The following is a 274,883-nucleotide window of genomic DNA, read 5'->3' as shown; positions in this document are numbered from 1 at the left end:
ATCACCCCCAGGAGATCCAGTCCCTTCTTTTCATCTCTGAGGACACACATGCACACACACACACACACACATAAACACACACACACACACTGAGAGAGACAGAGAGAGAGAGACAGAGAGAGAGAGAGAGAGAGAGAGAGAGAGAGAGAGAGAATGTGTGTGTTTTGAAATGCTGAATTAAAAAACCCTTAATAACTTATAATTGCCACACACATACAACCCAGTGGTCTATAAGACATTCACCTTTTCTTCTTAAGGTTTTGGGATGTGTGATTACCATTAACAGGTTCTTTACTTAGATGGCAAGTTGAGATGATCAGTTCTGAGATGGTTCCACCATTGATTGACACTGTGGTGGCAGGTGTTAGGGAGAGTAGTAGCATAGCTTCCTGAGCGCTCTGGGAAGTACAGATGACTTCATTGGCTTGCCTGTTCATGCTCTGATGCCATGCACAACAGCTGTCTTATAGCATAAACTACAAAATGCGTCAGAGGAGGACAGTTGTTCTCAAAACACATGGGCTCACCTGGGATGATGGCAGAAGCACCACATTTCAAAACCACAGAGCTATCTTCCAGCATCTCACCGGAATGGCTGCTGTTTTTCTTCAGCTCAGCAGACTTGCAAGCAGTGTGACTGTAAATGCACCGAGTGTGTGGGCATTGGTGGCATTGAAATGGCCTGGATGAATCAAGATAATCAGGCAGTGAACGTAGCTGCCTCCATTGATGGGTCACGTTTACTGATAATGAGACAGGAGAGAAGCTGTGGAAAATTGTGGAGATGTGGAAAGGAGCCCTTCATCTCAGAGTCTGGTTGAAGCTTCTCACTAGCTGAGAATCAAGAATTCCAACAAAATTAACAACATTTGCTCAAGGCCTTTCCCCCTTTCCCAACTATAAGCATACAATTTTCAGATCAGTTACATTAAAAGATGTCATAAACTTTGTATGAAACCCCAGTGACTCCTGATACTTCCTTATCAAATAATAATCCTATTTAAGTCACTACTGGAATCACCTTATAATATCACTTATCAAAAAAAAATGGAAAATGAAGTTTCTTAGAAGCCCTTTGAAAGTTATCAAAACGGTAGTAAGACTAATACCAAGAGACTTAGCTATGACTGCCCTTGACACACCTACCCACTTTAGAATAAATATCTTACTCTTTTCCTGAGCTTTTCTTTTTCTAACACCTGGGAAGCAGAGGCAGGTAGATCTATATGAACTGAGGCCAAGCTTGTGTCCATATTGAGTTTCGGGCCAGCCAGGGCTGCCTACTAAAAACCTGTTTCCAAAAAAAAAAAAAAAAAAAAAAAAGATTCCTCAATGGAGAAGTCACCTACTGTGAAATCTGATGGCCTGATTTGATACCCGGAGCCCACATGTTAGGAGAGACCTTCACACGCATGCCATGGTTGGTATGTGCTCACTCATATGAGCAAAGGAAATAAATAAAAATGTTGTAATTTTTAAATTTTTTTTTTTCTAGGCAGAGTTTCTCTGTGTAGCCCTGGCTATTCTGGAACTAGCCATGTTGACTAGGTTGGTCTCGAAGTCCCAGAGATTTGCCTCCTTCTGCCTTGAGAGTGCTGGGATTAAAGGCGTGACCACCATCACCCAGCTATTTTTTTTTTTTAAAGTCTTTTGATAAGCTACAACCGATAACATTGACATGATCGATGTTTTGGTAGACATGTTCTTGCCATCGCAGCATATCTGTTCTCAAGAAGACTTTATCCAAAACTTGGTTGTGCTCTTCCACAGACTTGTGGCATTACCTGGAGCAAAGTAGCAAACACATGCTGGATTTGAGAGTGCTGGTCTCCATGTGGTCTAGAGGGACTGTATGGATACCATCAATTTGTAAACAGTGTGGAGAGCCAGATTCAAGGGCTTAACCGTTGGGTGAGTTGACAGTAGAATGTAATCCAGAGCTTTGTGCAATGGGAGTCCACTGGCATTGCCATCATTATGGGTGACTTTCAGCCCTTGAGACAAGGCATATTGGCACTTGGCTTCAGCATGTTGACTCTGTTCCAAGCAGAAATGGACACAAAAGCTATTGGGTCAAGGTTGTAGTGAGCTTCTTTGCGTAGTCCCCGGCTTCCCGAATGATGTCGTCATCTTGCTTCAGGATGAAAGGTGACTCTATTGAATTCATTTTGTTTACATTGGTACTTAATTGTTTCCCACCCAGTGCATAAGCCAGAAGGGTGTTGACACAAGTGTACTCATTCTTAGACATTCCAGTTTCGAGTTCACCTAGACCAGAGCAGAAGTAACACCCAGGAAAACATAGTCCAAGATTGCCTGTTGGGTGAAGTCTCTTCATGCTGGGCATCGATACTACTCACACATTCACTGTGTGGCTTCCACAGAGTCCTACAGTCGTCCATCAGATGTCCAGCAGTAATGGACTTCTTCACACCAGCATTAGTGTTCAGGCATCTGTACTGGCCTGTCCTTAGGGTCCTGACAGGATCCGTCCTCAGCTGCAGACACTAAAAGCACCTCTTGTGCACGTTCACTATGTTCGCTTATAAAAGGTGGGCCTGCCCACCTTCCATCTCTCTCTTCCTTCCCCTCCCCTTCCTCTCTGTCTCTTTCTCATCTGTTACTCTCGTCCCCAGGGACTGGTCTCTGTCCCCACCCCCCCGTCTGCCCCTTTCTCTGCCCCTTCTCTCTCCTCTTCTAATAAACCTCCATGTGATCCCTGTTGCATGGCGTGACTTCTCTTTGCAGAGTTTTTAAATAAATTACAACACCCGGTGATGATGCTATTGGTAAGAGTTCGTTCTGTTTCCAGCTTTGACTTAGTGGGAGTTTTCATAAAACTTACACGCCATCAGTAAAGTCATAATTAGGGGTAGGGACCTAAGGGTGAGCTGGCTGTAACGTCTAATCATCCCATTGGTCACCAGGGTTTACTCGGCTAAACTGGCTGACTAGGCTGGTGTCCCCTTCCTCCCTCATCACTGCCCCATGTGTGTCCCTGCCAAAGATGCACGCTTGGTTGAAGAGGACACCTTTCCCCGAATTGAGAAGGACCATTTTCGGTCAAGGGCATATGAGTAGCTGCACTCCCCTGCCAGACCCTCCAAACACACTCTCATTATTGGCCTAGAAAGTGGCTGGCAATTTTAAATATATTAACTACAATATTTTTATCATTTCTAAGAACTTGAATATTGCGACAATATTTTAAAATATTTATTCCCCATTTAATTTTCTCCAACTGTTTCCATAAGATATAGTGTTAAAAGTTTACATCCAAGATTCTGGCAAGGATCACATGGGTCTTGCTTTTAAAAAGCGCAAGTTTGGCTGGGTATGGTAATGTACACATTTAATCCCAACACTCAAGAGGTGGAGGCAGGCAGATCTCTGTGAGTTCAGGGTCAACTTGATCTACACAGTGAGTTCCAGGACAACCAGGGCTATGTAGAGAGACCATATATCAAAAGAAAAACAAAACAAATTACACAGGTTTTTTTTTTTTTTTTTTTCCCGAGACAGGGTTTCTCTGTGTAACAGCACTGGCTGTCCTGGAACTAGCTCTGTAGAACAGGCTGGCCTCGAACTCACAAAGATCTGCCTGCCTCTGCCTCCTGAGTGCTGGGATTAAAGGCAAGTGTCACCTGGCCAAAAATTTCATAGTTTTGAAATATATGTATCTATCACTAATTTGTGCCTAAAATCTCCAAGAGAATAATAAAACCCAGTGAGTGAGGCTGTCAAAACCAGAAGAATACGCAGGTCTGCTTTTCTGTTTTTCCGTTGCTCTTGGCACTGTCTCTGTTAGCAGTGCCCATTCACACCCAGTGTGCGTCCTGTGACTCACCGATAGCTTCCCCACTCACGTCCACCCTCTCCTCCCCTCCTACAGTAGCGACCTCTGCCCTGGAACTCGGACTTCCATCTTGACTTACTTCCTAATTTGGATATAAAACGTCTTCCCATTGCTTCTTGCAGAAACCCCCCTTTTATGTGCGTCTGTCTGCATGCAGGATGACTTTATCACTTGTCCTTGCTTTCTGGGTTGGGGTAGAGTGAAAATTAAAGTTTGTGTTCAAGACTCTATCTTGTTAGGTAATTAATGATTTTTATTAACATTTTTTACTGATTAATCAGATTTTTTTTAGAAGGAGCTTTACTTCAACCATATAGTCTTAAATATGTCTTATTTTATTTTATTGTGGTCCTTTTGTTAAGGGTATTAGTATGTAACATGCTAGCGCCATCTAGTGGAATATCTGATTTTAGCCTCACTAGCTTTGACTCTGACAGGAAGTCTTTGGAAACGTGCTAGAATTAGAAAGCGAAAGCATAGTTAGTTATCTCCTTGGAGTCTCTGTGAGAAATCTTCCCAAGTAGAAGAATGTCTTAAGACCTAAGTGTGGTGACACACAGCTGTTATACCAGCACCGAGAGGAGGAGACAGAAGGATCCCCAAGTTCCAGGTCAAAGTGGACTATACGGTGAGACCCTGTCTCTAATCCTCAAATCCCCAAGCAAACAAGCAAGCAAGCAAGCAAACAAACAAACAAGCAAAACCACTATCATCTCTAGTCTATGACACCTACACTCACCTTTATTTTAGCATCTATTTAATTCTATCTTTTGCTTTGAGGCTAAGTCTGTATGTGTAGCTCAGGTTAGTCTGGAACTTGCAACCCATATGCTTCTGCCTTTTGAGTGTCAGTGTGACAGGCACGTGCCACTGTGTCTAGCTTCTTTTAGCTTAATGGCTATCTGAAAAATATTACTGTCGAGGCAGAGCAAGACTATTTTAATATTCTTCTGCGTGCGGAAGAATGGGCCTCTTCTTTCTTCACGGCTGCCTTGTTATTCAAGGACGATTGTGTCATGTGCTTGCTTCCTTTGGGATGCTCCATTGGCCTGCCATAGGGATAAACTGAAGGGACGATGGAAGATGTGGTTAGCTTGCTGGACCTGGTGAAATGTTAGAGGCTCAAGAGTAGCCACAGCTGAGGCAGGTTGCAAATGAATACTGTGGCTTTGTGGTTATTAACTGCATGTTATATAAGTTACCCAACCTCTCAATCTTAGTCTCAGTCATTTAGTTTAATTATTTTTATTTTATTTTATGTGTATAAGTGCTTCGTCTACAGGTATGTCTGTGGATTCTGTGTGTTCCTGGTACCTGAACAGCCAGAAGAGGGCGCTGGAAGCCCTTGGACAAAGAGTTAGGAATGGCAGTGAGCCACCATGTGGATACTGGAAATCAGACCTTGGTTCTCTGGAAGAGCAATAAGCACTCTTAACCACTGAGCCATCTCTTCACCCCCAGCCATTAATTTTTTTTTTTTTTGAGGCAGGTTTTCACTCTGTATCCCTGGCTGTTCTGCAACTTGCTCTGTAGATCAGGCTGGCCTCAAACTCACAGAGTTAAATTGCTTGACTGTGTACTGATATCAGGCTGTGACTGCTCTAGTTACTCCATAGTCTATAAAGCAGCATTGGTTTTTGTTTTTGTTTTTTGGCCTATGCCTACCTTGGAGAGACTCCAAGCAGGTGTGGAGTCCATCTTGAGGTAGAAGGATGAACGGAACCCAAGGAACCCTTGTAAACCACTGGGTGGCCTCACCCAGGCCACAGTGTGATGAGTGACTTGTTTCTGGGAGTAGATTGTTACACCGTGGGGCTGGGGAGATGGCTCGGTGGTTAAGAACACTCATTGTTCTTGTAAAAGACACTGGTTCAGTTTCCAGTGTCCACATTAGGTGGATCACAACCACCTGTAACTGTAGTTCTAGGGTACCTTATGCCTTCTTCTGACCTCCTGGGGTACCTGCCTGTCCATGGTGCACATACATACACTCAGGCCAATAAACATCATGAAATAAGATAACAAAATAAAACATAAAGTAAATCTTAAATGAAAAGAATGCCACACTGTAAATTTATCACGGTGAGTTAAGACTGTAAGGACACATGGGAGTATTAAAATTAGATCAGGAAAAGCAGGCCCAAGAAGCTGTGAGGCTCAATGCACGAAGCAAGAAAGAATAATTTCCTCATCTGAATCCCATAAAGAGGTGAAGACTTCACACTGTGATGTCAACAGCCTCCTGCCATCTGTTTGCTGTCATAAGAAGGATGGCCAGGCAAAGGACACAGAGGACTCCTGACTGCCCCAGGGGTTTTACTGTCTCTCAGTCATCCAGGGTTTCTGTGTAGTCATGGGTGAGCTCACTGTCCTCCATCTCACAGATCACTCACCTCTGCTTCCAAATGCTAGGATTAAAGGTGTGTGCCTCCATGCCTGGCCTTCAGTCTCTACTCTTGGCACAGTGTACTCAGTTGTCATCTACCTGTCCCCATGTTTGCCTGGCCATCTCTCTACCCATTCCTTACTCTGGATCCAGCCCCATTCCTTTGCCCTGACAGCCTGCAGTTTTGACTCCCAAACCCGTGACCGTGGCAGCTGACTCACGACAGTGGTCTCTCCAGTCTGGCTTGTTGTCTTATCAATAAAGAGATTTTTAAAACTCAGTTTTTTAGATGTTTTCTTAGACAAGACTCCTGGAAACTCTTATAGCCCCTTATAGCCATTCTGTAAGGCCCCTGGCCCCAGATTATCTCCCGTGCGGTGTTTAGGATATGACCTGAGAGTTAATATTAGTAATTAAGATGGAGTAAAAGAGCAAGTGCCTGCCTTGCCAGGATTATCACAGGACGTGTGAGTATCTGGTTAAACTGCTGTGAATGCGGACACCACAGCTTGTGCATTTACGGTTAAAGATTCTGACACAGTAGTGGAGCCAGGAAACCGATTCAGTGTTGAAGGCTCTTGTCACCAAGCCTAAAAACTTGCGCCTGATCCCGGAAAGAAAGGAGTCCCCAGAGCTGTCCTCCACCCTCCACCTGCATGCTGTGCCATGTACCCCTTCTACCTCCGACTCAGTAACCAGGGACAGGCCATTATGTAAAGCCCCATTCTAGTTGAATGTGGAGAATTTCCTGAAACAGTGATTAGCATCCCCAGAACTAAAGCAACTTGTTCTCCTAGATTCCTGCTACCCTCATCCTACTGACCCCAAGTTACTGCTGGCCACAAGGGTTGTGTATTGCCTGCCATCTCTTACTTGATGCTTCCCACTCTCTTTCTAGACAGAAGGGAGCTTTTCAGTGTCTCTCCATCCTTCTACTTCCTCCATAGCTATCCCTAGTCTGTCGATGGATAGCGATTTCCTGGTTTCAAGGTCTAGAGATCCCCCCCCACTGCAGTTTTATCTTCCTTGGATTAAAGATGTCTGTTGTTGAGAATACTCGTTTTCTTCTCTGTCTTTCTTTCTGTTGACCTTTTGTTTGGTGGTCTTTTCAGGGAGTCAGGGTTCAGGCTCTCCAGTGTGGCTTCTCTTCTGTTTATTTTTCCTTCGCCCATTCCCCCCAACTCCTCAAGCCCCTCTTTTTTCTTCAGTGACCCACTCCAACAGGGACCGTCTCCCCCTTTGCTTCTTGCTTCTACCCCTGGCTGATTCAAACATGGGTGAGTTTTGAGAATTTTTCCTCTTCCAGAAGCCCTTCCTTCTTGACCATCTGAGGGCAGAGCCCCCAGAAACCCCAGCACCATATGGAGAGCTTCCTCTCAGATAGGGTCACATTCAGTCTCTCCCCACGTCGGAGGTTTCGCTGGTATGGTCATCTTTCTACTCTTAAGGATGCGCTATTAGCAAGCAGGGTTCCTCAAGGAGAGGACCGCTTTTCTTTCTGGTCGGCCTGCTTGCTTTCTTTACTAAAGAGTTTATTTCTTGGAATATGAGGTTCTGTTGTTTTTTCCTCTTGTGTGTGTATACACACCATGGGCATTCCCAGTGTGGCGTTCAGAAGAGGGCATTAGATCTCCTGGATCTAGAGTTACGAGTGGCTGTGAGCCACCACATGGGTGTCGGGAATCAAACCCGAGTCTTCTGCAAAAGCAGCAAGTGCTCTTAACTTCTGAGCCATCTCTCTAGTCCCTGGCTTGCTTTCTTTTGGGGGAAAATCTCCTTTCTTATCTCTTCTTATGGCCATGGACCAAGAATCATCTAATCCAGCTAGAGACTTTCTCTGTCATGTCTCTTCAAAAATTTATCAGCTCCGTATTAAAAGGGTATCCCATGTTTTACTGAAACATGACCTGGCCACTATGACCCTTGAAATTCAAAGGGACCTTTTCTTCCAGTGTAATGGAAAGTGGGTAACAGTCGCCTGTATCCAGGCTTCTATCTGTCTTCACCTCCAACCTCCCCTTTGATTCTCTGATCTTCCCATGAGGCTCCTCCCCACCAGCCTCCTCTCAGAGCGGAGCCTCCACCTGATCTTTTTCTTCCTGGGATATCCATCCAACAGACAAGTCCCCTCTTCCCTCCTCCCTGTCCCTCCCACTATCCTCTTCCTTATCCAGCTAGACCTCCGTCCTCCCCAGACCTAGCCCCAACTTTTGAATCACCTCTTGCTCCTCCACCAAGCCTCTACCAACCCCTTCTCTTTGCTACCTAGCTTCTTCCCATTTCCCCCTCTTTTGCCACTAAACCTCCTCCCACCCCAAGCCTCTTCCCACCTCAAGCTTCTTCTCACCCCTTCTCCTTTTGCCACCAAGCCTCTGCCTGTCTTAGCCTTCCCCACTACGTACTCGTACTTGGTCTGCTATTTCTCCCACCCAATCCTACTCCATTCTTCCACTTCTCAAGTGTCATAGGTCCCCTGAGAGCCCCATGTATATCTGTGTCTTCCTTCCTTTGCCAATCTAGCCAAAAAAAAAAAAAAAAAAAAAAAAAAAAAAAAAAAAGCCTTGGGGCTCCTTTGTCTCTGACCCCAGTGCCCATCACAGGGAATTTCAATATTTTCCTCAGACCTTTGACCTTACCTGACATTGCATCTACATCACTTTGACCTCTAACCTCACTCCTGCAAACAGGGAGTACGTCTGAGTCTTCATGCCCAGGATAGGCTTGTGACCTAACTGGCGATACGGCAGCTTCACACACTAAACCTCACTGGTGTTAACAGTCCAATCCTGATGTTTCTCCAAAATGGGAAATTATGATTCCTTGCCTCCTGGCAGACTAGAACAGGAATAAAAGAATTTTTAGCTGGAAACTGTGATAAGATGTTTGGCCAGAAACTGCAAGCTATCCTCAATATAAACCCCAGGAGGAGGGCTAGATCTGTGGGCCCTACACTCGGAAAGGTAGAATTTTTCCTTCTCTTCTTTCTTTCCCTTTTCTAAGCATCATTTCCCTATGCTCTGGAATTCATTTGAAAAATAAAATTTATCTTATGCATATATGGGTGTTTTGCCGGCATGGATGTCTGTGCACCACCTTCCCTAGTGACCAGGGAGGCTTGAGGAAGGCATTGGATCCTCCAGAACTGGAGTTACAGGCTGAGAACTGCCACGTGGTTGCCGGGAATTGAACCTGAGCTTTCTGGAAGAGCAAGCAGTGCTCTTAACCACTGAGCCATCCCTCCAGTCCCTGGGACTTACTCTTTTTCTAATGCTCCCCTCCCTACTGTGTGGCTACTTACCTACCAGCCATACGGCAGACCACACATCAGCTTAACTCAAACAGCATGTGTGTCTCTTTCTCTGCTCCATCTTCCTCCACCAGGCAGCTGCCAAGATTTACGGCTTGTCTGCCCTGGTTTTTCTTTTTTTAAACTAATAAAGTTGTCTTCAAGCTTCCTTTGGTCTGCTCTGAAATTCTTTTATCAGAGAGATCAGCAGCCCCTGTTTCTTTGATTACCAGACCTCATGCATGGGATACATGGTGTAGATGCTTCATTACTAAGACCGACTTAGGTAATTTTTCAAGTCAACTCTTCTTCCTCTATTTTCTTTACATTAAAAATTCTTTAAAAAAATGTCTCCTCTCCCCCCATTCATCTAAGACAATATATCTCGGTGGCAGTTTTACAGGTTTCTCATGTATAATTCAATTTATCCAGAAGGAGGCAGCATTTTACTATTAAATTGATGTTTCTGCAGCACTCCATACAAGTTTTCTCTCTTAAAAACTTTTTTTTAAAAAAATAAAGACAAAGTCTACTAAATACACATTACCAAAAACCTTCCAGGGCAAAGATTTAGGATACCATTAGAGCTTTGCATATTGAGGAAGTAATAAAACCCAAATCTTGCTCGGATTAAATGCAGCTAATATTACAAATCACATGCGTGGTAGCTGCATTCATTGCCCGAGACTGTCTGTGAGGCAGAAATACTGATCAGAATGATAAAGAAAGGAACAGAAGATGAAGCCAAAGGAAGGGCGGGGCTTGGATGTTTCTAACGTGTAGAAAAGCACTCAACTCATTTGCTCAGCAAGAGAGCAACATTCAGGATAAATACATTTGATTTGCTAAAATATAAGAATATTAATTTGTAGATAAGCAAATATAACTTCCTGTTTCTCGTTCTTACAGAGTCACAGGCTCTTTTGAATTAACCTAGAAGGTCACATGGTGCTGCCCGTCAGTGGCCTCTCATCAGCTCTTTTCATCCATATAGGGAAATGCCAATCCATTTGAGGCAGGATCCCAATATGCAGCCCTGGCTGCCCTGACGCTCACTATGTAGACCAAGCTGTCTTCAAGTCTGCGTGAGTCCTTCTGCCTTGACCTTCCAAGGCCTGAGATTTTAGATGGGTGACACCACACCTGGCTCTATCTGCTTCCAAACACTTAGAAGGAGAAGATAAACACATAACTGTATGAAGGATCTGGGGAAAGGGCTCAGTGGATAAGGCTCTTGCTGCACAGACGTGAGGTCTGGAGTTGAGATCCCCAGAAGCCCTGTGAACCAGTTAGGTGGATGTGGCCCACCTGTAATCCCAGCACACAGGAGCCCGAGACAAGCTGGCTAGGCAGATGAGCCGAAATGGTGAGCTCTGATTCAGTGAGGGACCTGAGGATGTCAACCTGGAGCAGCTTGCGTGCTTGCACACACACATCCCCACACAGAGGATCACACACACACACACACACACATTTCAAGATGGCATCAGAGAAATTTTCTGTCACCTCGCATTTGACACAAGGCTAGTACAAAAAACTGTAATTGACAGTTGACACGTGCTACACAGAAGGATTCTGGAGGAAGCGGTGTGGAGGTTTCTTCCCTCCTGGAGCAGGGCTGCTTGTGATTCCGTGGGTCCCACCGTGACAGTTCCTGGGGACTGGCCCTGCTTGTCTCCTGCTCAGCAGTAGACTGAACCGTTTTTTCTTCTTCGTCACAGATTTTCTGTTCTTTCATCTTAGGCATGTGATTATTTAAGGCCTACAAATCAGTAAGAGCAAAATCATTTCCCCTTCACTTTCCACTGTACTCCGTCTTTCCAGAGAACAGAAGATGAGCTGAGGAAGGCTGGGCCAGAGAAAAAGGCTGTGGTGGGACACTTGGATGTCTGTTTCTAGTGAGCCATGATACAGGTTAGGGAAAGTTAAAGCCTTTCAAAGTGTCGACATTACCCAAAATGCAGCACTCCGGGGGTGAGCTGGATCTGGTTGAAGGAAGCACAGAAGCAGAGAGAGGGTCCAAACAGAGCCTTGAGAATCCTTTGGTTTGCAATGGCTTTTAAAAGATTATTTATACATCCTAAAATTATTTATGTGCATAGCTCTCTTTGCCTGTATGTGTGTAAGTGCATCGTGTGCACTCTTGGTGCCCCCAGAGGCCTAGAGCTGGCATAAGATATGGCTGTACACTCCTGTGTAGGTTCTTTTTTTTGTTTTGTTTTGTTTTGTTTTTTTCGAGACAGGGTTTCTCTGTGGTTTTGGAGCCTGTCCTGGAACTAGCTCTTGTAGACCAGGCTGGTCTCGAACTCACAGAGATCCGCCTGCCTCTGCCTCCCGAGTGCTGGGATTAAAGGCGTGCGCCACCACCGCCCGGCCCTGTGTAGGTTCTGGGAGCAGAACCTGGACCGTGATGGAGCAGCAATACCCTCAACCACCGTGACACTTCTCCAGCAGCATCCTGGAACTTCTTCCATGTATAAAGGCAAGGATTCCCGTGTATCAAGGGAGGCGCAGGGGGGACAAACCCCCTCCCCATTTGCAACCTGCCAGGTACTTTTGGAAGGTAAGAGGAGACAGATGCCAGGGACTATCAGGGTCAGCCTGGGCTAAGGGAAAGCAAAGACCCCTCAAAGTACCCGGTTTTTCAAAAAGGAACTTACCACAATGATACCAGCAGGGTGCCATCAAGTACATAGGGGACATCTCTAATAACACTAGAATCAATTGCTCCTCTTAGTCACTTCGTCTGAGGTATGTAACCCCTTCCACAGCCCTTATGTTTGAAGAGAAAGAGAAGGGCCTTAGAGGGAGTTTAAACTGTGATCTGACTGTCTGGAAGAGGATGTTTACATAAGAGAAATTAACTTTTTTTTTTTTTTTTTAAGACAGGGCCTTGTTATACAGTCTAGACTGGCCTAGAATTTAAGATCTTCTTGCTCCAGTCTCCTGAGTGCTGGGTTTACGTGTGTGTGCCACCGTGCCTAGCACTGATTGATTCCTTCCCGGGGAGTTTATTCTTCTCTTAGCCCACTGGGTTCCATTGTCTCTAAAGGTGGGAACGGGAGGTTGCGTGGGAGTTTGTATCATTTATAGGAATACCTGTTGTTACTGTTATAGTTGGGTGATCTGTAACACAAATTCTAATTGGTCTTACTAATAAAAACCTGGAGTCAACTGAAAGCTGAAGGATCAGAGAAGCAGAGCAGCCAGACACTAGACCTCTACCAATGCTCTACCAATGCTCAGACCAAAGGGGAGATCCTATCTCTCCAAATCCTCTATGAAACCTCAGGTTGCATCTGTCTGGATGAAACCTCAGCCTGCCTGCTCAAACTGAATCCTCAGACTGCATCTCAGCTCCTGTCTCGTTCCACCTCATATTCCTCTCTCTGCCCAGCCATATCACTTCTGTCTCCACCTCCTTTGTGCTGGGATTAAAAGTATGTGATCCCAATTGCCGGAATCACCTTTGTGGGAGCTCTGTTTCTCTTTTAGACAAATTTAATCTCATATATCCCAGGGTGACTTGAAACTCACAGAGATCTATCTGCTTCTGTTTCCTGAGTACTGAGATTTAAAGGTGTGTGCCACCACTGCCGGGCCTCTATGGTTAACTGGTGGCTTAGCTCTGCACTCTGATCTTTAGGCAAGCTTTCCTTATTAGATTATAAACAAAATATCTCTACAGTTATCATTGCTGTGATAAAACACCATGATCAAAGCAACTTGGGAAGGAAAGGGTTTATTTGGGTTAGACTTCCACATCACCGTTGATCACTGAAGGAAGGACAGGGATTTCAACAGGGCAGGAAGCTGGAGGCAGGAACTGATGCAGAGGTCATGGAGGAATACTGCTTACTGACTTGCTGCTCATGGCTTGCCTCGCCTGCTTTCTTATAGATCACTAGCCCAGGGGTGGTACTACTCACAATAGGCTGGGCCGTCCCTCAACCACTAATCAAGAAAATGGCCTACAGGCCTGCCTACAGCCAGATCTTACAGAGACATTTTCTCAACTGAAGTTTTCCTTTCACAGATGACTCTAGCTTCTGCCAAGTTAACATCAAACTAGCCAGCACATTTACCATCCTTTGAGTGTGCCCAAGTTACAACGTGTCATAAAATCTTATCATAAGTGTTTTTGTGTCTGCATCTCAAAATAGTGCCCGTATGGGATGCTGAAAGTGTGTGTTTGGATGGGCAGAAGGAAGAGGAGAGGAGAGAACTCTACCCACTGGGGCAGAGCAGCTCGCTTGGAGCCTTGTCTTTGGAAGGACCCATGGAGTCAGGAGGCATCTCAGAAAGTTTCTCGCTCTGTGTTGTGCCAGGAGACACCCTCCTGATCTCCTCATGAGACCCTTCTGCCAGGGAATACATCCCTCTTCTACCCCTTTGGACTCGCTTTCCAGATTTCTTTCTGTGCTTCAGCGTCATGGAGCTGGCTTCAAGTGGTCACACTCCAGTCATCCAGGGGCTAAAGCTTCACAGATTCTCGTTATTATGAAGTCTGTTTTGAGTCTAGTTTCTTGTGTTAAAGCTTATGACACCCCTTCCTGTTGGTCCCACTGGAGAACAGTTTGTCCCTGACCGCTCAACAGCTATTGGAAATTGAAATTCACTATGAATCATCCTCTAGTTTTTTTTCCTTGATGGGAGAACACCCATTTCTTTTGTGTTTTGTCATAAGTAGGCAGTTATCCTGAATGATTTAATCATCTTCAGCTTCCCAGGGATTTGCTACCTAAGTCTTCAGTGCACCGCAAGCACTGGCTGGTGTGAGCATTCATGAGTCATGCTCTCTCTTACCGTGTTCCATTTATTTCTTCAGACAATTTACTTTGTTAAACAGAAAGCCAACCTTAATTGCCTCCTAGTTATTTGTCTTCAGATTTAGGTCTCACTGCCTTTTTGCAGTGCATTGACATCGGTGTTCCGCGGTTGTTTAAATGGGTTTCCATATCTGCAGATTCCATCAGCTCTGGCTTGGGTACTGTGTAGTTACGGCCTGCTATGGTTGCGCTTGCACTAAACATGTATAGACATTTCTTCTTCATAACTCCCTAAAGAATACAGTATAACAGATGGCTTACATTGCATTAGGTATCAGAAGGAACCTGGGGATGATTTAAAGTAGGCAGGAAGAGGTACGTTGACTCTGTTCAAACTCTACAGCATTTTATGTCCAGAGCTTGAGAATCTGTGGCCTCTGGACTCCACAGGGATCCTGGAACCAATCCCTCATGGTTATGCTGGAATGGCTGTGCTTAGAAGTTTGGTTTATTAAAATGGTTAGTGTGTGTATTTACTTAAAACGAGAGAACTTTGAGTCTACCATAAATGTCTATTTTGGTTGATTTCTTGCCTAATGAGGCATAATATAAAAAAATGCTGAACATTCCTTTCCACCATGTGGGACAGACTAGGAATTCTGGAGGATTGAATTTCAGAACCAGGCAATGAGAAAATGCCACGTAATTATGAAAAGTAGGAAATGGTAAGTTTATAATTCTCTGGGAACTTTTTCTTTCCTGTGTAGAAGAGATGGGGAGACCGGTCCAGAATTTCTAACATATATGGCCTCTTGCCTCAAGTTCTGTAGTCACTCACAGATTTGAAAATAATAGTGCGTTTTGTAATCTACTTGAGTCTATCCTTTTGAGACAATGTGTCACATTGTACTTAAGCAGATCTGGAACTCACCATGTAGCCAGGCTGGCCTCAACTTGACAAAATTCCTCCTGACTGATGGATGATGCGTGGTAAGCCTGGCTTGGAAGTGGTGTCTCTTTCTCTTATTCTCTTTCCTCTTTCTTTCAAAAATAGTTTTTTTTTTTTTTGTGTGTGTGTGTGTGTGTACATGCACATGAGTGCATGCATGTCACAACACATGTGTGGAAGTCAAAGAACAACTTTTGGAAGTTGGTTCTCTTCCACCATGTAGATTCCAGGGATTGAATTCAGGTCATCAAGCTTGATTGCAAGTGCCTTTACACACTGATAGCTCTTACCAGCTCCCAGTCTCATTCCAAAGTGCCCTTTAAGGGTTTATTTATTTTCATTTTATGTGTATGAGTGTTTGGCTTGCATGCATGTATATTCACCATGTGCGTGTCTGTTGCCTAAAGATGGCAGAAGAGGGGTCAGATCCCCTGGAAATAGAGTTACAGGTAGTTAAAATGTCATCATGTGGGGGCTGGGAATTGGACCCAGGCCCTCTGGAAGAGCAGCCAGCTGTTAACTGCAGAGCCGTCTTTCTGACCCCTGAGTGAATTATTTTGAGGGCATCTCCCACCCCCTATCAACTTAATGTTTATTTATATTTATGTGTACATCACTGTGTGTATCTGCACATGCAAGTGCCTGAATTGGCCAGAAGAGGACACTGGGTCCCCTGGAGCTGGAGTTACAAGTAGCTGTGACCACCGGGTGTGGGTGCTAGGAACCAAATTCTGGTCGTTTGCAAGAGTAGCAAGTGATCTGAACGACTGCACCAGCTCTCTAGCCCTGTTTATTTCAAAGGACATCTTTCATCGTCCATGTTCCTGGAGATAGGCCCTATGGGATTCAGAAATGTTATTAAATACTTTCTAGGCCCTATGGGATTCAGAAATATTATTAAAGACTTCAGTATTCATGATCTTAGGTACACATTACTTGAATATAGTTTTAAAGGCCGTGTTTACATTTTTTTGAACAAGGCCAAGGGTATTTTGAAATATCAAAGTCCATTGCTATTATTGACGCTGTATTAGTAGTACTGGGAATCTCCCACAATCTGTTGGTTTGTCCTCTATTCCCGGGCCTGCTTTTCTTTTGTTTTCTTCTTAAGTTGATTAGGCTGGCCTTGAGTTTGCTCACTAGCCAAAGCAGCCTTTGTGCTTAAAATCCTCCTGCCCTCTCTCCCAACTACCTTTGATTACAAGCTCTCATTACCACATCTGGCTCTTCAATCACGTTAGTTTGATTTTGACTCGATGAACAGCAAAGCAAACCTATGCTTAAGAATACATTTTATGATCAAAGAAATGGAAATTTGAAGCAATTACTTAGACATTTTAAAAAGAATATATGAAAAATTTATTTAGAGTCAAAAGAGATTTTGTGTTAAATCTTTAGCAAGTTGACTTCGTTCTCTTTATGAAGAACTAGTCTCAAAATTGGAAAGTGATGAGACTAGAGAGGATTTTTTTTCCCTTGTTCTGAGACAGTCTTTCTATGTAACCTAGGCTGGCTTCAAACTGTCAATCCTACCTCAGCTTCCCCAGCACTGGCGTGACAGAGGGGCACCACCTAGTCTGACAAGAACGTGTTTGCTTTATGATTGATTTTCTTGTGCGTATTGTTTTGGTGGCTCATTATTTCGCACTCCCTTTCCGGTACCTATCCAGTAGAAAACGTCTGCTCTAAACATCCGCATTGGGGCCTGGAGAGATAGCTCAGACGTTCTGAGCACTCCATGCTCTGCCAGAGGACCTAGGTTTGGTTCCCACCACCAGCAAGGTGGCTCACAACTTCTGTAACCAGTTCGAGGGATTCAGTGCCCTCTTTGAGCCTCTGTGGGCACTGGACACATGTGTTGCATGTAGACACATGAAGGGGACACACATACATAAAAATAATAAATCCTTAAAAATGTTATTGTATTGTTTTAAAAATTAAAAAGACCTATTAATTCTGTTGTGTCCATTAATTCTCTTGCTCAAAATGGAAAGAGAGTACTGCGAGATGGCCCCAGTTCTCAAGTTAGCGCATTGATTTTCAGTTAGTGAACTCATTGACCATAATGGAACTCTTGGTGCGAAGACTTGAATGAAACCAAAGGGCACAAAGGGAGCATGGGACAGACGTAGTTTTTTAGCGACCCTGGAGTTACTGTAGATTGAACCAGCAAGGTTAGCATGCTGCTCAGACCACACACAGCAAGCACATTTGCCCATACCCAGCCCCTAAAGCACGATGTCACCCAAGGATTGTGATGGTTTGGGTGAGAAAGGCCCCCAGAGGCTCAGGTATAAGTGTGGCCTTATCAGAGAAAGTGTGTCAATGTGGGTAGGCTTTGGGGTTTCAAAAACCCTCCAGGTCTAGTCTAGCTACTTCTCTCTGTTTGCAATTTGCAGGTCAGATCTGAGCTCTCCAGCACTATGTTCCCAGCCATTATGATAATGGATTAATGTTCTGAAACTGTAAGCAAGCCCCCAATGTTGAAGGGAGCTGCAGGCTGTGTTCCTGCCGCCCCAGCTCCGGGTCGCCTGGCTAGCTTATGCCCTGAAATAACAACACACAAACTGTATTCTTTTAAACACTGCTTGGCCCATTAGCTCTAGCCCTTACTGGCTAATTCTCACATCCCGATCAACCCATCTCTAATAATCTGTGTAGCACCCGTCTTATTGGGAAAGATTCAGCATGTCTGACCTGGCGGCTTGCTTCATCGCGTCTGCCCTGGAGAGCAGAAGCATGGCGTCTTAGCTCACTTCCCCTTCCTCCCAGCATTCTGTTCTGTTTACTCCACCCACTTATGTTCTAACCTATGAGGGCCAAGCAGTTTCTTTATTTTTTAACCAATGACCTTCCTCCATCACCCCAATTAAATGTTTCCTTTTATAAGTTGCCTTGGTCATAGTGTTTGATGACAGTAATGTAAGAGTGACTAAGACAAGGATACATTATGAAAAATAGAAAATAGATACAGCTCACCTACCCTGAGTCATCCTGCCACTTATAACATGTAGTGCATCTTTTCTGTCCCTGAAGACAAAGCAGAAGTGGCAGCACATTTGAGACAGCAATTGGTGTGATTAATCAGCACTGATGTGGACCATACCACATGGGTCTGGGAAACTGAGCTGGAGGTCAGGGGAAAGCAAATTCAAGGGGAGTTTGACCTCTGTCCAGAATTCACATCAACAGAACAGGTCACGTCACAGTATGTACATCACTATCCAATTGGACGTTTTCAAAAACTCTCTCCATTCCAGCATCTTTACATTTAAAAATAGTATTGCTAGGGGTTTGATGAGATGGCTCAGTGGTTAAGAGCATTTGTTGCTCTCACAGAGGTCTTGGGTTCGATTCTAAGTACCTCATGGTGACCCACAACCATTTGAAACTCCAGCACTTGTTCCTTACTTCCATGGGCACCAGAGACACATGAGGTATACAAATGTGCATACTACAAAACACTCAGTCACATTACATAAATCAATCTAGAAAGTAGTATTTCTATTATAGTCCTGCTTCTGTGCAAGCAGAAATGATGGATTTCACAGTATTAGAGGGCACCACAGGGTGTCTTACATTTCTTGTGCTAGATGAAGCTGGTAGTTGCTAGGAGGCATAAAACTCAAGGAGACACACACAACCGTGAAAACATTGGCTCCTCTGCAACAGAGGTAGTCTTCTCCACAGGGTGGTAGGGAGGTTAAGATTGCGTGCTTGCATTATGTAGCTCTATCCTTTCCTCTCGTTTCCTCTCTTCCTCTTCCCCCTTTACAGGGCCTTGCTGTGTAGCCCAGACTAGCTTTGAGCTCTTGATCCTTTTGCTTCAGCTCTTGGGAGGCTTGAGGATGCTTCCGAGTCTGGCATTGCCGCATTCCTTATGGACAGAGTTAGCAGAAACATTTGAAGCTCACTTCATTATGTGCTCTGTGTAACCAGTTGTGAAATTCTCTTTGAGAAGAAAAACAACTTTATACAGTTTCTTAGTGAAAGATTTTTGAGTTTGGGGCTCAGAAGGCACTGAGATGGTGTGCCCTTTTGGGTAAGAGACTTAGAGAGTTAATTAATTATAGAAAGAAGGATGATAGCATGGTGGGGGTTCTGAGGAGAGATCAGCCTGCATGGGAGAGTGGAGGACCCTTCTTACAAGGCTCGGAGGAAAGGGGAGGGTCTTTGCCTCATGTTTGAGGACAGGTCAAATGTATAGGTGGTTTCTGATCCCTGGGTGGCAGGGGAAAGGAGGAGGGTCTTGTAGTCCAAGGAAGGGATGCATAACTTTGAAGATGTGGGGGGTCATTTAGCCAGTGCGTATCTATCATCACTGGTAGCCTTGGATAGCTCGGAGTCTGTTAGCTGGGTCACTGGTAGCTTTGGATAGCTTAGAGTCTGTTAGCTGGGTCACTGGTAGCCTTGGATAGCTTAGAGTCTGTTAGCTGGGTCACTGGTAGCCTTGGATAGCTTGGAGTCTGTTAGCTGGGCCTGTGCACAAACTAGTTGAAAGGAGGGAGGGAGACATAACTGCATGTTGGCCCCACCTGAGCAGTGTATGGTCTGTGCTCTTAACATCTAGACCATTTTCACAATTTCTTTGAATGTTTCAATGGGAATTCTGGGATTTCAGTTCTCCACTGTGCTGTGTTGTTTGTGATTCCAGGAAGAACAATTTAGTTGTGCTGAGTCAAGGTCTGCAAAGAATGTGTAAATTTTCGTGCCAAGCTGAGCTTTCGCTTTAGGTTGCCTGCTCCGGAGCTCCCTCTTCACCAAAAGGCTCCCCCAAGAGCAGCCTCTGAAGCTCTGAGGTGTAAGCAGAAGCCTCTGCCAGCGGCACCAGCGGCTTTCCTCAGAGTCCTTCCTACGTCGAATCTCTAAGAGAGGTTCTGGATCAAAAAATTTATATGCCCTTTGAACAGAATCATTTCAAAAATATGCTGTCACTGCAGCGGCTGGTTAGAAATGCATATGTCCAGTGTCAGCTTCACGCAGACATAGTCATCAAAGCTCCGAAATCAAAAGCATGTTTTTCTTAGAAAGCATCTGTGTGTGTGTGTGTGTGTGTGTGTGTGACTATCAAGCTGACGTGATCGCATTCAAAGCAAGACTGTTTTGATGCTGTTTGTAATCAAAAGGAAGAGTGCATTACAATGCATTTTGACACTGTCTTGTGGTCCTTATTTCTTCTGTCTTTACTTCATTTCACACACCCATTTTGTTTGTTTTCCGTTGGAATCAACAAATTCGGCCTCCCTGTGGTCAGAGTCCATGCCAGCATTTAGTGATGCTCCAATGCAGCCAATAATGCTGCATAGCTTTACCATCAACTTAACCTGCATCTGATATTATGTTTAAAAACGGGAGGCAGTTACAACTCTTTGTACGTCCAGGTAGAATTGGGTTACAATTATTCTCTCTTTGCTTTCCTCTGTCTGACTCCTGTCTTCTCCTGCCTCTAACTCTGGAATCAAACTATCGGGAGTTTTACCGTTGGAAGCAGAGAACCTTGCGGGAGGAAATATTTCTGCTTCCTCCTGAGAGTAGTGGCAAATTCTGCCAACATGCTAAGGTGTAGAGCATCATAGTGAGGCCAAAATGATCACAGGGTTGAACTCAGATCCTAAAATAGATGATTTGGATAAAACCTTTTTCACTAATTGTTTAAGCACATTAAGGTCATAGTAACTAATATGCCCAAAGAATATTACTTTAGGCTTTCGTACTTACAACATATTTTATATGTGGATGGAAAACATGTATTTATGTAAAGATGTAGATATGCATGTACTTGTTAATGGTATTTTTTGCCCCAGGAAAGGATTTAATATTTACTAGAATTCACATGATATGAAAAGATAAATACAGCTGAAAAAAAGCTAAGCATATGAGTGGTGTGGGAGGTCCTTCTGTCTATGTGTTTATTTTATTGGTTGATTGCTCTTTCTCCATAAGTTTTATGATACTCCCTGGGGGGTCTGTAATTTAACATCTTTGCTAAGGTGAGGGTACTTGTTTTGTAAGTACAAGTTCCCAAAACCCCTCCTATCTCTGGCCATGGCTGCTGGAAATGATCACCCTGGAACTTTAAGCAAAGAGTGCATTGTTTCTCTCAGGAAGCTTGTGGGCAATTTGCACTTCATAGATCATGGTGTTCCTGTGTGTGCGCCTCTGCTGGTGTGTGCCCAGCCTGGGCTCTGGGCTTGCAACGGGGTCTTGCCCTGTGCCGGCACCTGGGTCTGGCCCTGTTCCCACCCCTGTGCCTGAGCGAATGTGGTGTGAGAGCCACTGCTGGTGGCTGTCCATGTCTGCATGTGTGCTCAGGGCTGTGCATTTGCAAACACCCCTGTCTTGCCTTCCTCAAAACATGTGGAACTTGAATATAGAGTCTATTTATAAGGAAGATCTTTTTGCTTTTATTTAAAAAACACTTTTCTTTCATTTACTCTACATACCAGCCAGTTTCCCTTCCCTGGTAAGGGAGAACTTAATCACACGAACAAGCAAAGGTTTGGAGCATACTTCACACATGTCATGTATGTTCTTTAGTTCTGAGACTCTTCCTCCATCAGAACAGGCTTTGCCTAGGTGAAGCCCAAAGAACAGCCAAAAAAGAAAAAAAAAAAAAGAACAAACAACTATAGCTTTTGGCATGTCTGATGATTTCCATCTTTCTCTCAATATTGTTATTTTTGTGGAACCTATATTTCTCATAGTACCAGCCACTCCATCTTTTTATTTTCCACTACTTAAAAATATAAAACATTGAGGGGGAATACAGTGAAGCTCTCTAGCTAGTTCTTTCCCTGGAACTGCCCGCATACAGATGGCTGTGTTGGCGAAGCAAGAGGCTGCCTTACCTCAGGCAACTCCCCATATCATGGCTCAAGATGTTTGTCTGGATGCCAAGGGGAAAAAAATTCAAAATGTAGCCTGATGTATAATGTGCATATAAAACAGTTATATGGAACCTGAATTCAGGTATACAGAGGTCTATGTTTATAAGATGATGGACAGGGAAGAAAAAAAAAACAGGTAAAACCTAAACGAGGAATGGTTGACAACATGTAATTGCTATTATTTCATCTAACTTGGGGAGTGGGTGTAGGTCAGATTTGAGTTGAGGTATAAGAACGAGAAAAATTACTGGGGCATTACCATTTTGATAGATGTCTTTGCGGTGGCTTGAGTAAGAAATGTCTTCCATAGTCTTGGGTATTTGAGAGCTTGGCCCCCAGTTGGAGGTGCTGTTTTGGGGGAGGCTCAGGAGGCAGACCTCACTGGAGGTGGTCTCTGAGAGTTTAAAGACTCCTGCCATTTCTTGTGCACTCTTTGCTTCATCTTTGCAGTTCAAGATGTGAACTCACAGCTTCCTGTTCCTGCTATAATGCCTTCACTCTGCCCTCGCGGACCACAGTCCCCTGGAACTGTAAGCCCAAATAACTCTGTCTTATAAAAGTCGTCTTGGTCATGGTGTCATGGTATCACATGGTATCACAGTCTTAGAAACCAAACTAATCCAGTATCCTTAACATTGATTGGAAGAAGCAACAATTGAGAATACGAGTAAGGAGGCCAACACGTTTGTGTTAACTCAGGCAAGCAGCACCATTGAGTGCCCATTTGTTCTGGCTGTCTGAACATACCCAGATGATTGACAGTGCTGTACTTGAGGACTTCCAGATGCATGCTTCATGATACTGGAATTATCAGAACCCAAACCTGGGAACACTCCAAACCGAATATTGTTTATTAATCATCACCATTGTTACTGTTTTTTTGAGTCAGGGTTTCTCTGTGTAGCCCTGGCTGTCTTGGAACTAGCTCTGTAAGACCAGTCTGGCCTTGACCTCAGAGATCTTTCTGCCTCTCGATATTTATTCTAAAAATATGTTTAAAAAATATCAAAACAAAGCAAAATGAAACAAAAAGTTCACAACAGCAGTAGCAACAAAACTATGGAGGTTTTTTTTTTTGTTTTGTTTTGTTTTTTTGTCTTGGCCAATTTCACCTGGGTATGGGGCCTGCCTTGGGTGTGGTTGGTACACCCAGTGACTCTGCTGCAGTGGAGAAATCTGGTTCCCTTTTCTCAGCTGCTTTCTATTGCAAATGGCTTCTTGGTTAGGGGCGGTGCTTTGTGTCTGTTCCCTTCTCCATGCTGGGATTTTTTTTTGTCTGATTTGAACCTTCATGGGTCTTATGCATGGTACAGGCTTTGTGAGTGCATATGTACTTTTTGTCTTAATGGCTTTTGTTTTGATTTTCTTTGCTTTTGAGAGAGGGAGAGACATAAAATTGGGTGGGTAAGGGAGGTGGGGAAGATCTGGGAGGAGTTGGGGCGGGAAAATATGATCGAAATAGATGGTACGTAGAAATTTTGAAGAGAATGCAAGGAAAAAAGGAGGAGGAAGATCAAGTTTACATTCTGGAAATTAAAAGAAATAACAATGTATGTTGTATGTTTATTTCCTGTGTTAATGAGAAATAAGGCTTTCTATTAATATTAAACAGACTAAAATATTGAACATGTTTTTTTATACATTATATTTATTTATTTTTCTTAGGAGACTAATGTGATGCTGGATAATTAGATTCAGATTTGGTATTTATTCCTAGCTGGGGCCAGAAAAAAAGTCTCTTTTAATATGCAATCTTTCTCTTTTTACCATGCCCAGAAGGATTGGAAAATATTGGGAATTAATAATTACCGGTGAGGAGACGAGGCCGTAAAATGATTATAGTTTAAAGTAAAGGTCAACATTGCTCTCTCTTTAATCACTTCATGCAGTTCCCACCCCAGGCATTTATCTCTGTCATTACCCATTGAATTTCATTGTAAAGTCTACCCTAGTAATTTAATGCAGATGAAGTCGAACCGTGATTTCAGACTCCATTCTGTGGTTCCATTGAGGTAATTACAATGAATCGATCAGTGATTGAGTCTGAAAAACGCATTTAATTATTATTAATTGAATAACCATGGAGTTAATAAAACTGTCCTAGGATATTATACCAGAAATCAATTGAATACATCTACCTTCAAGAAGTTATACCCTGAGGGATACATGAGAACAGGGACAAGCTTTCCCATTTAGGTAAAAAAGCACTTAATAATCACTCATTAAATTATATTTTCCCCTAATATTTAAGAACTGGCATGGCCCAGGGAAGAAAAATAGCAATTTTGTCTATGCAAATTCTTCATATAGCAATCATATCAAATGAATCTACAAATTTATAAAATCTAGTGCTTCTCTGAGGATTTTTACATCTAATTAATAAACTATATTAAAAAAGCACTCTATATGGTCAATTATTTCCTTCTTCTATATAATTTAATAACAAGGGTCCAGTTAAATCAAAATAAATATCTTATGTCTTAAAACTGTCCCCAGACCCATGCCTTTCCTGGTCTTTTAAAACCCAAGAGGTCTGGTAGTCATCACCACAGAGCGGAGCATGCCAGCTTCCTGTGTCTGACCTTTGTATTGGTCCATCATTCCAGCTCGGGAGTCTCCCCAACCACCATGTGACGAGTTGTAGGCCCTCAGTGCAAGTGCCAGCTTTGGAACAGCTTCCTGCAACCACAGACAAAGAAATGGGTGGAGCTTAGTGATGGAGACTGCCAGAGCGCCAGTGAGACACGGAAGATGTTTTCCGCTTGGCAGCACAGTAAGGGCATTTTGAAGCATTTACTAGAAGTAGGTTCAACAGGTCTTCAGAATATTCAGGATCTGGGCGCTAAGGGTTCTCACTGGAAAGGAACGATAAGCGAAATATCCAGCAAGATGCTTCATGGTTCATCGTGACCTTCAAGATACATTTTATCTTTCTGCTAACATAACAATGTGTATGTGTATTCTAAAGCATGAAGCAGACTCAGAATATAGCTGCAAGGATTCAACGATCGCAAAGATCGTCAAATAACAGAGTCAGAGGAAAGGAAATGAAGGAAACCATGAACAAGGATGAAAAGAGCAAGGCCCCGGAAATAGCCAATAAAAGGACCACTGACCACGGACTGAGACCCTCACACATTCCTGAGAAGATAAATCTGCAGGAAGGAGACCAACCAACCGCAAAAGCGCTTTGCTGAGGGGCAAGCACAGCACCTGTGTTCCCAGATGCAAATGTTTACTCTTCAGAGAAAACCTCAAAAAAATGAAACAAAACTTCTGTTTTTCTTTTCATTTACATCTTTAAGATATGTGTCAGAATCATTTTTGGTATTGGGTTAATTTGTTGCATTGCCTCGTGCCTGGTGTCTTAAGCTGGCCAGTTGCAGCACACCAGGTAGTTTCTTACCTTCTTCCATCCCCCTACCCCAGAGACCCTCTCTCCTGTCCCAGAAGACCCTATTCTGAAACCATATTTGAAAGAAGTGTGCCTGAGGAAATAGGGTCTTTTGGGATTGTGTAGAGTTAGTGGTCTCAAACAGGGCACTTTCCCTAACACTAAATTCTGTAGCAAAGGAGGAAAGGAGGGGCTGCCTTTCCAAGGGGCTAGCCTCTGTTCACTTGCTATATCTGCAGAGCATCGAACACATGCAACACCATCTAAGAGGTTAGGTGAGGCATGGGTGGAGAGCTCACACCACTGACTAATCTTTTTGAAAAGTTTTATTTATTTTTATTTTACATGTGTGTTTTGTCTTTGCCTATGTCTGTGCAGCAGTGCGTGTGTGGTGCTTGTGGAGGTCAGGGAAGGATGTCAGATCCGCTGGGACTGGAATTAAGGATGCTTGTAAACCATCATGTGGGTGCTGGGAATCAAATTGCAAGAGGAGCAAGAACTCTTAACTGATGAACCATCTCTCCAGACCCACTAAAAACTCATTTTATGTTTTTCTTCTTTTAGTTGGGGTCTTACTAATGTAGTGCTACCAGTTCTGAAGCTTGCTATATAAACCAGGCTTGCCTTGAACACACAGAAATCCACATACTTCCACCTTCCAAGTGCTGGGATTTAAGACTGTGCAAATAATCTTGAACACAGAAGTCCAGAGAGCATCTGAGGCTACAAACAATGCATTGCACTAGATATAAAATTCTCAAGCACACAAAACCCAATCACTTATTGTCTTAGTTACTTTTCTTTTGCTGTGGTAAGACACCACCGCCAAGGGCAAGTTAAAGGAGAACATTTGGTTATTTGACTTATGGTTTTAGATGACTGAAGTCCATGAAGGAATGGCTGAGAGTTCACATGCTGATCCACAGCAACAAGACAGAGAAAGGGAGAGGGGGAGGGGGAGGGAGAGGGAGAAGGAGGGAGGAAGAGAGAGAGAGAGAGCACACCTCCTCCAAAAAGGCCAACACTTCCTAATCCTTCCTAAATAGTTCCATCAACTGTATTCAAATATATGAACCTATGGAGATTATTCTCATTTAAACTACCACACATGCCTATAACTTCTAACGACATTAAGAAGGCGTGCGTGTGTATTAGAAACCAAAGCTATGGCCTTATTGTATATGTTAAGTAACGAGTCTACCACTGAGTGACATTTCCATCCAGAACTCATGTAGGGAGCCATGGAGTGGTCCTGTCCTAGCTGCCTTGAGATCATGTGTCATAGGTTAGAGCCCATGACTCCTGGGACACTGTGTGCCTTCCTTTTCCTGAGAGACTGGCACACTCCCTCAGGCAGTAATGTGTCCAGGTCTCTTTGTGTTTCTCTGTATGTTCCCTTGGAGTCAATTGACAGAACACTTGCTTTTGGTCATTAATCTCGTGTGCCCTGTATAGCTTGCAAATGTCACTGTGCCCTGGCAACTGCAACTGCATTGATCCTGGCAATCGCCATTATATTCTGTTTCTGATAAAGGTATAAAAAGTCTGATTGCTCTCAATAAAACTGTCACAGCCTCAGTTGTCTGGGGCCCCTCCAACAGGCCTGATTTTATTCCTCGGCCATATCAGGTGACCTTGACCAGGTAAGTAAGCGCACAGGTTTGTACTCCCAGTCTTTTCTCTTCTGAGATAAGGTCTCACTATGTAGCCCAGGTTAGCTTCAAACTTGTGTACTTCAGCTTGAAGTACAGGCACCGGCATCAGTCTGACTAGAGCTCCATCTGTGGTGATCAGTATTGCTGTTTCCAGGTCTTCATTCAGCCCAATAATAAAACGACACAGCCTCATCTCTGGAAATTTGAAATGTTTCCCAACTGTGCAAAGAGGCTATGCTTGCCTTATTTATGTTAAAACTAACCACATGAGCTCCTTTGGCTAGGGGAAGGTGGGTAGAAGTGATTAAAAACTCTAGAATTATGAGAAAAAATCCAACATTTTCTAAGTTAATTGCTTTACTGATTTTGTTACAATAGTGTGAAGCTGCCTAAGACATTTTTGCTTTTATTGTACCGTCAACTTCCATATTCTTATGAGGCTATTCGCATCTCTCTCTCTCTCTCTCTCTCTCTCTCTCTCTCTCTCTCTCACACACACACACACACACACACACACACACACACACAAACATCAAACTATTACACTGGATAACATAAAATGTACACTAAAACATTTTTTGTACCAAATAGCCCTAAAGCATTTGTTTATATTTTTTACCTCCATTTCTTCACCTCTCATTCTTTTTCTGTAACTCACTTTGAAACCAGGTTTTCAATCCTGCTGCTTCAATCAAACAGTTCTCATCAGGGTATCTCAGGACTTCTGTGCTGTCAAATGCCATTGCCAACAGTATTGAACCTTGCTGATTGCTCACCCTTCTGTAAAATTCTCTCTGACTTGGAAGGTTTCTCTGTCCCCTGCATCTGGTCTCATAAACCTCTAAATGTTGGACTGCTTCAGACGCAGCATCTTTGACCCTCTTTGAGCATCTTTAATACATTTGAAAATACTCTAACCAGCTCCACGCTCATCAGTTTACAAATGACCCCCCAATTTCTATCTCTTATGCTCTAAACTCATACCCACATTTACCCATTTAGTAAGCATCTTAAACATTCAAAGCCAAACTCTCAATTTCCATACTTGTTCCGCTAGCTTTCTGTTGGCTAATATGGCAATTCTCTTTAACCAGGTGCCTCAGATGAAAACCTCTGTGTCCCCCAGGTGCTCTTGTTCCCTTCATTTTCCATCAAACAAGCAAAACCCATTGCTTCTGTCACCTAATGATCTGAAATGCCACTGCGTCCCTGCTTCCATCCGGCCACGTCTTGTGTCTTCTGTCCTCTTTTGGACTCTGTGGTTGTTAGGAAGAATGGCCTTTTCCTTCCCCACCCGTCTTTGACTCAGGCTTGTAGCAGCCGCATCCCCATAACTTCTGAGGCCCCACCCAGCACCAGGCTGTCCTGTGGCATTGTTCTTTTCTCATGGTGCTCTGTCAGAAAGTGGGAAATATCACAGAAATGGTTTGGGGCTGGAATGTCCCCTCACAGCGCATGTGAAGCCTTTGGAGAGGAAGGGGATCTCGAGGTCTCTGCTCTCATCAGTAGATTAATCCATTTACAGATTCGTAGCTAATTGTGCTATTGCCAGGGGGTGAAAACATATTAATAATCTATCATTAGTATTTCATGACAAAGCAGAAAAAGCATTCCTATGGGCAAGAAAAACAAAACAAAAGAAAAAAGTCTACAAAATAAGTAGCGGACTAAGTATTGGCAAATAAATATAGAAAACAATTACAATAATGAAAAAACTCACATTTATGATGAACTAATGTAGAAACTGATTAATTTACTACTAAAAACCCAGACTTACTCACCACAGATGGCTTATGAGTGCAGAGCTACAAAGGAGTTCTGGATAATCCTTGTGTGAAGTTAAGGTTGGCAGATACAATTTTAAGTTGTGTCTCATACATTTGGCAGACCTCATATAACGATTTGATGCATGGTTATGCACCCAACCAAAGGTTTTGGGATATGTAAGGTCACAGATGTTTGAATGTACAGGCACCCAGTTGAGCTCAACAACTTTCTACCTCTAGAGAGCTGAACTCGGCACTCTGGAGTCTGGTGGTGGCCCCATAGGGAAGCAAGGTTTTGGTCCTTCCATTCAGCCTACCCTGAAGTTGGCTTCTCCACATTCTGAGTGTTTGAAAATTCCAAGATAGTTTAATGCCTGAATTACAAGATTGGATCTATAAGAAAAGTATTATAATTCTTTCATGTTACATTCCTGAGTCCACAGTACTTTATTTTAGGGGGCATCTACCACCCATCTGCTGAGCTCAATTCCAGTGCCTGGTTTGAATTTTGACTCTAAAAAGTGCTATTTAACAAAATAGCCATATTTGGGAGAACAGCTTCTACAGCTTGTTTAAATTTTTTTTATTATTAAAACCACTTTTTGCGTCTTTGACTTATTTGTTTTGGCAGCCTTGAAGCCCCAGTACACGCTGGGATCATTTCTGTGATAATTCACTGGTTTTGGTGTTAGTTCCAAACTGTGTCCAATAGCCTGTCTTTGCGATCAGAATCAGTTTTCTTCCCTGAGCAAACAAAATCAGAAGTGCTTTCTGATTAATTACACGTGTAAATATTTAGGAGCGCCCCTAAAAGTTACTGTAGTAAAATGAGCAGAAATTGTTACACGAGTATCCTAAATGAATCCAGTCTTTGGGAATGTCCTCGGCTTTGCTAGGTTTTGAGGAACAGGAAGATTGTTGGGAAATTCTTTGGAGATTGATGCGGAATCAAGAACACCATGTTGCTCAGCAGAAATGAACTCAATATTCTTGTCAAGAGCAAGTTTCCTCATGAAACTGGAAAAAAAAGTCCATGTAATTAAATTTATGTGACTTTTTGTCAACTCTGGTTCATTTTGCTGCTTTTACTTGTTTATTTTCTTGGAGGGTTTTGGCTGTTGAGCTTCTGGACTGAGGCCAGAAACCTCCGAGCTTCATTGACCTTGATTTGCGAAGCGGCGTGGAGGAAACGGGCTTGATCTTTTTATATTTCCGAGAGCCTAGGATGAAGAAGATTATACCCCTCGCTTGTTAGAAAGTATAGAGCGCCGCTCCAAGGCTCTGCTCATAGCTCCCTCGCCTCTTCTCCACTTGCCATACGCTGGAGTTGCCTCTTTTCCTCCCGCGCTTCTGTTTTCCCAGATTTGAGTGCTGGAACATTCCTGCTACCTTAAACCTAAGTTCTCCAGCAGGAAGTGAAATCCTCCAGCCTACTCCCCTTTCTGTTAGTTGTGAAAACTTTGCAGAACCAGGAGCGACTTGAGACAACTTTAACAAAAAGATAAAGCCAGAAGATCCTAAAGGATGCGTTCTCATACACAGTTCTCTGATAACCACCGCAGACCTTGCGACTTTTCACAAAGGCCACCACAATATCACCCCCAAACCACTTCTGCGAGGATGTATGCTTGCCAACTGCCTGTTCAACCCCAGATGGGCACCACCCTTTTTTACTGATCTTGAAGCCAAGGACTATTGTTTCAAAATATCTTACGTAATCCTCTCCTTGCATTTGAAAATTTCACCCTTGTGATACCTTGATTTATGCACAAACACTCCCCTTTTTCTTTAATTCCCTGCTCCCTCAAGTGAGAATTTTCTCTGGTCTTGGGCAGGTGGCAGTGTTTGGGCTGGGAGGAAGAAAGTGATCCCCCCATAACCTTGAGTACCTCAGCCCACTGTTACAGTACCAACTGTGACTGGGATCATGGCATTCACAGCCGAACTTCTGGAGCCCAAACTCCCATTTGTCTCTCAAAACCCTTATCTACAAATAATTCAGTATTTAACAGGTGATGATGGTTAGGAGTCTAGCTTGGAACTCGTGGCTCGGAGTGTAATTCTTTGTCCTTGCTGCCTCAGAAACATACTGGGCACTGAGAAGCCTTGGGTCAAGGACGTATGAGAGGAGGCGTTTTCAATATCTCAAAACTTATCTGCAACGGATTCCTGGCTTTATCTCATGCTCAGTTCCTTGGTCTTAGCATCCTGGCTGCCTAGCAGCTCTCGAATGCTCTTAGTCTTTTTCTTTTGCTTTGTCCCTGCTGTCTAAAACATTTATAATAGTAAACCGGCAAATTACAGTTTTATATAGTTATTGGGAAGAAAATGATGGTGATTTATGGGTACAATATAGAATAATTCAATCAAACTGATTAACATATCCATTATTCAAATACCTACCATTTTTGTGGGGAGGGCGCCGATTTTGAACTGTTAACTGCATCTACCGTGCTAGGCAGTAGACCTGGAGAAAGGAAGCCCCATCTAACTCATTTCCCCTGTCTAAATTGGGTTTTGTAGACTTTGAATATCTACTCCCTATTCCTGCATTCCTTAACCTCTGGTTACCAGTGCTGTTCTGTCTCAGCTGAGCTCAGTGGATTTAAATTCCATAAGTAAGTGAGAACACCCGGGGCTCATCCTTCTGTGCCTGGCATATTTCAGTGACTCTAATGCATTCCTCTTCTGCACATATTGCTTCAATGACAGAATTTCCTTATGTTACAAAGCGGAATGGTATGTTGTGCATGGACTCACCACATTTTCTTTCCTCTTCCTCTACGGACATTTAGGTGGATTCCATAGCTTCACTATTAGGAACACTGCTTCAATAAACACGGGAATGCAGACAGCTCTTCAGCACGCCAACTACAGATCTTTCGGATAAATACCTGGAAAGTGGAATGCTGGCTTGTAAGACAATTCTACTTTTTCCCGTTTTGAGGAATTTCTATACATTTCTCTGTAATGACTATGCTGATTTATGTTCCCACCGAGAGTATGTAAGAAGTCCCTTTTCTCCATACCCATCATTTTCTGAGCAAAGGTTTGCTTGGCTTCTCTCACTTCTAAACCTTCTGGGGAGCAACATCTTAGAACTTACCTCTGCTAGCTGGGCCGCCGCTTTGAGTGTTGAGCTGTCTGCATTTCAAGCCTTTGCCTCCTGTCTCCTCCGGAAATCTCTTGATGCAGTTTTCTGCTTGTCTCTGTTATAGCTGCTGACTCTCCCCACAGTGTTACCTGCATCACCCAGCCTTTCTGTCTGTGTGGGAGGCAGGGTGCATGGTGGGTGGAGAGGTGGGCACAAAACAGTTACTTCAAAGAAGGCAGCGTGTTCAGAAGGTAGACTGCCACAAAAAAAGTATTATGAAGTTTCTCAGTGGAGGCCAGACTTGCTGAAAGGTCTAGCCTGGGCTTCTTTTAGGATAATCATGTCAGTATATTTCTAGAGTTAATGACTTTTGTTCAGATTGACACCTTCCTGCTACAAGTCCTTATATCTCACTCGTCACCCACAGATCCTAGTGGGCATCAGGAAGTCAGTTGTTTCTTTTTGGGGACAGAATCTCACTATGTATCTCTGGCTGATCTGGAACTCATTATGTAGATCAGGCTGGCCTCAGACTCACAGAGATCAGCCTGCAATCCCCCTGCTCACTAGTGCTAGGATTAAAGGCATGCAACACCATATCTGGTTAGGAAGTTAATTAAAAAAAAATTGCTGGGAGATGGTGGCACACACCTTTAATCCCAGCCCTCGGGAGGCAGAGACAGGGGGATCTCTATGAGTTTGAGGCCAGCCTGGTGTACAGAGTGAGTTCTAGTACAGCCAGGGCTGTTACACAGAGAAACCCTGACTTGAAAAAAATTTATAATATATTATATTATGATCCAGCCTAAATAACCTTCACAGCATAAAACTTCACCAACATGAATTTGTAAATGAGCTAAAAAACACCCAAGGAAATGAATTACTACAAACAAGCAAGAATCAATGTGACTGGAGTTTCTCAGGCGGCAGACAATGAAGACGCTGATATTAAATCGTTTATTTCAAGCACTTAAAGAAATAAAACATACACTAAACAGAGACAGAGGGATAGAATACTCTTAAAGCACTTAGAAGAGGAAAAGAGTAGGAATCCCAGGAAGGGACATCTAACCGCTACAATGAAAACTTGGTGTGTGGAGGTCAGGATACAACTGGAGAAAAGAGGCGGAGCTAAGACAGTTATATACAACGTGGCGCCAAGAGATAGAAAGATACAATAGAGGCCAAAACTCTGGAGAGAAGACATGTAGACCAAACATTCATTCAGAAGGTATTTCATTCCATCCCTAGGCATTTCACCCAACAGGAACAAGAACATATTACAAAGCATTTAAGAATTCTTATGGCAGGTCTTATTCACAATAGCCCAAACTAGAAACATCACAAATGACTACCTGCTGGCGAGTAGGTGTTTCTTTTGCTCCAGTCATATAAGAAGTGTTAATTACCCTTAGTCACAAAGGCGGAGCTGTGACATAGAGTGAAAGAAGTAATACCTAAAGGAACATATACACAATAATCCTATTTATTGGATCCAATTTAATCTGGGGCCTCTGGGAAAAGGCTTGAGGAACTTTCTGGAATGATAGTCTATGTTTTGCTTTGTTTGCTAATAATATGGGTTTATGAAACTGTCAAAGTTCATAGCTGAGCCTGTGCGCTGTATCTATTTTATTGCTGGTAAATTATACTTCCCCAATAGGTAAAAATTAAAATATTAGAGAGAAGCAAAAGGTACATACACGAAACATATATTCCCTAACTGCTGAGCCATCTCTCTTGCTCCTCGCAACATATTCCTTTATTGAAGTAAAAATTGAAAGTAAAAATTAAAATTGAAGTAAAAAGACAAAATAATTCCTTAGAGAAACAAAATATAAATAGGAATTCAAGGAAAGGAAAATTAGTAAGTCAGTAAACACATAGAAAGAAGCATAATTCCACTAGTAAGTAGAGACATGCAAATTCAAATACTGCAATATTGGCACCTAGTACTCGTAAACAGAGTTGAAGTCTAAACCAGTTCTAAAAAACTGACAGGATTGGAGAACGACAGACATTGCCACACACTGCAGGTGAGGGTTGAAATTAGAACACCCATTTTGGAGAAGAACAATTTGGAAATAGAAGGTGAAGGAAGCCTGTCAACTCCATTCCTGGATATACCTTAGGTCTCACGTTCTTATGCTTTTGTATCCTAAGTGATTTCTCCTGTTGCTACCTCCTGAGCGCTGAGATTATAAGCGTGAGCCACCACAGTGGGATCAATGAGTGCTGGCCTTGGAACTCGGGGCAAGTGCTCTACCAGCTGAACTACGTCCTCCGCCCTCAAGATACTTTTAAATTAGAAACACCTTTATTACATTTTATTTCGGTATGGGCACCACGGCACACGGGTGGAGGTCAGAGGACAACTCATTTGTGGGAGTTCATTCTCTCCTATCACGTGGGGCCCAGGGATCAACTCAGGTTGTTAGACTTGGCAGCAGGAACCTTGTGAGAGAGAGCTTGGAAAGTGATTATAGACACAAAAGAGCAGAATCAAGCATGGATTCTTGGTAGCAGCATTTTCTTGGGTGGGCTCTGTTTGCTAAAGGCAAGCAGAGGCGTGGCTCCTTTAAGAGAGGCTTCCTAGCTGTGCAGTGGTGGCACATACCTTTAATCCCAGCACTAGGCAGAGGCAGGCAGATCCCTGTGAGTTTGAGGCCAGCCTTGTCTATAAGAGCTAGTTCTAGGATAGACTCCAAAGCTATAGAGAAACTCTGATTCAAAAAACCAAACAACCAAAACCAAATTTAGTGGCAAAAACCTCATAACTCTTTTAAGAGACCTTGCCACCAAACACTTAAATGGTGTTTATGAGCAGCCAACAGCATGCTTCTTGGTGGTGGCAGGGACCTTGAAACTCCACAGAGGAAGCTAAGGAGTCAGCAAGCTCCAATCTCTCAATTTCAATAGCCCGAGACACTGATTACCCAATAGTAAACACAGAGTCCCTTCCTTGGAAGAAGGTGGCTTGGCTTACTTGACTGTTCATGTTCTGCTAGTGGCTTTATTACATTGGCATAGCAACTGCAATAGAATTTAATAGGGTTTGAGAGATGGTGATATTACAGTGATGCTTAAATCACATGTAAACATAGGAGAGGTGCTCTGAAAAGCATGCGATGTGCCCAGCGTTACAAGTGGCTAAACTGTCCTTAATTTAGCATCTCATGCGTATATATCCCCAGTATTACAGTTAATTTTCCAAGATAGACATATCCAAGCAGTGGTTTTGGCTAGTAAAAAGATGTGCTTCATCTTGATTTTGGAGTATGTGAGTCAGTCTAGAAAACCAAGTTATTGTTTTTGTTCTGTAAGAAAAAAGACACTTCTATTATTTCTTCCACATTACAGCTGATCTGAATTAAGAGGGAACAGAACACTGCCCAAGGACATTTGTGTGTGGAGGTGCCTGGTGAGCACAGGGGGGGCATGTGTGAGCTCCCTTCTGACCACATGCAATCCCAGTCTGGTGGTAATCATGGCGATGGTGGAGAGGTCAAAGATATAAATTTAATAAGACAATATAAAACAAGGCTAATTTCTCCAAAGCAAAAAGCAGTGATTGTGTCCTTCCTTAAACATGTGAAAGAACTTGTGTGCAGATTTACACCGTGGATAGTCTACTGATAACTGAAAATAAAACAAGGCATGAAAGAATTCTAAATTAATTCGAAATAAGAAAAGTTCAGACTTCTGATGGTCAGGAGCTGTCACTTCGGCAGGGTACTGTCATTGCTGAGTCAGCGAGTCTGCCACCTTAAGTGCTTTGTATTTTGACATTAATTGACTACTCGTGGCTTTTCCAGATTCTCGGTACCAAAGTGAAATTTAGTCATTTATTAATTGAAAAACAACGGAATTCATTTTCTTTCTGCTTGATGGAAGCGTGAAGGTTAATATAAAGAGGCATAAAGGAACTATGCAAGCACAGATCAGTTTACAGACAAACACACAAGCCAGCCAGGGTTTCTCACCCACTTAGGCCCCCCAGAGAAATTTTCTCTAAAGTAAACAAATTCAGTATGTGCTGTGGATGGGGTTGGGGAAGGAAAGAAAGATTTTTGATTGGAATGTGCTTTGCCAAGGATGGGGTTCTCATGTTAGGACCGGGGAGCTAAGTTTCTTGCCAGGTTTATGCGATGCTGTACAAATACATGGCTGTAGGGCCTTGCAAAACCTGGCAATAGAAGGCTGCGCACATGTCATCACAGCTCATTCGGTGAGAGGTCACAGCTCAGCAAGTGCGTAGAGAAACTGGTCCCCGGACCCGTGTAGCATCCTTGAAGGTCATACAGTCAACCACCCAGCTATCCCTGCTAGTCTATGCTTCTGGTGCTTGGTTGCCAACTTTGCCTCTCTGTTTTGTTTCTAGTAGGTTTATTTTGAAGCTATCTTCTCGAAATGTCTTTCCTGCATCATGGCAGACCAGGAATCAGAGAAGGAAAGCTGAATCAGTGGTAATAAAACCTTCAAAGGCTTACCTTCCCAGCACCTGAGACATACTTCCACCACCTATACTCCTCCTGATAATGGCTACACAGTCTCCCAAGGTTATACCACAAGTTGATGGCCAAGGTTGTGAGCTTGTCAGATTTTAATCATAATGGGAACCCTAGTAGCCTCTCACTTGTGTTTTAATAAATAAAACTTGCCCGCGGATCAGAAAAGTAGAACAGCCATGCTGACCAGCCTTACCGACCAGGCAGCAATAACGCACACCCTTAATCTCAGTAGCCACATTAGTTTGCCATAGAAACTAAGCAGTAGTGGTGCACGCCTTTAATACTAGAACTAGAGAGGATTATAAAATGGGAGAAAACAGCTCTCAGATACAGTCTCATTCTGAGATTCCTGGAGGCAGGATTGCATTTTGGACTGAGGTCGAGGTAAGAGCCAGTGGCTGGCTGCTTTGCTTTTCTGACCTTCAGGTTGAACTTCAATTTCGGTCTCTGAGTTTTTATTAATCGCGCATCAGGGAACCAACAAGCCGTCACAGGAGGAGTGACCACAGTTCCACGCGGTCTTGCAAAGCAATCAGCAAATGTTTGCTAAGAAAGGGAAACATCAACCCACAAGTATAGTTTTTTTTTTTTTTTTTTTTTTTTTTTTTTTTTTTATTGAAATAGACAGGAAAGAATTACATACCAAGCCACGCACCCAGAGTAAGCTAATGGCTAAATCTCTCAGAACAAGTTTAAATTGTTTTGCAGTAAGACCATCGCTCAGAATGATCATCAATACAATGTAATGCAGTTTCATTGGTAAGATTTTTATCTCTTATTGGTAAATTAAATGGAGTGACATTCTTAAGTTTCTATTGAGGAAGAGATCCTGCAGAATATTTCCACGTGAAACATGGCTTGCATCACACCTGATCTTACGCTGGTCTGCCCAAGCTAGAGACGGAAGAGGAGTAAGTTGCTTTAGTTAATAATCTCCTTTCATAGGCTAATAATTTAAATTCTCATGATTCCATTATCATAGGATTATGGCATTTTCCTAGACTCTATGCCACAGAAGACATTTTCCAGCTCCTTTGTCTTTCAGCATCTCTGGAGATTAATGGAACAATACATCTAAAGTTATTTTCGTGTCTTTTCTTTATGTAAAAACTCAAAAAAGTGGACGTCCTTCTTAGGGTTCTTAGGTCACGGTACTTATTTCTCTGCCATGCCCCTTAGATTTTGCCCAAATCTCTCCCCCTATCTCCTTTCATTTCTCCTTTATTCATGTCAGCGTCACAGATATGCCCTTGGCTCCAATGGGAAGTAGGGAGATAGAAGGTGAATCAGTTATCAGTGTATTTTGACATGACCAACCAGGGTTAGTATTAGAAAATTATTGCGCATTTATTTTTTTGCTAAATTAAAAGTTCTCAAGAATAACCACACGAAGCTTTCACATACAAATATTTATGTTTTAAGGCTTTCTGCAAAAAAAAAAGAATCAGTGAAGTAAAAATGAAAACAAATTGAATTTCTTCTCACGATTACCAATTTAATAAGATCTTTTTAAAGGTTTCAGCATTTTTGGCGAAGTGGTTTCTTTCTCAGTCTGGGAAGGCCTGTCTGTGGTGTGCCTGAGGCGGCAACTGTGGACGTGACAGAAATTTCCTTTTGGGGGGGATTATTCTGATGCAGACTGGTTCAGAAACCAGGGAGTTTACTGGCCTTTCACACTACACCATGGAATAAAACCAGAGGGGTCTGGTTTACAGGCCCCGAGAGCCATCTGGTCAACCCAATCACAAAGACTCTGTGATATATAGGAAAAGTAACTGCCCACCCCTCATAGAGTTGGTAGGAACATGCTCTTTTTAGGCTAAGTATTCAGTGAATAAAAGAAACTTCACTTGACCATTTTAAAGAACAATTTTTTTAAATTATGTATTTGTGTGTGTATGTTATTTTATATGTGTGTATGTGCACATTTGTGTGGTGCCCACGGAGGCCCACAGAGGGTGTTAGATCCCCATTAGGTGGAGTTACAGGGGCCATCTATCTGGGTAAAAGGAACCAAACATCAGTCCTTTGAGAGACCAGGAAGTCTCTTGACCCCCAATGTATGTCTCCAGGTACCAACCATTGTTTTATTAGGCTCTTTCACTCTGAAGGGTGTGAGTGCATTGATGGCATTCACCTTAATAACTGTCACCACGCCACCTAGCACTTTGTGACTATTTGATTAAAGCAGCTCGAGTTGGATCTTAAGAAGGGACTGGAAGGGGATGGGGGACAGCTCAGAGGTTTAAAACACTTGATGCTCTTCCAGAGGACCTGGCCTTGATTCTCAACACCTACATTGTGGCTCATCTATAATTCCAGTTCCAGGAGATCTGACACCCTCTCTGACCTCTGTAGACACCAGAGTGTGACATGTGCCAAGGCATCATATTGCATTCTGTTAATATTCATGATTAATATGCATTACTTTTTACATCTATGTATTAGTTAAAATAAACTTAAATTTTATAATCTCTTGTAGATGGCAAAAAACATCAAATTTAGCATTTGCCTTACTTCTCAAATAGTTGTTCCTATGTTTTTATTTATCTCAGGGAATGCCATTCCCACCCACACAGTTTCCCAGGCAAGTGCCTAGGCACAGGCATATCCTTTTCCATCCCTGTCCTCCAGTTCCAGCTGGACACCAGTCCTCGTTCATTTGAGTAATTTCTCATTTTACTAATTCTCCTATCTGACTATTTGTTTCAGTCTGTTTCCTATTAGTGCAACAAAATATCTGAGTCTTGATAACTTTGTAAAGAAGAGATATCTTTAAATTGTAGTTCTTCAGGTTCAAAGACACGAGCTGTCCTGGCCTGGCCTCCAACGAGACATTTGCAGCAGCTGAAATCAGAATGATGGCAGCATGTGTAAGGAGGAGATCATCTGGCAAAACAGGAAGCCAGTGTGGTGGGGTCAGGTGTGCTTTTTTTTTTCTTTTTATAAACAGTCATCTCTTAAGAACATGATCTGATTTCTCCTTATTAGGCCTCACCAACTCTCAGTGTCTCCATCCGAGAACAACATTCCTTGGGGGAAACACAGAAATCATACCCAAACGATTGCATCATTTTTCTCTGTTGTGTTGGCTACTTCATCAGTCCAGGCTGCTGTCATCTCCTTAGAAGTGCCTTCCAACTGTTTTCGTAGGTTTTCTATCTATCTATCTATCTATCTATCTATCTATCTATCTATCTATCATCTATCTATCTATCTATCTATCTATCTATCTATCTATCTATCTATCATCTATCTATCTATCTATCTATCTATCATCTATCTATCTATCTATCTATCTATCTATCTATCTATCTATTATCTATCTATCTATCTATCTATCATCTATCTATCTATCATCTATCTATCTATCTATCTATCTATCTATCTATCTATCTATCTATCTATCTATCTATCATCTATCTATCTATACGCAGTTTGGGGGATTGAACCTAGCTCTCCATGCATACTAGGAATGCACTCTGCCCCTAGGCTAGCATATCCTACAGACTTCCCTCCAATTTCTGATCTGTATTCCATGAACTGCACTACTATAAAGACTATCTTTCTAAATGTGGATCTGCTTAACATCTTGTAATGGTGCTACACCATCTTAAGAAGCTCCATCTCTAGAAGGGACTGTGAGCCCCTTTACATTTGCAGGGCTGTTCCCTCTCCTGTTATTTTGCTCTCAGGGAAACATGAGGGAGTGCATTAATATGGCGTCATCTCTTCTGTTGTTGTAAGATTGTGTGCACAGCTTCATCAAGGTACTAGACATAAAACATGTGAACTCTTGTTGTATGTGTCTGTCTCCTTCACTATACATTAAACTTCTTGGAGAAAGAAATAGCCCCCACCCCACTTTAATTGATTTTTAACACACCAGAAAACACAACCATGAATTCCTCCAATGGGGGAGTCAGTCTCTTCATGTGCTTTACTCTGGTGTATGTTTCTGTTGTCAATAGAATTCTAGCTAATGGTTGTGAGGGGACAAGAGGGTTGTCTTGTTATCTTGGAATCTGGAGGGGACAAGAGTGGTTGTCTTGTTATCTTGGAATCTGGAGGGGACAAGAGTGGTTGTCTTGTTATCTTGGAATCTGGAGGGGACAAGAGTGGTTGTCTTGTTATCTTGGAATCTGGAGGGGACAAGAGTGGTTGTCTTGTTATCTTGGAATCTTCAGGCAAGGTATGATCCCTGTTGATTAGCAGGTACTTGTAAAATTGCTGCTTAATACAGATTGTGCATGTGTGCTTGTGTCTGTGTGTTTCATGTGTACGGCACATGCATGTGAGTATCTGAGGGCTCATGAGTGTAGGGTTAGAGCAGGATGTCAGCTATCTTCTTCCACAGCTCTCTGTTGTTTTGCCTTGAGACAGGGTCTTAGTCACTTCTCTATTGCTGTGACCGAACACCCAAGACCAAGGCAGCTATAGACGAGTTTATCAGGGACTTTCAGTTTCAGAGGGTGAATATGCTTCCATCATGGCAGGGAGCATGGCAGCAGTCAGGCATGGTGCTGGAGCAGTAGTTGAGAGCTCATGTCTTGTGACAACAACCATGTGGCAGAGTATGAGGGGGTCAACTTGGAATGGCATGGGCTTTTGAAACCTCAAAGCCCACTTCTAGTGACATACCTCCTCCAACAAGGCTACAACTCCCAATCCTTCCAAAGTAGTTCCACCAACTGGAACCATGTAGTCAAATATATACACCTATATGGGCTAGTTTCATTCAAACCACCATACAAGGTTGGTCACTGAGCCAGAAACTCACATTTCAGCTGGACTGGCAGGCCAAGGAGCCCTTAGAACTCTCTTGTCTCCAACTCCCAGAACAGGGTTACAGGCCCGCAAAGCCATGCTGGGCTTTTTATTTATGTGTTGGGGATTGGGGATTTGACTTCAGCAACTTACGATTGTAGGCAAGCTCGCTTATGGCTAAGACATTTCACTGGCTCCTTGATGTAGAACTTGAAAAATTGTTCTCTATTACATCTAGTAACTTTACTCTTGTCTATATTTATTAAACTGTTTTCCCTCTTAAGATGACTTCACCTACAAACAAAATAAGAAATCATTTATCAATCTGTGCTCTTTCACCTTAACTTCACCCTTTAAAAAATTGAAATATGACAGTCAATTTCTATGACACATTGAAAGTTAACTTTTACTCCATCATTCAAATGAAATTGTTCTTCCCAGTGACATCAATTCCTTCCTGATTACAAAAGTCAAGCTTTATCTTCAGGTCTTCAAAGTGTTGACATCCTGAAAATCCTTAATTTAGCTTTTGTAATAGCATGTCTCCTGGGCAACATCATCTTTGAATACTGATCAGCTACAACCTTTTTTTTTGCCTAGATATTGGTACCTCAAGAGGTCCTCATCAGTCTAGATATTGGTATCCCAAGAGGTCCTCATCAATCTACATATTGGTACCCCAAGAGGCTCTCACCAATTCTAGATATTGGTACCCCAAGAGGTCCTCATCAATTCTAGATATTGGTACCCCAAGAGGTCTTCATCAATTCTTCCATTTCTTATTCTCCTTCAGTAATTTCAGCCAATTCCACATCTTTCACAATTATCTACATATACAGTGGACCCAAATTTTGACCTCTTGAACTCTATTTCCAATGTGTAATACTTCTGTGGCCCATAATCTCCTCAAACTTTACATGGTAAAATTGAATTGAGTTTCTTTGCTCAAGTATGACCCCTTTAATATTTCTTATGCCCGTGAGTTAACAGTAGTGTCAGTGTGGTGACAACTTAAGGATTTTTCCAGGCTTCTATACTAAAATACATAATAAAATCATCTTTACAGAAAAAAGTTATCTTTGCTATATTACCAGGAGGGTTTTATATGAATTAATCAGTACCTAACAGATTACCACATGGTTTGCATTTAAAACAGAATAGAGTTATTATGGCGCAGTCTCTGTGGGACACGTGTCCATCTTGATACCTCTGATCAGAGTATGTCACGACTGCCATCAGGTGTTGGTTGGGCTAGAGAGTACATATGTCATAGTTGCTGCTACAGTGGTGGTGGGCTACATCCTGAGAGGCTCTGTATTATCTCAGGGTCAGTGGTCTGTTGTAAGGTAACACAATTGTAGGAAAGACTATACTACTACATTTGTCTAAGCAAGCTTCAGATCCCACACTCTGCCACTCAAGAGGTAGAACAAATTTCCAGGGCCTGGATCACTGGAAGTCATCTAAGCTGCCTATGACGGCTTAATTTAAATTTATATCTGGATAATGGCAAAAAACAATACATGCTTATAGTTCGGACAATACAGGGCTTATTACAGAGAAGAAAACTTAGAATTAAAAACCTTCAAGTTTAAGGGAAGTGATGCACATTAGAAAGGTATTTTTCCACACCTATTCTGTCTATTCTTACTGCCTGGACAGTAAGTATAACTGTGTGTTTAAACATGAAAATTCAATTATGCTCTAATTAGAGCCTAAATTTAATTACACAATCAGATTAACAATCATCATATTATGTGATGTGGGATTCTCCTCTGTATGCTGTGAACATCATTGGCTAATAAAGAAACTGGTTAGGGCCTATAGCAGAGCTATAGGGGAAGAGAACTAGGTGGGGAAGACGAAACTGAATGCTGGGAGGAAAAAAGGGTGGAGTCAGGGAGAAGCCATGTAGCCCTGCCAGAGACAGACGTGCTGAAACTTTAGCCGGTAAGCCACAGCCACATGGTGATGCACAGACTAATGGAGATGGGTTAAATTAGTATGTAAGAGTTAGTCAATAAAAAGCTAGAGCTAATGGACTAAGCAGTGTTTTAAATAATATAGTTTCTGCGTGATTATTTCAGGGCTGAGAAGCCAGGAACCAACAAGCTGTGTCATACAACAATTATGTGTTAGAATTTTTTGTATTGAGAAGAGAAATAAAATGTGGCAATTTAAATAGTAAATAACCCTCATAGGCTCACATATTTGAATGCTTGGTCCCTAGTTGGTCAGCTAGCTTCTTGTTCCTGCTGCCATGCACTCCCTGCTACAATAGACTCTGTGCCTCTGGAACCTCAAACCAAAACAAATCCTTTTTCCCCTAAGTGGCTCTTCTCAGAGCATTTTATCACAGCACCGGAAAGGTAACCAATGCATTAAAGTTAATGCTTTTTGTTTTTCAAGGCAGGGTTTCTCTGTGTAGTCCTCCCTGGCTGTCCTGGGAGTCACTTTGTAGATCATGCTGGCCTTAAACTCAGAGAACCTCCTGCCTCTGCCTCCTGAGTGCTGGGATTAAAGGCATGTGCTCCTACTGCCCAGCTTAAATTACTTCAGTGTACAACGGTTCAACTTTTCCTAATAGTTGTTTAAAGAATATGTTTTTAATGTAATAGTTTTCCTTCAAGGTAGATCTTTCAGGCATCTGTTTCTAAAATTCCACTTATCTATCTATCTATCTATCTATCTATCTATCTATCTATCTATCTATCTATCTATTGGGGGTACATATGTGCCATGCTATGTGGAGAACAGAGGATAATTCCCAGGAGTTCTTTCCTTCTACTAGGTCAGTTATGGAGCTAGAACTCAGGCCATGAGGCTTGGCAGCAAATGCCTTCCACCTGCTGAGCTTTCTCACTCACTGGTCCCATTTAATGTTTTGACAGTCTTAAATAACATAGTCACAGACGTTCCTTCATTCATAATTTTCCCTTCCTAGCCCTCAACATGTTCAAGTATGAACTCTATGGCTTATTTTTCTCATGTATTTTAGGAAGATATCTTGTAGTTAATACAAGAGCTGTGAGGGCTAGGGGTTTACTGAGAACCCTGTCATTTTAGGCCCTCCTTAAAAAAAATAACTCAAACTTTATTTTGTATGCATTGGTGTGAAGATGTCAGATGCCCTGGAACTGGAGTTTCATACAGCTTTGGGGGAACATTTGGTGCTGGGAATTGAACCTGGGTCCTCTGGAAAGAACAGCCAATGCTCCCAACCACTGAGCCATCACTTCAGCTACTAGGCCCTCCTTCTTTCAGATAATGGTTTCATTGGTTTTTCAGTGAAACTCAGTATGCCACGGTGGATTTATCTTTTCATTGGCATTGCCAATGCCTATCATGCATGGTTATAGGAGGTGGTGTCCGTGTCTCTACAGATACGTGGTCACTTCTCTACTTTCCCTCTCTTTTGCCTGGGCAAGCGCCACGTTGATGCACTGCAGCCACTTTTCCGCATTCTTCTCGTCCTTGGCTTTGAAAACATAGGTCTTATTGTCTGTGAAGATTTCAAAAGCCCGGGGGAGAGAGCGGTCCCGGCGTTTCTTAGCTACAGCCTTCACACTCTGTACTTTGCTGAGTTCTATTGGGGAGTCATCAGGATCATCTTTCTGAAATGAGGGGAAAGGAAAAATTGTGAGATGGTTCCTGGTGCCGCCTTGGCCCCTGGCGCTTGGAATCTTCCAAGAGGGCTGGGTCCTTTCACATCGTATGACTCAAGACCTTTCTGTTTTGGATGTTAAGGCATCAAAGAGTCATTAGGACAACCGAAGACAAACATTTGACTTCTAGTATAGTACCATAAGCCAGCACAAGATAACCAATTTATTGAAAGTTATTATAAATGAAAGTTGGAAAATGTTTAACTCATGGTTCTTTGATTTTTCTGTCACTTTCTAGTTATATTAACACTATTAATAAAGCAAAAGACAGCAGTGAAATCTGGAATACTTTTACTCAAGTTTTCTGCTAGGGGAGGAGGCATAGTGTTGAGTTTTCCTTTGTGATACTTCTGGGAATAGGTATGCTCATCCTGAATTGAAAAACAGGATTCTGGTGCCTGCGTAGCTTTTGGAATCTCTGCACTAGAAGCAAACTGTCTATAAACTTTATTAGATGTGTGTTTTAGGAAGGCAGGGGATTTAGGAAGGTTTAAGGATCTCTTGTGATACCAGAGCCATCATGTTGGGCTAGTATGAATAGCTTTAGGACAATTAAAGATGTCTAAAAGCAATGAACAAATTTTTGCCCACTGGAAAATGGACTTGTGGTTGGGCATCTTGCCAGTCGCTCTTTCCCTCTCCATGATGTCACCTCTCCCTGCTTTGCAATGAAAAACCATTCTTCCTCCTTGCCACAAACTTTCTATTGTATATATGCAGCTTGGAAAAGACTCAGGAACACTGGACAAAAGAGCCCACAATTCAACATATTGAAGTTAGGGAAGTCTTGACCAATCAAGACCACATAACTTTCATACATCGATTTCATTAATAGATAGCCCCCCTTTTATTCTGTGTATCTGTGTGTGTGTGTGTGTGTGTGTGTGTGTGTGTGTGTGAAGTCAGAGACCAGCATTGGATGTCCTCTGCTGTCACTCTCCATTCTTTTGAGACAGGGTCTCTTACTGAACCTAAACCTCTCGTTTTGGTTAGAATGACTGACAAGAAGTGCCCGGCATCTACCTTTCCAGTGTCTGGGGTTAGAGACAAGAGTCCAAGAGTCACTGTGTCTACTTTTACAGGGGTGCTGGGATTCAAACTCAAGTTTATGCTCATACAGCAAGCATTTTGCCTATTAAGCCATCTTCCTGATCTAGCATTTCCTTCTTAATACTTATTAAATGTGGAATCATACTTAAATGCAGTCATAAATGATAAAACTTAAAAAATGAATACACCGAAGTTGATCACAGAAGTAAGAACAATTAAGTTTCAGTTTATGCACATGATTTCCTTTATATTGAAAGTGACAGGGGAGGACTAGAGAGACAGCCCAGTGGTTAAGAGCATGTCCTGCTCTTGCTGAAGATCTGAGTTCGGTTCCCACCATCCACATTAAGATGCTTACAACTGCCTGTAAGTACAGTTCCAAGTGATCTGCTACCATTTTCTGGCCTCCTTGGGGACCTATATTTATGTATATGTGTACATATCCATACACAGACACAAAGAATTAGTAAAAGAATTCTTAAAAATGGTAGGGCAATTGAGATAAATAAGTAGGAAGAGGTAGAATAGAAATATGAGTGCAAGGGAAACAGAAGCAATGAAAATATCCCCACTAAAGATTTTAACTGTGCATTTTTAAAAAAAGATGGATGATATTGAATTAAAGCATTATTGTATTTTACTTTATTCTAGAATTACATTTAAAGGGAAAATATGTTCTTTTCATTTTAAAAGGTCAATTTTTATAGCTCAACAAAAATTATAACTATTTAAACTTAGGATAAATGTGTTGATTACATTTAAATTTTTCAAGTTATTACATGGATTTTTTTTTCTGAAAAATATCCTTTAAGGGACTACACAGGACAAAACTTTAAAATATTTGCACTATACACTTTCTTAGGCTAAATTGGTTTATGGTAAGTATCTGATGATAATAAATTGTGTTGAGGCCAGTCTATAGCATGGAAACTGATACACCATAACCAATGGAGAAGAGAGAGTTCCTGGAGTAATGTAAGGGGAACAGCTGGTCCACTTAGACAGGAACGAAGAGAGAACACTGCTGCCTAGCCGACTTGTGGAAATCAAGACCATAACAACATTAAAAATGGCCTATAGCCTATTTAGCCTCTGTTCTCAAACATCTCTATAAAAGCCAGCCAGGAAGGCTGTGGTTGAATTTCAGCAGGGTTGCCAGTCCTGGCGGGTCCCTGGAGCCTGTGACCAGAGGTATTTTGTTGTGTATTGTTTCCCACTATTTGGAACACATGTTCTTCCAGATTTCCACAATGCTAACCTGTTAATCCCTGATAAAGATGTCAAACAAGTTAGCTAATCATCAAATAGCTTATTTTTTAGAATTTAGGGAAAAGTTCAAAACTGAGTTAAGAAGTATTTTAGATCATCATTTGAGTAGTTGGGAATAGTCTCCTAGACTAACTCTGTTTTTGTCTTCTGGGGTCTGAGAAACATTGTATCTTCATGTCTATTCCTGAGTTCTTGAGTAAATGTAGGAAATTCAGATGGCCATTTTAAACACCTAAAAATGCTTCAATGTGATGCCAAAAAATCCCTTCTTCCTCTTTAAAGTCCAAAATTGTTTAATATAATTTAATTATATTCCTGTTTAAATTGAATATACTGTCATACTTACATCCTGAAAAGCTTTTTAGCCAGAGAAAAGCCGCCTATGCATGACACAGACTGAGAAACTTATATAACTTCAAAGTCTCACAAAAATACTTTTCTTAAATTAAGTAAAAAATTTGAGGGAGGTCTTGTTAAAGCAATACTTGCTCAGAATGCATCATAATTCAGATGTGCTATTCTTGACTCTTACCAAGTAAAATATTCCAGTAATGTCTGTCGTGAGAATTCTAAAGATATAGTCATTTATCCACAGAGAATCATTAATTTCTAAGTACTTTAACCCCTTTAATTTATTAATAAGTCAATAGTTTAGTTTATGTGATGGTTAGAGATATAGGGCAAACTGACTGAGCTAATGGGTTTCCAAAGAACTGTGAAAACCTGCTTCTGAGTGCTCCTGTGTTTCCAGAACAGACCAACACTTGAGTCAGCAGTAAAAATGATCTGCCTCCACCACTGTGGGTGGGTCAGTGGTAAAATCGATCTGCCCCCTCCACTGTGAGAGAGTCAGTGGTAAAAACGATATGCCCCCACCACTATGGGTGGGTCAGTGGTAAAAACGATCTGCCTCCACCACTGTGGGTGGCATTGCTTCATCCACACACAGTAGAACAAAAGACAGAGGAGGGTCAATCTGTGTTACCCTAATGATCTTTTCAGTATGTAAGTATAATGGCATGCTCCGTCTAAACAGGCAGAACTCTTGAGTTTGAGGCCAGTCAGGGCTACATAGTGAGACCGTCCCTCAAGAATATCACTACCATTATCACTACTACCACCACCACCACTGCCATCACCAGCACCATCACCACCACTGCCATCACCAGCACCATCACCACCACCGCCATTACTGTGTGTGGTAGCACATCCTAGCACTCTGGAGGCAGACGCAAGATGATCACCCTAAGTTCAAGGCCAGTCAACGCTGTATAATAAGAGCCTGTCTCAACACCTTCCCGGAGAGTGTCAGTGTCTGGGGGAACAGAGGCAGGAGCACAGTTTTACTGTCACCCTCAGCAGCCTGGACGATTTTTCTAATCTCTTAGAGACCTGAGTCAGGCCAAATTGGGACTCATGGCTTCCACAGAGCAAAGACTTGCAGGTCTAGCCACTCTGAGGTAGAGTTGTGTTGAGTAAAGATTTTAAGATAGGCTTCAGCAGGAGGCACCCAGCAGGTAAGCTGCCTGAGAGAGTGAGTATGGACTTCTGAGACTCCACTGTGATTTACAATAGTCATCTGTGGTGGTTTGAATGACAATGGCCCTCATAGTCTCCTAGGGAGTGGCAGGATAAGGAGGCGTGGCCTCGCTGGAGTAGGTGTGGCCTTGTTGGAGGGGGTATGCTCTTTCTGCTGTCTGCTGATTCTGAGGTAGAACTCTAAGCACCATGTCTGCCTGCATGCCGCCATGCTCCCTGCCATGATGACAGTGGACTAACCTCTTAACTGTAAGACACCCTAATTCCATGTTTCCTTATAAGAGTTGGTGTGGTCAGGCTGGAGAGATAGCTCAGTGGTAAAGAGAACTGGTTGTTCTCCTTAGGGGAGCCAAGTTCAATTCCCAGCACCCACATGGCAGCTCACAACTGTCTGTAGCTCTGAGATCTGACACCTTCACAAGACATACATGCACACCAATGCACATAAAAGTAAAAATAAATTATTAAAAAAAGAACTGGCGTGGTCATGGTGTCTCTTCACAGCAACAGGAAACCCTAATTAGCACATAATAGGATTTTGGTGGGTTTTGAAGGAAAGGAAAACAGTTCAAGTTAAAAATGTGTTAAAAACTCACAGATTTCCCTTTCTGAAACAGAAGTTGGTTTCCGGCCAGTGTGAAATAGCGAGTTTTCCACCTCTTGATGAGCTTCCATTTCACTTGTTTCTCTTTGAGTTTTCCTTCAATGAGGGGTTGGCCATCCTGATTTACAACTGTGGAGGGAAACAGACTGATCAAGCGTTTATTTTCCTTTATCGATTTGGCAATTGGTCCAAAGTCAGAGATGCCAAATGAACCAGATCCTGGTGAGCATATCTGAAAAGCAGCCAGTGTGGCCGGAGAGATCACTCTGTGCCTAAGAGTGCTTGCTGCTCTTGCAGAGGATCTGGGTTTGGCTCCTAGCATCCACATTGTGCCTCACGACCCCCTGTAACTCCAGTTCTAGGGGAACCCATGCTTTCTTCTGGCATCTGACAGCACCTATAAGCACACAGTACACATAAACTCACCCAGGCACATCCAAATACATATACAGAAATAATAAATGAATAAATAATAAAAAAATTTTGAAAAAGAAGAGTGCCAATCACTTGTCAATTTAATTACACTTTTCTGCTTTGAGCCAGAAAGATCATTTTGGACACAATAACGAGAAAGTGTTGAAAGCCCTCAATGAGTTTTTTTTAATATAAGATTTTATTTTCATTTTTAATTATATATGTGTATGTTTGTGCAGATGAGTACAATGCCCATGGAGGTCAGAGGAGGGCACCAAAACTGCCTGATATAGGTGCTATGTCCTTCAGCAGATCAATGAGTAGTGCTCTTAACTACTGAGCTGTTTCTTCAGCTCCCTCTAGTGAGACGTTTTTAAAGGATTTAGGTCATGATAAGAGAGTCTAGTTAGTGGTATTTAAGTCCTGACACCCAGTTCCCGTGCTGCTGGACCACTTTGTTTATAAACTTCCATCCTGTAGATTAGACCAGAATGACCAAATCTGAAATTTTAGCCTACAATATTTAATATGCCATAAGTTTGTTTTCTATTGTTCATTTTGGCCACTCATATCTAGGAAATAAAACAATATTCAGGCTTCATGTCACATAAACTACTTACAACTATCTGCAAGCCAAGTATGCTTAAATTTCAGCCGGAAATCAACTCTGTGATCTGGAGGACGTTTCCCTGGGGCTGCTCTACGAAGCTGATCCGTTTTCTGGCACACATCCTTGCTTTCTCCTCTCTGCCACCCTCCAGTGTTTTAGGTGGTTTTCCTGTTGTGATGAACTCTCTGACAGAAAGCAGTTTGGGGAGGGAAGGGCTTATTTTATGTCATGGGTGACAGTCCATCATCAAAAGATGTCAGGGCAAGCACTCAACCCAGTGCTTGATTACTGGCTTGCTCAGCGATCTGTCTTCCAGAGCCCAGGTCCATCCGCCTAGGGATTACACCGTCCATGGTGGGCGGCCCTCCCAAGTCAATTATCAAGCAAGAAAACATTCCACAGCTGTGCCTATGGGCCAATCGAATGGAAGCAGTTTCTCAGCAGAGTTCCCTCTTCTCTGTGTGTCAAGCTGACAACAGAGATAGCCATTACCCCTAGCTAGCATGTGGTCATTTTTTATTCCAACTCAAAATGCTTCTTTTGAGACTTTCCCCTAGCCCAAGACAGAGTGGCCTCCATGCATCTGTCCTCAGAGCCCCCAGGGTTTCCTTTATGCCTGGCACCACCATTCCTGCATGGCTATTGGTGCTTACCTATTTAATACCTCCATTCCTCATTTATCTGAAAGCTTTATGAGGAAGGTGTGGGAGAATTCCCACTGGGGTACACCTGGTCTGGCCCCAGAGAGTGCTAGCACCTAGCCCCAATCCATCTTTTGCTTCCCAGAGGCATCTCTGAATTATATACCATTCTGATAGTTTTATTAGACTTTAATGAATCTCTAAATATAATTACTGATTCTCAGTATGCAGGAAGGGTTGTGTTGCATATAGAAACCACTGAACTTATTCCCGATAAATCAGAATTGACTTTGCCGTTCATTATAACAGGCAATTCAAGAAAGGAATTGCTCACTTTCTATTACCCATATTCAATCCCATACTGTGTTGCATTGCCTGGACTTTTAGCAAAAGGAAATGAGGAGATTGATCAGTTATTATGGGAATCACTGGAAGTCTCGGAATTTCATAAGAAACACCATGTTAATAGTAGGGGCTTAAAGAAAAAATTTCCCATTACTTGGCAACAAGCTAAGGAAATAATAAAAAACTGGTCCTGCTTGTTCTTTGTATAATCAAGTTCCTTTACCTGCAGGAACTAATCCTAAAGGTACACAAAGGAATGAAATTTGGCAAATGGATGAATTTCATTTAGCAGAATTTGGAAAATTAAAATATATTCATCATACCATTGATATATGTTCTGGGTTTCACTGGGCATCTGCCTTAAGTACTAAAAGGGCAGATTCTATAATAACACATTTATTAGAAACAATGGCAGAAATGAGCATACCGATACAAATTAAAACTGATAATGCCCCAGCTTATGTTTCCAATAAAAGGAAACCATTTTTTTTTCATGTTACAACATTGAACATGTTACAGGAATACTGTGTATAAATCCTACAGAACAAGCAATTGTTAAAGGATCTAATCACACTTCAAAGGAGATGCTTGTTAAACAGAAGGGGGATAGCAGGACCTCCTAGAGATAGATTGCATAATGCTTTACTAATTTTTGTTGTTGTTTGTTTGTCTTTTGAGACAGGGTTTTCTTATAGCTTTAAAGCCTGTCTTGGAACTCTCTCTTGTAGACCAGGTTGACCTCGAACTCAGCCTCCTGAGTCCTGGGATTAAAGGTATGTGCCACCACTGCCCGGCTACTAACTTTAACTCTAAAAACGTTTAAATGCTAATGAAATAGGATAACAACTGCTGAAAGCCATTAGATTGTGGGGGAGGGGAGAGGCAGGGAGGGGAGCAGAGAAAAATGTAGAGCTCAATAAAAATCAATAAAGTAAAAAGGGGTGTTTGAGTTCAGGCTTCATCCCAGCCCCTGGCATCCATATACCCAAAGTCTGAAATGTTTAGATGGAAGCCTCACCCCAGCTTCTGGCATCTATATACCCAAAGAGTCTGAAATGCTTGAGTTTCAAGCCCCCTCCCCTAGGAGTTGCCTCAGTCCAGACTCTACCTCTGTCCCCCAGAAAACAAACATGTGCTTCTCCAGTCCCCCCACCTCATCCCTGTCTCCTCTCTGTGGTGTTGGAAGGCCACCCCCGGGGGAGTGTTGGTATCCATTAAACCTGGGCTTTATCTAATTGGATTTGATTTGGTCTGATTTGAGCTATTGTGTTGGCGGATAACTTTTCAGTAAAAATAGTGATGAATGTAGAATAAGGAGTGATTTGGTGTGCATACACTAAGCAGTCAGGAAAAGGCTTAGCTATCTGAGGGATTTTCGTCTGAGACCTCAGTGCTGAGAGGCTGTCCTGTCTCCTCAGAGGCTCTATGCTGCCTAGCACCAATGACAGAAGACAGGAGAAGCAGGAAAGTTCAAGTCACATTAATTGACCATCGATATTAAGGAAGGTATTTGAGTATTCTGCTGTCTTTTTTACTAGAAGCCATCTGGATTGGAGGATTACTGTCATAATGCTCTTCATAAACTTGAATCCTCTAAACACAGTGGTTGCTTCTTTTATGCCACTCCACAACCAGCAGCAAAACCACCTATACAGTGGCCTACGTAGTCCCAGTTTAGGAACGGTAGATCCAGGAAGAGAAAATGGCAATGAATCAAATCCAACAACTCCCCTCCCAAATGAAAATGATTTAATGTAAAGCCTTTAATAAATGTACTTTTCTTCTCTGTGTCTTTCAAGTAATATTTAAGCACATGGATTGTGGCCAGAGAATTCAAGTCTATTCCTGCTCCTTAATTTTTAAGACAGGAGGTTTGACCCAGGGAGTGACTGCCTACAGGATACTTGGTCTAAGGTGTAGCCACTGCATCTCCTGCCTAAAACATCAGAATGCTTAACTCAGGAAACAGTGGCTTGATGTCTCTAGTATTGAAGCAAGTAATTGTTCTGTTTGTCCTTAGTGTCATGTCCTTAGGAGCACTCTTTTGTCTCCCCCCACCCACCCTTTTTGGATTGGGGTATATAAGCATATGGAGAAGAAATGTAGGCATATTGAGCATTCAGTGTTCACTGGATAGCCCTCCTGGTTCTATCCTATGTCTCTGTTTTTCTTTCAAATCTCTGTTTCTCCTACCTATTTTTTTTTCTGATCCACATGCCCCTACCCTGGAGTGTGCAAACCCCATTGAGGCTGGACCACAACAAATGTCATCTCAATGTGTGGCTATGACAATGGACTGACAGGATGTGTCACTGTATTTCTCCTCAAGGTAGAACCAATGGTTTACTTGAAGGTCCTATTTGACAGAAGCTTACTATATTGTTTACACTGCTGAAAGAGAGGAGCCATTAGAGATCAGCCAACAAGATAAGATACCCACAAAACCCGAGAGAGGGGCAACATAAATCCATGGCTCTATCAGGAACCAAGAGTGAAGGGTTTCGGAAATCTGCTGCTATCCCAAGGTCTCACTGGAACCTAGTGAAAATTATCCCAGAGAGGAAGTCCATGGGAAGAATTTTAGGAAGAAAATGTTAGGAGTACATTAAAATAGTTCAATGTTAGAAACCAAATTTAGGCATCAAAACCAGTGTCAGATAATTTAGTAAGAGCCTAGTAATCAAGAGAAAGAAGTAGGGAGAGAAAGTGAGGGAGCAGAGGAGGGAGGAAATGAGAGAAGAGACTCAATTCTTTTCCAGTTGCTAACTCTTATCTTGGAGACATTTTTGTTTCCAATATGTATAGCCTATATATTATGGGACAAGTATATTTTAATTAGTTTTTTTCACCTTGTAAACAAGTAAAATGTGATAATACTGTGTCTTTATAACCAAAATGTTGAACTAATTTTTCCTAAAGATTATCATATTTTATTAAAAACTATGACATAGAATAATAGGATGGACAACTAGTGTCTGCAATACGCAGAGGATATTCAAAGAATTTCTTCCTTCTAATTAACACATTACTTTACCCAAAGCAGCACTATTTATCTAGGGCATTCTCTAACAACCTAGATCTGTTCTTCTCCTTTAAATATCAAAAGGCTGAAAAGACAGAGTAATAAATTAAAATTTTTCATGTACTTATAATCCTATGTATTACCATGTTTATCAATTAATACATTTTTTTGGAATGTTAATTCAAATATTTATATGCTATCATTAACTGTTATCATTAGCTCCTTTTGTGCTCCAAGAGTTGAAAGTACTTGATAAGATACTGATGGTGCTACTTTATTCTAATGAGGTTGGTGAACAAGAATGAAAGAAATAATTGTAGATCTCAGGCCGAGAAGCTCTCCAGTCAGAGGAGAGAATGAAGCAAGAAAGAATATTCATCCATCCACCATCTATTCATGCTACACGTGCTTCTCAGCGCAGACAGTATGAGGTACCATGTTTGGTTTGAGGGGCTGTAGACTCTATCTTCCAGGGAGCTGAAGCTATGGTATAGGATAGGTGAATACTAAAAACCCACACTGCTCAATACAGGGGTTAGTGAGTGACATCAGAGAAGGTAGCCAAGTGTTCCAGCACCCAAGAGGAAATCCTGCTTTAGCTGAGTAGAGATGACAGAGGAGTTGGGCCTTGATAAGGAAGGGGGAAAGAACTCTCCAGAAAGTGTAGAAAGGTGTGTGTGGTGGAAGGGTAGAGGGGAGGAAGGGAGAAGAGAAAAGAAAAATGTATAACTCAATAAAAACAATAAAAAATAAAAAGGAGAATAAAAAGAACACTTGGTCAAGGTGGGAGTTGGGGCTGAAATCCAGCCCGAATTTTACTCCTTGGGCCAAACATCCTGAGTACATTAATTACATCCACTATAAATATAAATGTGCCATGAGGGCCTTGCTAACCATGACCTGACCCTCAGAAATCATCATCAGGATCATCATAATCCTGAACATGATGCAACCCCCTCCATCATTTAATCCTGATGAAGAGATGCGTTTTAGAAGTGTCATATCTCAATGGCGTCAGGAGAAGAGTGTCTCCCTCCATTTATTAACAAAGTAATGAAACATGAATGGCTTTAGAGACATTTATTCCCTCTCTATGTGTGTTAGGGGAGTGGATCACATGTACACATAACAAACACAGCACATGAGTGGAAATCAGAGGACAACTTGTGGTCAGTTCTCTCCTTCCACCATGTAGGATTCAGGGATGGAACTCAGATACTCAGGCTTGGTGCCATTACCTGTTGAGATATTTCTATGGCCTTTAAGTTTTTCCAATAACTTATGTATAATTGTTAAAAATAGTGACAAATCAAAGCGAGACAGGAAATCCTTTCAAGGTTGCTATGATAGGTGCAAGAAGTCATCCAGTCTGAAAAGGAAGGAGTGTACATTTCTTCTTCTTCTTCTTCTTCTTCTTCTTCTTCTTCTTCTTCTTCTTCTTCTTCTTCTTCTTCTTCTTCTTCTTCTTCTTCTTCTTCTTCCTCCTCCTCCTCCTCCTCCTCCTCCTCCTCCTCCTCCTCCTTCTTCTTCTTCTTTTCTGACACAGGGGGACAGTGGTTCTCTGCACTTTTTGAATAACTGATTGACTTATTCACAAAGACTGTTACCTGTAGTAGGAGGTCTGCTTGTTTGCTCCGGTCTCTCAGACCCGAAATAACCACACAGAAAGCTGTATTAATTAAATCGCTGTTTGGCCTATTAGCTCTAGCTTCTTATTGGCTCTCTCTTACATATTAATTTAATCCATTTCTATTAATCTGTGTATTGTCACGTGGTTATTGTTTACTGGATAAAGTTCTGGTGTCTGTCTCCAGCAGGGCTACATGGCTTCTCACTGACTCAGCCCTTCTTTCTCCTAGCATTCAGTTTAGCTTTCCCCGCCTACCTCTGTTCTGCCCTGCTAGAGGTCCAAAACAGTTTCTTTATTAATCACATCAGTCACAGAGGTTCATTGGGAACATCTTTAATGACATCTGTGGATATTCTATTTTCTTCTAGACTGCACCCATGTCTTTGCAATATACTGGAAAGAATGAGTAGACAGTAATGTCTGTATAGCTGCTAATCCCCGGACACTGACTTACATTTAGACTTAGAAGCTCCTTGTTTTGCAGGCTTTTCTCATCTTGAAACACCTCACCGCATGTGGACAATCGTACCTTACTGCATATGGACAACCATACCTCATTACTGCATGTGGACAATCTTACCTCACTGCATATGGACAACCATACCTCACTGCATGTGGACAACCATACCTCACTGCATGTGGAAAACCATACCTCACTGCATGTGGACAAGCATACCTCACTGCATGTGGACAACCATACCTCACTGCATATGGACAACCACACATCACTGCACGTGGACAACCATACCTCACTGCATATAAACAACCCATATTTGAGGCCATCATTTATTTTGTTTGTGATATCTGAATTATCACACATTCTTCTCTTATTTCTTATAGGTAAATGACTTTAAAAGAAGGCATATTCTGGGAGAAAATCTGTATTCCCAAATGCTGAGTTTCAAAATAAAAGTTTTAAAGTAAGAGTCGAGAGAAAGTATACAGTTGCCCTTGAGAGACTACTGATGGGAACTGTGGCTTCTCTGCTGTCTTTAGGGAATGTCTTTGTATGGATTGAGAGTCTCAAATTTGCTTTTTTTGGGAGTGTGCGTGCCAGTTCTAATAAAGCCAAAGTAATCACAGAGGAATGGAAGCATTAACTGTGGGGTCTTAGGAGCCACGTAGACTGAATGCGGTTTTTGAAATCACTAAGTATCCATAAACAAATGCCATGTTCCTTTTGTGCTTCAGAGTCTACATCTCCTTATTTGGGTGAATAATTAAATAAATACAAACACAAAATAATCAGCTGTCCTCCAAGATGCTGTGGGAACCAAAACAGGAAAGTGGGGTAGTAGCCTTTCGAGGGCACTGCCACATTACCGGATGGCCTCATTGCTCCATAGTTTTATAATCACCAAGACATAGCTCATTTTTTTAGATAATTTAGATAGATAAATATCTGACAGCCACTGAGAATCAACCTGCCAAGTTGTCAGAGTTACACTTTCCAAAGCCTTTAGATGATATTTCCTAGATTGTTCTGGGACCGCCGACTTCAGAATCATCTACTTCTAGTGCTTTCCAAAGCACTGTTCCAAATCCATGGAATTTTGGGGTGAAGGGGGGACTCAGGCATTTGAACGAGGTCTCCAGACTATGGAGAGTAAAAGTTTATGTGTTCTGTGTTGCTCAAGAACTCTGGGGCAGTTTTCAGTTTTGTCATGGTGGATGAGAACAATTGTCAAATGACTTGCAAAAAAAAAAGTCAAGCAAAAGACAGCTGGAGGAAGATGGTTATGATTTTCCTACAGAATAAAAGAAGAGAATGACAGTATGATCACAGACACATTGGAGGCTCTGTTCATTAAAGTTACAGAGAAAGTGCTTAAAATTAATGTTTGTGGAATTTGAATTATTACGTTATTAATGAAACAGATTGCTGCGCACCACGCCCCTAACTGTGACTGCACTCGGTGCGCTATTACCCAGTTTGCGAGCTTCGGGCAAGGGGGCCGGAGGTTAAAATACAGAAACACAACAGACAGACAGCGACACGGGTCATCCTTGAATTCCCCAAGAATGCCCCCTTTATTGTGTTCAGGGGCAGATTATATAGAGATAGCCACGTCTCAGCCAAACCCACCAGAAACCACTCTCCTGCCATCAGGAACTCCTGAAGGTCTCGTGCTCAGAGCAGCTGTAGGCACTCAGATCAGGGGATTACAAGAAATTCAGGATCTGGGGTCTCACTGCTCCCAACAACAGATTGTGTGTGTGTGTGTGTGTGTGTGTGTATAACATGTATGTGTGTGAGTACACATGCGTGCATGTGTGTATGTATGTCAGAGGATAACCTTGGGTTTCATGTCACAGGGTCTCTTTGTCTTTTTGACCTAGAACCTTTTGTAGCAAGGAGACCAGCTGGTCAGTGAGCCTCCTGTCTGTCTGTTTCTACCTCCACTTCTCATCTTGCATTGTTGGGGTAATAAATGCATGTCATTGATTGGTCTAGCTTTTCATGTGCATTTTAGGGATCTGAACTCTCATTCACACACTAATAAAGCAAGTGCTTTATTTACTGAACCACCATCCCCATCTGGTGAAACAAACAGCATCTAAGGGCACTTTCCGAGAAGGCATCCTTTTTAGCCATTCTGAGGGGCATGCGTGGCTGGCTGTGTACTCTGCTGAGAGCCCCATAATAGAGATTGGCTTGGACTTGATGAATCATGATTGAGAGGGACCAATGGGAAAAGATCAGGAGGTAGAAAGAAATGGAGGTAATTGTTCAATCTTAGGATTAAACTTTTAACAAGAAAGAGTTTCATACAATATCCCATGTAGGTCCCACGTGGTCTCATTAATGAGATCTTATGATAAGATATCATTGGCAACATCTTGTAACTATAATTTGTGAACTATAGCAGCCTCTTCCCGCTGAGAACTGAGCATGGAGATAACCTGCAGGGAGGGAAGCTGACTTGGGGCTGATTTACAACCTCCCAGGAAAGAACTGATCAAACCGTACGACAGCAAAATCTACATATTTTTTTGGCTTTTATCTTTATTTATTTATTTTACAAAATGTAAGGCTGTCACAGGCCTGGTGGAAAGAAATTTGATTTTTTCCCCCTCTCCTTGGGTTGGCTAAACTATAAATAAATCCATTTTCCTTTACTGATTTCTGTTTCCTAATTTGTTTGGGAATACAGAAACAAAGATGGCACGTCATGAACTTGTATATCTGTTCATCATTTTGACTCAGCTATCTAGGAAGAAACTTGTGGCCATCCAATCCTTAAATTTAAACCACAGGGGAGAGAAAGCTCAATTGCCCAGAACTTTCTGCCAACCCCCCTTCACCCACAGTAGGTGCTGGCCACCTGTGAACACTTATTGGTGAATTGGTAACAGAAAAGGCTTTTGTTTTTGGCCTGGTCTTACTTTTGAAGATCTTGCTGGGGTCGTTTGGTATTATGACTTGGAAAGTTTTGGATAAACTCCTGTGGTCGAGACTTTGTTTTGTGCTCTTAGACAACTTGTAAGGAGAATCTAGAGTGACACCGGGCACATTTAATATGCTCACCAAGCTGAAGGCTCATCTGAGCTGTTTGCTGATGAGTCGCCCATTTGTTTGACAGGAAATTTCTGATTTTTGCTTGCATTTCTGTTGCCCTTTTGGCATGAGTGAACCACAAGGCCCGGCATAGGCATGTCTTTATTTGGCAAGGCATTCGTTTTGTCTAGGTGCCCCCCATCTATACAGTTGGCTTTGTCACTTGTGGGCTTTGATTTTGGTTTACTCTTTGTCTCTACGTATGAGGTGTGACTGCCATTTGGACTCCCCTTTGTCACTTTGCAATGCCACTTGATGTGAAGGAAGCTCAAGTGTCTGAAGCTGGAATAACTGTGTTGTGGGTTTGTTTGTTTGTTGAGTTCTGCTCTTACGAGATGAAGATCAGAAGACTAAGATTCCCAGGAAAGTTGTCTGCATTTGAGGTTTAAAAAAAAAATCTCTGTTGCAATTGGTGTAAACAAGGGAAATGCTAAGTCTATGCTATCTTGGTGACTTCGGGAAGAATTCTGGCTGACTAGTCCTTTCATGGTAATTGTCTCATATACAAATGAGATTACAGAAAAATAAATAACAAATATTTAGAAAGCTACCATTGATGCTCTGGGATAAGTCTGGATAAGAACTAAAATTCTAAGGACTTTTTATAATTAATTGTTATTTAGGACATAATATCAGAATTCTTAGATTCATCAGGTCTATTTTTTATTTGACTTTTTTTAATCTCAAGTCAAAGTTTTAAAAAAGAAAACAGGTAACTTAAGCACATATATGGTTTCTTATTTCTGAGATAATATCATCTCAGCTATCTAAAGACGATGCTAAACACGTCTTTAGCATGTCACGATCCATGTGAATTAAAGCATTTCCTGTAGTTGCATAAGGTTTGAAAAGATCTCCTAGGCAAAATTTATGTGCAGTTAAGTTGGATGTAACCAACGAGTTCTTTAGACAGTTTTCTAGTTTTTGTATTCAAAGCAACCCCACTTTATTAGACTATGGATCCAATTTTAGTACAGTTTATAAAGGGCCTAACTTAAAGACAAAAGTAAAATATTTAATATTTAATTTTACTAGGTGTTTAGCAGAGTTGGGTTCATTTAAATTTCTCTTTGAGCTGAAACCATATCAGCAGCCACGTTGTCGTTCTAGCTAAATAGGCATGGAGTTGTGTTTGTGTACCAGGCAGGCCACTCTGATCTTGGTACTGTTTTCAAATATGTGTGAAAAATCTTAAAATAAAAGCATCTGTATAACTATGATGCTCTTTTTTTTTTAATCTGTGTCTATGGTCCCCTGGGATGTAACTCTTTTAGAACGTAAAGCCTATAAATGTTTACCAAGCTGGTATCATCAAAGATAAAATTATTGCCAGTCAGTGGTGGTCTACACCTTTAATCCCAGCATGCAGGTCGATCTCTGGGTTTGAGGTCAGTCTGGTCTACAGAGAGAGTTCCAGAACAGAGATAGTTCCAGGACTGTGACACAGAGAAACCCTGTTTTAAAAAACCAATAAAGACAAACAACAAACAACCCCCTCCAAAATTACCAATAATGATAATTTTTAATATGTATGTTCCTAATTCTACTCTGACCATCATTTGAGGCACAAACAATGAAATACACTCAAGCACTTCCCATTCTAAGCAGATCCAGTTTTAGAGCTGACGGGCTTAGACATTGGTCCTGCGGAGTCCCCTGTGCTATGCTGTACCCAGTGGGACAATGAGATGGTTTATACATCCCTAGGCCCTTTGGGGTTTTGTTTTTATAGCTTGCTTTTCATGTTTTGTAGCTCATATTTTCTGTTACAAAAGAAAGAACAAAACACTCGCGGATTTCAATTACAAAGCTAGCATTTTACATAGGAATTATCAGGAGACTGAGGTTAAAGCTGACCTCAGACAGAAGGGCAAGGGGAACCCAACAGCCATGGAAGAGAGAGGCAGAACACAAATGGATATGGGGACAAAGAGCTCCAAAAGGGGGTGATAGCGGGACATTTTTCCCACCCAAGATGCAAAATATTTAAGGGTCTAAGAATAGATGTGAGGTGAACCCTTTCTAAGAGCCCTTATTTCTACAAATTTGACCTTTGACTGCTCCTGCCTCCTCCTTCCTAGTGTGGGACCAGATCAGATACCAAGGGAAAGAATTCTATCCTGGCAATGACAGACAGAGAAGCAGCAATGTCTTAAAAATACACAGAGCAAAGGAAAGAAGTAGAATTGAAAGGATGTATGATCCGAGGCTAAGTCTGAATTCTAGAGAGATCAACAAAGACAAATCGCTGTGCCAGTATTTAAAGCCAAGAGTTTGAGGCAGCGCTTCTCGGTTCTAGCCTGACTCCTACATATATGGCTTCTGATATTTCTTTCAATGGACATATTTCAGAATTACTCCCTTCCTCCCTCCCTGCCTCCCCCCCCCCCCGTGTGTGTGTGTGTGTGCTGTCTTTCTCTCCTGCCCCCTTCTCCCCTTAGAATAGAGGTGTATGTGTGTGTGTGTGTGCACGTGTGTGGGGGATGCTATTACAGTATGCATAGAGCTAGATAGAACTCAGCAGATGAGGAGGACAAAAGGAAAAGGATTTCAAGATGATAAATCATCTGGGTTGATGGGTACATGTTTATATAATTACTGATAATTCGGAGTATCTGAACAACAAGCTGGGCTCAATTTTATGTAATTAGTACACAGTGTGTAAATATGAGCTGTGAAGTTGTGAACAGCCATCTTGTGCTGTTTGGGGGACGCTAGCAATATTTATCAGATAAGCCTGTGTTTATGTATGGTATATAAGACAACCTAGCCGTTGCGTAAGTCCAAAGTGAATTTTTTCCTTTATGTTAGGAGTTCTATGAAAGTGACATTGACATTAAATGGAAAAGTTTCCTGCCAGTGGACTCACAAGCTATTATAATAATGTTGGGTTCTCTAGGGTCATTTAGCTCAATTTGGGTTGGCATTTGGCGCAGAAAGGCATCTAGCCCACAGGAATGGTATGAACTGAAGGAGAGCTGTACCACAGCCACCATTGTCTTTAGGGTCTGGAGATAATCTTGTCATCGAGGAGGCCATTCCACACTGATTTTATTTAGAACCCACCTCCCTTTGTTTGTGTGAGAGAAAGGGCAGCACACTCTCATCCAACAAATATTTAAAATCAGTTCTACAGAGGACTCATAATGATAGAACATTATTCAAAGAGAATTCTTGCACTTTCTTTTAGAGTCCGTGGAGACCTCCTACTGACAACCACATTCAGACTCTAAATATCAAATAACTCAGCCAGTGACTGTGTTGGGGATTACTCAACAGAGGGCACGCGAGCCGATGCGAGCCAAAATTCTGAGCTGTCCTGCCTTCCTTGTCTCGCTGTTTTTAGGTTAAGAGAACCAAGTCACGCCCTGTGCTTCAGGCAGCAAAAGTGAAAGTCGTGACCTACTTCTCCTCCTTAAGAACAATGGGGCCGACTCGAAGCCCCAGGGCAGCCCTCTGACTTCCTTACTGTCACAGGCCTGGCGGTTCCAAGACTCCCAGCAGCTGATAAGAAAGCTGGGCGTGGTTTTCCAGAAGTCAGCTACGTCTGGCTGGAAGTCTTGCTCACCCTCTATTGTCTCATTCACGTGGACTCTCACCAGACAGCTCTCAGAGGGTTTCTAGTTATTTCTAGGATTTTGAAATCATCTGTCTCGTACCTTTGTAAAGTAACTATTGGAACTGAATCAGCAATTGGCCTGGAAATAGTTTCCGTTATAATCACTGGCTACACTTAACGATCACCCGCTTATTACCATATCAAAGTTCCCTTTTTTTTTTGGAAATAAATCAAAGAGGCAGATTACATCGGAACAATTAAACTTCCCTTTGGTCTTTACAACACACTTTAACATTGTGGAATAATTTTTATTGAAGTTTCTAAAATTCCATGTTTTTAATTTGGATTGGCCCTAAGAAGTTGAAATTTCAGTCCTAAAATTAGCATGTCTTGAAGAAAATGCTAGTACCATAATTGGATAACTGTGTAACCTTGGAAGAAATGGATAAATCTGTGCTTTCTTCTTTTTTTGGAACATGGAATCAACAGTGACAATAAAGGAAGAAAAACACATGCACAACATACAACAACACATTAGTTAGAAGGATAAATTATCACGATCTCAGGGCCTCTTTACTGCTCTAGCATTTAGGATTTTTCTAATTGATTTCAATGCCGTGGTATTGAGGACTAGATACCAAATGACAGTGAGCCTCTGTGTGAAGGTGAAAAAAGCCAGTGGTGAGATTTTTCCCTGGGTTGGGATGTTTGTGAGGTGGTGATACAAGCCGGTCGATGATTGTTGACTTCTGAAGGGGCTCCTAGAGCCGTAGTCTGAACAGTCTTAGAAACAATCTATATTTCTGTATTTATTTCCTGATGTGTAATGCCTTATGGTTTGTTACCCTCTTATACAGACTGGATAGTTGTAAAAAAACAAACAAACAAACAAACAAACAAACAAAAAAAACACCCAAACACAGACTATATGAGAACAATTGGTCGTCCCTGGGGCTGGGGGCAGTCAGTCTATCCAGTCTTTCCTGTGAGAGACAGATGTCGTCCTGTCACAGCTGGCGGCCATCTGACCCAGTGCAGGCACAAGTGGAGTCAAGGCTGTGTACATGACACAGCTGGGCAGAATACAGCCAGGTGTGAGGGTGTCCATTTGGTTTCTATGTGATGAGTTCTCTTAGGGAGGGAGTTCTCTTAGCAGGTTCACAATGCCCTAAGCATGGTATGGTGATACGTATTTGAGATGGCTAACACATCATCATGGGCTTGAAGCATCACATTTTTATGTTTTTTAAAAGATTTATTTATTTATTATGCATACAGTGTTCTGCCTACATGTCTGCCTGCACACCGGAAGAGGGCACCAGATTTCATTATAGATGGTTGTGAGCCACTATGTGGTTGCAGGGAATCGAACTCAAGACCTCTGAAAGAGCGCTCAGTGTTCTTAACCTCTGAGCCATCTCTCCAGCTTGGCCATTTTTTTTTGTTTTGTTTTGTTTTGTTTTGTTTTGTGTTTTAAGTTAGAGTTTCTCTGTGTAGCCATGGCTGTCCTGGAACTCCCCTTGTAGGTCATGCTGGCCTTGAACTCACAGAGATCTGCCTGCCTCTGCCTCTTGAGTGCTGGGATTAAAGGCATGTGCTACCGTGCCTGGCGACTTGGTCATTTTTAAATATCATAGACACAGTTGTTCATTCAATAAGTATTTATTGTATGCTAAAGAATGTATGAAGAAGAGTGTAAGATTTTCTCATAGAAGTCTTCTGGCCCTAACTGGACTGGGAATCCCTTCTAAAGCAGAGAGACTGTAGCTTCTTTATCTTTCTGCCTCCAGGTATCCTGTAGAAGACACCCAGCCCATGCAAAGACACACACTGCATACGTGAGAACACGCTGCAACCAGGCCAACTCTTCATGCCCATAACTCAGATATTCATTTGTATGTCTTAGTCATCTTTCAAGTTGGAATTTCAGCACAACGAGAATGCAAATGCCTTCTCCCAAAGAAGACGTTTGGCTGCAGGATGATGTTAGACCTTTCACTTAGATTAAATATATAATTCATGTGCCTATATAAAAAGCAGATGAAATCAACAACAAATAGAAACTCTCCAGGGATTCGTGTTTCTGAGGGTGAAAATAACAGCTTCAAAGAAGACTCCTCTTTGGCTCAGATCCTCTTTCATGCAGCCCAAGGAAATGAGGAAAAAAATTCCAAACCCACAGAAGGTTCTAGGGCTGAACATTTTGAGTCAATATGTTCTGCTCTCAAACTGAGTGTTTCTCGCTCAGTGCTTCCAGTCTGTGCTTCACGGTGAGAAAAATAAGTCCGATGGTGATGTGCAAAACGTTCATTTCAAGCATGTGGCGGTGAACTTGAGAAAACACATATTAAAGGAACGTCTTGTAATGTTTAGCCCCTTTCCTGAGGCCGCCCTCAGTCAGCTTGATTCAATATTTATTGTATTAAGGACTTAGCTCACTGGGTGTGAACACTCTGAGGTCACTCTCAGAGTCACCTAAGATAATCACCTTATTTCACCACGCTCTCAAATGAAGTTCCTCTTATGCCCTGTCTTTTTGCATACGTGTGGTAAAGCTCTAATTAGAAAGTTTTATAATGGAGGCAGGCAATTCCCCAATTTCTTATTTGCTTAAATTAACTTTTTACAAGCTGAGGTGTTCACTCTGGCATGGGCTTAATCCAGACTCTGTAATCAGCCCACAATCTGTGCCTCACAAAGGCTGGCCTCCCCTACAGCCAGCTTCTTCCTTCCATACTTTTTCTGTGGGGTAATCCATTTTAATTGGTACCTCTCTGTGAGCCCCTTACATCTCTGTCTGGTCAAATAAACACTTCCTTTTTAAAAGATTCTGTCCTAACATCTTGGCAGTTAACATGAAGATAAACGTGCCATGATCGGTTATCTTTAAGATGATGTTAAAAATCCCCAAAGTGAGGAAGAGAAGATGCAGGAGACAAAGTGCTTACCTCAGTATTGTATTGACTAAATGAAAGCAAGCATCTGGCATGCTTAGCACAGTGCTTTGCTCGGATCCGCTAGCAATTACTTTTAGTAAGGTTGGTGGACCAAATTCCTTGGGCAGCAGAAAGGGTGAGGAGTGGTGAACGCTGAATGGTTTGTCAATGGCTGCTGCCAATTAGCAGGGGGCATGGTTCATTCGGCCAGCAGCACCATAAGGAATAACTGCAAGACAATGTGGACTGGGTGCTCATTTCCTCATTCAATGTGGCCTCAGCTCTGAGGGGCTCTGGAGCACAGCTGGGCAGATGTTTTTCCCAAGCTTCAGGGTCATTTGTGTGAAATAAAGATACTTTCAGAGTGAAACGTCTCTTCCTTCCTTCCTTCCTTCCTTCCTTCCTTCCTTCCTTCCTTCCTTCCTTCCTTCCTCCCTCCCTCCCTCCCTCCCTCCCTCCCTCCCTCCCTTCCTCCCTTTCTTCCTCCCTTCCTCCCTCTCCCTTCTCCCCCCTCCCTCTGTCCCGCCTTAAAATAATTAAACTGGAGATTGGGCTTTGCCCTTGCCTTGTGAGTGCTCTACCACAAATCCATCCAACCTCGCTCTCTTGATTCTTGATAACCACAAACTGACCAAAGACTCTTCTCTCTCCTTTCTGTTTCTGTATCTCTCCCTTTTTGCACAACCACTCTAGTACGAAACCTTTCTTAGAACGAGGCGGAGATCAACCACTAACCACTCTGTAAATGAGTACAACATGGGGCCTTTACCACACAGAAGGACAACTGCAGCCACTGGGCTCATCGATCCCTGTACATCTGAGGGTGCACAGCTGGTTCTCTGTAACAAGGAGGGGGCACTCACCGGTTGCCTTTTCGGGGTTGTTGCACATGAAGCATTGCCACGCCCCTGCTGTCTCACTGAAGCCAAACACATCAAAGAACCTCACTTCTTCCAGATGGAGCTGAACCTGGTCCAGATCCTGTTTCAGGGACACAGAGCACAAAAAATAAGCACACCTGCCCGCTACAGAGCGCCTGACACCAGAAGAAGGGGATGTGGAGGTGGAACGGCCAACGCGCAACTGCAGTGCTGGGACCAAGAGAGCATTGAAAGGGGCTTCTCTTGGCCAGTCTTGGAACATAGCACTTAGCTCAGACTCTTTCATGGGATGGCTCTTCACTGTAGAGTGAGAGAACACAACCTCAGGCCCAAGGCTTCGGGTGCAAGAAGAGATACCAGGACCTGAAATGGCTCAGAATTTTCCTGCATTCAAGCATCTCCAAAATTTCCATAAAGAAAGAAAGGACATCAGAGTGGTACTGTGGTTGAAGGAAATGCTGCTGGAGGATCGATCTATCTATCTATCTATCTATCTATCTATCTATCTATCTATCTATCTATCTATGTCTTGTTTGTTTGTTTTGTTTTGTTTTTTGAGGCAGTATTTCTCTGTGTAACAGACCTGGCTGTCCTGGAACTTACTTTGTAGACCAGGCTGGCCTCAAACTCACAGAGATCCACTTGCCTCTGCCTCTGAAATGCTGGCTGAATGGCTTTACATTTAAGTTACATATAAAATCAAGAACTCATTATTCATACCCCAAATATCATTTTCATAAGGTTGGCTTTTTAGAGAGTGGTGGAAAATATAGGCATGGACTCATTTGCCCTCATCTCCAGTACGGTTTAGCCTTATGGGTTATCTTAGATCTATATGTAGATATTGTCTTCTATTCCACAACATAATGCTATTGGTTTTAGTGGGAATTCATCTCTGACATTGTTCATCGGTAAATTAAGCACTTTTTGAATAGATGAGTAGAATTTGACAGAGTAAGATGGCATCCTGCCTGTGTGTTCTTTAGGAGGCAGAGCAGAAAGATGGTCCATTAGACTGTAAGCAGATGGGAAGCCATTAGCCTAACCAAATGAAATTTCTGTACGACCTCCATGGCCTTTCCAGTTATGTAAATAACCTGTTACCCGAGTTACCAGGCAGCAGGACTGCACTCTTGGGAGTCTGATCCTCCTAAGAAGGACTCGCATTCTTGCTAGCTTTGCTTGCATGCACTCCTTCAACGTACTCTGCGCGCGAGCACTGGTATACTGTGACTTCACTCTCTTGCCTTTGGTCCTGTACTTTCCCTACTTACAGTAACAACTGTAATAATTCGGAAAGGCCAAGTGATGCTTGCCGTGTTTGCATGGCTTCAGATGGACCCGGGTAGAGAACAGGCAATGGGTTCGGTAAATCCCATCCCAAAGCAATGGCTCCTCCATTTGTAGACACAGATGAGAAGCTCACTAGACTCTGAGACATTTGAGAGTGGAATCCAATCTGCTTTGCTAACAACTGCATCCCGAGTATCTATTATAGCCCTGTAACAGCATCATTGGTTTGTACGTCAGTACAAATTCCATTTGCCAAAGTAATATATAAAAAGGCATAATGGCAATTTAAGAATTCTTTTTAGAGAACATCCATGCTCATCAGAAGATAAACCCAATGAGGACAGGGACTTTGTTGAACGGGATGTTTGAAACTTCAACCCTTGAAAGTGCACATCACACAAATAAATGTTAAACTAACCCTTCTAACGAAAACTACAGATCAGGCCTTTCTTTATTGAGAACTGTGCTTTACAATCTGGGATTAGACATTTTGGAGGTTTAATATGCTGAACATAGTATTTTGGATTCTTAACATTAGAGGCACTTCAATAGGCCCTATGTGTGTGTGCGCACACGTGCGTGAACATACGTGTGTGCTCACTCACATTCACGAATGAATGCTGTTTTAACAAAATGATTTAGAATGTGTTTACTGCAAAAAGAGATTTTTTTAAAAAAGAATGTTCCCCAAGATAAAGACCAAAGAAGCACCTGGGAACTTTGTAGGTTTCAAGGGATAAAATCCATATTAAAATTTATGGTTAGAAAGCAGATGTTCATAAATATCTGTTTCAAAACTGCAAGGTCTCTGAAGTCTGTCCTTGGCCATCGGCATGCAGATGAGTCTCTGTTTCTCACACAATTAGAGATCAAGTCTTCATTCCCCTGCAAACAATACTAGCAAACAAAGGACTAAATAATACCTAGAGCTTCCTTTATTTTCTCCTGTCCTGAGACCAGGAATGTCCCAGGTTGTTGCCTGTGATCCACACTTGCTTTGGCAAAAAGTTCCTTGAGAGGTTTAAGACAGATGGTGGGCTGCCTCCCAGTGCTCAGGTACTGAAGCCAAAAGCAGGTTTAGCCCTCAGGAGGATTGAGGTGCTGTGCGGAGGGATGGGAGTGAGGAGGACAGACCATAGTTAGAGGAACTCTTGCAGTTGGCAGCGATAACCAGCTTTCAACAGACGAATGAAACACATGTAATTTCAACTATCGGTGGGAAATCAAAGCAAGTCACAGAACACACGAGTGCAGACGACCACTGATAAGTTTGGGGATTTGTACTTCTTAACTGTGCCTGGGCTCATTTTTTAAACTTATCTTTACCTTCTGAATCTGCAGTTTTGCCCCAGAAATGATATATGACCACATCTCTTCCTCCACCCCTCCTTTCATCTCCCAAACAAGAGACCCTGATTTGAAAGCTAGTTTAGAAGATTACACACTTCCTTTTAGATATCTAGACTACGGAAGACGGTTAATATAGTTCACATCCAGTTCTCCTTTCCTCTCAGGGTTTTTCAGTTCTGATGGGATCGTTGCAGATCGGTGGGCCTTCAGATGGCCTGCCAGCAATTTTCACCTCTCTGCTTGTATACTCCTTTACCGTGGGCATCAGAGGCTCCTGTGTCTTTTTAGATGATGGCAAAGATGATAGAATATCAATTTCATAACACACACAGCCTTACATACATAAGATCCATCATTAGCACACACCTACAAAGGAAGGCTTTCCTATTGGCCTAGAAGAAACAAACACGAGGGAACTATGAGCAACTTCCGGTAGCTAGCAAGAGATAAAGAACTGTGCTTGTCCAACAACAAATAAATGGTTTCTGCCAACATCCTGGTCTTTTGGCTATTCTCAAGAAGAAGGATGGTCCTCTTTGGAAGAGTCTGACTCTCAGGTGTCTTTCAAATCAGGTCTCAGTGAAACCTGAGTGACAATGAACTCACATTGTTCATGTGGGCAAGAGTTACGTAATAATGCCAGTAAACATGTTCTGAGAAGGATTTCTCTAGCCAGTTTCACTTAATTAAAAGGTTAAGAAATCACTCAAGGGAAAATGGTCTTGTAAAACAGTTGCTTAGGTAAGTTTCTCTCCAACTTTAGGAAGAAGCAATTAACGAAGCTAAGAACCTGGAAAACCATAAAGAAAGCTCTTGTAAATCCACTTCAGGGAAAATAAACAAGGCAGTGGAGAAAGCCGGTGGACATTTACAATATTATTTCATTATGTTGTATAAAACTCTATGTGTGTGTGTGTGTGTGTGTGTGTGTGTGTGAATAACAAGGGAAACAGGTAGTTCAGCACGCAAAGACACTTGGGTAAGGGGCTTTCGACCAAGCTTGATGAACTGAGTTCCATTTCTGGATTCCATGGGGGAAAGAGAGAAGCAGCCCCTCAAGCTGTCCCCTGACTTCCACATGTGCACTGATGTCAATACCATGCCCTCCTCTAAGTAATACAAACATGTAATAGTTGTTTTAAAGCATGCAGTGGGTTCTAGAGCTCATACCATGGCCCATGTACTGAGAGGAAATCGTGAAGAGTTTTCTAGAAATCCGCCAGAGCACACATCTGGAAGAGCTTTGGCTTTTGGCACATCTAAATTCTGTTCTAAAGCTCTCCGTGCACAGAAAGAAAACGCGGGCTTGCCTTGTGTGCTGTGTGAGCTTCTGGTTAACAGAACTGGCCCAAGACTCAAGTATTGTATAAGAAAGAGAAATGAAAAATTTCAAGAAGTCTCAAATGTTCTTGCACATTAAAAAGAACTCCATGCCTTAATAGTTATTTCTAGAGTACACACCTTAATTATATGAGGTCCTAGGCATGAAATGAATTTACTGAGGGAATATAATCAATAATTCATCTGTCATTGGAGAGGCACAATGTAAGAAACACTATGTTGAACGCATGGATTAGCAAGGGACTTTAAAGATTGTCCACCCTCTAACTTAACCTTTTTATTCTTCCAGCTACTGAAAAATACTGCTGTTGAATTCAGTTAAAAAACAACAACAACAACAACAACAACAACACAGTGTTAGAACAGCTGGTGTGTCTGGGAACTGTGGATAAAGGGACGGAGGTGCGATGGGAAGGACTTTCTGGCCATGCAGCTGACTTGTGGTCACACATACTCCTGTAAGTAAGCTCAGACCCACGTTCTTATATATAAACCCAACACACTCACAGGTTCCTCTTGCCTCACTTGGGTAAAGCTTTTCTTTAGTCTGTTGGATCCTACCTGGGATGTGTAGATGTTTGTTCTCCTAGTTCCAGGCAAGTCATGTGACACCACAGTGCACAGCTGGCTGTTGTTTACCCTGATGGTCTCCTGGCTGACTATCAGCTGCTGAGCAGCAACAGAGGGTGTCTTGCTATAGATCACCCAAAACCCAAAATTTGAGTTACAATCTCTCTTCAAGGCATATAACTTCAATGATACTAGGCAAGGCAGGCTTGAACTCTTAATGAACAGACCTTTAAAATATCCCTACTCAGCCTGCTCAGAGGCATTCCTGGACTCCATCTTTCTGAAGCAGCTGAGCATGCTCAAAGTGTTCCTGACCAGCTTCTTAACCATGAACACGTATACATGACCTTGACCTACGCATGCACAAAAATGTGTTTGCCACCTATCCTTTAATCCCAGCACTTGGGAGGCAGAGGCAGGCGGATCTCTGTGAGTTCGAGACCAGCCTGGTCTACAAGAGCTAGTTCCAGGATAGGCTCCAAAACCACAGAGGAACCCTGTCTTGAAAAAACCAAAAAAAAAAAAAAAAAAAAAAAAAAAAGAGCCAGCAAAATGCTGAATGTCTGTTAGAGTTGGAACAGAGACAAGTGATCTAGGGTGTTCTCTGTTAAACCTTTCTAGCTGAATCAGTGTATGTTTCGGCAGCATTAGGTCTCACTGAGAAATTTTTAGTGAATGGTGGAAACTCATTTTATGGCTGACTAGAAAGTGAGATAACCACCCAAAGAGATTTATTTTCTTTGAAGTGATTATGATTCAGTGCGGGGTTGAGACCAAATATCCTGGGGAAATCCAAGTCTGTTGGGTGTCCATTGGAGACTTTGGTCTCATCTTTCCCCCAAAGAGAGTTATGTATTCCAAAGGGCAAAAGCAGAAATCCAGGCCTCTTCCCACGGAGCATAGATTCTTTCTTCCCTTCTATCAGGAGGCGAGGAGGAGGTTGCTGTCCCTCCCCTACATAAATGACCACATTCATCTTTCCAGGGTTCTTTGCCTGTAGCACAGCCCCAATAATGTGTTAGATGACATCTGGTTCTCATTGTGTTGCCTCAGAGCTAAACAACAGAAGCCAAAGGGAACTGGCAAGGTTATTTGCTCTCAGAAAACAATCATCTTCTCAATGCCAGAAACTTGGTTTCATGAGATATTAAACATTTTGTGTCATGCATGTCCTTGGGTTCTGCCAAAGTGCTTTCCAGAATGATCTTTGAGTTTACATTTCCACCAGCTGAACACCAAGGTTTCTTCTTCCACCTCCTATTGAAAAACCTTTCTAGGCTCAAAGTTCTCTGGGAAATTTAGAATGGAAGTTTTCTCTTGTGTCTGAATAGGTGTTTGCAAGAATCTTCAGGGGCGTCTTGAGTGGTTGCTTCTTAAAAACCAGTCACACTTCTAGAGAGAACATTTTGTTCTTCCTCGTGATTGCCTCTTGATGGTGAGAAGTGGTCCAGCTTCTGGGAATCAGAGCAACCATTTTTAGGTGCCAATTATGTCAATATGCCAATGATAGCTTTATTTTGTTGCTGGGCAGTGATGGGGCACGCCTTTAATACCGGCAGTTGTGAGGTAGAGGCAGGTGGATCTCTGAGGTCAGTCTTATGTACAGAGCAAGTTCCAGGATAGGCAGGGCTACAGAGAGAAAACTTGTCTCAAAAAACCAAACCAAAACAAAAAAGAATATTTTATTGCTGTGTTAACTACTTGAAGTGGTAGGAAAGGAGATAAAACTGATTCTAGTGGGTGTGAGAGATGGGAAAGAGCACTTGCTGCTCTCTCACTGCAGAGTCTGGTTCCCAGTACTCACACTGGTCATGGTCTTGTGGCCTCCACTGGAACCTGCACACATGTGGCATGCTTTCATAAACAAAGAGAGAGAGAGAGAGAGAGAGAGAGAGAGAGAGAGAGAGAGAGCTTAAAAACAAAACAAAGTCCCACTCGATTTCAGTACTGATAGCACTTACGCAAACACGTAGAACACTTCTAGACATGTGACAAACACAACCCCACAAGCGGCACAGTACACGAAGGGAAAGGATTCTCTGCATGTCCAAGGAGAGCCACATGATGACAGAAGCAGAGTGGCCACGGTGGGCAGCCTTGGTCTATTTCCATGGAAAGTGGAAGACCCCAGAGAGGTACGTGCAGAGGCTTGCATGTGTTGAACCCAAGTGCAGAACGAAGGGGACCCTGGCTATCAGGAACATTCTGATCTGCACGAGAAAGGGCCTTGTGTTCCTTGGTCAGAAGGTACTGCATCCATGCTGCTGGAGTTTTAAAGTCTTTATTTAGTCATTCCACAGACGAAGCTCAGAGTTAAGCATCAGCGAAGTCACAGTGATTGAGGTAGATGCCATCGGCAGGATAGCTACTCTGTGTGGGAGAAACGGATACAGCGTACTGTGGTCAATTCACACAATGGGAGCTTATATGGATGGTAAATGAGGTGAGGTACATTCATAGACTTGAAATCATCATCATCATCATTATTGTTAGCGTATGTGTGCATTATGTATGTGCATATCTATTGAATGACACAGGGGTTACTTCACATAGGACTTTTGGGGGGATGCCCACCATGTGGTACAGCATAAAGGACAGACTTGAAGCGCATGGATCAGAGGTCATGCTCCTGCCATTCACTAGCAGACTGGCAAAGACACCCTCACCTCCTCTAGACTTCCAATGAGCTGCTCCAATTGCCAAACACCGTGACCCCTGAACTTACAGGGAGGAGCTGCCACAGCCTTCATGGGTAATTGCACCATTTTGAAAACTGTACAGAAACAATAAAAGTGGTAACCATGACATCTAAAAATGAACCCAAGCCTCTTTTCAAAATATAGTGCTTTGGATTTTTTGAGCTAAATAAGGATGCAATTTTTTTTTCCTGAAATGAATGACTTGTATCAGAAACACTGATGTTAGGTGCCTGAGAACCATATTTAAATTTTCTAAAGGCAAGACATACTTATCTGCCTGTTTTTGTTAGTGGGATGTCAAATCTGGGAGCCGTGGATGTAACGGGATGCCAACATAGAAGGAACATGAATGTTTCAAGGGGCAGTAATGACATGCACCTGCTTGATGGGGCCATAATGAGGCAGACAAATAGGAACGCACCCAGAGACACACATCGGCAATGATGTAACGAGATGCATAAATGGATGAGCATAATGATGAAGGCACGGGGGGACATGATGCGATTTGTAAGTGGGAGCTTTAAATGGGGAGGGTGGGAATGGCGGCCCACGGCGAGCAGCAGAGGGAAAGAATACGGTGCCGCGCATGAATGGAGGAGCTAATCACATGTGCATGATGAGGAGGTAATGAGATAAAAAATGGGATGGGATAATGAAGTTCCCAGATGGAGGGGTGTAATGAGCTGCATGGAAAGGGAGGAATGAAAGGAAGGGTTTAATACCAAGAAGAAAGAAGGGGACAGAGAGAGACGCAGGGACCGAAAGGAGGTGCAGAGAAAAGCGATGCCGGCTAAAGGGATGGAAATGGCGAGATGAGCCAATTAGCGCTCTAATGAGATGCTGACATGAAAGGGTGCAATGAGGTGTGTCCATTTAGGGAATAATTAGACACCCATATAGGATGGCAGGGAAGGACTCAGGTTCTGATGGGACACAGATCAGAGAATTCAGCTCTTACTAAGGCAGCGAAAAACTGAAAAAAAAAAAAAATCTAGAACTGGCCACAAAAGTATTTAAATCAGAAAAGAGATAACAAAGCAGGTGATTTTTAAAGACAGCCTCAAGGTCTGTGATGAGGCCGGGTTACCCCTGCTGTGTACAGGGACTTGCTCCACACCAGGCACTCTGCTCAGTTTTTAAGAGGCTCCATGGGCTCATCGCCCCGTCCTAAGAAGCCTGTAAGGGAAGGGCTCATTTCTAGACTGAAAACAAAAAAAGAGCTGCGGTTTGGGGAATAACACCTGGGTGGTTGATATGGGAGTCCCGTCAGCTGCGTTACTATAGCCTTTGCCTCCATGTCGGTGCTTTGGGAGATCTCATAGCCTAAATTATCTTGGTTGCTTTTCTTTTGCTGTGATAAGATATCACGACCTAGGCAACTTATAAACGAAAACATTGAGTTTGAGGCTCATGGTTGCAGAGGGTTAGAGTCCATGACCATTGTGGGAGGGAACGTGGCAGCAGGCAGAGCCCTGGCGTGGTAGCTGAGAACTTTATCCTTACCTGAAAGGAGGAGGCAGAGAGCTAACCGGAAACAGCCCACCCCCAGGGACGACTCCTTCCACAAGGCCACACCCTTTATTTAATTTTTTAAGCAAAGTTTTAAAATTGTTTTTATTGAGCTATATATTTTTCTCCACTTGCCTCCCTTCCTCTTCCCTGGTCCCCATGCTCCTAATTTACTCAGGAGATCTTGTCTTTTTCTACTTCCCATGTAGATTAGATTCATGTATGTCTCTCTCTTAGGGTCCTCATTGTTGTCTAGGTTCTCTGGGACTGTGAATTGTAGGCTGGTTTTTCTTTGCTTTATCTCTAAAAGCAACTTATGAGTGAATACATGTGATAATTGTCTTTCTGGTTTTGGGTTACCTCACTCAATATGATGTTTGCCTGCAAATTTCAAGATGTCTTTATTTTTTACTGCTGTGTAGTTCTTCATTGTATAAATGTACCACATTTTCCTTATCCATTCTTCGGTCGAGGAGCATTTAGGTTGTTTCCAGGTTCTGGCTATGACAAACAATGCTGCTATGAACATAGTTAAGCACATGTCCTTGTGGTACGATTGAGCATCCTTTAGGTATATACCCCAAAGTGGTATTGCTGGGTCTTGAGGTAGGTTGTTTCCTAATTTTCTGAGAAATCACCAAACTGATATCCAAAGGGGCTGTACCAGTTTGCATTCCCACCACCAATGCAGGAGTGTTCCCTTTACCCCACAATCTCTCCAGCATAAGCTGTCATCAGTGTTTTTGATCTTGGCCATTCTTACAGGAATGGAATCTCAGAGTTGTTTTGATTTTCATTTCTCTGATGGCTAAGGATATTGAGCATTTCCTTAAGTGTCTTTCAGTCATTTTAGATTTCTCTGTTGAGAGTTCTCTGTTTAGGTCTGTACCCCATTTGTTATTGGGTTATTTTTTTGATGATCAATTTTTGAGTTCTTTGTATATTTTGGAGATCAGCCCTCTGTACAATGTGAGGTTGGTGACGATCTTTTCCCATTTTGTAGGCTGCCGTTTTGTCTTATTGAATGTGTCCTTTGCTTTATAGAAGCTTCTTAGTTTCAGGAGGTCCCATTTATTAATTGTTTCTCTCAAAGTCTGTGCTACTGGGGTTATATTTAGGAAGGGGTCTCCTGTGCCAATGTGTTCAAGTGTACTTTCCACTTTCTCTTCTATGAGGTTTAGTGTGGTTGGTTTTATGTTGAGGTCTTTGATCCATTCGGACCTGAGTTTTGTGCATGGCAATAGATATGAATATATTTTCTTTCTTCTACATGTTGATGTCCATTTATGCCAGCACCATTTGTTGAATATGCTTTCTTTATCCATTTTATATTTTTGCTTCTTTGTCAAAAATCAGGTGTTCATAGGTGTGTGGATTGATATCTGGGTCTTCGATTAGTTTCCATTGGTCCTCCTGTCTGTTTTTTATGCCAATACCAGGCTGTTTTCAGTACTGTAGCTCCATAAGCAGAGTTTGAAGTCAGGGATTGTGATGCCTCCAGAAGTTCTTTTATTGTACAGGATTGTTTTGGCTATCCTGGGGTTTTGCTTTTCCATATGAAGTTGATTATTGTTCTTTCAAGGTCTGTGAAGAATTTTGCTGGGATTTTGATGGGCATTGCTTTGAATCTGTAGATTGCTTTTGGTAAGATTGCCATTTTTACTATGTTAATTCTACCAACCCAAGAGCATGAGAAATATTTCCATTTTCGGGTGTCTTCTTCAATTACTTTCTTCAAAGATTTAAAGTTCTTGTCATACAAGTCTTCCACTGTTTGGTTAGAGTCACTCTGAGATATTTTAGGCTATTTGTGGCTATTGTGAAGGGTGATGTTTCTCTGATTTCTTTCTCAGCCCATTTATCATCTGTGTACAGGAGGGCTACTGATTTTTTTTTGAGTTAATCTTGTATCCTGCTACATTGCTGAAGGTATTTATGACTTATAGAAGTACCTTGGTAGAATTTTTGGGATCACTTATGTAAACTATCATATCATCAGCAAACAGCAAGAGTTTGACTTCTTATTTTCTGATTTGTATCCCCTTGATCTCCTTTTGTTGCCCACCAACTGGGGACATGGGAGCTGATGGGACCATCTCATTCATCCTGCCACACCTGGAAGGACTGCAGTGACACAGGCCACCCCAGCAAGAGTACCTTGTGCCAAACATGCAGAATATCCAGGAACTGGTAAATCTGGATTTTGTTTGTTTGTTTTGGAGACAGAGTCTATGGTGTCTCAGGCTGGTCTTGAACTTCTTACGTAGCCAAGGATGGATGATCTTGGACTTCTGATTCTCCGCTTGCCATCTTCAGAGTGCTGGGTCCAGGCAAACATTGCCATGCCTGCTGCTGTATGTGGTACTGAGAACTGAAGCAGAGTCTCTTGCACGCTAGTCAGGCACTCCACCAACTGAGCTCCAGCTCTAGCCTGGGTCTGGCATAGAAGTCGCTCTCCAAGCATGGGAAGTACTCAGGAAAACCAATGCTGTTTTGTGTGCTGACATGGTGCTCTCCTTGGTTCCAGACAGGAGGCAGCTATGTGAACATGTGACATTTGGGTCCACTCCAACAAGCACTGTTTTGACAGGAGTCACCAGTTTCTATCTAGATGAGGCATCGGGTGATTCCAGGGACTGTCATTCATCATGCAAGTTTTTTTTTTCCCTTTAAAAACAGGTGTCCTTTTAGATATATAATTTGAATATAAAAATAAAAATGTACCTAAAAATCGTTAGATTCTGAAAACCATTGATTTTCTGAATTTAAATAAAACAGAGATCACTCCGCATTCACATAATTGCAGTGGGAAAGGAATGATATATTCTTACATCCACGGTTACCAAGTCACAGACAACTCAGAATTCTAACCGTGAAAACAAACGCCACCGACCGTTCTCCTTCCTCACGCGTCTGTCATCAAAAGACATAGACTGGTCTGATCTTGCAGGGACAAAGCAGAATTTGTATTTTGAAATGAGTGTTAAACCTGAATGACTATTCCTAATTAGGGGCACAGGGTCTAAAAAAAAAAATCAAATCTTTGGAGTCTTTTTTCAAAACCTTTTCAGGAGTGTCCTAGAATAGCTCTCAGAGGATTTTTCATCATAGAAGAAGAGAATATAAGAGGTAAGTTCCACTGCTTCTATGAAGCCTTGATTTGTTTTGTGTGTGTGTGTATGTATGCATGCATGTGCATAACTGTGCTTGTGTATGCTTTTGTGTGTGGATGCACACGTGCCTGTGGGAGCGGGTAGAGTTCAGAGGATAATCTGGGATGTTGTTTCTCTGGTGCTGTCTACCTTTACTTGGAGACAAGATCTCTCACTGGCCCAGAATTTGCCAAGTAGGTGAGGCTGGCCGGCCAGGGAACTTTGAGGTTCCATCTATTTTTGCCTTCCCAACGCTGGGATCATGAGTCTATGCTTCCACGTCTACTTCTTAAAAATGTGGGCTCTGAGAATTGAACTCAAGCTCAAGTACTTTTCTAAGACAGCACTTTAGTTTTTAAGGCTGCAGTTTAGTTTTACTGAGACATATTCAAATTGAGCAGTTTCCTTCTATAGTGTATCTGGTCACAGATAAATCTTGGGTTCTTTGTGAAAATCAAACTCATTTCCATGTGGTGAAACTTTTGCTATGACTAAGAGTATACAGTCATAGCGGGTGTTGGGGAATGCAGATTGCATAGGAGGACCTCCATCCCACAGGTTAGGAGAGACACAGAGACGAAAATGAAATGATCCTGGAGAATGTTGATTGCTTTGCTGACAGGTGTAAGGTGATGGGGACACGGCTGGGGGGATCAGTTTGCTCGGAGGGGATTTACAGAGGAGTTGTGATAACAGCACCCCCTGCCATTTATTGAGCTCGGACTATCTGTCACTCACTTTGCATTTTGTACACATTGTCTCTTCAATCTGTAATGTCCCTATGGTTTTCTGCACTTGGCATGTGAAGAAGCCAAGGCACAGGGCAATAAAAGAGCAGGTCAGTAAATGGGAGGGATGGGAGTCAAGCCCTGGTGCTATATTTTTAGCCACTACACTAGGATGTTGCCTAAAAACAAGTTAGTGCTAGTGTCTGCAGGAACTAATGCTACCCATGAGGGCAGTGGGGAGATTCTCCTCTGCTCTCAGAAAGCCGAGAAACTTTATGCTTGCTCTGATCACTTAGAAAACAGTGCAACACTCCTTTGGATTAAAACAGACATTTCAGAGGGACTGCATACCTTAGATGCTCTCGACAGCAGTAAAATCGGCATGCTTCATGATCAGTCTGACTTGAGAAACATGGAGGAAATATGATACGACGATAGACTTGAATAGCAGCTAACAGAGGAAACACTTCTATGCTAACTTAAATATAATTTAAAGCCAATTCGCAGGATAAGTAAAGTGTGTGTGGACAGTGGGTAGAGGGAAATGATAATCCATTTTATTAGACTCGTGTAAGGATAAAGACTTTCCTAGGGAATTGGATATTCAGATACGAGGATAGTAAAACAGCAGATCAGTGTTTAACAATTAGAGAAATTTGCTTTTGGATGGTGAATAAATTGCCATTAAGTTAGTTTTTTTGTGGCTACAAAATCATATGTAATCACTTAGCATAATGGGTTTTGGGGACAGAATTGTTTAAGTAGGGGCCCTGAAGGATAGCTGCAAAGGGAAAAGAATGATTCCAGCTGAAGGTTGGGATGGTGTTTAGGGAGGCAAGATTCAGAATCTGGCTGGGCTTCCAAACTCAGTGGTCCCAAGGCATCCAGAACAGGCATGTGTGTGGAAATGTCTAAGGGCTGCATTATTCCTTGCAAGGGCTCCTCACCTTCAAACCTCTCTTCCTATGTCACTCACGTTAATTGGAGATGAAGGAGCATTTGACTGTGGTTGTGGAGAGTTATAGATGTTGTACACACCATGGTAAGACCTAGCTTGTATCAAACTATAGCTCTTTCACTATGACTTCGCAAAGGGAGCCCTATTCATAGAGTGTGGTGAGTACACATTGTGGTAAGGTAGCTTCATCTACCCTGCCTTCCCAAGGCCTATCTTTGTAAATCTTGACCAACCTGCTTGTGTGGTTGCTTCCAAAGTCAACTGCAGAGTCTTTGCTGAGCCTGAGAGGAGGAACGAAGAATTTTTGTGAAGAGAAACATAGCACAGATTCACTATCTTCTCCCTCAGAAAATAATGGATCCCCACCCTGGACCTAAAGACCATATATGCATTTCCCAAACTTGCTTGCAGATAAGAAAATCCTTCCTTTTTGGTAGTTTGAACTTTCAGTTTTGGGCTGTGTCTTTACCCTTGATCACCTCAAAAAGAAATCTCTCATCAGGTGGTGGTGGCACACAACTTTAATCCTAGCACTTGGGAGGCAGAAGCAGGTGGATCTCTGTGAGTTTGAGGCCAGCCTGGTCTGCAAAGTGGGTTCTAGGACAGTCAGGGTTATTACACTGAAAAATCCTATCTTGAAAAAAAAAATCAAAACCAAACCAACCAAACAAAGAAACTCATCTCTCTTAGCTTGAGATGAAGTGCACCTCAGCACCCAACTATGTCATCATAGCTGGACAAACTGTTACCTCAGACCCACATAGTTGCTCTTCAGTACCTAGCAGCTCCACTGCATTCTTCCATGGCCGAGAGATAGTTTATCATGCACATATGCCAACATACACACACATTTTCTTCATTCCCTCTTCTAGTTCTGATGAACCAGCCTGCCACCATGGCTGAAAAGCCATCTTAGAGTAAAGATAAACCAGGCTCATTTCTGTTTACGGTTGAATCTGTTTCTTAAGGATTGGGTTATACTCTACCTGTAACCTTAACTACAAATGATTCTCTACTGCCTCTGATTATGCCTTTGTGTCAAATATCCATCTTGTAACCCTACCGTTTTTGTCAAAGGGGTTTTATGACTACCCGTCATTATGACTACCTTGTTATGACCACTTTGTAATCATGTTTCAGGAGGTCATTATGAGTGACTAACTTGTTATGCTTATGTTCTGCTCCAGTAACCCAGATTTGTCTGTCAAATTCTCTATTTGAAAATCCATTACCCCTGAACTATAAAAATCTTGTCTTCCTCACATCCAATGCTAACCTCTTGAACTCCAACTTAGGGCCAGAAAACCCATATACATGAATAAAGAAGCTTGCTTTAATTAATTGTTCCTCAGGCATGGTACTGGTTAGATTTTATCAACTTGACACACACTATTGTCATTTGGAAGAGGAAATCTCAACCAGGAAAAAGCCTCCATCAAATTGGTCTGTATGCAAGTCTGTGAAGCATCTTCTTGGTGGCATTTAATGTGGGAGGGCTGAGCCTGCTGAGAGTGATGTCTTCCCCCAAGAAGATAGTCCTGGGTTGTTTTTGTTTTTATTTATTTTTTTTAAAGAGAAAGACTTGACATTTGGTGTGTGGGTGGGGGATCTGAGATGAATTGGTAGAGGGGAGAGAATATGATCACAATATAGTGTAGGAAGTTTTCAAGAAATAAAAATATGTTTAAAAGAAAAATAAATAAGTGAAGAAAGGAAGAAGAAAGGAAGGAAGGAAGGAAGGAAGGAAGGAAGGAAGGAAGGAAGGAAGATTAGAAGCAAGCAAGTAAGCTAGGAAAACCACAGGGAGCAAGCCAGTAACAACAGAGGCAGCAGCCTTCTTCTTATGGCCTCTGCTTTGGTTCCTGCTTTCAGGTTTCTGCCTTGAGTTCCTGCCCTGGCTTCCCTCACTGTAAGCCCAACAAGCCCTTTCCTACCCAGGGTGCTTTTGGCTTTGTTTTTTTTATTGCAGAAAGAAAAAGCAAATGAAGACAGAGATCTCCCACTTTTTCTTTGAGACAGGGACTCTCACTGGCTTGGAACATCAAGGAGGCTAGGCTAGCTGGCCAGCAAGCTCTAGGGACCCAGCAGTCTTGCCTCCCAGTTCTCCATCCCTGGGACTACAAGCATGTGCTACTTTATCCAACTTTTTATGTAGATTCTTGGAATCCAAACTTGGGTCCTCGCTTGTGAGGTCGGTGCCTTAAGGCAGGCACTTGCCCAGGTCTCCCTGGTTCCCCTAACAGGCGATCCTCTATTAGTGCCTTTCCCATAAGTGATCTTGTGACCTGAACTATGGCACTTACCGATATTGCTTCAAACCATTAAAAGTTTTATATAATCGTGCTTTCTTAACTTCCCTTTATAGGGATAATAATTTTAGAATCTTGTCTTCAACCATTAAAACAAGTTACAAATTATTCCACATTTTTTGTGTGTATAGCTTTTGTTCTGTGTGCATTTATATTATTTCTTTGAAACAGAGTTTTATCTTAAGAATATTAAACCTGCTCCTTCATGTTTGGTACAAATATTATATTTTACATTATTATGTATGATAGATTTTTCTTTTTTTAAACCTTCAAATTTTGTGTAATTCTCTAGTCCTCGACAGATTAAATTTATAAGTTTAATTAAATTAAAAGGAGACAGAAAAACATGTACAAAGAATAATCCAATGAGTGGCCATGAGTTTGTCAGCTAAATGGGAAGAATGGTATTTTTCCTGATTATTTAAATAAAAAATCAGAGCTGTGTGTTGTGGCTCATGCCTGTGATCTTTGCAGAGGCAAAGAGATAAGGAGTCTGGGGCCAGGGTAGACTATATAGTGACATTAGAAACCCCACTTCAAAAATCACAATATATAAGTAAAATAAATTTAATCACAGGTTAAATTGAGATTTCCTTAATTCCTCCCACCAGCAATACTCTCCCTGCTTTTCTCAGTCTTGTTTACTCAAAAGCAACCTCATCAAAACTGTAGCCCAATTCTGAATGAAGTACATTTTTATAGCAAGCTAAGGCTGCTTGGTGTATTTTAAAAATTTATGCAAGCTATCGTAGTGCTTACCTAAGTTTTGCAGTTGGCGTATTGAAATCTTACATTTCAAAACTTGGCCCCATTGTTTCCTGTGTATCTAGTTATCCCAGCATTGCAACCGCACTTTTCTTCCGTCTTTCGCTGGAGGTTGGTGCTGCTCCCGGAGGTGCTGGTGCAGACAACTCTGGAGTTCACATCTCTGTCTGTGTTTCCTGTTGCAGGTGTGTGAAAGCTTTGCCTAGAGGTGGAATCACATGGTACTACCACACATGAATAATCTATAACCAGCTATTGGGGAGACACAAGAGCTGTTCTGGGCTGGATTGAGAGCTGCATGTGTGCTAGGCAGGTGTTTTACCACAAAGGTGTGGTTCCTTGGTTTGCTTTCTAATTTTGAGTCAAGATATTGCTCATTTGACAAGGTGGGCCTAGAACTCACTCTGTGGTCCATGCTGGCCTTGAACTGGTGATCTTCCTGTGTTGGTCTCCCAAGAAGCTGTGACAGGCCTGGGCCACCAGATCTGGTTCACCTTGCCTTTTAATGAAGGCCGTAACTGAGAAAATGGCCTTAGGCCTTGTTAAAGACAGAATATTTTCATATTATAATGAAAAATCTTCTTATGCTTAAGAATTATTTTTCTGATAAGCTTAACTATAATTAAGACTTTGGGAAAGACAGTTCCTCATTCACTCTGACTGTACAACTTATGATTATGCATACTTTTCTTAAGTATTTTTAATTGGGTCTACCTGCTTTGATATTAATAGTGTATGAAATCTTCATTTTTTCATATTATTGTTAGCTTGGACATCTTAGTATTATCACAAGATTTTATTTTTGTCAACCTGGCCATTATAAAATTGCATACATTAAAACCACTTAAATCAGTCATCTCAGTGACATTGTGTCTGAATATCTTGTCCTTCCTAATTTGGTAATTTGAAATTCATTGTATTTCAAATATTTTCTCCCAGCTTGTTTGTATCTTAACTTTGTTACAGTGTATTTAGCCAGACAGAAGTTAAACTTTTTAGGTGGTTAAAATCATTCATATTTTCTTTACGATTTTTGCTCATTTGTACCCTAATTTTTTTCTTGACCTTACATTGTCAGATGACTTTTGATATTTTCTTTTAATTAGTGTAAACGTTTACTAGTTATATTTAGGTCTTTAATTTTTTTCCACAGTGTTTGAGGACCTAATTCTACCTTCTAAGTCTGTAAAGTCACAGGTCCTCACACTGTTTTACAAATGCTTAACTTTGTCATAGATGACCTGAAATCTTCCTTCCATTACCTATAAAATTCCATATGAACTCAAGACTTGCTGTGGGACAATAGTCTTTTATCCTGTCACTTGTATTATTTTTAATAAAATGCTGACTGACCAGTAGCCAGGCAGGAAGTATAGGCAGGATGACAGTGACCAGGCAGGAAGTAGAGGCATGGCAATGAGAATTATGGGAAGAGGAAAGTTTCCGCTGTCAGTTGTCACCCAGACATAGAGGAAGCCAGATACAGAGCAAGCAAGATGTGAAGGCCTTACTGAAAAAGGTACCAAGCCACGTGGCTAACACAGACAAGAATTATGGGCTAATATAAGTTACAAGAGTTAATAAGAAGCCTGAGCTAATAGGCCAATCAGTTTATAATTAATGTAGACCTCTGTCTGTTTATTTTTGACTTAATGGCTGAGGGACTGGGTGGGACAGAAACCTCAGACAACAATGTGGGACCTGGTGGGACAGAAATCTCTCTTAACCAAGACTGGCTATGAACTCTGCTCTTTTATTTCTTTTTGCTTTGAGATATAGTAGTCCTGTGTGATTTCAAACACTTCGAATATTCTCCTGCCTCAGTCTCTCAAGTGTTGTGATTATAGTGGTGTCACCATGTCTGGTTCAGACTCTATTCTTGTTTTCAGTGGTGGTAGGGGGTTGAGACAGGCTTTCTTTGTGTAGCCCTGGCTGTCCTCGAACTCACTCTGTATAGAACAGGTTGGACTTGAAATCAGAGATCCACCTGCCTTGCTTCCTGAGTGCTGGGATTAAAGGTGTGTGCCACTGTGCCAGGCTTCAGACTTGACCCTTTATCGCTGACTTATTTCTGAAGCAATAAGAACAATCATGGGTTAGAATAAGCTTTCTTTTCATAACAAAAAATTTCCTTCTTGCTTTCCTTTCTTATAATTCTTCTGTCATTTACAATCTAGGAACAGTTTGGTAAACATCACGAAGAGGCTGGGCCTGGAGGCATAGGCCTGCCATTCTAGATACTCAGGATTCCCAAGTAGGGAGTTTAAGGTCATTCTGGGCCAATTTGGTGAGATCCTATCTCAAAATAAGAAGTAGGAAGAAGGCTGAGGATACGTGTAGTTTAGTTTTAGAGGACTTACCAAGCACAAACCAGGTTTTTGCTCTGGTTCCAGATGAACCCGAACGAAAACAAACCAGCAGCAATAACAAGATCAGAGTGAAGAAATTCTCCTACTGATATGTTCAGGAATAGCATTGTATTCATATCTTCATCTTAGGAAATGCTTGCTGTGACTGGCAAGTCTTTTTAGTGCTGTGGAATATTAGTTGAGGGTGTGTTAAATTCATTTATGCTGTGAAACATTTGTTTAATGATGCAAAGATGTGTTGTGTTCTTTTATGTTGCATTTGTTTAACTCTGTGAAGTTGTGTGACTTTGCCTGTCTAAAACACCTGATTGATCTAATAAAAAGCTGAATGGTCAATAGTGAGGCAGGAGAACAGATAGGCATGGTGGGCAGGAACAGAAAATAAATAGGAGGAGAAATCGGGAAGAGAGTGTTGTCAAACATTTAGGAGGGGGAACCTTGGTAGAAGTGGGTCAGGGCATGCGGGCCTTGAGGTTTGACATCCCAGCCCCACTTTCTTTCTGCTCTCTGCATCCTGATTTAATCTGCAGTGAATGAAGGAAGCTGTGTGAGGAGATGCTGAGACCTTAGGAGAAGACTTCAAGTAAACACAGGAGCCTTGTGATCCCTGTTGGCCTGTAACAGGGTCGTTCTTGGAATATGTTGTGAGCCCCTCCCAGGTGCAGCAGATAGGAGTGAGCTTACTTCAGATTACTTAGTACAGCTGCCTATTGTTATTTACACGCGTCTGTGGAAAAAGATGTTTTGGCTACATGCGGCCTGGCTTGTCCTTGTGATCATACACTTTACTTTTAACAATCAGAGTATAAATTGTCTGATGCTCTGAGGAAAGCTGGCTATTGCATGAGACTTTAGTCCGCCTCATTTTTAAGCTCTGCTCTCCCAGGTTCACACCACCAGCTGCAGCAGTAAATAATAGACCATTAATTTTTAATTGCACCAAATGCCCTTACCTTTTTCTGTATGTTTAAAGTTAGTTCTAGGGCTTTGATATTTATTCTCTTTCTTGTAAGTTTTAAAGAAAATATTTAACTTCCTTTACATGTGATTATATCTTTTCCCCTTAGCTGTGTATACATATTCTTGGTGGTTCCTAGACTAAACACTTTGCTCTATTTGTTTGTATGTTATTTCTTTTTTTTTTTGTAGAAATGGAATGATTTAATAATTACATTTTAAAATTATATTTTAATATTTAGGGTAATCCTCTTTCACTTTTTTTAATCTTAAAATCTTAAGGGGGCGGGAGAGACAGCTCTGAGGTTAAGAGCACTGACTTCTTTTTTCCTACATAATTATTACTTCCCTGTAAAACAAGAAAGACAATGCATTCATGTCATAGTGCTAGAACTGAGGATTGAGACTTCAACTCAGTGCTACTGTGTTTACCTAAATGCTGACTTTCTCAGGTCCAACACTTAGTTACAAAGAATACGCAGTGATTGGCACATCCTAAATGCTCGGTAAGAGGTCACTCTTTTTGTCATTAGTATTATTTATTTCAATAGCGTTCCTTTTGTTCCTCCTTTCCTTTTTATCTTTTCACCTTTTTTGCCTTTTGTTTTCCTAAGACAGAACAAAGCAGCACAGACTGGTTTTGAACTTGCAGTGGGGTTTCTCAGACTCCCGAGTGCTGGGATCAAGAACATCTGCCCACTGGCTCTGAAAAGATTCTTTACCTCTACACTGTATCAGGATAATGTTGGTTTTAACTCCTTATTTGCAAGAGTCTATTTGTTATTTCTATTCTGTGTTATACTCACTCAGTAACCATTGTTCCTTTCATGGCCTCTGTCAGCCAGGCATGCTCTTTAGATACTCAGATCCCATGAACTGCCAGACAAAATCCCTGCTTCTATATTGTCCCATGCTTTCAAACAACACTAAATAATAAATGACAGTGTATATTCTGGTTTTATTTGAAAATTAAATAAGAATATCTTTAATATTTCATCACTAAGCATAATTTCCTTTTACTAGGCAAATATGCATAGTTCTAAAACTATTTCTATTTAGTGACATTGCTCATTTATTTTATTCGATCAGCACATATCTTTGAATGACTTTATGTGTTTGTGATTCTTTGGGTACAAAGCATACTTCTTGGGTAAGGCAAATGTCATTAGGAAGACAGATTGTGGTGGTTTGAATGAGAATGGCCCCAAGGGCACATATGTTTAAATTCTTGGACTCCAGTTGGTGGAACTGTTTGGGATGGATTAGATGTGACTTTATTGGAGGAGGTGGGTCACTAGGGTGTGGGCTTTGAGGTTTCAAAAGCCCTCGCCATTCCCAGTGCCTCTGTCTGTTACCTACTTGTGGGTAAGAATGGAAGCTGTCCAGTACTGCTCTAGTACCACGCCTGCCTGTCTGCCCAGTGCAGGCTCTCTGCCATGATGGCCAGGGACACTAACCTCTGGAACTTCAAGCTCTCATAAGCTCTCTCTTCAGTAAGTTGCCTTGGTCATGGTCTAGAAGAACTAAGACACATACAATAACATTTGATACAAAATGTGAGGTTAATCAAAGTTTGGATCTTATCCATTTTTTTATGCTATGAGTATCTAGAGATGATATTTTTCACTTGAACCAGTGAACAGATGCATTATACCAATAAAACTAACTTTCTCTCGTAGTTCTGTAACCTTGAAGTATAACATTAAATAAGGATATCACACTTCAATTCTTCTGTGAGATTGGTAAGAATTTGCAAGTGATAAATGCATTGAATTTTACGTTGAAAATTCATGGAAATATGGGGAATGCTCTCTGATAATGCTGGTCTGATCAAATTCTAAAACTGTAAGAGATTATCCTTGAAATTCATCTTTATTTCTCCACTCTGAATTATTCTCAGGGCATCGAAGGCAGATTTGAATTGTGTCGTATAGGGAGAGAGTGAGAGGGAAAGGGATAGGGATAGAATAAGAGGGAGGGGGTACAGAAGGAGAGAGGAGGGAGAAGGGAGGAAGGGGGAGAGAGGCAGCAGTGGTGCGTTTGGGGGGAGCAATACAAGGAAACTGGGGTACAGAGACAAAGGCCTCAGTGACATGCTACCCAGGTATGTGTGTAGAGAAAGAAAGATAAAGAATGTGGCTCTAACCAATATGAAATTTCGGCTTTTGACAGAAGAAAATGTTAGTCCTTTCTCCTGCAACACAAGTGTTGGGATCAGCTAGCTTTTCAGAGCTGCAGTCCCCCATGTGGGAGCTCAGAATTCCAGGCTGTTTCCACTCTGTCAACCCAGTATCAGCAATTGTTTCTAGTTACCATGGTCAGAGAAGAGAGAAAACACAGACACACGCGGTCTAAGTCTGGGGCAACACAGAATGCTTCTTGTGTATCATGGGCTGAGGCAAGTCTCAAGGCCAAGCCGTGCTTCAAGAACGTGATGCTTGCCTGTGTCCGGAAGAGAGAAGAATCAGATGCACTGGTGACGGCCCTGATGTCACCAGAGTGTGCAGTCTAGCTCTTGTTCTGCCACTGACTTCCAACAGGTCCCCTGGCTTCCGATTTTAACATTTGAACATGACAGTATTTCTTTACTCAATGGACACTTACTGTTTGGGCCAAATGCTGCATGGCCATGGAAATAAAATGGTAGATTTGAGAAAATCTCTGTTCTCAGATACTTGCTATTTATCAGGCTCTGGGTAAGTGGCAGGATAACATGTATACACCTTCATCAATGGTCTTAATTAAATGAGTCTTAGTGAGAATCTTTGGTCCTAAAATCCCAAGTTTCTATTTAAACACACTACAAAGTCATATTCTGGATCCTCAAGCATTCTCTCAGATGTGTCTCCTGAGCTCCTGCTTCTCTTGAGAGTCTGAATTTTCTTGACTGAAGTGAAAGGTCAGACACAGAGAGACAAATGCCATCAATTTCATACCACTGTGCGTATGTGTATGAGTGTATATACAACATGTGTGTATGTGTGTGCATGCATGTGGTAGGTGTATGTGTACACATATGTGCGTTTGTATGTGCATTTGGGTGTGTGTATGCGTGTGCATGTGGGGTGTGTGTGTATTCTGGGATATACTGTGGAAATAAAGAAGTCCCCAGACAAGTCTCAGCTATTTTGAACTTAATGTGGAGAACTCTTCATAAAAGACGGTAGGAATGAAGTATGATTGAGAAATTTTGGGACAGAAATTTTGCCACACGACGCACATCCCAGACACCAACATTTTTCTATTCTCATGAATAAACCAAATTATGAAACTTAGGAAATTTCCGAAAATTGGCTTTACAGTTACCTTTTCCCTGAAGGGATATTTATTGGCATGAAGCAAGAATATGAATAACAGTAATAGCAAGTACGAAACTGATTGCCAAGCTATTTTTTTAATCTCTTAGAACTTGAAGTAGGTACCAAGTTTTAATTTTCTTGTTGTCTCCAGTTAAAGTAGCTAATGCTTAAAATTTTTATAAGAATTTGATGCAATTTTTTAAACATAATGTAACAATTGAAAACTTGGGAGAAATACGCAAAGAATTCCATTAACTTTCTGCTGACGTGATTGTGGGATTTCCTTTTTCTTTTAATACCAAGCATCATGTTCTTAAAACAAGGCCAAAGGACGGGGAAACATAAGTTGAATATTCCTCTGCTTTCTACAAACTCTTATAAATAACAATTCTGATTAGTTACAGTTCTCATTACATTGCTGTTCTTCCTAGAAGAGACATTTTCACAATGTGCAGGTTTGAGTTAATTTGCCACTTGTTTGCACTTCCTTATTGTGTACATGCATTGTGTGTGTGCACACACACACACAGGAGACAGAGGAGAACATCATTGTCTTCCTCTCTTGCTTTCTATTTCATTCCAGAGACAGGATCCCTCACTGACCCCCTTACTGTTTCTGCTAGGCTGGCTGCCAGCAAGCTCTGAGGATCTGCTTCCTGTACCTGCACCCCGGGGTCCCAGTGCTGGGATTACAAGCTCATGAAGCCCTGCCTTTAGAAAAACGTAGGTGCTGGGGATTTGAACTTAGGCCTTCTTGTTCGCAGAGCAAGGGCCCTTATCCAATGAGACACTTCTTAAGCTCTTGTTTGACTTTATTTAATACTGACATGCTTATTTCTTTTCTCATAAACAAAATGAGTAAAGGGAGAGAGGGGGAAAGGTTGGTCACATGGTACCAAGACAAAAGAGACAAGAGACAGACATGGTATTCTATTGTTCAATAAAGTGACTATAGATAGTAACAATTAATATACATATTTCAAAGAGCTGTAATAACAGAGTTTTGTTTTTTTTCACCAAACTACTAAATGCTTGAAATTGAGATATTTATCCTGATTTGAATCTATATAAGAGATACATTTATTTAAATATCCCATAATACCCCATGAAAATGTACAATTTTTAAAAGAAAAATCAGTAAAATGAGGTCAGAGACAATATAAAATGAGGTCTGATCAAATATGTCAGAAACTCTGAATTTCCCACTTCATCCAATACTTATCACTGGGAATTTTTAAAAAAACAATAATCAGAGTCCTTGGATCTAGACGGGGTTTATGGTGCAACGCTGGTCATGGCCAGAGCAGCTCCCAGCAGCCATCTCTGTTTGCATGTACAATAGACTTGAGTGACCCAATCTACTGTAAGGATAACAAGTGCTGCCTTGTGACTCCACAACCCATACCAAAGTCATCTCTTTCTTCATACTAGCATTTTAACCACCAAAATTTACAAACATGGCCGCCCTTCCTGTCTTAATCTGCTGGTGTTAACAAAATACCCAAGGCCGAGACACTTGCAGAATTTCTTTCTTACAGTCCCGAAGACAGGCCACCTAAGCCCAAGGTCCTGGAAGCTGTGATGTATGGTAAGAGCTTGGCCACTGCTCCTCATTCACACTGAACTCTGTTTCCTCCGTGGACGGCCGAAGGAGAGATGGGCTCAGCTGGTTCTTCTTCTCCCTCCTTCTAAAAAGCCATTGACGGCATTTACAAAGGTTTTACTCCATGACTTCATCAATTCCTCAATGCCTCACCTTGTCATCACATTAAATAGGGTTAATGACATTTGGAGATTTGAATGTGTCCAGACTACCTCAAACCATGGTGGTGTGGGACCATGGCACCTTCATCAACCCCAAATCAACCCAGCCTTCCAAGTATGGTTCCTGTCTTTGGTCAGGCTGTCAGTAATCATTCCTTGCTCCATACAGCTCCATGGCTTTTCTCACAGGAAACTGAGCTTACCGGAGTCCTTGTACCATACTTTCCCTCTAGCTAAAAGCCAGTTCTGTTCTGCCCCATGTTCATTTTCTGGTACAGCTGCCTGCTCACCATGAGGGTGATTGCTATTATTGACACAAGGCCGCACTATATACCCCAGCTTGGCCTTGAACTTGTAATTCTGCTTCAGCTTCCTGAGTGCTAGGATTACAAGTATGCACACAAGGCTAAATTCCAAAAGTCACTCTTTAATAAGAGAAAGGAAACAAAGAAGGGAAAATTGAACTGTTAAGAAAAAATGCAAACCATTTAAACACAATGTTGAATCTTGGTTTAAAATAACATGTGTGAGGAGAAAAAGCACTGACCTTCTGCTGTGGAAATGTGGACTCTGTCATGGCGTCTTCAAAGCTGTGGGTTCCCCTGGCCTGTGTCTTCTCCCATAGGGCTTTGAGGAACTGCACAGACCCACTCTGAATGGACAGGGGCTCAGGAAGCAGGCTCTGTATGGGCATAAGGATGGAGACATCACATCACGTCTTGAGCCAATGGTACAATCTGACAAGATAGTTCTATGTAGGCTGCCTTGAATGTGAACGTGACACAATTAAGTAGTACACCCGAAATCTATACTGAAGAACACTTCTATGATGTAGGCCACACTTCTGAGTTTCTAAAAGAAAATTTTAATTAATAAAGTTTTATATTCTTGACTGTATATGTGCCTAAATCTTGTAATATAATGCTATCTTAATGATTTCCCAAAAGCATTCCTTAATTGGAACGTGGTAAATATAAATATTCATATTGAATTTACCAAAGATCTGAGAATGAAGGCATAACATTAAAACCAGAGTTCACAAGAGTCTATATATAGAGTGGGACTAGGAAGAATACAGATCAAACAGTTATTAAAGAGTTCATTATTTAATTATGCAATATGAACATTCTGAATGAGTATGAGACAAATAAAACATTCTTCATTCGAATGTGTGAAATGGGTGAATATTCTTAAGCTTTAACTTCTTTGTGTTGTCAATGAGACACTACATTAAAAAAAGACATTTAAATAGAATTCAGTACAGTCAGTAAGAATCAGCTTTTCAATGAGCATGTTAAATGTATGCTCACACGTTTGTTACTCTATGATGTAACCTGTAACCTTTGATATATTGAGATGTTCCTTTATGGATATGAGAAGCCAAATCAGTTTAAGAGAGGAATTTTGTAAAAAACACATAGAACCCTAATAAGTGACATAAATATAATTTATTCACATACAATACCGTAATGTTACTTGGTATTATGAGGTAGGGTACAGTAATGAGATTGGCTTATAAATCCTATTTCATGACAATGACTGAGACTTTTAAGACTGTCTGTGCACACAACGTGCTATTCAATGAGAAATCCTAAATATTTTTTTCAGGAAAATCTCATGAATGTCATCAAAATGCATGAACGAGTGATCTCTTGTGCTGACTGGGGAAAGAAGAGAATCATGGATGCCAAGTTAGTGACTGGCAGATTTTTTAAAAATCTTTTAAAAAATGTATTAACTTTTTAAATAATTTATTTATTTTTTATTTTATGTACATTGGTGTTTTGCCTGCATGCATGTCTCTGTGACGGTGCTGGATTCTCTGGGACTGGAGTTACAGATAGTTGTGAACTGCCATGTGGGTGCTGGGAATTGAATCTGGATCCTCTGGAGGAATGGTTAGTGCTTTTAACCACTGAGCCATCTTTCTAGCCCAACCAAGAGATATTCAAAGTTTACAAGCCAGCAACTTACTGAAATTTACTTTGTGCACACACCCTGGAATTTTTTGATTATTGTCATAATCATACAGTACATGGCTTTTTGTTTCCAGAAGAGGGGGCTTGATTTAATGGGTCATTATTCCAAAGAGGACTGGGTCTGAGTCTAAGAACCTCACGAATGTGGGAAGTTGACCCGACAGCGAGAGCTGGCCAAGTGTACAAGACCAGTGAAGGGTTTGTAATTATTAAATAAATGGAAGTGATGTTGTGGCTTTGCCCCAAGCCAGGATTTACCCATATTGCATAAATAATAGGTATGAGCAAAGAGAAAGCATGGCAGTAGAATAAGCTCAAAGAAAACATTACAAAGAGATACTTTCTGGTCAATATCCTTAAAGAGGAGAAAGAATCAGACAGTCAATAAAACAAGATTGAAAGAGTGAAAAAAATTTTCTTCAGAAAGTTAAGAACAAAGCCAAACATGGAGCCAAACACAAAATCACTGATGAAAACTATTTGAAAAAAATGAGTGTAGGAAAATGAATATTATTATTTCAAAAAATTAATATTATTATGTTTATATGCAATTTGGTCACCACAAAGTATGAGCTGTTCTTTGTAGGATATTATTAAGTATTCTTTTTCTTTTTTTGTAAATAAAGTTTTATTGGAACACAGCCTCTCAGGGGCTGCATCCAAGGAAAGCTAACTAATCCTCTTGAAGCATCCATCAATTGCCAATAGCTTCCCAACTGGGAGTGGGGCTTTGTGACATCTCCATCCTCTGTGCTGTGATTTTGTCTTGCCTAATCTTGTACAAGCTGTTGAAACCACCATGAACTGATGTCTAGCTGCTAGGCTGTGTCTGGAGAACACTGTTTTGCTGTGGTCATTCATGACATCTGGCTTTTAAAATCATTCCACCCTCTCTTCCATCATGATACTGGCCTTGGGAGGAAGTGTAATATTGTCTTAGTTAGGGTTTCTATTGTTGGACAAAACACCATGACGAAAATGCAAAAGTTGGGGAGGAAAGGGTTTATTTGGCTTACACTTTATCACTGAAGGAAGTCAGGATTGGAACTGAAACAGGGAAGGATCCTGGAGGCAGGAGCTGATGCCGAAGTCATGGAGGGGAACTGCTTACTGGCCTGCTTCCATGGCTTGCTCAGCCTTCTTCTTAGAGAACCCAGGACCAGCAGCCCAGGGATGGCACCACCCACCATGGGCTGGCCCCTTCCCCATTGATCACTAAATGACAAAGCGTCTTACAGCTGGATCTCATGGAGGCATTTGCTCAACCGAGGCTCCTTCCTCTTTGATGATGCTATAGCTTGTGTCAAGTTGACACACAAATCTACCAAGTACAGATATAAATATCCCATTTAGGGCTGACCATTCCAGGCTTTTATGTTTTACATGTTGGTCAATTGTGAGTCTCTGTGTTAGCTGTTTGTTGCCATCTACTGTAAAAAGAAGCTTCTTTGATAAGGGTTGGGTGATACACTATTCTATTGGTAGCACAATAAGTCATTAAAAGACAGTTTAATGCTATGCCACTTTAGCAGAAGAATCATAGAATTTTTCTCCCCGAGAGCTTGTTCTTTACCTAACCGTGGGTTTTTGACCTTGTTAATGATGCCAGGCATGAGTTCCATCTTGTGGAGTGGGCCCTAAATCCAATCAGAAGACATTTGTGCCACTACTGCATCAGTGTGTAATCTTTGCAGGCCTGCTGCTGAAGCTTGCAGAACTTAGTTGGGTAAGCTGATGATTTTCCCCCAGGTGACACGTAGACTGTCTTTCAGCACTGTGAAGCTAACCAGTAGGGACAAAGTCTCCGAGTTGGTACCAGCCTGATTTCTCCATAATCTTGAAGTTGATTGTATGATGTCTTCAGCAGTGCAGTCTTACGATGTGCTAGAGCATGCCGTTCTCAACATGTGGGTTGCAGCCCCTTTGACAAACCTCTTTCACTCAAAATATCCACATTATAATTCATAACTGTAGAAAAGCTGCGGTTATGAAGTAGCAACAAAAATAATTTTATGGTTGGAGGTCACTCCAACATGAGGAACTGTATTAAAGGGTCGCAGCATGAGAAAGACTGAAAACAATTGTTTTAGAGGGAAACACAAGTAATAGCAATAGCTTGTAATGTTTAGGAGTGTTGAGACCTTACTGGCCAATAATTTAAAAAGAGGTAACCTATATTGGGCTGTGGACTTTATATCTGATAACCTATGATGTCTACAAAATACATTGTCCATATGTAATTTTCAAATATTTTATTAAATTAAAAAAGATTATTTATTTATTATTTATGTGTGTGCATGTGTGTTTATGGGCATGCACATATTATGTTATACAGATGTGCACGTCAAAAGAAAACTTGCAGAAGTTGGTCTTCTTCCACATGGATCCAATGAATTAAACTCGGGTCACCAGTGCCACCTCACCACCCCAGGTGACTTTTGTAGGTACTATTATAGACGTATTTTATTAACTGAAGTAATTATATAGTCAATCACTTGGCTTAATTTTCAATTATATTATAAGACTCAGATCCTGCATTTTCAACTTCTTCCCACCCTGCAAAGATTTCCCATTTTGTTTTCAAAACACAGGAGTTTGTTGTGCTTTACTCTTTGACTCTTTGGGGCCCTGCCACCCAGCTCTCAAATAAATACATGGAGGTCTATTCTTACTTAGAAATGCCTGGTCTTAGCTTGGTTTATTTCTAGCCAGCTTTTCTAGCTTAATTTATCCTGTCAACCTTTTGCCTCTGGGCTTTTATCTCTAGTTTGCATACCTTTCTTTAATTCTTACTCTGTGGCTTGCTGTGGAGCTGGGTGACTGCCCCTGGAGTCTTCCTCCTTCTCTTGCTCCTAGATCTTCTCCTCCCAGATTTCTCTTCCTGTTTTTTTTTTCCTGCCTGCCAGCCCCACCTATCCTTTCTCCTGCTTAGCTCTTCTTAGCTGTTCAGCTCTTTATTAGACCAATCAGGTGTTTTAGGCAAACACAGCTTCACGGAGTTAAACAAATGCAACATAAAAGAATGCAACACATCTTTGCATCATTAAACAAATGTTCCACAGCATAAACAAATTTAATATGTCTTTAAATAATCTTTTACAACACACAGGCAACAATGAAAAGATCACTGTATTAGAGATCCAATGATCTGAGTTCTGCCCTTCAGTTTCCTTAATCAATAAAAATGATCTTAAGATCTTGCCTGGTACTGACATCTCACAATCTACATTTACGTTTTAAGTGTAAATTTAATGTTACTAGGGAGCATTTCTAAATAAGAGCCTCTTTTCATGTTGCCATTTTGTCATAAAATTCTTTATTGTTAAGTTGAAAATATTTCTTTGTGTAATTTCTTCTGTGTACAGATATTCAGCAGGAGAAAGAGGATTTCAGAATCTTAACAACGTCAAAAACGATATGCTTACACTAAAATTAACTGGATTTTAGAAGAAGGTAAAGAGTTACTCTATAGATGGTAGGCGTCCTCCCAAATAAGCTACTTTTACGGCCCCTCAACATGAAGTAGTTTTCTTAAAATTTCAGTTTGGAGGGTTGAGAGCCTAAGGCTTGCATGATGCAGGCAAATGCTGTACTGTGGTGCACACCCCTTCTTCCCTTCCCTTTACCTTCCACTTCTCTATTAATGCTAAGGTATGTAAAATGAGAATAGGTTTGACTTGCTGATTAATGATCCAGTATCTTTTTTAAGTAATGGTATTAAAATATATATATAATGTATCTGAAGAATGAATGTAAATGTGCTATTATCTACACACCATTTTTGGCCAAATTATTAATAATGCAATAAATACTATTGTAACCACACATCCTAGCAGCTCATTCAGGAGCCCGGTGAGCATGAATTATACACACCTGTTGGAAGAGAAACATGATCTGGATCCATGGCTGGGGCGCTTGGCTGATGAGGGTGAAGCTGGACTTGCTGTACAGGCAGTACTGACCCTTTAAGGAACAGGTAAAGAACAGCTTTGCCACACAACTTTTCATGGTATCTAGAAATAATATAGCATTAAACTTTAGTTATGCTTTATGACCCAACACACAAGCATCTTTAGGAACAGTTCTTGAACTCTAAACAACTCTATATTTTGGAGTGGATCCATTTCATGGAGGGTACATATTTTAAGTGTATGTAAGTGGAATGTAATGTAAATGAATTTGGTTTAAACTGGTTGTATTCTGTCAACTTTTATCTTCTTTTAAATACCATGCTATGATAAAAAGATCAAGCAACTTCCAGAGACATGGAAGCCATGAAGTTAATACAAAGGTCTGCATGTCACCATGCCATAGTCATCTTACTGAAAACATTGAAGCGGCGATTTCAGAGGATAAGCTAATGAGTCAATAGAGGAAATGCAGAATCTGCCGGCAGTGGGTAGTGAGCCGCCAGCTGTTGGTGCTGTCCTTTTGGCTGTGTGTGAATCATAAAGATAGCTTCCAATAAACTCCTGTCAGAAATGTAGGCTCCTGTGCTCTGACCTGGTCTGGTTTGAGAGGCAATCTCAATGTGAAAATCAATTACCTGTAGATTCAATGAGATTGTTTCTTAAGGACAAAAGTGGTGGGAGGGTGTTATTGGGGTGAAACCATGGAGAATCATACATTTATGCAGTTAAGAATAAATGGAGGAACGGATGTTGTAAGTGTAGGTTGAGACTGTATCTGCTAGCACGGTATGAAGTTCTAGACAGTAGCAGCTATTATGGATTGACTTCTACGTTTTTACATGCTGGATTCTATTTAACTTTTCCAACCCTATCACATAAAAGGTATTATTTCTGGAATCTTAAATGTTACCCAACGTCTCTCATGTTAGAAGCTTGGTTGCCAACTAGTGGACTTTGAGGATGAGGGTGACTCGTCATGAGAATGCTCGCTCCATCAGTGGATTAATCTATTAATAGGCTCATAATATGATGGCGTTATTGGGAGGTTGTGGGATCTAGGAGGTGAGATGTATTTGGTAGTAGTAGGTATGCCCTGGAACTGTATATGTATATCATGACCCAGCCTCTGTCCACTCCCTCACCTTTAGTGGCCTGAAAGCCCAGTTCCCAAGCCACTACGCAGGATACATCAGAGAAGACTTCTCAGGAGTGAGGATTAAACATTTCAATAATAACCTCACACAAGATCAGAGGGTCATTTTATTTATTGTTCTGCATCTCTAATTTCCCTTACTCTTATTATCTCGAATTTTCTTTAGTTCCAATTCTGTTTCAATTTTTCCTTGCTTCTTTGTTCACCTAGTTTAAATACACATTTTACAGGAGGCTTGAGGCAGTAAGAAAAAAAGGCTACAAGAGTTACATCTCATTGGTCACAGCACATTCCTTGGGTAAACAATAATGGCAGAGCCGTTTACCATGGCAACACAAGGTTTCAAGATTTCTGGTGTAAGACTGTGACCAGAGGCTGGGGGCACAGTGCCCAGTGAGACAAGCTATGAGACATAGGTCTTTACCGGATAGACTTGGCAAGTGAAGAATTGGCATGATTCTTAGGGTTGCTTTGTGTTAATAACCTTGGTTAGACGTCTGTAACTCTGACTTGCAAATATCTGTAAAGTTTTTAACTCATGATTCATTTACAGGAACATTCAGCCTAGTTTGAACTTGCTCTGAGATAAAAATGAGCTAATTGTCGATAATTTGAGTAAAAGGAACAAAGCATGCTTGTAAGTGTCTTATAGTTCTCATGGAATAATAGATCTTGTTATGAAGCCTATCCTAGTATATTTTCTATATGTCAGAATTATACATATTAATGAAAAGTCATCTTCCTGACCATCCACGGATATATGTGCCCATAAGAGTGAGATGCAATCATGAGATTACATATCACGTGAGATTATGCACTACAGTGCAGGTATCACGGAGACACCATAACTATTTTTGCACATGTGAAATTACAAACAGGAGCAACAGTTTCCAGAGTCAGTGGTCCCACAGGCCTTGCCTGGATGGAATTCTCCTCCATCAGAGAATCATTCCCCTCGTGGGTTGACATCTGGACACTAGTTGTCACCTGCTGTAACCCCTGCTGCTTCCTCTGCTCACCCAGTTGCCATGAGGAGAGCATTTTCTTTTTCACACATTCAGCTACCAGGATATTCTGTATTACCTCAGGTAGAAGCCACAGAGCCAGGTTATCATGGACTGAACCTTGGAAACCATGAGCCAGAAAACTTTTCCTTCTTTTGTTAGTTCCTACTGGCATTTATCATAGCAATTAAAAGCTAACTGGTGTAAATGTTACTATTTCTCCTTTAAAACTGAGGACTCAGTTCATTAGAAAGTTCAGAGAGCTGCTGAGATCACCTTGTTCACCTCATGACCTTGTACACTATGGACTGATAGATAAATAGATTGATTGTGTTTAGAAAGATGAATAATGTTCAGGGAACCAGAAAAAAAAGTTCATTTTTTTTAACCCTATATCACTCTGAGTCAGGATTTGAACCAATAAGGTCTCACACCATGATGAGATATATTAAGCTCTATATACTACAGGGACATGTAAATCTGTGGAGTCATATTGATAACTCACCAACAATTTATTATCTCAGATTTAATCTGATTTTTAAAGAGAAACATTTTGAAAATTATCAGATTCATTATGTCCTACTTGTAAAAGTAGAAATGGATTGGAATATTTTTTTATACTCATTAGATAATTATTACTCATTCTCAAACCTCCCCCTAGCTCTTGGAAACCACAAATCTGAATTTTTTCTCTGTAGATTTGCCTATTCTGGCTATTTTATGTAAAGGGAATCTATACTAACTGGCGTTTTGAGGATTGCTTCTTCATTTAGCATATGTCTTCAAAGTCATCCATATGGAAGGACCCATCAACCTTTTCTGATGTGGGATTCCCCTCTATATGTTATGAATATGCTTTATTACCATTGGTTAATAAAGAAGCAATTTTGACCTATGGCAGAGCAGAATAGAACTAGACAGGAAAAACGAAACTGAATGCAGGAAGAAAGAAGGCAGAGTTAGACAGATGCCGTGTAGCTGTTGAAGGAGAAAGACGCCAGAACCTTACCAGTAGGTCACTGCCTTGTGGTGTTCATAGATTAATAGAAATGGGTTAATTTAAGATGTAAGAGCTAGCTAGGAATAGGCCTGAGCCATCAGCCAAACAGTGTTGTAATTAATATAGTTTCTGTGTGATTATTTGGGTCTGGGTGGCCAGGAACCAGCACACAGTATCCATTTAAAATTTTTCTTTTTAAAGGGCAAATAATATCCCATTGTGCGGATGGACTACATTGTGTAGATACATACATTTTGATACCCATTTATCTACTGATGGGAATTGGCTATTTCTACTTGTTGGTTGTGATGAAGAGTAGTGCTTCTATGAACATGTATAAGCACTTTTTGTTTGAATGTTTGTTTTCAGTTCTTTGGACATACATATATTCATATATACATATATATGCCAACAATAAGATATTTATCTTATTTTGGATAACATCTTCAAAAAAGGCCACTCTATAAGTTATTCTAGAGTGTATATATGTATATGTATATATATATACATTTATATGTACATACACATAGGCAGTTATGGAATTTCTGGACCATATGGTAATTTAGTGCTGAAAAGTACACATATATTTTCAAATAGTGATTTCCTCATTCTTACAATGTCCACATTTGAAAATGCAGCTGTCCTAGTGTGAGGGAGACGTGTTTGAACATTATTGCACCTTTCCTGGATTCCAGATTATACCAGGGGAGAACAGTTTTAAGCAAATGGCTCTTGAACTATGACCTCTCTGATGAGATGACTTAACCACTGATCCTCTCAGAAACATTTTGAGGCTAACTTCAGGAACATGGCTAATAATCTCCCAAGTATGATTAATCCAACTGTAAGCTATAAAGATTATTTCCAATTGAACTTGTTACGGAATGACTGCATTACATTTGCTTTTCATATCTACTAGAGTAAAGCACACATGCATCTTCTAACTCCAGTCCCATTGACCGCTGTGGGGAACCTAGGTTGTCCTTGCCCATCCCTAAAACCCCTCAGGACGGAGCATTTGAAAGAATGCAATATTGTCCTGTCATACCCTCCCGATGTTTGCCAAATACGAGCTAAGTCTCCAAACATGAAGATGCAAGAGAAAAGTCCACATCAAAGAAAGTCAGAGATAGATTTAGGATATTTTCATAGGAGCTCTCAGAGTTTGCAGACACGAAAGCACTTCTGGAATTTATATGAACTTTAAATCAAATACATGCCTTTTTCCCCCCACATGATACTAATACAGTTGATTTCTGGCAACGATACAGAGTCTCTCTGTGGCTACAGTGCATCAGTGGGAGGCCATATGTCATAAATAAATATTTGGCTCTATCAAGCAGAGGCTTATCAAAAGTCGTGCAGAGGCAAACGAGGCTGGCAAGTGGGGATCCCCTGCAGGCAACGGCCCACGTTGTGACTCCTGCAGGCACCGTCCACGTGCTACCAATTACTTTGCAATTCTGCATAATACGTAACAGCAAGCAGATTTGAGGAAGAGAACATTTTAGAAAATTTTATGATTAGCCTCCACTAAAAGGAGCCTCTTGACGTTTTTCTCTCTGAAGAGGACGGGACAAGCGTAAGGAAGGCTGTGTGTGATTCGTCTGCCTCCTCTGTCTCCAGCTGGACGCTCTGAATTAAGACCTCGTGTCCCAGCGGCTGCATGGCGGTGTCTTGGCCAAGGGACTGACAGAGTTGGGAAGTCTGTTGCACCTCCATAGAGCGCATGTCAAGCTCTGACGCTCTCGTTAGCACTTACCCTTTGAGTCCTAAGGAGCCCGGCTTTCCCACGACAGTTACTACTTCTGTGTTGACTTAATAATGATGTGGCCGTCAGGAGAAAGTTAGGCGGCCTCTTGTTCAAGTAAATGCTGCTAACTAAGGTTCACTGGACAGAAAGGAACTAACCCTGTGCAGCCAATTCTGGAGACATACTGTGAATTTGGGTACCAAATTTAGAACCCCTGTCTCAAAACAAAAGGCTATACTATAAAAATGTGTATATTTGAAGTGTATGGATATAAAAAAAGTGAACAATATGAGGGTTAGCATGAAATAAAGAGTCCTAGCAATCACTGACAGCAGAGGAGCTAGCCTTGGTGATTGAAGCTGAGGATCCTAAAGGAATCACACCCTGGGACCAGCATTGGTGCAGGGAAGAGGATACACACGTGGGTATCACTGCAGGCAGAGGGGTTAGAACTAAGGGCTCTCAAGGATCAACAGCCTAGTCATAGGCATCAGGAAGGGATGAGAACACATGTGTGGGAACCAGAGGCAGGGGCATAGCTATGAGTCAGGAGCAAGTCCTAAGTGTGCTGTTTTATTTGTCCACGTGAACCGGGGGCCCTTATTCTGAGCGAGGCTCTCAGAGCTCTTCCTGCAGGTCTCACATGGCAAATGCCCACTATATCATCCCCTTCTGACTTGCTGAGCTGATGTTTCTCCCAATTTGAGTATCACGCAGTGTAAATCCAAAGATTAACAGCTGAGGCTGGCTGTGGATGTCCTGTAAGAGGGTTCAGAGTGCGCTGGGACCTTCATGATCTGTACTAATATGAAATCCCATTGCTTGGTGCTGGAGGTGCCGTGACGAACAGGAACCTCTGTGGATGAGTGATGACACCTGCTTTCCATTCAGGAAGGGCACAGTTTATTTCTTGCCATCTCCTAATCCATTTGGGGAGCAAGGGCCGCTGAGTTTGATTTGATTTGCTGTTCTGACAAAACTGAAATCAGAGTGCTGGAGAGATGGCCCGATAGTTATGGGGACACGTGCCGCTCTCCTAGCGGACCCACGCTTGGTTCCCGGCACCAACTGTCTGTAACTCCAGCTCTACGGGGATCTGATGGCTCTGGCTTCCATGGACACCTGCACTTATGAACACACACACACACACACACACACACACACACACACACACACACACACCTTCACCCAATCACCTTCATTCATGTTATTATGATAGGCAGTGAACAACTAAACGCAGCATGAAAGTCAGACCTCTCCACCTTCATTTATACCTATTACTTTCAGTTTCCCAAATGCACCACTTACAGTGTCTGTTTTTTGTTTTTGTTTTTTGTTTTTTTTTGGATCCCCAATGGCATCCAAACCTGCAGCTTCCTTGGATGCCATTGGCACCACGTCAGATTAATAGAAATCTTTACTGCAAGAGACTGAAATTGCCCCCACACACCCCAAGCACTGGGTAGGGTACCCCAAACAATGGTGAGCAATTGTCTGTGATATCATTGCGGCCTGGGCATCCTGGAGAGGCAGTGTCACTTGTGGGCACCACACTGCCCTCTTCAGGCAACAAGGGCCATCTCCAACCACCTTGGGAATCAGAAGCTCCATGAAACAATGCCAAAGGCTGCTCATTTATACATAGTCCTTGTCCTCTGCCTCTCTGTTTAAAGCTATGGCAGTGCCCCAGCTGTGGACTTGGAACCACTGAGCCCTTTAATCTGTATTTGCCAACAGGGCCACACTGCTCCAATCTCCTTTCTTCCCTTTTCACCTTTACCCATCTCTTCAGTTGGAATATTGGAGCAGTGGCTGGAGCCTGGGCATTTGTTCTAAACTTCCCCTCAGAGTCAGTGAGCTGATCTCCGAAAGCACGCTGTGGAAAAGTCAGTGTCTGTGGTGGTGAAGTACTGGGATGTGTTTTCTCCCTGACCTTCCCAAAGAAGTAGAGCACCACGTGAAGAAGGACAGGAATTGTGGTTGTGACAAAGAAGCCCAAAGAATCATGAAATGCAGAGATCGTCAAAGAAAGGCAGAATACTGAAGATTCACCGTGAGGAAGGAAGTCAAACCAAAGAGAGGATGGGCATGTCCTGGTGGTCGTAATAACCTGGAAGCTAAGATGCTTTGCTTCTGAATAGTGAGTGCTGGGTTGGAAAATAATCAGTGTCTGCTTAGAGATAAAAGAGGGAAACAGGACAAAAGGTAGAGGCTCTCTATAAAACCATCTGTCAACTCTGTTTCCTTCCCTTTTCTCTCATCAGGTCTGTAAATCTGATACTGGGAAAAGGGGACGTGAGTTCCAGGATTGGTTAGTGAAGCCTGTTAGTGAAGCCAGTTGGTGAAGACCACAGTACCCTCCAAGTTCGCATCTCTCGCTACCAAACACACCAGTCCCTAACAAAGCGCGTTGTCTGTGCTTTGTGTAGTCCACCGGGCACCATAGCCACCAGTCTCCCTCCATCTGGTCACTCCCTGGGTGGACTGAGAGCTAGCCGCACAAGTCAGCCCCCTAGAAATACCCTTCCTGTCACTCCTGGTCTTCTAGCTTTCTGTGTCTTCCTCACTTAAAAGCCTCTTATCAGTGATACTGAGTCTGTGCAAATATTAACAAATATTTCTGTGAGTCATTAAGGGAAAGAAAGAGATGTGCTTTGAGACAGCCTAAGGGCAGTATGAATATTGTAAACTAAGCTGCTGGTTATTGTTGGCATTATTCTCTTCTTTCCACATATGTTATGAATACCAAAGTATTTAGTTAGCGTCAGGACACACCCCCACCCCATTATTTACATACCTAGAGCTTTGTGGCAGCCCAGACTGATTACATGCGGACATGTGGAGCAGGCTGCCCCTCTGCTCCTCCAGTGATCGCCAGGACTCTTTGAAACCCTCCTCATGAATCATAGGTGGAGTCACCTGGAAGCATGTACTAACTCCGCAAATACTGTTTCTCTCTAGCAGATGCTTTGGTGCTATCCCTTGTTTGAATGAATGGGAGGAGTGAGGAAAGGGGTGCGGGAGTCTGGGAGAAGTTGGAGAGGGGAGTAGGGATGTGTATGATCTAAAATACATCATATTTGTGTATGAAATTATCAAAGAGTAACTAAAACTTAAATGAAAAACATTAGAAATACGTAAAATTTCTAACATGGGTTAACTGTTAAGATTAAAGTGATTTCTAAGCCTTCTCTATGATTTTTCAAATTTTTACAGTGAACATTATGTTTTCATAATAATAAAAATATCTTCAGTAGGATTTTTTTTTTCCTACCAGAAAATGGATGAGAATGGGCTAACATACTATGGACTTGATGTCTTAAGGATTTAGTCATCAGTTAAATTTATTTCATGCATAAAATGATTTCAAGTAATACCAGCATCAGAAATGCCAAATACTTAGATACTGATTGTGTATGGAGGCTGGAGAGGTATCTTAGCAGTTAAGATTACTGGCTGCTCTTCCAAAGGACTCAGGTTTGGTTCCCAGCAGCCACATGGTAGCTCACAACTCTTTTTAATACCTTCTCCTAGCCTCTGAGAGAACCCTGCTCACATGTGGTACACAGATATACATGCAGGAAAACACCCCCTCCACACATAAAAAAATAAGTAATGATAAAATTATATATAAAAATTGTGTATGAAAGGTATCAAGTGCTTGTAAACTAGCAGCTCTCATTTTGAAGAATTCGTTGATAATGTGTTAGTGTCCTGGGGAGATGACCTTCTGAGTTTGTGCCTCAATCTCTGTCTTTCTTACTGTAGAAGAGGGCCCTGGGGTGCAGGGGTGAAGCAGGAGCAGAGACCACTGGATCGCACATGGTTATGGAGCCTGCATTCCCACCCACCCAGCTGCCTCACCCCGTGTTTCTGCTCCACTTTCACGAATTACTAATAGAGTTCAGTTACTCAACAAGAGCCAAGAATCACCATCACCTGCCTGGAAAACCTCAGCCTCTGGGTCTGGAGGAGACAAAGGTTGCATTGTGAATAGAAGCGGCTTAGGCTTCTGCAGAAGTGCAAATGGCAGGGAGGATCAGAAATGGCTATTGGAGTTTTCTACAACATTGAGACTTGTTTATTGCATGTAACACTCTTCATATGCTATTGCGGGTATTCCGAGGCAATCCCACCTATGACGAATGAGCCTTTCCATCTCCCCACACAAACCTTGCTCATGACCAGCTGACTCCATGTCAAGTTCTTACTATTTGACTGGGCAGGAAGTGGAAGGAGAGGCCTGGGATCAAAAGTAAAAAGAATTCCTTTTGCTTCAGGATGGTTACATTCTGATGCTGTGAGTCTGGGCACTTCTGAATCCCAGGAAAACTCAGTTCTTGGTAAGATTTCTGCTCTGGGGAAACAGCCCATGGAGATTAGAGGAGAGTCCCAAGTCTTAATGGATAAAGTAAAAATGAATTTGAAACATATGGATTACATGCTTTAAAAATGAGCTTGAGTTCAAAAGTTGACAAAAATAATAGTTGGTAAAAAACGTTTGGGGATTTCTTAAGCCTCAAATGTTTGAAAACTCACTTTCTGGTTTGGAACTAGATGGTTCCTTAACCATTAGGGCATCATCAATTACATTAAATGTATTTACAGATAATAATTTAACCAACCATGGGTGAAAATACGCTATTTTATTTCTTTTTTCTTTTGGGATTTTCCTCATATTTTAGTATTTAAATTCTCAAACAGTTCTTATTCATATAATTGCTGAATTATTTCAAGGAAATAGAAGAATTATTCCTGCTGTAGATAAGTTCAAAAGTCAACCAGGGAACTCAAAGTCAAACATGACACAATAAAAAAAAAAACACATATCTTAAATAGTTAATACATATTTGATATTTGATCTATTGAGGCTTGAACTATAAGGAGAATAGCAATTCTGAATGAATGTGAAGAATGTTGGTCTTGAGTCTTTTACAGTAGACTCAATTATTTATACAAGTTTGAAGACTTTGCTAAATAAAAGAACAAATCTAAATTCCCAAAGTGGCATAATTGTAAAATAAAATTTCATCAGGAAGATTTGACAAAGACTGTCCTGGTTAGGCCTAATTGTCAACTTGACATGGCCTAGAGCCATCCAGAGTGCTCAGTTCCCTGAGGATGGTACCATTCTTCAGGTAGGTGGGTCAAGGCTAATGCAGCTAGTTAAACACAGGGTAATTTGCAAGCCAGAGAGGCAGTTAGCAAGCATCATCCTCCAGGGTTTCAGCTGTTACTCTTTTGGTTATTTGGTCAAGGTAGCAAGCAGACCTGCCTTCAGGCTCCTTCTTTGAGTTTCTGTCCTGACATCCCTCAGTGATGGACTGTGACTTGGAAGTACAAGATGAAATAAACCTTTTTTTTTGCCAAGATGTCTTTGGTTAGAGTGTTGCATTATGGCGATGGAATGAAGCTAGAACAAGGATGTAGGCATGGGATTAATGGTCAACACTAACTGTAAAGATGGCATCTATTTACGTGTGTCCAAGGCTCTTTGTGTAGGAACTTAGAAAAGAGCATATCATGTGTTCAGTGAGAAAATGGTGACTTACTGTACAATGACAGTTCCTATCAAGAGGAGTGAGAGCCAACTGGATCAGTCACTAAAGATAAGTGAAGATGAAACTGTATTTGTCTCACTCACTGTTCAATGTTCGAGGTTAGGAGAACATATTGTGTCCAACGTATTTTTGCTTAATTTTAATTCTCTGCATTCTTTAAATGAAATGTAATCCACATCTTTTACCTTATATACAACTAGCGGGATATCATTAAGACACATTTGATGCAAGGGTATTTTGAGACTTACAAAATTATCATCCATAAAGAAATAAATACCATGTTTATAGAGGATCAGGACACAACACCCAAATTTAAACATATCCCCAGATGTGAGTTTCCTGCCTTCTAAGCCCAATCATCTTTCTTAAAATGCATATTCGAGGATACCTAGGGACACAAAGCCAGTGCTGTGAAGAGTCTAAACAACTAACTTTGGCACCATAGCGAATAGAATGGACTCAGCCAAACCACACGTTTCTTTTTTTTTTTTTTTTTTTTTTTTTTTTTTTTTTTGGTTACTTTCTGTACTACTAGGATCTGATAGACCCTTTCACTCCTGGCTTTAGGGCAGAGCAAGGTCACTTTCTTATCACCCTTCCCCAGGCTATTAGAGTCCTTTAATTTACAGATGCTCTAGACTTTCTGACCGGTACTGCTTCCCTCCTTTTCATCACTATTTGGCTACTCAGAGGTCAATTTGTAATTATAATTATAAATGTGAAGGTCACATTCAGCATTGGAAAACTCTTCACATATAAATGTCTGAAAAGAACTCAACTAATGGACTAGTTTAATTTTCTGTATTTATTTACTTTAATTTTCACATTGAATGAATCAGCTCTCTCTTTTTAAAAAAATGCAGTTTTTGTTTGTAGATTTGGTGCAACTTAGGAAGGTAAACAAATGTATTGGAAAAGGAACAGTAAATAAAGACACAATGCGCCAAAATGCTAATTACGATTGGTTATCTGTCATTTAATGTATATTAATTAATGAATTTAAGCAGATAGTGAGAAAAACCTCAAAAAATATTGAATAATGCAATCTGTTTTCTCCTAACAGAAGCAAAACCACTGAAGGAAAAGACAGGGAACTAATATGAAAAAGGTTACTTTCAGCGTGTGCTTATTAGATATATAAAATTAGTTATAAAGTTGAAGCTGATTTTGAAAAGTTTCATACTTTTGCTGTCTCCAGAACGAGGCACTTAAACTTAATTGCAGGCAGAACATAAAAGGCATTGGAAGTAATCCAGTCCAGCCTGTGCCACATGACCTTAAGCCATAGGACTCCTGGTTTAAGCATCTATGAGAACGGCCAGTGTGCAAAACCACCTATACATCAGAGCTTCCCTGCTTGAGGGCAAGAGGGTGGATGAAGAAAGACAGAAATTATGCGTTAGATGCTTACCAGCACCCACAGGCAAAGGTCAATAGATAACCACAGCAACCAGTCCCAAACTGCGCCAAACAAAAATGTCTTCAAACATGACTAAATTATGTCTTAAACTTGTCTCTGACTTAAATCACTGCTTTATTGCTGTGAAATACTGTGAAGGGCCCAAGACTTTTCAGGCAACACAGTTTGAAAACTTACAAACTTGGGAGAAGCATGTTACGACCACAACAGAAATGAGGCCACCTATTCAAGGCATGGGGCTGACTTGCAGCAGAGCTGTGTCTAGTGTGCTGTGAAAACAGGAGGCTTCAGAGTCTGGAGTCACTCTCCGGGCTCAAGTTGCCAGCACCATTAGTACTGAAGCAAAGTCTTCTCATTAAAAATTCCAAACTGAACATCCTAAGAAGACATGGGCTTTATTAGAGGCCAGGCCAGATATAGGGACCTCAGATAAGACTCTGTCCACCACCTGCTAATACTCTTTAAAGTCTACCCAACAACCCCAGGCTGCACACCCTCCCTTGGGCTCCATTCTCCAGCCCATAGACCTGACAGTTTTACCAGAGACCAAGTTGGTTCTAGGGACCCCAAGTAGTAAGGTACTGCCCACTGCCTGCTAGCACTCCTTAAAATCTGTTCCCAAATCCCCGACTGCACCCCTTTCCCTCCCTGACTCCATATTTCAGCCTACAATTTAGGAAGGAGACCTCTGTTTTACCAGAGGCCAGGCTGGATCTAGGGACACAAGGCCCCCAAATCACAGCAGGAGACACCCTACTAAACCTGAAGACTTGCTAGTCACCAGAATCCTTGGTCATTTAGGCCAGAAGACCAGAGAGGAAATAGAAACCAAGGAACAAAATACCAACCCCAAAAGGATGAACACAGGAATCAATACCTAGACCTATAATCATCCTCAGATCAGATGCTTGTTTACACACCAGTGTAAGAAGACAATCAATAACCAAAAGGGCAATATGGCATCACCAGAACCCAGCTATCATATGACACCAAGACCTGAACATTTCAACACAGCTGAAGCACAAGAAAATGACTTTAACTATAACTTTATGAAGATGATAGAGGTCCTTAAAGAGGAAGAAAAAAAAAACTCTAAACAAAATTGAGAAAATACAAACAAAAAATAGGAGGAAATCAATAAATCCCTTAAAGAATGCCAAGAAAGTCAAGAAAGAACAAAAATACAAGTGAATGAAATGGTTCAAGATCTGAAAATGAAAATAGAAGAAATATAGAAAATACAAACAGGAAATTCTGGAAATGAAAAATCTGGGTAAGCAAACAGAAACTACAGATACAAGCATCATCAATTGACTACAAGAGATGAAAGAGTGAATCTCAGGAGTTGAAAATACAATAGAAGAAATAGATTCATTGGTCAATGAAAATGTTAAATCTAAGAAATTCCTGAAACACTATGAAAAGACCAAATACAAGAACAGTGGGAATAAAAGAAGGAGAAGAATCTCAGCTCAAAGGCCCAGAAATATATTCAACAAAATCAAATAAGAAAATTTTCCTAACTTGAAGAAGGACATACTTATAAAGGTACAAGAAGCTTACAGAACATCAAATAGATTGGATAAAAAAGAAAGTCCTTCTGCCACATGATAACCAAAACATTAAACATGCAGAACAACAACAGCGCCAAAAAGAATATTAAAAGCTGCAAGGGAAAAAGGTCAAGTAACATATAAAAGCAGACCTGGTAGAGTAAGACCTGAATTCTAAAAGCCAGAAGGGCTGTACACTCTAAGAGACCATGGATACCAGCCCAGACTACTATACCCAACTAAACTGTCAACCACCATAGATGGAGAAAACAAGTATTACTGCTTTAAGGGGAGGTGCTTAGTCTTACTGCAACTTGATATGCCATGGTTTGTTGACAACCATGGAAAGCCTGCCTTTTTCTGAACAGAGGCAGATAAGGACTGGATTGGGGGCAAGCAGAGGAAATGTGGGGGAGGGAATGGGAGTAAGGGAGGGAGGGATAACTGCTTTGAGGATTAAAACAAACAAACAGACTGACAAATAAATAAATAAATATTCCGTACCTTGGGCGAGGCATGGTGTCACACACCATTAACCCCAGAACTCAGGAGGCAGAGTGTATCACTGTGAGTTGGAGATCTGCCTGGTCTACATAACAAGTTCCCAAAGAATCCAAACCTTGAAGAAAGGTATAGTGTTCAAGTTTCTGTCCCTCTCCTTTGCTCTTCAACTGGCACTGAAACCTGATTCTTCACAGAAAAAAAATGATGGCCGCATTTTGATGTGTCCTTTTTAGAGCTGCATGCAGCTCTCCCATCTCTCCCTGCAACCTTGCCATTTCTTCGTGCAACTCTAGACATACAAGGACCCCCTTCCGTTCCTTTGCTTTGGTTCTTCTTCTCTTCTTTCATCAGAGCACTTGCTACGTCCTAACATCTTCCCTACTGCGCTTATGTCATAGCCAAGGTTTCTATTGCTGTGCCGAAACACCATGACCCAAAGCAACTTGGGGAAGAAAGAGTTTATTTGGCTTACATTTCTGTATTGCTGTTCCTCACTGAAGTAAGTCAGTGTAAGAGCTCAAACTGGGCCAGGAATCTGGAGACAGGAGCTGACGCAAACACCACGGAGAAGAGTTGCTTACTGGTTTGCTCCCTCTGGCTTGCTCAGCTTGCTTCCTTATAGAACCCAGAACCAGCCCAGGGGCACCAATCACAATGGGCTGTATCCCCATCAATCACTAATTAAGAAAATGCTTTACAGCTGGATCTCATGGAGGCATTTTCTCCACTGAGGTTCCCTTCTTTCAGTAACTCTAGTTCCTGACAAGTTGACACAAACCAGCCAGGACAACTTATTTCTCATTTTTATTGTTTATTTCATGTCTTTTCCAAGTCTTAATGAAGTCAAGATTATTGCGCTGAAGCTTTTCAGGTCCTTAGAATGGTGCTGTCATGTAGTAGGCACTCAGAATATTGATGAATGAATACATAACCGAGGAACAAGTGGGAGAAAGAAGTAGATCATGGAACTTTCAGCACATTAAGATTAATTCTGTAGAAAGGGGAAGACTGGGGAAGAAACTAAGGCAGCAGTGGAGTCACAGGGATACGGGCAAAGGGGTCAGGGGAACAGTTAACCAAACGAAGCGTGCATGAAGAAGCCACATAGAAACTACCACTCTGTAACCCAAGTATAAAATATAATTTTAAAAGGATTAGTAGATTACATGCAATATGACTGAAACCTGAAGGTTAAGTGGGGATGGCGAATAAGGGATTAGAGGGGCTGCTTAATCCTAACTAGAAATGAAGAAGCCTTATGGAATTCCATTAGCTTGTAAACTAACCAAAGCATATTTAAAAATAAAAAGGCGTTTGAACAGAGGCATCTATCATTGGTAAACAACGCTGCTCTTAGGAGACATTGATTATTAAATGAAAATCTCAGGGCAAGGAACAGGCTGCTTTCCTATGAATTACTACTGGTCAAACAGCCCCAGAGGCACTGAAACAATGCCCACTATTGCTATTGTTCGTGGCGGTTCGCCATAAGTAGATTGTTAGACACTGTTACAGAAGATAGCACATACTTCAGTCGCAGGACTGAACTGACCAGGAAACTCTCTCTGATGGCTAGCTGTCATAGCTCCAGAAGGTTCTATGTAAGATGCTTGGGGAGAGAAGACACCCATGGTCTTACCTAGCACTGAATCACGCATGCTACAATAGTGATCTGCCATACAAGATGTGCCCATTGGTGTATTAGTGTCAAGACTGTTACGAGGGTAACCAATGACTCTCTTTGAGGCCTGCTCCACCGGAAGGAATTAATACCTGGCGCAAAACTTTTGGCTAGGGAAGTCATAGGCTCTAGAAGAAAACCCTCTGATGCCGCTTTGCTAATTGGTCATGATGCCAAACTACCTTTTAAATATTTATTTTTTGTAGCAATAGATTTGTGCTGCTCCCAACCTTGGTTGGAGAAGATTCTTATTGCAGAGGTAGTGGTTAATACAAGGATTCATAACTTTGCAAAGTTCTGAAAAGAAGCGACTGTGAGTGAGTGTTCAGTGAGTTTCCAGCTATGGATGGGACCTCCATGTTAACCCCATCTCTCCCCAGTCCCGGGCTCAGGGGACATTGTGGAAGAGGGAGTAGAAAAACATGTAAGAGCTGGCTGGCTCATCTCTTTAGACCACAGCACTGCAGGTCACACGGGTGGAGAGACTTCCTCAACCACTGGGTCTAGCCATGGTCCCATACCATCTCTATTCCCTCCGTGTTCTGATTTATAGCACCCACCATACTAAAGAGATAGATGCCAAAGTTTTTTGGCCTTGGGGCCTTGAACTTTGTGTTGTGGGACATAGTCACCTGCTTTCGTTTTTAGTCATGCGGGTAAGATGTTGTTCCCAGGTGAATATTTCTTTAAGTATCTAAATTATGTGATCATATGTGAAACATAGTTTCAACTTAAATTTTGCAGATGAGAAACCCATGACATCCGTGCTGGTTGATTTTTATTTACCTGACACAAAAATATGTCTCAATTAAGACATATCTTAATTGAGAAAATGCCTCTGTAAGATTAACCGGTAGGCACGTCTGTGTGGGTATTGTCTTGATTGATGATTAATGTGGGAGGGCCCAGCTCGCTGTGGAAAGTGCCACCCCTGGGCTGTTGGTCCTGGGTGTATACGAAAGCAGGCTGAGCAAGCCGCAGGGAGGACACCAGCAAGCAGCACCCCTCCGCAGTTTGCAGTTTATGCTTCAGCTCCTGCCTCCAGTTTCCTGCCGTGAGCTCCTGTCCTGGAGTCCCTCAGTAATAAAACATGACCCAAGAGTGAAAGCTGAAACAAACTCTTCCTTCCCCAAATGGCGCTTGGTCGTGGTGTTTATCACACTGATAGAAACCCTAATTAAGACAATGTCTAAAACGGAATTCCTCCTGTTATAAAGTCAGATGAGAAAACACCCCAGGCTTGCCATGTGGAGAGACATCCTTAGAGGGTTTGTCTAAGAGGAACATCTATTCTCCCTGAGTTCCTGAGAACTCATGTTTTTAATTTTAATGTTGACATGAAATGCTAGTGCCTGTAAAAAGCTTTGTGTAAAATATTCATCCGAAAAATATGATTATTTCCACAAAATAGTTTTTAAAAGTTTGTTGAATCCTTGTATAAGCAAAGAAAAAAAAGTTGGATATTTTTTCTTCTTCCCCATTCCTAAAGTACAAAAGAGTAACCCAGGAATTTGTTAAGTGTCTGCATGCTAATTTCATGTAGGTCTGCCCACAGGTGCTCAGGCCCACTCACTTACTTCTGGGAACACGCAACTTTCCAAAAGTGAACCAGAACACACGTTATCAAAAACCTGGACTCCTGGCTGCCTACATTTTGGGGAAACACTTAAAGAATTTCCATCCTCTGAAATTTGATACCGATGGAAGTAAATTACCCATGTTCCTCTGCCCTTTTCCTCCGTCCCATCACCTCACCCAGCCTTATCATCTTCTTGAGTTTCCTGGGTACCAGTGCTTTAACTGCAACCGAGATCAAGATACAGTTCTCTTTTGAAATAAAATTTGATGGCAACCAGAAGTCATCTGTTTCCCCATGGAAGTTAGTGGAAAGCAAAATACACTCTACTGGGATTTAACCTGTGGCATAGGACTGGCCTGCCCCTCTGCAGGGGACTCTCAGGATCTCAGCATCACTTTTTAATCTTTTAGAGCAAGCAGTCCCAAAATAATGACAGTGGATGACCAATAAAAATCTGTGTGTAAGCTCCTCTGCACAAAGGATACAAAGACTGACAGCCAATGAGTAAGGACACTACCACGTAACCACTTAGCTTAAAGATGCTGCCTCTAGAAGACTATAGCTAAGACACAGAGACACACTGTAGCGAACCATTCCTGCTCACCTTCCCTTTTAATATGGGTGATCTCCAGGGTAAGTTGTGGGAAGTACATTTCTGTACATTTTTGTCTCCTTTAAAAGCATCCTTGTGCCTCTAATTATTCCTTAGCAAGGTCCCTCCAAACCTATCAGAGGCATGCCCAAGGTGAATGCTACCAAAAGGACTGCTTGTTTCCAGGTTCTGGGTGTCTGGTGTCATCAACAGGCAGATAAACCTTTCTGGATCTCCACACAAGTGGCCTATTGGGTACTACTGCTCCCAGGTTGATATCATGTTATCTCCTAGCTGAGCAAATGCTCATCCCACTGTAGATTAACTTCATGTCCCAGTGTGAGACATGCTTTGCTAGGAAGAGTATAAAATGGCTTACTACCAATTACTTAAAACCCAGTTTTCTTTTCAGGTGGAAGCTTTTGAAAACATAGCTAATAGGCAACGGGGGTACTTAATCTCCTCTCCTGGATTTAGGGTCATGATAAGTGTAGATACGATCAAAGGCCAGCACACCTAGAAGTATTCGCTGTCCACCATCTTTATGGTGTAAGCTGAGCATGCCCAAAGTGCTCTTGACCAGAATATGAACCCCTTAAACTAAATGACCTTGAGCTTAGTATGTTCAAAAAATGTGCCTGTCATCTGTCCTTTAACAATGACCTGAAATGGAGTGTGTCAGGAATGTGCCCAAACCTAAACAATAGAGACAGCAAGCACCCAGTCCCTAATAAAAACTTTCTCCCATGATCCCCTTTTCTGCTTTAGTTAATACATCTTTCTCTGCTCTTTTCTGTCTCAGGGATTCTAGCTTTGGCTTTGCATTCACCGAGATGTAAACCATTGAACAATTGCACTAGAAGGGTGTAGGGACCAGTGTTGACAGATCCCTCTCTGTGACCATCATACTGAGTGTGAACTGAGCTACCTGCCAGTGTTAAGTTAGGAGGCTTTATTTGTGATCAAGCACACAAATGTTTCTCGATTTTTTTTTTTTTAATTTTTCAAGACAGGGTTTCTCTGTGTAATGGTCCTGGCTGTCCTGGAACTCATTCTGTACACCAGGCTAACCTTGAACTCACATAGATCCACCTGCCTCTACCTCCTGAGTGCTGGGATTAAAGGCATGCACCACCAACGCCCAGCTATTTCTTGATTTTTTTCTTTTTTTTTTTTTAACTGCGAAGGAAAAATCTGCTAATGTGGATGGATTGGAGGAAGGACCGTCTCAAAGATTAAAAACAAGCTTTCTGCAAGTCAGGCTTATTTTTAATCCCATTAAGAAACACTTCAAAGTAAGCCAAAGTAACACTGATGGGTTCTTACAAGCTCACACATTCTTTGCAGAGATGGACCAGATTTTCAAAGATTTATTAAGTATTATTTGTGTATATGCTTTTGGTCTCTGACTATTTTTCCCACATTAATGAGTACGAATGATTTAAACTTTTAAAACATCCTTTGCCAGATGAACCCTGTTTTTCTGGTCTTGTACGCAAATATAATCCAGGACTGACATTAGGCCACATTTGTTTACACATCCACAACTTTCAGTGGCTGGTAAGCAGAAACAAGGCCATCCAGGCTCATCAGAGAACTGGCTCACCCAATATCAAGAATGATCCAACCTCAGTAGGACCTGGGGTTTGACACATATCTTTTTTCTCTTGGAGATGATGATAGATTTATACAGAGCCACTTTCCCATTACTGTTGGTTCTCAGTGTGACCAAGGTCAGGGTTGAAAACACTATTTGTGTTCCTGAGTCAACTCATACTGACATCAGCAGTTTCGTGATGCTTTTACCACTATTATTGAAGTATCAGGTTAAAACTCCCGAAACTGATGTTTTTGTAGATCAAAACCGCCGAACTTACCCCCCCCCCCCCCATGAACCAACCTAATGTCCAGAATTTCCCGAAGGAGCTGTTTCGCCTCATTTGAACGTGGGCTTTGTGTAGCATACCAGAATGTTAACTGTTCTTGTTACCCACTGTTTGTCTCTTCAGTTAAGCGCTGCAGAAAGTTCTTGCTTGTTTTGGCTTCTTTTATTCTTTGTCTCTTGATTATTTTGTATAATTTATTCAGGAATGCCAAATGTTTCTTTTAGGCCAACTACACACTTGACAATAACGTGATTTCTCAGCCTGAATCGTCGCTAAGTTCTTAAGGAAAGAAATGGGATACTGCCTTGCTGGGCGGGTTTATGAAGCAAGGGAAATCGAGTCAGCCAGAGGGCGGCTGCTGTCTACTGACTGGCTAGCTAGCTCACGGTCTTTGGGATACAAACTGTGTCTCCTGCAATCAGGCCAAGTACTTCATCAAGCACTTCATTTGTGGATGTATTACCAGGGAGTCATATAAATATTCTATCCCTTACACATGTCCCTGTACAGGAATTCCCCAGGATATTGCTAAAATGTGAATGCATTCCAAAATGTCAACTTAAAAAAATATGCACTCAGTTCTAGGTTATCCCTGGTTGGAAATTTTACCATCAAAAATTACTATGTTTTTTTTCTTTCCTTCCTTCCTTCCTTTCTTCCTTCCTTCCTTCCTTCCTTCCTTCCTTCCTTCCTTCCTTCCTTCCTTCCTTCCTCCCTCCCTCCCTCCCTCCCTCCCTCCCTCCCTCCCTCCCTCCTTTCTTTCTTTCTTTCTTTCTTTCTTTCTTTCTTTCTTTCTTTCCTTCTTTTTTTTTTTTTTGATAATGGATTCATTCAACATTTGGAAAACAAGTAAGGCCAGATCACTTAGTTGAGTCTAAAGCTAATTTTAACTCCCGCGATAATTCTTTGTAACTGGATGTTTGAAGTAGTTCTGTAGGTTTTCTTCCACATTGCAACACCATTGGAGCTCATTACATAGTAAACTCTTCATATTATGCCGAGTTTGAAATACATGCACACGTACTGATTATTCTATAAAGTGAAATGTGTTTAAACTCTCTCTTTGACACGGATGCCCTTTGTGGTACCTTGAACTTCACGCTTCCTCCCTTTGTTGACCTTGGTCACCTGTGTTCACAGATTCTCAGCAAAACAGCAATGATGAAGAGGTCACTCAGATTGCTCGTCACCAATCTTAGGCATCCCCACACCCTGCTGTATGTCACCATATAGACTATATTTTAATGTAAGCAACACCATTTTTATTTTTGCCCCTAGAGAATTAATTTAGGAAGGCTGCTCAGATCCCTACAGACATTGGAAAGTGTCAGCCTCTGTATAGACAGAGCAACTAGTTCTCCTTGTTACATTTGAACAGCAATTCAATTCACTTAGCAGAACACAATCTTTCCTCTGATTGGAGATGGGAAACAGCGAAGAAAGTAGAGTATGGGGAAGTGGACCCTTGAAGGATCCCCACCTTTCTGCTGTATGGTTAGGGGGCTGGACTGTCTGGCTTGTTTCCTGTGGAAAGATGACATGTTGACACCTCACTTTAGCTCCCAGGAGAAGGTGTCTGCCGTCTGAGGACTGCTGGAGAAAAACAAAAGCTCTAGTCCCACAGTGGCATCCAGGCCAGCTCAGTCTGTGATCCGCCCCGGAGCTCTGATACTGCTATACTCATGTCTCAAACGTTGGGTCTTTTCTCAGAGACAGAGTAAAGACGTAAAATGTAAAGAGTGTCAGGAGATTTGTTGACTGGTGTAAGTTACATTTAAGAGATTAAAATAATGCAAAAATCTGTGATGACCCAATGTCTAAATTATAATTAGAAAAAGCTTCACTATGCGGTGATTATTTCTTTGGACCAAGGATCCTACACAGTGTGATCCTACACATTGTGACTGGTTCCGCCATGACTTTGACTGTGTCTGGTGACTCTGGTCGTAGGAACCGTGTTCCTGTGGTAGACCTAGCCAGCCTCTGATAATCTGTCTTTACTTTGTCCTTTGCTGTCCCAGTGTCCCCCACTGTCGCTGGCTTGTCATCTGTACCGCCTCCTGGCATGGCTTCGCTGTGTTCCTCCCATACTCTGCTCTCTAGGAAATCAGGGACTGTGTTTGTTCCTCAGATCTTGTGCCAGAGCAGGACACAGAGCAGTGGAATAAGAAAGAGGACAATCTCCTACGGTCAGTGAGATGCATGGCTTCACTGCTTGATTAAATTGTTGGAAGCATTCTCTGGATGCCCTGACCCTGGAGCCTGCTTCAGGGTCACTGCATTTATCTTTTTATAAATTGGGAATGAGAAATCAAGCAACACAATAGTTTGCAAAACTCAGGAGACATAGAAGCATCTAAGTACGATCAAGACGATGAAAGTCAACAGATGGGTCAACTTTCCTCAAAGGGAAGTAAAAAGAAGACACTAGAAGATATTTTCAAATGATCTATTTTGAAAAAGTCCATAAAAGAGTGTGAATATTTAGGTGCCTTGAGAATTTTGTCTCTGACATCTGAAATTTCAGGAGTGTGGGAACTTCGAAGCACTTACCTTCAATGTCGCACTGGTCTGGGACTGGGACCTTCCTTGCAATTTCCACGGCGTAAGCCTTCACTTTACCGAGGTTTTCCTTTAAATGCAAGTAGAGCTTATCTTGGTATTCCACAGGACTTGAGGTGGTCTCTGGAATGTCTTTCTGGATGTTTCTTCTAACAGTTTCAGACATATTCTCTGGTTCTATATACACAATACTTGGGCGTGAAGCAGAGGAATTTTTCAGCTGTGATCCGTGGGTGTCTATCTTAAGGGGCAACTTGATCGTTCCGAGGCTAAGTGGGTCTATCTCTGAAAGAGAGATGCTGGCTTGTATTCCTGCCCTTTCTCCGGCTTCCCCATCTTCAGCTCTCACGCTGTTTGTGAGCATGGTATTCAAAGCCAAACTCCTGGACCTATAATGAAAGGGAAGAAGAGTTAAGGGAGCTCTCATTCCCTGGCGAGGAGAAACAGACATGCTAGAACAAAACTTTACCTCCTCCAGAGTGAGCCCTCTTAATAGACCAGATAACTCAAGGGCCACCAAACCGTGTGACAAATAACGTTCTGAAAACACAGGGCCAGGGCTGTAGCTCAGTTCATAGCACATGCGTGCTGTGAATAAGACCCTGGGTTTTATCATCAACCCCACAGTGAAGAAAGAAGCGAATGTCTAGATTCCTCCAAAAGAAGATATAAATCAATTTCATAGCAAAGTTGGCTGCAAAATGGTAGACTAGAAGTTTTTAATCTTTCTTGCTTTTGCCTCTGGTTAATCACTAGGGTAAGAGGTGCATCTGGCAGTCAGTCTCAAGATTAACATGCTTAATTTCAAAAAGTGTTGACAAAGAAGATCATATTTACCTTCTTCTATTTATAGTTTCTAAGTCAGTGGTTCTCAGCCTGTGGGTCCTGGCCCCTTTGGGGTCACACAGCAGATATTTACATTATGACTCATAATAGCAGCAAAATTACAGTTATGAAGTAGCAATGAAAATAATTTATGGTGGTGGGGTCACCACAACATGAGGAACTGTATTTAAGGGTCATAGCATTAAGAAGGTTGAGAAACACTGCGCTAAGTAAGTAGTAAGGTTACTTGAATAATGAGAGCACTATGGGTAATATTTAATTCATTAAAGGATAACTTTGGGAATATAGGTTAAACAACAAAGCCAAACAAAACATAAAATACCCCCAAACACCACAAGCAAAGAAGCAATATCTAATGTGAGTTCATACTTCAAAATGATGACTGAACAAAAGTTATACCTGCCAAATCTAATGTGTCTTTGTTCTTCCTTAGAGACGTGGCCTAAACTGTATCTCCGGACTGAACCAGGAGTATTGCTCTCCACATTTATTTTGTCTTCAAAAGCTTGGATTTTAACTTGGAGTCTTTCATGGTTTCCCACTGCAGGCTCCGTGGTCTTGGCTTCTCCCACTTTCTCAGGAAAGCCAACTTCAGCATCGGTTTTTCTGCTGAAAGAACAGAGACCATGAGCTGCTCGTCATCCATACCCTTGGAAACAGAAAGACTTTATTCCACCACCTTTATCTGGAAATGAAAACTCTGCAGGATAATTTTCTGGCTAGCTGTGTAGCAAACCTTTATTGACTGTTTAGACACAGGCTTTTGATGTTCCTTCTAGACAGCCCATTTTGCTAGAAGGTTAGAAATGTTGGTGGTCATGCCAACTCCGTATTAGAAATGCTTTCTGGGGGCTTGGAGAATAAAAGCAGTTTGTGCTCATGTTTATCACATTGTTTTTTCCGAAACTCTAGAAGTATGGTAAAAAAAAAAAATCACGCCATACATTTGGTAGAACATTACGTGTGCTGATTAGGCGCTGATAGAAGCTGTTGACGGTTTCTGAAAACTCATGGCTTTGTCAGTTTTAGGGCAATCACTCCCAAGTCTTTCCCTTTCAGAGCAAAGTATGTCCTCTCAATTTTATTTATTTCTGTATTTGAGTGCTCTGTGTTCATGTACATCTGCACACCCAAAAAAGGCATCGGATCCCATCATAGATGGTTGTGAGCCACCATGGGGATGCTGTGAATTGAACTCAGGACCTCTGGAAGAGCAAACAGCGCTCTTAACCATTGAGTCATCTCTCCAACCCTGTCATCTCAATTTTAAGATATAGGAAAAATGAGATGGCTTTTTTCTTTTTTTTCTTTTTTTTCTTTTTTTTAAAATAAATAATATAAGATATATATACACATATATACTTATATGTATAAAGATTCATTTGTATTTTGATTTATGTGGATATGTGCATGTATATGTGTGTATCCCATGTGTATGGGTGCCTGTAGAGGCCAGAAGAGGGAATAAGACCCCTTTAGAATTGGAAGTACAGGTGGTTGTGGCAAGCACTGTTAATTGCTGAGTCATTTCTCTAAACATATTTTATAAGAGTTTATGAAACACTTTGTGGGTATTAAAGTTTATCTTTTAAGGCAGAAGTCAAATGTGGTATTATTTGAGGCCACCTGAGAACCAAGAGTTCCTTAGACAGAATTAAGTACTGCAGAAAAGCCGTAGAAAGAAATTGCTCTGTGATACTAACTGAGCTGGACAATGATGACGGTCGCAGGCAGAATGTATTTCCATCTCTCATCTGCATTCTAATATTTAGATGACCTAGGGTTACTTCAATCTTTCAAAAACACTTACTTATTTTATGTGCATGTGTTTGTGCCCAAGTGTATTGCACCCAGTATGTGCAGAAGCCCCAAGCAGCCAAAAGAGGGCACTGGATCTCTAGGAACTGGAGTTACAAACAGCTGTGAGCCGTTAGGTGCTGGGGTCTGAATCTCAGTCCTCTGCAAGAATGGTAAGTTCTCTTAACCACTGAACCATCTATCTAGCTTTAATTTGAGTTAGTTAATAATGGTTATTGATTAAAACCCATTTCTGTTCGTATATTAATCATGGTCAAACAAGTTGTTTTTAGTTTCCATACTTCTGACATAAAATATGTATTTTTTCCCCCATACAAACTGATAACCCATCACCAACTGGGTGTCCTACAGGTCTATACACTTCCAATACTAACTGCCTTGAGTCAGCATCAGTCTGCACAGATCTCCACACCTCCTTATCAGTTTCAAGCATGTGGTCCCAGGTCAACAACACGGAATAACTTGAGAACAAAGTCAGAGGGTTTACACACACACACACACACACACACACACACACACACACACATACACCTCTTCCCCAAGGTTCAGTAATTCACCAAAGGAGACTTTAGGCTCAAGAGAGCCTTAAAGGCTAAAACTTTTGGCTACAGTTGTCCTTAGATGCCCCCTAACTCCAAGAGGCATGTATCATACCAATGAGATAGCGTTGCCAGTAAAAAATGAAACATGAAGTCAAATAAGAATTTCAGAGAAACACCAAATATTTGAAAGGAGTATTTATTATTAAACTGTTGATTACATTGAATATTCATATACATTATAAAATGAAAGTATTATGTATTTTTAACATTTTATGTTATATTTATATATATGTGCATTTCATTATTAGTAGGTCTCATCTATATTTTTGTACATTATCACTAAAATGTATTTCATTATATTAAAGCTATTATACTAAAAGCCTAAAGTTTTTATCTGAAATGCAACTAGATATCATGTACATTTAAAAACTTACACCTGGCTACTTTGCGCCCTCATGTAGTCACACGCAGGGCACAGACAACAATCAAGAGAACAAGGAATGCCTGGGATCTGAAGTCAGGCTGCCCTCGGGTCTACCAGATACGCAGGACAGCTTCAACCGACTCATCCCCACGGAAGGAGGCATAGCGTTATCTGTTAAATGTGACCTAGAGAATGGCAGAACCGAAGAGTGGGAGCAAAAGCCCCCCACTTCTGACATTTTATATCTTGTCTCCCAGCTCAGAGGGAACAGAGCAAGGATTTTGGAAAAGACCAATGGAGAGTCAGCAATCAGTGATAAACTCTCTGACTGAAGAAACAGTCTCCGGATATGAGGCTGATGAATATTTGCTCATGGGCTGGGCTGTGGCCACACAGGCTCTTCACTGTGCACAACCTACCTTGTTTTGGGCTTTTCAGACTCGGAGTGCACAGGAGTTAAGGAACCGGGGTGGGGTGCGGGTCGGTGATAATGAATGGCCATGATTCTATCAAAGTCTTAAGATGGGTTTAAGAGAACTTTTGGTCACTGGCTACCACTCTACCTGGACATGCCCAGTTTCACCAGGGAGCTAAGCAGGTTTGGATTCTAGTAGAAGACCAAAAAAGAATAGCTACAAGGATCAAACTTAAAATATCATTCCTTGCTCCTTAACTTCCTCTTCTTTTAAGATATAATATAAAAAGAGGGAGAGAAAAATGTCCTTTAAAAAAACAAAACAAAACACCTTTTCAGATAAGCAGCCCCCACCCACCCCCCACCAGCCCCAGCGTCCTTCAAAAGCAGGAAACACACTCTTAAGGACGGGAGTAGGCTTACAGGCCGCTCATCTTGTGGGTGTTTCTCTGGTATGGGAGCAAACGGGCTGGTCTCTTGCAGGGGGGATGTCACTATTTCTTTTCCACGCGTCACTTTTAACTCCAGAGGTAATTTACAGAATGCTCTGCCAGCGTTCTGTAGTCCATTAAATATTAACTTGGCCTTAACTCAACAAACCACATTACAAGAGGCTCGGATGATTCCGTCTGAACGGTTTCTGGTCTCCGCTGCCAAAGTAAAGTCTTTAGAAGTCCATCTTGGGATGCCCGGGGGAGGCCTAATTGCCTCTCTCTTGTGTGTGCGGTGACTCTGCTAAGAAACAAATTGGCCCTTGGGCAGCTGGTTGTGCTCCCTCTGTGCTGGGTGATGAGACTATACGCTGGCAGGGGTGGAGAGATTGGCGAGCTCTGTTTCTGGCCCCTTAAATCAAAGAAGAATAATATTAGCTCACGGTTGATGATCTTGGCTTTTGATTCCGTGGCCAGGACACATTCTCTGGCGTAGTGAAGAAGGAGAACCCAGTGGGCTTGATCCACACCGGAGTCCTAAGAAGGAGAACTCAGCAGGCTAGATCCACACCAGAATCCTAAATTTTGGGGGATTTATTTATTTATTTTACCCTTTAGCAATTTCTTGGGTCATCATCAGTCAACAAAAGGATGACAGAGATGATCCCCATTGCCTGTTTAGGGACTTCAGTGCCTAATGTCGTTAGAGTATGAAAGTTCAGAGGTACAGCTGGGTCCTGGGAAAGTCTGCTTTCGAGCTATTTTGTGGGCAAAAGTGGAGCCATGTAAAAGCCCAGTTATCTGGGGATTAATATGTTGTCAAGTCTACAGGACAGTTCCACTGAGAAGAGATGCTGCCACAATTGAGTTTTTTCACATTAGATCTTTAAGAGGGATTTCAGAAAGGACGCTATAGAAATATGGGACAATCATGACCTTCTGAGGGAAAGGCCTAGGGGGCACGGCTAATCACGTGTGATGTCTGATTCAAAGGCACATTTTTATTAAACAAAAATGGGGCTAATGGCTCTGTGTCATTAGGTAGCAAAAAGTGTTATAGAAAATGATGGGTTGGACAGTGTAACCCTTACTGTACTGGCTTGAAAAATAATTGTGGTTCAAACCCTAGGTGCTGCTGTCCATTGTGAACTTTGACACTGGAAGTTGACTTGAGCCAGTGGTGCTAAACTCTGAAGGCAAATACCTGTTCAAAGCCAGGGAAGACTGTGAAAGCCCTGTTTCTTAGCAGTATCCTAAAGCATGTACCCCAATGGACAGTAAGGCTTGTGGAGTGTGTGCATGCTAGAGCTGGCATAAGAAAATTTTCGATTTGTAAAAGAGCAAGTTCTGAAGTTCTGTCTGGTAGCACACACTTAGAATCCCAACACTATGGAGGCTGAGGCAGGAGTTAGAAGTCTCTCTCGGTGACCAGCAAGTTCCAGGCCAACCTGGGAGACGGAGGTTAGGGGAAGAGCATTGATTCTGAACAATTGTAGACACAGAGAATTCCCTGCAATCAGAAGAAAAATATTAAACTTCAGTATAAAGAAACGTTCTCCTTAATATAGACGCTCAGTCTTTTACACATTCTCAGCCCTTTGGTGATCAGGGAGAAGTAGGAAAATAAGGGCTGGAAAAAGTGCAAGACCCTCGTATATGCTCTTCAAGTGGGAACCGCAGACCAGCTACGCCAAGTCTTGGAGCTCATGGGAATCACAGTGTCCTTCCCACACCAACAACGTCAGAATGATCATCGACCAATCCAAGCTCACGGTTCCACTAACCATGTTATCTGCCAAGCGTTCAGATCCATCCCAGAAAGAAGAGAATTGAAAGCGGTCCAGGGCAGAAGCAGTGAGTTCTCATTAAGGCCTGATGTAAGACAGTCTGTGCATCATTTGGAGTTGATAGGCTTTTCTGTCCAATCCTTTGGGGGTCTCCGTAAATTCCAGGGTGCAGGTTATCTATCTATCTATCTATCTATCTATCTATCTATCTATCTATCATCTATCTATCTATCTATCTATCTATCTATTTATTTATTTATTTATTTATTATGTATTTATTTTTGCCATCACTATCAACAGACGCTGTTACAGACACACTCTAAATCTGCAGTCAAGATTCCAGGGTTGAGAGTGAACCTACGAGGAGCTTTGGCCCCGCCCCCAGAACCGAAGGTCACGTGACTGTCTGGCCGTGGCCCAAGTTGTGGAATTTCTTTTCTTTTTTCTTTGTTTTTTTGTTTTGTTTTTTCGAGACAGGGTTTCTCTGTGGTCTTGGAGCCTGTCCTGGCACTAGCTCTTGTAGACCAGGCTGGTCTCGAACTCACAGATATCCGCCTGCCTCTGCCTCCCGAGTGCTGGGATTAAAGGCGTGGGAATGCAGAGCAGCTGCGGCAACTTCAGGGCAGTGCTCTGAGTCTGGACAGAACTGTGGAGGAAGGGTACCCATCTTCTAGACTGTTAGGCCCGGGAACCGGAGCAGGCAATGGCTGGCAGTGAGCCGCAAATGCTCCATGCTCTGCTTTCAGTTTCTGTAGTAACGTTGCCATGGCCTGATGAGAAAATGCGCAAGTGAGCACTTATCTGCGGGCCATGTTCCCAGCAGCTCAGAGTCACTTATGCTGACGCTCACCCTGCACAGAACGTGAGCACTACTCGTTAACGTTTACTGTGGGCTTTTTACCCACAGGCAACTGATGCTCTAAATCTGGTATGTCTATGCCCTTTCACCTTCAGCTTTGCTTTACGAGGGTTGTTATCTTGTTACATCAAATGGAAAATCCCAGAAACAAACAAGTTGTTGAATGGTAATTGGGACATCATTCGGAGTAGCATGATGAATTTTTTTTTGTTTTTTTTTTATTGTTTATTTATTTATTAAAGATTTCTGCCTTCTCCCCACCACCACCTCCCGTTTCCCTCCCCCTCCCCCGTCAAGTCCCCCTCCCTCATCATCCCTAAGAGTAATCCAGGTTCCCTGCCCTGTGGGAAGTCCAAGGACCACCCACCTCCAAGCATGATGAATTTTTATATCATCTCATTCTGTTTCACCCAGGACAAATTATCCTTCTGCCCAGAGTATCCATGACTATGTCGTGTATGCTATCCTACCCCATTAGTTATCATATCAATTCCTGTACTATTAAAATGCTTCTATTTAAGTAACTCTCTTTTTACTTCATACGGGCCCTAAAACACAAGAATAGTTCTTTCAACAGTTTGAATAAGCCAGAGATGGGTTGGTGATTCGTGCTCACCTTACGGTGAAAAGGCAGGGTGAGAGAAAACCTATAATACTATATCGTCATAATTTTTCTATTTTATTAACAGTCATTTACCGTTAGTAATCACTTACTGTGGCTAATTACTGTACACATGCATATAGACACCTTCACACGGACTGGGAAGATAAGTGTTAACCTTCTTTCAGCCCAACTGAAAAGATGTTCAAGACTCAGAAAACACACCAATGATAACGTTAAAATTCAAATCTGATGAATGGAGCAGAGGAACAAGGACCATTTCCTGATGCAATATATCAAGCAGCTAGGTATGAGGTATGTTGAGACCCTGCAGAGCTGCCAGCACCTCAGATGGGTAGTAGGAGAAGGTCAAGTCTCCATTACATCTCCCTCTTTCAGGCTAGAACCTTGGTGTTCTCTGTCTTCTTTGAGATGGAACACCAGGGCATAGGCACACACAAAAGCCTAGGTGGTGTGTCCTGTGATTTGAATACTGCAGCCCCAGGTCTCCTGGCAAACTTGCAGCTGTGTTACTCACAGTTCAGGTGGGGTCACCATCATTCCCACCCCCCCTTTGTCCACACCCTGCAGAGCCAACTCTGCGGGAGTCTCACGCTCACTGGCCTTGTGCCATCGTTCCAAGCTGATAATGGTGTCTCTCACCTATGTCTCTTGCTAATAAATGAATTCCTGAAATACCTTTACAGACCTTCTCTTGGCCCCAAGTACTGGCTAAGGAAGGACGACCAATGAAGTAAATTAGCAACAGATGGGACATAAACAGTACCACATGTTGGCTTCAACCTCTTTGGGAAGAAGCAAGGCAAAACCTGAAGCAATTACTTCATACCTATGGAGGGGTCACAGCGACCACACAGCTACCACAAAAGGCCATTAGTACTTTCTTTTGATACAGGACATCTCTAGATGGAAAAGATGAACCTTTTGCTGATTGAGACTTCAGTTTCATCTTTCGATGTTACCTTAGTGGGGTGGAAGGACCTTCAACTTTTCCTAAGCAGGGACAATGCTACCCAGAATGTCACATGGGTTTAATTATGTCCTGAAACGACTTGTGGTCATTCCTTGAGCCAACAGTTGGTCTCCAAAAGTCAGGTTTTCCTGTTGTATAAACATGTCTTGGCTTTTTTTTTTTCTTAAATGGGAGCTGTTTTTGTTTATTTTTATAAGCACTTTAGAGAACATATTTTTTTCTGAATACTAGCGCTCTAGTTTGGATGCTAGTAGGGCACATAGATGCCTAGTGATTCAGGGGCTGGAGAACTGGAGAGGAATGAGCACTAAAGAAGTTCAGAGAAAGTGGGATCAAGGGAAAGCATAAGTAGAAGAGCTCACCGAGGAACGGTACCAAACTGCACTTGTGGGGAAGGGCAGTCTCTCATGGGAAGAGAGGCGTGAAGAGGGTATTCTAGAATGTGATAGAAAAAGTAAGCACAATCTGTCTGACTATGCAGAAATGACATGGAGCAATTCCTTAAAACTGTATAAGTGCTGTGTCTATTGGAACTCTCATCCACACTAAAATCTGAGGTGAGACCCAGAAAGAGGAAGAAAAAAAAGCAAGTTTCACGAATTACTGCCTGGTATTTATGCAGAAATTACTGCAGGTCCCTAAGGGGAGTGGAGGCTGAGGAGAGGCTTGAACTTCATCCTAGGTTATTAATTTATTTCTACCCTTTGTTTCTGTGTATGTGTGTGAGTCCGTGTGAGTTTATGTGTACCATGTGTACCAAGGAGCCCATGGAGACCAGAAGAAGGCATGGAATCCCCTGGTGCTGGAAATACAGAAGGTTGTGAGCTGACTTCTTAAGCTGAATGTGAGGGTTGGGAGAAAAAAATTGGTGAAGGTGCAATGGCGAAATATTAAAAAATATTCAAAATTCAGCATGCAACACTTGGAGGTGCCTCCGGCAATGCTTACCAAGGTCTCATGCACAGCTTCTCAGCAGCCTTGTATGTTTTGGACATACAATATGTGCATTTTCTCTGTGCGTTCATCACACCACATGCCACCAGCAAATGCTGCTCAAAACACATCAACTCAGGTTCAAGACTCTGGCATGTTTCCATTCTATGTGCAAAAGTTTTCCTTTCTTATATAAACATAATGGCTTAATTATGGAAACAGAGACGTTCAGGGTCTTCCTGTCATCATCTCTCTGCACACAACTACCAAATTGCTGTCTTTGGATTGCAGCGTGTTGGGATGTTTAGTTTTAGAAATTGCTATTTGAAAGTCCAATGAGTTTCATAAAAAAACAATACATTCTGGCTTGATATCCAGACAGAATTTCCAACAGTACATGGGAAGGCTGCTGTTATCTACTGTAGCAGACACTGTGATCTACTGTAGCGGACGCCGTGATCTACTGTAGGGGTCACTGTGATCTACTGTAGTGGATGCTGTGATCTACGGTGTGGATGCTGTGATCTACTGTAGGGGCCACTGTGATCTACTGTAGTGGATGCTGTGATCTACTGTGTGGATGCTGTGATCTACTGTAGGGGCCACTATAATCTACTGTAGTGGATGCTGTGATCTACTGTGTGGATGCTGTGATCTACTGTAGGGGCCACTGTGATCTACTGTGTGGATGCTGTGATCTACTGTAGTGGACACTGTGATCTTCTGTAGCAGACGCTGTGATCTACTGTAGGGGCCACTGTGATCTATTGTAGTGGACACTGAGCTCAATGATTGCTAGGGAACTGCTCAGTCACCTTGAACACATCCTCCCCTTCCCCAGTTTTCGCTGGGTCTGACAGGCAAGCAGCACAGTGGTTAAGGGCTGCCCAGAAGGCCACAAAGGACATGCCATTTGCAGAAGTATAGGTCTCTTTTCCTAACTCCTTAGTCGCTTTGCATCACCTTGTCAATCAAGAGTTGCCATTATACCTCCTTTTTTTGTTTCTCCCGAATTGATTTCAAAACTTAAATGCTCTGCTTGGTTCTGTCATTTAGGCTTTGTTGGCTTTTATTTAAATACAAATACATTTTAGAGACAGAGGAATAGGGGAAATGCAAATAGGCTCACCTGGTGCCCTTTACAAAACTCACCCAATTTATTCAGAATCTTTTTTGGCAAGAGGAAGGCTCATCTGCTTTGGTTTTTCATTCTCTCTGGGATGCTAATTGTTTTCCTTTTGATAGTCTTGTTGTTTTGGCCTGAAGTCTACAATCTGGCCTGCTGAGCTGTGTGTCACGTTTGTAAATTAGCTGACATCTGCTTTGAGTTTCATCATCTTTAATTTTCTTTCAGGATCGCTTCACTTGTTCATTTTCTCTTTAATTGCAAGAATCGGGTTTTTGTCTTTGCTTTACACAAAAGTACAGACCTTTCTGCTTTGGGGGCATGGACGCCAATGAGTGGATTCACGGGGTCCCAAGGAAGACTATTCAGGGAAAAGATGCTGGGAGAGAAGCCTTAGCAACCGTCCCAGAGAGGATGCGCCCCGGACACAAAGAGCTAGCTGTCCACACCACACTTCTGAGGTTCCCACTGAATAATTACAATCTGTTAGAAGGAGATTGACACTGAGGGCTGAACCGGGGGAAATATTTTGAATTGAGAGAGACTGAGGTGGTGGACATATGTGGGATGAACGCTGACTTTTTATTTCTTTGTGTGTGTGTTTTTTTTTCCCGTACTGGAGAGTGAAGCCTGGGCCCCACATGTAAGGCAAACTGCTCTACTACTTAGCTACTGCCCCCATGCCTCTCTCCCTCCCTACTGTCCCTTCTTCACTTCTTCCTCTCAATCACTTCTTTCTCCTTTTCCTTTTCACCTCAGAAAAACAGTAAAGGGAGTATTATTGCAAATAGGACTGGGATTATTTATCAAAGATTCATTTCACTGTTAAATTACTGAATGCTGCAGCCTTGTGACTTTCTCCCACTTTGAAGACAGCTTTCACACACACAAGCTCAGAGATGTTTGTTGGGGACATGTCCCCTGGCCAGGTCTTGTGCATGAACTTTTCTTCTGGCAAGCGTGTCTATCCTGGCTAGAAGAGGTTTACAAGCAGGTTGGCTATGCGCATGGTATAAAAACTTTCCTTGATACCAGCTGCAGAGATTCTAAACCACGTTTCTGAAACTATATTATGAAACTTACCTGACAGTGGCTTTGAGGTTTCATCTATGTTATCGGATGCTACTGTGATAAAGACATCGCTACGTAAGTCAGGGGCATGCTTTTTGGATGGCATATGTACAAGACAGTGGTTCTAAACTGGGGCACTTTTTTGCCTCCTAGAGGACATTTAGAAATGCCAAGATCATTGTCACAACCGCGAGAGGAGACTGGTGCTGGCATCTAGTAAGTGGAGACTTGAGTTTCTGATAAATAGTTTCTAATGCACAGGATAGCTCCCCAAGAGTAGAAAGGGCTATCTGTGTGCACTGAACTCTCTCTCACTCCAGTTAGAATTGCTCTCTTTCCAACTCAGCCAGATTTTGGCAGCTCATTCGCCACCATCACCCATAATTTCCTGGTGACAGTGTATTGACGTGTACTGCCTTTTCCTTCCTTGATCTGACCCTTGTCATTTTCTCCTCGGGACAGGCCCTGTATTGAGACTAGAGTGACCTTGAAATGACTTTACCCCACCATGTACTGAATCCCACAGTGAGTCCTACAGGACGAATTGATAACGTCTTAGAAAGGTATGCCACGCTCACTGTGTCTCATCCCTGCCTGTGCTTCATCATCATCCCCAATGTTGCTCTTCTTGTAGCATATACTTCACTTATGCAAAATGACGCCCATTTCAGGAAAGACATACATGCCACCAAAAGGAGAGCCTGGTGTGATCTGGTCATCTCCCAAGACTTGGTACACAGTGTCTCTTACTCAAGGAGCTGTTTCTTGATCTCAGGTTTACCCCTCCTTCTTCCACATACAGGTAGACCCCATCATTTCACTGCTCTCCAAATTCTTTGAACCCATCTTTAATAGTGTACGCCCCCTCTAGCATCTAATTTTATTCTCTAGTTATTTAAATATTTAATCTACCAGACAGTGACCTCTATCCCTCTGCCTAAATTTCCGGCTCAGAATAAGCAAGCATCAAATGCTTCTTGAGTAAATAAATGAGCGCCACTTGGCATTGTCCTTCATCCTCTTTCTTTCTCATAACTTTTGCTCTGTTTGGGTGCTGTAGATACCTGCCATTCCCAGCCTTGCTGTTTTCCAGTTGTCGGGAGAGCAGCTTGGCGATGTTGGTGAAGCTGTTGCTCATCCGGAAGATGTCCCTGCTGTGAGGGCCCAGGATGGAGGAGAAGGCATCGGTGATGCTCTTAATTTCCAGCAGGAGAATATGGTGAAAGGAGTGCTCCATGTTAGCCAGCTGGCTCACCAGGTAGCTGAGGCAGCTCCTGGCTCTTTCCTGCCAACGACAACGAGAACAACAAAAGTCTGTAGGACTATAGCCTCAAAGTTCTGTGAGCTAGATCCCTTCCAATAAATATGGGCGAGGTTAATAACGCGGGCGCCTTTGAAGATGTCACGTCTGTGTGAATTCATGAGACACAGTGCATTACAGGGACATTGTCTACTCCCGAATGGAGAAGATAGAAGTGGAGGATCTTCGTCACATGCTAGGCTTCTCTTAGAAGTTAGGAACACAACACAAAAGGAAACGGGTGGAAACCTACTGAAATGATGAAGCAGACAGAGTGAACAAAATACCCATGCAAAATACATAGTACGTTGGACGGAGACACATACCACAAAAGAGAAACAAAGCAGAAAGAGGAGAGCCTGGGAAATTAATATTAAAAAGTACACACAGGGCACATCCCAGAGAGAAAGTAACATTCAAATTCAATAAAGTTTTTATCATCAAAATCCAGCATGTTCAAAAACCTTAGTAACAATTAGAGTGAAATTCATCCTGCTTGATACAGGGTTGCAGGGAGCTCTAGGAGCCGGGCCATATGGGAGGTGACATTTTATTTGCTGTTTGTATCACTGACAGTGTGACTTCAACCTTCATGTACGCTCCTCGGCTTCAGAATCAGAGTTTGCCTTAGCATCCTAAAAAGTCATTCCACAAATACCTAAATGTCCCTGTGGTTCTGTGGAGAGGATTTCCCGGGCTGCAGATGTAGATCAGCTGCTCAAACAGTTTTGTAGCCTGCGTGAGGCCCTAGATTGACCCAGGGATTCTCTCTCCACCCCTCCCCACTCCGAAACCTTTCTCAGTATACAAAACCAGAACATTCTTTTCTCAGAAGCATTTATCTTGCTGATGGGGAAGGTGACAGTGTAGATGTTTGCTGAAACCAGCCTCATTCTGAATGATCCTCTGGCAGCCAAACCGAGCTGAAGGGGAAATTAATCACATTTCGGGAACAAGAAAAATCCTAACTGCTTGAGACCCTGCGTATGAGTCCGCACCAAGCTCACATCATTTGTTCTGAAACCTTGGAGCACATCCAGGTTCCTCACAGGGGTAACAGATGTGATTCTGGACAAAAAGTGCAATGTCAGGGCAAGAATGGGGTTATGGAATTCGGATTTCTTTCTCGGCTCCAAAGTATTTTGTCTCTGAGGCTTAGTGACTGCAGCCTGCGTGCTGTCTTCCCGCAGCAGGGCAGGGTCAGCGTCACCTGTGTGTCATCATGTGGGCTGGTTGCTGTCCACTCAGACACAAGTCCGCGAGGACAGTTAGGTCAAGTGCCAAGGCTACCCCACATGCTCTTCAGTCCCCACGGGACTCCCTGAATGACACTGTGAGGTAAGTAACGTGCCAGCCATCACTCTACGGGGAAGAAACTGAGGGCCGACTGCCGTGCTCTGAGCCCCATATCCTCAGCGTCTCTCATTATTGTGATCTCACTGGCCATGGCACCAGCCCTTCCTACCAAGAAACAAGACCACAAATTAGTCTAATCCCTTCTTGGTCTCTCATTCCCCAGCACAGATATGCAGTTCTTTTTGTTTAATTACATTTGATTTACTTAACAAGCATCATAAATACTCTGTAAATACAAAATAGACTGGCGATTCCCAAGCCTTTCTGTTTGTAGGGCCCCTGACCTCTTTTAAAATGTTTACAGGCCCCAAAGAGTTTTTGTTTGCCTGGGCTGTAGGTATCACTATTTGCCATTTTGAAACTAAACTGACAAATTAGAACCATCAATTTATTTAAAAATAAACCATATGCATGTTAGACACATTTTTTATGAAAAAATTCATCTTCGAAACAGAATTTTTGCAAATCTCTATGGTGTAGTGATTGTTCACATGGACAAAAACTGTATTCTCATATCTGTTTTTTACTTGCTGCATCATATCTGGCCTCATACAGCTTATATAGTTGGAAAAAATAGAATTATTTTCAAAGTAACATTGATAGTTATGTACATCCTTTATGAATAGTACATGAAAACTCAATAAGTGGTAGTATCTATTTGCAATACTAATATTTTTGTACTCTATTACATTAAAATTCATCTTTTTTTTTCCTCAAGTAAAGATAAAGCATTGTCTTTTCCATAGAGAAAGTGGTCCAGAGTAGTCAACCTGCCACCAGGTTGCTGGTTAGTTACCCTGGGGAACGGTGTCAGATCTGGGGCTCAGTGTTAGTTTCTGCTGTTGGCAGATCTGGCACTCAGCAGCAGTTATAGCCAGATCAGCCTTGATGAGTGGAAGTCCACATAGTTGAGACCATATATAACTCCCATCTCTGCCATCATGACCACTTTGTTCATGGGCCCATTGGGCAATGACAGGAATGGCCGGGGAAAGGGGTTGACTGTTGTCTTAGGGTTTCTATTGCTGTGCATAGAACCATGACCGCAGCAGTTTCTATAAAGGAAAACATGCAATTGTGTAGCTTGCAGTTCAGAGGTGTAGTTCGTTATTATTACGGCGGGAGGCGTGGCCCAGCGCGCAGGCAGACATGGCGTGCGAGAGGGAGCTGAGGGTTCTTACATCTTGACTCACAGGCAACATGCAGTGATCTGAGACACTGGGTAGAATATGAGACCTCAAAGCCCAACTCCACAGTGATGTATTTCCTCTAAAGAGACCACATCTGCTCCACAAGGTCACATCTCCCAGCAGTGCCACTTCCTTGGGGGCCTATTTTCTTTCAAACCACCTCAACTGTCCATAGAAGAGGCCATCCTATCTACTTGTCTGTGGGACTCTTCCTTAACTGCAGTCACCTTTGCATGAGCATCTATGTGGGGGACACAAGTAACTTGACTCCCTTTGCCCAGCGATCTTTTCAAATACTTCTTCCCCAAATGTCTTTCTCACCAGTTTTCCAGTCATGCTCTTCCAACAGCTCCCCGACTATCCATCAAATCCATTGACTACAGCCCATGGAGCAGGGATCAATCACACATCTGGCCATTTCTCCTTTGAAGCTGTGGTATAGCTAATCTAACAATGGCTGCCTATTAACAGAATTTTCAAGAATCCAGTAGTTGTTAAGACATCTAGGCTTGATGACTGAACTCTATCATAACAGGTCCCTTCAGTATATGCTAGAATTCTGAAGAAGTATAGGCTAATGTCAGTGAAGGAATAGATTTGCTAGAGAGAGTGAGAGCAAGCAAACAAAGAGAATGAACCTGTCTTTCAGGTCCTTTACATAGGCTGCCAGCAGAAGGTGTGGTCCAGATTTAAACGTTTGTCTTCCCACTCCAAAGATCTGGATTAGAAGAGGGTCTATCCACTTCAAATGATTTAATTAAGAAAAACAAATCCCTCACAGGTGTACCCAGTCATTTGAGCTTTAGTTAATTCCAGATGTGGTCAAGTTTACAAGCAAGAACAGCCATTACGAGGACCAAGCATTCAAACACAAGAGGCAATGGGGAACATTTTGTGTCCCAGACACAACGCGTGGGGACATAAGAGCCAGTCTCTCATAGGCGTCCAGGGGAACTATGGTAATATCTGTAGCTTTGCTGAAAGCAGAAAGCTCACTTCATTCCTCCACTCTCCATATAATGTTTACCAACTCATTCAAATGCAATAACCACGGACTATTTAGAAGCCATTATCTTAAGTAAAAAACATTCCTTGATAGAGTTATTCAGATAATCTGGAAAGACAAAGGCTCAGTTGCTTTCCTAAGTTAGCCTCTATATTCCTGTATTTAAATGTGCATCAGAAATTCTGAGCCAATTCCCATTTCCAATTAACACTTAGCATGAAAAATCTTCGGGGCGGAGGTAATAATAAAACCAGTTATTTCTACTGTTTCATCAAGCTAAGTCCTTGTGCGGATGGGGAGGTGGGGTCTCGAAAGTCAGCAGAGGAATGTTTTCTACTGGGGAACCTTTGGAGAATGTCTGGAGACATTTTGGGTTGTCATAATTGAGGGGACGGAAGGGTGGAACGGCAGAATCCAGTGGGAAAAGGCCAGAGATGCTGTCAAACATCACGTAACACACACGATAGCCCCCAGCTAAGGGTCATCTAGCCCAAAGCGTCGATGGTGTCAGACTGAGAAATTCCTAGTTAAGTGAAAACTGGCTCTTCCCCCGGTCCCCTAACTGTCAATACAATCTGGTGCCACTGTCCTGATTTGTGGTAATCACTAGAGGTTTTACAAACTATTGCTTTGTGCTATGAGTGCAGATGTCAACCCAGTAGACACAATAGACAATGTCTTAGGAACGCTGTATTAGTCTGAAAATACCTCTGCCATCACAGGTCCCTTGAAAGGACCTAAGAAGCCATGGGTCACACTGAGAACTGATGAATTAGAGTCATCATTGGCAACACTTTCTGTAAGGAGCGGATAGAACATATTTTTAACCCAGTGAGCCATTGGATTCTGTTTTTGAGAAACAGTCATCGACAGGACTACTGGATTGAATGTGACTGGATTTGGCCACAGGCAGCAATTTGCTGATCTATGAACTAGATTATGTGGCAAAATTGCACTGGCCATATTGTTTATTTGTAATCAGTGTTACCATTTTAAATGTGTGTGTGTGTAACTCTTATCTCATAATTCTTTTCTATTATCTCTTATCAAGATAATAGAATTTAAATATGAAAATGACAGAAAAAGTGGAGACTTAGTTCTGAGGATGGTTTCCTCGACTAACCATGTAGTTAGTCAGTATGTGCCAGACGATGGGCACGGTTACCCGCAGTTCACATACGTTTATCAAATGGGCTATCAGAATGAGGACATTAGTACCTAAAGGACAATGAAGACTGAGGTCACACTGGTCAGAGTCACAGGTGAGGCAAAACTGCTACTGAACCAAAAGCTGACTGATTCCAGAGTTCGGATGTTTCCAGTTTCCAGAGCCGAGGAAGGCCAAGTCAGAGCAGTCTTCCTCACTGCTATCTTTCTCTCCTGTGTCCACAGCAGGAATTCCCAGAGGATTACAGGGTCCTTCCTCATGGGACCTACAGCCCTCCAGACACCCATTCTCCACCCTGCCCTCTTGTATGATGGAATTGTCTGAGATATCCTTAGGACAAACCCAATCTCCAGAAGGCTCCTGTTTCCCAGTTCCCAGTCCATTTCATCGGAATTGGTGGGGTTCTTTTTAAAACATTCCAGATGATTCTACTAGGAGGCCAGGGTTGAAAGCTACTAGTCTATGTAGGGCTCTGCAGCCCTGAAATTTGGGCATTTGAAATTTAGAAATTTGTGGATTTGACTTTTTCCCTCTTTTATAACTTTCAGCATTTTCTAAAGGAATAATAAAAATAATCAACTCGGTTCTTTGATAATCGTTTTATCCACTGCGTATCTGCAGTCTGTCATTATTTATTTAAACACAGATAATTCTTTGAGGCTTCCTGTAGACTAAGGGGACCCCAGCAAGGACCATTATACTGTAGTGTAAAGGAGAATGTAGCCAATGCCTTCTCAATGGAACTTCACCAGGTGAGAATGTTGCCTAGGAATTCTTAGAGGCCCAGGGGTGACCCTGTGCTTAGCTTCTTAGGGATGCCATTACATGACAGTGTCCTTAACGATGCCATTTAATGGCATCCCTAAGAAGCTAAGACATTTAACTCCAGATGTAGAGCTGGAAGAATTTGTATTGGCCCCTCTTCCCATCCCAATTCTTTGGCTCTGAGAACCCAACGTTTTCTGTTTGTCCCCAAATCTTTTCAGGTTTTTAACACTAAAATGTCCTTGCTGTAGAAGATTTATTTTCTCAGTTCAGATGCTGACCATTACCCCAAGACCCAGTCCTAAAGACTTGGTCCCCAAGAGCGGCACCAGTGGAAGCGTGGAATCCTTAGGAAGTGGGACTTCCTAGACACTGTGATTGACCTGCTAAGGGAAAAGGCGTCTCTGGTCCATTTATCTTTCTCTGTTCTCCTTGGCTCATGACACACAAGCAGCTTTGCTTTTCTAACATCTACCAGCCTGATGTTCTGCCTTAACACAGGCCCAAAGCAGTAGACACAACTATTGATGGACAGAACCTCCCAACTAGAAGCAAAATTAATTTTTTTTCTCCTTGTAAACTGACTGCTTTAAGTCCTTTGTTTTAGCGACGGAAAGCTAGCTCTGGTCATGAGCAAATAAGGACACTTGATAATTTTGTTACTTTATGACTATCTAAATAGAAACAATGTAATGGAGGGAAGGTTTGTTATTTATTTAATTACTTTTTTTTTTTTTTTTTTTTTTTTTTTTGGCAGGGTCTAACTTTGTATCCCTGGCTGGCCTGGAACTCACTATGTAGACCAGGCTGGCATTAAACTCACAGAGATTTGTGTACCTCTCCTGCCAAGTGTTGGGATTGAAGGTATGGGCCAAGGAAAGGTTTATTTTGACTTGGATTCTGAAGTTTTAGTTCAGAAGGAAAAGCGTAATGGAGTTCGTTAGAGAGACAGGCAGCTAGGATTGCCCCAATCACAGCTGCAGACAGGAAACAATGAGCACAGGCTGGACCCAGGATCAGGCACAACTATCCAAGGTCTACCCTGCTGTCCTTCTCCAGCCTGCCTAGCTCCTACTCCTAAAGGCTCCACCGGTTTCAAAATAGTGCTGTCTGCCAGATCAATCATTGAAAATGAGCCCCTGGAAGATATTTCAAGTGCACAAACCATACTTATCATCTAAGTCTGCAGTCTGTGGGGAAATAGCAAAGTACTTCAGCTCAGTAAATTTTTTTTTTAAAAAGGCATGTATTTTATTGATTTGTTAAGAATTTCATACATTCATATGATATATTTTGACCATATCCATGTTCCATTTCTACTTTTAACTTGCCCCAGATCTACTTCCTACTCCTGATTTCTTCCAGCATTATGCTTTCTTTTCAAAAATAACCTAGAGAGAATAATTTGTGCTCTGCAAATACTCCTTGGGGAGTGGCTGGCACTCACTGGAGCAGGATCAACCCTCATCCTTAAAGAAAACTGGTCCTCTTGTTCCCCCAAAGCCATCAGTTGTTAAAAGCACCTCAACTTGGTACTACTCAGTGGTAAAAAAGAATGACATCTTGAAATTTTCATTCAAATGAATGGAACTAAAAAAATTAAATTAAATTAAAAAAAAATCAAACACCATCTCAAGTGAGGCAACCCAGACCCAGACATGGTATGTACTCACTCATAAGTGGCTACCAGACATAAAACAAAGGCTAATGAGTCTATAGTCCATGATCCCATAGAATCTAGGTAACAAGGAGCACCCTAAGAGAGACAGACATACATGGATCCCCTGGGAAGGGGAACTAGACAAGATCTCCTGAGAAAATTGGGAGTGTGGGGGAAGGAAGGGGGAGAAGGGAAGGAGGAAGGGGAAGGGGAGGAGAAGAAGAGGGAAGAGGAGAACATGAAGCAATGGGATGGTCGAAATGGGGAAGGACAGAGAGGGAGAACAAGGAAAAAGCTATCTTGATTGAGGGAGTCATTATGGGGCTATCAAGAAATATGGCACTAGGAAAATTCCCAGGAACCCACAAGGATGACTTCAGCTAAGACCATAAGCAATAGTGGAGAAGTTGCCTGAATTGGCCTTCCTTTGTAATCAAATTGATAACTGACTACCTTAATTGTCATCATAGAACCTTCATCCAGCAACTGATGGAAAGAAAGGCAGAGATCCACAGCTATGCAATGGGTCGAGCTTTTGAAGACCAGTCCAAGGGAGGGAGGAGCGATAATACGAGCAAAGGGGTCATGACCATATTGGGGATCCCCACAGAGACAACTGACCTGAGCTAGTGGGAGCTCACTGACTCTGAACTAATAGTGGGGGAACCTGCATAGGACTGAACTGGGCCCACTGAATGCGGGTGACAGTTGTGTGGCTTGGGCAGTCCGTGGGGCCACTGGCAGTGGGACCAGGACTTATACCTAGTGTTTGAACCGGCATTTTGGAGCCCATTCTTTTTGGAAGGATATCTTGCTCAGCCTAGATATAGAGGGAAGGGCCTTGGTCCTGCCTCAAAATAATGTGTCAGACTTTGTTGACTCCCCTTGGGAAGACTTACCCTCTATGAGGAGTGGATGGGGGGCTTTGTGTGGGGGCACAGAAGGAGGGGGAGAGAGTGAGAACTGGGATAAGTATAGAAAATGAGAAAAGATTGTTTCAAAAAGATAATAATAATAATAATAGCACCTCAACTTGGGATGGGGGTTTGTGAGCTCAGTGGGTTCTTAACAGAAGTCATTGTAGGTACAATATGATGTGTCATGTTATAGATCTCTTTCTCTCCAGATATATGTGCCTATATCGAACATATTTATGTATATATTATATGTATCACAGATGTTTATGTATATATCATACAGAATTCTTTCTCACTCATGGGAGCTCTGTTCTATGAATTCACCATAAGTGATAAATTGGAGAGCAGTAATGTGTTTCTTTTAGGAAAACAAAGGGCTAGGTACCTACAAGCTTCTGATTAACGGAATTTCTATCAACTGAATACTACAAAAGCTTATGTTATTGTATCGTGGTATTTCGTCTAAAGACAAGACATGTTACTGTTATGTGTTTGTTGTAAAAACATCTTATTTAACACAGTGGTAACTGATTTCTAAAATCGAACTCATTGTCAACAGCTGTGTAACCTATGTCAGAATGATTTTTATCTAACATTTGGGTTTCCTCTCTAAGGTCTATCACAGCCCTTTTGCACTTTGGGACACTAGAGAGCAGTTAGCAATGTACTTCAGTGATACAGTAAACAGGAAGCCAAACACACACACACGCACACACACACACACACACACAGATGAGGGAAATGTGGCACTAGGCCATGAAAAGAAAATGACTTTGAGGACTGGATTCCCTTATATATTCCCTTGGGGATCAAAGATTGTTTTCTACTCACTGATAAATAAAATTGCATTAGGAATTATAAACATTTTAATGGTTTCAAAAATCACACAGTCATTGTAAAAGAAAGACATTTCTATGTTTACTACTTGTGAGTCAGGTTTTGCATGACTGTAGGAACATGATTTCTGGAGCACATAAAGGGTAATAAATCATGCCTAGCATAAAATGCTGTCTGGGCAAAGCAATTTTGAACATAAATTTCAGGAACAAAAGTTAAAAAATAGCTGATGAGAACAGATGCATCCTTTGTTTTGTATGAACCTCAAATTTTGTCACAAGGCAAAAATGAAGGCTAATTGGACCATGTTCAACTCTGTGCACTTGGCATAGAATACTAAGCTGAATTCACCCTCATAGGAAAAAAAAATCAACCAAGTCATTTTTGAAGCAATTATGGCTAGACATATCTAAGCCTGGGACTTATGAAGTCTTTCTCAAGAAGTTGTTTGAACAAAAATGATTTGGGGTTTAAACTGAAAGGTAGCTTGACTACATGCCTATGGGATTTCAAAGAATAATGTAATTGTGAAAATTAAGTCTTTGTTTTGATTGAGTTTTAAAGGGAAACAAGGATATAGTCTGTCACCAAGTAACTCTTTCCAATTTATTGTTATTTTTTCTCAACTAGAATTCAATATGGCCATGTTTCTGTTTAAAGAAAAAAAACTCTCCTCCTACTTGTTGGGTGGGAGTCTACTCACAAATATCTTTTCATTCCTTTGACTCCTCTAAATGATTACAGATCTTAAACCTTAGAGAAGGTCATCTAATTTGAGCTTCAAACATAATGTTTTGTTTGATAAAAGATTTAAGCGTTCTATAGTTGAGATTTGCGCTCTAAAAACTGGGGGCTTGGGAATGTAGCTTCTGAAAGGTAGACCTTTTGTGCAGACCCAGAATGGGTTCAACCAGGCCAGTGTTTCTTCTCACACAGCACAGGGTCCCCTCATGTAAATGACCTCTCATTGATTATCCTGAACAATGGGTCCACTATTGCTTTTGCTTTAATGAAACACTGTCTGAAAGACCATTGGGGACACAGCATCGAAACCCTTCTGGTGGACTCAAAGATGCAGGCCAATTTTAATCCCTCAAGGATCTGCTGGGCAAATGAGGGTGCAAAACAAGAGTGAGAGAAACTAAGTAATCATGGGAACCATGTGGGGGCAGATGCTGTTATAGATCCAAAAGAAAAAAAAGAAGGGAAGAAAGGATGGAGAGGAGGAGGAGGAGGAGAGAGAGAGAGAGAGAGAGAGAGAGAGAGAGAGAGAGAGAGAGAGAGAGAGAGAGAGAGAGAGAGAGGAGGGAGAGAGAAGAGAAGGAAAAAGAAGGAAAAAACGTGCTCATACTTTAAAGTTTTCTTAAGTCAAAGAAATACTGGGTTTTGTTCATCAAGGAAAGCAAGAAACTGTGTGGTAAAAATGTAACTCAGTTAAACTGTGTCAGTTACAACAAAACCTTCCACAATTAGCTCATCACAGGATGCACTGTTCCCATTAAATAATGAGACACGAGGGACCTATTTTTCTTTGTACTTATTTCAAAACAAATAGCCAGGCTATCCTACCAGTAATAGTTGGGTTGTAACTTTCCAGGTATAAGCTAGAAGATTTGGTGGAGTACTCTTTTATTGCTTACAGAGAAGAATGAGACGGAAAAGCTAAGCCCCCCCCCCCCCCCCGCCGTGTCCCCGCCATTCCGCCACCAGTTTTAACCCTGGCATCTTGCCCATCATCCATGTAAGTATGTCTGCTTTAGTTTAAGAATTTCGTTTTGTTTCCCCTTTCGTATGAACTGTGTTTTCACGGTGAGATGCCCTAACTGAATTAAGCAGGGTATGAATGGATGGATGGAGAGATGAGAGCAAACTGCAGCTAATAGGATGGAGCCGTGAAGGTAGCTTCGATACCCCATGAGGAAAAGGCTTAAAGAGCTCTCTTCCAAAGCAAACAACTGTTTTCCCAACCACTTTCTATGTATCACCTTTATGTTAAACTTTTGGCAGGGGGGTAAAGCTATGTTCCATTGCATCGAGATCTTGAATGGATGCAGTGTTTAATCTCATCACTTCTCCAAGGATGAGCAGAGTCACCCCTGCCCCCGCGGTCCCCAATGTGTTTACTGTGTGGGACACTAAAGACCGTGCACCTCCTCTCTGTGCTCCTTATCACTTCCTAAGATGGAGGAGGCAAACTATCGCCTGCAGGAGACATCTGTACTGTTGCTGCTTCCCACGTCATCCCTTTGCCCCTGCTGTATAAGCTGTGTTTCCCAGTCATGAAGGAGGGGAGTTGGTGGCTCCGATGTTTTGAATGTTTATCTCCTAAAAGCGAGTTGAAATGCAATTGCCATTTTAATAGCTTCTAAAGTTTGAAGGCATGAGATCTGTCGGAGGGGATGAGGCTGTGCGGTTAGGTTCTGCCCCCATCCATGGAACGATGATGCCATTATCTGGAAAAGGAATCGTTTGACATCCATTTGTCTCTTTCACCCTCTGTTTGCCATTCTTCTTTAGACTGTTGTGCTAAGGAATCACTTGTTATATGCAGCGCCCTTGCCTCTTGGGCTTCCCAGCTTCTAGACCCATGAGTCAACAGTTTCTGTTAGTTGTAAATTAACCAGCCTGTGATAGTCTATTACAATGCTAAGGCAACTGGCCGGGAAAAGGAGTCGGCATAGGAAAAAAAGGGCTGGGAGGTGTTTTGGATGAGAAAAGGGAGACTGAATGGGATAGCAACACAGAGTCCTGCTTTCCAGTGAAGGAAGCTTGCTCTCGGACACAGAAGTAGTGGAATAGAGAGATGCAGGAGTATAGCCTGCTCCGGAGATTTACCAAGTCAGTTTTATGGGGTGTCTTCGTAACCTGCCTTTCTGTTGTTAAAAGGTGCCCGGCAAAGATAACTAAAGAGCTTATTTGGGCTTGCAGTTCCGGGGAATACATCCCCAAAGCGCAGGAAAGTTGTGGAGGCAAGAACAGGAGGCAGCTGCTCAATTTGTGTCCACAGTCAGGAAGCAGAGAGTGACTAACATTTGCACTCAATCTGCTTTCTCTCTTTATTCATCCTGAGGACCCAGTCTCTGGAAATAGACCCATCACCTTTAGGGTGGGTCTTCCCTCCCTACACTCATCTAGACAATACCGCTCAGACACATCCAGGGTTTGTCTCCAGGATGATTCAAAACCCTTCAAGTTGATCATAGTGAACAGACCTTGCAGAGATGGGACACAGAGAATTACTCCCTTCCTTCGTGTGAATGAACTGTTAACAGTTTAACCTGTGGGATCCACACAGCTCTAAACCTGGGGAACTTGCCCCATTCCACTTCCAATTACTGGGAAATACTGACTTCCATTTATCAATTCTTCCATTATTTATCTATTTCTTTTTTTAAAAAAAAGATTTATTTATTTATTACACAGACAGTGTTCTGCCTGCATGTATGCTTGCAGGCTGGAAGAGGGCATCAGATCTCATTATTGATGGTCGTGAGTCACTTACTGAGAGCTGGGAATTGAACTCAGGACCTCTGGAGGAGCAGTCAGTGCTCTTAACCTCTGAGCCATCTCTCCAGCTCCCATTTGTCTGTTCCTTAACAAGAAATAAACTAATGTGAAGAAATGAGACTTTCTGCCTGATTTCTTATATCTTCCCTGCGACTTCTTGTATCTTATCTATGTATGCTCAATCATCCTGGACCATATCATGATTTAGATAGCATGCGAACATTTCATGTGGCAGCCAACTGCCAGGTATGTCTTTCCTTACGGGGCTTTCGTTGGAACCTGGTGAACCAGTACCAATTTCTCAACACACAATGGAATAAATTCAGGCTCAGATTTTTTGAGAAATAAGGAAGGATGAAATGTAAACGCCAGTTCAGAACAGCATCGCCGCAGATTTTCAGCAGACTCTTTCTACTTTCGAGTGCCCTCATATATTTTGAGAGTACAAATCTAATAACACTTTTTACCACACAGCACATTCTGCATGTAAAAAAAAAAGCTGCTTGGAGGTTTATGAATGCTTCCAGATCTTGCTTGAAATATGATTTACCAAATGCTATTTTAAAAATCAAAATGAAAACTCCAGCACTGGGGAAATTTCATTTATGTTCCCTGAGGTGGTTAATTAAGAACACCGTCTTCCATTATACAGGCAGGAAGGCAGACTAAGGAATTGTAAAAACATTATCCGGGAAGGGCCAACTCATCACTATTTTCGCCCCCTGAGAGATACTTCCTAAGAGAATCGAGAAAGCCACACCCTCTCAAAGCACTGGGCAGAATCTTCTTTAACTTCGTACTTCTCAGTGCTTTCTTTAGAGCAGGAGTGTGATAGTGTTCATAAAGTCCTTTGTAAGCAACACTCGGTCTCCCCACCCTGGGTTCCCATGCATTTTAATGCTGTCCAAGAGGATAAAAAGGCATTGATTAGTTACACTGAAACAGACCCTGCGAGTGTGGCAGCTGTCACTTCAGAAATCATTTCTTTCTAGACACATTTGTAACTGTTTGTGGGGGATGGTTTGCCCTTTCCCTGACTCTCCAGTTCCTTGGGAGCTGGGAGGAATGTAGGCTTACTTGTTAATACTCTGGGCAGAGGTAATATATTATTCCAAACCACCTGGGCAGAGTGGAGAGAGGACACAGGACGGGTCTGCTGATTAATGGGGGGCTGTCACAAGCTGGCTTCCATCCACTGCCCCGGCCCAACTGCCTCCCTCCTGACCATTATTTATCCCATCCCCCAGGCCAGGGAAACTCTTCAGGGTTCCAGAACATTCAGGGTCTTTCAGCAGCCAGTGCTTTTGTACATACTATGCTTCCCAGTGCACGTTTTCTTCCCCTTCCTCCAAAACCTTGTCTTCTTACAAACTCCCAAGCCCCCATGTGGGGTTACTCTGTCTTTCCTTGTCCAGTTCAAACTTCAAAACAGAAAGTACCAAATTAAATTCCAGATTTCTGTCTATGCCTCTCTTATCCTATTCCCTATGAACTGGCCTAGGGCAGAGACTTTGTGTCTCTTCTTTCTGGGTTTCCATCACCTGCACAGTCAGCAGCTCTGTCTTCACCCCTCGGAATGGGGAGTAAGAAATATCATCACTTTTATTTTTAAAGTCTAATATATAATACACATATATATGTACAAATATTTTTACACACTGCTACAAGTTTACTTAGTATTATCAATACCTTGAGTTCTTTTCATAATATAGATATAATAGTCGTGTTCAGAGACTAGGGCTATGAATGTTTACCTAGGGTGGTGGTTATTCTTGGTTGTCAACTTGGCTATATCAGGAATTAACTAAACCCAAGTGGCTAGACACACCTAAGAGGGAGTTTTCTTGACTGACTTGTTCGAAGTGGGAAGACCCACCCTGAATCCAAATCTTCTGTGGTAGAAAAATGCACCTTAAATGTGAGCCACCTCTTCTGGTGGCAGCCTGTTTGAAGGCCACAGTAGGTGGGAGCGCTGGCTCTCTGCCTGCTTGTCCTAACTCTCACAGGCTAAGTCCGTGCCTTCACTAACATTACAGCCTACTTCTCTGGAATCCCAGCATACACTGAAGACCCACTGAGATGTCTAGACTTGTGGATTGAACTACTAGATTCTTGGACTATCTATTAGGAGACAGCCATTGTGGGAATAGGTGGACCATTATATATACGTGTGTGTGTGTACACATGTGTATATGTATATATAATATATGTATAGTGTATATAATATACGCACATATTTATAGAACATATATATAACACGTATGATGTGTATGTATATAATATATGTGCATATATATATTTGTAGAACACATATAATTTTTTCTATCACTCCTGTTTCTCTACAGCACCCTGACTTAACACCTAATAAGCATGGAGTTAGGTTAAATCTCCAGGAAAAATGAAAAGGAAGGAAGGAAGAAAGAGAAGTTATTTTCATTTTAGAATAACAAATATCTCTTTCAACTGATGATAGTTTTGTAAAATTGGATAGCACGCAGCTGGCACCAACCAACAATTAAATTCTAAATTTAAACAGCCTACTTCTTTTAATTAAATTCATGATCCCTGGGAAAGCTGAGGTTCCTGGCTGCAGCTCCTTCCCCTAGTTGAAAACCCCACCCCTCAGATTCTTCGGTCTTGATTTGCATATTGAAGGTGTCCGCTGATGGCCACCTCTGCTCTGCAGGATGCTATACAGCAGCCCGGATGAGAACATCAATCTGGCTCGCAACTGCCTTTGTCATCATTTTCCTCTCCTTCCTGAAACTCTGTAGGGCCACCGGATGTCACAGAAATGCAACCCGGGCAAAATGGGTATCACATCTCGATTTGAAGAGTGTCCATGACTCTAAGCCCAGAGAGGATGTAATAAACATATCCTATTGCTTGGCCAGCATATTCAAGCCATTTAGGAAAGCAGGACAGATGGCACAGGACCTAACACCCATAATGGCAGGGACTGCACTCTGGGGCATGCTGCTTGACTCTTCGCAGGTGCAGCCTTGTGGCGGACAGCTCAGGAAAAACAAGTGGCCATAGCATCCTTTCTCTGGCCGTGAGATCACTTCATTTTTGTTTTTATACATGGGGCAGCTGCTTCCTAGGTCTGGAAGGGGCTCAGAGCACATGCCACATGTTGAGTCCATGTTCCAAGGAGATTAGGCTTTACTGAGGATGTGTCTGGTAAAGAAAAACACCTTTAGTCTATTGAGCTAAGACTTAGCTAGGTGGAGGGAACCCACAGATTCAAGCTGGTATCTCAAAAAACGTGGTTTCTGGAGGAGTCCTTTCCATGTTTATTAGTTAGGAAAGAGAACTGTGATGACCTCGACACCCTAAAAATGTGCTGTGAGATCTTTTGCATGGACAAGACTCCAATGAAGAAGAAAATGAAAACAAAGAAACAAAAGCCTTTGAAAGTAGAACAACATTTGGTTTTTATCCTCCACACACAAGCACTCCACCCCACTTTGGATTCAATTTAGCCCCCTTCCCATCTTACTAATGAGAGTTTAAAGATAAAAGTTGCTGTGAGCCTGCTGAGTGTTTTTTGCAGGTGGGGGCCTGGAACCACCTGTCATTTATAGAAAGCAGTATGATTGCAGTGTCCTAAGAACTCAAGGCAAAACTCCTGAAATATGCCCTTAAATTTCTGTTACCCTTATTTTCCCCAGGAATGATGTCAATCATTATATATACCAATATACAGCAGGCATTGCACAGAGTGGCTGTTTGTTCAAAAAGGTAATGGTAATTGGCTCTGCCCTACATCTTTAATGATGCCGGCAGGTGTCTCTGGGGTGGGTTGGTTCTAATTCTCCTCACCCATATTTTGACTTGACCCACATCTACACATCCATTCAGCACTGCAGAACCTAGGACAAAGCCAGTCATTTATACGGTTGCTGTCTTCCCTAATGTCATTCTTAGGCCCAGTTTGTCTACAAACAAACTCGATGAACAAGGAACAGACAATAAGGCCAGTCAGAAAGTGCTGACATCTCTTTGCTGGTGGCCATCCCACTGTCTACAGAGATGAATGGACCCTACTGAAGTTGTACTTCTGAGACTTTTCAGTCTGGGGCTCTTGGCTACTCATTTTCATGATCCATTCAGAATTACCTTTTATTTAGGTCCCCTATCAGGGAAGCAGGGTCCTTCGGTATCATAGATGGTCATGTCCCCATCACATGCTGTCTGGATGTTGGTCTTCTCTTTGTCATTTTTCACTTGTTGGATACCAGAGATAAATTGTATAGGCTCTAAAGTTTTCTACTTCTCCATATTAATATCTTATCCTCCTCTGTCTTTAATTGATTCATTTATTTATTCAGTCACTATATTACAAGAGATTGAACCTAGGACCATGTGCATCACGTGTATGCTAAACATTGTGCTATTACCCCCAACCCTCTCCTTACTTTTTGATATGTTTGCATAAATAAATAAATAAATAAATATATATGTGTGTGTGTATAATACAGTGTGATTTGATTATTTTCCTCTCTTGTTATAACTATGCCCCATAGAGGAATTAGAGGGTGGTATGATCAAACAAAATTGTCAAATAAGAATCCAGCATTCAAGTTATTAATTAATAGTACTCCTGAGTGTTCATTCTTTTTTTTTTTTTGGCCACAAGTGAATTCAGGTGGTGTCCTAATTAGCCTAGAATCTTCTATAAAAGATGCTCCATTGAGTAATTGTCCCTATCAGGTGGGGAATGTCTTGATTATTAAGTGGTGAGGAGGGCCCAGCCCACTGTGGGTGGTACCAAACCTAGAGAGCTGGACTTAGCTATATAAGAAACTAGCCGAGCATGGGCTTGTAAGTCAGAAAGCCATCCTGAAGGTAGCACTGTTACTTGACTCCTGACTATAAGTTTCTACCTGGAGTTCCTGCCCTGGCTTCCCTTAATGATGAGTTGTGACCCGGAAGAGTAGAACCTAACCCCTTTCCTCCCCCAGCTCCTTTTGATCAGAGTGTTTCATCAGGAGGCGACTCAGAGTCTCTGGAATTTCAGATGTGGGAGGAGAAGCCGACCTGGCACAGCTAGTCAGTGTGAGGAGCAGCCCAAGTGCTATGGGAGTACAGAATCCCTGTGACTCACTTTCTCAAAGAAGCACGCAAGAATTCACACCAGGGACAGCATTTGCTCTAGGGTAGGCAAGGTAAGGAGGAGAAGGGGGAACCACCATCCGGTCAAAATGGGGTGTAAAGATCACGATGCATGCTGAAGCAGATGTGTTCAGGGAAGTATTAAAATTCCAAGTAGTCGGAAAGTCAGGAGACAGGAGAAAAGTAGGGGTGGAGGTAGAGGTGGACTGAGCCCAGACAAATATTCTGATAGTTTCCTATAGTAGCGGATGAGCCTAGAGAAGAGAAGTAGGGCCACAGACTCTTTGGGAATAAAGCAGATAGCGCCACAAGAGACGCAGTTGAGTGGGAAAAAGCCCCTTGACTGGCCTTCTCCATACGAGTAGGGCAATAATGCTGCTAATGTTGCCACTGAAACTCATCAAGGGGTTGGACCCCGAGAAGTCATTAGGAAGTTATGTCTGGTGTTAGGGGGCACAGCATTTCAATCTCCTCATTGAAAAAGAATACACACACACACACACACACACACGCACACAGTGGTTAGGATGAGCCTACTAAATTACTATTTCTTGCGTGTGTGTTTACTTCAAATGCGCATTCCCCAAAGAGAAGGGTAAATTCCCCAAGCGATAGAGAACTGAGAGAACCAATAGGACCTTTACTGGATGGAATAGGGCTGTCCCCTCCGCCCTTTGGTCTCTTCCATTTGAACTCTCAGGGCAGTAATTGTGCTTCAGGTGCAAGTATGTGCTTGGAAATTGCCTACCAGACATTACATGGCATCCCAGGACGACCCAAGCATAACACAGCAATTTAGCATGACTTCTTTTTGAATCTAGACAAAAACAATTTCTGAGTTAACTTTGTGGGGTAGAGAAAACAGGCTTTGTGGGATTTTGTGATTTGTTCTACGCATACAGCTTTCCCATGCTGGTCAATGCAGATGGCAAAATTGGGATGCTGCTACCAAGCTGCTGAAACAGTTTGCCTACCCAGATGGGCCCTGAGTTCACAATCACATCTGGTCTGCTTCCCGGCAGTCATCTACAGATCTTATGCCTGGCTTCATGTAGGCATGGAAGGGGAGATATGAGTCGATTAATAACACTTGACTCTACACGTTGGTCATCTTAGGCTGATGATGACATATACTCTCAGGATGCTATTGGTGGGATTCAGACAGTTAACAGGAGGCTCCCTCCACTCAGCTCCAGTTTGTATATCTCAAAGTTTGGAACAAGATCCAGAATTTGGTCTGAAATTTCTGTGTTTCTATAATCTTTTGAATTCCTGATACACTGAACCCCCGAACACCACTGGGATGTTTGCTTGGGTGTCAAGGAGAAAAATTCTAATTAAGTTAATTTTTAAATAAGATCAAATATAGGATAAAGGAGAGGCTCAAAGGACCAGGGCTTACAGAGGTCCCATGGCTGCCTTATAGAGAAAACCCACTGTCATCCCACGCCTTACTTAGTCCCACATTCCTCCAGTTCCCCATGTCCTGAATCCTCCACACAGAGCAGTAGAGGGGTTTAGGGCTAAGCTTTTTCTCCCTGTGGATTGTACTCTTATAGGTGACCAGGATGCTGGACTGGATGTCGGCCCTCATGCTGACTCTCCATGGGCCTCAGTGAAATGCCTCGTTTCACTCCAGAGAGCCTAGATAGAAATGCACACACCGATAAACCCAGCTGCTTGGCTCTAGCCTCTGACACTGTTGCACTACAAGCTTTTCTTGATGGGGAAGAACAAAGTCACTCAAATTCAGCGCTAAGACACATGAACTTTAGACTGTTAAAATCCCCACTTTAAAGCTAATGAAGGGCTTTTGAATGGTAAGATTTTAAAATAATTTTTGGTACTTGCAATGAAGTACAAGGAAAGGGGACACAGTCAGAAGAAGGTGTCAGAATCCCCTGGACCTGGAGTTATGGATGTTTCTGAACAGCCATGTGGGTGCTGGGAATCTAACCTGGGTCTTCTGGAAGAATAGCCTGTGTTCTTAGTAACTAAGCCATCTCTCCAGTCCCTCTCTGAATTTTAACTTGATGTTATAACGAACTAAGGCACTAAATTTAGATGAACTATGAGATTCCTTAAAAATATTGGGCAATTTTATATTTATTTAATTGAAAGTTGTGTGTAAGTTGGCTAAGTGAAAACCTTCTCCATTATATACTGACTTTTATTTTAATAGCTAAATGGGAATTCTGATTCCCTATGTAAAATCAGCAGAGACACACAATGTCTATGTGCCCTCACATGCCTGGCCTTTGAAAACTGCTAGATGTATTTTCTTGGTTTAATGCCCACAACCCCGCTGCGCTTGCCGGACTCCCTTGTGCAAATATTTACACTAGAACTTTTAAATATCCACAAACATTTATTTATCTCTCCCAAATAGCATCACCCAGAGTGCGCAGAGTGCTCTATGACCATACCTATGGGCTCTCGGGTTGTCTCTGAGACCTAACTCTGCTCTCGGTCTCCTGGACTAAACACAGCTGCAATAGATAATATGATGGAGCCCTGCTAAGGGCTGTTGCATTACATGGTGGTCTTGAATAAGCTAAAAAAAATCGTCCATTTTAATTCTTCTTTTACCTCAATGGACACACTAGCCATGAATTCTCAATTCTGGAACTTTCCACAGACTCTTGCTACTTTGATCCAGAGACCCCGGTGACACAAAAAGTTTCAAAAGAGAAATGGAAGCTCAAAGAAGTCATGGACAACTTCAGAGGTTAGAGATGTTTCTAAATAACTCAGGGAGATAGAAAGGTAGGAAGGAGGGAGGGAGGGAAGGAAGGAAGAAAGAAAGGAAGGAAGGAGAGGGAGAGAGAGAGAGATGCCAAACTTACTTCATCCACATGTCCAACTGCGCCGAAGATCCTTGCTATTTGTCCAGCGAGGTAGGGAAATCTCTCCCCAATCTCTTTCAGCACTGGTAGAAAACTGCTCAAAGCCAGTGGTTCATAGCCTGCTATTTCTATGAGGATGTTTAGGATGAAGTCATTGTGGGTTGAATCTTTCAAATGCCTGACGAGGAAAGGAACACATTTCTGAACCACCTGCAAGGGAAGAAGAGAGGAAGAAAGGAGAAAGAAAAGATAAAGAGAAGAGTTAGTCTACGCAGAATCACTTTCAAAAGAAAATTTTGTGTTACAGTCTCATATGTAACATAGTCTGTAGTCATCTTAAAACATTCCTCCTGCCTCAGTTTCCTGAGAGCTGGAATTACAGGCATAAGGATGGCAATATATTAAATATTAAACCAGAGAGACAACACATCCTGGGATTATTAATCTCGTGGTAAATCTCCAGACTTTGGAATCTAAAATAAAACCACCCGCCTCTGAGTCTGCTTTTCTTTGAAGTCATGCTCTGCTATGGAAAGTGAAGTCCACAAAGTTCTCATGTCATTGATGCCCAAGCCAAGCTTTGCTGTGTTACGGGAATACTGCATCCCTCTTCCCCAACCACCGGAGCTGCAGCAGAAAGATGGCCAGTGAGGAAGAGACCTTTGTTGATTTTTACTAAAGCCTCTGGTTTAGGAGAATCCCACTTAGAAATGCTTCATAGTAGAGACAAAGAAGCAGGAAGGCTCCTCACTGTTCTCAATCTCCAGTTCTACCAGAGAATGTCATCATAAGGTATAATCATTAAAGAAAAATGATTTCCCCCACATTCCCATTGCTTTATGAAGACAGGAATTCATAACTTTTCATTAGAAAGTGTGACTTTCTGTGAAAAAAGGTCACTAATACACACAGATATGGGAGGGGTGCATATATAGAATTTGAAAAGGGACAAACCAAAGTAGTCTTGAGATAACTAAAAATCATCCTACATAGAGATTGAAGCTTCATAGTCATTTAAGTACTCTGGGAGGAGAGAGCATGGCTAGCTCCTGGCAAGTCACACACCTGCAGTTTTATAAATGCTGCCTGTGCATTTGTGCACTGGGGAGGGATTGCACGTCCTTCAGGAGACGCTGTGAGAGGTCCCTGGCACATGCAGCAAAAATGTCAGCCAGTTGCTTGGGTCAGGGCAACGTACCTGACCTGAGGCATTTGGAAATGGAAAATGCTCACACATTTCCTGGCCCTTGCAGAAAACTCCATTTTCTAGCCCTTGCTCTTGAGGTCCTGCTCGTGGAACAAGAAGTCTCTGTGACACATTCACAGGCCAATTTTTAGTTTTAGTATAAATCCCAGCCACTAGCCCAAGCCTCACACGGCTATGCTGTATCTGTCTGTTCTTCCATGAAGACAAGGAAAAAGGAAAAGAAAGAAATGGAGGAAGGACAGAAGGAGAAAAGAAGACAGACAGACAGACAGACAGAGAGAAGCAGGCAGGCAGGCATCAGGCAAATGAATTCCCAACTCCATTAGTGGGGCAGATGACTCCATAGAAGACCCAGAAAGTAGAGGCATCTTGAGTACTGTAAACAGCAGTGATGACTTTAAACATGAAACAAAAGCTGAGTATTTCACTGTGAATTCCTGTTATACCAAGTTTATTATGATGGTGATAGAAAAGAAAGATATTTCGAAGTTTGTCTCACACACTGAAAACAAAGTGATGCCCTGGCAGGAGGAATTTTATTTTCCACACACAGGGCCCACGTCTCCACTGCCGCCCTGGGTTGACTTCATGTCTAAGAGCGAGTCCTATGTCTGCTGAGAGTACAGGAGTCACAGAGACAGTGCAGGTGGTAGGCAGAGAGGAAGCTGACGTGGCTCTCACCCTCTTGTCCCAGACCACTGGAATAATTCCCCAGTGGCCTCTTCTGTCCCTTCTGGTTAGTCTTTTCACTGCCTGCAGGGTACCTTTTCCTAAAACCCCAATCTGATGACAGCAAGCTTCCCCTAGGCACTTTCAAAGACTCCCTCGGGGCCCAAGGCTGGAAGCCCACGCTGTGGCCTTGCAGGGTGATCACTTCAGGGTGTTTCTGCTGCCTTTTCTCCATGGCCAAGCTCCCTGGTACCAACTGCTTCAGTGGGCGACAGGAGGAAGCCTCTGCTTTGACATTTCCCTGATGCCAACCTACAGACAGATTACCCAAGACTAGGACACCAAGAGGATCCTGCACATCGTACATCCGAATACGCAGCAGCACTCTGTAACCCTCCTACTTGATAAACGAGCCTCATAACAACCTGCGAGGCTTGATTTCGACCTGCAGTCTGTGGCCTGTGCAGAGGAAGCAGGGAGAGATGACCTCACCCCTCTCTCTTTTCTTCCTGCCCTTGCTTTGTTCTGCCTGTGGCTATCTCTGGCTTATTTAAGCCACTTCTCAGGAATATGAGGTCACTTAACAGTGTCACAAGGACCCTTAAAAATTAAAATTTCTCCAGAAAATATGTTAATAATACGAATAGCTTGAAGCCCTGTTTCCATGAGGCTATCCCCCTCAGGAAAATTCCTCACAGTTCTGACAGCTTGTCTCACAGATAAATCCACTTACGTGCACTTTCTGGCTTTTGTTCCACTTTGCCCCCTATAAATTGTTGACGACAACAGGAAAGGTGGAGAAAAGTAAGAATTTTTCCTCTTTTTTTTTCCTAGCCCAAACTGTAAATAACCCCATTTCTCTTTCTCGATTTCCAAATTATGATGTTCTGGCAAGATAAGCCAGCAAAGGACTCAGCAGGGCCATAGTCCCTCATACTCTTGGAGAAACTTGTGCTGAGATGAGCCCTTCCCGAAGAAACATCGGGGGCAGGCTGAAGGTATCCAGAAAAATTCCCAGGCCCTAGTTCCCTGGGCTGGGCTTAGCGGTGGATGGGGTTAAAATAGAGTGCAATTTGGGGTGGGGGCTTGGACAGAACTCTGCAATGGAAACAGCCAGGGTAGAATCTCAGCCTCAGGGGTTCTTTGGCTCTTCTCTTTGTGTCCCACATAGAAGTACATAATGTCGGCCTCATCGCGGAGTTGAAATTCTATAGCTACCTCTCCCAAATCCCCAAAGCCAAGGTATCTCAAGAATAGGATCATGAGAAAATTAGGCCCTGTTTGGATGGTAGTAAATGACGTTTCAGGACCTGTGTGTGAAATAGAAGGGAAAGTGTGTGTGTGTGTGTGTGTGTGTGTGTGTACTACCACTTAAATTCATCCCTGGGCAATATTTCTATTTTAGTTAACTTAACTAGCATCAAGACTTCATTAATTTCCACGAATCTACCGAAATGCTTGTCATTCTTTTTGTTTATTACTTATTTCCTGCACACCGAGATTCTGGAAAACAGGTTCTGCTGTGCAGACTGTCCCTGGATAGACTATATATATCCCACCGCCCCGTCTTCTCATGTTTTGTAAATGACTGCAAGTATTTATGCAAAGTGACCCCTGAGCATTGTGGGCCCGGCGACTGGTCTGGCCGATGATGATGTGTTAGGTGCTGTAAGATTTGGCAGGAGGAGAGGAATGTTCTCCTCTGTTGTGTGAAACCCAGGAAATGACTCTCCTTTCAGGACCAGACCGCTCCTCTGGGCCTGAACACTGAGGAGGGAGAGCTCCACTTGGCAATCTCTGTCACTCATCTCCGCATGCCTGGGGCCAGAAGCCCATGCCTGGGGCTAATAACATGTATGCATACACATTAATAAATTATGTTCTGTTTGCTAGCTAGACTGCTGGATGTCCCACGGCAGCCAGGAAAACACCGACTTTCTTCTCATAAAGGCAACTTTGGAAACTGACCGCACAGACTTTTCCTATAAATGGATCCTGACGTTCCCCTGGGGACGCTGACCATGAGTCACCAGCCAGGAACTGCTTTTCTCTCTGCAAAGAATAGTGTCCTGTTAAGAATGGTGCCCAGTGTCAATGAAGAAGGAGAGATGTGCCTAGCCATCCATCTGTATCTTAGAGCCTACAGATGTGTGGATGCTGAGACCTCATGGACTATCAGCTTTGTGTAGAGAAATTGTCTGCCTCTATATGGACTTGAATGAGAGTCTCCAAAGGGGCTGCTTTTACAGGGAGGGAGGGGTTAACAAGGGAAACACTTTATCCCTGAGCTATATCGTGGTCTGAGGAACAGTTTTTCATGGGCCTGAGAATCATGTTCTCACTGGTCACAAAGTGTAGGTGATCAGAACCTCAGCATTTAGCAAACAGGACAAGCTCAAGCAATCAATCAAACAGAAACCCAGGAAGCATCACAGGTGACTGCACTGATTAGGGATATTGCTAATAAATGTTGTTTCAGCTATGCTTCTTCAACGAGAAAACCAAAAGAAGCAGCTTGAGCCAGGAAGGATATGTTTTAGCTCATGGTTTCAAGGCTTTCAGAATATCATGGTGTGGAAAGCATGGCTTGGGGGGCTCGATCCCTGTTGGGGGTTCTCACATCATAGAAGACCATGAAGCAGATGGAGCCCCCCAGAAGTCTGTCCTTAGTGGTCTATATCTGCCACATTCTGAAACTGTGCCACCAGCCAGGAAACAAGAGTTCCAGCATAGGTGCATGTGGGGGACATCTTGGACCCAAACCATGATGACCTCCAGGTAACACATGACAAGCTTGAAATGCAAAATCACACCTTTCCATGTTCACCTGCTTATTTCGTCTGGAAGCAAATGGATCAGAACTGAGTTGAAATGCAGTCTGCATTTCTGGTTGCTGGTTCTTTCTAGGCATCTCTGAAAACCCTCTCTCCAGGATCATGGCTCCTGGACACTGTCTAAGGAGCGGACATATGAGAGGAGGTGAAGTGGGCATTCTGTTTGTCCCTGTCTACTGCAGTGTCGTTTCTAAGGGAACCAAAGAAAATAATGAAGGGGCAGGTAGAGGGGCCGCTTTCACGTGATGAACAGGAGTGGGAGCAGCTGGGCTGGGCAGTTCCCTCTCACAACCTCATCTAGCGGTTAAAATCTGGGGACAGTGAAGGCCACTCAGTCACTCTAAGTGCCTCCCAGGCCTAGGACTCCTCATTCTAGGGTCCACACTCAGAACCTGTGGCCTCATCTAGAGCTTGTTTCTCAATGAATTCACTTCTATCCCTTGCCATATATTCTGCTGAATCCTTTGGAACCCCATCTGCCTCAGGAGTCATGGGCCTCTAGACTCAATTTTCTTTTTATTTTCTCTATATATTTAGTATCAAAACATTTCATGGATGGAAGCATATTAGACTTACATCACAGCTTGGTCTTATCAGTGAAGCTTTGGAACCATGTGAGTGTCTGTGTGTGGCGACTTCAGGGAGGGCAGTTTGACTGTGACTTAGAGAGGGAGATGGGAGCTTGTGGCGATGAAGGCTGGAGGGGCTGATCGGGATGAAGCCCGTGTAAAAAGTCACCTTACCAAGCCACTCCACATCACGGTGAATGATGAAAATTTTGGTTTTCCGTCTATAAACTATAAAAATCCACTCCGTGTGGGATGAAATAAGGGAGCGTCTGCAAACCACCCAGCCAGTGGCTCTTGGTGTGTGAATGAGCTCATCCACTCTTTGCACCCTTTGTCCACTCTGACCGGTAGTGAGGAAACCATGCTCCTCTGCACCCTTCTCCAGGGGAAGTCACTCAGGCCAAGAGAAGAAGGAGGTACAACTCAGACAGCCTGGCTTCAAAACCCTGGACCTTTCTTGTGCACCAGTAGGTGGGTGATCTCAAGCAAGTTAACTCCCCAGAGCATCTGTTTGGATCAAAGTAAGATGGAGGAAAATTAACACATTATAGAGTGATTTATAGGAGCAAGTGAGACACTCTATGTGAAAAGGACCATTTAAATGATGAAGCTGTTTGCAAACTTAGGGACTTGCTTTAACTCCTCCGTGTAGAAATAACCATGAAAGCACTAGTGTATACCAAGTGCTAAGCCAGCCTTGGCATCCTCTGTTGGTTCTGACCAACGTTAAGCATGGTGGTATCAGAGCAGGAAAGCTCTTCTATCTCAGGGTGCTTTAGAGGAGAGAGGGAGCAGGAACTGGGGGTAAGGGATTGATTCTGAGAAAGAGGGCTTTTTGGTCTCTGCCTTCTCAGTGCAGGTATTGCAAGCATGTAGTGCTATACCTGGCTTTCCTATAGATGCTGGGGATTGAACTCAGGTCCTCATGCTTATTCAACAAGCCCTTTACCTGCTGAGCTATCTCTTCAGTTCCTATTGAACCCCTACAACTGCCCAGCATGAAGTCAGGGACTAATTGTGAATATGTCAACATGCCCTATGGTCTTTAAAGAGTTTAGAATAAACTAGAAGAGAGAAACTAGCAATAAATAATAATCAATAAGTTATAACAATAATAATAAGTTATTTATAGTAATAACATACTGTTGTTAGTATTATCCCAAGGACAAAAGTGAAGCCACACACAGGCATTAGACAGCTCCCAGTCCTCTGCCAAGCCTCTGACCTTGTTCTTTAGTTTGTGATCCCTGTGGTAACAGCCTATGGTCTGTGCCTGATCTAAAGAACAGAGATCTACGAGCGTACAACTGGTCTCTGTCCTGGGGCATCACATGAAGGCTATACTTAGTGTTTAGTAACTACTAACCCTGCTTCTTTTCCTAGGGCCCCATTGTCCCTCTGTTCCCCACAGCACAGACTATGTATTTTTAAGGCTCCAGCCTGGATGCTACTCCCATGAGAGGACTTCACTGTACCATCTCTCCCAAGGAAGAATCCATAACCCTCTCCATCAGCTCCCTTCCCTCACAGCAGCTGATTTCTATCTGAGAAATGGAAGGAGAGAGGGATATTATTTCATTCTCATATTTGGTCTCTGAGACCAAGCTCCATGTAAGTTTTTTTGTTGTTGCTGTTTATTTATTTTCTATCACATTGCCTATAAATTCCTTTCAGCACTGAAACCACTGTGGTTTGCTAATTACAAGCATCCTATACTTCAGTATGTTACTTGGCTATAAAGAATGACAGCTGATTTGCTATCCAGAGAGTGACCTTTGGCTCCCATGCTGGGCACATTTACTCATGAGTCAACTCATGTGCACAACTTTCTCTTGGCCCTGCTTGTGAGAATATAGATTCTGAGAACTGTGTGCACACAGTGAGATTGCACTGAAGTTGCCCTGCAATGGCTGTAGATTCCTGCTGGTTGCTTTTTATCAGTGTAACTGTGATGGTCAATTTTGCATCCATTTGATTGGATCGCAAGGTGCCCAGATGCTTGGTAAACATTTCAGGGTGTCTGTAAATATATTTTTGGGTGAGAATAACATTTGAATGGGTAGACTGGGTGAAGGAGATTTCCCTTTCACTACGGACATGCACCAGTCACCCTTTTGAGGACTTAGACAAAAGGAAGAGGGGAGGGAAAAGAGAATTCACACATCCTATGTGATCTCTTGTGCTGGAGTATTGGTATTTGCCAGCTTAGACCATCTGCCCTCCAGTTTCAAGCATTTTTAAAATACAAATTAGAACTGTGCCCTTGGCTTTTCTGAGTCCCTAGGACAGATGATAATCTTCATGGTGGTGTGAACCAACATCACCCCCCCCCCAACACACACACTTCTTGTACAAACGTATTAAAAACAGACAGATGCTTTTGCATATATATGTATGGGCAAGAAGCCTTAAGCATGTTAATCCTGCTCAGATTATCCAGAAGTCTCTCTGGCTGTGTGGGCCATCACACAGTGCGGAGCATACACAGTGTATATCAAGCAGACACAATGTACTTTCTACCTCCATGTCTCTCTTCTTTGCTGCTGCGTGCAAAAGCCGGAGTAGATGGTACTGTTCTGTCTGCTCCAATTGAGACATCAAGGCCAGGAGTTCTGCCAGGTGTCTGTTGATTGGTTGAGGTTGCATTTCATACACAGCAGGTAATACCCTCAACAGCATGGCATTTCCTGTGGAGGGAACAAGAAAGGCAACAGCGACCTTATCAACCTCAGAGTCATAGAAATAACATCATTGTCAATGTAATAATCTGGGCACTTAAGCCGTAGGGTCAACAGCCAAATGTTCTATTAAAATTAACAGATTGGCTTATTCTGTGAAAAATTAGTCACTAAAGCACAATTCCGATTGATTTCACAAGGGAGTATTTTACGATATGACCGGCATTACTAGCTAAATCTTTTCCCTGAGTAATGCTCCGTGGGGAATACAGGCACGCTTGACAGCAACCAGACCACACCCCAAGGAGACAGTTCCGATAAAAAATTCCCGGTGAGAAGTAACACTTGGATGCTATTGAAATGAAAAGTGAGCAGTGTTAGGAGCACGAACCTAAGTGAGGCTGAACCCAAAAAATGCAGAAAGGAATGCGTTCACATTCCTGAGGGCTGGGAGACCTGGTTCAGAACAATGGACATATGGAAACTGCGCCTGACTTTTTTTTACGAAGAGTTTAAAAGGTAGCAATGCAAATTTAAACCCTCAATTTCTGCACCATTTCAAGGGGAATTTGCACTCAGCTTGTCTGTCACATGTGATTTGCCTCAAAGGCGTGTGTGACAACCGGATTCAAAATGGCAAAACCCGAAGAAAAAAATATTTCATGAGCTGTAGGGGCTTCGCTGCAATGACACGTGGGAAACAGCTGCTTATCACTTTCTGTTATGGAGTCCCCTCTCAAAATGCTGTCAAGCACTTATTTAAGTGTCTCGGAGGATTTGGTTTCTAGAAGAACATTTTCTTGGTTCTATTTATAATTTGTGTTGCGGCAGTAGAGCTGGGGTTGAACCTTATGCATGCCAGGCAAGCATTCCCCGAACGGCCACACTTACCCCACCCCAGTTCATGGTTTACTTATGTTAGCTTTATTCCCAGAAAATATACACAGAAAGAATCAAACAAGCAGAAGCTACACATATACAAATCTTTAGTACATGATGAGGATACGCTAACACACAAAAGACATTTAATTATGAACGTTAAGGAAAGAGACCTTGGGTTTCTATAATATCAGTATTTATGTTCAGTCAAAATGGACAAAAATGTACTTGCATAAAAAATTGAGAATTGATTTCTCATAGGAGTAGTTTCAAACATATCTTAGCAACTTGTCTACAGAATAAAAGATTCTGGAAATGCTTTTAACTTTTTAAAGAATTTGTAAGGGCCAGGCTTGATGGTGCATGTCTTCAGTACTCGGGAGACTGAGACAGGGGGATGACCACAAGTTTGAGCCCATTCTGGCCCATATAGTGAGTCCGAGACAAGGTTGGACCTCATCTCAAATTGAAACTAAAAACTAAAACATAAAGAAGTTTTTCCTGGGAGAGAGAGATGGCTCAGCATTTAAGAGACTGGCCGCCCTTGCAGAGGACTGGGGTTTGAATCCCAGCACCCACATGGTAGCTCACAGCCATTTATAACTTCAGTCACAGAAGACCTGACACCCTCTTCTGGCTTCCACGGGCATCTGGCATGCGATTGCAGACAAAACATCTGTATACATTAAATAATAAAATAATGTTTTAAAAATAAATTGTCCCCATCACTATTTTGACACCAAACAATTTATTTTTTATTTCTGTTTATTAATATTTATATAGCTTCTCTTTAAATGCAGGAAATCCTAACTCAATACGTAATTGATGCACAACCCCTTAGGTCATAGAACTTAGCTGTGGATGGATTCACACTGGTCAGCTGGCGGGAAAAGTTAGAATCTGGGACAGAAACTGTTGCATGACTTTTTAGCACTGTCTCCAACAAAGGTTCTGGGTTCTTTGGAGGAGAAATCCCTAGATTCGTCATTTTCACTGACTTCAGTTTCAATGAAATAAACACAAAAGTAAGTGCAAAATAATTTATTTTCCTTTTAGTTAGAAACTGATAAAGAAATCTGGATGTAGAAATCCTGTAAAAATATTTACTCAGAGGTTTATATATTCTTTTTAATACTAAGTATTTCAAGCCCTCGGGTAGGCATAAAGAATGAAAGGAGCAATGGTGTGCCCATCACTCGGCTTCACCAAACTTTACCTTGTGCCACAGTGCTTTCTGACCACTTGCTTTTCCTCCTCGGAGGCAACCATCACCCTGAAGTTAGTCTTTTTATTGTTGGGAATGTTTTTATAGCTCATTTACATGTGTGCATCCACCAAAATCTTACAGCTGTCTGCCTGCTTTATAATTTTACATGAATAGGTTCCTTATCTTTATCTACAGAACCCAGGGCAAATCGTTTTGCTCCGCACAACATTATGCTGGGTTTCATTCAAATTGACCTCGTATCTTGATTCTTCCTACTGGCTCTTCTCCCCAGGGGCACTGATTTAACTTCTCTGTGGCTGAAAGACATCATTTTCTCCAGAAATCATCAGGAAAAGGCCTGAAATTACTCAGATTTGCTATCTTCCATTTTCCGAAGCCTGGCATGTTTATCTCGGTGCTGAAGGTGTGGGCAAGGCTGCAATGGTCCTTGAAGGATCTCCAGAACCATTTCTTTGGTTCTTCTATTTTCTAGAGCAGTGGTTTCCTGCCATTTGAATGCTGAGAACCTAATACAGTTCCTCATGTTGCTAGGTGGGGAAAAGTAAACTGAAGGCTGGGAGAAAGAAGGCAGAGTCAGGAAGAAGCCATGTAGCCCCACCAGAGACAAATGCCGAAACTATCCCTGGTAAGCCACAGCCTCGTGGCAATACACAGATTAATGGAAATGGGTTAACTTAAAATATGAGTTAGCCAAAACTACACTTAAACTATTGACCAAACAGTACTGCAAATAATAAGTTTTCTGTATGATTATTTTGGGGCTGAGCAGCCAAAAACAAACAAGCAACCTCCTACAACACACAACCATAAAATTGACTTTCATTGTTACTTCATAATTGTAATTTTGCTACCATTATGAATCATAATGTAAATATCTGTGTTTTCTGATTGTCTTAGGTAACTTCTGTGAAAGGATTGTTTGACCCTCCAAAGGGGTCACGGCCCATAGGTTGAGAACCGTTCTAGAATCTGGTGTGTACCTGCCTGCTTGTGGACCCTCCCAGCCTGTTCAAAGCTAGAAACATGGTGACTCTATGATCTGGTTTCTTTCTCTCATCATCCTTCTTCATGTGATTCTGTCATCTGCCTCCCTCTTTCACTATCTTTTAAAATATTTTCTTTATGCTATGTGTGCAGGTGATGACACGGATATGTGTGCCTTGACATGTCCTTGGAGGTTGGAGCACAACTTTCAAGAGTTGATTCCATCCCTCCACCTCGTGTTCCAAGGACCGAACCCAAGCCGTCAGGCTAGCACAGCAGGAGATTTTACCCAGTGGCCCATCTCACTTGCACATCCTCTCTGACTTTTAGGAACCCCTTTATTGCAGAGCCAAGCTAAATAATCTAGGGTTGTTTCTTTATTTTTTCTGTAGTGACTTTCATTCCATCTGAAATGCAGTGATACAGCGCATGTTTACAGGTTACAAGGATGGGCACACGGACATCTTCTGGGGTCCTGGTACCAGGCTTGTAAGAGCTTACACTCCCATGAGCCTCGTGAAGGCATCTGCTATCCACATCCTTGCTGTGCTGGGCCTTCACGGCTCTCCTTGCCTTTTGCTGATTTGATGGAGTGTGAGATTACATCTCAGGTTTTGTTTCCAGTCTCGTTTTCTTAATTGCTTGTGACACACATACACACAGTTTTGCAGCAGGACATTTCTTGTCCTGCGGTTAAGCCATTTCCAGTTTTTGTTTTTACTAAGACCTTTCTCTGTCCTTTTTTTTTTTTTTTTTTTAACATTTATTTATTATGTATACAACTTTCTGGCTCCATGTATACCCACACGCCAGAGGAGGGCGCCAGATCTCATTACAGATGGTTTGGAGCCACCATGTGGTTGCTGGGAATTGAACTCAGGACCTCTGGAAGAGCAGACAGTGCTCTTAACCACTGAGCCATTTCTCCAGCCCCCTTTCTCTGTCTTTTAAATTCATTTTCTTTACCTTTGCCTAAATTGCCATTTTACCCATTCCTGCCTGATCTTTATAAAGAATTTTAATTCACCTTTTAAGAATTATGGGAATCACTAATAGTTCTTTAAAATAACTTTTCCCTCAACTGCCTTTTGAGTGTGTACCTTCCTGTGAATGTATATTTCTGTAGGTACATGTTTGTGTGTAGACACCTTGAAAGTCAACCTCTTGTATAATCACAGTCATCCAATACATTTTTTTAAAGATTCACCTATTTTTATGTCTTTATGTGAGTCAGCATAAGTTTATGTGTATTACATGTACTTGAGGAGGTCAAAGGACATCGGGCCTCCTGGAACTGGAACAGATGGTTGTGAGCTGACTGATGTGGGGGTCCTGGGAACTGAAGCCTGGTCCTTTGACAGGTAAGGTAAGCATTTTTATCCAGCTGTTCCACACTGATTTTGGAGCCAGGATCTCTCATTGGCCTTAACTTGCCCAGTAGACTTTAGCTGTCTGGCCAGGAAGTCCCAGGCACCCTCTCCCTGGCACTGGCTTAGGACTCTGTCTGCATCACGACACCAGGCTTTTCTGGAAAACAAATTTAGGTCCACATCCTTAAGAGAGAAGCACTTTACTGACTGAGCTTTCTACACTGCCCTTTAAACAATATTTTATTGTCTCATATTGTCATTTCTTTCTCGTAGGCTTTAAGGATGGTTCAAACATAACTTGTTTTTAGCTGCTACTTCAAATAAGTGACGCCCTCGAGCAGGGACTTAATGCCTTTTGACTTTTTGTTGATTCTTATTGATGATGTACTATTCCCTTGGATGTCTAGATATGTTTAGTTGTGAATTCATTTTTACGGTGGTGGTTGGTATATGCATGTGCATTCCAGATGTGGGAGGGCAAGCCTCTTTTTACAAACTCTTAGGGGTCTTGCAGTACTCAGTCAGGGAAAGCCAAGCAAGGGGCAGAAAGAGGAGTTTACCCACGGAAATCCAAAAGGTGGTCGTCTGAGAGGCCTGACTTGAGGGTCCTCTCACCCTCATGGTTGGTTGGTTTGGATGGCTGTGACTGATAACCACCCCACCATGGGACTGTGGAGTGATATCAGCTCAGGAGCTGACCCTCTGGGCTTTATTCCTTCTAGATCTTTGGCCACTGCACATTGTTGCTTTTATTTAGAGTCATCTGAATACTTTAAGTTTTAAATCATTATTCTTTTTTTTTTTTTTTCCGAGACAGGGTTTCTCTGTGGTTTTGGAGCCTGTCCTGGAACTAGCTCTTGTAGACCAGGCTGGTCTCGAACTCTCTTATGACATCAACGCGTATCTAGGTATTTAGCACAGGTAGAACTTCCAGTTCTCTCTCTCTCTCTCTCTCTCTCTCTCTCTCTCTCTCTCTCTCTCTCTCTCACACACACACACACACACACACACCAGTCGTCCCTAATTTAAATTTAAAACAGGATCTTTGCCTCTGGGTTTTTTTGGACATTTCCACCCTATGTTAGAATGAATATATATGTATCATAGAACACCCAAACTCGTGAAGCCAGCTCCCAGTTACCTGTTTTTTTCCAGAGGTTTACTTAGTTGTACGTGTTTGTTAGTTGCAACTCCAGAGGAGTAAAGACAAGGGAGCCAGGATGGATTTGACGCCTAGAGTCACAGAAGTTCTTCATGTGTCGGATTATCGTGAAGTCACAGAATCATTTCCAATACCTCGGACTTGAGAAAGTGTCCAAAAGTAAAGTGAAAAGAGTTTTCTCTAACTTAAGGGGTGAGGGAACAATCAAAGCTCACACAAAGTGCCAAAATGAACATTCCACCTCGCACCTCTGGGTTCCCCTCCCCCCACAGTGCTATCAATTCAGGTTACAGCAGCTAAATTTCATGGGGACCAAGCGAAGTCCTGCTTCCCTCCCCCCTCCCCTAATTAATCAGCCTTCAGCGTGGACCTTTGTGGTTTAACATTGTGCAATCTCTTCTTCGGCTCCCTTGCCCTCCCACCCAACCCCCTCCCCCAAATCCAGGGGAACTCCCTCGCGCTGTGCCACCGGCATTACTCATGCATCCCGGTTCAGGCTTTGGAGCCTTTATTAAGGGCTTTCTCTCCAGCCTCCCTCTATCTCTCCCGGGCTCAAATTCGGCTCACTGAAGAGCCTGGCTTCCTCCCCTAAGGCAGCTGCATAGCGAACTCCATCTCTCCCGCAATGCATCTCCCTGCGATTCTGCTTTGTGCTTTCTGGTCTGCAGTTTTGGCTGAGACCTCTGACGACTATGAGCTCATGTACGTGAATCTGGACAACGAAATAGACAATGGGCTTCATCCCACCGAGGACCGTAAGTTCATTTAAACTTTCTCAACTCACCCCAACTACACAACTCGCATTTGGGGCGGCGGCGGCGGGGGGGGGGAGCTAAAGTGACAGACATATACTTAGTAGCCAATGAAACAAGTTAAAATCGCACTTTGTTTTGTAAAAGTGAGGAATACCTGAGAAAAGCCAGAGGTTTTTAATTATTTTTGCAACTTATATAATGAATTAGAGCATATGAAATCACTGTTCTTTAACTGTTTGTAGCTACATGAATGGCAATTCCCCAGAGTTAGGTTAAACTTGTCCCATTTAAAAAAAAAATGGTTGCTGTGTCATTTTTGAGTTAACATGCTCGCTCGCTGTTTTCAGAAAGAGGAGGTTTGCTGGGGACAAGCTGAAACTTGGGGTGATTGAGGGTGCAACCCACCGGCTGGGGCAGGCTGATAACGTGTGTGTCCCGCGCTCTAGCCACGCCATGCGACTGCCGCCAAGAGCACTCGGAGTGGGACAAACTGTTCATCATGCTGGAGAACTCGCAGATGCGGGAGGGCATGCTGCTGCAGGCCACCGACGACGTCCTCCGAGGCGAATTGCAGCGGCTGCGGGCGGACCTGGGCCGGCTGGCGGGCGGCATGGCGAGGCCATGTGCTGCCGGGGGCCCTGCGGACGCCAGGCTGGCCCGGGCCTTGGAGCCGCTGCTGCAGGAGAGCCGCGATGCGAGCCGCAGGCTGGCACGCCTGGAGGATGCGGAGGCACGGCGGCCCCAAGCGGCAGTGCCTGGCCTGGGCGCAGTGCTGGAGGAACTGCAGCGGACGCGTGCCGACCTGAGCGCCGTGCAGAGCTGGGTCGCCCGCCGCTGGCTGCCAGCAGGTAAGCGCCGGGCACAGAACCCACCATCGGCTTTGTCCCTAGAGTCCGCGGCACTTAATCACATCAGGCACGCTTTAGTGGGGACCCTCAAACTCGGAGCTCCGGAATTTTCCATATGCACGCTCACAGAACTCAGACACACCACACAAGACAGACACAGTGCCTCTGAAAAATGTTTCTCAGCCTGAGGAAACAAAAGAAAGCGGGGATTTAACCGTCAATCTGGAAGTAGACGTCAGAGGTCCCTGATGCCGGATCCAACCAGATATTAAAGGAGCTCCACTGGCAGGTGTTTAACTGTGGCCCTACTTGCTGCCCCGAGTCCCTCCGTTAGGGATTTCCACGTCTTCTAATTTTATCCGGTCGCTCTCTTTAGGCGAGCTCTGATTTCCCACACTATTTCAGGGCCAGGGCTTACTTCAGCGACTTTCCCAGCCTCTCTATACCGACTCCTCCCCCTAGGCTTCATCTGAGCTGACTTAAGCCTAATTGGGTCACATGCAGAGTCAGCAGAATTCCGCCAGGGTTTCCTCAGCCCAGTTAGTTGCACAGTGAAGGTCAAGGGATGTGGGCTTTGGAATGAGTCCTGTAAAGTCAGGAACAGGAATTAGGGATGTATACGACCACTCCATCTAGACCCCAGGACCACACAAGAACCCGGCTGTACAGACTATGCAACTTGTCAAAGCCCACACTCCATAAAATCCCCAATTGTGTAGGGCCCCCAACGTCACACTTTTACAATTAAAGAAACAGAACAAGAATAGAATAAGAATTTGGCTTCTTAAGTCAAATTTCTGAGGAGGTAGTGATGTATGGTGGCTTATTCTAGAAATTAGTGTCTTAGGTAGAAAAATATCCCTTGGGCTTCTCAGAAACAATGCCAACCTACCCCGTATTTCCAAGGAAACGAAGCTTATTGACCGAGGTAGGAGGAAGGACAATCTGGGGCACCGCCCATTCCTCTGCAGAACCTTCCCAAATATTTGAGGACTGTTTGTCAGTATGGAGGCTTATGGCCTTAAACCCAAGTAGGTCTTCGGAGAAAACACATAAAGTCAAATCTGAAGTAAACCTTGAATGTGGTAATTCTTCGACAATTTTAAACACATGGCTGTTTGTTTTGCAAACTGGGTAAAGGCACGTACAAAGTATCCCCCTGCACACACACCAGAAAGAATTCCTCTAATTTGTATCTTCACCTATGCCAGAAGAGGGGTGTATATACACTTCCCAATTCTAAACTGTTGATGTCTATTATACCCAATAACACTTTCACACGTGGGCTTTGATTTTCCCTCCCTTGCTGTCCTGCCAACTTTGCTCTCAGAGGGTTCCTAATCATGCTGTGGTCTGCCTCCTAAGAACCTGGTTTTCATTTCGCTTGGTCTTTGATAATATAATTACAAAGTCTTATTAGCTAAAAGCCATTTCATGAGAGAGTTTCTGACATTTCAAAGGGGTCCCAGGAGGCTCAATCACTGTTTCATAAAAAGAATTCCACAAAATCTGCCTACATACGACTCTGCAGCATGAACCCAAGTAGCTGCCTCAGCCTACAGGGATGCTGGGTCTCCCAGACATAGTCATGGGTAGCCCTGGAATGCAACCCTCACTTCCTGACCTTATTTAAACAGGAAGGCAGATAATTAGATTGTAGCGGGTGCCTTCTTGAACAGTACTTTTCTTAAACTTACAGAGGCCAGGGGATTTCAAATGCACACAAATCTTTGGTTTCCACAATCATTATTTGATTTCATTGTTGCAGCGAGAGCAATAATTCCACCTTGGAAATGCCTCCTTTAAAATTCTTTCCCATGGATGCTTAGCATGTTCATCTGATGCTATTAATTAGGGGCATTGCTATTGTTTTTTGCTCTTCTGCAATTTTCCTACATTTCAAAAGTTTCTTTGACTATTACTAAAAGATATGGTCTATGTTTGTCTGGTGTTTTCTGGACAGAGTCTAGCTCAGAGCCACTTGTAGGAATTTGCTGCACTTTACAGGATGTTGAATGCCCACAAGTTCTGTTGATTCAGCAGTTAGTGTTTAAGTGCTTGAGGGGTTGACTTGCCATCTCACACCATGTCCTTTGGGTTATTATAGCATGAAAATCCAGCCCACTGTAGTGTTTTCAGATGTAACATGAAGCAGAGCCCATCTGGTCAAGGCTTTAGCCTTTCTAGGTCTTTACTTCCACAACTTAGCTGCCCATATGGCCTTGAGATCAGCAGAGGTGAGAAAGATGTGTCCTCATCCTATGTCCAAATGTCCCTGTCTTCTGGATGTTCTCAGCAGAAACACAATCTGTAACAAAGTCTTTTGGAAGAATTCCTCCTTTTAAAGGGTTTTCTATAGTGGTGTAACTAAGTTTTAAAGCAAATCTGTTTACATGTAACTTACAGACTTGAAGAAGAGAGCTCTGCCCTACATACTTTAAATATAGACAGCACTAAAGCCTGGTGATATTATAGGCTTCTAAAAGGCTGCATCATATCCGCTAGCAGTTAATTACTCGGAATCCAGGGCTTCTAGTAACAGACAATAGAATGTGTTGGCGTCTGTAAACAGATTAGCCAAACTAAAACCAGAGTTTACGAATGTATCAGCTCTAGAAACATAGGTAAGTTACTTCTTGCCTCAGTTGTATCCCTATGAAGTGGGAATAGAGGAACTTTAAGAGCAAGTAGGAGGATGCATTAAAATGATGAAGACATTGATTAGAACACCGTCTGAGACACAACGAGCACTTGATAAACATTTGCCATCCTTGTATGCTGTGCTTCTGGTCAAGGGTGCTTTGCAAGTCGGCCCTGGTGATGTGCACCAATGAATTCAGTCCCTCGGAGAAGGAGACAGGAGAAGCAGAAGTTCGAAATTATTGCTAGCTATCTGCCCCTCCCCCTTGAGGTCAGCTAAAGCCACTTAAAGTCTTATTTGAAAAAGCCAGTAATAATAGTAGTGAAAGAGCAGAGCAGTTTTCTATAAACTCTGCAAAGCTACCAATATCCAAGATCATGTGATACATAAAAATGTATTCCCTGGTGACATTGCTACTCTAAAATACATGCTAATGACGACTGCCTAGAATGAGCTATGTCCTTTAAGTTTCATAGGTTTATTGTTGTAGGATCACAGCAAAAATAAGAAGGAAATGGGGGTGGATTTTAAATCCTCGTAGAGAATAAAATCTTCCGAAGCTAACTCATTGTGATTCGACATTTTCATAAAAACCAGTAAAACTGAGAAGCGGATTGGAAGGGAATGGTTATTCGCCATGGTTTTTGATATTTGTGGGTTGAGTTGGCGCTTCCCTTCTGTTTGCAAACTCGTTTATTGGGTTGTTTCACTGAAAAAGTCAAGTAACTCTTCCTCACTTTTATCCTCCGTGCTCTGCAGAGATCAAACTGGAGGCCCCGCAAGTCATAACACACTACTGTATATAGTTATATAGTATAGCTAATATGCTTAGGTTAGCATAACTGAATACCAAAATAACCGAATGAATCAAAACTTTTTTTCTCGTGTTCTTTCTTGCTACTCCAGGTTGTGAAACAGCAATTTTATTCCCAATGCGGTCCAAGAAGATTTTTGGAAGCGTGCACCCTGTGAGACCAATGAAGCTTGAATCTTTTAGCGCTTGCATCTGGGTCAAAGCCACGGATGTATTAAACAAAACCATCCTGTTTTCGTATGGCACAAAGTGGAACCCCTACGAGATCCAGTTGTACCTCAGCTCCCAGTCCCTAGTGTTTGTGGTGGGTGGAAAAGAGAATAAGCTGGCTGCAGACACTGTGGTTTCCCTGGGGAGGTGGACCCACCTCTGTGGCACCTGGAGTTCAGAGCAGGGGAGCATGTCCTTATGGGTAAATGGGGAGCTAGTGGCCACTACTGAGGAGATGGCCACGAGTCACCCTGTCCCTGAGAGTGGACTCCTACAGATTGGCCAGGAAAAGAATGGTTGCTGTGTAGGTGGGGGCTTTGATGAAACATTAGCATTTTCTGGAAGAATCACAGGCTTCAATATCTGGGATCGTGTTCTCAGTGAGGAGGAGATACGGGAGAGTGGAGGAGCTGAGTCTTGCCACATCAGGGGAAACGTCGTCGGGTGGGGAGTTACTGAAATCCAGCCACACGGAGGAGCTCAGTACGTTTTCTAAGTGTTGTGAAACTCTGCTTGAAGCCAAAGGAGACTCACACTTTAAATGTAGGCTGCTCGGGAAAGCCTAAAAGCTCCAGTGTGTATTAAGAACACTTGAGACTAATGAAGGAGAGACTTGAGATTATCTTTATTTATCTTGGCAAAATCCTGAATAAACCGTTGAAGGAGAAGGCTTGGGGGCATTGTTACTAAGCCTTCTGCCTGTGGTGCCTTCAGATTAATGTCTGCCTCTGTCAGAGATATCCTCAGATCACTGAGCAGGACTGGACTCTGAACAGAAGGACAATTGTGTTCCTTTTCTTTGGTTAATTTTGTTTTGGCCAGAGACATTTTTATGCTGGAAGAATAACAAAACAAGCTCTGTCGCCCACTGCTCATTCCTTATGGCATACCCTGTGACAAGAGGGTGGGCGAGAAGGACATATTTATACCACAAAGTGACTTATTAACAAACATAAATGTAGCCTGCGTGTTAGCAGCCAGTGTTCCGTGTGGGAGAGACAGCTGTGTAACTTATATTGTGAAATGGGTTTGTATTAATTTTATTTTTGTAAAACTCTACTGTAAATAAAATATTTTATAAAGCTATCCCATGTCGCCCTCTAATTGAAGTTTAAGAGCTGCTTTGAAGCAAATCCACGCTTTTTTTCCCCTATTTTTTCATCTAAAGTAGGCAAGTCGCTTTCAGAGACCACTATGAAAGCAGCAATCATTAACATTGCTTAGAAGCGAACTCTACTGCTGTCCTAGGCTTTGGTGTCCCACAGATTGTAAGAAATGTGAAATGCGTTCATCTATCCAGGCTTTAGTTTTCTCAGCTATGGAACTGAGAAAGAAATGATTTAACGAATCCATGAGCAATTTTCTACCCTGTCACGACACAAACATACATGTATTATCTGACTTCTCCAGGTAGACATGCCACATATACGTGACAGCAAGACGCATGCATCAGCTCTTGACATTGCCACATAGAACTGTCATTTACCAAATTCATAGTGAAGAGTTGAACAATCAAGTTATCAGAAAAAAAAAATGGAAAAATGAAAGCGTTCATCATGCTTTAAGTAAGTTGGAATTTGGTGCATTCATGGATCTGCTGGGGTGTGTAGTGTGTATGGCCTATGGGCTACCTGTAGGACACACATGGTAGGGCTGTCAAAGAGCCATGAATATGGAAAAGAAGCAAGGCCTATTTACCTTCATCTGGAAGCAATACCAGACCCAGCCTTAGAGAGTTAGCCATGTGCCTGCACAAATTAAATCTGTTTAAACACCTCAGAAGATATGGGCCAAGATAAGAACAAATTCATATGCTGACAATATTAACTGGTCATTCTAATAAGCATTTACATGTGATTAGTATAGTGACACTTTGTGTATGTGCACAAAGCAAGTCGATGTTTTCCTTGTCTAGCGTCGCAAAAATTGGCTTTTGGCATTAATTATCTTTTATCAAGAGCATTTGATTAGTAAGTATTTATCTTGGGATGTCAATGCTGACCAAATCAGTTGTGACTGAGGGCAATGAAGAAACAAACAGAAGAAAACAAAGATGTCATGGGGTTATAAATGGAGACATTTCATCTGCTAAGAGAGACTGGATGGGTATTAATACAAGGACTTTTGATTGTTCTCTTATCTCAACTTTAACTCTTCTGAAGTAACAGAACTCCAGCATTAGTGGTATACACAGCAACTAAGACACCAGGGTTTCTCAGCATTACTTTCCCAAGTTCTGGTCGGTGATAAACTATTTCCTGTACACAGTCTATGTGATTTATCTATCTAGTTTTTGTCTGTTTCGAATGTGGTAATAGTGGCTAGAATTCCAGCAACCATATTACATCATGAGATTTAGAGCAATCATATTGAAGAAGCTGAGGTTTCTGGGAATTGTGAAGCCAACTCTGGACTGCTTTCCCCTGGACTTCTTTGACACCAGAGAAAAATATGCCAATCTTTTAAAATCCATTATTAGTCATCACAATCTAATCCAGGTTCAGTAATTAGGAAAAACAAGCTTAAAAAGACAATGCACTTTATTTTCTTCCAAATTCTCAGCGTGCAGATGAATTTTGTTGTCTTTTTTACAAACCCTCAGGACACTAACTAAAAAACTATCAATACTTAAGGAACTTCAGAATATAAGGGTATCAGCAAGAAGAAATAAGCAATTTGCAAAACTGAGATCAAATATCCCTGAAGAAATACCAGCTTGCTGGCATGGTTCAGCACCGTGGCACATGGTTCTGTCCACCATGTTGTTATTGAGAGTGTTGTCACGTGACAGTGCAGCATAATAATTGTACAAGATGGCTCAGGTCATTAGGATGCAAACGCTTGTGTCGCTAATATATAATGCCATCTATTACATATGGTTAGTATTATTACTGATATAAAGTAAGGTGACTAAGTTTCCTGGACCCGTTCTGGTGTTTTCAAAGTTTCCATGTCCCTGGGAAGACTGGGACAGTTGGTCACTCTAGTGTGTATTTATGTATGATTAGTAGGGTGACATTTTGTGTACACGAACAAAGCATAGTTGATGTTTTCCTTGCCTATTACAGTAACAATTGACCTTTAAGCATTAACAATTTTATATTTAGAACATTTAATTTTTAAGTATCCATTATAGGATGTCAGAGTTTGGGTTTAGAGTTTGGCACTTAATTGACCTCACACTAGTGGGAACACGCTGACAAACAGTAAGATCTTAAGATTGACTTTTATTTAATTTCTTCCCTATTCACATATTAGGAAGTGCTTTATTTGAAACACATACCAGGATCAAATATTTCCAGAATATTTGATTGTCTTTTAGCCAGTCAAGAAGCAGAATTCCTAAATGCAAATGCCTTGGTTAGAGCAATTGTGCATATTGATTTATAGTATTCTGGGGCTGTATGAATATGAAGGTATCAGATTATTGATCCTTGCAGCTTGATCAATCTGAAGTGCAGAAAAAAAGCTTGCAAGGGCTTCAGGCCAGAAACCCAGTGTTGAAACCCTGGCACCACTAAGTACGAGCTTACTAATTAGGAGACATACTCAACTAATCTCCACACATCTCAAATTATATAAACAAAGCAAAATCCCTAAGCAGATATCAGACATAAAAGTGTTTTCTGCCTCATCAAATCACTTTTGAAATGAGATGTGTCTTAAGATATTCCCCGACGTTATTCCCATGTGCTAAAGCATAAATAAGCAACGGAACAGCACTGTAACAAAGAGACTCCTCCACACTGTGGCTGGTCTTTCAAGATCAGCACGCAGACATCCAGGCTGTGCAGGTTTCCTTTACCCCACAGCAACACCTGCCGGTGAAACAAGGAAGGTACAAACACACTGGCACCAGCCCCGACAGCCACCAGGAAGTCCTTTTCTCTCCCAAGTGTTTCTCAAACCATGATTGGATCGACTTTCTACCATGCTGTATCTAATCCCTTACTACTCCTGTCAACATTCTGGTGTGAGACTTTATTCCTTCCATAGTAAAAATCGGTCTGCTTGGGATCATGTAAAATTAGTAAAATCTTATTCAGACAAAGGATGTCTACAAAAATCATAAAGAAACACTGAATACGCTCCCTTGGATTAGAAACTAAGACAAGAATGATTGTGCAAAGGTGACTTGGGTCACTAGGATGAAAATGTGTGTGCAACAAGCATATAGTGATGTCTATGGTTAACCTTGCTACTTGTGAGAAGTAGGGCTAGCAACTTTCCCCTAATGTGTGAGACAGTAAACTTAGAACCTTTCCTTTAGCAAAGTGATGTCATGGGTTTTGCATGTGTGAGCCGTGTGTGCAGGCGTATGTGTATGCATGTGTGTGTGCGTGCATGCGTAGAGGCTAGAGGAAGGAATTGGGTATTCTCTTTTATCATCCTTTGCCTTTCTCCTTTGATAGGGTTGTCTCTGTGTGAACATGAAGCTTGCATTTATTAATTTATCCTGCTAGGCTGGCAGCCGTCGAGCCTCAGAGAGTCTTTCTCCTCTCTCTACTCCACACACTGCCAAGGTTACAGGTGAGTGAAGACCATAGTTTGCTTGTTATATGTGAGCTGGGATCCAAAATCAGGTTTTTGTGGTTATACAGCAAGCCTCTTTCTCTCTGTCCCTCCATCCCTCCGTCTCTCTCTCTCTCTCTCTCTCTCTCTCTCTCTCTCTCTCACACACACACACACACACACACACACCTAATTAGGAATGCTCTTATTCTAACAAAGGGCAGCTACAAAATGAACCTAGACTAAATTATAATAAAGAAAAACAGTCGATGCAAGGTCCTTGGATTAAAAATGAAGACGAGTGTGCCACAGGAAGGTGAATTTACTTTCTCTCTAAGTTGCGCCATGTGTGATTTTAGATTACGCACCTTCAGAATCTTGTTCTGAATAATTCTCTAGACTTTTTCTGTGCCATGAAAGCGGACCATGCTGCTTGTCCAGGATCAGAAGACGGAAGTACACCCGGTACTCAGAGCAGTGTGAGTTACCTTATCTTTCACCCATGAAGCAGACGCTGTATTCTAGAAGGCCTATAAAACGTGTCTTCAACTTCGCGTGGTTATTTGTGGGTCCCAGAGGAAGCCCTTTGCAAATATTGACTTGTAACTCTGTCACGCTGTGCCTGTCCCTGCTATTAAATCTGCACACGCGGTTGTCCTGTCCTCTCTCCCTCTCCAAACCAGAGGTAAGGACGGAAATACCCGTCTCCGTCCATAGACCTTTTATACCATCCCCTTGCACAAGTCAATGATTTGAAACTTAAGTAGAAAATCTTTGAGAAAATAAAGTGTTGCCTCAGCAAGAGTCCAGATTCCTTTCTGACTTGCTGGCAACAGCCTGGAAAAGGCTGTCCAGCTAATTATGATAAATTTACCTCATTTCTTTCCCTACGTGACACAGAAATCCAAACCACTAAATGCTGAGCTGTCTTGGACAAATGGAGAGAGAAAGTTGACGCCCCATGTATTATGGCAGGGATTTTATGTGCCACATGTGGCCGACGAAGCTTAATTAGATAAAACCCTACAGCCCACACAGCGCTCAGCACGCTGGTCACCCTGACTCCTCTTCCTGTCATTGGTGTCATCCTTCCCACCTCTAATTGAGCATCTGCAATGTACCAGGTTCATATTAAAATACCGGATGCAGACTCACAGAGGTTTGTAATCTTTAGAGAGACGCCCAGCCATTAAAGGAGAGATAGAGACCGATAGACAGACAGACAGACAGACAGACAGTTTCACTAACATAAAGAACCAGACTTTCTTTCACACTCTACATTTAGGTCTTTATTCTGTCTGAAATTAATCTCTGTGTGCTTTGATATGGGCAATTATTTCGGCAACACTCACTAAATATTCAGCTCTTCTCTAGTGCAGAGACTTCCCACCTCACCCTCGACTTCCATGCTGCCTAGGTTTGTTCTCGCCCTCTCAATTCTGCTGCAGGACCATTTTTCTCTCTTTATAGCACTATAGGCAGCAGTCATTACGACGATGTCATGGTCATGTTCTCCTGCGAAATTGCTTTATCTGACTTGTCAATTTTAAAATCACATTGTCATCTTTCATCAAACTTTCCTTTGGTATTTTGTCAAAATTTCACTAAATTTATTGAAAATCATGTTTTTGCTACACCAGTATCTCCCACCCATAAAGATGGTAGAGTGTCCTCGCATGTCTTTGCTTCATTTGACTACTTTCAAAGATCTCTGTATTTTATTCTCAAAAGTTATATATATATATACATATATATAATTTCCTATATGTTGTGCACAAATCATATTATATATAATATTTTGCATTCACTTATGACTATATGATAAGTATTATAATTTATTTTGGTGTCAAGGCTACACTTTTCAGTGCCATGGTAAATAGAAATGTTACACAAGTCTCTTTGTCTCTTTCCTGAGCTTAAAGGCATGCTTCTACTCATTCACAATCAGATACATAAATATACCCTCCTAATCAAGTTAAGGGAGTTCTCAAAATTTTCTAGTCTGATTTGTTTTTAATCTTATAAGACACTTACACTAATAGCATGATATCCTCCCCGCTCAGTTTTTACTATGGGGTAATTCAAACAGGAAACTATTTTGTATTCCTGGAATAAATCCAACTGGGTCATTATGCACCTTATAAAATGGGATGGCAACAGTTCCTCCCTCATAAAATACACAGAGGAACATGCATATGAGTCAGCAGGTAAGAACCTGAGATCAAGTCTGCCCTCAGTAAATGCTGTGCAGTTTCCTATAAACATCACTAGAGTCCTTTTCCTAAGGTGTTTACAGTGTGTTTATTTGTGATGTGTACCTCTATGTCCATTACTAAGAGGAGCGTGTGTTTTCATTTCTGATAATGACTTTGTCTGGTTTGGTGTGTGGATATATCAAACTTGGAGAATTAGATGGAACATATACTTCCTTTTCAATTTTCTGAAAAATTAAGGTACAATTCTAATGACTTATTCATTGTAATATTTGTTAAAATTTTTGAACCAAGCTAAATGGGACAGGGTTTTACTGGTGGTTGACTTAAAGACACTAGTCTGACTAATTTGTCAGTCACAAGTTTGCTTGTTTTATGCCCGATCAGTGAAAACTCTCTACTTTTAATTCTTCCAAAAAGAGAACCTTTTTATAATTTTCCTTCTCATTTCAAGAATTTTTAGAATACAAAACAGGCAAGTGGAATCTAAACAACCTGAATAAAATTAATTTTGCATTTAAATTTAATTAAACATTACATATTACCCAGTAATAAGAAAAACTGTAAAATTCGACTTGTAATTATTCAAACATTTTCCTTTAGGGGTAAATATACAACCCCATTTCATATAGTTTCTCAGAGTTAATTATAAACATATATGAGGAATTTAATTTGTAATATATAATACAGTTTTGAAAAATAGGATTAATGGATTATGATGAGCCAAATCTAAGGGTAGACAGCACTGGCACAAGAAGGCCTTGGACCTCAGAGGGTAATCTGAGTTGGTACTTTGAAGAAAGAGTGACAGTGTCCAAGAAATTTATAGTTGACAATGTCCTTGGAAGAACTGCAGACACATTGAGATGCAAGAAACATATTCTATAAGTCTTGGCCTAGAAAAGCATTGAGCTGAATCACATGGGGGGCAGTAAATAGTTAAAAATGTAAGTACTATGTGAAGCTTGAAAGACTTAAAACCCAGAACACAGCAGAAATTGCTGAATATCTAAAATAACTTGCATGTATGTGTGCACGTGTGCGTGTGTGTGTTTAACAAAGAAAACCTTTGAAGACACAGCAGATGAGATCAGTAGGAATAAAGACGAGTCTCTGTGACTGGCCGAGTAAAAGAAACAACTTCATCTTAAGACTGCATTAAGCTTTTAAGCAGGGAGAGACATCCACTTAGTCCGGACAGAGACAGTTTAGACCATTACACTCAGTCATGAGCCATATACTGCTCAGTGCTGACAGGAGAACCAGGGAGAACTCAAGAGGTCAGGCCACATGGAAGGGACCAGGGTGCATCTTGCAGAATGACTCAGAATTAAGTCATCTTTGGCTGAGTCTGTGAGCTAGAAGGGAAACTGCTTGTTATGACTGGAGAAGAAAACAAGGGTACAAACATGAGGAGCTTGAGAAATGATGCTCTGTCTTGAAAGCTCATCACACCGAAGAACCAAATAGGCCCGCAAGATGTAAGTTTTCACCAGAAACAGTGCATCTTATCTCCTGGTACTAAAATACTCAAATAGAGGCAGGCTGTCATAACTGTTACCATCACCATCTTAGCTAATATTTACTGAGGTCAGACTAAGCTGTGGTGTTATGCCATTGTTTGGACATCTCAGTTTACACAGTAAGAAAGCAGGTGCTCAGCAAAATACAAATACAACCAATATTCAGTGGAGCTGGGATTCAATGGCAGAGGCTGCTTTGGGGTGAAATGGCTAGCATTTAATTCTAGTCAGCTACGTGTGTGCAAAATGACAGGGTGGGCATTTGTGGCTTCCACAAAGCCCTGTTCATTCACACAACAGATTTTCTGAGACCCAGTCCTTCCTAACTCTCCACTCACGTGGTTCTGTGGCAGTCCATTGCCACCTCCTTTTCTGGGGTAGCTCAGGGTCTCAGCAGATAACTAATATACGGTGTCTCCCTGCAAGGATGATGTGTCGGTTCAGAAACAGTCAGGTTGCCAGAGTTGGATCGAAAACAGAAAATCAGATTGGATATGGACTTTGTGTAATTGGTTTTCACAATGATGTGAGCCAGACAGTATGAAGGCCCATGCTCTGGGGGCATAAAAGCAAAGCAATACAGCAGAAGGATGCTTAGCCACAGCTTCCAGGGCCATCTGAGGCCCATGTCAAGTCAAGGGGAAGAATCCGTCCATGGACCATTCATGTGTCAACAAGGAGTTGTTCCTCTTCTTCCCATTTCTCCTTTCTTTCCTCTTCCTCTTTCTCCCTCTTCTTCCCTTCCTCCTTTTTCTTTTTTCTCTTCTTCGTTTCTCTTATTTTCATGCTTCTCTTCCTCCTTCTCCTACTTTTCTTCCTTGCCCTCTCCCTGTTTCTCCTCCCCTCTTCTTCTCCTCTTCCTCTTCTCCCCCTTCTTTGTCATCTTCATTAGCCTCCTCTTCTATTCTTCTTTCTCCTCCTCCTTTTCTTTAGCCTCTCCATCAAGTCATTTATACCAAGGTGTTTGTTACTTAAAGTGTTACTGCCCAGTAAAATGGAATAACAGGATTTCTGCTTTGCAGTTCTCTTGAGTAATGCTGATCTAATTTGTACAAGTGGATTAATTCAACATTTGACACGAAAATTGTCTGACTTTATTATTATAATGTTATTGTAAGTATTGTCATTGAACAGGTGACCGCTAACCTTTCTGTAAGAGTAGAAGTCCAGGAGAATGACGATCAGGATACTTCAGATCAAAGAAGACAGTGACGGATCAAAGACAACAGTCTAAAGATCAGGATACTTCAGATCAAAGAAGACAGTGACGGATCAAAGACAACAGTCTAAAGATCAGGATACTACAGATCAAAGAAGACAGTCACAGATCAAAGACAACAGTCTGACATTGAGAAGAAACTACATGTAATGAAGAAAGACCCCCAAGGAGTTCACGAAAGCTGCTCACTGGGAGCATCAAATGAAGACTTGCAGAGCAAAGAACTCACTACTCAGAATCCTTTCTGCTCTGCAACTCACATGCGCTGTGGATGGGGCTTTATAGTCATGACAGTCCTCCGAATCAAAACCCTCGATACGCAGACACAGCCATCCACAGGTCAAGTTACTCTGGAGTCTACGGCAATTTTCAGAGTGCCAGATCAAATAAGCCAAATCATTTGTTTATTTCAAATGCTTGCAGTGATTTTAGAGTTGATTTTTGTGTTTCAAAGATCTCTTTGTCATTGAAATAACATCCTAAAAGCCTCAAAATTATGAGCTAAACTCTTGGCAGCCTTAAAGAGAGGATTCATTCTTTTATATAAATCTATTGCTCACAAATCCACTTCCCATAGTTTTACAATGCTTGGTGCGTTTGTATTTTCTATGAATTTTTTTTCCAAAAAAATGTTTTCAAAGTGATAAAAATAAAAGATGGATTGCATTTCTGGACTTGCATCAAAATCAATCATATGTGAAGAAAATTAGCAATTTGATCCTGTGGCCAAAGGAAATAAGGTACAAGACCACTGACTAACATTAGTAGTGGCAAATCTTTACCGAGAAGCCCAGGCTGAGTGACATATCTGGGCAACTGGCAGACTGTGAAACAGACTGGCCAGGAGTCTCCTTAGGAGTCTCTGACATTTGAGCTTGAGGTGGTGACAAAACCTTTGTCCTTGGCAGGCACTAGGCATTCTAAGAATGGGGTGCAAGAGGGTTGGGGTGGGGGGTGGGGGTGTGAGAAGATGGCATGGGCCGGGGGTATGCAAAGAGGGACAGTTGGTTTCTGATTTCAGGAAAGGAAAGAGAATGCTTTGGGGTTTTTTTTAATTATAATTTTATTTTTTCAGCAATGGGCATTGAATCTCTTGTCTTGCTCATCTGGGCGAGAGGTCAACAGCTGAGCCAAACATCTGGGAAGAGTGTACTTCCTCTCTTATTGCAAACACAAAAGAACAACCTATGGTATCTGAAATAAGCAGCCTACTTTGGGCATGTCTACCAAGATGTAACCAAGGTGTAACATCAGGGGAAAAGACTGCTGTTCTACTGCCAGCGGCTGCCACGTGGAACTCTAGGTTCCTGAAGCATCAGGGGAGGAGGCACCTGAGGGCAGAGGTCACCATATTGACAGGGTGTCACAGAGCCTCTGTGTGGACCCTTCCGGGAGCAGAATCACATGGAGAATGCTACCACAGTGTGCTAAGCTGGGAAGTTGGGTCAAATGAACATAGACTGTGGGCTGACCCTGGGATGCCAGGCACAGAGCACATTTGGGACATCCTCAGAGACGTCAAGAAACCCTCGGACTAGGAGTAGAGGAGGACTCTGAAAGAAGTTGAGTCTGTGGGGTCTGAAGAAACAATCCATGGGCAGTAATGCCTGTGAACCTCACACATTTTTATCAATGAGAACTGGGACTATTTGGACACATATCAAGGCACTTGATACAGTGTCCTCTAACCTGAAATCCTTTCTTCAAAAAAAAAAAAAAAAGCAAAACAAGGTTTCAGATAGATAGGAGCCCACCCTCTACTCCTGTTGAAAAAAGGACTTATGTGGGGACTAGTTTGAGTTCTTTGATTCAAATAATGTAAGAATAAAGATGTCTTTATTTATTTATTTATTTATTTATTTATTTATTTATATATTTTGGTGGTATTTAATGCTCTTGTAAATTAGTTTCAAGTCACATTTGAGTGAGAGAAGTGATCACATATCTTCCTGTGTATATTATCTTTTGTTTTGATTTTTTTTAAAGACAAGATCTCACCATGTAGCTCCAGCTGTCTGGAACTCACTATGTAGAACAGGCGGTCCTAGAAGTCACAGAGATCCCCTACCTCTGCCTCCCAAGTGCTGGCATTGAAGGTGTGTGCTACCGTTCCTGGCTCTGGTATTTTATATAGCCAAAGATACTTCTTACTTTTGGAAATGAAAGTGAATGTGCATTTCTACGAACCACTGAGAGACCTATTGCAGAATGAGCTTTCCACAGCCGGAATTCGATGGGAACCGTGGGCTACGCAGCTCTCTGGACAGAGAATCATAGGATTGGCAGGAAGCTCATACTTTCTCAGAGAATCTAAGTACTTCATTTGCCAGGTAAAAAAACTTGCTCAGTTGGTCCAGGAGGCATTCTGGCATGGTTGGGAGTCAACCATCAGCACAGCAAAGAAAACAAAACCAAACCAACCCTAACTCTCCCCTTCGCGTGCAAGGCCTCACTCCCAGGAGCCATGAGCAACTCACTGGGTTCCTGCTAAGCTCATCCCCAGCTCAGTTCTTGCACTGTACCTTGGAGAATACTCTTTATTATCCCCTCGGTGTGATCAGCCAGGAGCTCCGCCTTGCTGATGGCAGCCAGGGACAGGTAGTTGGACATGTTCCTACACAGCTCCTTGCTGCCTCTGTGGAGGAATTTCACTGCGATGGGGACAGCTAAGACCATCACAGGGGTCCGGTTGTAATTCTGAGGAGATATAAGAAGGGAACAAACAAGTAACTCATTGTTCATTTGCTATCCAATCACCTCAAAAATATTTGCTGGACTCCGAGATATCGGCTGTGAAAACACAAGCCCTGCCCTGTTTCCACAGCATGCAGAACCCCCGGGTCTTATAGGAAGACTTAGGGGTAGTTGATAGCATTAGTTGGGGGTATGATCTGTGAGGTGCAGGGCGCTAAGAAGCACACACCCGGCCTAGAGGTGTAAAGAAAGACTTCTAGAGGATTGGGGGCCTTAGCTGAAACTGAAGGGATGGACTGGGGGAGCTGGGTGATGGTGAGGTAAATGCTGGGGAAGAAAGAGCCACTGTGAAGATGCAATGGAGAACGCGGTGAACCTAGGAAGCTGTGAGTAATTCAGTGTAGTGTTATGTGTAGGAAAATTGGCAGGAACTGGGAAGGACAACGGGCCTGGGTATCCGGGGAGGCTGAAGAGGTTGAAACTATCAGGGGCTGAGGGGAGGTACAGATCATCAGATGTGTATTGGAGAAAAGCAACCGGAGGGATGTTGACAAGCTTGATGTTTGTCTTCGAGAATCAATCAAGGATGGCCAGGTGCAGAAAACAGTATTTACACACGAATACTATTCACTCATAAAAAGAAAGAAATCATATAATTTTGAACAATATGAAAGGAAGCGGAGAGCAGCGTAAAGTGTAGTTAGCTAGGAGACAAAATGCAGATATTCCACGTTTTCACAAGTGTAGTTTAAAAAGGTTATCTCATATCAATAGGTGACCTCATCACTTCAGCCCCAGCTAAAGCATCCCTTCCTCTAGAGGTCTTTCTTGACATCCTCTGTCTGGAAGGGGATTTAAGGAGATCAGATGATGGGTGCCAAAAACATTTGCATAGGACAAGTGCTAATAGTTAAAGCTTGGCAGGACCAGTGACAAAAGTTCAAGGGGCAGGAAATACTGGTTGCCTTGATGTCATGACACATTACAGGAATTGACTGAAGCACAGGACACTCAGGTCTATGGACAGCTACTGTGTGTCCATGAAATGTGCTGAAATTTTAACTAATGATATTCAAAATAAAAAATAAATATAAGACTAAAGCCCAAAGACATTCAAGATTATAAAAATAATTCTCTCTTCTTTATTCTGTGACTCACCTTAAGGGTATCAGTTAGTCAATTAGTTGACTAACTAGGAAACAATTATAGATAAATTGTATATATTCATGACCACCATCCCAACCACTTAGGTTTGCTCTAGGCAGAACTGTTTTATATACAATGTGTTTGGGAGCTGACTTCATATTGCCATATCGTGTGAAAGGTACTTGTCGTTCCAACCATAGGTTATGCTTCCTACCACTTCCAACAGCGTTCTGGGTTTAGGGTAGACCCACAGTCAACATGGCAGACTGAATAAAATGCAATTAGGCTGAGAGATGACCATTGCCAACCACCCATGTAAACAGGGCAGACATGGTGGCATGTGCCTGTAATCCCAGCACTGGGAAGGCAGACACAGGAGGATCCCTGGGGCTTATTGTCTGATAGTCCTGTCAAATTGGTGAGATTCATGGACAGTGAGAGACCCTGTCTCAGAAATTAAGGGCACAGCAATATCAACCTCTGGCCTCTACATGCAGATGCTCACACACACACACACACACACACACACACACACACACACGTACACATGCATATAGCACACGTACACAAGCAGGGAGTAGGGTAGGAAGAAAGAAGATAGTATAGATGCACGGTGGTGGTTCCTGCAAACACAATGTATTAGGAAGGGCGTGCGACAGAAAACAGACTCTGGATTCCACTCTGGGCTTTGTCACCCTCTTGCTGGCTGATTACAGAAATGTCACCCAACTCTCCAGATCATTTGTAACACTGACTGTCATCACATTTTCCCACTGAGCAGTCTCTGATAAATATGTCTCAGGGCAGACACAATATCAACTGACTGGTAGAAGAAGACTTTCCAGGCTGCTCAGGGACCATTGACCTTGGAGAGAAGAAATGACTGCCCTCCAAATAGGGCATGCACTGAGTAACTGTCTAGGTTCAGTCTGATCAGATTATGGTCACTGAAGGGAAGCTGGGGATGGTGGGAAAGGATAATGGAATAGCAAATTCTACCTCTCCATCAGTAAATGTGTACTTCTCTTTTCTTTAGTAATCAGTTTCTGGGTTTCTGCTGGGGACAGCCACATGACTGCAGACAGCATTTTCCACCTTCTTTACCATCAGATGTGACCACATGCAAAGCTTTAGACAGTGAGATAAAGGTTTAATGTGTTCAACCTTTAGGCTACTATTAGCACCATGTGACTTGCTTTTTAAGTCATTATCCCCTTTATAATTTAGGTGGATCAGGACTTGGTACCAAGGACTGAAGCAGTTGTCTACGGCTGTGAGTTAGAAACTGTATGTAGAACAGAGAAAAGAGCAGCTTCTGTATCAGTCCTGGACTGACACTTCTGAATGGTTTGATGAGAGACAAAACTGCTCAGTGTAGTTTAACTGACTGTTCTCTTTAGGTGTTTGTTATTGTAGCTGAGCCTGCATCCTGACTAGAACAGTGCTAAGCCTGGATCGCTTTCATTCTTGAAGCATCCTCAGTAGCTTAAAGGGAAAGTTATAACGTTAGACAGTATGGAATATAACAAACCCTATAATAATAAAGACCAAAGAAGGAACACGAGGCCAAGGACTCATTTACAGTGGGAGACTTTCTTTGGTCAGATCAGAACATTCCTTTCACGATATCAAGGTACAAAGAAGACAGACCAGAAACCAGAGTCTTCACTCAACAGCAGAAGATCAGGTGAGCTCCAAGAGAGTTTGAGATCTATTCCATCAAGACCATGGTTGAACCTGCTTAAAATAACACGGTTATTCTACAACCATCTGTGATGACCAGAACATTCCATCTACCAAATTCAGTCTCTAATACCTGCTCGGAGTAACACTTGAGTACATATACCAAAACAGTGATCCATCTTCCTTTTGCGAATACACTTCAGACTGTGGGGTTCAGCAAGGTTAAGTGACTTTTTTCCACTTTTCTCAATTATGCTACATTGGCTGCTTCTTTGAATTCACTCAAGTTACTTCCATCATAGCAATGGATGTTACCCCAATCCCCGGCCTTGTCATGGGCTCTGTTTATAGCCACCCAATCTCTCCATCACATGGAGGCTTCTGACAGTTAAACTTTCAACAGTTAAACTTGTCGCTATAATGACTGGTCAAAGCCCTACCATCGGGAACATTCCGAAAGGAACTCCATGTCAAAGATACTTTATCCACACTAAGTCTCTTTGTCAAGAATAACCTGAAAGTAGAAAGGTACATGTCTTCTACTAGAGGAATAGATCTTCAGGCACTTTTAATTAATTAATTTATGTTTTTAGATGGAGTCTCACTATGTAGCTCTGGCTGTCCTTGAACTCACTACCTAGACCATGCTGACCTCAAGCTCACACAGATGTGCCTGCCTCATCCTCCCTAAAGCTGGAACTTAAGTTATGCACTATGATCTCAAGCTCATGTATGTGTAACGTAAAAAAAAACAAAGGTGGTGGCAACAGGAAGTGGCACTTGCTAACTGTGAGCACAGACACAGGGAGGGATCAGATGGCTGGAAATCATTAGTTTCTGTTTTAAGCTCTGGAGTGAGCTAGCCCTTGGCAGGAACACCGAAAGAGCGGGCCTTCTGAGCCAATCAGATTGTCTTCTTTTTAGAACAGTTCTGGACGCCTCTGAAGCGTGGATACAGCACAAAAGCACAACACGCTCCCCTCAGGCGTATCATTTCATCACTAAAAAACAAAGCAAACTTCCACACACTCAATTTTTCTCTCTTCTCCCCACTCATATAATTTGGAAATGTCTCAAATGAAACAAGAAGTAAAACATTAAGCAAAACGCAAACAGTTCATCTAAATTCTAAGCGATCACCACCAAAAACACTCTGGCTCAAAACAGTGTCTAGACAGCCCCTACCATATCAAAAGCCACAGGCACTGCTGACGACAACAGGATGTGAGCAAGGGGCTAGAGGCCTGGGTGACATTGACAAAGAAGAATCCCAGGGACCTAACAGATAGCAAACAACTCTGCCCCAGCTTCAAAGGCATCCCACGTAGTAGAGCTGGGCACAGCAAGGCATTTTATCTTTCGAGTTTGGATCACAGGACGGCTAATGGGATACAGGCAGAAAAAAAGTCCTGTGGTCACCATTCTACAAGAAACAAACCACATTAAGAGCCGCTGAAAACGCCGCAGCCTGTGACAGCGCTTGACCCTCAGCAGAGATGTGAGTGGGCTAGTGTGAATATTATCTTACAAGTCCCCAGCTCAGAGAACAAACGGGGGCAGGGCAGTGTGGAAATAAAGCTACTCCTGCGGACTGCTACCCCTCTCTGGAGACGCAGAACAAGAGGGCCTTGTTCCACGATGCCAAGGGTTCCATTTCTCAACCTGATTAGCACCATTTGAGCTCTTGGTAGAAACTCCCCTTTTGAAAACGCACTCTGGGAACCTTTCTGAGCCATTTAAAACTGGAACGGATATAGCAAAGAGACGAGATACAGATCTCAGGTGACAGGAACAGAGAGGCTCCTCTGCCCCTGGGGATTGAATCCAATTGGAGCCATAGAAAAGTAACAATCTCAAGAGATGTTCAACTTCATCTATTAAAATAGGGCTCCTTGGATGTTCATGCAGCCTCATCAAGCAGACAGGCAGAATGCTTGATTCTTACAGGTGGAACTCTCTAGAAGTCTGATTCACACCTTCATCTGGTTTTCCCAGTGGGCTTCTTGACAGGTGAGAGAAGGGAGCAGGTCTGTTGATTGTCCCCAACCTCACATTTTATTCTCCTGTCCCAGAACCACATCCAGAAGTCCACTGGAGAGAAGTCTAGTTGCTAAAGAAACCACAGGATCATTACTGCCTCCGAACCCATACATTACATTATTCAGTAAATACTACCTGAGTTCCTACTGTTTGCCAAGTGCTATTGTAGGTGCTGGGACTACCTCAAAGGAAAAGCAAAACAAAATATAATTTGTGGAGGATAGAGACAGGCAAACGATCACCATGAGGTGTCATTACTAAATTAACTTGTTGCAAAGGGTTGAATGGTGGGTTGGACGATGGCTGAGTGGATAAATCATTTGCCACACGAGTGTGAGGACCCTACTGAGGGTTCATCAGTTCCACGTGAGAGCTGGGTAGGTGTGGCAGCCTGCCTACGATCCTAGCACTTGGAGGTGGAGACAGGGGCAAGCTGGTTAGCTCTGGTTTCATTAAGAGATCCTGCTTCAATAAATAAAGAGCCGTGGAGGGAGATGCCCAAGGTCAACCACTCGACGCACACACCAAATACACACAGGCAAGTAGCAGTAAAAAGAGCATATCGTATGGTATCCTGCAGATGATAATATCAACTGGAGTTAATGACCATGTGGTGTTTCTTATTTCCTCAGTATTTTTTTTTTTTTTTTTTTGCTATATGGTCATTTATTCATCACAACAAAGCCACAAGGAAATTACTCCTATAATGTGTACTTAATGGACGAAGCAATAAAGACACAAAAATGTTAATTTGTCCAAGATCACCCTAAGGATAAATAATAGGGGATTTCTTGTTGAGGAACCTTCTAACTTTATACAACCAGTTTCCCCCATAAGAATTCCAAAGGAAACGCTGAGCCATCCTGGATCCTGTTTCTCAAAGTCTTCACATGGTACTGACTGGGGAAGCCTACACAAGCAGAAACCAAGTGCAAGCAATGAGGCTAGACATTAGGTCCTTTTACAATGCAGAAAAACACACGCTTCCTGATTTGCGGATTCTTTCTAGCACCCTTTGTTCTCCTTGTCAGCCATCTTTTATTATTTCCCTCTTCATAGGCCCTCCCAGAGTGTTAGCTGAGAGGAGACAGCAGATAATACAAAGCTGATTGAATATGACATCGGGTCTACAAGCAAGCAGTTGAGGAAAAGTGACTGCCCTGACTCGTACGATGAGGTCAGAATCAGGTACTCTCAATTCTTTAGAGTTTCATTCTATAGTTATAATACCCCTGGCCACGTTTTCATCCTCATCTGCCCTCGCGAAGTTCATATTTATTTTAGAAAGCAGAATGTCTTGTTTATCTCTCTTTCAGGGGTTCTCCAGGAGATGGGAAATGACTGAATCCATCTAGTAACTTGGTCAGAGGAATCTCCTGGTCCTGAGTAAGTTGTGGTTTGAATTTGGTGCTCCACATCTGTCGAGAGCACCTATAGAGAGTTTTGTAATGAAGGTCCTTCTTCGTGTTCATCCACCATCACTGGTCTGTAGCATAAAATTTTAACATGTTTGTGTCCTGGTGGCAGTTATCTGGGACCTTGTTTCTGTTGACCTACAAGACTGTGGATTTATTTGCTAGCTACGGACCGCCATGTTTCCTGATCGCTGACTGAACTGCAATTGTTCAAAGTAAGTGCTGCACATGCCCCATCCCCTCGATGTCTCGTAGTTTCAGACAGTAGGTGTTGTTGCTCTTAATTTACAAGGGGCAAAGCAGAGATGTAAAGAAAGACACGGACCTGCATATCTCTCACATGTAGAACAGATGGGTATTCACAGCACACAGGAAAATAGACTTCAAGTGAGTTAGATAGGCTGGAGAGACGACTCAGCAGACAGAAGCATTGGCTGTGCAAGCGTGAGGGCCTGGGTCCAAACCCCTAGCACCCACATACAGAGCTGAGCATAGCTGAATGTGCCTGCAGTGCTGATCTTTGGGCTCACTGAGAGACCCCGTCTCGAGAGAGTAGAAAGTGAGGGAGAAGAGCGCCCCCTATCTTCCTTTGACCTCCCCAAGCATGCTTTCATGCTTGTTGAGGTATTATTTTGCATTCTTTATAGTATAGCTCACAGGGACACAGCAGGGACTCAGTAGGATTTTTCTCAGTTTATTAGTGAGCCACCTGCTGGTTTACTCTATCCGGGGTTATGGTGTCTTTTTACAGTATCTAAGAGGCACAGAAATTGCCTCTCAGTTCAGAGACATCATGTGTTCACCATAAGCTGCCAACTCCGTATCACATTGCCTGCTGCTGGCGCAGCGACATACCTGCAAGATGCAGCTCATGATATCAGACGCGATTTTCGCATGTGGAGTATCTTCGTCTTTCCCTGCGGGTCTCAGGTTGTGCTCCAAGCAGGAATCCCACAGTCCCACCAGGGCCCTGGCATGCTTTTCAATGGATTCCGTCTCTCTGATGGCCGTCGTGATCCTTGTGATACAGATTTCAACCACTGCCTGGTCATTATTATTAGTTTGGTAATCCTATTCAGAAAGAAAACCTTCAAGTTAATAAGCACTCGAGAAAGTTGTCCTTGAAAAGGAAGCTACGTAGGGAGTTGTTTTGAAATGCTGTGTGTTGCTGTGTGCTAAGGAGTAAGACTGTAAAGCCCTTTATGGTCAGCCTTCCTCTTGCGGAAGAGGCAGAACATACATCCAAGCCCCTGCTGTCCGTAATAAAATGGAGGATGACAGCTGGCCAGAGGAGCTGGATCATTAATGTGCAAGCAGGTCACTCTTCAGGCTATTTCAGTTTCAAGTCCCTCCAAGATAGAAGTTACTTTTTTCAGGGATGGTTTTTTAGTCAAGTGCACGAGAAAAAAAATTCACATTACTTTGTAATGTTCCCTTATTAGCTCTTTCCCAGACTCCAGTAGAGCACAATGTTTCATTTCCTCCTCTTCAACTCAAAGAAGTAATAACACACCCGGTAAGTTTTTCCCACTCAAATTTCCTTCCATCTTCCTGTCTTAATTACCTCCCAGATACGTCTCCATCTTTACTAAGGAAAAATAGGATCCCTGAAAATTTTCAAATGTGAAAAAACAAACGTGCACAGCAAAAATGCTTATTGCTTTGCGTTGGAAGCTGGGTCTGACTAAACACCACCACGGGAGTCTCACAGGGCAGGCAACTAGAAGCAGGTGAGCATTCAGAGGCCCGCACCGCCCCGCTCTGTTGGCCGACTGGGAATTCTCACTCCTAACACAGTTTTTCCTGTTATAATGAGGTCAATAAACATCTCAGACCTATATCTACACTGTAATCACCTGCAACCCAGATTTTTTTTTTTTTCCTCCAGAAGGAGCAATTTTCTGGAGCAAAGGACAGAAATAATTTTGAGGCTCCCACTACAAACTACTAAACGACCTTCAAGAAAGCCCTTACTAATTTAAACTCCAGTTGGCTGGATGGAAACTTAATATCTTCATTGTGCTTTTGCAGGAACAAAGTATTTTTAATTTTTACTAATTTGATCAGAGGAAAACAGTATCTCATTACTGTTTGGTGTTAGGCACTTTCTTGAATCAAAGTAAGGATGCATATCTCTGTGTGTTTATTGGCCATTTGTATTTCCTCTATTGGGGATTGGGCAATGAGTGTCAAGTCTGTTTTTCCTTACTTGACTTCATTTTCTTTTTGATCCTCCTCTGGAACAACATATTTTTTTCCTACTAAGGATATTAAGGCAACACTGGAGTTGTTAGTCTGCACACGCTTCATCGTTCCTTTTCAAAGCTGAGTTTAGACAGTTAGATCAATCAAGTTTTTCAGTTTTGTATTTTTTTCCGGTTGTGGAATAATCTTTTTGTACACCATGAAGATGTATCACTCTGGTTGGTTTAATAAAAAGCTGAATGGTCAAGTTTCAGGATGGTAATACAGGTTATGACAGAAATGGTTTCAGTATAAAACTTTGGACTAAGATAGGATAAATAATACAGTACTTTCTCCAAGTTTGCAAATAGAAATAGGTTGGGCATTGTAAATGGAACTCTTACTTGACAGTTGTTCTTATTGTAAATAGTTTTATAATGTTAGAGTTAAAACCTTTCCTTTTTATTTAGAAAAAAGGGGGAAATGTTGTGGATTAATTTTTTTGTGCACTGTGAAGATGTGTCACTCTGGTTGGTTTTATAAAAAGATGAATGGTCAGTAGCTAGGCAGGATTTTCAGGGTAGAGAGAATGTTGGAAAGAAGAAGGTAGGGTTGCTAGTCAGATGCAGAGAAAGTAGTAGGTATAGGAGGAGAGGTAACGTGGCAGGACACAAATTAATAAAAATGGGTTAATTTAAGTTATAAGACCTAGTTAGAAACAAGCCTAAGTAATTGACGAAGCTTTCATAATTTATAGTAAGTCTCTGTGTCATGATTTGAGAGATGGCTGGAGGGACAGGAAAGTCCACCTACATTTTCCTTCTAAAATTAGAAACTTAAAATATTTAAATTTTTGGATTTAAATCTTTAAAAAGTTTTTCTACTTTATGTGTGTGAGTACATCTGTGCAACACACGAGTGCCCAAAGAGGACAGAGAGGGTATCAGATCTCCTAAATCTGGAGTTATAGATAGTTATGATCTGCCACATGGGAGTTGGAATTTAAACCTCAGTCCTCTGGAAGAACAAGTGCTGTTAATGACTGAGCCATTCAGTTCCAAATTTTTATTAATTTAAAAGATAAGGCATAGCTACGGGACTAGAGATGGAGAAAGCAAGGTTGACAATGAAGAGCGGAGCCCACTAAGCCCTGGTAGCCCCATCCCTCAGCCCCCAGTTCCCTTCTCCAGCGGAAACATGTTCCCAGTGCCTGTGTTTTTACAACGTCATCCTCAGCAACTCAGCAACCATCCACCTTCTTTGTGTGTGAATCCTTTAACTGCATCTTAAACATAATTTGTTTTTAATGTTTTTTTTTTTATGTGTGTAAATAGTTTGCCTGCATGTATCTGTACAACACTTCTATGCCTGGTGCTCATGGAGGCCAGAGGAGGGCACTACATTCTCTGGAATTGGAGTCATGGATGGTTGTGGGCTACCACATGGGTGCTGGGACCTGAACCTGGGTCTTCAGGAAAAGCAGTCGGTGCTCTTAACTTAGCTCCACCCCTCACAAATGATGGAATGTACACAGATAGATTGTCAGAATAATGTGATAGTTGATTAAGATTGCTGGATATAAAATCACCAAAGTAAGTTGTATTAAGGGAGTCATGAAAAGGCTAAATGGTAAAGCACTTGCTGAACTAATGACCTGAGTTCATCCCCGGAATTCACGTAAAGTGGAAGGAGAGAATGGATTATAAAAAGTTGTCCTCTGTCTTTCACACACATGCTCTGGCATGCACACTCCTCCCACATCCATCACACCCACAGCAATAACAAATAAAGTGATTGTGCTTTATTCACCTGGAAAAAAGTAGAAAAGACATTAAAAAAAGAATGCCATCTTTAGCCCTAGCTAAGGACATAGTGCTTTAGTTTAGAAGACGAAGCACAGTCCTAAACAGGGCTCTAGCGGGTTCAATTCCTAGCACGCACATGCGAGCCCACAACCAGAGTTCCGGAGAAGGCAGTGCTCTCCTCTCTCCTTCATGAGCACCAGGCATGAAAGTGCAGCACACGCACGTGCAGGAGGCAAAACTCAGGAGAAGCAAACCACACAATTTTGTTTCGAAGAAGTCTGAAGCAAGTGGATGGTAAGGTTGCGTCTTCAGAAAAGAAAGCGCTGCCATTGTGGTGCTCATTTTTCTTTTTTCAAATTAGGTTATGGATACAAAGAATTTCCGGTCCGCATTTTGTCAGAATCATTCACGAAACGTGACTATCTAAATGTAAAATGCTTAGAGAATAAGAACAAACTAGAGCAATTTGGGGTACACTTGTCTTACCAGGCTCACACAGTAAGGGACCCACTTCCCTCTGGAATACTAAAGTACATGCATAAGTGACAAAGAATCAGTCTAAGAACTGAAAAGGACATTAAATACCTGGGAGGAGGGGAGCCAGGTGTGGTGCTGCACACCTGTAATCTTGAACCTGAGAGGCTACGACATCACAATCTAGTTCAAGTATATTTGAACTACATAGTGCTAGGCCAGCCTTACTCTGTAAAGTATGGCCATGCCTCAATACCTTTCCTTACATTAAAAGAGAAAGAAAATAAATAAATAAATAAATAAATAGAAACAGTACTTTATATAAACCCAAGAGATGAATGGCACATGAGCAGATGAAAAATAGTCGCCCTCACTTGTAAATGAGGAGGTGCCGATTTAATTAGAATTTGCATACTGCTTCGTTAAACTTATTTAAAAGAAGTTTTAACATTTGATAGATGCGGGAACTAATGAAGAAAGCATCATACACCCTTCACATTAGAAAGCACTTTGGTGCAGATTATAATACTGGACGTACAAAGATAATCTAAATCCAGTTGTTTTACTTCATACTGAGAACTTGAGAAGTGTATGTTCACCAAAATAATCAATGGCAATAATGTTTACTATAGCACTATTTGAGTAGTGAGGGTCAATCCAAAAGAGGAATGAATAAGTAAACAGTGGTATGTTCATATAAAATTTGCTACATAAATGAAACTGCATTACCAAGCTAGATAAATTAAAAACTGCATTAAAGCTAAGAAAGCATTTATATAAAGTTTATTTTTTTTCTAGTTTTTATAGACTTTGAAGGTTCTCAGTATAAAGAGAAACAACTGGTTTTAGAGATCTGTGTATTTCAGATATTGTGATACACACCAAAGAACTTTAAATTTTTTTCTAGGTTTTAAACCTTATATAAAAGTTTAAAACTTTCTACTAATAATATTTTATTAAGTCAAGCATTTCTAATATAGAATTTAAAAAATACATGATTGAGTACCACAGTCCAACTATGGGTTAGCTTATGGGGCTAAGGGAGGACAATTGTATTAGAAAGAAATATATACAAGCATTTCAATTGTGCCAAATTCCTCCTTCCTCCCTTTCTCTCTCTCTCTCTCTTTCTCTCTCTCTCTTTCTTTTCCTCGTTTTATTGTTACATCTTTTCTAAATATAATATTTAATCAACTTCCAGAATAAACTGTATTTGGCTCATATCCACTTCCTCTGTCTCTCCCAACTTCTCCCAAACCCATCCTTACCTCTTCACCAGCTCCCAACTTTGTGTTATCATTTTTTAATTTTTTTTGAAATAACTTCATATTGAGGACTGGAAATTTGTCTCAGTGTTAAGATCTCTTTTTTCTGTTGCAGAGGACCCAAGTTCAATCCCACATATTCATATGATGATTTACAACCATTCATAATTGAGTATCAGGCGTCCAATCCCTTCTTCTTACCTCTGAAGTCACCAGACATGCATGTGTTATACGTACATGCAGGCAAAACATACACAAACATAAATAAAATGAATCAAGGGTAAAAAATCATTGAGATGAATCTGTGGTGACAACATACTCATGGGTGTGGGGCCATCCGTGGGAGCATGGTTGAACTACTGAGGGCCGCACCCTTAAAGAAAAACTGAGTCTCCCTCTCCCAGAAGCCACTAACTGCAGATAGCCCCTCAGTTAGGGTCAGGGCTTAAGAACTCCTCCCCTCCTCATGCTGGAATGTTGACTGGCTTGCTCTTCACCAGTCTTGTGCAGGCGATCATAGCTGCTGTGAATTCATGAGCCCAGAAATTGGTCATGTCCACAAGATAATGTCTTGCTCTCATTCTGACTGACCCCTGGTTCTTACAATCTTTCCCCCTCTCTTCCTAAGCCCTGTGGGGTCTGGGATGTGGTGATACAGATGCACCATTTTTGTAGGTGTCTAAGATTTTAGGTGAGGTGATATTGTGTGCCCAATTTGTTCCACTGTTTTAAAATATCCCATGGATCAAGAAGGTACTGAAAAGTAGATGACTGGATAGAGAGATGATCTCACTTTACTAAGTTAATAAGAAAGAAAGCTAATTATAAAGGTAGTCTGGAAAGGATTTGGAATAAAAAGACAAAATTAAAGGCATGTTTGGGAACTTAGTGGGACATTCCAGTGAAGAGTTCAAAGCAAAACAGGAAGCGAAATGGTTGACAGCAATGTGCTAATTGGTAGAGAAAGCGACCACCAACTGGGGCCTGGAATCCCAGTAAGGGCTGATTAGCCACCAACTGGGGACTGGAATCCAGTAAAGACTGATAACTCTGGGGGAAGGAACTGAGGCTGCCTGGCAGATGCTCTGATCTGACAACACTTGGAGTGATAGCTAAATATATTTGACAGAATCATGATGTCTAAGAGGCAGGATTTTGTAGCAAAAGGGTCCGAACACAAGACAGTGCTCGCAATGGTTTAAGTGTAGTGTAACCCACTTAAGAAATGACCTGACTCTAAGATTTGATCCACCCCGAATGTCTTAGAATGTCCCAGGATAATTGTGGAAAACGTGTGCTATTGCTATTAAAATGGTATCTTATATGCAGAACACTTTATCTGATGAGCATTTGCAATGGCTCTGAGCAACTGGCCCAAGTATAAACCATGATAAATCACAATAATAAATTAAGATGATCCCAAGCAGGGATCCAGAATGTTGAGAATGTAGGTGGTACTTGGAGCTACAACGAGGTATTCAGCAAGAACTTGGACTCAAGATTTCTCTTTGAGAATTGTTGTGGATTATTAGTTTAAGATGTGTTACATTTATTTATGCTCTGGAATGTTTGTTTAGTGATGCAAAGATGTGTTGCGTTCTTTTATGGTGCATTTGTTTAACTCTGTGAAGCTGTGCCTGTCTGAAACACCTGATTGGTCTAATAAAGAGATGAACGGCCAACAGCTAGGCGAGAGAGGGATAGGCGGGGCTGACAGGCAAAGAAAATAAATAGGAGGAGAAATCTAGGAAGAAGAACAAGAGAAGTAAGAAAAGGAGACGCAAAGGAGAATGCCAAAGGCCAGCCACCTAGGCACAGAGCCAGCCATAGCCTAAGAAGGAAAAGAAAGTTATATAAGATAAAGAAGAGTAAAGAGTCCAGCAGTAAAATGTAGTTGAAGAGAAATGGGATAATTTTAGTTAGAAAAGCTGGCCAGAAACAGGCCAAGCTAAGGCTGGGCACTTATAGGTAAGAATAAGTCTTCTCATGTGTTTATTTGGAAGCTGGAGGTGGGCCACAAAGAGAAAAACAACAACTACAGAGAATGAAATTACTGAGGTCTATTTGTATGGACGGGATTAGCGAGCTCAGGAGGGGCCTCTTAGCGACACAGTCTGGAAGAGATTGCACAGGTGAGCTGGATGTTTTCCCCTGAAGTGAGGTTAGGATATGGCAGCAATAGGGGAGGGTGGAATATAATCAATAATAATATCCCTTCTCTAAAAGTCAGAGCAGAGACTTGGGCAGAACAACCCCCAAATGATGACATATGAGTTATCATTTTGTTATAAATCGATAAGTGATTATTGTAATTTATATCAAAGTTGTATTTAGATAGCACAATTTGTATAGCTTCCCCTACAGACTGACGAATTGTGTTTTGCTGACCACAGAGTTACGGGTTTTAAGCAGGATGTGAGGGGGTAGAACCATTCCCTGACATAGACACCTTCCTTATCGCAGGAAAACCCACAGATACTAAAAATACTAAGCTGGAAAGAGAAGTCATAGGAGAGACCTGATAATCGTTTTTCAGATGTTTGAAGTTTTTCTCATAGGAACTGAGGCCAATCTCAATGGCTGAGAATAGAGACAAGAACAAAGAATGAGTAAAATGTTTGAATAGTAGGATTTCTTTTGGGTAAAAGGAGGAACATGCTATGTCTTAGTTTCTTTTCCAGTGACTGTGATAAAACCTCTGACAAAAGCAACTAAAGGGAGAAGGGCTTAACTTGGTTTACAGTTCCAGGGCCCTGTTTGTCATGGCTAAGGGGTTCTGGTGCGAGGAACTTGAAGCAGCCTCATCCAGCTGTATCCAAAGTTGGGAAGGAGAAAACAATGAATATTCGCGCTCTGCTAGCTTTCTTCTTTTTGGTAGTTAGGAACCCAAGCCCAGGGAATGGTGACAACCATTATCAGGGTGGGTCTTTCCCACATCAATCAGTCTAATCAAGCCAGTTCCTCACAGACATGCTCAAAGATGAACTTGATCTAAATGGCTCACACGTGTGCTTGGAGGTTTGCTTCCTAGCCGATTTCAGATCTTCCAACAGTTGTTGGAAGAGCTGTGTCTTTGTCAAGATTCTTGAGTCTTAAGCAACAGTGTAAGTCTGGATAAGCATAAAAGGATGGTGGTGGTGGCACTAGATGATGCACAGACTTGAAGGCAAAGTGGAAGTACCTGATCTCAGACGAAAGAGGGAACATGACAGACACAGCTTTAGAGAACACAGAACCAAGTACTACCTGTTCAGGCTACTAACAACAAGATAAATCACTTCTTGCTGATTTCTTTCTCAGAACTACTGGGGAACTAACTTCTAAACGCTGAGCTTAGATGAAGGATCTTGCTCTTTCCCATCCTTCCGTTGATAGCAGACTAGGAACAATCCACAGGAGAGGCCTTGCTGAAAGCCCCATCAAAGATTGTGACACAGAGTTAACAAGGAGAAATCTAAGAGGGTGGAATAACATAAGAACAGCATTCCCAGCCTCACCATTGAGCAAGCAGAAGTGGCCATTTGTCCAGAGTGCCAAAGAGGAGATCAGTGCAGAAAAGATGTTGGAAAAGGCAGCTCAAAAGGAAATGTCTAGTTCTATTCTTGAAGAATTGAGAATAAGAATTAATTACTCTGATCCAGGGTCATCAAGAAAGGGGCAACCTGCAAGGGAGACCTGGGTCATAGCATGAGAATGTATTTAACACAGACAATAGGTAAGTCAGCCAAGATGGCACAGCAGACTAACAGGAAAGGCAAGGGAAGAGTGACTGGCACCAGTTCCCTAAGCTTGACACGTGTAAACGGTAAGTCGCCATGGTACTTCTGCTCCTTGGAGATCAGTAGAAGGAGTCAATGAGACCCAAGTTAAGAAAGAAGAGCTTGGAACTGTTAGCTAGGTGGGATGTTCGCTAGAGGACTTGGTTCCACAGTGCTGCCAGCCTCAAGTTGCACCCTCACTGAATCAGTGGAGACATATAACAGGCTCCGGTCCTAAAGTCCTTCATCTGACATCTATCTGTATGGCAGCGTGAAGGAAACCAAGGAAAGCATAGGCTACTAGTGACCTCTACTGGAAACAGCACAGGCTTTCGGGACCTTAGTCTGAGTAGGTTTGTTTTTCCAAGAAAGACAAAAAGCAATGACATATTCAGCCAGTTTATTTCTAGAAGAGTGAATGAGGATGGAATGGAAACAACACAGAAACACTACCCAGAGAGTGCAAACGTACTTGCAATACTTTGTCTTGAGTCAGATGAAGTTGATTAATGGTCTGGGAAAAGTATAAACATGTAATTGCTGTCAAAGAAGAATGTTAGGGAAATGTCCTGTTGGCTGATGCGGGGATTGGTACTTTAAGAGTAAAGAGCAAGGGCTGGAGAGATGGCTCAGTGGTTAAGAGCGCTTGACTGCTCTTCCAGAGGACCTGAGTTCAATTCCCAGCAACCACATGATGGCTCGCAACCATCTGTAATGAGATCAGATTCCTTCTTTGGGTGTGCATGAAGACACAGCACTCATACACACAAAACACATGAATAAATATATCTTAAAAAAAGAGTGAAGGACAAATGAATATGATGACAGGCGCGTGGAGCGAGCCTTGCGGCTTGTCGGCGCTCCTTTCAAAAGTCTTATGGAAGAGTCTGCTACATGTCAATGTCGCGAGCCCCACACCTTCTCCCTCCCAAGGGGTGTCTGTGCTTAAGCATGGGCAAACACTATTGAGTTGTGAGCATGTGGGCGTGACAGGCGTTTAGTCTGAGGTCTTTGACTAATCTCAAGGAAGGTCTGAGCCCAACCAAGAAGGTCAATACCAAGCCACACTGGGTATTGCACACATCTCTGCTTTGGGGTGTGTTTTCAGAATGTATAATTTTGACACGGAGGCAAAACAAAGGAGGGGGAGGCTCGACTGGGATCTTAAAGGTATGTGCCCATATTTGGGGCTAATCGCGGAATTGAATTAAATGGATACTGGAGGGTAGAAAATGAAGCAAAGAAAAGACTTTTTTTTTTTTTTTTTTTTTTTTTTTTTCAGAGAGCGAGGCGATGCATAAGTAAACAGAACCAGCATCATCAGGCCCTGGGCGACTGTCATTTCTGGCAGCAGCGCCCCGGCAGTCCGCGTCTCGGATTACCAGTGTGCCAGAGGTGTCACCTGCCTTCTTTCATTATTCAGCCGCCGCCACCCGCCCGCCCTGCTTTGTTTGCTGATGTAGTTGTGCAGCTTGGCAGGTCTGCTTTCCTTAAATTTGTTACCACCCCTCTTCTCCGTGACATTTCAAGGATGTAAAAATAGCCCCCAAAGAATCCATTTGTGAGACTTCCCCTCTCATTTTCCATTTCCAGCATTCAGGTTTCTGTGAGGGGGCGAAAGCTGGCCTAAGATAATGGCTTGTTCAGTTTTATTTTTCTAAGATACCAATTAAGCCACACACTCCACAAACCACTGGCCTTTCCCCTTTCCCTTTGCTGGGAGGCGTATAGTCTTTGGCTCTGAGATTGGCCACCCGAGAGGTCTATTCTACCGACCAATTTACTTACCAAAGATGAGCTAATGACTTTAATCTGCTCCAAAGCTTCCGTCAGGCTGTCTTCAATCTCAGCATCATCTAAAGAGAAGAGGTCCCCAGCTCTGGAGAGATCCTTTTGTCCCAAAACCAGTCTGAAAAGCTGATGCATTGTGGGTTGGATCATTTGGCTTTCTGTGGACCCAGGGCCATGTTCAGCTATCCAGGGCTAGAGAGAGAAAACCATGCTGCAGTAGGTACACTTCATATCCCAGGAAGGGCCATTATTCTTCAGACTTTGGGGTCTCCTTTGGCAGTCTCTGTAATGGAAACAAGTGACACAATGTGGACAGTGGCAGAGTGGCAGATGGTGTGAGCTCAGAATGTGACCTTGGTAGCGGGGCTGGGAGGGAAGGGAAACGCAGAGGGGGAGGGAAATGGGGTGGAGGAGAATTGGAAACACGTTCATAGAGTAATTAGCTCTTGTTCGGTGGTATTTGAAGGAGCTCTTTCTTTTCTTTTTTTTTTAATCTCAGAAAATTCTTTCTTTCAGAGAGTATCAGGTTTCTGCAGACTTTAATTGGAAGCTTTGAAAGAGAAACACAAGACTCACACACATTTTCCTGGTGTCTTTCCTACACCTCCTCCCCACTTTGCTCCACGAGGGAAAGAAGTGAAAGAGCAGCGAACAAGTCTGGAGCTGGCTAGATCCTCGGCAAGCAGCGCCCACGGGAATCAAGCGCAGTGGAGGACAGCATAGGAAACACCTTTCAGAACCCACTGCCTGGTGCCCATTCCTCCAGAACCTGACACAGAAACTTTGATCCAGCTATGATCCAGCTATGTGGCAACAGAAATCCCCCTTCCTTCTGTCTACAAAGTTATCTCTTCAATTCAAGCCAGTGCACTCTCCAGTCAAATAGCAACGAGGTAAAGGGCTCCGCCTCGGTATGTGGGTTAGGAAGATTTCTACTGAAGTTGAACTTGAGTGCTGACATTGAACACGATAGTACTGCAGCGCAGGCTAAACAGGAAGGTCTTTGGGATCAGGTAGCTTCCCTCTGTTACTCAGTTGGATTAATACAGTTTCATGTCACTTCTCCGCCACGTAACAGTTCACAGAGAATAGAGAAAGGGGACAAGTTGGGTACCTGGTTATTCTCTTCAGTTCCCTTCCGGAGCTCATAAAATTACAGAGTGTTTGCATTACTAGATACTTTAGCTGTCGTTTGGAGGCCAGGGGTGTTTGATGACTTCCCCAAGGTTCCTCAGGAGCCATTATGGGGCTAATCTCCTGTTTTGGGGTGAGCAGACTTTCACCACCAGCTGCAGTGAAGTGTAATCCCTTCATGCATGCCAGCAACTTATAAATGCAGTCACTTTCTCAGAGAGTAAGGGCCCACAGTGATGTGCTTAGCAAGAGCAGTAGGTGATTCTGGCCATTATTTCAGTGCGAATGAGTTCCCTGGAATGAGAGGGAGAAGAAAGAGGACCCAATGGTCCCTGGGGTATCTCCCCTGGGAGTTACTGTTATGGGAACACCTCTCTATGCTGTATGCAGCCTTAAGTTCAAAATCCTTACTCTCTGTTTACTGTGACATCTAGACACAAGCCAAACCTGTCACGGGATGTTCAGGTCAGTCTATCTGGGGTATTTCAATTACTTATGGGCTATTTTTAAGGATTTCAATGGCATTATGATCTGTTGATGTACAATTTTTGTACTATCTTCCAGCTTTCCCTCTGGCCAGGGAAACAGGTAGACTAACACACACCAGATCTCCACCTCTTCAGCAGCTACTCCAAATTTAATTCCCAGTCTCATCTTGAGCTCTACAGCAGACCACCTGACAAGCACCAACTCACAGAGCCTTCATCTCCAATACACCACACAGTTGCTTCCCTCTTAACCCCCTGCCCCTCCCTCAACTGCTCCAGTCAGGGATGCAGGCAGACTAACTGTAGATTGTCACCTCTCCTTCTGTTCCTGCAACCCCAGTGCCCCAGCCTCATCCCGAGCCCTGCCACAGATCAGTCCTACTGCCACCTCCCTGTCCCCTCCTCCCCCCTCTCCTGTGTAGATCCTATAGTCTTCTCCTCCCTACCTCCCTCCCCAAACTATTTGCTTTGTCCCAGACCCCTACTCCAGCAGACACTCCTGGGAACCCACAGGACACTCAGATGAGGCAAGTAAGTAGGTTGAAATGCAAATTTTCATCTCTCCTTCTATTTCTCCCAGCCCAATCCCTCAGCCTTACCCCCAGCACCCTCAGCTCTACAGAAAACCTTCTGCTCTGGTCTCTCCTCAATCTCTGACCCCATCCCCAGGGGACTAACTAAACAGGTCCTGCTCAAGTACCCTGCTTTTTTTCCCTCCTGTGAACACCCTCAGCCCACCCCAACCTATCCCCATTCTGAAATGTCAGCCCCCAACACGCATGAACACATTTTACCTAGAACCCCCAGTACCCACACCTATAAGGACCCCAGAAGAATTTCCTGCCAGACAACATACAGCCACTACATTCTCCTAAGGATCAGAGAGGGCAATAGAAACCAAGGAACAAACTGTCCCATCTACAAAACCAAGACCAGATATCAGCATCCAGAATTACAATCGTCCCTATCCCTGATGCCCAGGATCCAGTGTCTGGCACAAGCAATAACAGGACAGAGTCCAGCAATCCTGCCAGAGCAGGCCCTGAAGAATCCGACATAGCTGAAGCACACAAGAAATATCTTAAGACAGGCTTTATGAATATGATATTTTAAAAAGGAAACGAATACATTCCTCACAGAAGTCTATGAAAACACAAATGAAGAGTTGAAAGGAAATGAATGAAACCATTCAAGACCTGGAGGTGGGAATAGATCAATAAAGAAAACCCAAACTGAGAGAAATCTAGAAATGAAAAGTTTAGGAACTCGGATGGAAAACAAAGAAGCAAGCTTCACCAACAGACTATGAGAGACAGAAGAGGGGTCTCAGGCACTGAAGACACGATGGGAAAAATGGATGTCCCGGTCAAAGAAACTTGAAATCTAAACACCTCCTGGCATTAAACATCCAGGAAATCAGTGACACTATGAAAACACCAAGTCTAAGAACATGAGGAATAAAGGAAGGAGAAGAAGCACAGGTCAAAGGCACAGATATGTGTGTGCGCACATGTGTGTATGTATTTACAAGTGGATATATGGATAAATGTATAAATCCAATATATAAGGTCTATTGCCCCAGAAAACCTTGACTAATTTAAACATCTATTTCCCAAACACAAGGGCACCCAATTTTTTAAAAAAAGAAATACTAGTACAGCTTAAATGACATATTTACCCTCACACATTGATAGTGGGAGACTTCAGTACCCCAATCTTGCCAATAGACAGGTCATCCAGACAAAAACTAAACAGAAAAAATGCTGGAGCTAACTGATGTTATAAACAAAATGGACCTAATAGTCATTTACAGAGCATTTCACCCAAACACAAAAGAATAGACCTTCTTCTCAGCATCTCATGGAACTGTCTCCAAAACTGACCATATACTCAGACACAAACCAAGTCTCAACAGATACAAGAAAATTGGAATAACTCCCTGCATCCATCCATCAGACCACCAAGTGCTAAAACTGGAGATCAACAGCAGAAAACTTACAAACCCATGAAACGGAATAACTTTCTACTGAATAAAACACGGTCAATAGAAACCCTAACTAAGACAGAGAGTTAATATCCAAAATATACAAAGAACTTAAGAAACTAGATAATAAGAAACAAATAATCCAGTTAAAAATGGGATACAGATCCAAAGAGAAAATTCTCAATAGAGGAAGCTCAAGTGGCTGAGAATCACTTAAATTAATTTCAACATCCTTAGCACATCAAAACTTATTTGAGATTTCATCTTACACCTGTCGGAATGACTAAGGTCAACATAACAAGTTGCAGCCCATGCAGGGGAGAATATGGAGTAAGGGGAACACTTGTCCATTGCTGGTGGGTGGGCTAACTTGTACAGCTACTGTGGAAATTAGTGTGTTGGTTTCCCAGGAAGATGGGGAGTGATCTACCTGAAGATCCAGCTATACCACTTTGGGGCATATGCCCAATGGATTCCTCCCACGACAAAATCATTTATTCAACCATATTCATCGTTGCTCTGTTCACAGTAGCCAGAAACTGGAAACAACCTAGGTATCCCTCAACAGAAGAATGGGTAAAGAAAATGTGGACATTTACACACTGGAGTATTTAAAAAAATACCATTTAAAAGTGATATTGTAAAATTTTAATGGAAAATGGATGGAACTAGAAAAGTTCATTCTGGGTGATGTAGCCCAGAACCAGAAGGACAAATACAGTGTGTATTTGCTTATATGTGGATATGAGCTATTAAATCAAAGATAATAAAGCTGCAGTCCATGGTACTATAGAGGCTAGGTACAGAGGAAGGGACTAGAGGATACAGATAGATCTTGTTAGGAATGGGAAATAGAATAGATAACTGCGGATGGAGGGGGGGCTGTGTAGGAGGATAAATTGGGGGAAGGAGAAGAGAAGGGACTGAGGGAAGGAATAGAGTGAGAGGTAGTTAAAATTAAGGGGCATTGGGGGGCAGTACGGGAACCTAATATAGAAGAAACTTTCTAAATTGTGTACAAATATGAAGGCTATATAGATGATATCACCAAATAATGAGGGAGACAGAGTCCCACCTGACTATCTTGTCACCAAATGAGGCGTCCAGTACCAAGATTGGGTTCCATCTAATTGAGATATTTGCCAAAGTAGTCCCATGGGAATCCCCAAACGAACCAGGCTATTGCTGAGACAACAGGCTGCTCTCCACAAATTGACGGCAGGGTGCCATTGCTGAAGACGCCACCCACACAACTCATTGAACACAGAGAAGTCGAGTTGGTACCAAGTAAATGTTTGGCCACTATTAGGAACAACTCCCCTAAAGCAGTGATTCTCAACTTGTGGGTCTTGACCCCATTGGGGATGAATGACCCTTTCACAGGAGTCACCTAAGACAATCACAAAACACCAGTATTTATATTATGATTCACAGCAGTAGCAAAATTACGGTTATAAAGTAGCAACGAAAATAATTTTATGGTTGGGGGTCATCACAACATGAGGAGCTGTATTAAAGGGTCCCATCGTTAGGAAGGTGGAGAACGACCGCTCTAGAGTAATGGTAACATTTAAGAATGAAGGTGTGGGGAGAGCGAGTTGGTAGAAACATGACTGCATCTTCCCTCCTGCATCCTTGCTCATTGATGCCCTGCGGTTTACAAGAGCCAGGGAGCAGGACAATCATAAGAAAGAGGAGCTCTGGAATTTATAAGGAGGAGTGGTGGGGAAACTTTGAGGGGGGAGGGGGAGGTTAGAGTGAGTGCATCCCAAGATAGTATGCCCCTTTGGAAAAATGAAGAATGGTGACCTGGAATATCTTAAAAGGTTAGTTCTGTTTTTAACATATCCCTTTTCCAGTTGCAGATATATCAAGAGAAAATCTCTATAAAATAATAGCCAGAAACATAGATGGGGATAGTGTAATGGTCTGCTCTGTCCCTTTAAGAGACAAGCCACGCCCACTCCCTCCCTCAACCACGAGGAAGCTGATCCTCAGCCTTAAGTCCTCCAAGAGGCCGCTTCTGCCTGGCTCCATTCCGCTGCCCACTGCCACCACTTGGGGATCCACAGCATTTTTACTTAATCCATTACAGATAGAAATAAGTTTTTCTCTAGACATTGGACAATGTCTGCACATCATGGAGAGACTGGGCTGCCACAGACACATCAGAGACGGGATCCTATGGAGAGGAGCACCCAGGGTGCTTGTTCCCTGAGCTCCATCACGCTCTACACGATGCCCGCCCCGGAGCATCATGGGCGTGCTTCCAACTTGATCTACTCTTCTTAAGTCCCCTTCATGTGATTTTGAGCACCATGATGTTTGTACTGATTATCAAGTTGAGGGGATTGAAACCCACTATGGAAACTAATCTCTGGGTAAGTCTTTGAGGGATTATCCAGACTAGGTCAGTCAAGGTGAGACGACCCATTTTCTATCTGGGTGGCCCCAGTCCCTGAGCTGGGGTTCCAGACTGAATACAACGGAGCAAGTGAGCAGAGCATAATCCTGCTTCCTGTTTCCTGTCTCTAAATACAGGACTAGCTGCCCCTGTCTCCGATGCTGTACTTTCTCAACCATGATTGACTGTATCCCCTGGAGCTGTAAGCCAAAAGAGGCCCTTCCTCCTTAAAATGGCGATGACCTAAATAGTCCGCTCTGTGGAGACGATCTAGAGAAAGCCTCTGCCAGAAAGAGTGAGGGGTCAGAGGCAGGCCTCCGTTAGCAGATGATACTGAAAGCTTGGTAGAGGAAATGGCATTGAGCAGTATCATTTCAGATACCAAGATATTTACAGATTTCACTCAACGTGCATGTGCTAATCTCAAAGCCAGGAATGCTTTTTTATGTGAGGATGGGCTTCTTGGCTAGGCTGCTGTAGGACCACGGGTGCATACTTTTCCATGTGTCATCTGTAAAATGGGACTATTCTATCAGGCTATATTAAAGATCAACATTGATGATGTGTGAAAGATCCCTTTGTTAAAGAAGACTATTGGGATTAAGAAAATAATACCCCCAAATGAAGGCTCTAGAAGCTGCCTGGAGTAAAGTTTCACCATGACTTTGTGTCCTCCTTGATCCCTTTTCTCCACCCCCTTCCCTAGAAAAAACAAGGCACAGAAACTAGAATCTCTCTTCTCTAGGGTCGATCTATGAAACTAGAACCCCTTTCCGCAACGCAAACCCCAAAGGCAAGGAACAACACTCTAGTCTCCTCTTGCTTTTCTGTGTTGGCGCTTGGTTTGGCGTTCTCTACCATAGCTTTTCTGATGGTAAAACTTTCTGTGTCCCGTAACCAAGAAGGCTTGCTGCACAGAGGAGCGAAGAAAGCTCTGAAGAGAGAGCCCTTGCTGGGCTTCCCCAGTCAGTCCGTTAGCGTTATATCAGGCCCTTTCTGTACACTCAAACTTCCATGTGGCTCTTTATGCATCACCGAGCCTAAGTTTGAAAAACGAACAGTTCACTCTGAGTGTATGAGTCTTCAACTTGAAAGCTCTTGTATTACATAGAACTGTGATCTAATACTCCCTCCTTTGCCTGTCTTTTGATAAAGGGTGTCAGACACGATAGGCAAGAAATAAAACCCCCTTCTTTCTCCCTACACAACCAGGAGCTGGTGTTTGCCATGTTCGAGCCTTATTCTGAGTGTTTCTCAAGTTTTGAGTCACGTGATTAGGAGAAGCCACGCGACGAAAACCTGACGCTAAGAGATAAGGATAAGCAGCAGCTCGGATGCCCAAAGAACAGTTGCGGAGCTAGGACAGAAGTCTGTAGGTCTCCAGGCACAAAGCCTTCCCAGGACCTTTGGAAGTCAGTCATAGATACCACGCATAGAGACACAGACAGCACACATAGTTGGAGCTGCTTCCCATTCCCCTCACAAAGGAAGGAGTGTTCCACTCTGGTTGCATTACCATACTTGCTAATTATGACTGAACTGCCTCCCCATCCCTTCACTGAAAGTTTTTTTTTTTTTTTTTTTTCTGAATTAGGATTTGGCAAAGCATTTATTTATTTTCTGGTCAATGTTTTGCTTAGATGTCTGGTTTCTCCTGCTTGTTTATTTTGTAACCTAAGCTGAACCCCTGGCCTGAGCCTGGTCAAATCTGCCTCATCTGTACTACTTACCTTTCTAGAAACTGTAGTACTGTGGAGCAGATATATGCATATATGTACATGCACGGTAGGCACATATGTGCACACATGAAACATGCGTGTGCACATGTGTGCATATTCAAATCCCTTCTGTGAGCTAAGTCCTCACCTAGACACTTCTCAGTATGCCCACTAGCCTTGCAGGTGGGTATAGAGCAGGACCCATTCATTTCTTTAAATGCCGTGCCTGAGGTTACTCAAAACCAAGAAGAGATCTGTTTTATAAACTGTCTTTTTAACTCAGCGTTTTTCATTTCTCTCCATTTGCTCCCCTCGATGGGTTAGGGAACCTATCTTGGGACCTACGCTCTTTCCTTAGTTTTAAATTTGTTTGTTTTTAAGGAGGTACCAGTTGGTTGACAAGTTAACTTTCCTAAAAAAAAAAAAAAACAGGCGCGACAAAAAGAGGAATGATTCTGCGTGGAGCGGCCCATTTCAGGAGTCGCAGCTGTCCCCGCAAACTCAGTTTACCTGCGAGCTACTCCTCCAAGGCTCACTTGCTGTCGCTGGCCGAAAGCTTCTAGCCGGGGCTGGAGGCGGACAGTCAGCGTCAGCGCAGCTCAGAGAACCCGCAGCTGTCCACCCTCCGGAGCCGAGAGGAAGAATTCTAGGAATGTGGTGGAAGCCACCGGCTGCTCCCGGGACGGGTCAGGTGACTGGCTCGCAGGGCGAGCTACCTCCAAGCACAAAGGCAGCTCCAGGAAGGGCGAGCCGTGGCCGACCGAGAAGACAGACGCCCTGTGTTCGTGGAAATCTACACTTTCCCTTCCGAGATTGGGTGGGGGTGGGGAAGCCACGCAGGAAGCCGGTCTGGTAGGTAGGCCAGGTTGGAGCAGGTGATGGGATGGCCGCGCCCCAGCGGGACACACGAGTTCCAAAACACCTCCCCAGTGAGACAGGCGAGTTCAAAACACCCAGCCTTGTCTGGATAGAGTCACTGCCTGGGAGAAATGGCCTTCTCGCCCGTCCTCTAGCATGTTTAAGGATGTAGGGAGTAGCTAGCGGACTGAACAAACTCGCTCCCTGAAACCTTCATTTTCCACTCTGTTTGCAAAGTTCTTCGTGATCATCTACATCAGCGGTTCTCAACCTTCCTAATGCTCTACCCTTTAATACAGTTCCTCCTACTGTGGTGACCCCCAATCACAAAACTATTCTCGTTGCTACTTCATAACCATAATTTTGCTACTGTTATGAGTCATAATGTAAATATCTAATGTGCAGGATATCTGATAATGTGACCCCTGTGAAAAGGTCATTTGACCCCCAAGTGGGTCGACACCCACAGGCTGAGAACCCCTGATCTACATGGATAAAATATTATGGATTGTGTTTTTAAGTATTGCTACAAGATCCAGGAAAATGTTTATCTTGTTTAATCTGTTGACATCCTAAACTCGTGTGTGTGTGTGTGTGTGTGTGTGTGTGTGAGAGAGAGAGAGAGAGAGAGAGAGAGAGAGAGAGAGAGAGAGAGAGAGAGAGAGAGATCTAAGCCTTGGCTGGCCTAGACCAGACTTCTTATGTAGTCCAGCTTGGTCTTGTACTCACAGAGTCTGCCTCTGCCTTCTTAGTGCTGGGATTAAATATGTGTGCACTATACCCAGCCTCTGAATTGTTTATACAGCTGGGCACACATTTAAAACTAAAAAAGAACTGTATTCTTTTAATCCACCTTCAGTGAGATCATGAAGGCGTCTCTCCTGCAGGTAAGCCTATCTTCAGGATGACAAAGATATAGACACCAACTCCCCTGGAGTTGCTTCCCACAAAGGGAGGTCAGGGGCTACAAATAACATTCTGAAAGAATAGTGCCATAAATCACACCAGACACTTGGCATTCTATAAACAGAGACTGTTTGTTTCTTTCTTGGTCACCCAGACCCCACAGAAACTATATTAATAACAAGACTGCTTGGCCAATGACTCAGGCGTATTTCTAGCTAGCTCTTACATCTTGAATTAACCCATTTCTATTAATCTGTGTATCGCTATGAGGTTGTGGCTTACTGGTAAAGGGTCTGGGCATCGATCCAGCTACATGGCATCCCCCTGACTCCACCTATTCTCTCTCTATATATATATCTGTTCAGATTTCTCTCCTGGCTTTGTTCTGCTAAGCCACCAGCTGAAACAGCTCCTTTATTAACCGATGGTAATAAAATATATTCACAGCACACAGAAGAGAATCCCACATCAGCATCCTATCATATTTTCTCACTGTCCTCACGGGCAGAACTGTCCACATATCGATTCCTTGATAAAATGGAGATGCCAGCCCTTGTCCCCAAAGTGTATTCTTTCTTAGTAATTTTCCAGTTTAGAAGATGATTGCGAAGTATCCCAATTGGGTGGACTCGAGTAGAGTCCTATAGACTTTACTCTCCTGATTGCTGATTTTGAAATCCTTAGATTTTTTTCAGTGTTCTTAAATGTTTGAAGCATGTAGAGTTTGGAACTTGACGTCCCATAGACACCAGCAAGAGAGGCAGTCATATGAGTGTGGGGACCCAGAGACACCCCATCTTCAATCTCAGCTATGCCGTGCTGCAGTGCAGACTCGGGCAGTGAATTAGCTTCTTTGAGGCTGTATAAAACAAAAGTGGTGTCAACTTTGTCTTTTTGAGTATTCTTATGTTTCTCCGGTACTGGAAATGAAACCTAAAGCCTCATGTAGGTCAGGCCAGCACTCTACTGTTCAGTGATCTATATCATCAGCCCTCTTTTTACTTTTTTTTGGGGGGACAGGCTTTCACTAAATTGTCCAGCTTGGCTTTGAACTCACTGTAGCCAGGTTGGTCTTGAACTTGTGATCTCTCTGCCTCGGCCCCTGAGTAGGTGAATTAAAATTTTATCCCTCCAGATCTTGGGCATTTTTATTCTTATAGATATTTTCCCATTAACTCCTTATTACGGCATACCTTTTAAATATCAAATGATACTATTAACTAAATTCAGTTCTTAGTGTAAAGATACTTAGGGTTTTTTGTTGCTGTTATTTTCTCTCTCTATTTTTTTTATATATATTATATACTTAGTTGTACTTTTCCCCAGTCTTAAATCTGGATATAATCCATTTGTATCATACAAATTTTACTAACTTAACTGGATCCCTGTAAATTTGAGGGCGACTCTTATTTCTTGGAGAAGTAGCCATACTGTAGACTTCTTACCTCCACCATGGCTTAATAATAACAGTGGTTTTGTTTACAGACCAGAGGTAGACTACAGTGCAATGTATTTTAGATTTTTTATGGCTGGGTAACCTGAACACCTGTGTTTTCCATATTAGTATAATATGTACTCTGTTTTTCACCAGGCAGAAGGGAATGCCATTCCAGAGAGCCAGGTACATTCTTGGTGACTTTTCAAGGTGACCTATACTCATTGTTCACTTATAAATACATTAATAATTTACTCACTCATGGGTCTGTAGGTTCTGCTGTATGAAAGTAACCACAGAACTCAGTCACTCTACTCCTGGGGCAGTGTCTGCCAAACACAGAAAGCTCTTTACAGGACGATTTAGATAAATATAATGCTCAGGAAGCCGATTTGTTCCAAGGAATTCAAGCTTCTACCTTACAACTCAGGTTAGAATAGGCCTGATTTCCTATTTCAGAAAATTCTGGAACAGCAAGGTTTATATTCTGAGCAACAGGATTCTGCCTCAAAATATTTTCATTTAATTTACCTGAATTTAAAATGCCTACTGACTCACTTGGGCCCATTTGGATGCTAAGAAATTTGGAATAAATTTCCCAGATAGATTTTTCTCTTGAAAGAAAGGATTAAAGATTCTTTTGAGGGAACATCTTTTCCACACAGTGTGAAAAGTCTGCAGGCGTTCCCATGGGAATCTCTGGAATATATTTCAGCCCTTCCCACAGATGGCTATTGTTCCCTGGGCAGCTCTGGGTCCCTTTGCTGTGGCCAGTGACTGCATTTCACTTGTACCAGAAGCCTCCAATGCTAGCTTATCCCAAACAGCTCTAAGAGAACTGGGTTTTTTGCCAAAATTTGTAAGTCCGAATTTGTAGCCAGCATATTATAAGAACATACATATGTAAGTTTTGTCATCTTTTTAGACAAAAGATCAAGCATGTCATTTTAAATACAGATTGCAAGTTTTGAACACAAGTGGAGAAGAAATGTCTCCCTTTATGGGCAATGAGAGGCAAGTAACAAACATTTTAAAGTTAAAAACCTCGTGGTCATTCAGGATGGTTTCATAGCGTATCAGTTTTCACCTGGAGCTTCTGACTTGGCAGGTCATATTTTCTCTAGAACAACATATATCTTGGTTTTAAAATTCCGAATTCAAATTCTGCTTGGCTTATATTTTCCAGGAAGTATGTCCAAACTCTCAAACCATGAGGAACACTCAGCGTTGAACATATGATTGTTTCATTTAAATTTCCAGTATTACAGCTGCTGAACAAATAATTTCCTGTCTTTACAATATTTAAAAAATAAATTACATGGAACCAAATTGTTGATCATTACGCTGATTTCAACGTGCATTTGAAAGAACAAAGAAGTGGTTAGATTAGATCATGATTTGTAAGATACACACAGCAGCAATGAGGAACAGCACCCATGAGTGTCCAACCTACTGACTGGAATGATGTTTCTTAGCTTCCTGCAAAAGTAACAGCAGGGATGGTTCCTCTGCTCACTGTGAACGGCTCCCTAAGATATGAATGTGTGGCAAGGAGACCATAGCTATGGAGTAAAACAGTAATGTACACACTAGGAATCTAGCACGGTTCCTGGCCCTAGGCACTTAGAGACATGTTTTAGTCACCCACAGACAAGTGGATATTCATACCCTAAAGATTAAAATGTGCACACATAGAGCTCCTAACTGCACTTTTTTCTGCATAGCCAGCCAGCCCTTGGAAGTTTCTCTCTGCCCTGCTTCCCCAGCCCCTCTGTTCCTGCCTCCCTGCAGTTTCTGGCCTTCGCTTTGGTTAGCTTTTGTTTCTGTCGAACAAAAGGACAGGCGAGAAGACAGGCATACCTCCTAACACAGGACCCTGGCAGGTGCGGGCAACAGAAGGCAAAGGCTCGATCCTTAGAGCACTTCAGCTGGGACCCAGGACCATGCTCAGAGGCAGCCCCGAAGCGCCTGCCTGTCCTGTCGGTGGCTGTTGGCACCTCCCTGTGTGCTTGTCAAACTGGCTCTGCACTAGAGTCCCTCCCAGGGACTCACCGAGTGGTATCCGGCGAATGAGTAACTTTTCTCCCTTTTCTGAACTTCTGTTGAGATCTAACCATTCGCACAAAGCTTCCCTTATGCCTCTGGTAGATTTACAGCCGCTTCTCTGAGCGCGTTTGCAGTGTGAAAGAATTGAATTTGCTACCAACCAGTCATTTAGGTTTTGTTAATGAATAACTCACTTTAAAGAATCAGGGAAGTTTTAGATTAATATCAGATGTGGGGCTTTCATAATGACATAGGGGAAAGGGGTGGGGAGAGATGGGAGTCGTGGAATGAGATGGTATTTAGCCAAGTATCACAGGGGAAAAATACCACATAGCAGGCACAATGCGTCCGAAGGAGCAGCCATCCCACCCCATTATCAGCCTTGCTACTGAAGCACTGAGCAACTGGCTGGAGCATCCCTACTCGCCCTAGGGATTTCACTAAGCCAGTGGGGGCTTTTTCTTGTGTCCATTGAAACTGGTAGCTCATTTTCTTTACCTTCCAAATACGGAGCTGTCGCTCAGGCTTACTGCGTAGGGGATTCCTTGCAAGCTGCCCCATGTCTCTGTAGATCGCTCTCTTTTAAGGAGAATGCACTTCAAAACCTCTAATGCATAAATTAATTGGTTGTACCCAGAGGACTGGTACATGTGGAAGCTCCTCTCCCTCCTGAAAGGTATGAAAAGGACTTTCTCTCTTTATTGATCTGTGGTTTGGTTTGCCTGCATAGAATATTTCTGCTTCTTTCTAGAGCTTTCAGCCAGCTAGGGTGAGCGCACTGGAGCAGAGCAGAGGAGAAAAGTGATGTGTAAAGTATACAACCAAAGATTTTGTATATCTTTGTCATTGCCAATTATCCTGCCATGTACACAAAAGCCACACTGAGCGTGGATGATTTTTTCCCATTAGTCTAGTCAAAATCGCATTCAGTCTTCCCTTGGGAAACCATATACCCGGCACGGAGTTGATGCCCATACACAAGATAGCCCTTTGATCTTGACAACCGCATTGCCCTGATCACAGTGACTAATTTAGGGAAGACATATAGACTCTTCTGAGTCATTCAGAGAACGAAGGTAAATGTTTGATCTCAGCGGGAATTATCTTTGTTGCGGGTTTCGATGACAAGAAGATACTAAGTCACATTGCTCTTGTCAGATGGTGATTTGGGCTTAGCTTTTCTGCTGTTTCCATTGGGGGAGAAGTCTGCCTGACAGAGTCATCCTGGCTGGGTTTGCAGTCAGACTCTTGAGAGGACACATGCTGAGCATTAGTAGATCCATAGATTCACCAGGACACATTTGGGACAACATGTCCCTTGATGACAGCCATGGTCCTTCATTGACAATCTGTCAGAGAGGAAAAACTTTGAAACAAATGCAGCCATTCAGTGGACCTTACATCAGCTCTTTCAAATTAGCTTTTCCTCAACGTTTCCACGTTTAAAATACTTCCAGGAACCTCTCAGACTCGGATGCCAGTGCCTGGTGTGAACCCAAAAGAATCTAATCGTGAGTCTTCCATGCACGGTTTTTAGCAATTGGTTTGGTTTTACAGAGTTTGCTATGTCTCTGCTTTTCCCTCTACTCTTGTATAACTTGAAAATAGACAAAAACTTATCTCTAAACCATAAAGCAAGAAGAAATTTCCTTTACAGCAAACCACTAAAATAAAAACAACAACAAAACCCAAAAAGATAAAAAACAAAACAGAAGCTCCAGACCCAACCAAACTAAAACAAGCAAACAAACAAAACCAGGTAAATGCTAAGTTAACCTTAGGTTGGTGAGGTGCATATAAGCATCGAGAATTCCTGAGTGAATATTGTCTATGTATAATTTTACTCTTTAGGTGGGAGAGAGAGAGACAGTGTTTCACTGTGAAGTCCAAACTAGCCTAGAACTCTATATAGCTCAGATTGGCCTTGAACTCATGGAGATCCTCTTGCTTCAGCAGGACAAGTAATAGGATTACAGGCATATGCCACCACGCTGGTGTGATTAAGCTTGGTTGTTGTTTATTTTTACATTTTGTCGAGTATACCATTTCTGTGTTCAATCTCTCAGTGCAGGTAGAGTACAGAAATGCAGAAATATTCAGAGATTCCATTTTACCTAAGCAAAATTGCATGGGGATCAGACTGTGTCAGCCTAGCTTTTTAAGAATTGGGGAATAAAACCGTGTGACTATGGCTTATTTAGTTTGTTTCCCTATAATACGAACTACTTTCATCAATGACGGCTAACACCTTGTTGATGCCCATGAGAGTCCCGCCCCTTTCTGAAAGGAGATGGAGAAGTGGATGGGGGGGGTGCATAGATGGGAGGTAGGAGGGCAGAAGGAGAGGAGGGAGGGGAAACTGTGGTTAGTATGTAAACTAAGTGAAAAATCTAATTACTAAAAATAGATTTATGATGACAAAGGCAATCCCATTTACTACCCAGCTGGAGAAGACTCACTCACTTTAAGTCATTTTCTCTGTGTGAAAAGCCTGTTGACTTACCAGGCGATCAGATAGGGAAGCAGAGGGCCACCCTATATTCTTCTCTATTCTTGCCCCACCGGCATTTCGAGACAGGGCTTTTCACAAGGTCTCTCTATTTTAGATGCTTAATATTGCTTATGATCTAGGGCTGATAGTTCCTACCTGAAGCTCAGAGATGCTCAGAGTCGCATGCTCTAGGGTAGTAGAGTACTGACTTGCTTCTAACACAGAGAGTATTATCAGGAGGCGAGAACATTATTCTATCTGAGACACCATCACGCTGCCAGACCCGGTCTCAAAGACATCCTCTCTGGTCTAGAGACACAATTGTCCCTGTGGAAAAGCACATTGTACAAGGAACTACGAGTGGTCTCCAGGAGCTAAGGGTGGTCTCATCAAAAGCTAACAAGAAATCAAGGGCATTCATTCCTGTAGATACCCAGGAAGAACTCTTCCCACACTGGAAAGAATCTCCAGCACTGTTTCCAGGCGTGAACTCAGTTCAGCACTTGAGCATTCTCTTGCAGGTTCCTCAGTAGCCACCTGCTGCCAAGGGTATTTGCAGTCATATCCAATATTCACATTGCAGCCCAGTGAACAATAGTGAGCTCACTCAAAGCATTTTGCTTTGTGACTTCTAAGAGGTTTATTTTGAATGAGGAAGTTGTGGGTATGTATATATTTCTGTGTGTGAATGTGCATATACCTGGGGAGGCCATAGAAAGTGTGAGGTTTTTAGGAGCTGGTTTCTAGGTTTGCAGGTGATTGTAAGCTTCTCATTATGGGTTCTGGGAACCAAACTTGGGTCCTCTGCAAGAACAGCAAGTGTTCTTAATAGCTGAGCCATTTCTCCATTCCCTACAGTTTTTTTTTTTTTTAAACTCAATGACATGATTCTCAAGCATGAATTATGGGTGAAAAGTTGTGTTGCAATGTCGAAGGGTTGACGTGCCTGGGTGCTTCTGAATGATCCTATTAAATTATCATGTACAACTGACTTCCCCTGCCATGGCAACACTTGAGGCTGACCTCCAGCCTCCACACATGCCCGAGGTTCATTCAGTGATCTGTAAAATCGTGTCTGCTGCAGTTTCCCCTTCGCCACACCATCGCCATCTCCTATTGCTCTTGCTTTTGGTAGCTCTGCTCTGGCTATGCTAAAGCATACAAATGTCGTCACTGTTCCCAAGAGGCCTCTGCCCTTGCTGCTGCCTTCGTCTCAGGAGACTTCCCCTCAAGGGCCATTGATTTGTTCCTGCTTTGGTTTTTAATCTGGAAGGTCGCCTCAACCTTTCTGCGTTTGGGCACCTTGGTCCCCAGCTGGTGGCACCGTTTTGAAGGCCTTGGGGCCTGTAGGAGGTGGTGGTGAGTAGGGCCTCTAGTGAGGGGTCTTTGAGGGTTCTGCCTGCTCTGCTCAGGTGTTAGCCTGGTTTCTCTGTTTCTAGTTTATGGCAGGTGAATAGTTACCATACACACTACTCTCATTCTCTCTCTCTCCCTCCATCTCTTCCTCCCTCCCATCCTCCCTCCTCTCTTTCTTTCCCTTTCCTTCTTTCTCTCCTCCTCCCCTTCCCCCTCTCCCTCTCCCCCTCTGCCTCTGTTTTTCTCACAGTTCCATCTGAAACGCAGACTTTGCTTTACATTGGTGCTTGCTGTGCACTAGTTTCCTACAACCTGTGGAAAAAGCCAGCTAAGATGGAGCACAGTTGTAACCACAGAACTAGGGAGTTGGTGACAGAATCCTGGAGTGACTGGCCAAGCAGCTCCCGTAAACAGTGAGTCCCAGGACAAATAGGAGACAGTGTCTCGGGAATAAGGTAGACAATGCCTGAGGTTGACCTCTGGCTTCCACATGTGCACACACATGTGCACACACAAACACAAACTTTAGAAGGCAGACACTGCATCTTTCTTTCACTTGCTCCCTGGAGTCAAAAGGATTTACTTTTGCTAGGAAAAAGTTGCTAGGCAGTTTGGAAAATCAGACATAAGCCACAAATGACCAACATCAGGGATAAAAGAGTGCACAGCTCTCTCCTTGGGCTCATAGGAAAAGAGAACTGCAATAAAAAGCTCTTCAAGATGCTAAGGGAGGCAGCCACACTCCCCTGCTCCTCTAAGAAGACCCATAGCAACAGATAGTACAGCTAAGCATGAAGATGGGTGATTCCAGAGAAGACTGGGAATCAAAGGGAGAAGAGTGGAAACCTTATGACGTCCAGAGATGATACAACAGCACAGTGAGGGAAACAAAATATCCTAGCATCTGCCACCCTGGCCCTGCAGCCAACAGAGGAGTCTGGTGGAAGAAGAGAACACTGTGTCAGCGTGGATACTGGCCATCAAGGGGAAGCAAACTTTTCGTAGCTCTTTCGGCCTTGCAGCCTATTAAATAACTAACCTAAACTCTTCATGGCTCCTAGTTTTTGAAATGGAATTTACACCCTTTTCCAGCCAGCACCCATGGTGTCAAAGCCAGGAGCCACCTTGAGTAAAGAAAGGACCAACTGCCTGAATTTGGAATCTTCTAGGGTTCAGGGCACCCCACCTAGTCCCACCTTTAGGGGTCCCCACATTCCAGGGCACTAACTTAGCAGTTGGGTATTTTATGAACCAGATGTGGCTGGATATAGTGACTCTGACACAAACTGGCTAAGAATACACATTAACTTATGTTAATATTAAAATCATAATGCTGAGTGAAAAGAGCAAGTCACGGAAAATCCATTTAGATCGACTCCTTTAATATATGCAAAGGTCATTAGAATACATTAGGCAGCATTATCTTGAGGAAACCCTCACATGTAGTAAAATTACTTTTAAAGAGGCCACACAATATTCTGAATTAAATTCAAGATAACATTATCTGGGCAAGAAAGAGAATGGCCTGTTACTTAGGGAGAACAAACATTGTAACACAAAGATGAATCAAGGCAACAGCCTTTGAGAAGTGGGGAGCTGGGGGCCCTGCCTTTGAGACCAGGGACATGACCCATGTATGGTTTCGTGTGAGTGCTATTATTGAAAATAGTCACGCATCTAACATATGGCTCTGGGTTCTTCCATGGTCCTGGGGCACAAAATCTAAGTAGACCTGGAGGGAAAACTTTCCTGGTGCCTGCCACATTCCAGTCTGGCTCACTCCCAGGTCCACCGTGACCGAGAAGGTCTGCTCCTTCTAGCTACATAACTCAATCCTGCTCGATGCTGTGGTGGACACTATGGCTGAACTAATTGGGGACAAGACAGGTCCCCCACCATGACCGAGAAGGTCTGCTCCTTCTAGCTACATAACTCAATCCTGCTCGATGCTGTGGTGGACACTATGGCTGAACTAATTGGGGACAAGACAGGTCCCCCACCATGACCGAGAAGGTCTGCTCCTTCTAGCTACATAACTCAATCCTGCTCGATGCTGTGGTGGACACTATGGCTGAACTAATTGGGGACAAGACAGGTCCCAAGTGAATCAAGTGCACGTGGCTGAGGTGGCCTGAGGTCCTGTTCATGTATGGAGATGTTCACAATAACAGCAAGGAGGACCAACAATGACACCTGCAGCCACTACACACATGAGAGTCTACCCCACATGCTGTCTCCATACACTGTTGGTCACAGGCTATTGGCAATACTGGTTGTGAAGATAGCATACCAATGAAGTAAACCATCAAATGGGATAGATGATAAGACTGGAACAAAATGAACTCAGAATAACCAGAAGTTATAGAGAGGGAGCTGTGGCAATTCCTGATTAATGTGTTTTTCCTCATGACTCACCTTCATCCCTCCTGGGTCTAGTCAGAGACGCAGGCTTTAGGCTTTTCACCACTGTTGGTGGAGCCAGCGCTAGAAAACCTTCTAAGCCACATCAGTGTCAATGGTTACTGAGGAAACCATCACCCAATTGGAGCCACCATTTCCACTGTAAGAAGGAACCACCCAGGGTGCACCCCCAACATGCCTGTGTATGCCGTGTTTGCCTCAACTGCTGGACTGTTTCCACTCTGTGAGACTTGCAGAAGCAAAACATGGGTAGCACAATATGAACTGGGCTCCAACTTTCGATCACAATAAATAAAAAAAGCAGACATCATGGAGTCAAACTGGAAATCAACCTAATGTTGTATAATAGACCGATACCACCAGGTAAATTTTAAAGTGGATTGCTCACTGAGAAAGCTATCCCCTGAAACTGTTAGATATATTCTGCCAGGTGCACAACATTCATTGGAGGAGCACAGAAAAAATGAGTAGGGTAACATGACTGCCCTTTTTATTTAATTGATTTTATTGATCTCTACATTTTTCTCTGCTCCCCTTCCTCCTTCTCCCCTCTTCTTCAACCCTCTCCCATGATCCCCATGATCCCAATTTACTCAGGATATCTTGTCTTTTTCTACTTCCCATGTAGATTAGATCCATGTGTGTCTCTCTTGGAGTCCTCATTTTTGTCTAGGTTCTCTGGGACTGTGATTTGTAGGCTGGTTTTCTTTGCTTTATGACATGACTGCTCTTAATAGTCACGACTTTCTAATAACTAATTTCAAAGATGTTAAAATAGATGAAGTGCATGAAAAAGGATTCAAAGAATTATCTTTTAAAAAGCTCAGTGGGATCCAGGAGAAGAAGACAAATAAACAGGTAAATTTAATTAAGAAACCAAAAGGTATATGACAATTGAGATGAAACAGACAAATTCCCTGAAGGATGAAAAATTTCAAAGAACAGTGTTGATGTTTTAGGAGTGAACAACAGCTGTCTGATTGGACTTGAGGTCCTCTTAGTAGGAGGGAAATCATGCCTGCTACCAGAAACCTTGTCAACTGCATAAGTATGGCTAGTGAGGTCATAGATTAGAAGAGAACCTACATTTGCCTGTTTCCTAAAGCAGTATGATCCCTAGCTGCACTCTAAAATACATAACCTTATACCCATTGGTATGTGCAGCTCTCACCTCACATCAGAGAAGCTTCTGTTTGCAGTGGAAGGAAACCATTACAGAGGAACACAACTGTGTACTAACAGAAGGCAGAGAACAACTAACCGTGGGGTGCCCATCTTCAGTGGGAACATCTGTAGCCCGAATTCCAATTGGTCTTAATAATAAAAACTTGGAGTCAGCTGTCAGAGGGTGAAAGCTGAAGGATCAGAGAAGCAGAGCGGCCAGTCACTAGAGTTCCTACCTCTGCCAGTGCTCAGACCAAAGGGGTGAGCCTGTCCTCAGACTGAATGCAATGAGCTCCACCGTATATTCCTCTCTCTGCCTAGCCATATCTTTTCCTGTCTCCACCTTCCTAGTGCTGGGATTAAAGTCATGTGACTTCCAAGTACTGAGATTAAGGGGTGAACCCTCACCACCTGGCTCTGTTTCTCTTGTAGACTGGATCAATATTGTGTAGCCCAGGGTGGCCTTGAACTCACAGAGATCAGTCTGCCTCTGCCTCCCAAGTGCTGGGATTAAAGGTGTGTGCCACACCCCTGGCCTCTATGACTAACTAGCTAGTGGCTTAGCTCTGCACTCTGATCTCCAGGCAAGCTTTATTTGTTAGATCACAGTATGCAGTCTGAGGATGCAGTCAGTCTGAGCATGCAGCCTGAGGTTTTGTAGAGAAAGGATCTCCCCTTCGGTCTGAGCCTTGGTAGAGGTAAGAACTCTAACAGCTGATTGCTCGACTTCTCTGATCTTTCAGCATTATCCCCTATAGCTGATGCTGGGTTTTTATTATGAAGACCAAAGAGAATTCATGCTACAAACATCTATAACACAAGTACTACACTAAGGCTCGGGGAATGTGGAAAAGGGGGTGTAAGAGCCGGAGGACCAGGAAATCTGCTGTGACATTGTGCCTTCTAGCTATGACAGGGAAGCCACACCCACAGAAATCTCAACAATATAGTTGTCTTTAACAAAACTCAAACAATTCCAACAACAACTGATATCCTTAACAAATGGGGAAAATCTCACCAGGCCACCCCTAGAAGAAGAGCCACAACAATTAGCAACTGCAGAGAGGGGGAGAATTAGTCTTCCCTAATGATGAGGGTCGGTTATCTAACACCAATGGTCAACTGGAAACATACACACATAGGCAACACCCAGAGGACTCTGTCACTTGCATATTTACTCATGTATATGTATATGTAATATGGTTAAAGTAGAGAAGCCCATGACTTTGGGAGGGTGAGGAGAGTGAAGATGGGAGAGATAGGATGAAGGTAGGAGAAATGTTATAATTATGTTTTAATTAAATTAAAAATCCCACTCTAAAAAAAGAACTCTCTCCCAACTCTAAAAACCTGACTAACCAGACTGATTCTATATTATTTATTTATTTAAAATTTTGAATTGCAATTTAAAATTTTTTGTGATTAAAAAACTTGAGGCCCACCAATCTCTATCAAAAATTTTATGACACTGTTAGGAGATAAATAACACTTTATTAATGGTATGCAGGCACATGCACATTCTTTCACATGTACATAAGTCTAAACAGGCGGGGGAAGATCTGCATGTCTGTTTTTGCTTATGTTTGAGCTAAGAAGGTTTTAACCAGTGCTGTTTCTTATGACTGAGAGCCAAACAGACACAAGCAGGTGGAAGAAGGGTGCGGTCATGACTAGGTAACTCTGTACTTTTTGTACCTTCTAACTTAACATATTTAAATTTTTTAAACTATTACTCAAGGTTTTAAAAAATAGAAGATAACTTTTTCATTAGCTAAGACCGCCATGCAACCTACATATTATTAAAACATAGGTTACTGACAGAACCTTGGGATCTAAAAATGTGCAAAAATGCTACCTCAAATCAGTAAGAAAAAAAAAAAGAATATTGTGTGTGTGTTTGTGAAAAGACGGAAAGCTTTTAAAAATTGTTTATTTTATTTTATGTGTATAAGTGCTTTGACTGCATGTATATGTGCACTTATACCCCGACCTCGAACTGTAATTATTGTAGTTTTGAGTCACCTGTGGGTGCTGGGAATCAAACTCTTGTCCTCTTTGAGAGCAGAAAGTGTTCTTAATGGCTGAGTCATCTCTCCAACCCTCCCAAGACTGTAAATCAAATTTGAGTTGACATGTAAGATAATTTATAAATATATTCAGAATTTAAAATACATTTAATCTTATCACTTACCACTAAAGGCTCATGAACACAGAAGGGACCACGTTCCTCTACCCATAAAGGAAATCAAGTTATTTCAAAAAATGTAGTCAGACGTGAGACAAAAAGGAAAAATGTCCTTCTTATGGCTATACCAAATGGTACTATTATTTTGAAGTGAAATTTCCCAGGGTTTTATAAAGTAGAAGTTTTTCATATCTGACTACTCAGAATTCCTCTCCTAGGTGTGAGTGGTAGACAAGTCTCTGCTACTGAGTGCTAGGAAGCACTCACAAAGATATTCTTCTCAATGTGTATTTAACAAACACTTATGCAGCACTTACTACATTCCAGCCATAATTCCAAGAAGCATATAAATATTACCCCAAAGGATCCTAACTACTTTATAAAACAGCCACCATTAAAATCTTCACCCTGTTAAAAAACATAAAATATTGAAGAAATAAAAATTAAGAACACTGCCCAAAGTTACAAGGCTAGTGGATATTAGGATGCGAACCCAGACAGCTCAGCCGAAGCCCGTCCTTCCCGCCCAACTCCACACTGCCAGGCAGGTTATTAGTTACTTTTTGTTGCTATGATAAAACACCCCAATCAAAAGCAATGTATGGAAGTGTGAGTTTATTTTGGCTGTGGTTCCAGGGGAAGAGCCCATAATGGTGATGGGGCACGGACAGCAGGCAGCCAGAGCAGGAAGCTGAGCGGTCATATGTCCAGTCCCACACAGAAAAGAGAGCTGGTAAACTGGAGGTGGGGCAAAGCCATAAACCCTCACAGTGTGCCACCTCAAGTCATGGTAAGCAGCTCTGGAGGCGCAGGATTTCCCCCTTTCCTGGGTCAATACTGCAGACTTAAAACACTGTAACCAACATCCTTACAGCCAAGTCCTATCCGTTCAAGGTCCGGATCAAAGGGAACACCTCTCCCAAGGTTTGACAAATAAACTGTGTCCTTCCCAGGATCTAGTGCTTACATTTATGTCAACGGAATAGGCATGTGTCCTTCCCCCATTTTTTGCCAGTACTAGGTATAATTTTTAAACAAGTTTCTTGCTGCCTAATCGGCACGACTACCATTGTCATGACGGTGGGGAGCACGGCAGCACACAGGCAGACATGGTGCTGGGGAACCTGGGAGTTCTACATCTGACTCTCCAGGTAGCGGCAACAGAGAGACACTGGGCTGGATTGGGCTTCTGAAACCCCAAAGCCCAGCCTCAGTGACACACTTCTTCCGACAAGACCACACCTACTCCAATAAGGCCACGCCTCCTAATAGGGCAGCTCCCTAATGATCAAGCATTCAAATATAAGAGTTTGATTAGTTAGTAAGGCTGATATGAAATGAATGCTAAGAAGTCAAGACCATGAAATCAAGCATATATATTTTTTCACGTCAATACTATTATCTTTATCCTAACTCAAACCGAGTGGCTCGTAGGCTGGATGCAGCCCCCACCCCTGATGCACTTCATTATTAAAACAACACTTAATTAAGAGGCAGACAGAGCCGGAGGCGGACTGTGGTCTGAGGAAAGCTCTTAGGTTATTTTCAGATGTTTCTAGTTTGGCAAACGCCGAAGAATATTTTGCTGAGCACGTTTTATTCCGCCGTGTATTTGAAGGGAAATCTAACCCATGTGTTTTATTTTGTTAATCTTGCCAAGTTAAATGCTCCTCTTGTAAGATGTATTTAATGTTATGCTAGTTTTATGAGGCTTTCCCCTTGGATTGTGAATTCGTATATCACCTTAAGTAAGTGTGCTTTTATCCAAATATCTTGTAGTTATAAAGTCAGAAACCCACAAAACTTGGGTGATTTCCCAATAGTGCCAAATGTAATATTTCTCCTCTACTGCTAACATCGTGATTTTTTGCTCACAGTCATCCATCATCAGCTTATTGGGGAGCAGACATCTGCCTTTGTAAGCCCTGTTCTTTGATAAGTAAGACCGTGCCCCAGCTCAACATGGGTACTAACCTCTAATTGTGGGTGTACTTGGTTCTCAGTATGTGGGGTGTAGAAGGACAAAATCATAGTTACAGTTACTTCAAGTATAGTTGACATCAGACACATCAAAGGGTGGGGTGCCTGCTAGCTCATAAGAGGGGTTAAAAAGGGGATGAAGGTATGGAGCAAAGGGGACTTTCGGTCAATTCTGGTGGACTGGAAATGAATGGAATGATTCAGCAGATAATTCAGAATGCCCAGGGAAGTTGCAACTGTCAGGTAAACCAAAAACTCCATGCCAAGCCCTGGAGGAAGTTGTCCATGGAAAGGAACACACACCACGCACACACACACACACACACAATTCACTGTTGCAATAAGGGCCAGCTAGAAAGAACCTAAGTACCCCTGGTAAGGAAGGGTCTCATGTAATGTGCTATTCATACATTGGGCTCGTAGAGCTGGCCAATGAACATGAATGAATGAAGGTCTCGCTGTCCAGAGTGATTCTGTCTCCAAAGATAGCTGAGTAAAAAGTAAAACCAAGGAATAACAGAAAGAGGCTGCATGGTTGTATTTACATGAACTAAGAGTGTGTCCCAAAGTATTTAGTGTTTAAAAATCTGTACAAATAGATGACTGAGAAAAAAAAACAATAGGAAAATCAAAATAAAATCACTTCTCCTGAGCAGAGAAAGTGGAGATGGGGACTTGGGACAGAGCTCAGTCTGTAAGGTACTTGGCTTGTAAACGCCGTGACCTGTGGTCAATCCTCAGAACCCACACTGGAAAAGAAAAATTGCTAGGCGCAGTGGCACACCTTTTCAATCTTAATGCCGGGGAGGTGGAGACAGATGGATCTCTGGGGCTGGCTAACCCAGGAACCCAGACTACTTAATGCGTTCCAGTTAAGTGAGAAATCTCAACTCAAATATGGGAGATGGTACTTGAGGAAAAACATCCAAAGTTGTATTTTGGCCTCCACATCTATATGCAATCACACACACATGAACATATACACCACACACACACACACACACATGCATACACACACCACATACACACATAGTGAAAGGGAATTTTTAGAAGGAGCTTCTGGATTACATTAGACTTATTTTTTAAAACTGTGTGATGTGTAATAGGGTTTTTAATCATCATTTTGTACTTCAATAAGCAGGTATCAATAATTAACGAAGAAAGTTGCCTCAGATTTGAAAGAGAGCAAGGAGGGGTTTATGGGAGGGTTTGGAGGTCGGAAAAGAAGGAATGGTGGAATTATGTCACAATCTCAAAAAAAATAAAAGAAAACATAAAAATGAAATATGTTATACTTTCCTATTTATTCAGCTTATGATTAATGAAAAACACAGACCGAGGCACGCAGTCAACATATTGGATTATTTATCCACAGGATCCATTCCAATGCAGAACCAACCTGCCATAATCCATCAGAGTTCAGTCCCGTGCTCAGCGCCCGCCTTCCTGTCCTGCCTTTAGGGGGAAAAGCCCTTTGAGGTCTAAGTCTCAGACAGCTAGGCCAGTTTCCATGCTTTTGGATTAGGTTAAATACTATGAGGCAGCTTCTCTCATTGCACAAAAGTAGTAATGATTGCTGTATCAGGAAAAATAATCTATAATCACACAACTGAGCGGTTGATGTTTGACAGGCAGTTTTCAGCAGTGTGTTGTAGCTGTCAGGGCAGCCGTTAGTCATGGGAAGACATTCTACAGGAGAATGGTGCTCTCCCTTGGTCACGACAGCCACAGACTCCTTCCAAACAGCAAGGAGTCTGTTTATTGTGCAGAACCAATTATCCGCAAGCGCAGAGCAGCTAGCCCCACCAGCCCTTTCGAAAGCTTTCTTCCTCCCTCTCTTCAGCAGATTTATTAAGTGAGTATTATGTTCCCGGTGTCAACTGTTCACCTCTGCACCAGTGCTCCAAGCAGCGAAGGGGACTTTCAGCACCACACTTGAAGCTGCTTTTTCGTTCTAGTCAACAGTGACCCTTAGTTTGGTCAATCAAATGACCTTTTTAAATGTTTGCCATTTTTCCTTGTAGGATTTTCTCTTTTGTTAGTTGTGAGTACTATATGCCAGACATTCATTCATATGTGAGTGCACGTAAAATAATCTTCATAACGCTAACCACTCAGTCCAGGAAACGGACATTGGCCGCAGTTGGGATGTGTGTCTCTCCTGCGTGGAAATAGCATGCTATTTCAACTGCTGTATGTATTTATTCCCTTTCTTTCCTTTATGGTTTCCTGATCTTTGCAGTCATCTGATTAGTTCATGTGTTTTCAAATGTTGATAGTAATGTGATAAGACAGTATATTTTGTGACTCTTTGACTTATGCTCAGCTCAACATTTTATCTTTGGGGTTCATTCAAGGACCCTTAACTGGTTTTTATTGCTACAGCTATGTGGGTGTCTGTTGTGCGTTCCCTGCTGCTTTAGTTACTAGTCCATCAGTAGCCATTCGACTTGCTGCCATCTTCCTGTTATAGAGAGACTGTTCTGGGCATGCTCACCCACCGTCTCCTGGGTCACACGTGCACAAGTCTGACATGGGGTCTATACTTGGCACTGGGATTGTTAAATTCATAGGAGATGTGGGTGCCACACACTAGGAAAAGGTACTTACATTCCAAAGTAATTGGCCTGGTTTAGATTTTCCCTTGCAAAATGGGCCGTAGTTCATTAGCTGACTTCATCAAACGCAGTGAATATTATTTAACTTTTTAGTTTTTCCAGTCTACTGAGTATAAAATTCTCTCTCTCCCCCCATCCTCTGATCTCTTCCCATTTCCCTGTCCTGGTTTCTCCTCCCACCGTGTGTTTGTGGGGGGTGGGGTGCAGGGGATATAGAGGTTAACATTGGATTTTTTTTCTATTGTTCTCCATCTCGTTTCTTGAGGCAAGATCTAAACCTGGAGCTCATGACTATTTCAGCAAGGCTAGAGGGCCAATGAAGGTCCCAGACCCACCTGTCTTTGTCCTCTCAGTGTCAGGATGACAGACTCGTGCTGCTGAGCCTGACATTTACACAGGTGCCGAGGATCAAACCCAGGTCCTCATGCCTGCCCGCCGACCTTCTCTCTAGCTCTTGCCCTATTTGGAAATGCCAATTCATCGCAGCAAAGGTGAGCATGGTAATGTTTACCCTCCACAGTCAAACAGCAGGATTTAGAAACCCCCATGGAAGCACAACTCTGCATTCATGAGAATGTTCAGGAAGGCTTACCTGAGCAAGAAAGACTCGCGCTATACGTGGGCATCACCATCTTCACGCTGAGATTCCAGACTGAATGAAAATGAGAAGGCAGCAGCGTTCATCTCCCTCTGCTTTCTGACCAAGAACAAAATCTTGCCAGCTACTCCACACGCCAGCCACCAGGGCTTCCTCGCTACAACGAACTGTACCTTTAAACAGTGAGACAAAGACACTTAAGAAGCTGTTGTCAGTTATTTTGTCCCAACAACGATAAAAGTAACACATATAAGCATCTTTTAACATGTATTTGTCACTTAAAAGCTTTGTTTTGCAAGGTGAAAATTCAGAATTTTTCTTACTCTCCCATATGGTTGTTTACCTTTTTCTTGTTGAATGGAAAAGAGTTCTTAAAAACAACAACAATGAACCAGTGTCTCCTGTAGCCCAAGATGGTATATGAAGGCAAAGTCAAAGCACTTCTGATACGTGGTGATTGTGGTGATGAGATTTGCAGGTCCTTGGTAGGTGAACCCAAGTTCCCAGAGAGAAGTTGCATCTGCTGATTACAACAGCAATGGTCTGGGGCACGTTAGAACGCTGCTGCTTCATAGCTTAAGTATGTATTCTCTCAGACTTTCTCTAGTTTCCTTTAACGACCATTAGCTGTCCACTTCAGTGTGTGACCTGGCATGCTGTGACTGTTAGGTAAACCCTTTGGAATCTATGAACACGTCTCCATCAACCCCAGAGCCGAGAACATTGTCAGCTAGCATCTGAGACATAACCCACCGGATGTATCCATCAGTGTGTTGGAAAAGTATGTGGATTGTGACTTTGTCCTATGACCGTAAAAATCTCCATGAAAGGACCACCATGTCGGAACAGGGAACTTGGATGTAATGGTTCATCTCAGCCATCAGTTTTATGAGACATAGAATCACCTGGTCTCTGGTCATCCTGAAGAGGATCATCTTATTGAGATGGGAAGATCTGCCCCCTGGGAGTAGTATCGCTTACTCAGTGGGGACGCAGGTCTGTAGAGCATAGAGAGAAGGAGCTGAGCGTTCGCATCTTTCTTTCCCTGTTTCTTGTCTGTGCCTGCAACGGGACCAACTTCCTCTAGTGCTCGCTGCTGTGGCTTAGTTACCGTGATAGACTTTACCTTTGGACTCTGAGTCAAAGTAAGCCTGTTCTCCCTTAAGTTGCTTTGGTCGGAGTATTTCATACAACAAGAAAAGAAGCTATGACACTGGGTTAACCGCAACCCATATTCCCAGCCATGGCCCCTCACACTTGACTTCAGAAGAATCTATATCTCATCCCCTCTGAGGAGAACTGTGTTTTGTACTGGGACACTTCACCAACTGAGAGATGTCTCCAGCCCTCAAAAAGTTCTTCATACAAATATTTTAATGAATTCTTTCCCAAATAAATACATTCAAGTGTAAGTATGTTGAATTCAAACATGTGATTCAACTTTGTGCCTTTAATTATATACCTTTTCATGATATTTTTCAGTGTATTTTGGTTGATTTAATGTAGACAAAACTCTAAATCTTTTCCTTTGGTTTGTATTTTCTCTTTCTTAAGAAATCCTTCCCTACACAGAAATCAGAAATGCATTCTCTTTGCTGACTCCTAGACATGGTTAAGCTTTGCATTTTCTATTTTAAGTCTTCAGTTTTTACAAAATTATGTGTGTTGTGTTGTAGGGTTCTCTTATATTTCTTTAGATTGTCGACACTAGTCAGAAAACCATCTGCTCCAGGGCTTGTCTCTTCTACAGTGACCTGCGCTGTCATTCCCACCTATGCCAGTGTCTTCCAGGGAATGCTCCGTTCCGGGCTCCATGCTTGGTTCTTTTGGATTAGAACCCCCTCTGGCACCATCGCCCCATCATCTTATTTACATAGTCCATAGGCCAACTTGCTTGATCTTTTTCTTTAATATCTAAATTTTTTATTGAGATGGTATAAAACTAACAGATAATTTTGGAAGAAATAACATCCTTACAATATTGAAATTCTCTACCCTTGATCATGTCCTAATCTCCAAATTATTTTGGTCTTCATTCAAGCTTTCTGATACACTGGTGTTTTCATATGCAGCTTGCTTTTTTTTTTTTTTTTGCTATTTACTTCATTTTAGTGGCTATCAAGAATGTATATTGATCAGAGTGCTTTGAAAGCAAGGTAGCACTGTGATTGAAGCAGGCAGAAGCAAGTCTTAGGATGTACGGTGGCAGCTCTTGGCTTGTGTGCTGGGAAGTGCTTTCCATAGAAACTACTTGTAACATTAAACATGAGAACATGCGGTGATCTGGGCAGGCGGGGTGCAGAATGGGGGCCATGGCATGCAGATGGTAGTTAAAAATATCGGTAACCTCAGGTGTAGCAGCTAAGCAGACATAAATACAGCAGTACATATATGTGTATATATGATACATGTATGTATAGTTGCGTGTGCTCGATATGTATCCTTTGTAATGAAATCTTACAACAAATATAATGGAGATTTTCCTAACTGAACACTAGCTTTGGTAATCCAAACACTTCAATGGCTTCGCCATGATTCCTTGATGACTGTTCATGCCCAGGGAGGGCATTTGCTAGTCCAGGTTTCTCATTTCATATTTCAGTGTTTGCCAAGGAACTAAGACCAGTGACAAGCCCTTTGCTTGCTGAGTGTGACTTTTAAAATAAATGCTTTCTTTTTGATGTTAGAGGGAGATCTGTGGAGTTTTGCAGAGTGCCACAGAAATCTAGATCTAGTCATGATGGCAGCATTGAGTGACAGAATATGTCACACAGTAAAAACATAGTATGAAGATAATAGGTATTAACCCTGGAAGTTTTCGCTTCCTGATCTTATGTTGGCCAACGTTTCTCAGCTCATGGGACAAATGGGGAATGAAATGTAAGACGCATTTTGAGGCTTTTCTTTTATGGCCATTCTCTCTCTCTCTCTCTCTCTCTCTCTCTCTCTCTCTCTCTCTCTCCCTTATTCCTTCATGTTCTGCTTAAAATGTTCAATCTTGATATATATACACACACAGGATTGATTCATAGACTCAACTGTAGGAGATTTTCGGATCCAAATATTCTAGTCCCGGTTTTCATTTTTTCGCTGCTGTTATTTGAGAGCCCCTTGATAAATGTCAACAAATGCACTCACTATAACAAATGCCATTTATAGAGAACCTTTGGTTCAGTTTTACTCTCTTAACCTTAAAGAAATACTCATGAAATTGAGGGTGCAATGCATTATTCCTGGTTCATCAAATATTCCTGGAAATAAACTTGGGCTGTGGACACCTGTCAAAGTAAAGTTTCTTCATGTACCATGTTTGACCCAAAGCCATTCTCATTTCACTTGAGAGAATCTGCTCAAAATTAGAATGACGAAAGTAAATAAATAAATAAAAGCAAACAAAAAACAAAACAAATAAACAAAACCCCTCTGTTCCCTGCCCTCCAATAGTGAACACTGAATGGCAAGGCAGCCGGCAGCCAGCTCCGGCCTCGGCACTCCCCAGCCTGCCAATCTTCCCCTTTGTCTGTAGATCATTCCCTTTTGGGTCTGCTTGTGCCCTTTGTCTGGGACTGCCATCGTCTGTGTTGCCGGGCTCCCTCTGAAAGGTGGGTAAACGTATGCCCTGGGAACGCAGCATTCCTGCAGCTGCAGTGCCAGCCGGGCAGCTCAGAGAAAGCAGCTGAATGGACTTACCGACTGGTAGTCAGTCCCTGCTTGTACATGGGCCAAGTCACTGGGGCATGTGTGGCTGTATTCAGAGTGGGCTGTCAACCTCCCCATCAGCATCTTGTCAATAGCGGGGGGACAGCAGACTTCTGTGACAATCCAATTTGCACATCTCATTTGTGATCATCTGCCTCTTGGGCTTAATTGATTTATATTCTTTAGTCATCTCTCCAGCTTGGGCATTCTTGGTTTATTAAGTCCTGATTCCTTCTCAATGGCATGGGGCATTTCTTACAGTGTTTGATTAAAGAAGCCTTTCTTTCCTCCCCTGCCCCCGTCCTTTTCTTTCCTTCCTTCTTTTCAAGGTCAGACGGCTTGGGTATTTCCCGAAGGCTGCCACTGGCTTTTAGTGCCACATGTGTCTATGATGCCACTGGCAGGCCCTTCCACTTGCATGGCTGAGTCTATTAAGAACCAGCGAAGCCTGAAACGGAGAATCAATGTTTCATTTGCATCAGAAGGCTCTGCATAGCATCACATCCTGCTGGACACAGGCTGGACAGCATCTTAATACCAATCAGCTTTAGCCAACAGTGAGTTTTCAGGATTTCTACTCTGAAACCCACAAATGCTAGCTCTGGCCCTGCCTGTGTTCTAAGACACTTGTCTGCCCCCTTGCCAGACTGTACAATTTGACACTCTTGTTCAGCGACTTCTCGCTCATTAAACTGATCAAGATACAAAACTTGTTAGTTAATTTTTCATGCACTTGGGGGATCTGGTTGCATATTTTAATGATCTGCTCTCAGAATGTGCTGATCAAACTGCATATTTTGTTGATTCGCTGTGACACAGCCCTAACTAACCACGGAGTTGCTTATGCAGGGTCCTGGTTGATGTGAGCTGCATCCGGGAAGCGCTGAGTAGATACTGTGTGTGCTAATTGAGCCGTGCAGCTCCACAGAGGCGTTGACACATTCCTTACTGATTGATCTGAATAATAACCATTTGGAAATTTCATATTCCGTATCTCAGGGCTCGGAAGATATCAAAACCAATATTTATTTGAGTAACAGTCATGCTAGTCAAACCTTAAGGCAGTTTTTTTTTCATTTCCTTGAGGTTAGGTTGTGAAAATAGAAGAGATAGGCACACACGCATGCACACACGCATGCACACACACATGCACACACGCATGCACACACACACACACACATACACACATCGTGCATGATGGAGACAAAGAAGCCAAGTGAAACCAGACAAGGCCAAGTAGAAAGACAATGGTAACACTTAGCTGGATTTTCTAGATCCTATGGCTGCAGAGGCCTTAGGCATTGGCTTTGTGCATTTGGAAAAGAAGCTCTATATAACCTGCTGTCTCGGGCCACAAAACACTGACCCGCAGTAAAGCATCAGGTGGAGGTATGCCAAGCCATTGTGAATGAAGAGTCAGAAAATTCCAGGGCTTTCCTTAGAAGGCCAATGATGCTTATGCCTCCTAGCAAACCAGCCAGTCTTCAGATTCCATTTGTTAACTCTGCCCCCCCCCCTCAGGTTTTGAATCCTCTAAAGCAGGAATAGCCAGATCATGAGTTTGTTGTTGTTGTTTTTTGTTTTGTTTTTTGTTTTTTTGTTTTAAATAATCCCAACCAAACAAATGCAGAGGCCAACAACTGGACACTGTGCCGGGGTTGAGAGAGCTGGGAACACTCAGTCCTAAATGGCAGGTCTTCATCAGTCCCTTCACTTCAGAGCTTAGGGAATTGTTCAGAAGAGAAGGCAGGAAGAGCCAGTGGGGATGGAGGACACCAAGGACACCAGACCTGAACACAGTCGTGCACAGGGATGCACAGGGATGCATATGGGATGCACAGGGATGCATACGGGATGCACAGAGATGTACAGGGATGCACAGAGATGCATATGGGATGCACAGGGATGCACAGAGATGCACAGGGATGCATATGGGATGCACAGGGATGCAGAGGGATGCACAGGGATGCACAGGGATGGACAGAGATGCACAGAGATACATATTGGATGCATAGGGATGCACAGAGATGCATATTGGATGCACAGGGAAGCACAGAGATGCACAGAGATGCATATTGGATGCACGGGGATGCACAGAAATGCATATGGATCCAGCGATGAGGGAGCATGGACACAGCCCCTACCCCTAACCCAGAAACTATCTCCAGTTGATAACTGTTCACAAGTGAAGAATCAATTTTTCTCTAATGGAATCTCCCTGGGTATACATATCACAGTTTAGGGCAGGCCCCCTATCCAGCAATAGATGACCAACTCTAAACAAACTCAGTGGTATTTTTGGAGGATTTTAGAATCAAAATGCCTTGTCTGAACATTTTTTCCCCTTTTATCTTACAGGTCTTTTGCTTATATGTTATGGTTTCTGAATTTGTGTTTTTATGGAATTTTTGTATCTGTGAATGTTTGTGCCTCTGTGTCATGTATTTCTTGAGATTTTCATTTGGCTCTTGAGACTGGATTTCTTTGTGTAGCTTTGGAGCCTGTCCTGGAACTAGCTCTTGTAGACTAGGCTGGCCTCGAACTCACAGAGATCCTCCTGCCTCTGCCTCCCGAGTGCTGGGATTAAAAGCATGCACTACCACTGCCTGGCACTATTTTTTTCTTTTCCTTTTTCCATTTTTGTAGATGCCTATCAGTTTTCTAATGAGAGAGCAAGAAAGGGTGTGAATTTGGGAAAGTGGCGGTATGGGGAGGGAACACTAATCAGAATATAATGCATGAAAAAACATTCATTTTTAGTAAAAAAAAAATCCCGACCAAGGAAAATTATTTTACATGATGACAGAGTTTAATATGCTACTAAAGCTTAATAATAATAGAAACGGGAAACTAGAGTTGAAAATGGGTTTGAGAGTAGTGGAGTTAGCCCTTCCAGGCTAGAACTTCTGGGCTGTTGGTCAGTATGAACCTATGAAAGGACAATAGAGTAAAACTGTGGCTTATGTGGCTCATGTATTTTTTTGTCACAAGTTGAGCTCTTTCTGTTCTAATGGAGAAGTCGCCATGAACTAGACTAGTGCAGGCTTCTACACGCCCATCAAAGTTTGTTCAAGTCAGACAGCAGGCTGCATTTGACCCAGAAACAGCTGTTTGTTTATCTTTAGAACAGAGCACTTCCCATCATGCTTCAGCTAAGCCTCTGTCAAGATGAAAATAGTACATACCTTATGGGCAAGCTGGGAGAGTTGAAGGAGGCAGGAGAGTGTGTGACTTAGACAGAGCAAGCATCACAACAGTGTATCTAAGTCTGGATTACTTTAATATTATCACTTTAGCCCCTGACTGTTTGAACACTTGGGGAAGCCATACTACGTGTCATTACTGGGTTCTAGAACTTTCCTTGTGACCTAATTCAGCAGGGTCATTTTGGGCCAGGAGCCTACCGAACTATGGCAGTCAGAGTGAGACAAAAGATGATTATATTTTGGTGTACAGCTGGGACACCCTAAGAATACCCAACTTGTCAGATGCTGCACTTATACAAAGTGGTATCATATCACCAGATTTGCATATAATTGATGCACATCCTCCTATTCACTTTAAATGATCTCTAGATGATATATAATACCTAGAGTGGTGCAAATGCATCATTGAAATCTTCTTTTGTAAAAAAAATATCTTTGAGCCACAGTTTATTGAATCTGTGAATGTGGACTCTACAGACATGGAGGAATATATGTATCTGTATATATATGAACACACATATATGAATATGTATATGCCATAGAGGATGTGGTAACTTTGAAAGACAAAGCAGCCCAGAGGCACAGACATTCAAGCCCAGCATGGGAGATCAGATGACATTTTGAGGAGGAAGCAATTGCTAAACTTATGTTTGGAAAGCCAGCGGGACTTAGCCAGCCAAGAGGGCTAATGGAAAATGGGTGGTATCATGAGGAAGGTAAGGTTTAGTCAGACAAAACAGCGTAAGAACAACTGTGGGGAACTGGATTAGTGTGTGGAAGGGAAGTGATGAGCAAAGCAGAAAGAAGAAAAAGAAAACCTGGATGAACTGAGTGTCAAGAAAGAGAATAGTAGCCCACATGAAACTTTCCAGAAGGGCTAAGAAAAATCAGTTCTGAAGAAAGGATAATGAGAGTTCCCAAGGAAGTGCTTGGGAGATGTAGGCCCATTGAATGCTCCAAGGGGAGTGGTCAGTGGAGATAGGGCATCTCTATCAAGAAATTGGAAGAAGGAGCAGGAATTGGACTACAGATTTCTTAGGTGCTTTCTCACTGCTGGGATAAATGCCCTGAGAAACCAGCTTAGGGGGAAAGGGCTTATTTTTGTTTAAAGTTCCAGAGGGATATACAGTTATGCATCACAATGGGGGAGACAGACAACTGGCAGGGAAAACATGATGGCAGAAGGCTGGCTGGTCCCTTGAGTTCACACTCAGAAATAGAAAGTGGGCTGAGATGTAATGTCTCCAGGACCTACTTCCTCCAGGGAGGGTCTTATCTCCTTAAGGTCCCACAGTCTCCCAAACATGCCAGCTATTGATGAAGTGTTTGGACACATGAGCCTATGGAGACATTCACACCCAAATCATAACAATAAGTATCATAAACAGAACAGGAAATCACATAAGGGAAGCTCACAGAGGGGCTCCTCGATGCACCAGGATGCTAACGAAGGTGCTTGGATTTCAGTGGAAGACAGGACCAGCCTTGGCAGAAGGAAGACCTAGAGACATGAAAGACCAGCAAAAGTCATCCCATGAAGACAAAATACCTAGGTCTTTTAAAGCAAAATATGCAGAATGATTTCTTGAGAGTAGAAAGAGGTGGTTTGAGACAGGGAGGCGTTCTGCCTCAGAAGGGATGGCGCACTGGAACAATGAGGAGAAAGGGACAGAACATTGGAAGGAAGCCGTGACATCCCAGAAGACCGTCCGAGAACACAGATATATAATATGGCTGCACCATTTGAGACCCTGCCAACTAATGTTTGTCAGGCAAGATAGAGAAAACCAACCAGAAAATGTCACTGCCCTTGAGGAGAAAGCTGGCTGGGTGGGAACTGTAAGAAACCAGAGAGGAACAGGAGTGTAGTGTACTTGGCTCTGGCCAAGGGGTCAGCCAAGGGAAGCCAGAGACCAGAACAGATACCCAGAGTCTGGGAAGCCCAAGACCAGTGATGAGACTCAGCAAACTGGGCTTGTTTTATGACATTCACTAGGATGAAATAACTTTCACAGATAGTTGAGCTGCCTTTTATTAAAATGGGAAATCTAAAGAAACTAACCCCGGACTCGCGTATGGGTGACTTCCAAGTACTTGTAGTGGAAGTCCCCATCAGATGGCTATTTTAGCAAAGCAGCGCTTGAAGTCCAGTTTTGAAGGAGATGTGGTCCAGTCGTCTGTCCGCATGCCTCCTGCAGGCTTTCATCTGAAGAGCCAGGCAGGACTGGGTGAGGCCCGCAGCCCACAGCTACTTGACTTCTTCCCACAAGAGCCTCTCTCCCCAGCTCAAGATTTGTAGGGCATTTTCACATTCTAAAGCCCTTGAATAATCAGCGTCACATTTAAGGGAGTTAAAAGATAAACACTGTTTTAAACACATCTTTCAGAAAACTTCCCACAATCTTCCTGTTTTCCTTTTGTTTGCCCATTGGCACCATGCCAGTCCTTGAGTGGATGTGCTTGCTGCCTGAGGACACTCTCTCCGGTTCTCCTGGAGCATGGCCCCTGACCCTTGTCTGATAGTTCTCCTGGCTGCCTTTACTTGCCAGTCACAGTGAGCTGGCCACCTACCTACAAAGCAGCCTCTCTCTCACCGTATGTGGAGGGATACACTTATCACGTGCGCTCATTTAACATAGGTACACTCAACTTGGTCTGTGGGACAGCCCGACAGAAAGATGTAGCATCTACAGCCCCGCAATGTTCATGGGTATTCTTGTGTGGTTGGTGAAGGGCTGTCTAGAAAAGTCATTTTCAAAAATAGGGAGTCGAGCGTCCTTCATTGATTTTTAAGTGCATACTCAGGTAGAGAAGTGGGCATCTTAGGAGACATTACCCTTAGGAGACATTTTCCAGGCATCCCTTTCCACGAATCATTTGCTCCTCACAAACAATACTTCTGATCAATACCAGGGAATATCTAATCAGACACCATGATTGTTTCACAGGCAGGATGGCTGGAGCTGAGATCAACAAAGGAGTGGCCCGAATTCACAGAGTTAATCAGAGTTGAGATCCGCACCAAGGCTGGCTGAGCTCAGAAGCGTCCATCCCTCCGCTCTGCTGTCAGCAGACTGCTCCAAATTCTCCTTCCCGTTTGGCTATGCTCATAGCGTGCTCCGCTCCAGACACACGACTTTTTGCAGTATGATCAGCGGAATTTATTCATTGTTTCGTGCCCCCTTCAGCCTTGCCCACCTTCAAATGTCAATGATCCTGAGCACAATGCTGTTTGCGCTCTACCACCCTCACCGCTCCACCAGGGGGCACTGTCTGACCATAAAGCCGTGGAGGCTCTTGCCTGTAGGCTAAAATACAGCCCGCGTCACCCTAATGGTTTCATTCTGTTATAAGAAATGACCTTATTCAAGCTACATGCCTCATTGTTATTTCACGGAGAGGAAACAAAAGTAAAAAAGGAAACCATATAATGCTCGTGGACCGCTTTACCATAATTCATTCACTGGGTTTCTGTTAGGCTGTATGGAATCCATTAAACAGGATATTGAAGCTTATGAATGGAAACCTAGTAATTCCTCTTTAATAACATGAGTATCTTTATTTCTTAAACTTTATTAGGCACTTACTCAAAACATTACAGAAAAATGCTCGTTAATAATATGAATGATGATTTTGATTCCGTTTGCATTATTACTATGTCTAAAAGGCCCCAAACACAATGTCTGGGTTATTCGCAGAGACTGGGAAAATGACTGGCGTTTGAAAGTCAATCTTTGTGCCTGAGCCTAATTCTATCTTGACACTTCTCACCAAACCTTGTAAGGAAGGTAGTGGCGCCTACCACAGTGGTCTTTTTGTGCAGCAGAAGAAGCTAACACATGAGCCTTCAAGAGTGAGTAGCATCTGAGGGCCAGGAGTGGCTAGGCTTGGCTACCTGTGGGTATACAATGAAGTGCGCGTGCGCACACACACACACACACATACACGCACACACACACACACTGCAAACATAAGCCTCATTTTAAAGCCCCATCTACCTTGTCCTCCCTCCTGCCAGAAGTCTGGGCTCCTCCCAGGCCATCTCTGTGCCTGTGCTGTGTTCTTTTCATGGTTTTGAAGATCCTCTCTAGTGAAGAGTCTCATGATCTCCTAGACCTCTCCTCTGGACACATAACCCCTGCTTCATTTAACTCCTCCCTGAAACTTCCACAGACTTGACCCTTGGCCGTACCAGACCAAGTTCATCCACAGTGGAGCAAACTGAATACCCCCACACCTCCAGGAAAGTGCCAGCATCCTCCCTTCTCACTGCTTGCCCTGTCCTGGGAGTGGTCCTCGTGGGTACCTCGTTACTAGACCTGGGCACCTGAGAATCATATCCACTGTGGCTTCCCCTCTTCCAAAGTTTCCATGCCTTGGGCCTCTGGACTCCATGTCTAAGAACTCAGCTTCTGCTTTTCTCTGTGCTCCCTTCTCATATTTCAATTTACCTCAGGATCTCTTTGCCTCTGGCCTGATGCCTCCTCTAGCAGCCATGTCACTGGGCCCCATTTCTGGTTTTATTTTCTTCCCTAACCATTCAGCCCCACACAGAACACAGTTTAATCTGAAAATACAGATTTGATTGTAATTCCTTCTGCTTTGATTGTAAACCCTTCCACTCGTTCTGGAAATTCTGTCTTTTGCCTGTCTGAACAGAAACACCCAATTCATTGCCACAGTAAGCTGGCTCAGTGGGGTACAGAGTGGGCCAAGTTTTTACATAGCATGACTTGTGGTGATTCTTTTTTTTTTTTTTTTTTTTTTGGATTTTCGAGATAGGGTTTCTCCATAGCTTTTGGTTCCTGTCCTGGAACTAGCTCTTGTAGACCAGGCTGGCCTCGAACTCAGAGATCTGCCTGCCTCTGCCTCCTGAGTGCTGGGATTAAAGGCGTGTGCCACCACCGCCGGGCCTTGTGGTGATTCTTTAAGCCTTCTCTAATCACCTTGCTCGAGGGGCAGTGACTATATCCTATTACCCCAGTGACCCCCTTCCTAACATTTTCTCAGCCAACTACTATTTTATTAATGTTTTCTCTTCATTTATTATCTTTCCCTTCAACCATGTAACCCTTCAACCTACTTCAGTAAAACTCACTGTCCATAACAGAGGTGTACAAAATCCACAATGAAGTGAAGAATAGAAGCTGTTTGCAAATATCAATTCTTTCAAAATAAAATATGGAGGAAGTTCACATGGTTCTCTATCTGCTTCCCTACACCCGGTGTGTAACACTTATGTGGTTATTATCTGAGGACTCCCGTGTTTCCTGTGGACACCAGAACCCACTGGAACACCTACTGTTCCTCAATCCTCTGTTAGTGTCTCACCAAGACCACTAGCTCACCATCCAGAACATGCTGGCTGGTGAAGCCCATTGTCCCAGACTGACTGTGTGACTGGGATCCTTTGTCAGGACACACCAACATCTGGATTCCTGCTACCACCCCTTCAGCTTCCCTACCCTGTGTCAGGACACACCAACATCTGGATTCCTGCTACCACCCTTTCAGCTTCCCTACCCTGTGTCAGGACCTTTTCCTGAAGGAAGAGGCACGTGCATAGGTAGGGATTACCTTTTACCTTTGGGAGTTGCTTCCCCAGAGATTGGGTTCATATTGAATCTGGTGCTCTCCCGTTGCCCTAACCAGTTAAAACCCAGAAGACAAGGGAAATGCTCCTCTGGTTTCTGTTTTCAGACCACTTTCCGAATCAGTGGAACTTGACCGACTGAACTAGGGGAAAGAGCTTCACAAGGGTGCAGGAGGAGCTGGGTTTAATCCCAGCATGCAGGAAGCAGAGGGCAGCAGATCTCTGTGAGTTTATGGACAACCTGGTCTCTATAGCAAACTCTGAGAGGCAGCCAAGGCTTCATATGGAGCTCTCATCTGAAAAAATTATATAGAAAAATTAGATAATAAGAATGCATAATAACACAATGCTTAAAAGCCAGGGACATCTATAGAAAGAAGCCCTGAACCACTGACCTCTGCCAGAGCAGGCCTGAGGGAGTGAACTTCACTGGAGCAGGTACAAGGGAGCAAAGACTGAAGGACTAGGCTGGAGCCTGAGACCTCTGCAGAACCAGGTAGAAGGGAGCTACCGCTGAGGGAGCAGACCAAAAACCAGAGACCGCTTGGGGACTGGGGTGTGAATCAGCAACCTCTGAGGTAGCAGGCTTGAGCCAGTGAACTTCACTGAAGTAGGTCTGAACCAGCAACCTCTGCCAGAGCAGGCCTAAGGCAGAAACCACAGTTGAAGCAGCCCCAAGCAAGCAACCTCCATGGAAGCAGGACTGAACCACCTGAGTGAACCCCAGGAGTGCTGAGCAACTTTTAGGAACATGTAGTGACCAATGGGGTAACTGGAACTATGGCTCTGACTGTACCATGGGGAGCAGCTATCTGAGCCTCAGATCCACTAGCACCAGGAAGATTGATCACCAGAGACACAGACAGTCCCAGCTACACCAATCAGAGGAAAATATGGGTAGACAAGGTAAGGACACAAGTAACACCACAAAGAGCAACACGACACCAATAAAAACTAGTGGCCCTATAACCTCAAAGACAGTCATTTATAAAACATTCTATCCAAACATACCTTCTTCTCAGAACCTCATGGTACCTTTTCAAAAATTGACCACATACTAGGTAACAGAGCAAACCTCAATAAATACAAAAAAAAGGAATACTCTCATGTATCTTATCAGATCACCATGGATTAAAATTAGAATTCAACAGCAACACTAATTTCAGAAATCTCACAAACACATGGAAATTAAACAATGCTCATCTGTAGCATCAATGGGTCAAGAAAGAAATAAAGGGAGAAATTAAAGATTTCCTAAAATTCAATGAAAATGACCACACAACATACCCAAATGTCTGGGACACAATAAAAGCAGTGTTAAGAGGAAAGTTCATAGTACTAAATGCCTACATAAAGAAGCTGGAAAATCCTATACCAGAGAATTAATATAACATTTGAAAACTCTAGAATGAAAAGAAGCAAACTCACCCAGGAGTTTGTAGGAAATAAACTAGATTGCAGGAAATAATCAAATTGAGAGCTAAAATCAACAAAATAGAAACAAAGAAAACAATACAAAGAATCAATGAGACAAAGAGTTGGTTCTTAAGAAAAATAAACAAAAAAGACAAACCTTTGTCCAAACTAATCAAAGTCAGAGAGAATATCCAAATTAACAAAATTAGAAATGAAAAGGGGGGACATAACAACAGAGAAATCCAGAGAATCATTAGGTCATATTTTGAAAACCTGTACTCCACAAAATCGGATGACAGAGACAACTGGATGCCTGAGCAATCACCCAAAGTTTCATTTGCAATGTTGAAGCAACCAACTTTGACTAAGGTCTAGAGAAACTGACAGACCATTTTCAGAGGCATAAAAATAGACAGGAGGACCAATGGAACCAAATAGAAGACCCTGATATTAATCCATATACCTACAAACACCTGATTTCTTACAAATAAACAAAAAATATAAAATTGAAAAAAGAAAGCATATTTAACAAATGATGCTGGCATAATTGGATATCAACATGTAGAAGAATTAAATAGAACCATATCTATTACCATGTACAAAACTCAAGTCCAAATGGATCAAAACATAAAATCAGCCACACTAAACCTCATTAGAAGAAAAAGTGGGAAGTACACTTGAACAAATTGACATAGGAGACCACTTCCTAAATATAACCTCAGTAGCACAAACACTGAGAGAAACAATTAATAAATAAGACCTCCTGAAACTGAGAAGCTTCTGTAAAGTAAAGGACATAGTCAACAACATGGCAGCCTAAAGAATGGGAAAAGATCTCCACCAACCCCACATTGAACAGAGGGCTAATATCCAAAATATACAAAGAACTCAAGAAATTGGTCATCAAAAGAACAAATAATCCAGTAAAAAAAATGGGGTACAGACCTGAACAGAGAACTCTCAACAGAGAAATCTAATATGACTGAAATATACTTAAGGAAATGTTAACATACTTAGCCATTAGAGAAATGCAAATCAAAACAACTCTGGGATTCCATCTGATACCTGTAAGAATGGCCAAGATCAAAAATACTGATGACAACTTATGCTGGAGAGAATGCAGGGTAAGGAGAACACTCCTCCATTGCTGGTTGGATTGCAAACTGGTACAACCCCTTTAGATATCGGTATGGCGATTTCTCAGAAAATTAGGAAACAACCTACCTCAAGACTCAGCAATAGCGCTTTTGGGTATATACCCAAAAGGATGCTCAGTCATATCACAAGGACATGGGCTCAGCTATGTTCATAGCAGTATTGTTTGTCATAGCCAGAACCTGGCAACAACCTAAATGTACTTCGACTGTAGAGTGGATAAGGAAAATGTGGTACGTTTACACAATGGAGTACTACACAGCAGAAAAAAAATAATGACATCTTGAGATTTGCAGGCAAATGGATGGAGTTAGAAAACATCATACTGAGTGAGGTAACCCAGACCCAGAAAGACAATCATCACATGTACTCACACATAAGTTGCTTTTAGAGATAAAGCAAAGAAAAACCAGCCTACAATTCACAATCCCAGAGAACCTAGACAACAAAGAGGACCCTGAGAGAGACATACATAGATATAATCAACATGGGAAGTAGAAAAATACAAGATCTCCTGAGCAAATTGGGAGCATGGGAACCATGGGAGATGGTAAAAGGGGAGGGAAGAGGAAGAAAAGGAAGTAGAGAAAAATGTATAACTCAATAAAATAAATAAAAAATTAAAAAAATAACACAATGCTTAAAATATTTGCAATATAAACTTGGAAAGAAAAAGTGTGCTCTTGTGGTGCATACCTGTAATCTCCAGAGGCTGAGGTCAAAAGATTAAGTTCAAGGCAAGCTGGGATGATAGAGTGAGTTCTTGCCTCAGAAAAATTAACAACAAAGGACTGACTGGAAGAATACATGCTTAATGTGTCAGAAACCTACAGTTAGGTAGGTAGATAAACATACCAGATCATAAACTATCAGCAATGAATGCCACTCATTAATATAATCTGCTGAAGTTCATCTAATTACCCCCATTCTGAGACTTTGAAATAAACACACAACCATGGCCAAAGCTTCACAGGTGATAATAATCACTTAGCAGAGTTCTTGGAATTCCTTACAGCAAAACGCAGCAGTGAGGGGATTGATGATATCCTTTATGTAAGTCGGTTTATTTTAGTGCCGTTTCTGTAGGCAAAGTATTTGCCAAGATCCCTCAAAATACTCGCCAAGATTCCTCCTCTAAATTGTCTTGTAGCCTCTCTTACATAAGGCAATGAATGGGTCTTTCTTTCAGGTTTGCTGAGAGCTTAGATTCTTCCAAAAGTATACAAGTCTTTTTTGTACCAAAATGACTCTTTTTCATTGGTATATAAATAAAAGCCATGATATTTGAAGAGAAAAGATGCGGCAGTAATTATTTCTGTCTTTCCACTATTTTCCTAAATTACTTTTTAAAACATTAGCACACTAAGTATGGATTTCATAATGGCATCTCCACACATACGTGCTATTTGGTACTGATTATAAAAAATAGAAAACATACTTGTGCTCCATGAAGCAGCATCTACATCCTTCATCCTTGCCTGCAGTTCATTCTGTAAAACTGTATTAAACACTATCTACCTGGGGGTCATTTTGAGGTCACCATTAACTGATAGAGTTCTATAAATCACTTACCTGTTGCAAGACCCAGTAAATGTTAGCTGTTATCAGGTTATGTTTTGTTATGATATTATAAAGCAACAAAGTTTCTTCTCTACTTAACTGCTGCTGCACAATGAAATATTTCTATCAATGGCAAACACTATATCACAGATTCTGAGGACCAGAAATCCAGGGCAGGTTCAACATCGCGAGTAGGTACTAAGAGCAAGCAGCCCAACGGAGGTGGATGGAAGCTGTGTCATCTTCTGTGTTTCAGCCCTGGAGGTCCCATAGCATCACTTCCAGCATGTCTCAGATTCAAAGTTTGGTAACATAGACACTTGATCTCAAATGGAGGGATATCCAGACTCACTTCTTAAGAAAACACGTGTCTTATTGTTGCCACGCTGGAGAATGTTCTGTGCCAAAGTTTCCCTACTGACAATATAGTAGAACACATGCCCATTAACCCAACTATTTGTTATTCTTCAATTAATTTGTTATTTTTGTAATGTATGTGTAATTTAACACCCTGAACAAGCCTTGAATGGGAAAATGTTGAAAGTCACATTCTTCCCCTTTATAGAGTTGTGTAGTTAGATTACAGAAGCCATAGGATTCACATGTTTCTAACCAGAGAGTACAGAACTGGCTCTTCTTGGGAATGGAAAAATGCTGTCTCTGGCTTTAACATTGCTCTGCTGCTATCCACATGGCACCCTCTGCTCCTATCCACACAGCACCCTCTGCTCCTATCCACACACATCCTCCACTCCTAACCTACAGCATCCTCTGCTCCTATCCACTACAGCATCCTCCGCTCCTAACCTACAGCATTCTCTGCTCCTATCCACTACAGCATCCTCCGCTCCTAACCTACAGCATCCTCTGCTTCTATCCACTACAGCATCGCTGTTATTATTCACCATGGGTAACTGAACTGCCTGCCCCAATAAAGTACAAGAATGTGTGTAGGAAAATAAAAACACTGTCACATAAATGGTGAAATTCAAAATATATGGGGTAAAAAAAATGTAAAGATCAGGCGTATGGAAAGGCAGAAGGGCGCTGGCTCATTTGTTTCACGTCATTGGTTCTCGGATTATTGTCGGGTTCATACCACACTTACTCCAAGACTTGTACTGCAGAGCTGTTGCAATTAGGACAGTGTAGCACTGACAGAAACAGGAGACGAGGAAAACAGGAAAACAGCAAAAAGGTCGTAAAAAAGCCCAACTCACATCTGGAAACCATGTTTAATAGCTGACATTTTAGAACACAGGGACTATAACAACATTTAGTAAATAGTGCTGGGATAAATGATTAGTCAAATGCCCAAAATGTGCAAGCCTGTACCTCTGTCTCACAGGATAAATGAAGCGCGCATATAGACAGATTAAACCATGTAAAGATCAAAAGTCAACCTTGAAAATTTTAAATTAGTTTATTTTATGTGTATGGGTGGTTTGCTTGGGTGTATATCTGCACCACCCCCTTACTGGTGGCCATGGAGAGCAGAAGAGGGCATCAGATCCCTGGGACTGGAGTTACAGATGGATGGGGTGCTGGGATTGAACCCAAGGTTCTCTGCGAGTTCAGCCAGTGCTCTTAGCGGCGGATCCATCTCGTCATCCCCTATAGAGACTCTTTTTAAATTGAGGGTAGAAAAGTATTTCTTAAGACAAAAATAAACTTTAAAACATTAATCAAAGTTAATTATACTATAATTTGAAACTTCTGCTAACGCAGAGGTAGCACAAAAATCAATCTCCAGCTGGAGCAAGAATATCTTCAACATAAAAGATTATCCTGCAGTTATATAAGGAATCAGAAAGAAAATAGAGGGAATCCAACTTCGAAAGTGGATATAAGAAGTCTATAGAAAAGGAAGTGTGGACAATGTTGATTTACACTAAAGACCAGTAAGATCAAAAGTCGTAATGTTGAGCCCATCAAAGACAAAAGTCTAAAGGACATCCAAGTACTAAGTGCTGCTGAGGATAACAGGCTGCTTCCCATGGGGGCAGGCGTTGTGTCAGCTGGAGTTGGTGATACCCAGCGAGACTGACAGGCATGTGCCAGCATTTCTATTTTTTCTAAGAGCCCTACATAAATGCACACATATACACATCAGGGGATGTACAAGAATGCTCGTAGCATCATTTCTGCAAACTCTTGCCCTTAACCATTCCCAAGAAACACAACCAGGAGTCTTGATAACTACAGTGAGAAATAGGCACACAGCAAAACAGAATATGGGGATGACAACGTAAACCAGAGCTAGTGTGGCAATTTGAATGAGAATGGCCCTTATAGGCTCATATACTTAAATGTGTGGTCCCCAGGTGATGGAATTGCTTGGGAAAGATTGTGGCCTTGCTGGAGGAGATATGCCTCTGGGGGCAGGCTTTGAGGTTTCTAAAGCCCATACCATTCCCAGGCACTTTCTCTGTCTTGTGGTCCTGACATGTAAACTCTCAACTACTGCTCTAGCTCCATGGATGCCTGCCTGCTGCCATGCTCCCTTACTGTGGTAGTCATGAACTCTAACCCGCTGAAACTGTAAGCTCCAAGGAATTTTTTTTCTATAAATTGCATTGGTCATGGTTATCTGTCTTAGGGTGTCTATTGCTGTGAAGAGACACCATGCCCATAGCAACTCTTAGAAAGGAAACTCTTTAATTGGGCTGCCTTACAGTTTCAGGGGTTTGGTCCCTTATCATCATGGTGAGAAGTAAGGCAACATGAAGGCAGACACGGTACTTGAGAAGTAGCTGAGAGTCCTACATCTTGATCCACAGGCAGCAGAAGGAGGTTATAACACTAGGTCTAGCTTGACCCTACCTCCATAGTGACACAGTTCCTCCAACTTCATACTGCCACTCACTATGGGCCAAGCATTCAAACACGTTGAGTCTATAGGGGCCATTCCTATTCAAACCACCACAGTGGCTTAGCACAGCAATAAAGTAACTAAGACAGCTACGGTGTTCATCACAGATTCAGTGGGTAAAAGCACTTTTTCCACAAGTTTAATGACCTGAGTTCAAACCCACAAGGGAAGAGGAGAGCTGACTGTCAAGAGTTATCCTCTAACCTTTTAGTTTTCTTCTTAGAGAAAAGCATGAATGCATAATGTTTGGAAGTCAACAGCCACCTTTAGACTGTGAGTTTGGAAACGGAGGCTGTGAGCATGGAAGAGCAGGTACAATCATGGGGGCTCTGACGGTCCTCCTTCATGCTGGTTTATGGGACGGGGGAATTCACCTGTGTTTCTGCTAAAGCCTCAATCATTTAATTGCTTCTTGCTGCATCCATTTGTTTCTATTTACATTTGATGCCAGAGCACATGATATTCAAATAGAAATAAAATATACGGAGTATCCTGCTTGCAGCAAAGACTGGCATGTAGTGGTGAACAACTTTGAAATAGTGATCACTGGTAAAGTAAGGTACTGGGGCGGAGATGGGAAATGTGTGCACCACATATATTGAATATTATGTTTTTCTTGAAGCCCCTTTTGTATGTCTTAAATGTTGGCCCAGTACCAGTAAGACTCCCAAATGCAAGAGGCCTCTGGGGCTTTGGGAGCAGAAATCATTTGAGGTTATCCTATAGACTCTGCTCCCCCCCCCCCCCCGCCCGGCGCCTCTCACATCTCCTTGCCCCTGTGATCCAAGCTATATAAACAGAAATAAACCCGCTGATGCTCTTGCCTATTCCTTGAAGGTTCAAATGTCTCCTCATCTCCTTCATCTCCTGCACCTTCTCGGCCCTTCCTTGCCTTTCACCGTGGCTCTGAGGTCCAGAGAAAGCCTGTCTTCAGCCAGAAACCATGAACATTGTCTTGATTCCTTCCCAGGGTCACGCCAACCTGCTTGCTTGGAAAAGAAGACCAGGAGAGGAGGGAGGCCTCTACTTCTCAGCTCCCTGACAGCACAGGTGCTTTTACTTTTCAGGAGGCCTTCCTGGGTGGGACGGCATTGTTGCTTTCTGCTGCCGAAGTGGAGTAGCTAGCCATGGGTGCACCAGGCTGCCGTCGCCCCACCCCCCATGCCCCGCATTAAGAGGATGTCCAATTTGTTGGACATTCAGGCGCATGTCAGGAAATCAGGAGCAGGGCGTCTTCTACAATGACAAGGAATGATTCCCCTCTGCAGTGTTTCACAGACAGGTTGATGGGATTAGACAGTGTGCCTTTCCTAAAAAGTCGTTATAGACATGACCACTTAGATAAAGATGAAAGTGGTGTTTTGGGGAAAATGCCAAGTTGCAAATCTGAGGTGGAGAAGATGTTCCATTAACCTTGTATCTACTAGGCTGTCTATTAATTTCAGATGATAAAGGGATGTCAGATAAAGCCAATTAGCATAAAACATTCTTAGTCAGCTCTGCAAGCCTTCAACAAACAGCAACAAGGATGAAGGGCATTTGGGAATGGACCTTTTCCAAGGGGTTATTGAAAGTGATGGTGCCTTCACTTGCTTTCATCTTGTGCGTTCTCCATGCTAAGTCCTAAGGCAACTACTAAGTGATTTTTTGAAGCCCACTTTTTGTCTGTTCTCTTCTTTATGATCCCATGTCCCTGGTTCTCTTGGCAGAAAAGAGAGATGGTGTTATATTCGCCTGATCCCACATGATATTCAGAATGCCTAGCAGTCCCTCTACCCACTACTTCTATATACTTCTATATTCTGAATGAATATATACTTCTATATTCTGAATGAATACCGATGGGATTTCTGCTCAGGGTTAACTCAGCACTAAGGAGCGAGGGCTGGGGCACTGTGGATGAACATTCCAGCCATACCACACAGCCTTCTAGCCCAACAGGAAACCAGAAGGCAGGGTCTGTGCACACCCTGGGCCTCTAATGAGGTTGGTTCTTAACTGTGATTCTATGCCTCTGAACTCCAGCCTGTATTCCCACAGCTGGATCTGTGTATGACGGCAGCACCACTTCCCATATACTAATGCGAACAAAATTTTTTAAAAATCTTAAATGTTTTTATGTGTGTGTGTGTGTGAGAGACTGTGTATGTGTGTGTGTGACTGTGTATGTGTGTGCGTGTAGGTACACAAGCCATGGTACAAATACGGAGGTCAGGGAACAATGGCAGGGAGTTGATTATCTGTTTCTAATGTTGATCCCAGTATCACACTCCAGGTTATCGAGCATAGATAGCAAACGCTTTTTACCCATTACGTCATCTGTTTGGCCAGGATAGATTTTTTTGTACAGTGTCTTTGGATTTATGTAACAATTAATCTATTTTACCAACTTTTCTTGATTGCTTTGGGAGAGAGGAAGGACACAGAAGATCCCACCCAGAGCCTTGCACATGGCAGGCCAGTGAGTCACACCTCCAGTCCAGACTACATATGTGCCACAAGGCAAACAGGGCTGCCACTCTGCAGAAGGAACAGAAAGTAGACAAGCAAAAATGGGAGGGAGTCATGGTCATGCAGGTGGAGTTTTAGGGCAAGCCTTCTGGCCTCCACGGCCTGACAGTTCTGGTCCATTGTCTTGTGGCAGGAAGGGTTTTAAATGTTTTCTCTGTGTTTAGTCAGGGCAGATTAATGAGGAGAACCCATGGTCTGTCCAGGTTTGTAAGGGATTTGGGGCGAGGGCTGTGTCTCGTTCATCTTTATCTTTCTAGCACTTGGCATATTGTGGATGCTCAATACAATTTTTGTGTGAATGAAGCAATATCATCGAACAATTAAACAATGGATGATAGAACCACATGTAATAATTACCAAAGTATAAATGTGTTGAAGCTGGACTATAATGATTCAGTTATTGCAGCAGCCAGCATCTGGCGCATGCTCACTAAGCAGCAGTTTCCCCTCATACAATCCTCAGTTGACCACAGGAGTGGACATTTGCAACATCTCCGGCTCCATCCCTTCGCAATCTACAGCAGCTTGATCACAGCAGAGCACTTGCTGATCCAAGTTCATTTATTCTTCTAGACAGGCCAAGGGAGATTCCGGGGTTCCCTGGCCCCATCCACCTCATTGCTACTTCATTCCCAGGGTGTCATTTTGTAGAATGTTTCTCAGCATTGGCACTAAGCTGATAAACTAGGGCACATCAGGGCTAGAAGTCAAGGTGCAGGAAATGCCCATTCTTTCCCAAAGCTCTCTTGCTTTCCACTCTCCCAGCTTCGGAGCATAAGACACTGGGCGTGTACCAAGTCCAGCATGAAGCTGGATAGGGTATGCCCACCAGACACCTGCATGCTGAATCCTGATAGCCTCTCCTCTCTGCCTCAGTGCAGGCCCCTGTGTGTGCTGCGAATGTCTCTCTCACCAGCTTGCTTGCTTTCTCTGAGGTGAGAATTCGGTTGGGGACCTCCACAGAACATGGCTTCTTACTGGGATATTGTGATGAGAAACCTGAGACTAGCTTTTTGCAGAATCACGGCCCCTCCCACCCTGTCCAGCTGATTCACCTGAGCAGCGGAGGGTCCCCTGGTAGGTCTGTGAAAAGGGCAGATTCCCTGGTCCACAATGCAGGGTCACAGTGAAACGAACTTTGAGAAACTTTTGGAGATACACGGCATACACAGTCTGGCATTGAGCAAGGTGCCTGGCCCAGGCTTTCAGTAGTGGGTTAGGTAGGTAGAAGTCTCCTTTGTCCAAAGAGCTAGGGCTGTATGCCAACAAGGTCTCACCTAGCCTTCAGGAGTTCAAATGTAAGCATCCTCCATCCCATAACCTTGACAAAGCCACTTAACCCATTCAAGATGAGTTTTCTCCTTTCTCTGTGAAACTGAAGATGTTTGACAAACATCTCCTATATGGGTTCCACTCGGCAGGCCCCCATCCATGGTTATAGTAGTCAAGTTACACTGTTACCTTGTTTAGTAAGACCTGGGTGAATGGGGATCATTGAATGCATTGAAACAGAGAGAAAGGAGGGAGACAGTGAAGGAGGGGTGGGGTTCAGGTTTCATTCGTCTCCTGCAGACACTCAATATCTTTAGATGTTGAGAGGGGTGGTCACCTGTTGCTATCAAAGCTTTTGGTGGATGAAGATGTAAAGGTACATGTGATTTTGTGGTTGCCTATTTAGGCCCAAGATTTCTGGTACCCAAGGCCCGTGTGGCTGACTCTGAGCATCAGCAGCTGTCTCTGTAAAATGTCTAAACCCATATCTCACAATGACTCCTCCTTCAAGACACTAAGAGCTACCTCTAATGACATAACTGCCCATAGGGACATATATGTGGTGATATCTAGGGATGACTCACTGACCTAAAAAGGGTGCATTTGTTACCCCAGCACTCCTATAGGAAGATGAGGGGCATAGGTGGGAGAATTGATGAGAACCTTGTGGGCTAGGGACCCCGGAGTACTCTGCACAGAAGAAATGGTAAGAGGACATGTTTTAAGTTAAAGGTAAGAACTCCTGAGAGCTGCCCTGTACATCCCACTAAACAAACAAACAAATAAAAAAATTAAAAAAATCATTTTTTAAAATGAGACATCAGATCTTCTTTTAGCCACAAGATGGAAAAACTAAATGAATGAAATTGTCTCATTTTAAATTCTCCCCCAACCCCCAATACCACATTTCTTAAAGTCATTTGGGCCTCTTAAAACTCACTGGTTTTAAGTAGGGACAAAAGGCACAGTGGGTGACAGGAGATGACTGACAGCCAGGTCAGAAGCATCTGACTGTGAACAGTTCGCAAGGCGGTTCCAGCTCCTGGTCAGGTTCAAGTTCCCCCTCTTCTGTGTGAGAAAACTTACCTGAATGCCACAGTGCTGGTCGGAGAAATGGCTAGTTTGTGGGGTTTGTTTCCTAACCCCATCTGAAAGATAGCCATAGAGAGGAGGAAGACCACTGGAGAGGCCGCTGGTCCTGTTGACTACGCAATGAAGATTCTCAAAGTTCTCAGAGCTTCAGTGTGGGCATGTGTAAATCAGCAACCGTATTTCTTGCTCTTATAAAGACTAGAGGCTATAGATGTGAGACTCTACCAGTGCTGACATATAGTAAGAGGTTAATCGACAACCTAAACTGAAGTAAACAGGAAAAGGACCGCTTGATACTATGTGAACATAGCAGTCTTCCCCGACTTGCTTGCGCAGAGGCAATATAGGCCATCTTTTTTTCAGCTAGATTCTGATTGGCTGTGGCTCTGGGCTGGGCTGGGCCTCTCCATTTTAACAAGCTCCTGGGGCGGGTGCTGCTGGAAACTGGCTTGCCTCCTGTTGTCTGAGCACCACGGAGCTAGGGAGGGCGCTGATCTGATTGAGTTCCTGCTGTGTGCTGGCCTGCGTGGTGTCTGTAGCTTCGTGCTGTGCTCCATATTTACCGTTGTGAGTTTGGGAATTGGCGCTCTGAAGTTAACCTAATAAAATTGTAGCTGTAAAACGGCAGAGGCAAAATTTTAAGGCAGACTTAACTTGCTGTCTACAGACTCATGGGCTGCTCACTAAGCTTTGCTGATGGAATCACCCCACTTCTTTGCAGAAACACTTTTTTTTTTCGACACTTGCACATCACTGGACCACGCTGAGCCATGCTGATCTTGCATAGGGGATTATGGAAAATAGGCAGTGAGTTCATCTGACTCCGAGGGCAATCTGCCTTCTTTGACCCCTGTTCTCATTCTCACACTAAAAAAGAGACTGCTGTATTACAAATTGGAGAAATCAATGGTGGATGAAGAGATGGCAGAAATATGAGAGAAAAGTCCAGTAATGGGCAAAACCAGAAAAGACATTTATTAAAATGTTTTTAACAACAAAGAAATGAAATAATAAATAATTAAGAAAACTAATAAATATTTAGGTAGACTGAGCTAGACATATACCACACACACGTAGACAAGCATATAGGCACACACAAGCAGATGCACACATAAACACATACACAGACACACACATACATTGACACACGAGATGCAAAATGATCAAAGTGAAAGTGGGGCCCTTGCTACCTGCTTTATAGAAACAAGAACTGTGAGGAATAATATCAAAGTGTAGGGTACCTAACTAGCTAATCACGATGGACTCGATTTTAGAAACATATTCCACCAAAACTGACTCGGAAAAAAAAGTTAAAAATTGAACAAATTTATAAACGTAAAGAGATTGAATTAGTCATCAAAATCTCTCAACTTTTAGGAGCTGTCCAGAATCAGATAGCCTCATCAGTGAGTTCCATCAAACTTAAAAAGAAAATTGATATGAGTACCTTTTATTTTTTTCCCAAAAAGTAGAAGAGGAAAGAACTAACTTAGCCTATGTGGGTGGCATCATCCTGGTATCAAGCCAGAAAAGGCACCACAAGAATACAAAACTAGAGACCAATATCCTTGAACTAAATTCAGAAGTGATTAAAGACTCAAAAATTAAAAACAACAGAAAATTAAATCAATTATCTTACATAGGGGGATTTATGTCAGAAGTAAGAAGGTGGGTCAGCATGAGACAATCAGTTTAATAGACAATATTAACGGAACAGGGGAGAGCAGCTACACAATCACCTCAACTGTTAAAATAAACAGCAAACAATTGATGCAATCCAGTCCCTTTCAGGATGAAAACACACTGGCAGCTAGAAACAGGAGCAGCTTCCTTCACATGATGAAGGTCATGTGGGAAAATCTATGGATCCCATCCGGAGTGAGCAAAGACTAAAGCCCTCGGAGACCAGGAGTAAGACAGGTAGCCCACGCTTCTCAGTACTGTTCATGAATGAGGCAGAAGTTCTAGCCAGGGCAGTTTGGCAAGAAAAAGAAATAAAAAGTTTCTGAAATGGGAGAGCAGAAAGGAAACTCTCTAAACTTATCAATGAGATTCTATATGTGGAAATTAGATTCTATATGTAGAAAACCAGGAATCTGAAAAAGTACTCAAGTTGTGAGTGTCAAAGCTGCAGGATATGAACTAAGCATGCAAGTTATTTCTGTGCAACATCAATGAACAATCTGAAGAAGAAGGAAAAAAAGCAATTTAAACAAAATTTTATTGCATCTATTTATTGTGTGTGGTGTGTGTGTGGGGGAGACAAAACATGTCAAAGTGTGAAGATCAAAGGACAACTTGTGTGTGTGGGGGGGTGGATCCAGCTCAGGTTGTCAAGCCTGGTGATAAGAGCCTTTACCCACAGAGCTATCTCACTGGCTCAAGCAAACGCTTATACGTGTACCATTCAGAAGAACAAAATACTTAGGAATGAATTTAACCATAGATGTGAGAGACTTCTGAAGGTTACAAAGTATTAATGAAAACGGAAACAAATGGAAAGATGTCCCATGTTCATGGATGGAGAGACTTAATATGTTAAGATGCAGTGTTACGCAAAGTGATGCCTAGATAATATGGTCTATATCGAATGTCAGCAACTTTCCCCTAGAAATAGAAAAGGCAATTCTCAAAATAAATTTCAAGGAAACAACATTGCAAAAGAATATAATTGGAATACTCATATTTCCTGCCTTCAAAACTTACTGCAAAGAGACAGGGATTAGAATTAAATCAATACATCTATGGATAACTGATTTTTTGTCAAGGCTATCAAGACCTTTCCATGGGGGATAAGCTGTCACTTCAAAAATGGTGCCTGAACAACTGGATATTTGCATGTGATATGAAATTGCACCTCTACTTCATACTTCATATAAATATTAACCCGAACTGGGAGCTAGGAGGATGTCTCAGTGGATAATAGTGTTTGTCGTGTGAGCAAGAAGAACGAGTTCAGATCTGGGCTAGAGGTGAGGGATGGTGCAGAGACAGGCAGAGCTCAGGCAGCCCAGCTATTTCAGTGGAAGACCTTGTCTCAAAAGGTAAGCACAAGTGATTGAGGAACGCACCAGACACTAGCCTTTGGTTTCCATGTACACACATACACACACGCGCGCGCGCAAGCGCGAATTTAAAAGATGAGTTGATAACCTAGTATAAATACCAAAATTATAACATTTATCGAAGAAAACATTGGGATAAGTATTCATGACTTTGGGCTTGGTAGTGGTTTCTTAGGATATAACTTTAAAAAGCTGGAACAAAAAAGAAGTAGAAATAAATATGTTGAACTTCCTCAAACATCAACAAAATGAAAAGTCAACAGAGGCTGGGAGAAAATGTTTGCTATCCTTGCATACCGCTACAAAGAAAACAAGCATATGTTTAATAAGCACCTGGAATGATGCTCGGTCACTATGGAAACAGTGAAACTTCAGTGAGGCAGCGTGGTCCACCAATTGGAGCTGTGTCATTAAAACAGTGGAAAAGAAGTATTGACAAAGTTTTCTGGAAATCTCAACTTTTACATATTGATGAGACAAAAAAAAAATAGCCACTGGAAAGTAGACTGTGGTTCTTCAAGCAGATAAACAAATTCACCAGTACAGCTGAACGATTCTACTTCTAAATACAAATGCCAAATAATAATAATAATAATAATAATAATAATAATAATAATAATAATAATAATAATAATAAAACAGGTCTTTTAAAACTACATGTACATTTGTTTGCAACATTGCTGCACACAGTGATCTAAAACACGGAAGCAAACTCAGTCTGATTCTTAGGTGAGAGCATGAACAATTTGTGGTGTGTATGTGCGGCAGGACATTATTGCACAGTGAAAAAGGACAAGTAACCGACGTGCTGCAGCTTGATGACTTTCATGGCGTACTAGATGAAAAGCCAACGTGAAGATTACATAGAACATGATTTCGTTTTAATGAACTAGATAGAGTATGTAAACCCCTAGAGAGAGCAAACAGGTGCTTGCCGGGGTCTGTGGGTAGGGTGGGAAGTAAGAAACAATATTTAATGAGCTTACGGTTCTCTTAGGGAGATGAAAACATTTTGGAAGTAGCTAATGTTTGTGGTAACCAACTTCCATGAATGTATCAGAAGTCAATGAGTTGTGCATTTGATAATTTATTTTATAATATGTGATTTTTTTTACTGCAATTAAAATACCTGCTTGGAGTAGAGTTTTCATGCAATAGAATTCCCTTGTGCCTATTGGTGAGTTTTGATATTTACCCCGAGTCAGGCAACTATCACCTCAGCATTTCTACTGTGTATAAAATCACTTGTGGTCCTTCCTGGCCAGGCCACCACCTTCATCACCCATCCCGAGATTCACTGATCTGTTCCTCGCATCGAGTGTCTTCTATTTTAGGAATTCTTCAGGATTAAATGAACTTGTTCCAAAGGATGAATTCTTTGTTAAGTGTCTTCTTGAGGTTCAGCTGTTTTGTTAATCTCTCAGTGGTTTCTTTCTTTTAAAATCTCGAATAGATTCCACTGTAACCCACAATGTTTCTTTTCTCCTCTAGGCAGACTTTTTAGATTTTTGGTACATGTGATGGAATCTGCTATGAGCAACTGCATTTAATTCTCTGTGGAGTCACATTTTTATTTCTTTTGGGTGAGTATATACAAATTACCAAGTCATAAGGTAGATGCAGCTTTAATTTTATTATTCTTAAGTCTGCTTTTCCTAGTGCTTGAAGTGTTTTACTTTCCACACAGATTCAGCTGTGCCAATGCCTCTTGCTGAACTTGACAAGATCAGCCTCTTCTACATTAGACCTCATAAGTGGTGCAGTTGACTTTCACTGTGGCCTAATTCCATTTCTACAACAGCACACAAAATGGAATATCTTTTCACATTCGTTTACAATCTTGTATCTGCTTCCACGAAGTCTTCAAATTTTTGTCTCAACTTTGAATTCGAGTTTTAAGTTATTAATTATTGAATTGGGAGTTCTTTTTATTGACAATAGATTTGTTTCTTACTAAATATTTTGATTATGGGTTTTCCTCCCCCACTTCCTCCCAGTTCCTCCCCACCTCCTCTTCCATCTGAATTCTTACGCTTTCTGTCTCTCCTTTAAACACAAGCTGGTGATTCCTTGGAAACCTGACTGCCAGGTAGAGAGATTACCCAAATTAACAGAAGTAGAGAAGAAATTCAATACATAACAACAGACATTGAGGAACTTAGACAATCATTAGGATGTTCTTTAAAAACCTGTACTTCACCAAATTGAAAATCTAGAAGAAATAAATATTTTTGATACATACCACTAAGGTTAAATCATAATCAGTAAGCAATTTAAATAGACTGATAGCCCTAGAGAAACAGAAGCAGTGGTTAAAAGCTTACAGACCAAAAAAGGCCCAGGGCCAGATTGCTTTAGTATAGAATTCCACCAGACTTTCAAAGAAGAGTTAGTGCCAACACTCATCAAATTATTCCACAGCATAGAAACAGACCTGTGGAAAAATGGAATCAGACTTAAGACCAGATATAAATCCACACACTTATGCACACCTGAGTATTGATAAATCAGCCAGAGACACACACTGCAATAAAGACAGCTTCTTCAACAAAGGCGGTGGTCAAATTGGATGCCTGCATACATGCAAGAGTCCAAGAAGATCCATACTTCCAACCATGCACTAAACTCAACACCAGATGAATCAAAAGGTCAGATATACTGAACCTGATAGAAGAGAAAGTGGTGAATGATGCTGGAAACATTGTTACAGAAAAAGACTTTCCCAACAAACACCATTACCACAGGCACTAAGATTGACAATTATTAGTTGGACTTGAAACTTTCCATGAACTGAAAAGTTATTGCCTTGTAGAGGAAACCATCATTAGGGCAAAGTGGCAGACTACAAAATGAGAAGAGTGTTTGTTTTTTCAACCATACATCCGATAGAGGGATAATATAAAAAAAATGTAAAGCAAACAAGAAAACTGGATATCAAGAATACAAATAGACCAATTTAAAAATGTGGTACAGATATAAACACAGAATTCTAAAAAGAGGAAATTCAAATGGCTGAGAAAAACTTAGTTTCATATCCTTAGTCATCAGGGAAATGCAAATCAAAAGTGCTTTGCGATTTTATCTTACACCTGTCAGAATGGACAAGGTCAATAAAAAAAATGACAGCTCATGCTAGTGAGGATGTGGAGTAAGGATAACCCTTATCCATTGCTGGTGGGAGTGCAAATCAGTATAACCACTATGGAAATCAGCATGGTGGTTTCTCAGGAAGATGGGCATCATTCTATCTCAAGATCCAGCTATACAATGATTGGGCATATACCCAAAGGATACTGCATCCTACTTCAGAGATACTTGCTCAACTGTGTTAATTTGTGCTCTATTCATAATAGCCAGAAATTGGAAACAACTAAGATGTCCACAGCAAATAAATATCAATAAAATGTGGTCCATTTACACAATGGAGTATTTGCAAACAAATGGATGGAACTAGAAAAAAATCATCCTGAGTAGTGTATCACAGACCCAGAAAAATAAATATGGTATGAATTTGCTTATATGTGACTGTTAACTGTTAAGTAAAATAAAAGCAAGCTACAATTGATAGAACCATAGAGGTAAAATATAAAGTAAGAAATCTTGATGGAGGAACATATATCCCTGAAAGGAAATATGGATAGTTTTAATGGATTAGAATTGATGATCAAATCAGGAGCAACAGTGAAGAGGGGAACAGGGCTGAAATATAGGGAGGGTCAGCTATAATTAAGGACCATTTGAGGGGTCAAATGAAGATTAATACAGGGGAAGTTTCCTTAAGTATATACATATATGAAGGAAATCTTAATGTATCCAGCAAAAACATTTCTAGGTCATATATTGATACCATTTTTAACTTTTTGAATAGTCCTCAGATTATTTTCCACAATGGATCAACCATTGCGCATCCAGAAGTGATTATGTAGAGATGAATTCCCACAAACTGTGTAAGCACTTGTTACATCCTTTAAAATGTCTTAAATTCTGCTATAGACACTCCAGGGAGTGTGAAGGGAATTCTTTCACTGCATCTCAATATGGTTCTGGCTTTCATCTCCCTAATGATTAGTGACATCAAAAATTTTATATATACTTCTGGATCATTCAGTGTGTCTTCTTTGAGAAATACCTATCTAAAATCTTTGACCTTGAAATTGGCATATTCGTTTTATTATTATTAACTAGAAGAGTTCTTTGTGTATTTTGGGTAGTAGATCCTATCAGATATGACTTAAGAGATTTTCTTTCATTCTGCTGTATAATGTTCTCTGATGCATATAAGCTTTTAAAATTGAAAATCCCAGTGTTTGTGTGTGTGTGTGTGTGTGTGTGTGTGTGTGTCTGTATACTGGGATTTTCAATTTTAAAGCAAATATATATATTTGCTTGTGGTTTGGGTCAAAAGTAGTATTTAGTTACCAACTTTAGCACTTTGATTTATTTTTTTCCTGAGTACTATACTTTGGCTTATATATTTAATTTCTTAATTCGAGTGACTGTGTGAGCTAAGGTGTAGAATGACGGATTAACTCCTTTCACATGTGGGTAATCAGTTTTCCTAGCATTATTTGTTAAGAGGACACATTTCCCCATTGAATAGTCTTGGTTCCTGTACCAAACATCAATTGTCTATGGGTATATGGTCTTATTTCTTGACAGTCAACTCCATTCCATCAATCTATGTCACCATCCTACTGCCAGCACCGCTCACTTTTGGTTGCTTTAGCCTTGTCAGAGTCTGAAGTCCGGAAGAATGAATTCTCCATCATTTTTCAGAGAGGGAAGAAGGGGCTAACTTAACTATTTGTGATCTTTTTTATTCCCTGACCTTTATGATCAGCTTGTATATATTTACAAACAAGGCACTTGGGATTTTGATAAAGATTGCACTAAATATATCTGTTTCTTTGGATAGTATTGCTGTCTGAATACTGTCTTAAATATCTAGACCTAAAACTCTGAGGTGGTGAGATATCTTTCTATTTCTTTAAGTTTTCTTTTATTTCATTCATTTTTACAAAATATTTAACATTCATATTTAATTTTTAAAGTCAATTTTGTATAGCCCATGACCAACTTTATTTAAAAATAGAATTAATCTGACATTAAATTTTGTTTTCCTGGGACCAACACAATCAACCATGCTGACTTGAATTACGAAGTCACAGGTGCACATTGTGGCATTGACATCTCCCATCAGAATGTCCCAGTCTAGAGACCAGTGGAGTGTGACGATTGGACTGGTTTCCATTATTTGTTTTCTTTACTACTCTGTCATAAGTTAAGAATATTAGCTATCTTGTGCATTGTTCAAAATTCCCATCCTTAATATTCTCATAGTTTTAAAATATGCACATTTTTATAATAAAGGCTTTCAAGCTATTTAATATTGCTATTGAGCATGTGCTCTTTTGTATTATGTATATTTTGAAGATGGTAAAAATGCATTCTAAAACATTTTCCAATATAACAGCAAAATTACTGATATATTTCATGATCACTTTGATTAAGACATATAAATTGTTTTGTAAAAATTAAGAATAAGACAGGCAATAAAGCAAGTGTACACTACCACCGTCTTACGTTGAAGCCCTTTCAGTATGGTCTTTGATGACAGCAGAAGACATGTTTCAGTGGACTGACGCACTATGCTCTTATTTCACGGTGTACATGATGACAGTTCTAAAGGCATCGAAAGCGCACGGTTATGCGAAACCAAGTTTCCCATCCTTGCTGAGTTTATAGACATCAGATATTAACCACCTCTACCATGGGAAAAAAATCACAAGAGATAATGCGTTCCATGAAAACTGTGGACTATCATAGACGCCATAGTTCACCTGTTGAGCACAGGTGTCTCCTGCTAACGTGGACTGTTACAGAGATGACAACAATTCACTCTAATAAACAGAATTACCTCTGAGCACGACTGGGTACCACTGTGAGAAACAAGGGAGATCCTTGGTTGTGGACAAGGCACGGTGCAAGACCTTTGGTAGCGTTTGTCACTCTCGCTCATCTCCATAGCAACCTCTCTTTTGCAGATGAAACACTGAGGCATCAATAACTTGGACCAACACCCCGTGGCTCATATATCAAGTCATTAAGTTTCAAAATCAACATTAGATGATGCCAGATATCAGATTATTAACAGCTTACTTGAGTCTCACGAATCGCGAGTTTTGTAAAAACAGGCACCCAACCCTGTCGTTGATTACTGAGTCCCAAGCACTTCAATAAACAGGGGCAGAAGGGATGACCAAAGCCCTTGTTACTTGGAGGGAATGAAATCACCTTCCCCTTCAGTGTCTGCCCAATCCTTTCCATGCCTACCGTAAGTCTATTAAATCCTGGCAGTAAGAACTAAATTCACAGAAATATTCAGTAAAAGGTTACATATATATTTAGCCACCACCATAACTAGTTCAATCAATCTAGAACTAATCCTAAACGTCTGTGGCAAATGCTCTAAAACAACGTGACAGTCCAGTTCTGTTCAATTTACTCCCTCAGGCCTAAATTGGGCAGCTCATACAATTTATGAGGTTTCTGGAACGGAATTTTGCTTAGCTGCAATATCTTGTGTGGGCAAAGTAGACCGAATTTGGAATGCTGTTAAACTTAGGGTCAATGCAGAGTTCAAAAAAAAATTAAGTTTCACAGAGGAGCGTGTTAGATGGCCTCTCTAACCTGAAGTGCTGAGTGATAAAGCAAGGTCCCTCGGTACAAGATATAGTTGAAGGTAGTTCTTTTATTGAACCCCTTTGTCTTAGTATGTGGTTGTAATATGTAAAAAATCATGAATTCCATTTTTGCTGCTATGACTACCAAAATATTTTAAATAAACAATTCACTAATATTTTAAATAAATAATTCACTGGTTTTTAAGGTCAAACAAGTGGGGATGATTCAATTTACTAGAGCCTTGCACACAGATTTCTGTGTGTCTGACCGCTCCTTGTGTCTACTAACCATTAACACAAGCAAAAGCTTTAAATACAGGGGGGCTGGATAGGTGACTCTGACCCAGGTTCAATTCCTAGCACCCACACAGGGACTCACAGTTGTCTGTAACTCTACTTCTGGAAGATCTAACATATTTCTATTGCTTCTTCCACGGGCACCAGACAAGAAAACAGTACATAGAAACACATGCAGAAAAAACATTATATAATATAATAAAAACAAAATGTAGACGTAAAAATTGAATGGATTTTCTGCTCCCCTAGCAACTCATGGTAAATGGCACTCTGATTTATTTATTCATTTAATTAAAAATATTAACACTTTTTTTTATCGATTCCTTGGGAATTTTACATCATGTACCCCAATTTCTCTCATCTCTCAGTCCCTTCATATCTGCCCCTCACCATAGCAGCGTTTCCCCACAAAAAAAAGAATATTTAAACATTTTCAAAGGAAAACAAAACAAGCAAGCGAGTGTGCAAACCAACCAACCAACCAACCAACCAACCAACCAACCAACCAACCTCTTCATTCCTCCACCTCTTCCCACCTCTCCGGCACCTCTTCATTCATCCTAGTGCTGTTGGTAATTGTGTGCCACATGATATACACCCTTTTGTCCAATCAGCGACTAGCAAACGTTCACTGCAGTGAATCATTGGTCTAGTTCAAGGCCTCTGGTACACCATCATTACCGGGCCCAGAGCCATCCTAACCTGTGTGATCAGTGATGCTACCCAGAGCCATGATGTCATCTAGGCCAGAGCTGCTGCCAAGGGCACTCTGATTTATAAAGGACCATTGTTTTAAACCCAAGGATAGATTTATATTGATATACTTACTTGAAATATTGAGAATTGAATGTAGGATCTCACACATGCTGGGCAATCACTCTTGCCCATTTTTGTCCCCACTTTTAAGTTCTGAGACAAGATACTAGTACATTGTGTGCACTGGCCTTGACGTCATAGCCCAGGCAGATTCTGCCATCCTCCTGTCTCAGGCTCCCAAACAGCTGAGTTTATAGGGAAGTACCTTCAGGGATAACCTAAGGCTAGGTTGGAAGGTTTTTGTCTTTTTTTTTTTTGATTTTGTCTTTTACCAGGAGCCTAAATCCTAGAATTTACTAGCTCCTAAAATAAGAATATTAATTTTACGATAATTTCTGGACATCCTCAAGTTGCTGTTGATCCCCACAAAAGTGAGTAGATTTCCAGGTTTGGAGAGAACGAGCCACTCTTTATGTACCGGTTGCTTCTCTAGAGAGCTTTTGAAAGTGTTGCTTCTTTGCCAAGGCCCTTCCAGTGATCTAGATGTAGGTGTAGGAAATGCATTGGGTGAGCACCATCTCATCTGAAGCATCCAGGAGCAGGGGTGTGAATCACAAGGTCTTGCACACCTGTTCTCTAGTCGGGAGATTTTGGAAAGTCTTCTCTTCCCACACTGCGGAGTCTTGGGCTTAGATCTTCCTGTGCAGCTGTCTCCTACTGCTTTGCCTTTTATCTTTGTCAAGCTCAGAGCTCCTAGCACCAATCCCCTTCCCTCAGAGATCTTATGGCTGTCCTTAATTTCCGTTGGCTTCTATTGCCACTAACACTGCTTTTAATCTCCTCTGGTCCTAGTCTACCGTTTTCTCAATCTGTTTCTCCAGTGCATCCCCCATGGCTGACAGTCTGATGTGGATGCATTAAATCCGAGAATGTGTAACTGGACAATTAAAACAGCACCTTTCTTTCCCGCAATTGATGCTGCCGATCACTGTGGTCCATCAGACCCTGCTTGAGGCTATCCAGTGCTCAAGGGCATTAGTGACACTGGATTCTAACTGAAGGACATGTGCTTTTACTGTGAACCCATTCTGGACACTCAAATGTTCTGAAGATTTAGTACCAGGTGGGTGAGGTGTGGGGCAGTCATTTCTGCCACTGGGCCATTGATTATTGATTTAGTAGCTTGTGACACTGTAGACTGTTGCCTTGCTGTTCTCAGTCACTAAGGGTGAGGATGCTGGAGAAGTTCCCATTTGATCTGGGTACCAGAGTATGTTTTGCTGTCCCTGGCAATACCAAGTCTGTTACTGATGGAGGAATAACTTTGACAGAAGGAAGAAAGTCAAGGTATTCATTTGGAAAGGCCATTTCAAAAAGAAACTTCCTTTTCAATTCACTTAGTGTTTTTTTTTTTTTTTTGTAGTGTTTCCATGGTTAATCTTATAATAGTTACAGAGAACTTGTAGAAATGTTCAAGTTAGTCTAGGAACTGTTTTGTTTCAAGAAAGAATTGAGAATGTGCAAGGAGGTGATCTCTCCTGTCCTGTGCTGCCCCGAATAGAGAAGTCAGGAAAGAATTTAGATAACTTTTGGAAACACATCTAAGAAACCTAATCAAGCTTTTGGGATTTCACAGGTATGGTTCTTTAGTATACCAGAATTCTTCATGGCTCAGAAAGACGCCAACACTTGAAGATTCAAACAGAACCTTCATCCTGCCCAGGATGGAGACTCGTAGAAAGGAGGCTCAGTTCAGAATGAGGAGACTCATCCTGCTGGTCAACCTCTGTACAAGCAGGTAACTATGCATTCCTATCAGAGAAATGATTCTGTGTGAATAAACTAGGAATCCAGATGGAAATTAGATTTAAAAAACATATTGAAGTTATTTTGAAAAAAAAAACCTAAATTACTATCATTTAAAATGATTTAGTATAGCTAAAGACGTGGGTGAGTGACTTTTCTGCCTGATTAGGGAGTGCTACACATCTTAGGAAAAGATACTTAATTTTTATTGGCCTCCAAAGCAATAAGAATACACAAAAAAATACTTTGACCCCAGGTTATTCTAATAGTACCTTGTTGCCGTTAAAGTATTTAGATCTTAATGAAGGCTTCAATTGCCTCTGATCCTAGCATTCTTTCTGTGTAACTGCTTTTTAGGGAACTCTTGTCATAATTGAAATGTCAGGATTTATTTGTGGCTATATATCTTGCCCATTTTACTTTGGATCTTGATTCCCTTAACTCCACAGAAACATAAGTACATTATTTCCTCTCTATGCGCTGATCAATCAAGAGTGTTTCTCAGTACTTTGCATCAGCCTTGGGAAGATATCTCGGACTCTCAGAGAGCTTTTGGGACGTGCAATCTGAATGTCACCGCTGAATTGATTCTTGCTTCGATACTTTTGTTCCTGTGTGCTAAGCTTCTTTCTTCTTAGGTAGCAGATTTTACATCAGCTAGGACCGGAGTCTAAATCAGTTTTGCTGGGTTTGCATATCAACAGCAAAATAATTAGGTCACAATAAATTACAGAAACCACTGGGCACAAATACTTGTGGTTGTTTATCCTTGTGAAACAATACTATGCCCTTGGACTTTTTGGATAATGAATTTTATTGTGGCAACTTAGAAAGTCCCAAAATGTATCTACATATTTCATCTTCCTAATTTCTCCACTATATGTGGTCTGTTTCTTACTCTTTCGTTTCCAGAGGTCCTGGTGACTGAAACCTCTCACTGAATTTCTCAGTGCTTAGTGAGTATTAAATTGTATTTAATTTGAGCATCCATCTGGTTCAAATATTCCTTCTCATTTGTTAATAATTTGGAATGAAGTATTTCATAAAGTAAAGAGGTGACAATAAGTCAAAAACATAGGAAGGTGCACTGCATATTCCGAGGAAAGAGTCTTCAAGGAAATAACCCTTTGCGGAATGATGGTGTTCCCGTTCTTAAGAGTGGCCGTGAAAGCGAGCCTTTGTAGTAGGATTCCATTTGCTAATCTCAATTCAGTTTTGGAGTTCAGCAATATTTATCATACCTGGAAAGGATTTAAATATTCAAATCTTGGAACTTTTTATATTAAAGGAAATCAATAGGGAGAGAAAAACTTTGTAGAATTAGCTATAAATAACTGATATGCCTGTATAAGCAATATAAAATTTAAAACCAAAATGCTGGGGATTCAGTTTAATTTCTAGAGTGTTTGCCTAGCATGGGCAGAGCCCTAGGTTCAGGTCTCAGGACCATATGAACTGTGCAGGACGGCACACACTAGTAATCCCAGCATGTGGAAAGTAGCGACAGAAAGGTTAGCCGTTCGAAGTCATCCTTGACTATACAATGAGTTCAAGACAACCCTGGGATAGAAGAGATCTTGTCTCCAAAAATATTTATATATAACTGTCTAAAATATAAAGAACAAATTAAGGTAACATGTGGTAAATAACAGAGAGCAAATAATATAGAGGACTCAAAAACAAGATAATGGAAATGGAAGAAATATATACGTGGAAAAGAATTTAACTTCTGTGGGAATTTAATATTTGCAAAGTAGAAAATACTTTAAGCTTATGTTAAATTAGGAAATACATACAAATTAAAGGGAATGAAGCTGATAAGAACAGAGTTCACCTGCCGACTAAGGTGCTGTTGAATAGGTCTGTAACTTATGGCCATTCTTCGGCGACATCTTGACAGTTGCGACAAATGCCCTGAAAGTGTGAATTATTCTGCTGAAGTTTTATCTCTTCTATAGAAATACCAAAAAAAAAAAAAAAGTTTTTTAAAAGATGTATATATGGAAAAATTTGCCACAATGGTATTTGTAAGATTGGTGACAATCTAGATGTTCAGTTAGTGGGATGTTCTAGAGCAATTTTAAGGCATTCATAGAGAAGTTTTTGTAAGGAATGGCAGCAAGATGGCTCAGAGGGGAGAAATACTTGCTGCCATGTGGTGGAAGCCTGTTGACCTGAGTTCAGCCATCAGACTGAAAAAGAAAGCTGACTTCCCAAAATGTCCTCTGATCTCTACTCACATATCAAGGGCCATGTGTCCCCAGCATCACACACGATAATAATAAATCAAAAATATTTTTTAAAAGAATCTCTAACTCTATGAAAATTCTCATAATAATGAAGAAGAAGATATGACTTGACTTTATGCAGGCATAAAACTTGCATAACGAGGGTGGGCGAAATGGCACACACCTGTAGGCCCAGCACTCGAGAGCCTGAGCCAGATGGGTTGTAGATTTGTGAAGTTAGCCTGGGATACACAGTGAAACCCTGTCTGAAAAGAACACCAATTAAACAAATAAAAAGGGCCTACCTCAAACAACAGTCCCGTAGAAACGGGAGCAGTGAGCTGGCCCAGCTGACGAAAGGACTTTCTGTACCAGCTTGACGCCCTGAGTTCGATCCCCTGAATGCAGGGGGCAAAGAGGGGCCCCACTTCAGAAAAGTGTTCTCTGGTTTTCTCATGCTCTCCATAGCATGGTACATGAGAACTGGGTTTCTGTCTCTTATCGATAAGAGTGAATCTTATGGGCTGATCTTTTATAGAAAACGAAATGTTTGAAACAGTAAATACAGTTAATGAAAGCTGGCAATGGTTTTGAAACCTGTGCTTTTTGTTAATTATTGTGAGTGTCATTTGTTCCCAATATCTGTGTTTATCCAATTTAGATAATTGGATAGATTGGAGCAGATATATTTCTGTGTCTGTGTTCCCACTGGTACACTTTTGGGTTGAAAATATAATACGGTATTTACTGCTGACTAGCTTGATAAAATTTGCCCCTGATGCCAGTGAAACTCTGAAGTGAGGTGCCTAAGGTTCTTGATAAGGGTTCTACTTTTACTTTTTGATTGGAGTTATTCAAGGTAATGAAAACAACCCCTTGAAGTTAAGAAAAACCTAATAACACCTGCTAATCACACCTGTGTGTATGCGTTCATGCATGTGTACGTGCATGTGTGTGCATATGTGTATGTATGAATATGTCTGTGCATTGTGTACGTGTGCGTGTTTATGTGTGTATGTGTGCTCATGTGTGTGTGTCTCATTTAAAATAGAACATTTGGATGCAGAAGCTTGTAATACCAGTTAGTGACAGAGGTGGGGATGGACTTCGGAGACTCGTGCTGAGCAGGAAGCCCAGAACCTGGACGAAGCAGGTGCTTCTTCCTCCATCCTTCTAGAAATGAATACGGTGTTAATGAAGGTCTCTATGCCTCTGGGAGGCAAACAGAGAAGGCAATAGCATGTTTGTGTCAAATTTCTTGCAAACTGCATGTGGCAGATTTACGATCTCTTCAGTACACAATCCCAAGTACTATTTTTATCCAGACATGAACATATGATGCTTAATCTCCTTCTCCATGTATGGGATACATGGGAGGACCATGCCCTCTAGCTGACCTTTTCCAAATCAAGTCCCGAGTCTGAAAGCTGTAACCCAAAACCCCAAATCACTGGCCTTCGAGAAGTTTCCCTGAGAGAATCAAGCATTCCTTTTCTTTTCCAAGTGCATGTGTCTCCGGCATGCCTTCAGGAAGTGTGGTATCCTTGGCCCCGAGCCTTCCTAAATTTGGGGATACACGTATAAGCAATGATCTCTGAGTTCCAACTTGATTGGAGCTTGAACCCAATCTCACCAAAATTAGTTTTCAATTCCAAATTCAATTAAAAACAGATGTTTCCAAGTAGACTGAAAAAATTGAAAAAAAAATGTATCTCAGTCTCACCGCCTCCAGAACTGGTTGAATTCTCTAGGTATTTGTAATCAACACAGATGGAGAAGTAAGGCATGTTCCCAGAGTTTGCCCTTCCTCACCGCCACACCAACACTTGGAGAGCTTCAAGGCAGTCTTTTTAAGAAGGTGAGCCATGATTTGCTGGCTTGGGCTTGTCTTTGTGACCCCCCTTTCTAATCTATTCCAGATCAAGACAAATTTGCATCTTGGGTTAGGCACATAATAATTCTTATTGCAGAGAATTAGTTCTTACATCCAGCGGAAAGGCCACATAAAAATAACTTGTTATCAAAAAAAGTAATGGAATATTAAAGATTCTTGCACATAAAGTTTTGTTTAGCACATTCCTCAGAACTGCTTTCTAAAGCTACCCTAATGGCAATTCAGGAAACATTACTGAGTTTGAGAACTCCCCACCCCCATTAAAATCAAAACCCCATTAAAGAATGAATGGTGGGAAGAGAGAGGAGAAAGCTTGCTTGTGGACAAATAGTACCACGAACCTCGGTGCATTAAAATGAACGCATGAGGTCTTCGGAGATGAAAACCATGTGTCCAATTACTGTGAGCCTCGCTGCCCCTGATGAGATGAGGGCGGACAGTCCTCAGCTCAGTGTCTCAAAATGAGCATGTCTATTTTCAGAATAATTTTTTTTACATTAAGTCTGGTCCATCATTTGATTTTTAATCTTTTTTTTTTTCATATCCCTGGACTCTTACCTTCTTGGTATCCTTCGACTTATGTGTGTGTGGAATGATACCCTTCGGAGATCTTGGATGCATCTGTGAATTAAAGGGAAAAAAATGAGATGTAAGTGCTCACTCTATTTGTCATTTTGAATACGTTTTGAGTCACTTGATTTATGATTAAGCATTTCTTGGGAGAGGAGAATGGTTAAGGTGGTATTTTGAGCTCCATTTAAGACAATTTAGCTGTCATCGGGCCTCCTTACCCCATAACCTTCGCGAGACCTCGCTTCATAAATTGGACCCAAACAATTGGCTTGTGTTTCAAGTAGACAAAACCTTATGGAAATGATACTTGCTAAGTGTTTTTATTGGACATCTGGGTAAGAGTCAGCCTTTGTCAGGCCGGTCACAGACCACAGCCAGCCTCCCTTCCAGCACTCAAGGTGGCAGGTTCTGCTCTCAGAAAACCCCCTTTTTAAAATTATTTTCAATCGAGAACAAATGAGATTAATTTGGACTCATTTTCCTCAGCTCGCTGCTTTCCTTCCTGATTCCATGGTTGAGAACAGGAACATTTCCCCTCCCTCCATTGCCTCCGGCTCAGCTATGCACGTCTAGTGCCTCTTTACCCTTCCCTCTCAAGCAATCCACCTGAGAATCAGGAGGGTCTCTGCAGACTGAGCTATGTTCCTGGCATGCCTCAGCTAAGTGATGGCTGCACAGGTCAGACCCTCCCGGGGCTAAACTGAGCTCAGCCAGCTGGGATGCTAACTGCAGTGCCTCCACTCAGAGAGTCGGCTCAGCCCAAACTAGTGTGAGGTCCAGTGTCACGAGTCTCCTCACTGCCGTGTGGATCGCTATGAGAGGGACAAGAGGTGTTAGTACCAGTAGATCTGATTTCTCAGTCACAAATTCTACTCTTTATTTTAAATAAATAAAAGGATCAAAAGTAGTATCCTTTGTTTGCCAGTGTTTAAATAAAAGCAAGGAGCTCTGTGTACTATTTTCATGACTTTTGCCATGAGAGAGAATGTTATATTTGGAAAGTACATATCAGCTGTAATTGTAAGAATTCTAGAAATTCCTGGCCCAAACAGAGCATCTCTTAGATGTGAAATTGGGGCTGAGAGAGGAAACAATTTGTTCCAATATGAAATAAAGTGGGAAAGGGAGGGGAGACAAATGCCCTGTGTGTTCTAAAGATGAATTTCTTCTTGTTGAAGCTGAGAAGATGTTCCTCTCCCCAACAGAGAATGGATCCCCCTGTGGTCCAGGAAGCTGACAAGGAAAATCGTCTGAAATCTTTAAACCTCCCTCTCCTTCCTCACGTTGACTGTTCTGGTCTTGTGGTGAATGGTTGTAATGCCAGGGCTAGGGAGGCAAGGCAGGGACCGGGCAAGCGTGAGACAGGTCCGGGGCGAAGGGAGAGTACCAGCCTGAGCTCCAAAGCCAGAGCGGCTCAAAAAGCCAAAGCAATGAGTATGACGCCCATGAAGGTGTCCTTTCCCTGGGGGAAAACAGAGGCATCAGAGATCTTAGGGGAAGTCTAAGTGTTCTTCCCTCACAACCTCTAGACTTCCTCTGGGAGACTCCAGAACTGAGACGTAAACGCCATTCCAGGATACCAGTGACAAACAATGCTCCTGAAGCTTGTTCCAGAAGGTAAATGTCCTTCCTGCATGAAGCAGGACTTTACTTCCGTAAAGCCCGGGTCGGCAGCAACCAGAGCTCTGCTCCCACCACACAGCCCCAAGATCCTCGGGAGCTACGCTGGCCTCTTGGAACTCCTGACGCTTTAGCAGTACTGGATGAACAGATTGGGGTCTTTGTAGCTTTAGGGTTCTTTATTTTCTATGCTGAACTTATATTTGTGTGTGTGTGTGTGTGTGTGTGTGGGCGGGGGGGGCGGCGGGTGATGGTTTAATTCCTTTAAGTGTGGAATTTAAAAGCTTAGAAGCCCGGGCAGAAGGTGGGGAAGGCAAGGGTCAGAAGAGAGAAAGGGAAACAGAATCCACACTAGGCCAAGAACGAGAGGAAATGAACTCACAGATAAGTAACAAGGTGGGAGAATGACGGGAACTGGATTAATTTCCTGCATCTCAGATTTTAATAGAATGGGGAGGCGGCTGGTGATTTGCAAGGGAGCTCTAGAAGTGTCAGGGTTCACAGCCCCTTTAACTTTTCCCCTCAAAAACAGTACCTCCCATGAGACTTAACAGTTCATTGCACATTGTGGGCAGTGATTGTGACTCAGATCGCGAGACTGGCAGGACAGCCCTTGCTGACTGGCCAAGGGGATTAGGTTAGGCCTATATGCCCACTGTAGCTTCAGTGTGGCCTGAGAGGAGACCGGATGTAAAAGATTATAGGGGACAGTTAGGGAGAGGGGCCGCGACTAGGTAATAAAGACGGGGAATCTCCAAGATGGCCAGCTTCTTCCTCAATCTCCTGACTTGAGATAAAAGGTTTCTGGCAGGTTTCTTCTCCCACCAGCAGATCCGCTGCGGATGGACGGGCTCAACAGATCTCAGGACATGTCACGCAGTTCTGAGTCAGTCAGCCATCCTAGCTTTCTTCAGCCTGACCAACCCTATATTGGGGGAAGAAGACTCTTCTGAGACTTTAAACCCCCAGCCCCTGGGGAATGGACAGGATGTTCAGCTTTCCGAGTCCCTGCTCTGCTTCGCAGAGGGTCTCTTTCTCTGCCTGTCTGCTGCATGTGTGTCCTCACCCCCATAAACGCCATCCTTAACTGCTGGTTCTGTCTGAGGTGCTTGAGATTTCTCTGCCGCTACCTGTCCCGCTCTCTGGATTTTTCCTGCCTTTTAATTCCTTAACAACAGAGAAAATGAACGGATCCATACCCCTGGACAGTGTCATTTCAAGACCCCTAAACCGTGTCCTCAGCTGCGCGGAAGCGCTGTGGCAGAGGGGATGCATTTGTGTTGGCCTCCCTGTGTCGTCTTCATCTGTGACAATCCTACCCCAACCCCGTGCCATGGCAACAAAATAAAAAAGCCTTTCTCCCAGGGCTATCTGAAAATCGGTGCGAGTACTGTCTCTGTTTCTAACTGTGCTCAATAGTTAGCAGCAGTTCACTCTTTTAATGTGCAAAACGAAAACCTCTCAGGC

The 274,883-nt window shown here is 42.3% G+C and overlaps 2 protein-coding genes across 5 annotated transcripts; one reads left to right on the top strand and one right to left on the bottom strand.

The window, feature by feature from the left end:
- Nucleotides 1-44,099: 44,099 nt before the first annotated feature.
- Veph1 (ventricular zone expressed PH domain containing 1) lies at nucleotides 44,100-230,164 on the bottom strand. 4 transcript variants are annotated; one of them, XM_057757263.1, is made up of 14 exons: nucleotides 230,113-230,164; nucleotides 202,330-202,615; nucleotides 191,911-192,126; nucleotides 184,600-184,774; nucleotides 161,562-161,728; nucleotides 153,763-153,972; nucleotides 133,157-133,377; nucleotides 121,491-121,700; nucleotides 120,237-120,634; nucleotides 97,960-98,099; nucleotides 92,655-92,789; nucleotides 67,027-67,144; nucleotides 49,440-49,576; nucleotides 44,100-44,934 (listed from the first exon to the last, which is right to left on the bottom strand). In XM_057757263.1, exons 2-14 carry the CDS (start codon nucleotides 202,480-202,482, stop codon nucleotides 44,698-44,700), a joined length of 2,517 nt encoding a protein of 838 aa, XP_057613246.1. In that variant the 5' UTR covers nucleotides 202,483-202,615; nucleotides 230,113-230,164; the 3' UTR covers nucleotides 44,100-44,697. The 4 variants fall into 4 exon arrangements, with proteins under 4 accessions (XP_057613246.1, XP_057613244.1, XP_057613247.1 ...); XM_057757261.1 differs by lacking the exon at nucleotides 230,113-230,164 and adding an exon at nucleotides 215,120-215,232; XM_057757264.1 differs by lacking the exon at nucleotides 230,113-230,164 and adding an exon at nucleotides 215,120-215,232 and having other exon boundaries at nucleotides 121,491-121,697.
- Ptx3 (pentraxin 3) lies at nucleotides 167,814-173,674 on the top strand. The gene is made up of 3 exons (XM_057757265.1): nucleotides 167,814-168,097; nucleotides 168,544-168,945; nucleotides 172,493-173,674. Exons 1-3 carry the CDS (start codon nucleotides 167,968-167,970, stop codon nucleotides 173,104-173,106), a joined length of 1,146 nt encoding a protein of 381 aa, XP_057613248.1. The 5' UTR covers nucleotides 167,814-167,967; the 3' UTR covers nucleotides 173,107-173,674.
- Nucleotides 230,165-274,883: the final 44,719 nt, after the last annotated feature.

The sequence above is a fragment of the Chionomys nivalis genome, chromosome 24, assembly GCF_950005125.1.
Source record: "Chionomys nivalis chromosome 24, mChiNiv1.1, whole genome shotgun sequence".
In the NCBI taxonomy this organism is placed as follows: domain Eukaryota; kingdom Metazoa; phylum Chordata; class Mammalia; order Rodentia; family Cricetidae; genus Chionomys; species Chionomys nivalis.
Note: the sequence above shows the minus strand (reverse complement) of the source record. Positions and strands in the feature narration are given on the sequence as shown.

Bases quoted from the DNA above. Each gene is read 5' to 3' on its own strand.
- Ptx3 (XM_057757265.1), top strand. From the start codon at position 167,968: ATGCATCTCCCTGCGATTCTGCTTTGTGCTTTCTGGTCTGCAGTTTTG. The intron at 168,098-168,543 runs GTAAGTTCATTT...CCCGCGCTCTAG, and splicing joins GCTTCATCCCACCGAGGACC to CCACGCCATGCGACTGCCGC. The intron at 168,946-172,492 runs GTAAGCGCCGGG...TTGCTACTCCAG, and splicing joins CCGCCGCTGGCTGCCAGCAG to GTTGTGAAACAGCAATTTTA.
- Veph1 (XM_057757263.1), bottom strand. From the start codon at position 202,482: ATGATCCAACCCACAATGCATCAGCTTTTCAGACTGGTTTTGGGACAA. The intron at 120,635-121,490 runs GTATAACTTTTG...CTTTCATTATAG, and splicing joins AGACACATTAGATTTGGCAG to GTCCAGGAGTTTGGCTTTGA. The intron at 44,935-49,439 runs GTGAGTTTTTAA...CCCTCATTTCAG, and splicing joins TGTTTCAGAAAGGGAAATCT to AAAGATGATCCTGATGACTC.